This window comes from Anastrepha obliqua, chromosome 1 (assembly GCF_027943255.1).
Source record: "Anastrepha obliqua isolate idAnaObli1 chromosome 1, idAnaObli1_1.0, whole genome shotgun sequence".
Lineage (NCBI taxonomy): Eukaryota > Metazoa > Arthropoda > Insecta > Diptera > Tephritidae > Anastrepha > Anastrepha obliqua.
Genome location: NC_072892.1, coordinates 165,338,611 through 165,626,968, shown reverse-complemented (window position 1 = coordinate 165,626,968; position 288,358 = coordinate 165,338,611). Strand labels below are relative to the sequence as shown.

The window sequence follows — 288,358 nt, the reverse complement described above, 5'->3', positions numbered from 1 at the left end:
TTGATGGTGCTGGAGACGACGGTGATGATGAATCTGAGTCTATGCTTGAAAGAGCTGCCAATGGGCGACCTCTTTTGCGTTGGTTTACTGGCTCCATATCAGACGGGTGTAAAAGCTCGTTTGATGTCACCAGTTGAAAATTGAACAATGACATATGTTTCGTTTGCCCAGCTTGATTTTTAGGTCCCTTCTATACATCAACCAGCTATTGACTACTGCTGTGCTAAGACACCAGTACACTATACGCATATACTACTTCTTGGAACGGTGGTTGATTTTATACAACCCTAGCAACATATCAGCTAGGTCTACGCCTCCCATATGCTTGTTATAACAGCCAACAATAGCAGGTCTAGCTATATTTATGTACTTTTTTTGCTTACGACACCAGCGTTTGCATTCCGAAACTGGATTTTCAGCTATATAGTTTGATACCAGTTGAACGCTCTTGTTGTCGTACCAGCGGCAAGCAACTAAATTATATGTTGCTTCATATTTAAAATCATCTTAAATTATTTAAAATCTTTCATAAGTTCTTTTTCATCCGTAAGGCAACAGTTTTTCATCCGGTTGCTTCGTATTGTTGCTGCTGCTAATATATCTTTTTCCTTTAGCGCAATCATCAGGCTTATGGAAGCGAACCAATTATCAAAAAACAATGTATAATTTTTATTTGAGGGAACAGTTGAGGCTAAATGCAATACTATATCTGATGATATCCCTAGTCCAAAAGATGGGCATGTTCCTTCTCCTACGTAGAGAGCAAAACCATATACGATACATGAAACTCCAGCTCTCATAAACAGTTTAAAGCCCCACTTATTGGGCTTCCTTGGAAGGTATTGTTTCAAATTCTGACGTCCTTTATATTTAATCATTTGTTCGTCAATACTTTGGCATTTCTCCTGGTCTATTCTGTTACATTTTTCCTTAATTTTATTTAATAATGGTCGTATTTTATAGAGTTTATCAAAATTATGCGATCCGCGCTCCGGCTGTTGAGAATTATCATTTATGTGGAAAGATTCTTTGATTTTCGCAAAACGCGCTCTTGAAATAGTTTATTATCTGTTTTATTTCTAGATCTATAAGACCTTTTGGACGCATTTCCAAAAGAATAAAATACTTAATATTATTGCTACTATGGCCAAATGTTGCCTATAAGCAACATTGTGTTCGCGAAATTCCTGACATAAAACAAAAAACTTTATTTTAGTTTTGTAAATTTTATTTGATTTTCTTACCTGTTATTTATAATAAAATTCACTTTTTATAAAAAAATTCTTACGTATTACGTTTTTATTTAAATTTTTATAGAACGATTATTTTCACTTTCTTTTGCACACGTCAGCACACCAGCAAAAATAACAACAACTATAGAAACTACGCGTAGAAATATATAATGTTGCCTATAAGCAACATTTGACATTAAAGGGTTAAGTAAAATTTGTACTATATACGTACTATATACGGAATTTATTTGCAGCTACCCTTTTATGCGTGTCAACGAACCAAAAACATCAAACCCCATTGTTATCTTTTTGCTGGTGCTGAAATTATTGTAAAAGGACCATTTCATATTGGGTAAAAACTGCGGAAAATCTTTGGAGTTGAGCGTAAAGCTACGCAGATGATACTGAACGTCCTGCAATTAAATTAAGAATTATAGCAGCCGCGAACTATTAAGTGTCAATGCCCAATACTCACTTTTTCCAGTGGACATTGTAGCGGAAAGTTCGTCACTCTATGTATCTCATCGAGGATTAGGCGAAAGAGATAAAAATCGAAACGTTGACTCAACGCCTGACAGATGTCCACTTCAAGCTCGTGAAATTTGTGAGTGAAGCCATTATGTTCGAACACAATTGCATTTTTGCACTTGACATTGTTGATTTGCCGGGTCAGTGTGAGGTCGGCGTCCAACACCATTTCTTTGGTTATGTTGTCTCTTCGCAAGGAGCAATTCAGTGATTTTATTGAACTCTCATCGTAAATTCGACATTCGACACGCTGCAGCTGCAATGAAAGTTTGTGCTGGAGAAATTTCATTAATTATGTAATATTTTATTTATTTCTTTCTTTCTTTAATTCTTCTTCAACATTTTTCCACAATTTGGTTTTGAATTTGTGAGACTTACTCCTCTGGAGTTTTGAGTCACGTGCACTTTCGAAAGTAGAATGACAATAGTTTGTATCAAAAGGCCTCCAAATAACCGGAACCGCATATTAATAATAAAAATAAAAATATTTACTTGGGAGGCTTTAATTCACACAACACCACTGGTCAAACAATCAACCACTAACTAACTGATTAACCACTGGCGTTTTGAGAATTTAACCAGGGATATGCGTAAAGTAATTACATTTTAATTATTACATTCTAATATTATTGATAATCTCAAATTATGTAAATTATGATTTATCTATTTTCGAAAACTACTGAAATGAAAAGGGCTTTGGAAAATTCTATGTACACATTTTTATTATTTAAGGTATTATATTAACCCTATTAACCCTTAACTATGGACGTCCGATTATGGCAACGTTGTGAGAAAGTATCGGCAATTTTTACCGGTCAAGTAAATAAATTATTTTCCAAGGTGGTTGCTGCCGCCCATCTCTTTGCCCATATAAAAGAGCATTTGTTACATAGATATAGTAAGATGCTCAACACCCTGAAGCAATTAGAGCAGATCACGAATTCGGAGAAGAATGTAAAAAGGAAACTAGCGGTGACTAATTTGTGGCTGTGTTAGCCGCTTTATGCTGCTGATGAAATTCATTCGATTTTGGATATCAAGGCCTGCTATGTCAGCAGGCGTAAGAAAGAAGTGAGAACCAAGATGCTTAAAACTTAGTCGCGCGAGAGCGGGTTTGTTAATCAGCAGGTGCTGAGGTGATTCCGTCTCATCCTCCGTACAGTTGCCACAAAAAGGACTTGAAGTAATTCCGAGCCCGTAGGCGAACGCCGTAGCTGAATGGGTTGATGCTTGACTACCATTCGGAACTAAGTGAGAATGTAGGTTCGAATCTCGGTGAAACTACAAAAAGAAGAAAAAATATTCCAAAAACGGTCGCTCCTCGGCAGCCAATGGCAAACCTCCGAGTGTATTTCTGCCATGAAAAAGCTCCTCATAAAAATATCTGCCGTTCGGAGTCTGCTTGAAACTGTAGGTCCCTCCATGTGTGGAACAACATCAAGACATATGCCACAAATAGGACGAGGACCTCTACAAAAAATTATTCGCGAAATATAACGGAACTATTTATATTTTCTTTGATATATTGTGCATTCAACAAGTGATTTCAGTCGCGGATAGAAGCACGTGTTGTTAAAAAATAAAATGGAATCTTCGACCGCGTATAAGAGGCATATTTTGTATTTTTTGTATAAAAGTGGTAAAAGTGCACCAACTGCTGCTGCAGAAATAAACACTGTTCACGGAGAGGATATCGTGAGTGTAAGGACTACGCAAAAGTGGTTTTCAAAATTCCGAAGTGGTAACTGCGACGTGGAGGATGCCCCACGCGCTGGTCGTCCTGAAGTCTTTAACTCCGACGCCTTGCTCGAACTCGTGGAAGCTGAGCCAAATATGACAGTCGATATGATAGCTCAGAGGTAAAATTCATCGCATAGAGCAGTTCACAGGTCAATGGTACAGTTGGGAAAGGTTTCAAAGCTGGGAAAATGGGTTCCGCATAGACTTTCCGTCGCCAACCTTCAGCAGAGAGTGAATGTGTGTTCTCAGCTGCTGCAACTGCTTGAAAATGAAAGTTTTTTGAACCGTATCGTTACTGGTGATGAAAAATGGGTCCTTTACCATAATCCTGTTCGCAAACGCCAATGGTTAGATAAAGATGAAACACCAGAACCGACCCCTATAGATGGCCTTCAACCCAAGAAGATTATCCTGTCTAATTGGTGCGATATGGCCGGTATTTTTTATTATGAACTTCTGGAACCAAACCACACGATAACTGCTGTTTATCATTCCCATCAGCTATCAAACATAAATAAGGCACTTAACAAAAATCCACCGTCTTTAGTGAATAGACGCAAAGTTTTGTTTCACCTCGACATCGTAAGACGTCGTACCGCAAGACTTATTTAAAGTACGAAACTTATTCCTGTGGAGGAAAAAAAATCATAATAGCGGGTTTCGTGAGTTAACTTGAACTTCTTAAAAAACTTATTTCTCAAATTTTTATGATGTTTAGGCTCTTTCGTGCACCAAGGAATCTTATAATTTACACGCTTAAAAATTGGAACATGTTGAGAACATATATATTAATATATCAAGGACTAAAGTTTTATATAATTATATCAAAGCATTCAGCAACTTCAATGTTGCCTAGAGATACTTCCCAATCAATTTCACGTAAGGCATTATCAAGAGTTTGGAAATCACAATTGGGAAAATTAAAGGGAGGACGAGCACTATCGGGCCTGGATTCAAAAAATTCTAAAAATTGTAAGTCTAGCTTTAAAGGAATATGGTGAACGTTGATCGGCGATATAGAAGAAAGAGGTTGCGATAGAACAGAACTAATGTTGTCGCTTATAAAAATCAAATCTAGTAAACGATTCATACTATTAGTTAACCCATTAATCTAAGTTAGACCCATGCCCAGTAAATTATCAATAAAAAAAGATTCAGTAGGACTATTGACGTTTGAAGGCGTTAGATATACGTTATTGTCTAAATATACCCAATTTATATTGCTTAAGTTAAAATCCCCTAAGACACATAATATTTGAATGAGTGATGCGTGACGATTACAGCGAACTGCAATCATGACTCCGCCTCCTCTGCTACATCCAGTTTTAACAGCATCTCTGTCTTTACGAAAAAGAACGTAAAGGTTTGGATCGAAAAATTCAGCATCAAAAAAGTTTGAGTTCAGCCAAGTCTAGGTTATAACCACCACATCATACTCACAACATGAACTAAGCAATCGTACTTCATCTGACTTACTTCTTAGTCCGGACGCATTTTCATAATAAATTTTTAATCGATTATCTGGCCTGTCACATGCAACTAATTCTGCGGTAGTTGATTTACTTGCTTGGTAAGGTACAGTTCCTAAGTAGTCACTTCTTTGTTTACTCGCTCTTGAAAACACTTGAAGGGGCGTACTTTTACGCCAGCTGGCCAGAGCGGCAGACTTAGGAGACAATTGTTTTGATGCACTTTTCACATTTTTATTAGCATACTTGCAGGAGCATGCAATGCGTCGGAGTTCTTTAACTTCTTTTGTGAGAATGGAAATAGCAGATACCACATCTTCGGCGTGTGATTTGCGCATAGCTTTAATCTCGGAATGCATATGTTCCGTTTTTTCAATTAAGAGCTGCTTTTCTGTTTGTAAAATATTTGGCATTGTCACCGCGCTCTTGTATTCTATTTTAACAGCAGAAATTTCGTTTAGAACGGTTAACAAAGAAACTTGCTGGTTATTGTCGTTTACATTTTGATTTGACTGTTTAGTCGGCAACGATTGTTGTTTTGCGATATTCACATTTTGATTTTGTGTATTAGATAAGCACGAACTTTTCGTTTTATTTATTATGCACTCACTTGGGGAAGGGCATAGGGGAGGGGAGCGAATAGACGCCCGACGAGTAGCCTGACAGTCCTTGCACAAATATTTGTTGTTAGAGCTAAGCAAACATTCCAAATCGCTTTGCAAAATCCCAACACAACCTAAATGGAAAAATTCGCGGCACTTAGCACATTGAACTTTGGCATTAACTTTGTTGCGATCAACTCTCTGCCCACAATCACACGGCATTTTACAGCAAATATGCAAATTATGCTTTGTATTTGTATTTTTACCACCTTTTCCGTGGAGATCAATCCGATATTTGTTTTTTTGTTTGTTTTATTGAAACGTTATTAATAAATAGATACATTTCATGTTATTACACCTAGTTACATATATAACTAACAAGCAATTTTAGCTTGTGAATTTATGAATCTACTTATTAATAACCACTAGGTCCAGTGGTTTCGTCGTCTTCAGCCTCTTTGTATATATTGCTTCATCGCAAAGAGGTGAGGCTTCAGCATTAATGTGTTGCTCAATCCTATTGGCGTGCTTGACAGCGTAGAGATTTATCATTTCATTGACTGTATGCAATTGTAGATCGCTATGCAGGTCGTCATTTCGTATATACCAGGGGGCTTTTACGATGTCCCGGATTTCCTTATTTTGAAAACGTTGAATGATTTCTACATTACGTTTTGCGCTGCATCCCCACAGTTGAGCTCCATAAGTCCACACTGGCCTAAGGATTTGTTTGTAAATTAAAAATTTATTTGCAGTGCGTAATTTAGACGTTCTGCCGATAAGCCAGCACAGGTTTCTATATTTTAAATTGAGTTCAGCGACTTTGGTTTTGACATGTTCCTTCCACCTAAGCTTAGTGTCTAATGTCATGCCCAAGAACTTTGCTGTACAAGCATACGGGACGTTTGCGGAAAATATTTGAATGGGTTTGTAGATAACTTTTTTGTTTGTAAAGTTTACGTGTGCCGATTTAGTGTCGTTAAGTTTAATATTCCACAAACTAGTCCAGTTTTTTATTACAATAATCGATTCCTGTAGCTTCGCAAACGTCGCTATTTTGCACGTTTTAGGAACAGGCAAATCGAAAGCATACAACAAGTACAATACAGGTCCAAGTATGCTGCCTTGCGCAACGCCTGCATTGATTTTTCTAAGGCTGGTATATGCCTGTCCATGTTTTACGCGAAAATATCGATCTTCAATATAAGAAGTCAATAATTCGGTAAATTGCATCGGAAGTAACGTCTAAAGTTTATAGATCAGCCCCTCATGCCAGACTTTATCAGAAGCCTGAGCTTCCTCTTCTTCTTAATTGGCGCGATAACCGCTTACGCGATTTTGGCCGAGCTTAACAAAGCGCGCCAGTCGTTTCTTTCTCGTGCTAATCGGCGCCAATTGGACACCCCAAGTGAAGCACTCATTCTAAGTGTGAACGTTGAAGCGAGCGGACGCGTGAGCGGTTGTTTTACTTTGCGAACTATAGAATATTCTTGAGCGTTGTTTCTCGCGAGAAAATACTGCATTTTACCGTCGGCAAGTGACGTACATTGTGCGTACCTAATCGGCGCGTGTGTGTCTGCGGGAAAGTGTTCGGCTGTCGTGCGACCGTCGGTGGGTTTTTCGCCGTTAGTGAGAGACGCTTAAATAGCGCGTACCTAACCGGTATCTATTGTGCGAAAGACGATTGTGTAACTGAGCGTGTAATTGTCCCGTCAAGTGGTCGCCGCTATAATTGCGCGCACCTGTGTCGGTGTAACACGTGCGGGAAAACTGTTATTGTTGTGCGGGTAGCGAGGAACGCTATACATTTTTGCGAATTCTCTTTTGTGCTATATCCGCGAGTGATTACCGCTAATTGAGTGACGCTGCGGTGAAGCAGTGCATGAACTGTGCATTGTGCTTAGTGAGTGCCGTTGTGTGAGTACGGGAAAATACCGCTGTGTTTTCCCGGAATTTTAGTGAGAGACGCTATAATTGCGCGCACCTGTGGGAAAACTATAATCGGTGTGCGGGTAGCGAGAAACGCTATATACGGCGTAACTGCATAAGTGTGTGTGCGAATTACATTTAAAAACTGTGTGTGTAATTGTCGGTGGACTCTCCCGCTAGTGGGTGCCACTATAATTGCGTGCGGGAAAAGAATTGTCGTTGTGCGCTTTAATTGCGTGTGAAGCAGAAAACAATTGTTCGGTAGAAAACAATTGTTCGGTAAAAACTATTGTTCGGTAGAGGACTATTGTGTTAAGTGAGTGCGAGTGCTGCGACGCGAATTACAGTGGTGGCAGAGGGCTATGCCCAAATTAGGCGTAGCAATGAAGAGGGCGAGCACCCCTCTCCAGGGCAGTTCGAGGTTGGCGTCATCGGCGATGGACGAGTCAACATCGGGGGAGGAGGAGGTCCTCCTGAGATCACCCCCCCGCATGAAGAAGAAGACCGCTGGAGGAGCAGCGGTCCCTGCAGAAAAGGTCGCGTCGAAAGCACCCGTAATGGGTAAGTCGGGGGTAAGCGGAAGCGAGGGCGTTTCCGAGGGGGAGAAAAAGGGGGGTCAGAAAAAGGTGCGGAAGGCAGGGGCCAAATTGGGCCCAGCCGGGCAGCGGATGGAGAAAATCCGCAAAAATTTGGGTGCTTCCCTGGAGAATTCGGGAGCGTTCGGTGAAAAAGTTGGGGGGCAATTTATGGGGCGCTTTAAGTCCATTGTGACGGCCTTTAGTGGAGCCGTCATAGACATGGACGGCGTCCCGAAAAGTGTGGCAAAGGACCTCCTTGGATACTCCTTGGAGTTTGAGGAGCTTTTTGTTGAGATGGTGGCGGAGATCGCCCATCTTCGTGGGCGGTTGGAAGCCACAAAGATAACTAGGGAGGAAGCACCTCGGAGGACGGCTGGAGCTGCGCTGGCTGGTGCAGCGATGATGCCGGCACCTCAGGCGCCTGCGCCTGTGTTGCCTGCGTTGCCGGTGCCCAAGCCAGTCGAGACCTGGTCGGTCGTAGTGAGGGGTAAAGCCCCCACTACATCCAAGGAGGTCATTAAAAAAGTGGTTAAGGAGGTAGGGCCTTCCATGGGGGTTAGGGTGCACGAGGTGCGCCCGTTGAAGGATGGAGGTGCGATTATTCGCACCCCATCTGTTGCCGAGAGGGACAACTTGGCGAAAAATGCCAAATTTTCCGAAGTAGGGCTCGATGTGAGCGTACATCGGAAGCTGGGCCCTAGGGTTGTTGTCCAGAGGGTCCACACAGAGATCTCCCCTGACGAATTCATGGGGGAACTTTTCCGGCTGAACCTGAAGGAGTTCAGCCCTGGGTGTCTGCAGAAGGACGTCAGGATGGTCAGCCGTCCTTGGAAGGTTGGCCCTGATGGGGCGACAAACGTAGTCCTTGAGGGCACGGACAAACTAATGTCCGCCCTCCTGGATGCCGGGCGTTGCTACATTAAGTGGATTTCGTTCCGAGTGCGGCCGGACTAACTGACGCCCGCTGCATGGGGTTCGACCATAGGGTGGCGGAGTGTAGAGCGAAGAAGGATGTCTGCCGAAGGTGCGGACAGGAGGGGCACAAGAGTACAGGTTGCGGCAATGCCCCGCATTGTCGCAACTGCGCATTTAAGGGCAAGCCAGCCGGACATCTGACGAAGTCCACTGTCTGCCCGATATATGGTGGAATTGTTGCACGTGCGCAAGCCAGACACTGATGATGGAGCTATACCAATTGAACTGTCAGGGTTCTTATGCCGTTATGTGTGAGTTGGGGGCGTGTATGTTGGAAGGGGGCTGCGGCATTGCCTTGCTCCAGGAACCATACTCCACCAATGGGGTGGTGAGAGGTCTTCCTGGGGGTTTCAGGGTCTTTACTGACCTTGGAGTCAATGCCGCAGTAGCTGTATGTGAGCCAAGCTACTCTTGTGTAGGGGTTGACTCATCACAGTGGGGAGTATGTGTGTGTGTTGAGGGGGATTTCGGCAAAGTATATGTCGCTAGCCTATACTGCAAATTTAATGAACCTCTAGAACCATACTTGAGATACATAGAGGCGGTGCTACTACGTGAAAGTAGCAACCCTGTCATCATGTGTCTCGATGCCAATGCCACCTCCCCGATGTGGTTCAGCAAGACATCCAGGCACACAGCAGGATATCGGAGTCACAGTCGTGGTGAGGTCATGAGCGATTGGGTGGTGGCGAATAGCCTCCTCATTGCAAACGAACCGAGTGAATGGTATACGTTTGATGGGCCTAGAGGAGTGAGCGACATAGACGTGACGCTCATGAATGAAGCAGCCGCGAGCAGGTTTGAATGTAGTTGGAGTGTCAAGGGTGGTTGGGGAATTAGTGACCATAATTTAATACAAATCATGGTTACTCCTCGTACCCCACAGTCGGAAAGTGTGAGTCCATTGAGACGATGGCGTACCGCATGCGCCGACTGGAATAGATACGGTCAGACCGTTAGAGAAGCGGTATTGGGTATACCGCTTAACGTGTTTGAGAATTTCGGGGTCGACGAGCAAATTGCTCGTTTATCAGAATGTGTCTGGGGGGTTAATGACACGATGTTCAGAAAAGCTAGGGTTGCCAGACTTAAAGGTGTTAAGTGGTGGACTAGCGAGTTGAATTCAAAGAGGAGGTCTGTCCGGCGCTTGAGGCGGTTGTTTCAACGTGCCAGGCGGGCCAATTCAGAGAATTTGCCCCAGCTCAAGGCTCAAGGCTCAATTCAGAGTAGGAATGAAGGAATACAAGAGAATGTTGGTAAAAGTTAAAGAGGAAGAGTGGAGAAGGTTTGTCGGGGAAAATAGGGACGACCCTTGGAGACAGGTCTATAGGATCTGTCGGGGTCGTCGGAACGAGATGGCTAGCTCTCTTCGCGTGGGTGACACTGTGTCATCCACGTGGAGAGAATGCGCCAGTGTTCTGTTAGGCGAGTTTTTTCCCAGGGCTGAGGTTCAGGTTCCTCCTGCACAAGAGGTGCCTGTCCCTCCAATAGAAGTTGAGGAGTTGGATTATGCGTTTGGCCTGGTCAGGTCTAAAAGGTCTCCAGGTCTCGATGGTTTGAACGGAGAGATGTGCAAATGCTTGTGGGAGTTCATTCCGGAATATTTGGAGGCCATTTATGATCAATGCATATGGGAGGGATATTTTCCATGTGAGTGGAAAGTTGCTGGGTCGTTGTACTCTTGAAGTCGCCCGATAAGATCAGGAGTGATCCTCGATCTTATCGTGGTATCAGCCTCGTTCCAGTACTTGGAAAAGTGCTGGAAAGAGTTATGGTAGAGCGCCTTCAGGAGCTAACTCGGGGTGTTAGGTCGGATAGGCAGTATGGTTTCAGGAAAAGACGTAGTACAGAAGATGTGTGGTTGTATGCCCAGAATGAAGTAAATGAAAGCGCCAATAAATATGTCCTTGGCATGTTTATTGACTTCAAGGGGGCATTTGACTATTTGCGCTGGGACCGTGTCTTACAACGGCTAGAGGAGCTTGGCTGTCCGGAAATTACTTTATGGCGGAGTTATTTTTCGGACAGAAAAGCATCCATGGTAGGTGTGGGCGGGAGTGTGGAGATTGGGGTGGAGCGAGGCTGTCCGCAGGGATCCATCTGTGGTCCCTACATTTGGAACCTCATGATGGACTCCCTGCTTCGGCAGTTAGAGCCACTTTGTAAACACTGTGCGTATGCGGACGACCTTCTTATTTTGGTTGAGGGTTGTTCGCGTGAGGAACTAGAGCGAGTGGGGGGGCAGCTCCTTACATTAACCCACAATTGGGGGGTAAATGTGGGAGTGGACATATCGATGGACAAAACGGTGACAATGCTGCTTAAGGGCAGATTGTCCCCGAGTCGTCCACCGATTGTAGGGATTAGGTATGTGACGCAAGTCAAATACCTGGGGTTAACAATGAGCGAAAGGATGTGCTTTACTCCACACTTAGTGTCGTTGAGGGAGCGGCTGAAGTCAATTGTGGGGCAAGTTCGTCGCGTGGTCAGATTTGGCTGGGGCCTTAGCCGTCGCGCGGTTCGCACCGTATATCGGGGCTTGATGGTGGCCTGTGCCACTTACGGGGCCGCTGTATGGTACAAATCAGCGTTAACGACTGGTGGCCAATGTCATTTGATGGCGTGCCAGCGCATTATGCTGCTTGCCTGCATGCCTGTATGCCGTACAGTGAGTACGGATGCATTGCAGGTGTTGTTGGGTGCGCCTCCTCTTGACCTGTTAGTCGTGCAACGGGCATTTACCTTCAGGTTGGGAAGGAGGCTAAGTATGCCGCTGCCGCAGGATCCTTGGATATCCGACGGTGATGTAGAAAGGGGGTATCTGGAATGCATAAGAATGTTAAACGAGAGTATGCTTCGTAGGTGGCAACACCGTTGGGACAATAGTTCCAAAGGTCGCGTGACATACGAGTACATTCGGGATGTTTCATTTGTCGGGGAAAATCCTGATTTTGGATTTTCCCTCAGCCTAGGATTCCTCCTTACTGGACATGGGTCTCTTTATGCGTATCTGCATGCGAGACACTTGTCTACAAGTGAGGAATGTGTATGTGGGTCGGCAAGAGAGGACTGGGTGCACGTCCTCTGTGAATGCCCGATGTACTCAGACATTAGGGATCTTGTGGGTGTAGGGATTAGCTGCACTGATGGACGGTATGACGTGAGCGGTGTGCTTGCCAACCGTGGAAATGCCGAAAAGTTAGGGCAATATGCGCGAGAGGTCTTTAAGCGGCGAAGAAATATTGGACGTTCAGTTGATTAGGTTCTATTTATCCTTGTCTGGTTATTCAGCTGCGTGATTGGGGATTAAACAAGGGGAATGGCCACCAGTCCAGAGCTGTATGGAAACTCAACTGGTAGTAGTCTCGGCTACGAGGTCTGACCGGAGACTTAAATCTGGTACCACGGGGAACAGGGGCCCTCGGAGCTTGCTCCGACCTGTTCTTGAGGTAGGCCCTTCGGGGAGTATCGTGGTGGCTGTGGTTAACACCTAAATGCGGGCAGAGCCTTTTGGCTCGATGTGGAGTTGCAATGCAACCGGGTGCCGGGACCCATAGAACGGCAGAGGGTTAGATAGACCTCGAACCCTACCAAGGTGGTTAGTGTGTCCATTCCACACTACCGATTGGTATCCTTAAATGCTTCGGCATTTTCGGGGCGCTGATCAACGCATTGTTTTGATCCGTTGTGCGTTTGAGCACCGTGGTGTCTGGCCGTCGCCGGTGGGTACCCACGTAAAAGCAATCAGACCCCAAGTGAAGCCAAGTCCTTCTCCACCTGATCTTTCCAACGCAGAGGAGGTCTTCCTCTTCTTCTGCTACCACCAACAAAATGGTACCACATCGAATACTTTCAAAGCCGGAGCGTTTGTATTCATTCGGACGACATGACCCAGCCAACGTAGCCGCTGGATCTTTATTCGCTGCGCTATGTCTATGTCGTCGTAAAGCTCATACAGCTCATCGTTCCAACGTCTGCGATATTCGCCGTTGCCAACGTGCAAAGTCCAAAAATCTTGCGCAGAATCTTTCTTTCAAACGCTCCAAGCGTCACTTCATCTGATGTTGTCATCGTCCACGCCTCTGCGCCATACGTTAGGACGGGCATGATGAGAACCTTGTAGCGTGTTAGTTTTGTTCGTCGAGAGAGGACTTTATTGCTCAGTTGCCTACTTAGTCCAAAGTAGCCTTTGTTGGCATGAGAGATTCTACGTTGGATTGCAAAGTTGATATTGTTATCGGTGTTAATGCTGGTTCCTAAATAAACGAAGTCTTTTACAACCTCGAAACTATAACTGTCAACAGTGACGTGGGTCCCGATACGCGAGTGCGCCGACTGTTTTTTTGAAGACAGAAGGTACTTCGTTTTGTCCTCGTTCACCACCAGACCCATTCGCTTTGCCTCTTTATCCAGTTTGGAGAAGGCAGAACTAACAGCGCGGTTGTTAAGGCCGATGATGTCAATATCATCGGCATACGCCAGCAATTCTACGCTCTAATAAAAAATTGTGCCTCAGCGATTAAGTTCTGCGCCTCGTACGATGCTCTCCAACATCAGGTTAAAGAAGTCACACGACAGCGAGTCACCCTGTCTGAAACCTCGTTTGGTATCAAACGGCTCGGAGAGGTCCTTCCCAATTCTGACGGCGCTGCTGGTGTTGAGCAACGTCATCTTGCAAAGCCGTATTAGTTTTGTGGGGATACCAAATTCAGACATCGCGCCTGAGCTACATCTAGGAAAATCGCAGAGCAGATGTTATTTTTTTTCCAGAGACTCTTCTATTGTGTGAACTATTCGATGAACTTGGTGTATCGTCGAGTGTTTTTCTCTGAAGCCGAATTGATGTGTTGGAACGAGTTGCTTGAGTGAAATTATTTCTTTTAGGCGCAAGACAAATAGTATCTCGAAAAGTTTTCCGATGAGTGGTAGTAATGAAATTGAGCGATATGAGGCTGCCTCGTTTGCATTTTTTCCTGCTTTATGGATCATTATGATCTCTGAAATTTTCCAATGTAATGGGATAAATTTCAGGCTGATGCACGCATTTATAATCGTTGTTAGTTTAATTAATGCCTTGTATGTTAGGTTTTTAGGAACAGCCGAAGTTATAAGCTCAAAACCGGGACTCTTGTTTACTCTGGTGTAAATAGTTCAATTTCGCAAAGTTCTTGAACCGCTGGAGGTGGGGTGAAGCTATCATATATTTCGTGGGGTTGAAATATCTTTTCGAGATGTTCCGCAAAGACCTCGGCTTTCTCAATGTCGCTTTTTGCGCAAACTTGGAAATTATTTATTTTTTTGATCGGAGGATTGTGGATAATTGGCTTTTTTAAATTTGCTGTAGTTTTCCAAAGCGAATAATCAGCTTTTTTATCTGCTGATAAGTTTTGTATTTTTGTATTGAACGCTCGATTTTTATGTTCCTGTATTTTGTCTTTGAGCAATTTGGTCAGTTTGTTTAGCTCAGTTTTGAAAGGAGGAAATCTTGTTGTTTGCCATTTTTTTCTTACCTTTCTCTTTTTGCTAAGAAGACATAGTATTATTTTTTTTATTATTATTTATTGATTAACTTTTTTTTTTAAATACACATTACATTTCATTTTTAATCATTAACATTAAAACGTACGACAGTGACACTAGGTCGTTTGTCGGACAAAAAAAAAAACAAATCTTACATTTTACATATGTTACTATGGTACTATGTATTGAATTAGTTTAAAATTAATTTTCTATTGTATATTCTCTAGCACCAGTGATGAACTTAAATAAGTTATTATATCCAGAAGGGCCAATACCGCTTAAAATTTCTATGATTTCATCTCGGTTTAAACTATATTTTCCAAAATATCTTTGACGAATTCTTTTAAGTATCGGGCATTTTCCTAAGAAATGTGTGATGTCTTCTAATTCATTTAAGTTACATAAAGTGCAATTTAAATCCCTTTGGCTTCCCAAGTATATTAAATCACATCTGGCTTTCATAATCTACATAGTTTTATAGATTCCAGTATTATCATTTAAATAGCTTCTGGCGTTGTTATGGTCAAATTCCTTATATAATCGGATACTTTGGTGTGCCCTTTCCCATAAAGTTCGAATATTCGAATCATGAAGATTTTCTAGTATTGAAATTATATTGCTATTCCACTCTCTTTTATTTGAAACGCCCCAGTTACATGTTATATTATATTTAACTGACTAACTAATTTCTTCAACCCAAAATATTTGGTTTTCTAAAATCTTTTTTGATAGTATATGAGGCAATCTATTTTCATCACATTTAAATAACGTTTTGAATATATATTTTAAATGAAGCTGCAGTGTATACAAATGAAAACTTGGAACATTTGTCTCCAAGAGAATGCAATAAGATGGCGTATTACTCGGGAGATGAAGTACCCTTTTTAAAAAATAAAGTTGAATTTTGTCTACTTCTTCAAACCACGGGTTTCCCCATACCTGAGCAGCATAACTCTGGATTGCTCTAGTCACCGCTAAAAACAGTTTCCATTTTGCCGACAACTTAATTTTATTTTTACTAAGAAATGGGCGCCAAGTTGCATTTATGCTATTTTTCGCTAGAACATTTCTATTTTCTATATGTTGCTTGAAACTGAGTTTTGATGTTAGCTTTACACCCAAGTAATTATATTCTTTCGTTATTGGTATAACTTCGGCGTGAAAAAACCACTTTTCTTTTTTTGCTATTCTACCGCCTCTCCGAAAAATCATTATAGCTGACTTAGAGAAGTTTACTTGCATATTCCACTTATCGCAGTATTTTTCCAAGTTGCTTATCATTTTTTGAAGAGCACTAACCTCATCTGCCAATATGACGATATCGTCAGCATATAATAGCAAACGGATATTTAACTCATCTATAAAGAGCCCCCCCTCCAAGCAGTCGTGCAGGTCATTCAAGTAAAGAGCAAAGAGCAAAGGTGAAAGCAGGCACCCTTGCTTTACTCCTGACGATATTTTGAATTTTTCACTCATTTCATCTCCTACTTTTACTATCGAACATGTATTTCTATAATAACTTTCAATGAAGTTTGACATTTTGGTGGAGATTCCTATTTCACGAAGCTTGTATAGCAATAGTTGTCTAGGGACAGTATCAAAAGCGGCTTTAAAGTCCACAAAAAACGCGTACACTTTTTTCTTCTCCCTAAACTTAATATGGACTAGTGCTGCTAGGTTATATATGTTATCTACGGTTGAATGTCGCTTTCTGAAACCTGTTTGAAATTCTGTTATAATATTTTTATTTTCTACCCAACTTGTGGGTCGCTCATTTAAAATGCCCATCATTATCTTTGCAACACAATTCATGAATGAGATACCTCTATAATTGGAGGGAGATTTCCTATCGCCTTTTTTAAAGAGCGGATATATCAGACTTGTTTCGAAACATTCAAATACTTGGCCCATATTATATAGCCTATTAAAAACGTTTGCCAACTCAACAAGAAACCGGTCATCGGCATTTAAAAAAAACTCATATGGCACATTTTCTGAGCCTGGAGCTTTTCCACATTTCGTTTTTTGTAACATCAATCTGATGTCGTCTATTGAGCTTGGTCTGTCTAGACAATCATCCCTTACTAAATTTGCCACATATTGTATACATGGTGCACAGCGAGTTGGATTTAATAATATTTGAAAATAGTGCATGAATATTGCTGGCGATACCTCTAGACAAGATTCTGTAACTGAACACCGAAGGACGTTGACCATCTTCCACCAAATCCTTACTGTTAGAAGAAGACATAGTATTTCGCGAGGATATTTATGGGAAATGTATATTGGGGTCAATTATGGAGTGCTTAACTAAGCAGATTTCTGTATTTGCATTGTAAAATCTGTGGTTTTCTTTTCGATGTCTTACGCGTTGGTAATTGATGTATCTATATTTGCATATGTAGATGTCAAGTTTGTGTTTGAAGAACTCCCAGTCCGTACACTTATTTGAAAGCGCACAGTTTCTTACGTTCTGTTTTATTATGCCACTAATAGTGATGAATATAGGTGAGTGATCTGAATTTAGATCTAAGCCATCTTCAACTGATATCATATTGCTCGGAATTTGTCTGACGATAAAAAGTCGATCAGGTCGGAGAATTTATTAGGATTAGTTGGCCAGTATGTTGGTTTACCTGTAGATACTACTCGACAACCTAGATCTTCAGCAGCTTTCTAGCGTTCACGACCCTTGGTAGTTGTTAAGCGCGAGCCCCAATTAACGTGCTTGGCGTTAAAATCGCCACCAATGACGAACCTTCCTTTATGTCTATTAAGGAGTTGTTTGTATTCTTCTACTTTAATGTTATGCCTTGGCATGTTGTCACAAAGAGATCCGTTCCAAGTAAATTGATGCATATTGATGAGGCTTGAAATTCTGATGAGCAGATTTTGGCTTCTTCATAGTGCTCTATAGTTCTCTTAATTGTGACTGCGCTACCTCTTCTGGCATTATTAAGGGGATGATTAGAGCAGTATGAACTGTAGTTTTGAAAAAGCGTAAACGATTGGAAAGTTAAGTGCGTTTCAAATATTAAACATACACATGCCCCACAGAGTCTGCGTTCACCCGAATAGCCTTCTTAAATTTATTAACAAACAAAATAGAATATTATGATTAAATTGAAATCTTTACAATTTGTTTATTCACTACATTCCCAGCTTTTAAGGGCAAAAAAAAAAACAAGAAACACTTCACTTTTTAGATAACGGGAAAATAATTTCAGCAGCATGTAAATGTGGCACCAAAAAGTCTGCGTTCAGCCTGTTTATTTCAATGATACGGTTAATTTTTTTTCCTATTTATATTAATTTTTCATTGCGCATTACTTCGACTGAATGTTAAAAAAGCTTAGTTGAACATTTTATTTATAACTGGAGATAATTAAAGAACATGGAAGGAAAGGGAAAAGAAATAAGCGTTTTTGAGAGGAAAATAATTATGAAAATGTGGAAAGACGGGAAAAGTTTCCGAAATATTGGAACATCTATTGGGAGAACGTACCTATTCCTCTTTCAGCGAGTTGTAACAAATTTTCGGCAAAGTGGAATTTTTACATCTAAGCCCAGGTCAGGGCGACCGAAAAAATTATCGACCCGGGAAGAGCGTTCTATAATCAACTTGGCAAAGGTGAACCCCCGGATTACATCCTCAAAATTAGTTGAAAACATACATCAAACATTTAAAAAAAGTATCTGCGCTGAAACTGCCAGAAAATTTCTACGTCAAGCAGGATACCATGGTAGAGTCGCCCGAAGAAAGCCCCTCATTTCTCTTGTGAACAGACATAAACGCATTCAGTTTGCTAATGAGTACATAAAGAAGCCTCCCGAGTTCTGGAAAAAAGTAATATTTTCAAACGAAAGTAAATTTTGTATATTCGGAATAAAAGGCCGTCAAATTGTTTGGTGAAAACCTGGAACTGCTCTTGAAAAGCAAAATCTTGTTGGCACGGTTAAGCACGGAGGTGGCGGGGTTATGGTTTGGGGCTGCATGGCGGCAAATGGGGTGGGTCAGTTAGAATTTATTGATTCGACGATGGATAAATGGGGATACTTGAACATACTAAAACGGAATTTAAAGTAAAGTGCAGAAAATCTCGGCTTATCAAAAATATTTTGGTTTCAACAAGATAACGACCTGAAGCACACAGGCGAGATCGTTAAGCTTTCGCTCTTGTACAACGCCCCAAAACAGCTTAAAACACCACCACAGTCCCCATATCATAACCCCATCGAGTATCTGTGGGATCTATTGGCAAAAAGAATTCGTCAGCAAGTGATTACAAGTAAAGAGGTTTTGCGGAGTGTCATGCAGGCAGAATGGAGGAAGATAACAGCAGAGAAAACATAGAAACTAGTAAGTTCAATGCCAAATAGGCTGAGTGAAGTCCTGAAGCAACGTGGATATCCAACTAAATATTAGATTTGATTTTTGCATATAGCATATCATGTTTTTGTATTAGACTTTAAGACTGAACACAGACTTTATAGTCGCTTTATTTACTTGTTGCAGTCATTATTCACCGTTGTCTAAAAACTTATGTGAGGAATCTTGAAATTTATTTTCGTTTTTGAAACTTAAACATATAATAAACATATAAATATATACAAATTTATAAAAATCATAAAATCAGGTTGTGTGTTTCATTCACTAAAAAGTTATTGTAGGGTGAACGCAGACTTTGTGGGGCATGTGTATATCAATATTCTTTTTCTTCAATCTCGTGTTTGTGCTTCAAGAGACCATTTGCGTTGCAAGCCATAATTTTAGTATGATTTTTATTCGTCATATACAACATTTACAGCCTTTTCAAGTTTTCCAATGCGGCTAAGCAAGAGTGTATTAAAAGATGTTTGTTCGTTTAGTTTGAACAATATTTGGTACAAAATATCATCGTTCTTCGCTTCAGTTGACTTTTCTGCAACAATTACAGTGAAGGTTTTACGGTTCTCAACACGCGAATCACGCACTGGTTTTTACAATTTTTTAACTTCTGACTCTTTTTGACCGGCAATTCTGTTCGTCTTGGCAATCTCTATAGCTCGCTGGATGAAGCAAAACAGACGATAACTGCTGATTATTATTCCCCTCAGCTATCAAACCTGAATGAGGCACTTAACAAAAATCGAACGCCTTTAGTGAATAGACGCAAAGTTTTGTTTCACCACGACAACGCAAGACCACAAGGCAAACATTAGGCAAACTGAACGAGCTCGGATGGGAGCTAATGCCGCATCCACCATACTCTCCGGATATTGCACCTTGTGATTGTCACCTTCTCCGTGGACTTCAATCCCATATGAGTAACAAGAACTGCTCCTCAAGAGAAGCTATAAAAAGGGATATATGTAGAAGCGTATTTTGGCTCCAAGGACAAACAATTTTTTGAGCAGGAAATTAAAAAATTGCCTAAACGTTGGGATGACATTGTAAATAATGAAGGAAAATATATTATTGATTAATAAATACTTTAAACATCTTTTTTATTAATTTTAAAACCACCTTTAAAAAACACACGAACTTATGGACTGACCTGATATGTATGTAATATATGTAAAACTGCACACTATTTATAAATATTTCAGGTGGCAGTGTTTAATCCTCTCATAATGTGAAAATGTTTTCCAAAATCGATTTGCAAAATTTGGTGATTTGTGAATACCTCAATCGGTATTAAAAAATGTTCATACGGGTTTCATCTGCAGCAGTCCGTAGAATTTTCTAGCATTAAAATCAAAGTAGTCGGAATTTGAAAACAAACACTTCTATCTACATATTGAAACACTTCGTATGCATGTATGTATGTATGTATATTTTTTAACCATTTTATTTTGGTCAATCCAATTTAAAGTAAAATTTCTACTATTATATACGGAATCTATTTACAGCTACCCTTTTATGCGTGTCATGGTACCAAAAACATCAAACGACATTCCTATCCCTTTGCCAGTGGTAAAATTATTGTAATTGGACCATTTCATATTGGGTAAAAATTGTGGAAAATATTTGGAGTTGAGCGTAAAGCTACGCATGTGGTACTGAACGTCCTGCAATTAAATTAAGAATTATAGCAGCCGCGAACTATTAAGTTTCAATACCCAATACTCACTTTTTCCAGTGGACATCGTAGCGGGAGATTCGTCACTCTATGTATCGCATCGAGGATTAGGCGAAAGAGATAAAAATCGAAACGTTGACTCAACGCCTGACAGATGTCCACTTCAAGCTCGTGAAATTTGTGAGTGACGCCATTATGTTCGAACACAATTGCATTTTTGCACTTGACATTGTTGATTTGCCGGGTCAGTGTGAGGTCGGCGTCCAACACCATTTCTTTGGTTATGTTGTCTCTTCGCAAGGAGCAATTCAGTGATTTTATTGAACTCTCATCGTAAATTCGACATTCGACATGCTGGAGCTGCAACGAAAGTTTGTGCTGGAGAAATTTCATTAATTATGTAATATTTTATTTATTTCTTTCTTTCTTTAATTCTTCTTCAACATTTTTCCACAATTTGGTTTTGAATTTGTGAGACTTACTCCTCTGGCGTTTTGAGTCACGTGCACTTTCGAAAGTAGAATGAAAATAGTTTGTATCAAAAGGCCTCCAAATAACCGGAACCGCATATTAATAATAAAAATATTTACTTGGGAGGCTTTAATTCACACAACACCACTGGTCAAACAATCAACCACTAACTAACTGATTAACCACTGGCGTTTTGAGAATTTAACCAGGTATATGGGCGAAGTAATTACATTTTAATTATTACATTTTAATATTTTTGATAATCTCAAATTATGTAAATTATGATTTATCGTTTTTGAAAAACTACAAAAATGAGAATTTAAAAAATTTATTAACCCTTAACTACAGACGTCCGAATATGGCAACGTTGTGAGAAAGTATCTTTAATTTTTACAGGTTAGGTTAGGTAGTAGTTGCCCAGAGAGTGGGCCCACTTGGACGAAAGAAGTTTGGGAACCAAGATGTTAAATAATTTACTTATTGTTTTATAAATAGATGACAAATAAAGGTATTAATAATAAAAAAAAATTAGTATTTAAGAAACAAAATAGAAGTTTTTAAGTTTCCACACTAATTCAACCCTATAGGTAGATATATGTACTAGATGCCAAGTGTGTAAAATAAAATTGATATAAATCTATGGATATGAAGGTGTAATGCTATCTATGGATATGAAGGTGTAATGCTCCTTGCATTAAAGCCATAAATTCGGTGATGTTAAAGTTCGACGATATAACAACGTCTTATAATTCGATGTAGCCGGCTGCACGCACCAAAAAATGCGTCGTTATCTTGCTTGAACTGCAAGCGAGAGCGTGGAAAGAACGACAAAGAGCACAATCGGCCCCCGCGTTCGGCAACGTTCGACATCTGGCTCTCTCCTACTTGAGTGAGCATATATATGTATGTATATGCGCATATATAGGTATATAAATTCAAATACAGTTATTTGTATTTGCATATGCCTTTTTCCTGTGTGCATGGTAATGAACCATTTCTCGGTTGAGAATAGGACGATGATAGAAAAAGTAGGAAATGAAAGGGGGAGTTTAGTGTTGTTGGCTTATTAAAGTCTGATGCACAATCGAAATTGAACATATCTTTCATGAATTTGATAAATGTTTCGTCATTTTTCACGTTTGTGTAAATGTAACTTGATCAATTCCATTGCGATTCCATTTACCTCCTTCTCTATATCCATACAAAATATCTATCAAATAAATAAAATTAAAATTTGAAAAATGCAACCATTCCATCAGTATTTTCTTATGACGTTGTCACGTTAAACTATCGTCAGTAACCCGCCTTTACAGACAACCTCTTTTTTATTTAGGTACTTGAAATATAATTATTATTAGCAACATAGGCTGTCGGCCTAACATGTGTAATTAAATGTACCAGTTTTAATAGCCTTCCATGGGGCTAAGTGAAAAACTATGTCAAAACAAATACGTTAAATATTTATATATAAAATTTCAGAACATACGTACATATTAATTAGATTCAAATCACTGGTAATCATTTTTATGTGGAAACAATTAAGTCCACTATTATTTCATAGTGTTTGCATGGAACTCATCAATTGATTTTTAATCGCTGTTCTTGATTTGTGAAAAATTTCATACATATTTACTCGTGCGTTGTAATAGTCACTTTCGGTGCGCAGCTGCTAGCCCCCACGTATACAGTGAGAGTAAAAAATAATGGATACCGCACTTATTTTTTGTTTTTTTTTTTTAGTATCTTAATATTTCTTTTTATTTTTACGAATGAGGAGGTTTAAAAATACTACTGCATCATCAAAGCATTACTTCAGAGTGGCATTTCATTTTGCTCTTTACTAGGTGTATGTGTGCCTGCATTCGGGATTCACTTTCTCATCCGAAGATTTTTCTCCGTAATACTACTGATGATTTTCCAAGTGTCCTTGCTGCTCAGCATCTTGTCGATTACATTCATAGTGGTTATGTGACCGACTGCATTCTCCAGCGTTCGACGTTCTCGTTCGCAGCGCATGCATGGGAAAAAGGTATGTTGAGCGTCATCTTTGGCTGCATCCCCGTATATGCATCTGGGGTACTCGCTTTTCCTTATTTTGAAAAAGTATTTCTGGAAATACTCGTGCCCGGAAAGCATTTGGGTTGTTTAAAATTGACTTCAAGGAAGTTCCTGCTGCCCCATGTAGCGACGTCCTTTATTTGCTTAACCGTCCATCTGTCGTGTTTTCCGTTTTCCATTGGTCTTGCCATAGCCTTACCGTTGCGACCTTTTTTCCTGCGCTGTAGGTTTGCTAAATTCTTCTTCCATTCTCTCGTTCTTTAATGCCCACAACTTTTTACTCTCCAGCCAGGCCAGTAAATCTATTGGTAGTGCACCGCTTATCAGTATGGCCGCGATACTGAATCTTAATATATGATGAAGTATAAAATGCCGCAGATAAAAATTGTATATATTGGGTAGTCGAAAAAGTCTTTTCGTATTTCTAATCAAACTTCAACTCATTTTTTTTGTATGTACCATTTTGGTCGACCACCTTTTGCCATTTTTTTCCTGGAGACATTATTCCATCAGTGTAAAACTTTATTGGTTTCTCGGCGAAAAACTGCGACAAGTAATTTTCACAGGCTTCTCTTGAAACCAACTTTACTCCATTAAGGCAGTTCTGCATTGACCGAAACAAATGGTAGTCCGATGGTGCAAGGTCAGGGCTATATGGTGGATGCATCAAAACTTCCCAGCCAAGCTCTCCCAGTTTTTGCCGAGTCATCAAAGATGTGTGTGGCCCAGCGTTGTCCTGATGGAAGACGTTGAGCTTTGTTGTTGAGCTTCACATTATGGTCGTATTTGATACACTTTTCGTCTCCTGTTACCATTCGCTTCAGAAATGGTTCGATTTCATTTCGTTTCAGCAAAGAATCGCAGATGTTAATTTGAAAATATAGCGAATTTCTTCATTATTTTCACTCATTTTTGAACAGATATAACTTTTTTTCGACTTCTCCGAATTTAATTTTTTTTTTGTAAAATGAAGCTTAAAATGTCACCTTTCTAACACCATATGATACGACACAATGTGATTAGGAGCACTGGCGATAAATGACTCCAACGACATCTATTGACAAAATACGAAAAGACTATTCGACTACCCAATATGTACGTATGAGCTATTACGGCGGCCACCGTAGCCGAATGAGTTGGTTCGTGGCTATCATTCGGAAGTGCGTAGGTTTGAATCTCCGTGCATAGAACAGCCAAATGAAAGTATTTTTTAATAGCGGTCGCCCCTTGGCAGGCAATGGCAAACCTCCAAGTGTATTACTGTCATGAAAAGCTCCTCATAAAAATATCTGCCGTTCGGAGTCGGCTTGAAACTGTAGGTCCCCAATTTGTGGAATAACATCACGACACACGCCACAAATAGGAGAAGAAGCTCAGCCAAAAACCTATTTTTATATTTAAAAGGGTTTCCGGAGTGTAGGGTTATAACACTTTCAATTTTTATTTAATAAAGTGATTGTTTGGCTTTACAGTCCCATTGTTGTTTTTGTCTTTAATTCTTCCATCGTTTGACTCTCGCACACGATAGTTATATGTAATAAAATATAAGTAAGTTTGTGCGCAACTCGGTAGAAGATGATGCAAGCAATCATAAAAAAGTTATTACAGGAATGAAGGAATAAAAGTTTGCGGGAATAAGAGAGGCGTGACGTCAGACTGGCGTACTTGCGTGAGAGAGATGTAAAAATGCCAACAAAACAGCAACAAGAAGGTGAAATTACAACTTTGTATTCTATTCCCTTGTAGTCGTGGGATTAAAAGATTATCATTTTCCAGTATACTTACTCTGGCAACCAGCAGATGTCGCCTACAAAATTCAGCCAGCTTGATGAAGTCCAGAGAATTACTTACCATTGAACACGTACGAAATTGAAGTGCTCCAGAAAAACACCAAAAAGACATCTTTAGCGAACGCCAAAAATTGTAAACTGGGTGAAAGTCGACGGGACCTGGGACCCTTCTGCGAACTCGTTGCTGACAATTCGAATTTTACACTTTTGGTAAAGTTATATTTATTTATATTTTTATTAGAAAAAACATAAACTACAAAAGGATTTTGACTGGAAAGCTTAAAGAGAAAATCACTCAAATTGATCATATCGGTAAACAAACATAGCTGCTCTGTTCTGCCAAACTAGTGAGCAAAAGTAGAGTTGCCACATTCTTCAACACGAAAATTAACAAGCTACTGGCCGCTAGATGGCGCAACAAACGCCACCTCCAGGGGGAGGCAAACATTCTGAAACTCAAAAATTATTACTTAAATTACAAGAACTAGAAAAATTGTGCTTTTCTCTGCAAGAAGAAAATAAAGTTCTTAAAAGCGAATTGAATACTATAAAAACTACAACTGAAAGGTCAACTACACAAATACTAACGGAAGTAGAATATCATACTGATGAAGAACAGCTTGAAAGAGAAACCAAATGGGTACACAATCTGTCCAAAAGAGCAAATAAAAAAAGAAAAATGGAATCATCCCCAGAAATCGATCCACCTACTCAAAAGGAGCAGGTTAAATTGCCAGAGCTACGACCACCGCCAATAATATTAACAAATCCAAAAATAAATCACCAACAACTTCAAAAAAAACTGAAAGATAACATAAATAGTGATTTTATAATCAAGCTGATTGGCAAAGATATATATAAAATCAATGTCCAGAATGGAAGCGATTACAGGAAAATTACAAAAATATTTACTGAGCTAATGTTCCCATGGCACTCATACGAAAACAAGCAAACAAGGCAGATAAGGGTAGTGGTTAAAGACCTACATCACACATGTCAACCTGAGGATATCATTGAAGATCTGCAAAGACAAGGTTTAAAGGCTACAAACGCATATAGAAAATTGAAATGGAAAACCAAAGAGCCCTTAAACATGTTTACCCTCTTTTTTGACCCAAATGAAGACATAAAAAAGGTCTATGAGATTAAAAACATACTCAACACAATCGTAAAAATTGAGCCATTAAAATTATCTAGCTTAATTCCCCAATGCAAGTCCTGCCAGGGTTTTATGCACACCAAGAACTATTGTTGCAAGCCTCCAAAATGTGTTAAGTGCGCTGGTAATCATTCAACTCTTGAATGCAAGAAACCAGACAAAGAACCACCAAAATGCTGCAACTGCGGGCAAAACCACCCAGCAAGCTACAGAGGATGTCATGTTGCCAAGGAGTTGCAAAAGCTCCGTAACAAAAGCGGAGTTAAACACAAAGAAGAAACTGGCAAAAAACCCCCAACAGCAATACGTCAAGCATTAGCTATGCCAAAACACTCTGTAGAACCAAGAACGACTAAGAAACCAACACTAATACCGGGTAAACAAACATATGCAGACGTAGCAGCCCAAAAGGAAAATACGACAGATAAAGATATATTGACACAAATTTTATTTAAAATTGAAAAGCAGTTAACCTTAAACCAGGATCTACTGAATCGCGTTGAAAAACTTGAGCAAATTATAAATGTCTAAAAACACAATAAGAAAAAGTTTAAAGATAATGGCATGGAACGCGAATGGAATCTTAAAGCACAAAAATGAACTTGAGCTTGTACTTAATCAAAAAAGAATTGATATTTGTTTAGTATCTGAAACTCATTTGACCACCCAAATGTATTCTACATTCAACGGATTTATAATGTATTGCTCAAATCATCCTCTAAACAACGCAAGAGGAGGTAGCGCAATTATTATTAAGAATTCGATTGAACATTTCGAAGAAGAAAAGATCAGCTCCACTGAGTTTCAAGCGACAACAGTTGGAATCAAGTTTTGCAATTACCAACTGTCGGTAACAGCAGTATATAGTCCGCCGAGACATAACATAAAGTCTACAGAATACACACAACTTTTAAATAAACATAAAGGAAGATTCGTTATGGGAGGCGATTTCAATGCAAAGCACATTAACTGGGGATCTCGCCTAACGACAACTAAAGGTCGCGAACTGTGGAAAGCGGCACAACAATGTGCTTGTGAAATATTCTCAACTGGCAAACCAACATACTGGCCAACAGACATTAATAAGACTCCAGATTTGATTGATTTTTTCGTAGTCAAACAACTACCATACAACATCATAACTCTGGAGGATGGTTTAGATCTTAATTCAGATCATTCACCTATATTCATGATTCTTGATGGTGAACCAAAAATCAATGAAAGTAACCTGCTCCTTTCAAATAAATATACAGATTGGCAATACTTCAAGACCAAACTAGACACATATGTAAACACGACAAATGAAATCGATAATGTTGACGAAATTGAGAAGGAAACAATAAAGCTGTCAGCACAGATACAAAAAGCTGCTTGGTTAAGTACACCTGTAAGAGTCCAAAAAATTAATCGCCAAAGATATCCTTCGAATATAATTGAACTCATAAAGGAAAAAAGAAAAATCAGAAAAAAGTGGCAGTCGATTAGATCTCCATCACTTAAAACACAATTAAACAACCTCACCAAAACAGTGAAATATGCTATTCAAGAAAATAAAAACAGAACTTTAAATATAAAGCTACAAAACCTATCTGCAGATAAAACCTCTGATTACTCTCTATGGCGGTCTACGGCACATATGAAAAGACCAATTCAACATAATCCCCCAATTAAACAGTCAAATAGCAACCAACCTTGGGCAAAAACCGATTCGGAAAGAGCTGAGTTATTTGCACAACACCTCCAAAAAATTTTTAAGCCATTTGAAACGATAAATTACACTTTGTTTCCCCATACTGTGCAAGAATCTGTTGAAATTACAAGTTTTACCACTGATGAGGTAGCAAATGAAATCTCCAAACTAAAACAAAAGAAAAGTCCAGGATTTGACTTAATCACAGCCGAAGTGCTAAAGAACTTATCTTACAAAGCGCTAATCAAACTCACTTTAATAATGAATGCATGCATTGAATTTAAATACATACCAATGCACTGGGAAATTTCTGAAATTAAAATGATCCCAAAGCCAGGGAAAAATCCCAACGAAGTCACATCTTACCGCCCAATAGCATTACTCCCAGCCATCGGAAAGCTATTTGAAAAACTATTTTCCAAACGATTAAAGGATATAATTTCTAATAAACAATTAATACCATCTCACCAATTTGGATTTCGAGAAAAACATTCAACGGTAGATCAGATACATCGTATAGTACACATCATAGAAGAGGCCATAGAAAACAATCAAGTGTGTTCAGCAATATTCCTTGATATCGCACAGGCGTTTGATAAAGTGTGGCACGAAGGTCTAATCCGTAAGCTCAGAGCGATGCTCCCATATCAATATACTTTGCTATTGGAATCATATCTCACAGACAGATATTTTAGAGTGAAACAAAGACAAGCATACTCAAACATTAAAAAAATTGAAGCTGGTGTACCACAAGGCAGCATTCTTGGGCCAGTACTGTATTTGCTCTCTACTGCAGATCTACCTGTTTCAAATACAAGTAAGATAGCCACTTTTGCTGATGACACGTATATCTTAGCCTATGGAAATAACGCAAATGAATCAACTAGAAAGTTACAGGCATCGATAGACGAAGTTGCCGCATGGACTGAAAACTGGAGAATCAAACTAAATGAAAGCAAGTCTGTTCACGTAGACTTTACAAACAAGAAAATAGCCTATAACCCAGTGAAAATATCATCTGCTACTGTTCCATATAGTAATACAGCAAAATACTTGGGTATGACTTTGGATGCAAAGCTCAAATGGAAAGAACATGTCAAAATTAAAGCAACTGAAACCAACTTTAAAATTAAAAAAATGAAATGGTTAATTGGCAGAAAGTCTACATTGTCAATACAGAATAAATTATTAATATACAACCAAGTAGTTAAGCCGGTATGGACATACGGCATTCAATTATGGGGATGTACCACTAAATCAAACATTGAGGCTGTACAACGCCTGCAGAATAAGATTCTCAGAGACATGGTCAACGCACCTTGGTATGTGCGAAATCACGACCTGCACAAGGATCTGTCGGTGAAAAAAGTCGCTGATATAATCCAAATTCTTGCAAGTAACCATGAAACCAGGCTGAAAGAGCACATAAACCCGGAGGCCGCAGAGCTTACCAAAACAGTCTGCACAAGAAGACTTCGAAGAACTAAGCCACGAGGTTTAGTCGCCAACGCTGTATAATTGTTTGTAAAATATTTATAATTGTTTTTAAATTTCAATGTTAAGGATAGAATAATGTTACTTGTTAGCTTATGCTAGGCGTAATACCATGAAATGTATACAAATTTTATAACGTTTCAATAAAAAAAAAAAAAAAACAAAAAAAAAAACTTACCATTGAGCAAACCCGAGATAGTAGAGATGTACTCCGAATGGTACAAGAGAAACCCTGGAGCATCATCTATGTTTCTATGGACTATGCAACTTGGGTGCACTTGGTTTTAAAAGAGTAGAATCTATTCCTGAACTGGAGCTTGAGCGATTTCTAAAGCTCGCGAGCAGTACGCGCATCTTGAGTGATACATATTTTAGCTAAAAAAGGACTCTGATCTGCTATCGTTATGCACCAAAATGGTATCTGAGGGGCAGTATAACCTAATTTAACCTAACAAATGTGCTTTCTGGAAGGAAAGAAATCCCCTTTATTGTATTAAGGCTACACGCATGTATATATGTTGTTGTTGTTGTTGAAGTAAAATAATCTTAATTAGCGACTAACGTCGTTTAACTACCACTGTTCTTCTGTGGGGATTGTTTTCTTTTTTGTTTTTGTTTGAGTCAGATGCATTTCATGAGATCCAAGTATAGTAGCAAACTTTTTATCTCTGTGTCTGAGACCTCATTAATTTGCTGTAATAAAGGCTAACCGAAAGAGCGAAGTCTTAAAGTCTTGCTCTAGGTAGACTTGGACATTCGCCAAAGTAGTGGAAAATACTTTCTTTCACCCCCACCGCCTGACACCTTCTGCAGATAGGATTGAAAGGAAGGTTAAGTATGGCTGCATGATCTCTTACCCTCCAGTGAGCTGTAAGGGTTGCAGTAATACGTGAGATGCTTGGACGAGATCATTCCAACAGCCAGCTCGTGCTCTGGATATTGTACGACGGACACGTTTTTCTTGTTGTAGTGCATGTTGATGTTTTTTATGGTGTTGAATGGGGTATTAACTACCACTGGGCTCTGTTATGACTAGTACCAAATCTTTTCTTGCTAGCCCATCCGCTAACTCATTTTCCTCTATATTCCTATGACCGGGAAGCCATATCAGAGCAATTCGAAGCGTATCTAGTTCCTCTCTGCATTGTGAAGCTAGTTTGAATGAAATGGAGTTGGAGTCCAAGGCCTTGGTAGCTGCTTGACTGTCTGAAAAGATAGCTACTCTTGCACCTATTTCTTTGTAGTCTTCAGTGGTTCGCAAGCTTCCCGGATTGCTAACAGTTCTGCCAGGAGCACGCGGGCTTATTCAGGCAGTCGAACTTGTTTGGATAGTTTGAGCGGCTCTGAATAGAGGCCAGCTCACACACCACTGTCCTTCTTAGAACCGTCAGTGTAGATTTCAATGTCGACGGTTGTTTTTGAGGTTATGTTTGGAGCTTAGAGATCATTTAAGTTATTTAAGTAGATTAAATAGGCGACATATGCATATCTATATGTCTACATTGTCCAGCTTTATTACCACCCGAGATATCACAGGAGGATAATCTTCCCAAATGGTTAATACAAACACATTTTAGGGAAGGCCTTCAGTGGGCGTGATTCAATACGAGGGGTGCCTTTTATATTTCGGGATTTGGCAACCCTGGTTTTGCAATCTGGCAACTGACAGCTGTATCGCAAAGTTTGACATTTTTTGGCTTTTACGTACTCAGAACGTTTTGAAATACCAGCGCTATTTGTGTTGTTTACAGTAACTTAAAAGAACTTTCGACGCGGATTAACTCAGCAACGTTGCATGGATGAACTTAATTCATTTTTTGGCGATGAAGCTCCATCAAGGACCAGTGTTTATCGATGGTATAGTGAATTCAATCGTGGTCGTAGTTCACTCCAAGACGAATTTCGTGAAGGTCGTCCAAAATCAGTTGTTGTTCCGAAAATCATTGATGCTGTGGGCGAACTGATATTGCAAGATCGTCATGTGACCTATCGTGAGATTGAGACAATCTTAGGCATTAGTGGGACCAGCATACATTGAATATTGCATAAACATTTGACTGTCAAAAAAAATTGTTCGCGTTGGATCCCATACAATTTGTCAATCGCTCAAAAAAAGACTCGTGTCGATTGGTCGAAGGAAATGCTCAAAAAATACGATCGCAAGGCTTCGAAACACGTCTATGACATCGTGACAGGGGATGAACCATGGATTTACGCGTATGAGCCCGAAAGGAAACAGCAGTCGACGGTATGGGTGTTTCATGATGATCCAAATCCAACAAAAGTTGTTCGCGCACGAAGCACTTCCAAGCAAATGGTTGCCTGTTTTTTCGGAAAAACTGGACATGTCGCAACCGTACCACTAGAACAACGCAGAACAGTAAATTCTGAGTGGTAAGCATTTTTTTGCCAGTTGTCTTCCAAGAAATTAGGAAAACCAATCGCCAAAGACGGATCACTCTTCACCAGGACAATGCGAGCTCTCACACATCGGCTCAAACAACTGCATTTTTGAGCACCCAAAACATCGAATTAATGGGTCATCCGTATAGTCCATGGTATAGTCCTGACTTGGCACCGAATGACTTCTTTTTATTCCCGTACGTAAAAGAAGACAAACTGAGAGGTCAACGTTTTTCGACACCTGAAGAAGCGGTTGTGGCATTCAGAATGCATGTTTTGGAGGTACCTCATTCAGAGTGGCAAAAGTGCTTCGACAATTGGTTCAAACGCATGCAAAAGTGTATAGATCTTCATGGAGAATATTTTGAAAAACAATAAAGTGATTTTCGATGATTAAAATTTTGGTGTTCACTGTCGAATTCTGGGCATGCAAAGCACTTAGGGCACTCGTTGTTTTACGGATAATTTCGGTAACCTGAGGGAATTGGGAGAAGCGCTTTCATCGCAAAGGAATTTATTAAGGCATAAAATACTAGAATATTTTAATGCATATCTACTTATATATTTATTGTATGTAAGAGTGCATGTAATATTTTACCTCTATACAGCTGATACTGATGATATGGACAATCAATAAGGGAAGAAAAAAATAAGTACGATGAACAAAAAGTAAAAATCGAAAATCGAAAATGAGCGCAAATTTAAAACTAATCAATCGTTAATCACGGTATCACGCTAAATATCACTCATGCAGCTCACAGCCTTCTGGCAGGTGGCAAATACGCTTGTGCTGGTGGTTGGTATTGATTGTAGTTGGCGGCAGGCGCGGCTGCTGCTGCGTGGGCTGCGCGAGCGGCAGGAGCTGCAACTGGAGCTGGAGCTGCAATTGGAGCAGGAGCTGCAATTGGAGCAGGAGCTGGAGCTGGAGCAGCGGCAGCGGCAGCAGGAGCGGGTGCAGCTTGGCTGGCAAAGTTCAATACTGGCGCAGATCCGGCATCGTGGCTGCTCGAGGCACCAGGCAACGAATCGTATTGCGATTGGATAGCACGTTGGGCATTCTCAGCATCAGCGGATGTCCTGTATTTGACGAAATGCACTTCGGGCTTGTGGGCATTGCTCTGTTGCACATTCAATTTGCTGGCCAATGCACCGATGTCCGCTTGCTTCGTAAGCACATAGATGGCAGTGCGATCTTCAGCAGCGGACTGGGCCAATTGCAAAGCAGCATTCTCGATTGCGGTGCTTTCAGGTGCCTTGATGAAGAGAACGCGCAAACTCTTCTTTACGGAGATTGGTGATGCATGGGCTTCTTCGAATTCGTTTGCGGGAGGAGCAGAGTAAGTATAGAATTCTTTGTTGTATTCGCTTGCCGGTTGAATGGGTTCGGAGAGTTGAGCAGCACTAGTTTGAGGTTGCGAATTCTGTGCGTATTCGTATTGAGCTGCAGCGACAGCAATCAAGCAAAGCACCTGCAAGGCGAAAGAAAAATTATTCAACGCTTATTTTCAAATTTATCTGAAGCCATTTCGTGGAAATGAAATCACTGTATAAAATATAAAATCACTGTATAAAATATAAAATCACTAAAATGTTTATCCTTGTTGAAGTTACATGCGCCAGCCACTCACCACAATCACACGCATTTTAGGTTTGGAGCAAAGTTTATGTGCACTGAGCGAACGTTCACTGAATGAGTACCGAACTGTTTGTGTCCTAACAAAGGCATTACATGCCGTTTTTATACGCCCTACCACAATGGACCTACGCACTTCTTCAGCACAAAATGCTGCAATTTGCATCTTCCCCAGAGCAAAAACTTGTTCCATCTAACTTCAAATGCAGCTCTAATCAAGTCCAATCGCACGAACGATGTTAGCTAAATCAAAGTCAACATGCGGGTATCATCGATTCATGGCAATCATCGAATTACTGTTGAGTGTTTTATTATCACTTTTTTTAATTCGTTCAGATATTACGAAATTGCATTTTAAATGCGGCCGCAATTAGGCCTACGAACTCCGCCAATGCATTTTTTTCCTTCATGCATATTTTTATTAAAAGTTTTGTCAGCCGCAGTCCAAAAACATTATCTACTGAAACGTGAAAAAGTGAGTTATAGCCTACAAGATTCAATAAAAAAATTGAACTTCATCTCTATTCACAGTTGAGGTCACGGCGACATCGCTGCTGCCAACAACTTCACGCAAACTGCTTCCCACGTGCGCAGTGCATGCGTGTATCTGCATATGTATTGGTGGTGTATATTGCATATGTATACGCTCTACAGTCAAAAGTTAAAATATTCAGCAAACCTTTATGTTAATGAACTATAACTCGACAGAAGCAGTCGCTCTACAAGTAATTCGAGAGTGACTAGAATTGTGCCAGTTGAATTTTAATAGAAGTTGAATTGTACCAGCCCAGAATTATAGAGTTGTATGCATAACAAACAGGCTTCTATTCATTAACCATCGGAAGACACAATAGGCTGTGAATCCCCCTACAAAATATTTGATGGGCTGCAGTTTGTTTATTTCTAACATCTGGATATGGGTATTTCCAAAGTGGCGTGACGTGACATTTGTATGACTAAATGTCAAAAAAAAAAAAATGCTTTACTTAACATTTCGAAACATTTTATATGAATAGTTGCACTTTAATAAAGGGGTTTTTATTTTAGTAAACAAGTTACCGAAATTTATTAACAACAATAAATAATATAAGCTAATATATAGGCTGGCGTGACGTTACAAAACACGGAAGTCCCCCTTATCTTGAATTTTGAAAAAGCATAATTCTTCGAATTTTGTAGAACTATTCGAGTGAAACTTTTTGTCAGGATATTTAAATATTTAAGGTTCACATTCCAATTTCCTATCTTAAAAAAATGGTTTCGGTTTTTTTTACCACACAAAGTCTCTGGCGTGACGTTACCTGACTTTATGTTACTGAAATTTATATAAATTATTTTTTTTTGTTGATATACCAATTTTTACATTTATTGTAGAAATTTCAAATAGAAGGGGTGTATGTAGATACTCAATTCGGGTTAGCGCTGTGATTTTGATGTTTTGAGAAAATAAACCAAATAAATTGGCACATAACTTTTGACGTTTAAAAATAAAGCATGAATTTTATTTCAAATTACGATTTTGTTTATTTAAATATTCCAAGTTAATTTTATTATTATACAACACTTTTATGTGAAAACAGAAATTTTCGGCAACTCATTCCACTTTTCTATTAGCAAAACAGAAAACTCTTCTATATGCTGTGTGGGAATGTAAACTAAGTTAACTCCAAATATATGATTTCGAGCACATTGGTAAAAAGAAACTGCAGTATCCAAAATTATAAAATATTTTTCGTTTTTGTTACCTGCCAAACTTTTCGTTTTATCGTTGCTCCTACCCCATCGACCGCACCTTTACCAAGAGAAGTTGCAAAATAATTCCACTCTAAGACTTTGCAACCAAACTCAAAAACAAAATCTGGCAGGCTTCGCGCAGTATACTTATTTTTAAACTGAGAGCTACTTCCATCCGAAAAAATATAAATATTTTGAAATTGCCCACGTTCTTTTTTGATTATGTCTACAAGTTTTGTTAAAAAACAGCACACATCGAATTTATTGTGAGTGAGTTTGTCACTGATTATAGAGTACGATTTTACTTCGCCAACCAGCCAAGCAACGCAAGTGAAAATAACTTGACGGTAGCTATAATTCTCTGCGAAGTCAATTTGAAGAATTAGATCGTCGGAGCTAATGTCATTTTTTTTACTTTCGAAATAGTTTTGTTGGGAACGTTTAATAATAAAGTGGCGTTTAAACAAAGGTAACTGGGCATCTAGTTCGTACAAAAGATCAGACAAAGATCCTTCGGTGTATGTCAAAGCAATGCGGTCTTCAACTTTGCGCCAATGTTTCCATTTAACAGATTCATCCATCAATGGCCAATATTTTAAGGGTACTAATTCATTTCTTACATCCTGAACACAATGTTTGCACTTGTGCATCATACATTTTTCGTTTTTAATGTTGCAATAAGCAGATTCGAGAAATTTTTCAAAGTTGGATGAAAAAGATTTTATAAAATCCGCACTGCTTTTCAAAACAAATGCAAAATTGGCGTGATGCTTACAAACACACATATTATATGGTATCTTGCATGATAGTTGCACATGTTTTGGCCGCAATTCGTAAAATGCAGACTTGCTAACGAGGTTAGTTGTTTTCTCCAATTTGTAGAGTTTCTACGACTCAGCAACACATAGCACCATAAAACGCTTGGCCACTACTTCCCCATCGACAATCAATGTGTCCTTTCTACCTGCGGCTTGGACACTAATATCATTTCTTGAGTAAAAGTCTACGACAAACTGTTTTTTTTTCTTGTATTGCCGATTTAGATTCGTTCTTCAATGATAATGTACCACATTTTTTGTATAACAAATCAACAATATACCTTCTTTTCTGTGGGTCGGCCGGCAAAGCAGTTTTGGCTTTTTTTAATGCCTTTCCTATGGTTTGCCTGCATTTATAGGGCTGATTGGCTTCTGGGCTATATTCTTTGGCACATTCATTTTTCTTTCTCAGGCGAAATGCTTGTTGTATTTTACAATTTTCTTTTCTTATTGCATCACTTTTATGCTTGCTGGATTCTAACCTTTTTCTGTTCTTTGATGCCCTCTCTTTTGCTTTTAAACGGCTTCTCTCCAGCCTCAGTGGGTCAATTTTTAGTTTTTCCCTATAGCACTTTGAGAATTTTTTACAGTTACTCGAAGAATCCATCTACATAAGACATGATTGAATTATAATTCAGAAAAAGCCATCACCTATCGAGAAAATTACTTACAATATGGCGTGACGTTACGAAACTTTGAAGCTCAATACGACAGAAAGTCCTTGCTTAAATAGCGTAATTTTTAATTTAATTTGTAAACTTTATCAACTTTTATTAAAATACCAAATTATTTGCATCTACAATCGCCAGCGCAGTTATAATAAGACTAAATAGCATCTGTATGGCGTGACGTTATTGATGAATATCTTTTAAAAGTAAATGCAAAAGTTCAAAAGGAAGTTCCCATATACGCCCTTCGCTGTATTTTAGCAGCGCCGATTTTACTCAACGAATTCCTGCAGATCTAAAAAATTGATCGCTTGAAATTTATCCCAGTGTGTAGTTCGCGTATTTCTTTTTGCATACACCGTCAATGCCAAAAGCAAGTGTACGCCATATATTGACAAGTCTACCCTATGATCTGAAAGTACCGGGAATGTTTAAATAAAACAAAACAGAGTTAAATCTCAGGCAAATTTATTTTATCTCCTTGAAAATTTGACCCGTCAGAAGCAACACACATGTGCCAACGTTTAACCCAGTCCTCCATGCACCACTGGTAGGCCAATGAAAGGATGGCATTCAGCTGCTTCGTCGCACTCTCTTTGATCTCCTCTATCGACTAAAAATCTCCTTCCCCGAAGTGGTAACTTCAACTTAGGAAACAAAAACAAGTCGCACGGGTCCATATCAGGTGAATACGGTGCTTACACGATGCTATTTACTTGGTGTTGGTCAAATAATCTAGCACAATTTGGGCGCACCGATGGCGTCTTGCATGATGATACAAAACCCAAGAATTGTTTGCGCACATTTCCGGACAGCCAGGTAGGCATTAATGATCCGAGAGGGCTAAAAAGTGACAGATGTATATCTTTCAGTCCTGCCAACAGAAGAAAAAAATATGGACCGGTTCCCACGTGCGTGGTTCTTTTAAGATTAAAGATTCCCGGTACTTTCTGATCATAGGGTAGATTCGTCTTCCATCGTCATCAAATTCAATTACTTCGTCATTCAAATCAGATAACAAAAGTTCCACATCACTTTCTTGTAGAGGCCGACTTCTAGATCACATTGCCATTATTGTTCTAAATAAGATCACTCCCTAAAGCAATGAAATTAAAAAAAGGCAAAAATCTACCTTTGACAAACCCAAGCTAAATGAAGGGTGATGAATTTAGAGATATCGGATTTGAAATTGTAATAAACCGAAAACTCAAATTCATTGTGCAATCTTTATTCTTTTTAGGAGAACTACTCATGACATTTATTTTTTAAAAATAATCCCTTTCAAAGTACAGGAAGTTCTCATCCGAGACTTTGTTGCTGTTTTCATTGGGGAGAATTTTTACGTGCTATCCTGGGATGCTTCGCCTTCTCACGTTGACTCATTCTCGAACGAGTGCTCGGAGCTACCCAGAAGATAATTGGGCTAATCCCAAAAGTTGTGAGCTGCTAGAACCATACGTAAAGGGGTTTTCAATTGGCGCGGGTCGATTTTGGCGCGCTGTGGCAGCCATTTGGTTTTGGTCACATTTGTCAAATCTTTTGTTTATTATTCAGCTGTTTATACTAAATCATCATGGCAAGTTACACGATTGAACAGCACGTTGAAATGATAAAACTTTATTATCAAAATGAGTGTTCATTAACGCAAACGTTGCGCGCATTGCGCCCATTTTTCGGTAGGCGTGGTGGCCCTTCCAATTTCCTATGGCCCATATTGAACCATATGGACCTAGACGACATGTGGTTCCAGCAGGTCGGCGCTACGTGCCACACATCAAATGCCATTTTATTCCATTTCAACATCTACCCGCCCTTATTGAAAAACCTTTTAGAAGAGTCGTCTTGTCCACCCCAAGTGAATGGCGCTCAGTAATGGTTATCGCACCAATTAAGAAGAAGAATCCTTTTCAAATGTTGGCCGCAACTGCAATTTTGAATGACTCACTGGAGGACTTCGGTTGGTATCTCGTGAATAATTTCAGTAATGTTGGCTTCCGATACCTCTAGCGAAACTGGTTTATCCACAAAGCATTCAAACTTTACATACCCCCATAAATAAAAGTTCAAAGGTGGTATATCACACGATTTTGGTGACAAATCAACTGGTCAAAGACGAGAAATAAATTGCTTACCGAATTGCGAAACGACGACGCAGCAAATGCATTGTTTCACGGGCTGTATGGCCAGTAGTCGCAATGGCCGTCTTGTTGGGACCAAATGTTTTTGAGATCACGAGCTTCAATTTCCGGTTTCAAAAAATTGGTTATCATGCAGCGATAGCGTTCGCTATTCACTATTACATTGGTGCTAGTCAATTCGCCTATTGAAGAAATATGGACCGATGATTCCTCCAGCTCATAGGCCGCACCAAACAGTTGTTTTCAATGGATGTAATGGTTGTTCTTGAGTGTCTTTGGGTTGCTCTTCACCCCAAATGTGAAGTGTTTCAAGAGCCCAACGACTAAAAGAATAAGGCTTTGGAAGATCGACCGGCTCTAAATCTTGGACTAGCTGTATTTTATACGCTTACAAACTATGATCTTTGCGAAAAATGTCCCAAGTAGTGCCATAAAGTAGGCCAAGTTTTTGAGAGCGTCGCCGAATCGATTACACTGGGTCCTCGGCAAAACTCTCATTTACAGGCGGGATATTATTTTCATTTTCGGACGTTCATCTAATCGGTCGAGTATCATCCAGTAATGTAAAATTATTCTCTATTTTGCCGATGGTTTGCCGAATAGAGCGTTGGGTACGACGCTTGTGTACTTATATCCCATCTTGGTCTGAGCGCGCAATGAACATATTTCACAGAGCGTCAAGTTTCGTAAAACAGTTTTACGATTTGTAAAGTTTTTTGAAGCGTAAATATTTCCATGGTTAAATTTTAATGAATTCTAAATAAAATTTTATATTTAATTTGACAGTAGTCACGCCTGATTTGACAAAAATTAAGAAAAGTACCTCCAATCTGATCACCCTTTATGTGTACGTACAAACTGTCAGCGTCAAAGGGAAGTGTACTCCACACATTGATAAGTTGTGACTATTTACTTATTTATTTTTTAATTTTAATTTATTTTATACAAAAATGTAATTCATACTACTACAAAAATCATATAATGCATCTAAATAACTAACAAATAAATCACTAACTTATTTTTATAAATTTGCTATTTTCTCGTGTTCAAAAAAAAAATATATGTAAGTCAATAAAATTAAAGCGTGACGAATGCATGCTATGAAGATTAGACGAATAGTGTTGAAGATAAAATTATGAAAGTTTAATATATAGACAAAGCTCCTCATCTGCCGCGCGGAGGCGGCGTTAAACTGTACGTCCTTCCATTTGGGGAAAAACATCAAGACACATACCCCAAGTAGGAGAACGCAAAAGACCCAAAAAGTGTGTGAACGTAATTTATATACATATATATATATATAAATATATCATATTGAACAGTTTTAACTATTTACTTTTTTGTTTTTTAAATTCAATTGCATTTTATAAAAATATAATTTTTTTTCTATAATAAAGGCCATACACCCAACTCTCTCCTTAAATGGTCCTTTTTTAGACGACTACTGCTTAGTCAACTCCAAGATTTAACTTTTCTTTTACTTCGGCAATTGTTTTTGTAATCAATCAATTGAAAGACAAACACGAAGACATCAGAGTATTTAAATAAAACACAAAATGTAATTGATTAAAAGAATTTGGATTTAAATTTCATCATATTTTCATTTGTAAGCTTTGTTTGTTATTCCAGATTTTCTGCCGTTACTTGTGAATTGCACTAATAAAACATATTTGAAATTTTTATTTACTACTAAACTACTGATTTTTGCCAAAAAGTGGATCACATTTCTAAAGGGTGATTTTTTAAGAGTTATAGGAAAGTTTAAAAAAAAACACTCGTAAAATTAAAAAAAAATGCATGAAATGTTTATTTAAATCGACAGTACAGTCCATATAATTGAATGTTTGAAGATTATTTCATGCAAATGTTGACCGCGACTGCGCTTCAAATGGTCCATCCGCTTAGTCCAATTTTGGGATACTCTTTCCAATGTTTCGGCCGGTATCTCACATATAAATGCTTTAGTATTGTCTTCCAATGCCGTAATTGAAGCAGGCTTGTCTTGATGAAGGAAGACATGAGCTTTAACATAGCCCCACAAAAAATAATCTAAAGGCGTTATTTCGCACGATCGGGGTATCTGGGTGGCCAATTGACAGGTTCCGAACGTGAAATAAAATGATCACCGAACTCGCCTCTCAACAAGTCCATTGTTACGCGTGCTGTGTGGCATGTGGCGCAGTCTTGCTGAAACCACATGTCATGCAAGTCAAGCTCTTGCATTTTGGACAAAACAAAGTTGTAACGATTCACAGCACCTTTGAAGAAGTAGGGTCCAATGATACCTCCAGCCCATAACCCGCATCAAACTGTGACCTTTTCTGGATACATTGGTAGCTCTTGCAATTCTTCTGGCTGATCTTCACTCCAAAATTGGCAATTCTGCTTATTTACGTACCCATTGATCCAAAAATGAGCTTCGTCGCTGAACACAATTTTTCGACTTTAAACTTTCTTCACAGAACACGCATTTTTATAATAAAATTCAATGATTTGCAAGCGTTGTTCGTTTATAAGACGATTCATGGTTAAATTATAGACCAAACTGAAGATGTTTGACAGTGAAACAAAACACGAAAAGTGCGTCAGCTGTTTAAACCAACTGCTTAAAAAGATAATAGCTAAAAAATCACCCGTTAGCTCCTCAGTTTTATCATCCCTTAAATTGATAGTATCGTTCGGCTACACTTAAGTTGATATATTTTCATAACCTCTTTCTTTTTTTGCGACTTGGAACCTCGCCACCTTTGCTACTGATATTGTGACAGTATATAAAAAAGGGTGGCTAAGTTTCAAGGGCCGGTGTTGAATTTGAATAAAATACAGTTTGTGTAGAAAATTATTGTCATTTCTCTTTATTATGATAATATTCTTACGGCTTACGTATGCAACAAAATATTGGCCAAATGGCCGCCGCGGTCTCTGCGGCACACCTGCATCAGATGGTCCACATTTTCGATGACGTTGAGGCATAATTGAAGTTCTATACCGTTAATGTGCCGAATTATCTCATTCTTTAGCTCTTGAATTGTTGCTGGCTTATCGAAGTACACCTTTTCTATAAAATAACCCCAAAGAAAGAAGTCCAACGGTGTCAAATCACATGATCTTGGCGGCAAATTGACATCGCCGCGACGTGAGATTATTCGGTCATCAAATTTTTCGCGCAAAAGAGCCATTGTTTCGTTAGCTGTGTGACAGTGGCACCGTCCTGTTAAAACCACATATCGTCCACATCCATATCTTCCAATTCGGGCCATAAAAAGTTCGTTGTCATCTCACGATATTGAACACTATTCACAGTAACTGCCTGACCGGTCTCATTTTGGAAAAAAAACGGCCCAATGATGCCGCCGGCCCATAAACCGCACCAAACAGGCACTCTTTGTGGGTGCATTGATTTTTTGGCAATCCCTCCTGGATTATCATTCGCCCAAATGTGGCAATTCTGCTTATTGACGAATCCTCTGAGGTGAAAATGTGCCTCATCACTGAAGATGATTTTCTTCGAAAATTGGTCATTCACTGTTGCCATTTCCTGCCACCAGTCTGACCATTGCTCGATTGTGTATCTTTCCATGATTCAAATTGAGTTAGTCTGATATTGAAAAATGTCAAATGAAATGCAGAAAAAAGCTTGACGTTTTGGGTGTGGTTCACATTCAACATCGGCCCTCAAAATTTAACCACCCTTTTTAAGTATTAATACATGCAATATTTATCACCTCATAGGCCATTTATTCGTCTCCCAACTACAAGACATCACAGAACATATTTGAACCACTTCGCCTTTAGTTTGATTCTAATACGTAATCATATCTGGTTTTTCGGTAGTTTCATTTACATCGATACCTTCACCGCAAGATGATAACAAGTAAGCCATTTTTGCCGGCTTCCGTTACAAGTGTAGGGGGCCCATGAAAAAAAATATATATATATGTCTCCACTGACCCACATTTCGGCATTAGTTTATTTTAGGATCTGGACACATTCGTTGGGGTCGCCTTTGAGATCTAACAATATTCAGTTCAGACACGTGGCTAAGCCTAGTTGGTTTCGCTGTCCACAGCAATGCCTATTCTTTTCTGTAATAGTTCTCTGCGGTAGAGTAATGGTTCGAGGAAATGCTGATGAAAAAGCTAGGTGTTCAATACCCTCTTGGACTATGGCTTCGTTTTCGGTTGTTCCTCTCTCTCCATATCCCCAAAAGCTTCTTCTAAATGTATAATAGAGCACTAAGTGCAAATGGTCCTGCAGTTTTTCCGGGAGAATCCAATTACAATTTTTTTCAAAATTAAAAAAAAAACCCGAATGGGTGCGTGACTACCATTCGGAATTCACAGAGAGAACGTAGGTTCGAATCTCGGTGAAACACCAAATTACCCGCACATCACTGGGATTAAAATTATTAGAAAAACTGACTATTTTAGTTGGAATAATTCGTAGAAGTAAAAGAGAATTGCAAAAACTGGCTAAGCAAATAAAAAAAAGGTAATTTACCACTATTTACACCTGAAATTTATAAAACCAAAAATTGTTGTTTGACGGTATATAAAAAACCCCTTCCACTGAATACAAAACATAATTCAGAAATTGCACTAGTTGCTTATATGCAAAAGAGAATGCAAATTAGTCTTGGGAGTCAAGAGAAATCCTCGAATTCCTCATCAGTAGCTAACGTTCGATTTCTCTGCAGGGTCATCAACCAAATGCAAAAACCTGCATAATTTATAAACTGCAGAAAAACGAACCAAATTTACAACAAAACAGATGCTGCGCCATTTTGCTTTGTCTCGTCGGCGCTGTATGCGTATGAATAAGTGTGTACACACACACACGCACTTATGTATATTGCAATATGGCTACATTGTTTCGCGAACTTCTCTTTTCACCTTCAAAAAGCCAATAGCAAGTCTACGCTGCGTTCATTCTAAAATTCATTTTGCAAACAAATCTTAAATCTCTCCTAAAACTATGCATCAGTTTACTGCCGATTGCACGGGCTGCGCTGGCTAAGTATTGTATTTGTATTGCTATAATTTTTGCGAGCTGTGCCGAAGGCCTGTGCTGCTAGTTTGCCGAGGTTCTCTATTAAGATTATTTATAATTATATTTCATGTAAATAAATAAATAAACAAAAATAAAATATTTGGGAACTAAAATCTTATGAAAATTAATATAAAAAAATATATATGTAAATATGAATGTGGTGTGGTGGCCGCCGTAGCCGAATGGGTTGGTGCGTGATTACCATTCGGAATTCACAGAGAGGTCGTTAGTTCGAATCTCGGTGAAAGCAAAATTAATAAAAAACATTTTTCTGATAGCGGTCGCCCCTCGGCAGGCAATGGCAAACCTCCGAGTGTATTTCTGCCATGAAAAAGCTCCTCATAAAAATATCTGCCGTTCGGAGTCGGCTTGAAACTGTAGGTCCCTCCATTTGTGGAACAACACCAAGACGCACACCACAAATAGGAGGAGGAGCTCGGCCAAACACCTAACAGAAGTGCACGCGCCAATTATTTTTTTTTTTTTTTAAATATGAATATAAAAATTATGGAAGTGAAATTTTGCGTCGAATCGAAGAACTAGTCGACCGAGCGAGTTTTATAAAATGAGAGTGGAATATTGGGTGTACTATTAGGTATTAAGACCATCTATAGTAAATTCAGATAATTGTTGCTTCGCAAAAGGTGCGGAGTTGTAATGCGCACACATTGGGTTTCAGTCATTAGCCCACACAATGCAGAAAAGTTGTAAAACTTCGCCACTCAAATGATGAGAGATTTTGTGTAAACAGTTAAAAAATGTTAATCCGTCACATGCGAATGTGAGTCAGCATAAATATTTAGTGATTTATTATATATTAGTTCAAGGAAAAAGAAATCCATTATACCTATTTGTATAAAATTCAAATATGCACTGTTTTTTTGTATAATTCGTTGCCATTTTAAAGGCAGCTTCATAATGTGTCTCTCATAGAAGTCTTGGTCCTTACTGGCGAAAAATTCTAGTTATCGATTTTCACAATCTTCTCTTGATACCAATTTCTCATCACGCAGGAAGTTTTGGAGTGAGAGAAAAATGTGACAATCGCTTGGTGCCAGGTCCGGACCACATAGTGGATGCATTGAAACTTCCCAACCAAGTTCCCGGAGTTTTTACAGAGTGTAGTCTTGCGTTGTCCAGATGGAACACACCTCTTCTGTTGCCCAATTAGGGTTGCCACATGGCCTGGAATGAGCTTGGTTGTCTAGATTTGTTAAGTCCTGTCAAGTGTCAAGTTTAAATATAATTTGTCCAGTTAATTTTTAAAATTAAAAAAAATCAATATTAAAAAATATGTATCATCATTTGTTAAACACCAAACCCAAAAACTAATTCTTATTTTTTTCCCAATATCAATAATTCATTGTAATCGATAATCAAAAAAGTATCAACACTTTTTATTTTTTCCCCCCTAACTCATCATTGACTTATTGCTTGTTTTTGCCCATCACTAAAAAAATACAACATTAAACAGCTGATTGAGATTAAGCGTACATTTTTCTGATGTGCATACTTAACTTAAATTGTTTAATGTTATATTCGTTTAAGAATTTAAATGAATATTGTTACAATATATGAGCCTTGTGTCGTTCATTTAAATAAATAAATAATTGGCGCGTACACTTCTGTTAGGTGTTTGGCCGAGCTCCTCCTCCTATTTGTGGTGTGCGTCTTGGTGTTGTTCCACAAATGGAGGGGCCTACAGTTTCAAGCCGATTCCGAACGGCAGATATTTTTATGAAGAGCTTTTTCATGGCAGAAATACACTCGGAGGTTTACCATTGCCTGCCGAAGGGCGACCGCTATTAGAAAAATGTTTTTATTAATTTTGCTTTCACCGAGATTCCAACTAACGACCTCTCTGTGAATTCCGAATGGTAATCACGCACCAACCCATTCGGCTACGGCGGCCGCCGTTCATTTACCATGGAAAATAACGAAGATGCCGGAACTTCAAAAATGGAACATTCTGCGATAGATGGATTGCAGAAGCAGAATATTGCAAATGGATTAAAAAAAAGATGATTATACCGCATTTTGCAAATTATGATAAATTATATTTCTATGAAATATGAAGGAAGTCGAGCATTACGCAAACATTCCCAAGCAAAACGGCATATGAAATTAGCATTGTCTCAAAAATTGTCACGCAGCATGGTAAACTTCACTGTGCCGGCAGACTCAAAGGAGGATTCACACTTATCCAGGGCTGAACTAATGTGCGTTTTTCACAATGTTGTTCACGGGCTTAGTTATAACAGCTTAGACTGTCAATTAAAACTAAGTTCTTCAACATTTTGCGACAGTAGAATAGCTAATAAAATAAGTTGTGGCCATACCAAAGCAGCAGCCATAACACGCAACGTATTGGCACCATACGCACGAGAAAAAGTAGCTGATGCATTAAAAGAAAGATTTTACTTTTCGGTAAGCAGGGACGCATCAAATATTGGAAACGTGAAAACGTATCCATATGCCGTTCAATATTTTGATGCTGAAACAGGATTGCATCAGAAAATTTTAGATGTTTATGAAGACCCAAAAGAGGCTGCTAAAGACATTTTTGGCAATATCGTAAGAATAACAACTGAAAATAACCTTAACATTCAGCAAATTGCAGCATACAGTGCTGATAGTGCGGCAGTTAATTACGGTATTCATAATTCCGTATTTGAAAAACTTAAAGATGTAAACCAGAAAATTATAAAGGCAAATTGCATTTGCCATGTAATAAATAACTGCATCAAAAGTGCATTAAATGCTTTATCTGTCGACGTAGAAAGCATTGTGATTCAAACCTTCAATGAATTTAGCTCATCAGCTTTGTCAAATGAAAAGTTAAAGGAATGTTTTGTGTTGACATGTATCGAATACAAGCATCTACTTCGGCATGTTTCCACCCGATGGCTTTCCCTTTTGCCTGCAATTGACCGATTATTACATTTTTGGCCTGCGGTTAAAAGGGACTTTTTGCAAAAGGGGAAAAACAACTGCAGAAAAGAAATCTGGAAATTTGTATCATATGGAATGCCAGATACTGAACTAAATAATGCGGATGAGGAGTGCATTTCTGAAGGATATCAGAGGCGTATTTGTATTTTATTCATAATGAAATGCATGAATTCCAATCAGCTATACTAACGCTTGAAAATGATTCTTGTACAATAATGGAATTTCACAGCATAATGAGTAAACTTATAAATAGTCTTCAAAGCCGAAGAAAGGAATGTTTCTATGGAAGTAGAGTTTTGGGTATTTTTAAAAATATTTCAAACAATGATGTTCAAGCATTCAAATTAGAAGCAAATCAATTTTTAACAAATGCTATTGTATTTCATACTTGGAGCAACGATATGATTTTGGAGATGAATCCATTTACAAACATATATCAGTTTTAAATCTGAAGTAATCGCTTTTGTCATGAGATACATTAGCAGAGCTTCCAAAAATTTTATAGATATCAAATTCTATTGATAATGACATGTTATATACAGAATATTGCTGTCTTCGAGAAGTGTTTGATTTCAAAAAATGTTACTTTTTCAAAAAATGTGATAAAAATAACTTGATAAATATATTTAAATTGATCTCATTTATTTTTTTCTATTCTAATTAGTAATGATTTTTGAGAAAGAAAGTTCTTTACATTAAACAGCTTATATTCTAAAGAAAGGAATAGAATGGCATTTGACCTTATAAAGGCTAAATTGTTAATAAGACAAAACTTTCATGAAAATTGTAAAAATTATCAAAATTTTTTGCTAACGCCTAAAGCAATAGAACTAGTTAAGTCTGTTACTAAAAGTACAAAGTATGTGTGGAAAAATTAATATAGTTAAAAGTGAATTAATTATAAGATGCTTATGTTATTTGACGTATATTGAATTGTAGTACGTTTTTTTTTTAAGTTTTTGTCTAATTTGTTATGTTTTATTGTTTTTTTTTAATAAAATTTAGCAGTTTTTCTGCTCATTTATACGTATGCGTTATTTTAATTATCAAGATATTTTTTTGAAATCAAGCTCATTTTAGGTGATTGTCAAGCTGGCTGGCTTTTGGGATGTGGTAAGCCTATGCCCAATTCTGGTCAATCGCTACCTTCAAACGTTTTAGCTCTTCACAGTAGAAAATTTAGTATTTGACCATACGGAAGCGAATAAATGATTCCTTTGAAGTCTCACCAAATACACAGTAGAACCTTCCTGGCCGTGAGTGACCACCATTTGAGCTGCTTCATCACGCTTTGACTACGATCGTTTTGGTGCAATATTGTAGAGTGTGACCCATTTTTCATTCCCAGTCACCATCCGTTAGGGTTAGGTTAAGTTGGAATGATTACCCAAGGAGTGGGCACTTGTGGACGGAGATAAACGGATTCCTCCGTCAAGGATGCATAGTGTCCTGTGAGAAAACCCACGAGGTTCGAGAGCTGAGATTTTGTCAGCCTCAGAAGCACTCCCGATGCACACGAGACCATCCATTTAAGAAATGGGTAAATTTCATTCGTTTGGTCAACGCATTGCAGATGGAAATTCGATGCTTTATGTTTTTTGGTGTAAATTGCTGTGACACCATCGAGCTTCTTTTTAAATTCAGTTTTGCGCAAATATTTTGAATCTGTTTTATGGTCGATCTTTAACTTCTGGGCAACGCTATGACTACTAAACTGCCGGTCAACTTCGATTATTTCTGTGATTTTATCAACATTTTCGACAAGGCCCGTCGTCTGTTGAGGTTCATCTTTAACATGAAAAACACCTGGACGGAATCGACGTAACCAAAATTGCACGTAATCAGCTGTTACACTATTGGCACCATAAAAGTGGCCCGGCTTGCATTTTAGCCTTCATCAAAGAAAAATGTAAAAAGTACCGCATTTTCTCTTTGTTGACTCCCATTGTTAACACCCTGTAACTCAACGGAATGGAACAAAAACAAAAAACAGCAGAGGAATTGTTTTAGTGTGAAATGTCTCCTTGGCAACGAGTTTAAAATTTGAATTGTTTGATCGATACTTTACGAAATATCGATCACTACAGTCTAGGCATCTGCCGAGAAAATAATTGATTTCTTTTTCCCGAAACGAATATTAATATTATTACGGACGGCGTGAGCACAAGTCGAAAAATCATGATTTCAAACACTCCAAATCATTTTTTTAATTAGTAAAAAAGTTATTCAAAAACAAAATTGATGTATTTTGCGACACCTTGTATTATCTTCCATAAAAAATTTAAGTGAGTCTGCCTTGACTCATTAGCTGTTAATGTGGCTACCGAAATGTCTTTCAAACGGAGTATCAAATTTCGTTCAAAAATTATGCGCATTTTGGTAGCTAATTTTTATTCGATTTTTATTCGTTTTTTTATAGACCTTCCTGGAGTCGAACTCTGTGAGCTCAAATAAACAAAAGATTTTTTCTCCGAACTGGCAAAATTATTTGGAAAGAAATTTGACTCTCCCAGTAAATACTCAATTATAAAACTTTTTAACTGGGTCAAAGAAGGATTAGCGCTTGTACCGAAGTCAATTTCTATGAATCATAATTTTTTTATTAATGATGCGCTTCAACAAAAAAAAAACAACAAAAAACAAAATAATGAAAATAAAATTAAGCATACATTTCAGCTTGAATAGATGCCGCTTATTTACATCGTCAAAGGCCGTGCATGTTTGTGCGTGGCATAGCAGCTGTTATACAAAAGATGGTGAACTTATAGATGCACACCAAATTTCTTATATTGGGTTGGGGAAAAAGAAATGTCGTATTTGTGATCGAAATTTGACGCTTTATTTAACGTACTTAGAATTATACGATTCAAGTCAGATATGCCCCGTTTTGTTGGGAAACTTGTTGCCATTTAGAAGGCAATTTCATTATCCCCCCTTTATAAAACCCCCCTCCTTATTTGCAAAAAACTCAGACAACCAGTTTTCGCAAGCCTCTTTTGAGGCCAACTTGGTATCACCAAGGGCGTTTTGCATGGCCGGAAGAGATGATAGTCATTTGGTGCCAGGTCCGGACTATATAGTGCGTGCGATAGGACATCCCATCCGAGCTCCCGTAGCTTCTGGCGGGTCATCAAAGATGTGTGAGGACGAACGTTGCCCTGGTGGAACACAACACCATTCCTATTGACCAATTCTGGTCGCTTCTAGTAAATTGCCTGCTTCCAACGGTCAAGTTGCTCACAGTAGAGGACCGAATTAAGGGTCTGGCCATAGTTGAGCAGCTCGTAGTGAATAATTCCCTTCCAATCCCACCAAACACACAGAAAAACCTTCCTGGCGGTCAATCCAGGCTTGGCGATAGTTTGGGCCGGCTCGCCGCTTCTCGACCACGATCTTTTTCGCTTGGCGTTGTCGTACGTGATCCACTTTTCAGCGCCAGTCACCATCCGCTTCAAAAATGGGTCAAGTTCGTTCCGTTTTAGCAGAGAATCACAAGCGTTGAGATTTTTTTGCGTCACACGGGTGGCACCCAAACATCCAGCTTTTTTTGGAATCCAATCTTCTGCAAATGGTTTTGTGGTCTACACCTAGTTCCTGACTAATCGAGCGATTGCTCACATGCCGGTCTCTTTGGATAATATCAACGAATTTATCAGTCTCTACGACGATTGGTCTACCAGTACGGGGTGCATCTTCGACATCTACTACACCAGAACGAAATCTATCGAACCAATGCTGTGCTGTGCGAATCGTTACAATATCAGGCCCATAAACTTCACAAATTTTTGCCGCCGCCTTCGTTGCATTTTTACCTCTAAGGTAGTAAAAACGTAAAATATGACGAATTTCTTGCTTGGTGGACTCCATCTTTGACGCGCTATAACTTAAGACTGAAACATACGATCACAACACTGTCAAAGATATACTTGTAGTACAGATTGTCGTCTTCAAATCGCCGTTTAGTGTGACCCGATGCAATAAGTACAACGCAAAATATGTTTAGATGTCGCGCTCAATTGACAAAATACGACATTTCTTTTTCCCCAAAATATATAATATGAAACTTAAAAATATATAAAAATTATTGGGAGGCAACGGAGTACTTTTTTCATATGAAAAGGCAACTCATAAAAACTATTTGTGATCGAATGAAGGCATAGAATCACCCCTACATTTGTAGCAAAAAATGTTTATAAATACAAACAGCAAAATGTAACACAAACCCGGCCTAGACCTGCAACAATTTTATGCGCCACGCTTCCATCATTATTCATGAAACTGATTACCATTAAAATACACAGCTGCAATGACTTCATTTCCCCTTTTAAAAGCGTAGACAATCAACTTCACATAAAACTTAATAAAAACTAAATATTAAATATTTGAAAAAAAGTGAGCTAATGTGTAAGCCACAGCCATTATATGGTGAATAATGAAGTTAATTTTACTTGGGACAAAAATTTTACGATCACAATGAACAAAGCCAATTATACGCCAACAAACTGCACCTGAAGAGAGACAAACAAATATTCTTTCAAAATATGCTATTAAAATACTTTAAAATGAAATTAAAACATAAAATCTTCAAGAGAAGCACTCAACAAACGCTGAGGCTTCAAATGATGAGGAATGAACAAAAGCAGCAAAAGATAAAACTCGACATCTTTGCAATCAATATAACAAATGGTAATGAAAGTCAATAAAAAGCAAAGGAAACCCGAGATGCCGAAATAAAGTAAGAAAACAGCAGCTTGGATTAAGTTTCCTCGGTAAAAGTCTGGTAAATGATTAAATTAGCTACGTCGTTTCAACTGTCAACTACTTCGGCAATTAAGAGCTGATGGCCTTAGATGAAACATGGAAATACACCCTGCACCAGGGTGGTCCACATAGTGGATTAAAAAAAAATATTTATAAACATTAATCTTTTCCCGCATATTATTGGCGGCCGCCGTAGCCGAATGAGTTGGTGCGTGACTACCATTCGGAATTCCCAGAGAGAACGTTGGTTCAAATCTCGGTGAAGCACCGAAATTAAGAAAAGTTTTTTCTAATAGCGATCACCCCTCGGCAGGTAATGGCAAACCTCCGAGTGTATTTCTGCCATGAAAAAGCTCCTCATAAAAATATCTGCCGTTCGGAGTCGGGTTGAAACTGTAGGTCCCTCCATTTGTAACAACATCAAGACGCACACCACAAATAGGAGGAGGAGCTCGGCCAAACACCCAAAAAGGGTGTACGCGCCAATTATATATATATATATATTAGTTGAAGAAAAGCGGCCTGAATTGACAAATCGAAAAGGTGTTTTATTTCATTATGACAATGCAAGGCCACACACATCTTTGACCACTGATTACTTTTTGCTTCGATCTTTACAAAACTCTTTGAATGGTAAAAATTTCAATAATGATGACGATGTCAAATCGTACCTGATTCAGTTTTTTGCTAATAAAAATCAGAAGTTTTATGAACGTGAGATTATGATGCTGCCGGAAAGATGGCAAAAGGTCATTGATCAAAATGGACAATAATAACATTGCAGAATAAAGTTATTTATTTCCATGAAAAAAATGTCTTTGATTTTCTAAAAGATATCCGGAATTACTTAGTTGCCAACCCAATATATTAAAAAATTATCAAAAATTAACGCGAATTTTGAGGCTTTTCCAAACGCAAGCATATTAGACCACAATGGATTTGGCTACACAACTGCATTGCTAGATTTTTTTTTTAAACTTTGACTAAAAATTTTGACACTTATGAAAATTTATTAAATTTTTTAAAGTTTTGCATGTACATAGCTTGATATTTTGAGTTAACTGGTTTTTGTTTTAGCATAAACTACATTTTCTTTTTTAAATAAAAATTTTAAAATTATTTAAAAATGTAACGAAAATAAATAGAAAATAAGTAAATAGGAAAAATTTTGCCCTATGTCGGGCTGCTATTATTGTGAACACCGGTGTATGTTGGCTTGCATACGATGCTCTGCCCTACTTGCCATTTACGATATGGCTAACCAATCAGCCAACCTAGATGCCTAAAGAGGTCAAACGTTCAAAGGTTGAAATGTTTTTTTCTTCTTCTTCTTCTTGTCGCTTATAACTACTACAAATATTAACATGTTTTCGTATGTTTTGCATAGCTTCTACACTTTATTTATACATTTCGTATATGCCAGATGTTAATTAGCCAAAAATTATTACCAGTTTTTTTCATGTTCAGCAAATCAGCTTTAATGTATGTGCTTTAGGCTGTCATGGCTTCTTCGACGATCTACAATAAATATCCGTTTTTTCTATGATTTGCATTAATTTCAAATAGATAAAAATATAGGCAAATAAATATTTTAGACAGAGCTATAATAAACATATTCAACATTTCCGTTTTTTCTATGAATTGAACTAATTTTAACTAGACAAAATTATAGACAAACATTTTAGACAAAGGCATAAAATAATTTATGAATAACATAAATTCAACGCACATTTAAATAAATTAGAAGTCAATGGATTATTCGAATAGAAATGTTTCGTTCGCATATTTTCAATAATATTTCGGTTTTATTACGGTTATAATGGCAAGAAACCGGAAAGCGGAATTTTTAAAACACAGCCGCTTCCTCGGCGCTAATAAAAAATTGTATTGCAGACACACAGAAATAGTTAACTTTAAATGCAAAGTTTTTAACAATGAAAATAGCTTTTGATATAAACAAAAAGCAAACAAACAAATGAAAAATATGATAAAGGTGCAAGTGCATAGTTGATGGGTCTTTCAAGTTCGATTTTCTTTTTTAATTTAAATTTGGCACAAGTTTTGAATGGGAGTTTCTGGTAGATTATGGAAAATAAGAAGATATAATATTTTGGAAAATATTTTTAATAAATATTTTTTTTTTTTTCTACTACCTCAAAGTTCACAGTTCTCATTACATTTTGATTTTATTTTAATACTAGCTGTACCCAGCGCCCGTTGCTACGCCAACAACTAAAATAAATTTAAGAAACATAACTTTAAAGCAAAATCAGTACACAAATATTCAATTCATTCTAAACCATTTTATTGATTTTGTTTATTTCGAAAAAAATGTGACATTACAAAGTTTAGTTTCAATTTGATGCGTATTGAAGTGCTGTGGGATACACAATATTTCTTGTTTTTCCATCTGGTACGTTTTCCGACCCGTGAGCAAGCCACATAGAGCTATCCATGTGAGAAGCATGGATTCTCCAAATTTAATCCACACATTTGTAACGATTGTCCTTGTACTTTGTTAATAGTCATTGCGAAAGTGAGTCGCTCCGGGAACTGTAAATGTTTGAATTCGAATGGCATATCTGTCGGGACCATTGGCATACGTGGCAACAGCACGTCTTAACCCTTGAATTTTCCAGTCAAAATTGTTGCCTCGATAACATTGTTCATCATTTTCTTGACTGAGAGTCTGGTTCCATTGCAAAGTCGGGGTGGACTTATGTTTCGAAGAAGATTGATGGGTATGCCAATTTTCAATGTAAGAACGTGCGGCGGTATGCCTGGGAAATCATGAGAATTCAAGAATTCAGTTGGATGATTGAGAACCTCGTCTTGATTCTCCACAGTATCGATGGACTTATATGTATGCTGGGTATTCCATGCTGAATGGTGAAGTTGATGGTATTGACATCGATATTTTTGGTTGCTAATATAGCACGCGTACTGAGCCACTGATGGTTTTTGTAGTTTTGTGCAATGTTTGGGAAAACTTTTTGCACCAATTCGTCGATGCTTTCTGTGATCTTACAGAAGTTTGCTGGCAGGGTGATACGTTGTGTAGATTCATCAATTTCCATTCGCCCATTTCCAATATCCCATAATTGTTTTGCAAAATTTCCAGCCGATGCATCCCGTTGTAGTTGTATTTGTACACGCATGTTAGTTTTCATAGTAAATTCCCGTAAATGACGCCATAGAACTGATGATTTAAGACATGCACTAAGTTCATCAGGGGGTGTTGAACGTGGTATAATGGGTAATGAAATGGTATTAATGTTTGTCGAAAATCACCAGACAATAAAATGAGTGCGCCACCGAATATCCGTCTCTTTCCTCTCAAATCTCGTAGTGTACGGTCAAATTTGTCCCTTATGATAATTTGACACGTTTGGAGTACCTTTCCCATTCCAGAGTTTTTGCTGATGTTGCGTGTTTGTGCCTCAGTCTTTTGCAAATTCAACGGCAGTTTCAATGCAGAATGCGCTGTTCGACCACCATCCAAAGGAGTTGTGGCAATTCCAGATGATGCAATAGACAGTGCAATATTATTTTGAGATCGTATGGTTGCCGAAAAAGTCTTGCCTGTACCACCGAACGCATCTATGAAAAACAGTCCACCGCTTTGTTCTGTGATTCCACGCATAATTCTGTCAAACGCAATGCGTTGTTCTGGAATCAACTGTGGAAGATTTGTTCTAACGAATGTCCCCAGTTCGTCAGAATCATAGTGTGTTTCTCGTTGCAAATCACAAAGATTGTTTGCAGGTCGGTTTGAAGCAGGCATTCCCAGTTGCACCAGTGCCAATCAAAATCTATATTACATCTCTAAACATGTCATATTCGTTTCCTCTGTGTAAAAATACATGGCCATATTAATTTTTATGAAGCAGAAGTTGCTACTCTGCAGAGGCATCTGTTAGCGTGTGACATCAATGAGCATATTCTACAAACCTTCTCCGTAGAAAAATACATATATACATATATATACCAATTTTTATAATAATCGGTCCAGTAGTTTTTCAGTTCATCGATGACATGCAGACAAACATTCATTTTTATAGATAAAGATACCACAGTACAAACTGCTTTACAGTAGACAAGCCAAATTAGCAATCAAAATGAATTGAATATTAAGCAACAAAATTTCAGTTTTTAATAAAATTAGTTCTAGATAATGCACAATAAAGCAGGCTGGAATTGGATAAAGAAGTATACCCTCGAAGGGCGCGAGCAATTGGTGCACTACCCCCAAATTTAATCTTAAAATGTTCTCCACAAAAAAGGTAAAAATTGCGCAGACTTTGTTTTTGAAACATTAAAGCTTATCTACTCAGGTAGAACTGGACAGTCGATGATCCCATTAGCTACACTGAAAATAAACGAAAGTCGAAGGACTGCTCTTCTCTTCTCTAGAGACCCAGAGTTAACCCATTAATGCTCACACATAAAACGGGTTAAGATAGGTGACTGAAATTTTCACCAAGTATTTGTGTTGACGTTAAACGGCTCATTTCCATTTTTCAAAAAATTATCTCAAAAGATGTAGGCGTGGCAAAGCGTATGATATATCATACATAAGCGTATTCGGAAAATAAAACTTCAATATATACATAGGTTTTGAATTCAAATCAACATTTTATTTATAAAGTGGCATATTATACATCTATACATTTTTAAATTTCTTAGTTATTTGATAAGTCAGTTACATGATATTTGTAAAAACAGTTATTTGGGTGCAATCCGAAACTACCTTTCATGCATATAAGTTTCGTACACTTGCCACAAAATTGGCATCGGCGTTGAATTCTTGAGTTATTTACGTAGTGCTTGACTCCATCGTATCTAGTTTCGTTTTCTCGTTTCCTCTTTCGTACTGAAACTGGACGAAGTTCTACTGGTTTTGAAAGAATGCTTACCAAAATAAGGCTCCATCGATTCGTCTACAGAAAATGAAGTTCCAAATGGTTTTCCAAGCTCTTTCAATTTTGCATTTAAATCATCCAGAATAGGCTGTGCTTTGAATGCTTTATTATTCACTCCAATTCACTCCAATTTGTGTATTATTATTGAAATGAAGGTACCGATGTATTTTTTTGAATTTATTCCGCGCCATTGAACCTGCCACTAAATGGTTGTACACATCACTTTCTGTCCCCCAGTACATCCGAATAGCTGGTACTTAAAAATGCAACTAATAAATCTATCAGGTAACCAAGTAAAATTATGGGTGAGAATAGTCACTTTGTTGTACCCACCCCATATGTGTACAATTCCTCAAGATTTAGGGTCACCGCCTCATATCCTTTGTTTACAGCGTATTTTATATTCTGTACTTGTATATATTTCATAAAATCGTCATCAAAAATTAGTTTAAAAAGTTGTAATGGATTTAAATCGTTATTCAAAATATCTGCTATAATATCCGGAGTGTGAACGCGTATTTTGTGTTTGTGCCTTCTCTTGTTTTTAGTTCTATTTTGGACCACTTTCGACGAATTGTGGGTTTTTTCTTTTTCCTTTGAGTGGAAGTCACTGACCGCGAGGTTTTTGAATTGATCACATCATTAAAACAACTGTACATTATCCACTTCTGAATTGGCAATTTTTATCGCGCATGGCCTTTTTAGAACCCCAAGGCCCAAGACGCCCAGTATACCTTCATCGCTCTCATCTACAGCATCGCAATCGGACAACTCTTGTTCTTCAGGTGGAAATAAATTCACATCGATTGAATTGGCATTTCTGATGTCGCCTATAATAACTGCATTTTCGTCCTTATTCAGATCTTCGAGCCATCCAATTATCTCCTCAGTTGTTGCTTGTCTATAAAAAGGTATTATACCTATATGAATGCCAGTAAAGCCAAACCGGGGTAGCGTTTACGTATGATAAAACATACGCAATGATTTACAAAAAGCTAAAACACATTTCGGGGCGAATTTTTCACTGCATTTTATATGTATTTGATGTTTCATGGTTTCAACTTTGAGTTAATGCACGTATTTATGTATATAATACTGTTGCTTAGTTTTTTTTAAGATATAAAACTCACCTGCGTGGCATTATTCACTTTTCCGAAAAATACTACATGAATTGGCGCGAAAAATGTAAATAAAAGAGCTTTAAATGACAACTAAAAAGCTTTTCTTTTCAAATTACTCTTTTATCTCACTCGCCCTGTAAATATAAAAAGCTTTTATGTAATATTGGGTTTTTGGTGAATTTTTGAAAAAAGCTCTTTTTGCGTATGATATATCATACTTTGTCATTAATGGGTTAATGAGCTTTAGTCGAGATATGTAGGATGGAACAGGGGCCATGAACAACAGCTTATAGTATAATGGATTAGAAAATTTGGATGCATTGCGACGAATGAAGCCTAGAACCGAATTGTTGAAAATGTTAAATGAAAACATTTTTTAATATTCAAATACAGATGCGGCCTTTTCGATTGTATTGTATTCTATTCTATTCTATTCTATTCTATTCTATTCTATTCTATTCTATTCTATTCTATTCTATTCTATTCTATTCTATTCTATTCTATTCTATTCTATTCTATTCTATTCTATTCTATTCTATTCTATTCTATTCTATTCTATTCTATTCTATTCTATTCTATTCTATTCTATTCTATTCTATTCTATTCTATTCTATTCTATTCTATTCTATTCTATTCTATTCTATTCTATTCTATTCTATTCTATTCTATTCTATTCTATTCTATTCTATTCTATTCTATTCTATTCTATTCTATTCTATTCTATTCTATTCTATTCTATTCTATTCTATTCTATTCTATTCTATTCTATTCTATTCTATTCTATTCTATTCTATTCTATTCTATTCTATTCTATTCTATTCTATTCTATTCTATTCTATTCTATTCTATTCTATTCTATTCTATTCTATTCTATTCTATTCTATTCTATTCTATTCTATTCTATTCTATTCTATTCTATTCTATTCTATTCTATTCTATTCTATTCTATTCTATTCTATTCTATTCTATTCTATTCTATTCTATTCTATTCTATTCTATTCTATTCTATTCTATTCTATTCTATTCTATTCTATTCTATTCTATTCTATTCTATTCTATTCTATTCTATTCTATTCTATTCTATTCTATTCTATTCTATTCTATTCTATTCTATTCTATTCTATTCTATTCTATTCTATTCTATTCTATTCTATTCTATTCTATTCTATTCTATTCTATTCTATTCTATTCTATTCTATTCTATTCTATTCTATTCTATTCTATTCTATTCTATTCTATTCTATTCTATTCTATTCTATTCTATTCTATTCTATTCTATTCTATTCTATTCTATTCTATTCTATTCTATTCTATTCTATTCTATTCTATTCTATTCTATTCTATTCTATTCTATTCTATTCTATTCTATTCTATTCTATTCTATTCTATTCTATTCTATTCTATTCTATTCTATTCTATTCTATTCTATTCTATTCTATTCTATTCTATTCTATTCTATTCTATTCTATTCTATTCTATTCTATTCTATTCTATTCTATTCTATTCTATTCTATTCTATTCTATTCTATTCTATTCTATTCTATTCTATTCTATTCTATTCTATTCTATTCTATTCTATTCTATTCTATTCTATTCTATTCTATTCTATTCTATTCTATTCTATTCTATTCTATTCTATTCTATTCTATTCTATTCTATTCTATTCTATTCTATTCTATTCTATTCTATTCTATTCTATTCTATTCTATTCTATTCTATTCTATTCTATTCTATTCTATTCTATTCTATTCTATTCTATTCTATTCTATTCTATTCTATTCTATTCTATTCTATTCTATTCTATTCTATTCTATTCTATTCTATTCTATTCTATTCTATTCTATTCTATTCTATTCTATTCTATTCTATTCTATTCTATTCTATTCTATTCTATTCTATTCTATTCTATTCTATTCTATTCTATTCTATTCTATTCTATTCTATTCTATTCTATTCTATTCTATTCTATTCTATTCTATTCTATTCTATTCTATTCTATTCTATTCTATTCTAAACACGGGCTAAGCTCCAACGGAGAATCTCTCTGCTACTAGAACCTAGTGCTACTTTGAACTAAGTAGGCAATTGAGTGGTAAAGTCCTCTCTCGACGAACAAAACTAATATTCTACAAGGCTCTCATCATGCCCGTCCTAGCGTATGGCGCAGAAGCTTGGACGATGACAACATCCGATGAAGGGAAGCTTGGAGTGTTTGAGAGAAATATTCTGCGCAAGATTTTTGGACTTTTGCACGTTGGCAACGGCGCTGGAACGATGAGCTGTATGAGCTTTATGACAATATGGACATAGTGCAGCGAATAAAGGTCCATCGGCTATGTTGGCTGTGTCACGTCGTCCAAATGGACACAAACTCTCCGGCCCTGAAAGTATTCGATGCGGTACCCGCTGGTGGTAGCAAAGGAAGAGGAAGAAGTCCTCTGCGTTGAAAAGATCAGGTGGCGAAGGAGTTGGTTTCGTTTGGTGCTTCCAACTGATGCCGGTTAGCACGGGAAAGAAAATGACTGGCGCGTTTTATTAAACTCGGCTAAAATCTTGGTCAGCGATTTATGGGGATAGGGGTAGTCGGAATTCTAAAAATTTGGATTTTTTTGCACTTTCTTAAAGTAGGATATCTTATAAATATTTTGTGAAAATTTGAAGTGAATCCGATGAATACTTTTCGAGATATTCAACAATTAACAAAGGGCATTCGGGCGATCCTGTTCGAAAGCAAAACTTTAAATGCGTTTTTCTCAAAACTATGTTTTTGAACTGGTGATCACTGTAACTTAAAAACCGCTTGGTGGATTTCAACAAAATGTATACTGCTTTAGAAAAATATTAAAAACTCGTGCTTGAGAGTTTTTTTTCAGAAATTTCGATTTGTTTTTTAAATTAATTGTCGGTTTTTTCTCAAAAATCTGAAATATGTTTCCTGAGGCCGCCATATTGTTAATTTTGAAAAAAAGCTTATATCAGGCACAAGATTATCTATTAATAAAACTAATTTCTCTTCTCCGATTTTAGGTGAGTCTCCAAGGACTTGTGATGATCACCGCAAGCGACTTCTGGAGAAACGGGCTCCACACGGACAGCGATAACTTTTACAATTATTAATTTTTTATTTTTTTTATTTTTCTAAAATCAAGTCGAAACAGAATGTATTAATACCATGTTTTTATTTTTGTAAAATAAAGCAACTGACTGGCAAAAGAAGATGATTGAAACTCATAAGTTTTTCGGGCCTCTGATTACCCGATAAGAAGAATATTTTAAATATATATACCGGAATGCTTGGATTGATAGTTATTCTCCTAATATTAACTAATTTTAACTCTTCCTCTTCTAATTCTACTGATATTTTGATATTTTACTTGCACATTTTTAATTTCAATATTTTCTTTTGAGTAGGTGGCAATCATTTTAAAAATTACTTGCATTGTTTTAATGTCTTTCATTTATGGTGTGTGTATGGGTGTCAAATTGTATTTTTAAAAGTTTTACAAATTAGTGGTAAATATTTTATTTCTTCAGCCTCCCAAAGATAACATTTTTATATCTTTACGGTAATTAAATTGTTCGGTTGCAACGAAATGTAAATTTTTATATTTGCTGCTGCATATACCACGTTGGTGTTGTTGTTGGTATTGCTTGAGCGCGATGCTCCTACTGACCATTTGTATTTATTTTCCATATTTTTTTCTTTCTGTTTCAGTCCGAAATCGTAACAGGTCAGTGTGTCACTTGAATTATAGGCCGGTGATGATGTTTTCGTGTAGTTAATCTTTACATACAAACGTGGACATATTTATACATACATACTTATATGTATGTATGTCCATGCCTAAGCAGGAATGCATGCAGTTAAAAGCCCAAACACGGCTTAGTTATTGCCAAGACCTTGACCCGTTTAATATAGGCGACTCATTTGAATTTGTTGACTTATTGAAACTTAAAAATTAATGGCCGGTTGTGTTTGGTAAATTTGTTTGAATAATTTACAATCTACATGCAAACATATGCACATATAACTGCCTGCTTTTGTATTTGATCGGCCTTTCTGACAATTAACAAATATGGGGAATTCGATTAGCCAGAGGAAACATTTTATGCTTATTTTTAATTATTGTACAATTTTACAAATGAGCTGCGATGTGGCGAAGTGAAGAAGTGAAAGATATTGAAAAGAGAAATACTTAAATAGTTAATTAATTACCCATTTTGTATCATTTATATTATAGCTGCACTTACGGCCAAAAAAACGAATTTGAAGTTGCCAAGTAAAGTAATATTTTTAGTATATAAATTAAGTCCATTAGCATTTTACTGCTATTCAATAGTTGGAAATGTTCTCTTGCGACAAGTTTTAATGGGTTTGCTGTTCATCCTACAACAAAAATATCCCATACCCATACTCATCTAGGTCTCGTGGCTAAAAACGATATTTGTATTACAAAAGAGATACGTTTATGCTTGTTATATTACTTTATTAGTGTATTATTGAATATTTAGAAATTTGATTAAGAAAAAATGTATTAAGTGGTTTTAAGGCGTTTATGACCTCTTATTTTTATGACAAATTCCACTCAAGATGCCATGCTTTCGCACAGTTTTTTAATCATTATTGATGAAATTTCATATACCCACAGTGTCTACAGTGAATCAAGTAGCCAAACCACCGAGGCGGTACTTATCAGAGCGTGGTGCCTATACGAGCACATCAATATGAAGCAAAGAAAGAAGTGGGTTGCTCCAGGAGATACGACAAAGCCGAGAGTCAAGCCGGATCTTAATACAAAGAAGATCATGATATGTGTTTGGTGGGACTGGGAGGGAAGGGTGCACTGGGAAATGCTAGAAAAGAATGCCACGGTTTACAATCAGCTCTACATTGCCCAGCTACACCATGTGAATGAGGCTTTTTGACTGAAAAGACCTGAAAGATATGGTCAAGCCATACTTCTTCACGACAAGGTAAGGCTCCATTATACACAAGTGGTCAAAGTGGCACTTCAAGAGCTGGAATGGAAGATCCTTCAGCCTCCACGGTATTCCCCGGGTCTTGCTCCGACCGATTACCATCTTTTCCGCTCCCTGTCAAACCAGCCTGCGATAAAAAAGAAGTCCTTAAAAACTGACTCAATAATTTCTTTGACACCAGATCAGGCGATTTTTGGCGGACCGGCATCAACAAATTGGCGGAGAGGTAGGAAGAGGTTGGAAACAGCATCAGCATCAGTGAATATCTGAGTGACTAACTTACTGGTATAATTATTGTTTTTTGTTCTACGAACGATTGGCTAAGAACTTATTCCCCAACCTATTAAATACCGACAGATGAGCTTAGAGTCAATGTCGTATGTTCTTTAGCTAAGTTATTTCTAGTGCTTAAAATGTATAAATATTTTTGTTTTAATAAAGAACACTATCTACCATTTCTATCTATCTCATTCAGTACATTTTATTTCAAGTTCAAAATTTGGGCAAAGGTTTGTTGTAAGGTTTTGTTAAATGCTCTTCTTAAATTTGATTCCAGTGATCCAAGGCCCATTTCGAAATACTATTAGCTCAAAAACTGGAAGCAATCTGACAAAACTCAGGAGGAAATTAAATTAAGAGGAACCCAATTAAGGGGACAGATACCAGTAAAATTTCGAAAAAACATGTGTTTGATTTTTCACAAAATGTTAATAGAATCCTTCAAGAATATGTCAGACAATTTTTTAGAACGTAAATTTAAGTATTTCTTATATTATAGATCGTCAACCGGGACGACTCCATTCTTTGCGTTCGAGCACTGGGAGGGGAATTTTCATGTATTCAAACTTTAGACGCGTTTTTCTCGAAACTATATTTTTCGAATTGACGTACACGATAACTCGAAAAGATATAGACCGATCTCAAATTATTATTACACACATCTTTTTTATGATATTACTTTCTATGTGAATTTACAACTTTTTGAAAATTTTTTGAAAAAATAATTGTTTCGAAGCAAAAATAGTAGGAAAATTCGCCCCAAAATTCATTTTTTTCAAGTATTTTCGTCCGCGAGTTTTTTCCCCCATTTTTGTTTACTTCATATAGAAATTATGGTTTTTTGTATTCAGGTCACTGACGCCGATTGAGAAGCCCTGCTGCGACCTTCCTGGAAGAATTGAGCGAACATCCGCCATTTTAAATGAAAAAAAATAAAAAAAACTGTTTTATATTATTTTAATGTATAAATAAACTGTATGCCAATTTAGAAACAAATATATTGACTTCTTCATCTTAAATAATTTTAATGAAAACCAGGGAAAATATGGCCGTCTACAGGTATCTGTCCCCTTAAGTAAAATCATCTATCGAAACTTTTGCCCTAAAAAACAGAAATTATATTTCTGTGTACATATATTCATATGTTTACTATACTTTTATGAACACTTCATCCAACATCTAAAGCCTCTCTGTACAAAGTTTTCTGGTAAATAAATCTATTCACTAAAGAGAGCGCTAACAAATTTTCACTGGCAACTGCCACATCTAACAAGCGAAAAATTTCAGTTTTCCCCAAATATTTTTTTGTTAGAATTATGTTATGACTAATTCATAGTATTTAGTACCAAAATTAGAAAAACTCCACTAATTAAACGAAAGCAGAAGCTCTAATTACATTCGAAATTCTCAGCTGGTTACCCAATTAAATTGACCAAAAGATGAATGGGTCATCACACGCATTCGGTTTGGCTATGGATAATTAGTTGATTATGATCCGCCTCTGACCAATCAATTAGAAACGCTAATTTATACTAACATTTTTAATAGACGCCATCATAACCCATCACATAAATATTTTTAAATTGGTTTTTTTTGCGCCTCTTCGCGCTCAACTACTTTAATATACAAATTTATCATTTTGTTAGATGCCGTTTTTGTCGGCTTCTTCACATTTGTCAGCATTCTTAGCTAAAAAGTTTAGTATCTAATTTATGGTTGACCAACAAATCTTGGATTCGCTTCTACCCAAAAACAATTGCGTTAACGTCTGGTTAATTATATAAGCAATATTTTACTAACGAATTGCCGAAAATTGGATTCTCCTTTAATTTTTTGGAATTCTTTTTACATTTATGTAGGTATATGAGCACAGCTTTCAAAATGCTTTTGACACCAAATTTTATGAAGAAAAAAAAAAATATTAACATAAGAATTAGGGAAAGGCGGTAATGTGATTCATAGTTGGCAGCTCTTGTTCATTAGCAAATTATTCATTAAGGCTCGGATTATTATTTAAGGTTTAAGGTAGTAGAGAAAATAGCACGGTGATAATTTTTGCGGCACAGGTCGGCAAATATTTTAAACCAAAAGCTAGACTACATCAGCACATTTTTGAAATACTCCGGCTCAAGGGGATAGATACCTGTAGACGGCCATATTTTCCCTGGTTTCCATTAAAATTATTTAAGATGAAGAAGTCAATATATGTATTTTATTCAAAATTGGCATACAGTTTATTTATACATTAAAATAATATAAAACAATTTTTTTTATTTTAATCATTTAAAATGGCGGATGTTCGCTCAATTCTTCCAGGAAGGTCGCAGCGGGGCTTCTCAATCGGCGGGCATTGTAGCATCGGCGTCAGTAACCTGAATACAAAAAACCATAATTTCTATATGAATTAAACAAAAATGGGGGAAAAAATTCGCGGACGAAAATACTTAAAAAAAAAATTAATTTTGGGTTGAATTTTCCTACTATTTTTTCTTCGAAAAAATTATTTTTTTGAAAATTTTTTAAAAATTTTAAACACATAGAAAGTAATATCATAAAAAAGATGTGTGTAATAATAATGTGAGATCGGTCTATATCTTTTCGAGTTATCGTGTACGCCAATTCGAAAAATATAGTTTTGAGAAAAACGCGTCTAAAGTTTGAATACATGAAAATTCCCCTCCCAGCACTCGAACGCACAGAATAGTGTCGTCACGGTTGACGATCTATAATATAAGAAATACTTAAATTTACGTTCTAAAATTTTTTTGACATGTTCTTGAAGGATTAACATTAACATTTTATGAAAAAAAAATTTTCTTCGAAATTTTACTGGTATCTGTCCCCTTAATTGGGTTCCTCTTAATTTAATTTCCTCCTGAGTTTTGTCAGATTGCTTCCAGTTTTTGAGCTAATAGTATTTCTAAATGGCCCATTTTTGTTTACTTCATATAGAAATTATGGTTTTTTGTATTCAGGTCACTGACGCCGATTGAGAAGCCCTGCTGCGACCTTCCTGGAAGAATTGAGCGAACATCCGCCATTTTAAATGAAAAAAAATAAAAAAAACTGTTTTATATTATTTTAATGTATAAATAAACTGTATGCCAATTTAGAAACAAATATATTGACTTCTTCATCTTAAATAATTTTAATGAAAACCAGGGAAAATATGGCCGTCTACAGGTATCTGTCCCCTTAAGTAAAATCATCTATCGAAACTTTTGCCCTAAAAAACAGAAATTATATTTCTGTGTACATATATTCATATGTTTACTATACTTTTATGAACACTTCATCCAACATCTAAAGCCTCTCTGTACAAAGTTTTCTGGTAAATAAATCTATTCACTAAAGAGAGCGCTAACAAATTTTCACTGGCAACTGCCACATCTAACAAGCGAAAAATTTCAGTTTTCCCCAAATATTTTTTTGTTAGAATTATGTTATGACTAATTCATAGTATTTAGTACCAAAATTAGAAAAACTCCACTAATTAAACGAAAGCAGAAGCTCTAATTACATTCGAAATTCTCAGCTGGTTACCCAATTAAATTGACCAAAAGATGAATGGGTCATCACACGCATTCGGTTTGGCTATGGATAATTAGTTGATTATGATCCGCCTCTGACCAATCAATTAGAAACGCTAATTTATACTAACATTTTTAATAGACGCCATCATAACCCATCACATAAATATTTTTAAATTGGTTTTTTTTGCGCCTCTTCGCGCTCAACTACTTTAATATACAAATTTATCATTTTGTTAGATGCCGTTTTTGTCGGCTTCTTCACATTTGTCAGCATTCTTAGCTAAAAAGTTTAGTATCTAATTTATGGTTGACCAACAAATCTTGGATTCGCTTCTACCCAAAAACAATTGCGTTAACGTCTGGTTAATTATATAAGCAATATTTTACTAACGAATTGCCGAAAATTGGATTCTCCTTTAATTTTTTGGAATTCTTTTTACATTTATGTAGGTATATGAGCACAGCTTTCAAAATGCTTTTGACACCAAATTTTATGAAGAAAAAAAAAAATATTAACATAAGAATTAGGGAAAGGCGGTAATGTGATTCATAGTTGGCAGCTCTTGTTCATTAGCAAATTATTCATTAAGGCTCGGATTATTATTTAAGGTTTAAGGTAGTAGAGAAAATAGCACGGTGATAATTTTTGCGGCACAGGTCGGCAAATATTTTAAACCAAAAGCTAGACTACATCAGCACATTTTTGAAATACTCCGGCTCAAGGGGATAGATACCTGTAGACGGCCATATTTTCCCTGGTTTCCATTAAAATTATTTAAGATGAAGAAGTCAATATATGTATTTTATTCAAAATTGGCATACAGTTTATTTATACATTAAAATAATATAAAACAATTTTTTTTATTTTAATCATTTAAAATGGCGGATGTTCGCTCAATTCTTCCAGGAAGGTCGCAGCGGGGCTTCTCAATCGGCGGGCATTGTAGCATCGGCGTCAGTAACCTGAATACAAAAAACCATAATTTCTATATGAATTAAACAAAAATGGGGGAAAAAATTCGCGGACGAAAATACTTAAAAAAAAAATTAATTTTGGGTTGAATTTTCCTACTATTTTTTCTTCGAAAAAATTATTTTTTTGAAAATTTTTTAAAAATTTTAAACACATAGAAAGTAATATCATAAAAAAGATGTGTGTAATAATAATGTGAGATCGGTCTATATCTTTTCGAGTTATCGTGTACGCCAATTCGAAAAATATAGTTTTGAGAAAAACGCGTCTAAAGTTTGAATACATGAAAATTCCCCTCCCAGCACTCGAACGCACAGAATAGTGTCGTCACGGTTGACGATCTATAATATAAGAAATACTTAAATTTACGTTCTAAAATTTTTTTGACATGTTCTTGAAGGATTAACATTAACATTTTATGAAAAAAAAATTTTCTTCGAAATTTTACTGGTATCTGTCCCCTTAATTGGGTTCCTCTTAATTTAATTTCCTCCTGAGTTTTGTCAGATTGCTTCCAGTTTTTGAGCTAATAGTATTTCTAAATGGCCCTTGGATCACTGAAATCACATTTAGAAATAGCATTTAACAAAACCTTACAACAAACCTTCGCCCAAATTTTGAACTAGAAATAAAATGTACTGAATGAGATAGATAGAAATGTTAGATAGTGTTCTTTATTAAAACAAAAATATTTATACATTTTAAGCACTAGAAATAACTTAACTAAAGAACATACGACATTGACTTTAAGGTCATCCGTCGGTATTTATTAGAGTGCGGAATAAGTTCGTAGCCAATCGTTCGTAGAACAAAATATCAGTAAGTTAGTCACGCAGATATTCACTGATGCTGATGCTGTTTCCAACCTCTTCCTACCTCTCGACAAATTTGTTGATGCCGTGCCGCCAGAAATCGCCTGATCTGGTGTCAAAGAAATTGTTGAGCCAATTTTTAAGGACTTCTTTATTATCGAAAGTTGGTTTGATAGGGAGCAGAAAAGATGGTGGTCGGCCGGTGCAAAGTCCGGAGAATACGGCAGATGCTGAAGGACGGCCCATTCGAGCTCTTGGAGTGCGGCTTTGACGACTTGTGTAACATGGGACCTGGCGTTATCGTGAAGGATTATGGCTTGAGCATGTCAAACAGGACTTTTCAGTCGAATAGGTTCATTCACGCGGTGGAGCTGGGCAATGCAGAGCTCCTTGTTGACAGTGGCATTGTTTTCGAGCATTTCCCAGTGCATCATGCCCTCTGAGTCCCATTAAACACATATCATGATCTTGTTTTGATCAAGATCCGGCTTGACTCTCGTCTTTGGGGTATCTCCTAGAGCCATCCACTTCTTTATATGCTTCATATTCATATAGACGCCATTTCTCATCTCCCGTAACGATTCGCCACAAAAAGCGCTGTTTATGACTGCGTGTTGCTCTATGGCGGGCGAGATGCTGAGAAGCAATTTGAAGGCGATTTTTTTTTTGTTTTTTTTTCATTGAGGTCGTGAAGCGCCCATTTTCCGGTAAATCTCATGTAGGTGATTGAAAATCGTTTTGTGATCGCAGTTCATTTTTCCCCCAATTCACAATTTGTTTGGCAACCGTTCTCTTTCAATGATTTTGAGTGATTTGAGACGTTCCTCATAGAATTCAGTAGGCCTTACGCCCGGGGGATGTAGCCTCGACGTCAAAGTCGCCATTCGCCATTTTTGAGCTTTTCAAATCATTTCCGTGCTGCATATCCGCGTATGACACCTTCTCCTACACATCGCAAATGTTATTTGCTGCTTCGGCAGCTTATTGACCCCGATGAAAAGCAAAGAAGAAAAGGTGTCGGTGGGTATTCGATTTCTCAGTCTCAAAACTAATGAAAAATTAAATAACTCAAAAATACAATGAACATAGTTTTGTAGAGCAGAAAGAGTTCTATCGAATGAATACTTACCCTTTGCCAAACAGCAAACAAATCGCAAACCGCAAATAAGTACCGTTAGAATCGATGCCAGCATGACTACTACGATAGCAAAAAACACAAATGATGAATTTCAATGTGATGAGCTTATCGTTAGAATTTTAGAATTTTATTTCAAAATAGGGGGAGCGTAGAATTATGACGTCTACTGCATGTATTTTTCAGAAAACGATTGTCTGGTTCTTTGTCCCGACTTAGTTGTGGGCGTGAGCTTTTGAAATTTCCTATAACACGTTCAAAAAATAACAGATTTTTGATATTTTAAAGAAGGTAGTGAATGAAATTTCATATAACACAGCCGATTTCGCTTTGCATATTCATCCCACATACATACATATATACATACATACATATTCTCACATACACCACCATAGATAAAATACTCCTTTGAAAAATAAAACTGTCCGCCTACGGACTACTGTTTATGAGCGTAAACAAAAATTTCTAAAATTTAGTAGGACATTTTTAATTTACACAAATTTTTATTTGAATATATTTTTTATGCAGACAAAACAATGGGGGGAAAGCAGTAAATAATGAAATATATTGGCAAATAAAAGCAAGCCAAATAAAAAAGGCGATAACAATAAACAAAAGTAAATTCCAAGAGGCAGAAAATTAAATGTTTTTTATTGAATAAATAACTTTTGTGAATATTTGCATAGATCCGCATAATTAGATGGCATTGGCGTCGAGTCGAATATAATGAAAGTGTTTAGCAAATCAACAGCAAAAAAAAAACAGCAACCCTGGCGTGAGTAGCTACTGTCGACATTGAGTGCTGACGGCCGTACAGCTGGGGTTAAAATATTTTTATTTTAGAAAATCAGCTGAGGTTAAAATATTTTTTTTTTAGAAAAACATTTTTTACTTCACGAAAAGCAAAGGGAAAAGGGTTCGTATCTGTTTTAATAGAAAATAGTGTCTTTTTAAGGGTGTCTATTTACATGCGTCAAGCAGCGCCAAAAATGCGTTAAAAGAAAAACCGTTTTTAGAAGGCCTAACAATAGAAATAAATATAAAACAAGTATATACATTCTTTATTGGTACTTAAACTTTATAAAAAAAATTATTTTAATTTTTCTTTACAAAAATTAGTATATAAAAAATCTCGTGACCCAAAGAACAATGAAAAAATAAATTGCTTATTTCTCCTTGAAGCGTTGATGGATCTGTAAAAAGTGAAACAATTCTTGTAAAATAAAGTTATAGTTATCGGAGTTGTTTGGCCGGTTTTTGACTTTCGATTTTTTTTTTGCCATTTTTTAATAAAAATATTGTATAAATATATATGAAAATCCGGCTCGACAGACGATAGAGAAAACACTTTCGAATATTCAAATAAAAAAAAACGCATCAAAAAATATAAAAAACGGTATGAGTTATCATGCAGACTGTGCCAGAAAAAGTAGTTTCGAGAAAAACAACTGTAACCTTTCAAGCGCATTTCGCTCGACAGCTACCTGTGCGCATCAAAGCCTCGTCAGGAAGTTACATTTTCTAAAAAAAATCGTTTTTTTTAATTCTGGACGTATGTAACCCCTTAAGGGGATCAAGCTGTATGAAGACGGGATTTAGGTTTATTTTTTTTTTTTTTGAAGAACTAAAAATGTTGAAACTTGAGTTTTTTTATAGTATATAATGTATAATTTTATATTGTTATTGCAAACATAAATATGTTTATTATATTTATTGGCATTTCAAATGGAAATCAAAATATTTTCATACTACAGGGTGAACGATATGAAGTGTTACCAACTTCACACTGTTGTATCTGTAAAACAGATCATGACATTAACGTCAAAATTGTTCTAATGCCAGTTCAATATATTGTTTATAAGCCATAAAAAACATTTGCGTATCAGTTTTGTTGAATTTATTTTTCTGTGATGGAATTCAAACGTAATAGTGTGACTGCCTTATATTTGGCAACAACGCCAGAAATGGTTCGTAAAGTGAAGGCTCGACTTGAACGAAATCCACGTCGAAGTGGAAGAAAAATGGCCAAAGAACTCAAAATATCGCAAGACAGCATTCGACACATATTGAAAAATGAGCTCAAGGTCAAGGCTTACAAGTTCCAAAAAGCACACGATCATTCACCCCAGCAAAAAAACGTTCAATGCGAAAGAGCAAAGGAGTTGTTGTGCTTGCACGAACGTGGCGAATTTCCTAACATTGTGTTTTCTGATGAAAAAAATTTCCCAATTGAGCAGTTTATAAACACTCAAAACGATCGTGTTTATTTGACCGAACGCTCATACGAGAATTTGAGCCTACGTATGGCCACTCGAAGCCATTCGAATTTCCCATCGCAAGTAATGGTTTGGGGCGCAGTGACCGCTGATGGACGCTCTCCAATCGTTTTTATCGAGCCTGGTGTCAAAGTGAATGCGACTTATTATCGGGAAAATGTTTTAGAAGCCTGCCTGCTTTAGAGCCGTGAACATACAAACATTTCGGTCGTAGACCATGGTCGTTCCAACAGGACTCGGCCCCGTCTCATAAAGCTCGCGTTAACCAAGAATGGTTAAAAAATCATGCTCCACACTTCATTTCGTCCACACAATGGCTCTCGAATTCGCCAGACGCAAATCTGATGGACTATTCCATTTGGTCCATTTTGGAGAGCAAGGTGAGGACTAAAAAATATGCCAGTATGGATGCGCTGAAAAAAGCGAGTATACGAGAATGGGCCAAAATACCTCAAGATCACATTCGTGCAGCATGCAACTCATTTTTTGACCGTCTGAAGGCTATAGTCAAGGCAAAAGGTGGTCATATCGAGCTAAAGTGAATAAATTTTAAAATTATAATAATTTATGAACAATTTTGTCTTTGAAATCAATGAAAACTAATTTGACACAAAAAAGTTATGGTGTTTTGAATAGGTAATATTTCATATCGTTCACCCTGTAGGATTTTCATTACAATCTCACTCATGTCGAAAAAGTTCATCGACAAGCAGCATTTTATTTTGTGAAGTAGTGGTTATCGAACGAACTACTTAACAATCATTCGAAAATCTTGTAAATTGAATAGTTGATGTTCCTCAAAATTATTATTATTTTTTCATTATTTTCTCTCGAAAAGTTCGATGATTCTACATACAAATGACGAATGTCTCATTAAAATTTCAAAACAAACAATCGAACCATTTTGTTTTTTTTTTGTTGTGGAGGAAAGAGGTCCTAAATGTTGTTTATAAACTTCTTTTAGGTGCAAATTCTGGGAAATATGTGAAACAAATTTTAAGCAGCATAAAATCCTTAGGGTCATCATTCTGCATTTCTAAAAATTTGGTAAAAGAAAAAGCATGCCTTATTCTCAATGAAAAAATTTGTATTTATTAAAAACTCAAAAAGAACTGAAAACAATTGACAATTCAACATTAAATATATCGCTGTTAAAATATATATTTGCACACACATATATACAGGGTTTGATTGAAAAATAGGACCCTTGAGGACTCGAGAGTCGAAATCCCAACACACTTTTAAAACAGCTTTCACGCGCGGAGCGATGTTGACTGCACCGCTGTTGCCAGCGAACTGGGACCGGTTTCTGGTGGAAGGGGAAGGGGAAGGTCCAACGATCATTTTCCCTTACCAGCCGATTCGGTTGATCGCTTGGCAGACGCTCCGCGCGGGAAGGCTCATTACTTTTCAATCAAACCCTGTATGTGGGAGAGAAGGACAGTCCTTTCACTTTAACTTATTTTCAGTGTTGTTGATGGCATCATTCCAAAATGTACACAGAATTTTTGGACGATGCCCTCATCACATTTTTCGATTATTAAATGGATGGAGACAGCATTTCCCAGCAAGATAACGCTGCCATTCACGTTTCCAAAGGATCGTTGAAATGGTTTGAAGAGCACAACATACCGCTTATGAAGTGGCCTGCATGCAGTCCCGATTTAAATCCGGCGGAGAACCTCTGGGGGTGCATGTCGCGCAAAACTCATGAACAAAAGCGCAAGCATGCCAGTATAAGACTCTACTAGAGCTCAAATTGTCCTTTTAGGACACTTGGTAGAGAGAAGATAGTAAAACTAAAATGAAGAGTGTATTCATACGAATAAGTGTCACTGTAGTTGAAATTTTGTAAAAATTTTAAATTTAGTTGCTTGATTTTGAATTTACATTGATTGCTAATATTTTAGATGCCAAATTTAGCTCGTTTTCATTTACGTTTTTGTTAGGTACTTTGTACTTTAGATTATTATAATACAGGGTCCGGCACTCGTAGTGTAACCAATTAAAAAGGCCATAAATTTAGTTTGGAAAATTACTTTTATTCAATTCAAACAAAAAAATGCGTGAAAATAATATAAAATTAGGAATCCATTTACTTTTGCTCGATATGACCAACTTGAGTATGGTCTTGAGACGGTCCAGAAACTCATCGCAAGCTGCCCGAATGTGACTTGCAGGTAATTTGGACTGACTGCATTGATCGGAACAGATGATAATCCGAATGTGCAATGTTTGTGGAATACGGCGGGTGGGGCGAGATTTCCCAATTCAGTCCCTCTGAACACTTCTGGACCGATTTGGCAACGTGTGATCTGGTGTTATCATGCAGCAAAATCAGTTTGTCATGTCTATCGGCCCGTTCCGGCCGCTTTTCTTTGTGAGTTTGATTCAAACGCATTATGTGCAGTCGGTACCAATCGTCAGTGATGGTTTCAGATGATCTACGGAGTTCATAATAAAGGGAGTTTTTTTTAGAGGTTAGGTTTTCAAGATGAAATAAAACGTATATAATTTAATGTTATGGCCAAGAATTTAGCTTTATTATAAATATAAGGGTTTGCCATTATGTTTTAAAAATGATTTCGGGCAAGTGGCCGCCGCGGCTGGCTCGAATAAATTCCAGCCGAAAGGCCCAATTTTCGACTACTTTTTGCAGCAATTGGGGCCGTATGTCAGCAATAACGCGCCGAATATTCTCTTGCAAGACGTCAATCGTCTCGGGCTTATCTGCGTAGACAAGCGACTTCACATAGCCCCACAAGAAATAGTCCAGCGGTGTTATATCGCACGACCTTGAAGGCCACGCCACAGGTCCACGGCGCGAGATAATGCCCTCACCAAAAGTTTCCTTCAATAAATCGATTGTTGCGTTGGCTGTATGGCATGTAGCGCCGTCTTGTTGGAACCAAAGGTCGTCCACATCAACATCGTCCAATTCAGGCACGAAAAAGTCATTAATCATGGCTCTACAGCGCTCTCCATTGACTGTAACATTATGGCCGGCTTCATTTTTACAGAAATATGGACCAATGATTCCCTCTGCCCATAGAGCACACCAAACAGTGACTTTTTGAGGATGTAACGGCGTCTCAGCAATGGCTTGTGGATTATGTTCACTCCAAATGCGACAATTTTGCTTATTGACATACCCATTCAACCAAAAGTGAGCTTCATCGCTGAACAAAATTTTCTTCGATGCGTCGCGCGAACCGAACCATTATTTTCGTAATAAATTTGCACGATTTGCAAACGTTGTTCAGGTGTAAGTCTATTCATTATGAAATGGCAAACCAAACTGAGCATAAATCAAGTGACAGCTGTCAAAAAGACCATCTACGAAAAAAGTAGTGCCAACTTGAAAACCTAACCTCTAAAAAAAACACCCTTTAGATAGCACCCTACTAATACCATCAGATGCACAACATAAGCATGGATATTTTTTCCGCCGTCGATGGACCTGATTCACCTAGCAGGCTCCAACATTTTCGACGCTTAAGGCTATCATAATACATCCATTTTTCATCTCCAGTGACGATGCGATGCAGAAAACCTTTTCTTTTCTGGCGTTCAAGAAGCATCTCACACGACACACCAAAAGTCTCTCGCTATTCCTCTCCTTCAATTGATATTGCACCCAGTTACCTTGCACCCTGGATCATTTCCATAGCAGGCAAACGTTTACCAGCAGGTTGATCTATCAACATCCAACTCTTTAGACATATCATTAAGGGTTCGACATGCGACTTCGTCCAATAATTTTTGCAGTTGAGTATCTTCGAGTTTTTTCGGTGCCCCTTCGCGATCTTTATCACTCACGTCGAAATTGCCACTTTGGAAGCGTCGAAACCACTCTTTACAAGTTGTATTTGATGGAGCGTGATTACCGTAAATATCGATCAATATATGACCCGTTTCAGCTGCACTTTTCTTTAAAAGGTAATAAGGAGGCATGACTTCCTGCAAGTGCTTTTTTTTCGGGACGAGCGTAGACATTTCTGACTGATGAACTGGCTAGACAGAGGACCCTGGAAAGAGTTTCGTTGCAAAACGAGAGGATTGGGGCTTGAGAACCTTTGGTCTACTCCTGGGAAGATGGACCTCGCGTCAACGCAGCGAGCACTGAATTAGTGCGGAAACGTGCAAAGTCGCAAGACTTCTAGAAGGGCCACGGGTAAACCGGGGCGCTCGAGGGAACTTGTAAGGCTAACAAAGCCGCAGCTCTCATTTTGGTAGGTATCCTTATCGGACATTGTCCGCTAGGTGTCCATGTGGTAAAACTTAGGATTGCTTTACAGAAGCTGTCTGAATTACGATTTGGAATCATTCCCACGGTAGTCGGTTCTACGTTACCGGAACAACCCGGATTTGTATGCGCCAATGACTGTCATTCCAGCAGCAATCCCCGTGCATGTGTGAGGAATGTTTGTGTTGCTACAACAACAACGATATAAAATCATCTCACCACATTCTTCTCAGCTGCCATACTCGCAAATGGCAAAGATATAGACATCTGGGCACTCGCTTTAAATGAACTCAAATTAATCATTAGCTTGAAGCGATTTAATTCGTGGTGTGCTTCTTGAGCAGATTTTCTTTTATATTCCGGCCAGAGCTTCTCACAGTTTGGAGTTTTCTTATGTTGGTCTCTAAAATTTCCAAATTTATTCAAATAGATTTTCCATGTTCAAAAGTCCATTCGTTTTTAATTCAAATGTTTCGACACAAAATTAATCAGTTAAGGGGGTCTTCTACCGTCACGGTTTGAAAAAATCGATTTTTTTTTTTTTAGATTTTTTAAAAGCTACTAATGTTAAGAGTATGCTATAAAGAGGGTTTTATGAAAAACATGTTCCTTCATGAGCATTTCGGGGAGAATACATGCATGCGCGTGGCATTTTCGAGCGTTTCTTTATCTTTAAACGCCTTTTCCCGAAAGTTGACTTTTTTCAACTTTCTGGTCACACATCTACTATAAATATTTGTCGAATTCATTCCATCTTTTTTCCAGTTATTCAGTGAACATCTCGCTATGTTTTCCCAGACCACTTTTTTCAATTTTTGATTAGTTTAATTTTGCGGGCCTCTAAAGTGTAAAAAAAAGAGGAAATTTTCAAACTTTTTTTTTAAAATCACGCATTTTTTACAAATTTCAAAATATTTAAAATCGCCACTGGGAAAACATAGCCAACGCTACACTTTATGATAAAAAAAAAATTTTTTTTGATTTCAGATAAGTAAAATGGTCGATCGCGTGCCACAAAGTCGCCTAGGACATTTTTACAAGGGCAACCTCGAGGACGGTTCAAGGACACAGTGCCAAAGAATTCGATTTGAAAAATATATTTTTAAATAGTGCAAACTTGTGCAAATTAAATAAAAAAAATCTGATTTCATTATCTCAAGTGGTTGCTTTGTAATTAATTCCCAAAAATAGGCCCGAGATTAAGGCGCGACGGTAGAAGACCCCCTTAAAGACTCGAATCAAATTGGATTATTTGACCAAATATGAAATCTCTTCTTTTCAAAATATATTTGAATTTCTGGAGTTCGGATTAATTTTAAGACACTGTACGCTGTCGTCAATCGAATTAGTAACACCTACATCGTGAAGTGGTTATCGGCTGTTAAAAAGCAACAACTTCTCTAAATACCAACCAAATACAAACAACACTCAGAGCGGCGCCAGAAATCAATAAAATACACGAAGGCAGATGCGTATATGCAAATGTATACATTCAAGCCACTATAAGTGCGATTAGTGCGTATGGATGTCCACGCACATACACATACTCACATATGTTCCGAACGAAGGCAAAGAAAATGTTATCGCCAATTAACGATATTTTGTTTTCATTGTGACAGCTGCCATTTAAAATAACTATGGCTTAACCGAAAATATTCCTAATAAAGATCACTGATGCAACAACAACCTCTGCGATGCGCCAACATAACTGGTATTTTGTATTTAAATAATTCACAAACAAAATTGGCCTAATGCTGGGAATTCCGTACAACAACACAATCAAGGCGAAGACAAAAAGTGTTACAACAAAAATTAATGCAAATGAGACTACTTTATCACAACAGCAACGATCGCCAAATACTCGTATGCGTCAACTAGCCGAAGAGTAGTTTAGCATCGTTGGTTGTTCGGGTATTCGTTGCTTGGTATGTGCAGGGATGCCAACAATGAACAAATTGTTTTCAAGATTTTCTTAATACATACATTAACACTGAGTTCATGTTCATTCATTAAATTACAAAAACAAGAAGGAAAAAGGCAAATACCCGAGAGAGAATGAGAGAGAGAGAAAGAAGATATATTTAAATAAATTCACAACATTTGCAGGGAATACAAATAGACAAAATTTACAAAAATAAAAAAATGGTTTAATAAAAATGAATCAACACTTATTTTATGTTGCATTACAAGTTATAGTTAATCTATTCGACGGCAAATTACATATGTATGTACAGTTGTACATATACGAAAAACGATAATGCACAAGTGCAAGAACATCATCTTCCTTTCATATGTACATATGCATATATGCCCAAATAACCTTGACAGATAATAAAAATAAACATTTTTACAAGTACTTTATAGTGGGCCAACGTTGCTATTTTCGCTCTGATGTGGAGTTAGAGAGGCTCATCTTAATCTTTACAATCCCTTGATACGATTGCTCATAAGCGACTGAAAAGCGTAGACACCTTGATTGACTCCCAAGTGATGCCTAGATTTTAATAGTGAAGTATTTCTTTATTATGCTATTCCATTATTATGTGCCTTTTTTATGTCATCTTTGACATTTGACAAGTAGACAGATGTACAAATTTACATGATAGAACACCGCGTTAAAATTGTTCAAACTTATTATGAAAATGGTCGATCTTAACGAACAACATATCGCAAAATTCGTGATTTTTTTGGTGGAAATAATCTGATGAATGAGTCGACAACTCAATGGTTGGTAAAAAATTTCAAGAAACCAAGTTTAGTGGCTGAAGTACAAACCGTGTGAATTTTTCGTTATACTCTTTTAATTCTGGAAGTACGACAATTATAGATTAGGCTCATTTGGAAGCATATACGCCGCCGTAGCCGAAAGGGGTGGTGCGTGACTACCATTCGGATTTCAGAGAGAGAAAGTTGGTTCGAATCTCAGTGAAACCAAAATTAATAAAAGCGTTTTTCTAATAGCGGTCACCCCTTGGCAGGCAATGGCAAACCTCCGAGTGTATTTCTGCCGTGAAAAAATCTCCTCATAAAAATATCTGCCGTTCGCAGTCGGCTTGAAACTGTAGGTCCTTCCATTTGTGGAACAACATCAAGACGCACACCACAAATAGGAGGAGGAGCTCGGCCAAACACACAAAAAGGGTTTACGCGCCAATTATATATATAAATATATAAATTAAATGGAACAGCTTGTGTGTATGGATTTTTAAAAAGTGAAAAGTTGTTGTAGGACTGCGGCAATATGAAATTGCGACAATATGAAAACTGCGAATTGAAAGATATGGATGTGTACGATATGTGATTTCATCAGGACGGTGCCACTTGTCACGCAGCTAATGAAACAATGGCTCTTTTGCGCGAAAAATTTGATGGCCGAATAATCTCATGTCGCGGCGATGTCAATTGGCCGCCAAGATCATGTGATTTAACACCGTTGGACTTCTTTCTTTGGGGTTATTTGAAAGAAAAGGTATACGTCAATAAGCCAGCAACAATTCAAGAGCTAAAGGATGAGATAATTCGGCACATTAACGGCATAGAACCACAATTATGCCTCAGCGTCATCGAAAATTTGGACCATCGGGTGGAGGTGTGCCACCGAGTCCGCGGCGGCTATTTGGCCAATATGTTGGGAGTGGTATACAGGGCCGTCGAGGTAAATCCGGAATGTTGAACTTAAAAACAAAACTATTGGATATTTACTCAAAAATAATTTTATTTGCACTTAACTTTGTATTATGTGAGTGCACATATCATAGTTGAAAATTATTCAATGTAACCTCCATCTCGTGCAATTAAATGCTCCAATGAAGCGCCCACATGCGCGAGCTACCTCCTCTTTGTCCATTGTGGTCATCACTTCCTCGATGGTTGTCTTCAGCGCGTTCTTAGTGTTATGAGGCTTCGTGCTAACTTTTGCTTCAACTGTGCCCCACACGTAATAATCAAGAGGATTGCAGTCTGGGCTTAAAGGTGGCCAAAAATTTTGTAACCAGTGGTAGGGTAGGTTGTTCTGGAGCCAAGCCTGAGTCTTCTTTGCTTTGTGAGCAGGTGCGGAGTCCTACTGAAACACATATTCTCTTCCAGCAGCCACGGGGTCTATCCAGGGTTGCGTTTTTTTGTAGTCAAACCACTCAATTTTCTCTTTAGGATTTTTTCCGGCACGAAGTGACTCTAGTATCGCAGCTCTTCTGTCCTGCTCCCGACTCATCGTTTCACTAGCACTTACTCCGGCATTCTGATGTCAATCAGGAAACAATACACTAAAACTATGTCCCTTTATCAGCGGTTTTAGACTTAGTGCTACTGCTCCAGAGCTTTCGAAATGTTTTCCGGATTTACCTCGACGGCCCTGTAGTTACGTTGTATTCAAACTTTAGACGCGTTTTTCTCAAAACTATGTTTTTCGAATTGGCGTACAGGATAACTCGAAAAGTTATTGACCGATATCACATTATGATTACACACATCTCTTTTATGATATTACTTTCTATGTGTTTCAAGTTTTCGTAAATTAAACAAAAAAAATTTTAGAAACAAAAATAGTAGGAAAATTCGCCCTCCAATTGATTTTTTTTTTTTTTTTGAAGCACTTTATTCCGCGAATATTTCTTTTAGTTTTTGTGAAATTCATATAGAAATTAAGGTATTAATAAACAAAAAATTTTTGGGTTTTTGTATTCAGATCACTGACGCCGATGCTACAATTCCCGCCGATTGAGAAGCCCCGATGCGACCTTCCTGGAAGAATTGAGCGAACATCCGCCATTTTAAATGATTAAAATACAAAAAAAGGGTTTAATATTATTTTAATGTATAAATAAACTGTATGCCAATTTAAAAAAAAATATATATTGACTTCTTCGTTTTAAATAATTTTTATGAAAATCAGGGAAAATATGGCCGTTTGCAGGTATCTGCCAAACATGGACATTTTTTTCTTGTTCACAAGCTCTTTGCTCCCTAATTTTACACTAAACGCACTTCTAATAAAGTACAAATACGATATATGATACTTTTTTATTAAAAATTATAATAGTACCAAATTAGAAAGAATACTAGTATATGTACATACAGGGTGCGCCATCTTTTATGTCGGTATGTAAACGCTGAATAACTTTGTAATTTACCAACCGATCAACTTCAACATATAACAATAACAGAATAAAACAAATGGCAACCCTGGCTATGCATTTTCGTATACTTTATACGGAAGGAGATTTTTGCACCCACAAGAAGCCCTCCGATGATGAAGTGTACGTGTGTGTGTGCATGTGTGCGCTATGACAAACCGCATATGTACTTATGTATCTTGCCACAGAAAGTCACCTTAGGTGGTGCAAGACGCCGTGACACAACATAGTGGATCGCATTTACTAAATCAATCGATTAGTTTTGCTTCGTCAATAATGCAATTTTTTATTGGTTTTTGTAATGCGTTAGTGTTCACAAATATGTATTCTATGATTAAAAATGATTGGAAAAATAGATTTTTTTTGTGCGCTGACATAAATAATTTGATTTTTATGTTTTTTTTTTAATTTAGGGATTCGAACTGAAGTCATCTGAACTGGTTTTAAATTCCATATCTCTATTTTTTTTGCTTCTGTTGATTGCGGACTTTTCCCCCCTAATATTTTTCGTTTTTTTGCATTGTTGTTCGATTTGCAATGACGTCAACGGTTAGTTAGCGTTAGTTTGAAATTCCATTTTGGCCACATTGACCTCAAAATAATGCAGGGTCTGTCAAGTGCGAGTTTATTTTTTAAACCAAAATTACACAATTATTTTGAGGAGGAGTTCATTACCGGTTTATTATTAGCTTAAAAAGTAGACGGTCTACAATTTAGGTATGATTGATGATACATATTTTCTTTTGTTTGAAGTTTCGACGATATTGGCGCTTCATTTCGATAATCTAACGTTTTAAAGCATCAACTGTAGCTCTGTTTTTGTAATAGACCCACAGGAAATAGTCCAACGAAAATAAATGGGGCGATCTTGGCTGCAGAGCATTGTGAAAATATTTTTGACGGAAGATTTCGCTTGGCGGTGAGGCGTTGCCTTATTGAAACTACACAATCCCAATATCCATTCTATCACAACAAACAAACCGAAAAAGTATTCTTCATATACTTCAATATCGCAATCCATTGACTGTAAGCGCATATTCAGCTTAATTTTCTAAGAAAAATAAATACAACTACAGGCGGGCGCAATGTACGTGCGCGGGTGTTTTATATAGTGGCTTGTCCCTAATTCTTTTGTAAATTCTTGTTTGTTATAATTAGAGAAATTAATTGTATTACTGTCGAAGAAAAAGTTACAAGGCTCATTTGTCTTTCTCCAATGCCCATAGAAGCAAGGACGAAAAACAAGGAAAATAGTATTTCCTACGAGCGGAATTAAAATTAATATTATTGCTGCTGAAGGGAAAACTTTTGTTTATAGTGAAAAACGCACGGAGTTCAATTCCCGGTATACAACAAAACCCTTAAAGCGCTGGGAATAACTTGAAAGTTTGGGCATCATTTTCTTGGAATAGAGTTGGATCAATAGTGAGAATAAATGGAAATATGGCTAAATTTGCTCATCTTGGAATGGTTGGTTGGTAGAGGTGCTGCCTAAGTGACACTCCCCAGTCTCAATTAGCACAAAAGGAGCCATTTTGGTCCGCCACTAGTACCATTAAACCCATTAAACCCATTGAAAATCTGTGGAACGATACTAAGGTTAAGGTTGGGAAAACAAATTTACAAATACCTATGAACTTTGGCCTGGAGTACAGGAAGTGAGAAACTCTATTCCTTTGGAGAGATGCCAAAAGTTAATAGAAAGTTTACCTCGACCAGTTTTCTCTCTTCTCTGAATTTCTCTGATTTTCTCTGTGCGCCAAATGAATCGCGCTTATTTATAACGATAATTTTTTTTGTAATTAGTCAGAACAGTTGTTTATTGATTTCAGAATAAATAAATAAAAAAATAGAGTCAGTAATTTTGCACTCTATTTTAAAAGACTCTCGATGCAATCTGGCATATTTTGGTAAATTACAAATTTTATTCTCAAGTTATTTGAAAAGATAGGCCATCGAACTGCAATAGCCACTATAAAACAAACATTACTAAAAAAGAAACCCGAACTTGAAAGACCTTGTATGTGATGCATACCAGACCTACTTTTGAATTGCCTACTTATATTTAGTAGTAAACACTTATCAGGGCTATGTGAAAGGTTAACAGCTAATTTCTTGGCGACGTGATTCGATCATTTTTGATAGAATCTGTTTTATAGCAGAAGGTTAACTCCCGAGATTTGGAGAGATCAAATGCAAATTCCCTATTGTTGGCAATGGCGACGATAAATTCGGCGTTAATGGCACTTTTCACTTTTTTTGTTTTGGACACTAAAGAAATTCTCTTATAAGTAAACTGTAGGTGATCTAAATATGGAAACAAAATTTCTGAAATGTTTCTGACTAAACCGCAAAAAAACATAGCTGCTTGCACTTACACTTTTTCCACTGCAACCCGTTTTCTTCCTCCATTCCCTCATAAATTGAACTCTCTTTAATTGGTGCTGATATATGCAGATTATTTAGTTCACTTTTCGAACATTTTTTTTTTGGAAATTGCTGGACTGTAACAAGATGGTTTCTCATTCTTCGCGATACCCACTTAAGCGGTTTTGGCCGGTCGTTTCTTTTTCGTGCTAATCGGCGTCAGTTGGAAACGCCAAGTGAAGCCAAATCCTTATCCACTTGATCTTTCCAACGCCTCCTCTGCGTTTCCGATTAGAAACAGGCTTCAGAAAGTTCGACGTATGGCACTTATATGTATCAATGGCGCTCCTAGACCCACACCCTCTCTGATGCTCTGAATACTCTTTTCTTCTTAGATTTTTTAGATTTAGTTGGTAAACAGAATGCAGGTAATGTCACTGCTCGGCTTGCCTCAACTAATCAGTGACACGATTTAGGTACTTGGCCATATTACTGCAACTAATTCTCTTGACTATTGTCCGAATGAACCGTATATTAATAGAATATTAGTATTAGAATTCCAGCTAGATGTGAGTGGATTGACAATATGCCTAGTCGGAAAAACTGCTGATGGCTCAAAGCATGACTCTAAAGTTGGCTTTGGTGTCTACTGTAAGAAACCAAAAGTAGTATTATCGGCTCGTCTTCCTAATCACTATAGCGTTTTTCAAGCTGAAATTCTAGTATTTAATAAGATAGCTGGCGAAAATGGGTAGGCAAAAATGTGACTACCGCTAGGGAAGTCTATATTTACTCCGATAGCCAAACGACTTGCAAATACCGGGCATATTTTAACGAGATGGCGAAATATTCCCGCATCCATTTGATATGGACGCCAGGGCATAGTGACACACCAAGGAATTGTATAGCAGACAAATTAGCGATAGAGGGCACTACCACTCGACTCCCTCTTGGTATGTAGATTTTAGATATACCCCTCTCAACTTACAAACAACGTGGTACAAGTAGCATTGCCACTTCAGTCAATACGAGATGGGTTGATAGCCTGACATGTAATGCTACAAAATGAATTTTGCCAAAATGGGACGTCAGGCACTGAAAGACGCTGCTTAATCGGTCAGGGAAAAACGTCTCTATGTTGGTTGCATTGATCAGAGGCCACTGATATGTCGACATGCTTAAAGTTTGAACGTACCTCACTTCGACTATTGCAGAAGCTGCAAGAATGAAGAAGAGAAAGAGTCTGTTAGACATCTTCTTTAGATACTTTGGCTCAACGTTTCTAAATGATACAGATGACCTTAGGGATATAAGTGCCAGCCAGTTCAATGCGTTTGCATTTAAAGCAAAGTAGTTTAACGAGGAGTATAAGATAAATGGATCGGTAATGGTCTAAGAGCATTGGTTTAGAGACCGACTGCCACTTCTACTTTCCTAACTACCTACAGCATAAATTACTTTCAAAAGTGTTTTAGAAATTCTGCTGCATCTAAAAAGTCCTCGCCCAGCTAGAAATATGAGTCATTCCTACAAATGAACGTATGTAAATTGGTGTGTTGCCCCTACCAATCTCCTTAGGAGTTTAAATTGAAACCTCTGTATTTCGTCGATGCCAGTGGCATATGACAGCATATACCTACATATAAAATTACATTAGGTGCTCGTTCGGTACAACGATTTCTGTTTAGTAACCAGTTTAGCTAGCGGGCCTTAATTTCATATTTAATATCTTAGTTGTAATGCATTCGCCAAATGAGTCGTTTGTCCAAGTGTGTGCCGCGGCATGTAATTCCATTTGTTTTGGGAATAAATATGTCTGTATAGATGTAAATATGTACATATGTATGTCATTAAGTTCGCTTCCCTGCACGTTTATGGTGTCAATGCAAATGTATGCTAATTGGAAAGTGGAAAGGTAGGAAAAGCTTCACGACTCATACCACACAGTGGCCTATATGAAGTTAGGCCTAATCAATGTCTCATTATAATGGGTGTTTTGGTTTAAGCGTCCAATGGAGTTATCGGTCGAGACAGCTGTCCAAGAAAACAATTGTTTTCGAAATTTGGTATGCTCACTTGTATGCCGTAGGTTTGCCAGTTTTTTATTATTTCAATTTTTTTTTTAATTTTTTTTTCCTTTTTTTTGGTTTTTGCAACTTTCAAATGCCTACCCCTTCATCTTTTCCTGTTGTCGCATCAATGGCATATTCAGTTGGAATGGACTACAAAACTCTACTACATTGAGAAACGTCACCCACCCTTGAACCATGTGAAATTATCCAAACATTAGGTGCGCAACTAAGTTCTCACTGTTTTTTTGATTAAAATACAACTTTATTCTGAACCAATGGTTACAAGCGTATCATTGAAAGTATTGCCCATCGCTGGCTACTACTTTTTCCCATCTTTCTGATAGATACCGTCGCGTTAAAACTGTTCATCTTTTGAGGCTATCCACGGTTCAAGCCATTTTTTGATGTCTTCATATGAATGGAACTGCTGGTCAGCTAGACCATAAGCCATCGGAACAGGTTATAATCGGACGGCGCAATATCTGAAAAATATGGCGGGTAGGATTTCCATTTCAGTGTTTCCACGTAGGTTTTAACGAGTTCGGCAACGTGAGGCCGAGCGTTGTCATGCTGTAGAATCACTTGTTCATGCCTCTCCGCGTATTGCGGCCGCTTCTCGCACAGTGTTCGGCTCAATCGCATCAACTGAAGTCGATACTGATCCCCAGTGATGGTTTCACTTGGTTTTAACAGTTTATAATAAATAACATCAACTTGGTCGCACCAAATACATAGCATAACCTTCGCAGCTTGAATATTCGGCCGAGAAGACGACATAGACGCATGACCAGGCAGTCCCCATGACTTTCTTTTCTTTAGATTGCTGTAATGAATCCATTTTTCATCACCCGTTACGATGCGATGAAGAAAACTCTTCCTTTTTTGCCGCTACAGCAGTTGTTCACAGGCGAAAAAAAGACGTTCAACATCCCTTGGTTTTAACTCGTAAGGAACCCAAGTCTCCTATTTCTGAATCATTCCCAAAGTAAGCAATCGCTTGGAAATGGATCGGCAGGTAGCTCCTAATACTGAAGGAAGCTCTTCTTGAATTGGACACGGATCCCCATTGAGCATGGCCTCCAATTCAGCATCTTGGAAGGTTTTTTGGCCTTCCTTCACGCGGACGGTCGTCAACATTAAAATCACCGTCTTTGAAGCGACGGAACCAATCTCGGCACGTTGTTTCGCTTAAGGCAGCATCTCTATAAACTTTTTGCACCTCTCGATGCGTTAGGGGACTTAGTTTCACACCTAATATTTTGGGCATTGCCGCTAAAAAAATAAAAATTGGTTTATTTGAAGACATTCGTACAGTAAGAAGTAAACTGAACATATTTCGAAAAATGTTCAATAATTGAGACATTAATTCGATGCTGAAAATGTTTTTGTAAAATTTTTAACCTACTATTCTTTTTAGCACTTTTATAATTTGTTTTGTTTAATTTTTTAGGATAAAATATACTTTTAAAAAATCGTCCGGATATAAACCAGGCTCATTCGTCTAGCGTGAAACGGACGCCTTCGAATCATCTGCTATGGAGTTAACATTAACAAAAATGTAGAGGAACATCTTCTAGTATGGTGTAAAACAATTATGATAGCACCGGAGCCTGTGGTTTATACCTCTACTAGTTATACATAGCTAAGCGACTTTGTATTCGGAGGCATCTTATATAGCCATTATTACAAAGCTTCAGTGGCAATTACCATCCAGCAGGATTGTGAATACCGCGTATTCTGCCTCTGCCTAATGTTTGCCAATTTATTGACGGCTTTTGCTAGGTTCACAGAATATGATTTCATATAGATACTTATGCTAGTAGGTTCTACCGAGAGAAACATCCCGTTCACTAAAGAAAAGCTTAATGTTATTCGAAATCAAAAGTCAGTTCTGTAGAGGAAGCCACTGTGGTTGAACCAAATGAAGCCAAAAGCAGGAAGGAGATAAAATAAGTCGTGTTGAGAGACTTGAGTGTACATAACTAGCTCTTATGCTCTATACGAGTTGTGTAATTTTAATCAGGTCACTGGTAGAAAAGTTATGTTTTTCATTTATGCCAACTACTTTCACAAAACACTAACGATTAAGTAGTTGCCGAAATAGGTAAAACAGAAGCGAACTCTTTTTCTTTTTGTTTGGAATATTTTTCTTTAATCTTCCAGTGTCTTAAGTGATATCGATGTTGTTTCGGCTTGAATGTCGCATTTGTACTTCTCTAAGGCTTCCAGCTTATTAGCATAAACTTCAATACTTAAAACCAAATTCCGCTGCGTCGCACAGTGCTTCAATTACATGAAGGAAGGTATGCCGGGGAAGGTATGCCGTTAATAGTGGAAAATAACATCAGGCAAATGACCACCACGACCACGCTTTTTTTTCTTTTTGTCGGGCCAACTAGCAAGTGTAGCACTCAGACATTAATTAAGTCCCTTATACTACACTTGGATTCCCTTTTAATTTTCTTTAAATACTCGATCTCCGAAGAAATCTGAATAGATCTTGTGATACCAAGGAGCCAAGATGGTCGCTTCTTAACACATCAGTGCCAAAGACCTCAAACCTGATTCGAGCGAAGGTGGGGCAGACGCACCAGAAGTGGTCCGCCGTCTCATCCTCCTCTTCACAAGCTGGGCAGAGTACAATGTCTGAGAAGCCCAACCTTTCCATGTGCTTCGTCCAACCAGCCGTCTGCACTCCCTTCTGCTTAATAACAGTCGGCGACAGTCGATCGTACATGACAGGTAACATCAGTTTCGTTATCTGCAGCCTCTCTCATCCTGCCAAGCTCACTTGTGGGTGATAGTTACCCATTTGCTAACCGTGGCTGTGATGGCCGCAGAAGGGAGTGGCAAAACGGGCTCTGGGCCAAAGAAGTTGGTCTCAGAGCCCATCTTAGCTAAGGAGTCAGAGGTCTCGTTACCCGCGATACCCACGTGTCCCGGAACCCATGTTAGCATAGGCTATTATGTCTACCGACTTAGTTCAGCCTAAATTTACAGGACTCGACTACCCCTGATGTGGTTGGGGGGCTGTCTGAGGCCATGAGCGCAGCTTGGCAGACACATATGAATCTATCTTCCACAACGAAGCTCATCGCTTCTTGAACCGCATACACCTCCGCCTGAAACACAGATCCCTGCATTCCAAGAGCAAAGTGCAGTTTTGTCCTGCTGGACTCTACGTAGACCCCAGAGCCGGAGCCGCGCTCGGTCCTAGAGCCATCCGTAAAAATGCGAAAACAGTGCAAACGACCACACTTACAGGGCAATATCCTTTTCATGAACTTTTCCATAACCGCATTGTAAAGTGGCTGCCCTATGTCCTCGATATCCTCACGAATTCCATATTTCAGGTCTTGAATCGACCCTGCGCTGTTGGGGGGCCCTTTCACGTGGCCCCAAAGAAAAAAGTCACAAGGTGTTAAATCACAAGATCTCGGTGGCCAATTGTGACCATCTCTTCGAGAGTTAACAAGGTCCGGAAACTTTCCCCGTAAAAGATCAATGGTTTTTTTGCTTGAGTGGCACGTAGCGCCGTCTTGTTAAAAATAAGCGTTGTCCAGATCAATACCATCAAATTTCGGCCATAAAAAATCGTTAATCATCTCTCGATAGCGCAATCTATTCACCTGTAACCCCTGTAACCCCTGTCATTGGAAACCCCTTTATATATTTGCAAAGTTGCGCGAACAGATCGAATTATGTTATGGAAACTGCATGAAGTTCTCTAAAACAAGCATTTCAAGACTTAAAGAATTGGTACACACAAGTTTTTCATTAATAGTCTAAAGCAAGTAAATTTTTATAAACATTAATTTAAGCAAAACAAAACGCAATACATAAAAAATAAATAATAAATACGACTAATTTAGAGATTATTAGAACTGAAAAATATCAGTTGGTATTGAACAATTCACAGCCAATCGCAGCTAATCTGAACAGTTGATATTGCGCCGATTGATTTTATTGTGTATTTGGAAATATAAAGTTCTTTTACAGAGAGGTGAGTAAATGATCCGAAATTTTACGATGGAGAGACAACAGATGACGGCGACTTCGTAAATTTGACAAACTCTCAGTGAAATTGATAGAATCAACTGAATGGCTGAAGTAATAATTAAATATTTATATTCATTTCATTGACCGTCTTAGCTGAAGGGGTTGGTGCGTGATTACCATTCGGGAGTGCGTAGGCTTGAATCTCCATGCATGAAATAGCAAAATGATAGAAAAAGTTTTTTGTAATAGCGTTCGTCCCTCGGCAGGCAATAACCATCCTCCGAGTGTATTTCTGTCATGAAGAAGCTCCTCATAAAAGCCATGTGCCATTCGGAGTCGGCTTAAAACTGTAGGTCCCTCCAACAACAACAAAACGCATGCTCCACGTAGGAGGAGCAACTCGCCAAACATCTAACAGAAGTGCGTGCGCTAATTATTTATTTTTATTCTTGTATTCTTTTTCATTTCTATTGTTATTTTACCTATAACCCCATTCCCTTTCGTGTTTATGCAATTGTTACGTCACAGGGAGAAATATGCTCACAGATGTCGCAATCTTGTAATCTGTAATTTTCGCTGAAATATTTACGACTTTTGCTTTTCCCTGGCTAAGCTAAACAAGTTTTTTCTATCGATTGTGTCCATGGCTTTTATTTCATCAACTTTCTTAAATTCGAAACACTGTGCATCGTTGTTGAAATTGACCCACTGCGCCGAAATTTCATGGAATATTTCCTCAAAAAACCCAATACCAAAGGCTGAATATTTATTAAATATTGAGTTCAATTCGTAACATCCATATCTACAATCTTTATTAGAATACAAGCATTAAAAACAGTCCACTGTTTTCCTTTAAATTTCCCTAGAAATAATTGTAATGTGGCAACACAATCTATTTTGCATTCTACTATTACGTTTTTGTATTAATAGTTACTCCCATTTTTTATTTGTATACTTTCCTAGTTTTTTTAAATTTTCAAAATAGGTGGCCATTAGAAAGCACCCTGTAGTAAGCTATTTGTTATGGTATTTGCTATACAAAGCAGCGGCATTCGAAGAATGTGCAAATTCCCGCTTCATTTCCTGCAGGGTAGTGTAAACATGTGTCACTACATTTGTGTAACTGATCGGAGATTACAGTTTTGTGTTGTAAACTTTCTATGAAAAAATTTTTATCGCCTCCTGCGAACGAACAAAACTGAACTATTTTTGTTATACTGAAATATTTTTATTGCGTATATTTGTAGCTAATTTCTATCATATAATCGAACTTAAGTTGAGTCTTAATCTCTTCGCGCCACCAACGATGTCCCACTCATCTTTTACAAATTGAATTGCAAAAACAAGCACTCTTCGTTAGCGCCGGCGGAGGCAACAACATTAGTGTTTTTTTTTTTTGCTTTTAACAGTTGGTATTTGATTTCATCGACGGCCAATGGCTCGTTGCAACACAAAGCTAAATGGTATAAAGATCGCGCCGCAGACGAAATCGAATCATAATCAACTCAACACTCAATCCAAACAATACTTACTGCTGCAAGCCTGAAGATGCGTACATTTGTGGTAGGTGACTCACATCGCGAAATAAACGAAATAAAACGCAAGGATTCGCGAAAACAATAACTTCGCAAATTACGGATTAAAATTTTTTTCTAAACTCTTCATTTTCACTTTTTTGTTTTGTTTACAGGTCCTGTGCTTGGTTGCCGTCGCGTCGGCTCAATACAACTACCCTCAACAAGGAGCAGTTGATCTGTCCGGTTTAGCACCAAGTGGTGCCGCTCAACTCTCTCAGCCCATCCAACCAGCACAGAATGAATACAACAAAGAATTTTACACCTACTCGGCCCCAGAACAAGAATTCAGCGATATTGGCGCCAACGACAACATTGCCAACTCACTGAAAAAGAACTTGCGCGTGGTCTTCATCAAGGGACCCGAAAACACTGGACTCGAGAATGCCGCTTTGCAACTGGCCAAATCGGCTGGCGATGAGCGCACTGCCATCTATGTGCTTAGCAAGCAAGCGGACATCGGTGATTTGGCCAACCGATTGAACTCGCTGCAGAGCAACAGCAACAAACCTGAGGTGCACTTCGTTAAGTACAGGACACCCGCCGATGCTGAAAATGCCCAACGCGCCATCCAATCGCAGTACGATTCTCTGCCCGGCCCATCCTCCAGCAGTGCTGGCGGTGCTGCACCAGTCCTGAACTTTGCCTCTCAGGCGCCTCAGGCTGCTCCCGCCCCAGTCGCACCAGCCACCTCGTACATTCCGCCACAAGCGTCGTATTTGCCACCCGGCAGAAGATTCTAAGCTTTGATTTGTTGATTTCATTGTTGATTATTTTTAGTGATTTGTTTTTTAGTTTTTTTAATACAATAGTTTAATTTTAGTATTTAAGATGACACAACACAAACACAATAGAACAATAGAAAAATTACCTGACAAAAAAGCATGATTCAATTATATTATTGAATCATGACAAAAAAGAAAAAAAATAAACAAAGAAACTGAAATAAATAAAGGAATTGCCATATAAAAAAATTAAAGTTGTTATCTCCTCTGCGAAAAAAAAAATTGAGAAAGGAAATTAGTAACAAAAATATTCTGAAATATCCAGGATAAGCGAAAAACTGCGATCTTGTCAGCCAACGAAGTGGTTATTAATGGCCTTCAGATACAATCAAGTAATCCTTAACTTGGTGATGGAATGCCTTGGTAATCTTAATACAAGCGTCATGTCCAATCAAATCTGTCTTCTCTGGATACCAGATTATTTATTTATTTGAAGAAGGACTTTAGGTTGCTCAAAAGCAAATCTGATGTGTAAGTTGGGACGGGCTCAGACAATTTTACTGATCTTAGTTTCGGAGACACCTTTCTGACACGTTCGATCCTTGCTATTGAAAATGTATGGTATGGGCTCCAGATAAAGGCGGCGTATTCCAACCTGGAGCGAACGAATACAGTAAACGACAATTTCAGGGTATAAGGATCCCAAAACTTTGAGCTATTCCGTCGTACAAAGCATAAGACAGAACAAGATTTCGATAAAATGAAAGTAATGTTGCTATTAAATTATAAGATGATACATTTTTTTTCTTGTTTACTCCTTTCGGGAGCATAGGGCCTCGACTTGTCTTGTGTTAGTTTCGGTAATCTATTTGATTTCTGACGGGGTAGGTGATAAGCCTGTCGCTAAATTATTACTTAGGCATTGAAAAAGATTAATAGCCAGCAAACTCCCAGAGAAGCGAGCACTCGACTCTCCTTATAGGTCCAGAGACCGCAGAAAGTTTGTACAAAAAATCACTGTCCACGCTGACAAAAAAATAGTTAGAATCTCATAAAGAAATATATTGGAACAATTTAGCAGTTTTGAAGCTCTGCAGTAAATTTTTGAGCTCTTATAACCGAAAAGTATAAAAAAGTTCATTATGAAACTTTTATTCCAGCTCCAAGTTTTAACAGAAACAAAACATTAACCGCTCGTGATGTTTTCTAGGGACTTTCTAATCAACAATATTCCGATCCTCGTCGTCATGAAGTGCATACGGATGAAAAAAGTCTACTATGACCAGGCTGAAGGTGTGAAATTCATTCCAGGAATATCGTCCACCTCGGTAGTCTAGCGTAAGTGCATTAGTCTGCCATCCCAGAGGTTGTGGGTTCGAATCCCACGTAAAGCACGGTCCTCTCACTTTTCCGAACTTACTACTTTCCTAGTTTCTAAAAATAAAAATAAAAAATAAATACAAAATTTCATTGCTCAACCCAAAAAACCTTATCCTTTCAATCCTTACAAAAGTTAGCGCTTCACTTGCATTGCAAGCAAAAAAGCAATGAAAAGCGCATACATAACAAAATTTAGCAAAGTCCTCAACCATCTGTGTGATCCTTCTGACACAAAAACGTGAAAGACAGATGGCGTTCTAAACAGTTAGAAGGCGTTTCTGCTAAGTAACTGCCAGAAAGCAAAAAAATAGATTAACGAAACCAACGCAAGACTGAGCGTTGTCGAGGCCCTACGCTCCCGAGTGGAGTGAACAAGGAAAAAAAATCCTTCCCTACAACTCAAGATTTCACGCAGCAGTCTGAGGTGATCTCAGATAAATCACCCATAAGAGCCCAATGACTCAGCAATGGCAACTGCGAACGATCATCCCATTCAGGATCGCTTCGACCGCTGCCTTGACCCTTCCAAATATAAGATTGCTCAACCCTAAATGACGACTGATTTATGATGAAATTGATCAGTTGACTAATAGCCAGGCCTGCTATATGAGAAGGAAGAACAAAGAAGTGAGAGCCAATATGTCTAAATAATAGCCCAGCGAAAACAGGACAGCTAAGCAGAGCCTGTTGACATGATTTCACCTCATTCCCCATACAGCTGACGCAAAAAGGACTCAAAGTAATGCCGTTTCTCACAGCTTGCATATCTCGCGCGCAATTTCCTGTAAGGGCAACCACACATTTCGACAGCTAAGGCTTTTGTAACCTTAGAAACTTCTATTCATATGTAGCCAAGAGTATCTCGTGACCTTACAAGCTTGTGTACTTGCACAGCGCTCGCTGAGTTTACGGGAAATTCACCATTCCAGAAGCAGACAAGTAGTCGAGGAGATCCCAATTCTATCATTTTGCTTTTGCGATGAAATCACTTCACAGGCTCCCTGTTTAGCTAACTCAATCACCCAACAGTTTTCTGCAATGTCCCAGTTATCCAGATGAGCCTAATAATAAAGAATTGGAATGCGATCGAAGGAGAAGCCAAGCATTCGACTACTAGTTTGGAGCGCACCGTCATCGAACACACTGCCGCTTGACTGTCGGAATAGATATTCACTTCCCTTGCAGTAATTGCAGCCAATCAGTGCAATGCAGCCTATCAGATACTTCTTTGATTGCAGCTGCCTCCATTTGGAGGACCCTATGTCAAATGGGAGCTCCACGTCAAAGACTCCTTCGCCAACCCTTTTTACAACTGCGAGCCATACGTGAATAGGTTCATTAGGGGCTGTCTCCAAATGCTGCTATTCACTTCATGGAATGTGAGTGGAGTGACAATCTCCACCAAGCTCGGTCCAAGGATGTACATTGATTAGACTAGAGGGATGAACTCAACATTTCTGAGGATATTTGAACGAATAAATTAAATGGGTAAAATAAAAAATGGAATTCTAATTATTTCTCAATACTACTACAACTAAGGTAACATTTCAAGCAGTTCCAATCTGAAAGGCGCTAGGTCATTTCACCATTGGTTCGGAGATTTTCGTGTTTGGACCATGGATTCCCGCACCGACTCCAGTATTTGTTTTCGAACCATCTGTAAGCCACTCGAGACTTCTGGGCTCGACCCAAGGCCCTCTCAATTCCGATTCATCATGGTTTGAGACTTTAGATGTTTGCATAGCTTCAGTGTATCCTAACCTTGACCCAAACACCCCGATATCAGAATAACTTTCGCATTTAGTTTATCCTCAATTATTTTTGTTAATAATTTCCTTTCTCAATTTTTTTGGACAGAGGTCTTCTTTGTTATTGCAATTACGAAATATTGGTTCCTCAGTTTATCAATCATTCATAACAAAGCCTATGATATCGACATATTGCTAAGAGAATGGCTGCCCTTTTAAGGTACATTCATTTGTAATTTTGAAATAATAACATTATTTTACTTGACAAATCCTTTATTTATTTCAGTTTCTTTGTTCATTTTTTTTTTACTTTTTTGTCAGGTAATTTTTCTATTGTTCTATTGTGTTTGTATTGTCTCATCTTAAATACTAAAATTATTCTAATCGAAAAATAAAAAAATAAATCATTAAAAATAATCAACAATGAAATCAACAAATCAAAGCTTAGAATCTTCTGCCGGGTGGCAAATACGACGCTTGTGGTGGAACGTACGAGGTGGCTGGTTCAACTGGGGCGGGAGCAGCCTGAGGCGCCTGAGAGGCAAAGTTCAGGACTGGTGCAGCACCGCCAGCACTGCTGGAGGATGGGCCGGGCAGAGAATCGTACTGCGATTGGATGGCGCGTTGGGCATTTTCAGCATCGGCGGGTGTCCTGTACTTAACGAAGTGCACCTCAGGTTTGTTGCTGTTGCTCTGCAGCGAGTTCAATCGGTTGGCCAAATCACCGATGTCCGCTTGCTTGCTAAGCACATAGATGGCAGTGCGCTCATCGCCAGCCGATTTGGCCAGTTGCAAAGCGGCATTCTCGAGTCCAGTGTTTTCGGGTCCCTTGATGAAGACCACGCGCAAGTTCTTTTTCAGTGAGTCGGCGATGTTGTCGTTGGCCCCAATATCGCTAAATTCGTGTTCTGGGGCGGAGTAGGTGTAAAATTCTTTGTTGTACTCATTCTGTGCTGGTTGGATGGGCTGAGAAAGTTGAGCGGCACCACTTGGTGCTAAACCGGACAGATCAACTGCTCCTTGTTGAGGGTAGTTGTATTGAGCCGACGCGACGGCAACCAAGCACAGGACCTGTAAACAAAACAAAAAAGTGAAAATGAAGAGTTTAGAAAAAAATTGTAATCCGTAATTTGCGAAGTTATTGTTTTCGCGAATCCTTGCGTTTTATTTCGTTTATTTCGCGGTGTGAGTCACCTACCACAAATGTACGCATCTTCAGGCTTGCAGCAGTAAGTATTGTTTGGATTGAGTGTTGAGTTGATTATGATTCGATTTCGTCTGCGGCGCGATCTTTATACCATTTAGCTTTGTGTTGCAACGAGCCATTGGCCATCGATGAAATCAAATACCAACTGGCAAAAACAAAAAACAGAAAACAAAAAAAGCAATGGGCAAATGGCCTAGCGTCTTTCAGGCAGAAATTCGCGCAAATTCAATCTGTGCTATAATAAATTATTTTTATTTATTTATTTATTTATTTAAAAGAGTGGCAGTTATTCGTAAAGTATAATAACTTATATGAGGGGCAACAAGGGTGTGCACATGTGTATATACACGGACAGTCAAACTACATTGAAAGTACCAGCTTCCCATTCTCTGGAATAGAAACTGATGTGGGAATGCCTTAGCAACCTAAAGGAACTTAGTGCAACAAATATAATTGTACTTTGCTGGGTTCCGGGTCACTTTGAAATAAATAGTAATGAAAATGCTGATGAGCTCGCTAGGCGGGGGTTGGCAGCAGATTTTGACGGTTCAGAACCATATTGTGGCCTTAATGGGGCAGAAGCTAAATACAGGTAAGTGGTTAGAAGAATATTTAAGGAATTACCCAGTGAGCAGTCACACAAGAACGCCGTCAATTCAAAAGGTTCATGAGACCTTTTACATAGAATAGGGAACTGTATTACTTGCGTAAAGTAGATATCATTAAAGTAGGAGGTTTTTTGAGAGGTGACTATTACTTAAATTAACATCGCTCAGAAATTCACATTGGGAATTAGACAGAGTGTGGACTCCGTTTGGAGGATTGTGAACCCACGGCGCATGTCTTGTGCAACTGTATTGCCTTGGCAAAGGCAAGACTGCACATCTTTCAACGAGATCAAATGGATCCGAATGAAATGAAGAATGCTCCTTGAAAATTTACTAAAAGAATTTGGCCTTCAACCAATTCCCAGCCTGAGGTAGGGAACATATAATAGAAGTAAAGCAAGTCAATAGGACTATTATTAACTGCTCCTAAAACATGTAGTAGGACAAAAAAGATAAATTAGGTCGAATTATCGGGCAAAACCACTGATGCAAAATTATTATTATTATTACGGGTGTACAAAAATAATAAGATTGTAAATACGATGTAGACTTGAAAGATGCGACCTACAATGCTGTCTCACAAAAAGCTCATCCATAGTTGTATGCCTACTCAAGGTAGGTGATGTTTATTTGAGAAACCTTAGTTACTCCAGCGAAAAACTTTCTGATGTTTGATGACCGTTGGTGGACAAATTTATAACTAAGGCTTAATAAAATGATATAACAGAGCTGCGAGTACATTAGTGGATTCATATTTGCACTGAATATTAAGCTCAATCTATCATTCGTTCACAATTCTCTCTACTCCAAATATTTCTTACTATTTTATACAAGCTTTAACCCGCGGCCCCGCTCGCGTAGGAGTAGTTTTGAGGGATTTAGGATATGTATGTAAAAGAATTACAAACTATAATTTCATAGAAAGTATTTTTTTATTAATAACTATAATATTACAATACCCGGCATCCGTTGTTATACCTCGTTGAATAAAATCAAAACAACCAATCAGAAAAATATCAAGCAAAATTATTTTTATTATTTTCTATCTCAAACCGTTTTTGAACTTTGCATTTGGGTCACAGTTGAACAGCTTATGGGGATTATGAAGTCTAGAGTGTGCTATAAATAGTGGGAAATAGGAAAAACTAAGATTTTTTAGATTATATTTAAGCAAATATTCGATTATTAGTGACGAATGAGAGTGGTGGCGCGGCCTGGGGACTGTGGGAAGGGAGTTCCGTCATAAAAACATTCCTATAAACTACATTGGGTGAAAATATGAATGTATAAAAATTTTTACGTTATTTGGTGTTGTAGTTTCGTACTGATGCGCGGACAACGTACAGACATTCACCCCTATAGTATAGATTATATTAGGTGTGCAACTAAGTTCCCGCTGTTTGTCAATAGATGCCGCCAGCAGTCTGTGCTAGTCGATTCTAACATAACCTAAACGTCATAAACCTAGCTCAGACTGCTTCGACACATTAGTGATTTTGCTTTGGTACGAGTATCATATACTTTTGGTTTTGTCTGATTTTGTGCCGAATAATCGCCATTTGCAAGATGTGTTGATTTTCCTCTTTCATTCGAAAAAAAACGGCGGCTGAAGCCAATCAAGAGCTACAAAAAGTTTATGGAGCTGCTGCCTTAAGCGAAACAACGTGCCGAGATTGGTTCCGTCGCTTCAAAGACGGTGATTTTAATGTTGACGACCGTCCGCGTGAAGGAAGGCCAAAAACCTTCGAAGACGCTAAATTGGAGGCATTGCTCAATGAGGATCCATGTCAAATGCAAGAAGAGCTTGCTTCAGTATTAGGAGTTATCCGCCAATCCATCTCCAAGCGATTGCATGCTTTGGGAATGATTCCGAAACAGGGGGCCTGGGTTCCTTATGAATTAAAACCAAGGGAGGTTGAACGTCGTTTTTTCGCCTGTGAACAACTGCTCCAGCGGCAAAAAAGGAAGGGTTTTCTTCTTCGCATCGCGACTGGTAATGAAAAATAGATTCATTACAGCAATCCAAATAAAATCCTTGCCTCGGCCGAATATTCACGCTGCGAATGTTATGCTATGTATTTGGTGGGACCAAGTTGGTGTTATTTATTATGAACTATTAAAACCAAGCGAAACCATCACTGGGGATCGGTATTGACTTCAATTGATGCAATTGAGCCGAGCACTGCGCGAGACCAGCAGTTCCATTCATAGGAAGACATGAAAAAATGGCCTGATCCATGGATAGCCTCAAAAGATGAACAGTTTTATCACGGTGGTATACAAGATCTACCAGAAAGATGGGAAAAAGTAGTAGTCAGCGATGGGCAATACTTTCAATGATTCACTTGTAACCATTTTTTCAGAATAAAGTTGTATTTTTATAAAAAAAAAAAAACAGCGAGAACTTAGTTGCGCACCTAATACTTTTATCATAAATTCCTAGAGTTTAAGTGTGGAATTTAAATCAAATTCTTTAGATTCCGTTCGAAATGGTCGTAAAATACCCCAGCAATTCATGTGCCCTATGCGGTATCTGTGGCCGTGCGAGGGTTGCTACTAGTAAAGCATTCGCCTGCCTATAGACAAGATGAGAAGTTTTTTTTAATTCCGCATACCTTGAAGTGCGCGCGAGATATGGGTCAGACAAGTAACTTTGTTTTACCAGCTCTTATAAATATTCATAATTGACCACCAAATTTGGCATAGCTGTTTAATTCTCAATCTCTTTTTCTATTTCGCTATCTTTGCTATGGTCAACGCTGTTAGAGGCTTAATTGATTTACGCAACCCTTGGCATTAAGATCACAGATACAGGGTGGTCCATCTAGCGTTTGGATGTAATACATCTGTATTGGCAGTGCTCATAAGTGATATCAGCAATAATTACAGTACGGATATAAAAAAAAGAAAAAGAAAACAACGGTAATCCCTTTGATTACTGAATTCAAACTCATTGGGCATACGTTAGTTTATGGCTTGGCATTTGCAAATACAAACTTACTTCAACAAAGTTCAGAAATATTAAAAACATTTTTTTTTTAAATGCTGAATTCTCAATGCAAAATATAAATAATTTACTAACAAAATTCATACGAAGCTTATTTTTACCCGGTTCACCCCAAAAGATTCTCGCGGAGTGCGGTAATAAGGCCACTGGACAAGTGAACTCTGCGCTCCCGCCTACACTTGCCATTACAACGTTCACGACCCTCCCACCCTCGAGAGAAGAGTGGGAACGATGAACCAATGAAAGGCAGTCAAGTCTAGGCATGTATACAGAGATAGCTTAAAGCTCGAGGTCAGGATGGACGGAAGTAGGTATATATTCCGAACATCTGGGAATTTCCTTCAGTTTTCGGTTTCCCGACTACTGTAGTGTATTTCATGAATGCTCAGAAGGCTCAAAAGCTCCAGGATATAGAGGACGGAGATGTATATACCGAACATCTGTGGATCTCCTTCAGTTTTCGGATCCCCGACTATTGTAGTGTCCTTCAGGCAGAACTGATGGCAATAATGAAAGCCGTGACACTGGTACAGTATGATGTGATATCCAGAGAAGATACCTACACTTTTCATTGATAGCCAGGCGGCGATAAAATACCTCACAAAATAGTCGACAACCTCCAAGGTTGCCATGAAATGCCGCCAAACTCGTAACGAGATTGCTGAATCATTTCGCCTAAAGGTAACATGGGTTCCTGGCCATTGCGACATTGAGGGTAACTGTAGAGCCGCTGAACTCGCGAAACTCGGCAATAAATTGAACGCTGAGTACATAGACATACCCTTGCGAACATGTAAGCTGCTTGTCTTTCAGGAAATTGTAAGAGCAGGAAATGAAAGATGACGTAATGAAATCACACACTCGGGCTGGAAATAAGCGCCGCGAAAACCAATAACCACGTAATGGTAGATGACAGTGAAGTGGAGTTCGTTGATAGCTCCTGCAGCCTGGACTGTACACGCAGAAAATAGAGTTGAATAGGCCACGCTCTTAGCAACCGCTCCACAGCAGCAGATCGGCCCCAATTGGAATCCTTAGAAAAGCAGAATGGCTCTATATTGGTCCTAGAACGGTCCTTGATTGGAATCCAAAGAATACCTGAAAAAGATTCATCCGGCATGACTTATCTTCCATAAACACGAACTATGCTAAAACGATAATCTAAGCGCGGACATTGAAGAAGCCGCGTAAAGGCACTATGCTTCTGAAAGGATAAGCCAATGTTTCCAGAAAGAGTCACTGTTTGGTGGTGATTTTGGTGTCGATGGCACCATTGAATCATTTTTTTTTTTAAACTGGGCAAGAAGCCGGCGTTACATTGAAGGACATCAATGGCATTACCTTACCATCTTAACAAATTTTTGTTTCCTTAAATTGAAGGAGATGTACAGAAGACATTTGGTTTCAACAGAACGGCGCCCAATCGAGATTTTGTCGCCAAATTTTATTAGGCAACTTTTGATCGATTTTAATAATTGTTTTCTTAAAATGATCGTAAATGTTTCCGGAAGAGATTGTATAGTCACCTGTTTTTTTTTTATATATGAAAACACTGGGATATTGGAAGTATTTTCATCAAAAATTCAAAAAAAAAAAAAAAAAAACAATGTTAGCACATTGACAATCGGGCAATAAGTTCGGACTCAGCAACCCCAAAATCATTTTGGAATTCTCGAAAAATCTCCACTGTCCGGCGCTACCCGCCACTTTGCTAACCTTACATTTGATCTCTTGCGCACTGTCATCAAAAAACGAATAATTCGACGAAACGGTAATATGAGCCTAGCAGCCTAGAAGCTGTGACTAGACTATCTTTCATGAGGCGCCGTTCAGGCTAATTGTTACGCCAACTATCAGAGACGATTCAACAGTTGAAACATGAAATCGAAGTAGCTTTTGGTGAGATAAATGCCAAAATTCGCGAAAATGTACTGAAGAATTGGGTTGACAGAATGCGCTGGGCTACTGTAAGACGACCAACCGTTGGAAGATTTTTGAATGAATTTGTTTCCCATAATTAACGGCAAGGTCTTCGCTTTGCAATCAAAGAACAGATTCAATAATTCAGATTCAAAAATATTCATTGCTTCACTTATTATTTATAGCCACAAATATTCCTAGCGCTAAATGGACCACCCTGTATGCATGATGTGCAAAGCCGTAACCAATTACCCATATATAAATATATAATATATTATTTCCATACACATACATAAATAGGTTCCACACAGACAATTCTCAAAAATGCATAAAATTTGATTACCTGGCGGCGTTGCGCTGTCATTACAAACTAGCGCGGGCGCTTACTTTCCACCTCGGGGAAGTTATGATGACACAAAGACCTGGAGTTTTCTAAAATCTCTTTAACGACATTGGCGACTTAACATGTTGTAATGATGCTAATGACGCCACAGAAATCGTGCCATAAAACAGCCCCCGCGATAATAAAACTAAAAATAGTAAATACCAAAATGGAATGTGAATTTGTTAATACACAAAGAAATGTGTGTATATTTTGTGGTATTTTGGTTGCTTTATCATTCATGAAATACCAATAATGCCGCCGTAAAAATTCAAATCAGGCTAAACTATGCATAGACGCAGCGAAATGCTGCAGCGCACAGTGGGCGAGCGTAGCGTAAAGCGTGGAAGAAAATAGAGAGGGTTTTCCAATCAAGTTCAAATTTAAGATAGGAGACTTCTGCGTTCAAATAAAGAAAAAAAATTAAAATGGGCGTGACCACTCAACTGTGATTGCCGTTTGTCATACGAAGTTAAAATCGTAAAAGCAGATGGAAGGCGTTCCAGTTTCTAAATTCGAAAGAATTGTTAGAAATGAGTTTTCTTAGAGGTATTAAAGCTATACAACTCTAGGAATGGGAGGGGCGGACTAAGAAAGCACTACTTTCTTAATTAGTGTGATTTTTAATGGTAATTTAAAATAGCCGCAGCCGAACGGGTTGGTGCGTCACTACCTTTTGGGAGTGCGCAGGTTCGAATCCCCGTGCATGAAACAGCAAAATGAGCGATCGCTCCGCGGCAGGTATTAGCAGAATTCCAAGTACAGGGTGGCTGATGAATTTTGCTACATTAAGAAACTCAAATAACTTTTTTTTTAGTGTATGGAATTCATTTATTTTTCATCAAGTTGAAGGTCATTAAATTTTATTAAATGTAGCTTAACTAGTTTTAAAAATAATTGAATTTAAATGCCCCCCATGCTCGTTGACACAAGTGCGGCATCTTAGTAAAAAGTTGTTCATTGCTGCTTTGAGAGGAATAGCCGCAATTGTTGCCCGAATGGATTGTTTTAGTTCATCCAAATTTGTTGGCTTTGTTTTATAAACTTTTTGTTTACATAAACCCCACAAGAAAAAGTCAGGTGCAGTAAGGTCAGGCGACCTGGGGGGGCAACGAAATTCGGAGTTTCTTTAAATCAGTTTATTGGGAAATTTTCGTCGCAACTCTGTCATAACACTCTGGGCTATGTGAGACGTTGCCCCATCTTGTTGAAACCACACAGAGTTGAAAGGAATTCTCTTTCGGCGTAGTTCTGGATAGAAAAATTCTTTCAGCATTTTCAAATAACGGTCTCCAATAACCGTAACGGTGTGACCATTTTCTTCAAAAAAATAAGGCCCGACAATACAGCGTGAAGAAACCGCACACCTGTGGGTTAGAAGTACTCCATATTCGACAATTTTGTTTGTTCACATTGCCGTTTAAATCAAAATGGGCCTCATCAGACATAAAAAGGCAGTTTAACATGTTTTGGTCTTCTTCCACCATTTGCAGGATCTTCTGGCAAAATTCCAAGCGAATCGGCAAGTCTGCTGCATTCAGTTTGTTAACCATTTGAATTTTGTAGGGAAATAAGTTTAAATCTTTGTGCATTATTGTTTGCAAAGACTGTCGGCTGACACCAAGTTGAGCAGATAAGCTTCTTGTTGAAACCCTTGGATTGCTTTGTATAGCTGCAGCTACAGCAGCGATCGTTTCCTCCGTCCGAACTGGTGGGTTTCGATGATAAGGCCTTCTTGCGACTGTTCCTTGCTCAGCAAAATTATTCACCAGTCTCATTATGGTCCATCTGCTCGGGGGATCGCCGCCAAACATCCGCCTGTACTCTCTCTGTACCAAAACTACGGACTCCAGTGCGTGATAGCGGCGGACTATCCAAATTCTTGTTTGCGTGTCCCAGTTATCCATTTTAATAAATTTTAAAGATCAATCTGCAAATTAAAACAAAAATGGAACAGATAACTTAAAAAGAAAAAAAGTTATTCAATTTTTTTTTGGTAGCGGCTTTCATCAGCTACCCTGTATATTTCTCTCATGAAAAAGTTCCTCATTAAAAAACATTTGCCGTTCGGAGTGTGCTTAAACTATAGGTCGCTCCATTTGTGGAACAACATCAAGACGCACGCCTCAAGTATTTATTTATTTTTATATAAAATAGTTCTTAGGCAAATAATTTTTGCAAACACAACCAGAGGATTTTGTAAATGATCGTGAGATGCCACCTCGATCAAACAATTAGCAGAATATATTCAGAAAATTAAAAATACAAGTTTATTCCTGAAAAGTTATATTATTGTCTTCAAAGTACTCCCCATCAACGGGAAGCCACTTATGCCCGTCGAACATGCCGGGCTCGTATAGTCCGTATAGCCATCCCAGTCGTCTTCAATTTTTCTATTACTTCCTTTCGGCTTTTAAAACGCCGAAGTGGTTCCCGGCAGTGATTAGAAGGAAAAAATTGCCGGAAGTCATATCAAGTGAATTCGGTGGCTGTTACATGATATTCGTTTCGTTCTTGGTCAAAAATTCGCGGATAATGATTGTATTGTAAGACGGTGCGCTTTTATGGTACAAAATCCATGAGTTGTTTTCCAAAAAATCCTTTCTTTTTTGGCGATTTGCTTAACATAAACGTCTCATTATACCCAAAAAATAGTCTCTATTAACTATCTCATCTTCTAGGAAAAATTCGTGGTGTACATTACCGTTGTAATCCATAAAAAACCTGAGTATCGCTTTCTTTTTTCACTGAAAACCACCGGGTCGGTTTCAGCCTTACAAATCATATCTTTGGCGATGCCAACGCGTACCCTTTTTGCATGGAATTCAGATCCATTGGAACTAACTTTGCAGCAATATGGCTCAAACCCTAATCATGAACTTTAATGTCTTGAATGGATCCATAAGCAATATTCAATTGCTCTGCAAGTGGTATGGTGGTTAATTTGTGGCTATTGATTAACTTCTCTTTCGCTTTATTGATGTTTTCATCAGTTTTCGATGTCGACGATCTGCCATTACGTTCGTCATATTCGTTAGTCCATCGATCTCTTCTGAAGCATTCGTGCCAGTCGTAAACGGCGGTTTTCTTTAGAGAATCACTATACTAGCGTAACATCTTCATTCCTAGCTTTTCGACTATATTTTCTTTAATGGTACCTCCTTGCGATTCTTCGAATGGCGACCTAACTGAAAATCCTGTATTTTCCATTATTAATGGGATTTTAGGATCAACGTGGGCTATTGACACTGTGCTTAGAAATATGGTAGCCAAATATACTTAGTACCAATATGAAGCAAAGAAAGGAGTGGGTGGCTCCAGGAGATACCCCAAAGCCGAGAGTCAAGCTGGATCTTCATCCAAAGAAGATCCTGATATGTGTTTGGAGGGACTGGGGGGAAAGGGTGCACTGGGAGATGCTAGAAAATAATGCCATGGTCATCAAAAAGCTCTACATTGCCCAGCTACACCGTTACACCATGAAATGATTAACTTTTTGATATAATTATTCCCTTTTATTTACATAAAAGTCTTCGGTAAAAACACTACGAACTTATTCCCCATCCCAATATATTTTAAAAATTCACACTCGAGTTTTCAACTTAATTATTAGAGAAACTAGAAAGTTTCGAGCCCATATCTTTTTAATATATTTTTACTGACACGTCAACATAAGAGCTGAGACAAAGGGAACTAACGAGATTCTCAAGTGAATTTTCTTGAAAGTTGAAAAAAGTGTTCCCATAAATATTCAAATATTGGCTGATATAAAAAAGATATATTTTTCAAAGCTTAACACACCTTAACACACTAAAACCTCCTTTATGGAAATTACAACTAAGTTTCACAGAACACTGCCTGTTTTAAAAATTTTAAATATAGGGTGGGCCATGTAAAATTTACTTTTTGAATCGGCTATAAAAAAAAAACTAATCAATATTTTTTCAAACTTTTTTTTTATTTTGAAGATTGAACATTGTCATTTATGAATGAAAAATAATATCGTTCAAATGACTGCCACGACTGCCTTTACAGTAGGCCATTCGATCAACCCAATCTTTAAGCACATTTTCGATTGTTTGAGCTCGAATTTCATGAATGGCAACTTCGATTTCGTGTTTTAAGACATCAATCGTCTGTGGATGGTTTGCATAGCATTTGTCCTTAACGGCTCCCCACAAAAAATAGTCCAAAGGGCTTAAATCACAGCTCCGAGGCGGCCAATTGATATCGGAATTTCGGCTGATTATTCGGTTTTCAAAAACGGTAGCAAAAAGTTCGAGTGTAACTTTGGCAGTGTGACAAGTTGCACCGTCCTGTTGAAACCAAATGTCGTCCATGTCATCCTCTTCAATTTTTGGAAACAGAAACTCGTTGAGCATGTCACGGTAATGCTCGCCATTTATTGCAACCGCGGATGCATTTGCTTCTCTACAGTAACGTGTGGATTTTCTGAGCCCCAAATCCGACAATTTTGCTTATTAACGTAGCCACCGATGTGAAAATCAGAAAAGAAGAAGAAGACTCACCACTTTGAAAATATGTTTCAATATTTCCCAATTTTGTTCAAGCGTATAGCGTCCCATTTCGTAAATGTCAAACCTTTAATTAAATTATGAACACATTTGACATGTCATTTGTGTTACCATTCTCAAAAAAGTAGGTGGTTCAAAAAGCAAACGCTATATGACCCACCCTGTAGTAGTCAAGTCTAGAAGCTTGAAAAAGCTGTGACACCAAACTGAAAATCATTTTTCTATTCTAATCTTCTAATTCCATAAATCTAAATATTACGCTAAAGATTGCGTTCACAAAAAGTTTAAAATTCCAACATTCAAAAAGCTATTTTTTGGCGCCGTTAGTCCACTGTACAGCATACCAATAGCCGCTTGCCCGATGAATGGCCGCGGGGCTTAAAAATGCGCGCGACATTAATTGCTGACCACATAAACACTCTAGTATCTGTCCAACGAATCACGAACGAAAACTATAAAACTAATAAAAACTTAGACAAAACTAACAGTGTCAATACGACCACAATGGAAGCAAGCAGAATTAACAAAGCAAGTTAAGATTATCGGCAAGTATTTAGTAATGCAGAAACTAATAAAGTATAGGATGAGTAAGTTAGTGCGAATCATCAAAAGAATTTTCACCAAAACCTCTCAAACAATACTCGTAAACGAAGCAAGGCGATGTGTTTTCATGTTGCAAGATCCAGTCGACCACGGTGAGCTCGGGCAGCACCGATGATCCTTTTGGAAATAACATATGACGACTCGAGCATTTGTACCCACTGCAAACTTGTTTAGGATCTCGGAGTCATAATCAAATACCCAGTGACTACTTGGCTGATCCGGCCTGGTGATGATGCCCGGATTCGAAATCCCGGAAATGAAATGCCAAATAATAGAAAAAGTGTTTCTAAGAGCTGTGAATTAGATTTGTGGGTTATATGTCCGAGCTACTCCTCCAATTTGTGTTATGCATCTTGATGTTGTCTCACAATTTCATACTTTCATTTCAATTCTTCATAAGGACAAATGACTTTTAATGAAAAGGTGTTTCAAGGTCACATTTGCCGAGGGTCAATCGCAATTTTTTTGTATCATTGGCGTTTCATGACTGGAATACCAATCAATAGAAATTTGTACCATTCTGAAAGTAGCAGACTGGATAACTGTGTGGAGATGGAGCGGGAAGCTTAATTTTGTTGCAAGACGGAATGAGCCAACTGTGGATCAGCGGTTACCCCATAGGAACCAGAGCCAATAATCGGAATCAGTTCTACAGGAGCCATTAATTGGATCTGCTATTATGTGTGCACTTTACATAAAGAGCGAGAGTCCAGTCTTGAACGCTGCAGAACTAATAAGTGTGACAAGCACGAAAATAAAACCGTTGAATTTTCTTCTAAAACTTGGTAGAAACTTGTCCCGCTTAGAGGAGCTGATTGACACTGAGCATTTTCTCTGTGAGTTTCCTGCCTTTGCTAGAGCAATTCTACGAAGTTTGGGTTCCAATGTCATGAGATTTCATAATTTGCCAAAGAATGAGGAAAATTCTCACAGGACTAACTATCTCTGTCTATGACTCTGTTTCTGTCTGTTTAAATCGATAGGTAAATTCTTTCACAGAAGATATGTCGAAAAATTCAAGCTCGATATTAATATTGAATCCCCAGTCTCTTTGGAACTACATAATTTCTAAGAAATCTACTCTGGTATACCATCCGAAGTTTTTTTCTTGGGGAACACCTTCCTGTCTTTCTTTCAAGACAGTGAAACAGTGTGATGATCTTTTTCGCTCGGATTGGTTAGTTGGTTGAAGCGATAACTCTTCCAGAATCCAACTAGCGCTTCTGCACCATTTTTTTGCTACATCCTCCTCAACAAGTTTTGGATTTTGATAAGAAAAAAACCATTTTGTGGATTCCCCAACAATTCGCAATTCGGACTTTAATTAATGAATTTTAACTATTGCCAAAATGCTCTTGTGGCACGGTGGATTGTCCTGATTAAAAATTTTTTTTTCTTTTGAAAACTGGGTATATTTTCACGCATTTTTCTTTCAACTAGTCTAAAAGGTAACAATAATATTCAGAATTTATTGTTTTACCAGTTCGCAAGTTTCTAAACCAGATTCATTGCGCTTCTAGTTTTGAGTATCATCCATAGTGATGAATCGATGCCCAAAATCCCTTTTATCTTTTCGAATGTGTTTTTGTTTCATTGTTAGCGAATGCGGTACACAGCTTTCTGAGACCCAATACTTGAGTCAAAATATTGATTACCAATTGAGATGCCTAGGACTTCTACTAAATCTCTTTCAGTCACTCGACGATTTTCCAATGCGATTTCAAAAGCAATGGTGTGATTGCATTATATTTGGCTCGAAAATCACAACCAGCGATTGTTCGTGAGATCGAACACCTTAAAGTGAATAAAGTTTTTGTTTATCGCATCATTACTTGTTACAATGAGACTGGTAGCGACGCGAAACTTCATGGAGGTGGTCATCAAAGGACGGCAACTTCACGTGAAAAGCTTCAAAAAGTGAAGAAGCGACTTGAACGAAATCCCCGACGAAGTGGCGAAAGAACGGAAAATATTTGACCGTAGTATTCGCCACATTCTGCAAAATTATCTTAAAGTCAAGCCTTACAAGATCCAAAAGGCGCATGATCTCACACCAAAGCAGCAACAAGTCAGACTTGAGAGAGCGAAGGAGTTGTTTCGCTTGGCCCAAAGCGGTCAATTTCCGAACATTGTGTTTTTTACGGGAAAATGTTTCAAATTGAGCAATTCATAAACTCCCAAAACAACAGGGTTTACTTGACCGTTCATACGAGAATTTGAGTCATCGATTGGGCCCCAGGAGGCAGTACCCACCACAGGTAATGGTTTGGGCCGCTATAACCGCAGATGTTCGCTCTTCAATCGTTTTCATCGAATCTGGCGTCAAGGTAAATGCGAAGTATTATCGGACAAGTATTCTGGAGGTTGCTTTGAAGCCGTGGGCAGACAAATATTTCGGTGGCAGACCATGGACGTTTCAACAGGACTCGGCACCGTCTCACAAAGCTCGAGTGAACCAAGAATGGCTGAAAAACAACGTTCCGAACTTCATAACGTGCACACAATGGCTCTAAAATTCCCCAGACGCGAATCCGATGGATTATTCTCTTTGAGCCAGTCTCGAGGCGCTGAAAGAAGCCATTGTATGCGAGTGCGCTAAAATACCTGCCTCGTTTCTGGACCGTCTCAAGGCCATAGTGAAGACAAAAGGTGGTCATATCGAGCAAAATTTAAATTTTGTGTTATTTTCAGACTTTTTTACTTTGAGTTAAATAAAATTAATTTTCGAAACTAAATTTATGGCCTTTTGAATTGGTTACACCCCGAGTGCCGGACCCTGTAGTTTCTTGCTGCGCCGTCATTCGCATAAAAACGCAGAAAAACTGCATTTGAAGATATTTTTATAATTCGCGCTTCTACAATTTAACACGCGGCATTTCGTTTTCATTAGTTTATTTAGTTTAAATGTCACAAATCACAATATTTCTAAGCCGTTTACTGAATTTTCACAAATATGTAATTGCTCTTCCTTTTGTTGGTTTTGTTGGTTTGTTTTGTATTATTAAGATTCCTGACTTCACACTTGTCAAAATGGCGAAAAAGAAAGTAAATGTTTTGGGAGTGCGCCATCTCCAGTATTCAATTCACCTTGCATCAAACCTACTTGTAAAAGGAAAGCAGAAAACGTTAATGTATAGAGAAGTCTCACGGGCCAAGAATGGTGCGAATTGTCAAAAATTAAGTCACACCAGCGCCGGGGTGTGGTGAAACTTTTAACAGAGCTGATTACAGCGAATTCTCTCTTTAGTATATTGGCTCTGTACAGTTTTTGGCTTCTGTATGAAATCAAATTGACGAATAGCCGACGGCATTTTGCAAGGAATTTGCTTATGCATTTCTATATTCCCTTGATAAACGAAAATTTATTCAATTTATATTTTCAAACAAACTTAAATGATTGATGAAAATACATTATAAAACGACCTCACATTTAGGTGTGTGTGCGTTTTAGTAAATTTAAAACTATACAAAATTGATGAAAATTTTTAGTAATTTTTTGAGTCGAAATTAATTTTAAACAATAATTCATAGAGCAAACAAGTGTTTTAGGAAATATCTGCATAGGTTCGTGCATGATGACAGCTCCTACTGCCCTATGTGCATCAATGTAGAAGAAGACGTTGAACATGCCAGTTTCCACTGCAGGAAGAATAATTATAACAGGAATAATAATTCCAAGTGCAACTGACGTAGTCGAGTTCATATTGCAATCGCAAGAAAAGTGGGAGAAGGTAGCTGCATACGCTACTAGAATTCAAAAAGAGCTCAGATACATTGAGCAAATGAGACGCATTAGCCGATAGACATTGGCGAAGCTATATAGCTAACTAGCCCTGCGAAGCAATACGTTGAAGCAGCTCCGCAGGGAGAGTGGTGGAGGAGACGGAGTTCAAGGGTTTAGTACGTAGGTGTACTGTTTTGCAAGTCCAGACAGTATGAAAATTATTGACTGTGCGTGGTACCGAATGAGGTGTATCCATAGCAAGCAGTATGAATCGTGCATGCCGTCTAAGTTGACGGTATCTATGAAAGATTCCCCCTTCGTTATAAAAAAAAAAAAAAAAAAAAAAAAAAAAAAAAAAAAAAAAACATGCATGCATGAGGGTGCCCGAGCTATAAAAAATGCTAAAACAATTATCTTGTTCATATGCATTGCGTTCTGGTGCCGCCGTTAATTAGATTTTAGCGCGTCTTTTTAGCATCAATTGTTTTATTTGAAAAGCAGAGCTTGATTAAACCCTTCTTTGACACCATTGGTACAGCTGCACCAATTCGGATTTTGAAGAAGATTTTTTGATATTATTTATGCATCTACAGAGCTGAAACTTTATGAATGCCTCACATATATAAGTATTTCATGCTTTATAGGACACCTTTTTTAAAACTTTGGGTTGGACACCCCTATGTTTTTACATGGATTTTTATGGGAGTATGTGGCCATAGTTATAATTAATTTTTAAGTACTGCAGGTATACAGTGGTCACACAATGTATTCGTACACCCAGTGTAGTACGTAAAAAACGCAAATTATTGCTGTGGCAATATATTTTTTTTTTGGGTCAGCGTAAGAATGTTACATTCCTGAAGAATTGTCGCAAACAAAACTCAACTCACACTGAGGGATTCCAAGGAAAACAGGCAGACGTAGCAAATGCTGCAAAAAAATTATTCGTACGCTTTCAGTTCACGATATTGGGAAGCAACAGTAAAAATCGTTTGTGTTTTTACTAATGTTGCTCAAAACGAAATAATATAGGCTTTTTTAGTTTTTCTCGCCGATTCAGTTTCAGTTGCGCGATTGAAAGTGGCAAAATGGGACAAAGTGCATTACTTCAATACTGGTAAACTGGAAGCTAATCATCACCAAGCCGGAAGGCGAAAAATATTGACTTCTCTACTTACTTCAACAGCCAATCGCCTAATAACCCAGCGAGAGTGTATCCAGAGCATTTATATCCACGAAAGTTAATACTACTAACAAAAACAAATGCAAACATAGAAAGAGTTACGAAAGAAATATTTTTGTAATGTTTGAATGGTTTTTCCTTCCTCCTGTTTTTTCAAATTAATTTACCTTTCTGAATAAAATTTTAGTTTTACATTTTAATTAAATTCACCCACTACTATCGCATAAATTTGCAGTTTATTTTGCATTGCAAAAATGAACTTCATTTTATTTCACTACCGGAATCTCTGTTTCTGTTGTCACTTTATCAATCAGCGTTGTGATTATGACAAATAAAAATTAAAAACTAAACTAAGTCAAACTCATTGGGAATGGCTGATTAATACCAAATTTGAATTGTTTCGCTTTCTGCGTGCATTCGGTCGTTGGACAACTTACAATACAACACAACAATCGGCGAATTTGTATAATTTTTATGTATCAAATATTCATAGACTCGCACAAACGTACGTACGCAGATGTGCACCACTGCTTGACTCGCTTGATATAGTCGCGCAGACCTGACCTTCACAAGATCGTCACCTGCATATTTTCTGCGCGAATTTTGCACTTTTTTTGTTATAAATATTTTTAACAGAATTTTGTCGTTTTCGTTATGGTTATGATTTTTATAGTTTTATTGGCAAATTCGGTCGTAAAATTTGTGTTGCATTTTGCACAAATTCATACTTTTGCATTTTTTAACTGAAACTTATTTCGTATAAATTCACTTGTAGTTTCGAAGGAATCAACAGAAAGCAGCTGTGTTGCAAACTGAAACAAAGTCAATTTCAATATTCAAGATGCGTACATTTTTGGTAAGGAATGCGAGATGTCATTTGGAGTTCCAACTAAAACTTACAATTAAATAATTTTCTTTTTCGCCACTGCAGGTCCTGTGCTCCCTCATCTCTGCTACCTATGCAGGTAGTCTGGGTTATAACTATGGTCCAGCGATCGATGGCGGTTTGGGCGGTCTGAGTGGCGGTCTGAGCGCCGGTCCCAGCTATGGCGGTATCGCTCCTTCTGGACCTAGCTATGGTGGTGTTGGTGCTGCCGGTCCCAGTTACGGAGGTGTTGGTGCTGCTGGACCAAGCTACGGTGGTCTTGGTGCTGCTGGTCCCAGCTATGGTGGTGTTGGTGCTGCTGGTCCCAGCTATGGTGGTGTTGGTGCTGCAGGTCCCAGCTATGGTGGTGTCGGTGCTGCTGGTCTCAGTTATGGTGGCCCTGCTGCTGCTGGCCCCAGTTACAGCGGTCCAGTTGCCTCTGGTCCCAGCCACAGCGCCCCCGCTGAAGTCAACAAGGAGTTCTTCTCATACACTGCTCCCGAACATGAATTCAATGATGTTGGCGACAGTGGTCCACTTGCTAACTCCCTCAAGAAGAACGTGCGTGTTGTCTTCATCAAGGGACCTGAAAACACTGGACTTGAGAACGCCGCTGTGCAATTGGCCAAATCGGTCGGCGAGGATCGTACCGCCATCTATGTGCTCAGCAAACAGGCTGATATCGGCGATTTGGCTAACAAACTGCAGTCGCTCAACCGCCAGACCAGCAACAAACCCGAAGTGCATTTCGTCAAGTACAAGACCCCGGCTGATGCGGACAATGCTCAACGCGCTATCCAGTCGCAATACGATGGATTGAGTGGTCCTTCTAGCAGCCAGAACGGTGGTGTTGCACCCGTGTTGGACTTCGCATCGAAGGGACCTGCATCAGCTGGACCAGCTGCCCAACAATACGGTGGCGCACCAGTTGGCGGTGTCGAAAACACTTACTTGCCACCCAACAAACGCGTGTAAGAATCTGAAATGTTTATTGTTTTCGCGAATTGATGAGATAAACAATTCCTGTTATTAGTTAATTTGTTACTCGTGTAAATATCTTAATTAAGTTTTAAAGTTCCTTTAACGATTCCAAATACAAATTTTTACATATAGAAAAACTTAAGACCTTTTTATTTCAATCGTCGATCTTTGAATGGCATTGCATATTTTTTGGCTACTCTAAATTAAAGTAAGCGGCGATGTAGAGAACAGCATCACTACGAATTCCAAGCCCAATGGCTACATATGCACAGAATGATTGAACTGTTGTGGTATACGAAAACGCCGAATATATTTTTAATGCAATTGAGCAAATGCAGAACACTGTAAAAATGTCATTGGTTGGCTGGTTAGTTAAAGTGGTGATTCTTCCAGAATCTAACTAGTGCTTCCGCACCTTTTTGTTGCCACATCCTCGTTACCAAAACCAAAAACAGTTATTTACAGCAAGACTATATCCAGTCTGTGCGGTTTGGGAAGCTTATTAGGTTGCTGACATCCAAGCCAGAGAGTTGTTCGAGACTCTCGAACAGCGGTTGGCTCAGGGTTAACATTCTGTCCTTGCATAGGGCAGGTCACTTACAGAGGAAATGGAAGATTGTTTCCTTTTTCTCCGATTATTTACAACTGTGACAGTGTGTATTGTGAGGGATACCCATTTTGACTTCTTGTTCTCCGATAGACCAAAAGCCAGTTATGACTGGTCCCGTCGTTTAATGCTTATCAATGTTGACGATTGCTTGAGGTTGTAGGTGGGCCATGACATTCTGCTAATTTTGCATTTCATCTGGTCTCTACATCTACAATCTGCAATTCGGAGGCATTTTTAGGAAATTCTATTCTTGATTGCACCCAAAATGTTATTCATAGCAGATCCCCCTCTTGTCAGTTCATCTGTGTTTTCGTTACCTTCAATGTTCCGGTGTCCCGAGATCCAGATTAAGGTAAATTTATGGTTTTCACTCAACGTGGTGAGGCTATTCCTACTTTGTTCCACCACTTTAGAGGTTGTTGTAGCTGAACCCAGTGCCTGGATTGCAGCTTGGCTATCCGAAAGAATAGCGATATTGCCGTTAAAAGAGAAATCAGCGACTAGTAGCCTACGAGCTTCCCCAATTGCAAGTACTTCCGCCTGGAAGACACTGCGGGTATTAAGGAGACGCACAGATTTCTCAGTTTTAAGGCTGTGAGAATATATACCAGCTCCAACACCACAATCCATTTTACTGCCATCTGTATAGACTCTAGTGTCGAAGTTGCTTAGTGAGAATCCCTTATTCCATTCTTCCTTAGATGGAAAGAGAGTGGCAAAATTCCTATTGAATGTTACCATCGGGGCGATGTAGCCAGTCCTCACCGAGGTTAACTCCGTTTGTCGCTATAATAGACTGGCATGACCATACGTTTTTTCTTTCCAGCGACCCGCTTTATTTAACCTAAATGCACCCATGGTTGCCATCTTCTTAATGTGTACTTAGGTCTATTGGAATAACGTGTGTCAGTGCATTAAGACCCTCTCTATGACATGATCAGATTGCACCGACCGTTATTGCACAGGCTGATCTTTGTATTCTTCCGAGTAATTTGGTATTGACTCTCTCCCTAGAGCTTTCCACCAAACTACCGAATCATACGGTAAAATAGGTCGTATAACCTCCTTATATAGTCATAATTTTTGCTTAGATTGAAGACCCCATCTTCTTCCAAGCATACGTTTACAGGCATATAGGCATTTCTGCATTCCTTACCCGTTCTTCGACGTTTAATTTCCAGCTAAGTTTGGAGTCCAGAATTACCCCAAAGTACTTTGTACTGGGTGAAAGTGAGAGAGTTTGTCCGTTAATATTTAGTGGGGTAAAAATTGGTATCTTATATCTGGTAGTGGAAAGCACAAGTCCGTTTTACGCGGGTTTAAACTTAGGCCACAGCCTGTGGCTCGAGAGTTAAGCTCGTCTAGCGCCCTTTGGATGATCAGTGGGGATCGTATTAGGACACAGTCCTGACGTCATTAGCAAAAAAAATTTCATAAACTCTATAAAAAGGTTTCAAGCCTAACAAAAAGGTTTCCAATCCTGACCGTGCCTTGAAAGCAATTAAGTTAGGTGGTAGTTTGTTCCCCCGTGGTTCCTGTCTAAGCACGTTGTAAGGATGGGTATTAACTCATGCGCACATACACCCTTGGGCGACTGCTCCAAAAGTCCTGCCAGTGGGCAATAGAGCAACACCTTTCGTATGTCACTAACTCAAGCTAAATTTTAGTAAACACATCCCAAGTGACGCCAGCCCATCTACTGATTTTGTCAAACTCGCTCACAGCGGAATAACGGTCTGCTAAATAGCACACCTCTAAAAATCTTATCGCAATGAAATTTATATGGGTAATGAGGTCGAGTTTGGATTCGAAAAAGCACCGAAGGCTTTTTTAGCTGGACATTGGAGATTCAATAAGATGGAAGAACAATACTCATCACATTTACGTGAGAGGTAAAATGACATTTACCAATGTTGAGGAATAAATCATAACGCACTTACTATCGATATAAGTTATTAAGCTCACACTGGGGTTGGAATGAACCTACTGGACATTTAACGAGTAGAATTCCACACAAGTGGGGAAAGTCCCTGCAGTGCAAGCTCACAACTTCCACGCTTCGCCCAAGAATCCTCTGGGTAGCTTCCGAACATCCGTTCGAAGGCGAGCTAATGTGAGAAGGCGCAGCAAGGGAGTCCTGGTAAAGCCACTCCGACATATTCGGTTTAAGGGCTTATTGCAGTGTCTGTTCACCAATGTTTGGTGCGGTTGCAAACGAGCGAGGGTCTTGCAGCAAGCGGCTCGTCTAAACCCTATAATCTGTGCTAGTCAGAGAGGGATAGCTCCTGCTTTGCGCTTATAACCATCGCACGGAAATTACCAACGAATACTATTTGAGCAAACATGAATCAAAACGTTGTATGGATCGGAAACCTGGCTCACAAACAGTTGGACTGAAAGCAAAATTCAAAGTTGCGTGAACAAATGCTTGCGCAGGATATTGAAGATTTGGGAGCTCAACATCTTAAGTACCGACGACGGCATCAGGAGTGGAAGTGGAAGTGGATTCGATGGATATGCTTCGGAAGAACGCAAAAGAAGTCTGTCGTGAACCCCGGGATCGGAATCCGCAAGGTGTTCGCAAGGTTGGCCGTCCAAAAATATCTTGGAAGAGAACAGTACAGAAGAAAGTTGAAACGTCAGGAAGAACTTGGAACGAAACCAAGCTTCTTGTAAAAAACAGAATCAGATGGAGGTGTTTTACTAAGGCCCTATACTCCAGTGTGAGAAACAGCAACCAATGATGATGATCCGTATAAAGAAGGAAATTTCACTCAAAAAGAGGAGGAAATCTCATTAATAAAGGTAAGAAATAATAACGGGCCTAGGACGCTACCGTGGTTGTTGTTGTAGCAGCTTAAACTATTCCCATACATATGAATATGGTAAATTCTGCTGAATTGACACCTTTGGCTGGGTATAGAACCGCTTGTCTTGGGAACAAGGACACCACTCTCGGAAGCACCGCAGGAAGCAGCAAAAGAATTAGATGCGGTCGAATGGCACAGCGTTTAGTAGCTATGTAGAATGTATTCAAAAACTCAGAATACCTAAGACTTCAAGTTGAGCTCTAAATATTCCATTAGATCCCCTGCCAAACCCTAGAAAGGTCGGTGCAAATTGCATCAATTTGGAATCCCTTTGGAAAGGTTTCCCAAGAGTCCACTATAAAAGTTAGATTAGATTAGATGAAATTTATGGGGGGGCTGGACAAGCCGGATAGATATCAGTAGAAGGATAGAGATAGGAAAGATAAAAGGTGGATCGTAAAGACGGATAAATTAGTCAATTAGTCAAATTGGAACTACCCGGAACGAGCCCAGGTTAAAGAGTTGAAAAACGGAAAAATTTGTATCCGACGAGACAGGTGAGTGTATCGACTCCATGAAAATATTTTTTTTTTTCAGAATGTATTTGCGTTTTACTCTGTTATCGTTTTTTTGGAAATTAATTTGCCATTCGCCACTCGCCATTCAATTTTGCTTTTTCACCCACTTGCACAAAACTGGGGTTATTTCGAAATGTTATAAGATCATAGATAATGTCTTTTTGCGTTTTAATTGATTAAAAATCATTAAAATTAAATACCAAAGCAACAAAAAACATTGTTGAAGTACTTACCTACATATAAGTACCCTTATACGAGGTGTGTTCAAAAAATAAGGTGAAGGTTTCACATCTCGCGGGCTACGTACATTCGACTTTCGATTATAATTTTTTTTTTTTTGTTTTTCTACACTCGTCTCGAAGATACCTACGTTTACGGTTTTGGCAATGTTTAGTTTGTTTCTGAGAGGCATAAATTAGACAAGTGTTTTGCGTGGGTCATCTTTGACGCCAATGAACAATTCCTGAACGATGCTCACGCAACATTGTTTTTGGTCAAAATTCAGCAATTTTGGTACGAACTTCGCTGCCACACGCTTCATGCCCAAAACTTAAGAAATGATTATGTGGCATGAGCCAACCGATATGCCGATGTGCCGACTTCCTCAGCAACTTCTCTAATTGTGATTCGACGATTCTCCATAACAATTTTCTTCACTTTCTCAACATTTTGAACGGTTGTTGATGTGGTGGAGCGTCCAGAGCGAGCGTCGCCATTCACATCTTCTCGACCTTCTGTGAAAAGTTTGTACCACTTGTAAACATTTTTTTGACTGTCGACATTTCAAGTGTTTTTGAGCACTTAAGAAGACCCGGTGGTCTAGAAATTAAAAAAAAACGATGTTTTGTTTAGTACCTTAAGATTATACGAAAAAAAAACTATTCAACCGAATCGTCTGAAAATTTAATATGTTGTTTACAACATCAATGGGTTTCGGCCGTACTAGAATCATATAATATTATTATTTCAATAATTTCGAATTTTTTTATTAAAACACTGAAAAAACCCCCGATTTTTAGAGTGTCAAATTCAAAACCGCTCCATTTTATCAATTGTTTTATTTTTTTTTTATTCTAGTACGGGACATAGCTACAGTCATACTGATAAATATTTTTTTTAGTTTTTGTATTTCAGATAAATAGAAGAGCTAAAATGGACTACACCGTTCAGGACGAATTTTTCGGGAGGGTCAACTTCAGCGACATTTTTAAAATTATTAATATAAAAAAAAGAAGGATGGAGGGCGAAGCATCCCAGAATAGCTGGTTGTGCGCTGGGTTTGATTTCAATTCTTTCATTTCGCGGTGGAACTATCCGCCTCGCCCGCTGTTTAGCTTGCTCATCCACAGGTACTCAGGTGGGCCTAATATTAAGAATTTGGATACGAGCGAAAGAAAACATTTCAAGACTAGTTTCAAGCGCACCATCATCGAGTCGATAACCCTAATCACAGCTTGGCTATCAGAATACATTTTTACTTGCCTAATATCTAAATGTGAGTAGAGAATGTTCGGATCAAGTGAGGGTGTACACTGATCTATCACCAGACGGGTGAAGTTCAAGTTTCTGACGATAGTTTAATGTCCGCAACTATGTTCGAGCCTGTAGCTCAATCTGATTGTGGCATCGACAGTTTTCCCCGTAATGTCGACAGATACATTTAGCATTGCCTTATGCGCGAGAGTAGGAGGGGTTCGAAGCGCACAACTGATTCCAATAAGAGAAGAGTTGGATTCACTCCAACTTCTTCATCGATGCCCACCTCTTTAGCGAGTTCCATCAGATGAGAACTTTATATAACAAAACCGGCTTTGTAGTAGTATGATAAACCCAAAGTACTACTTTAGGCGAGAGGCCCATCTCTTGTTTATTACGTGCCTGCATCTGTACAAGGCAATTTTTGCCTTTCTTATCCACTCCTCAATATTAGACTTCCACGTAAGCCTTCTGCCAAAAATTAAACTAGGTACCTAAGTACTCCATCTTGCCAGAAACTACAAGCGGAGGGCCCCTCTAGTGCTTTTGTGGGTAGGATGTTTTCCATTTCATGAGAATTCACCGATTGGACGCAAAACGCGGCCGAATCTACAACTGCGTCAACGCAGTAATTGCTGGTGATTGTTGCTATCACTGCCGTCGTTAGGGTGAAAGTGTACTTGCAAAGCATAATCTGCTAAGGAATTCGACACTGCATAAATAATTCTTTCTGGAGGATTCATGGAGGTCGTTAAACTGGAGCCTCTATGTCAAGTCAGATCGTGGGAGACTAAGCATATTCTTCTCCTTAGATGTTACAAAATTACTGAAAGCGTAGGGATAAGGAAAAGGATAGGTGTAGGACATGGATAGAGATAAGAATGGGGATAGGGATAGGGATAGGGATAGGGATAGGGATAGGGATAGGGATAGGGATAGGGATAGGGATAGGGATAGGGATAGGGATAGGGATAGGGATAGGGATAGGGATAGGGATAGGGATAGGGATAGGGATAGGGATAGGGATAGGGATAGGGATAGGGATAGGGATAGGGATAGGGATAGGGATAGGGATAGGGATAGGGATAGGGATAGGGATAGGGATAGGGATAGGGATAGGGATAGGGATAGGGATAGGGATAGGGATAGGGATAGGGATAGGGATAGGGATAGGGATAGGGATAGGGATAGGGATAGGGATAGGGATAGGGATAGGGATAGGGATAGAGATAGGGATAGGGATAGGGATAGGGATAGGGATAGGGATAGGGATAGGGATAGGGATAGGGATAGGGATAGGGATAGGGATAGGGATAGGGATAGGGATAGGGATAGGGATAGGGATAGGGATAGGGATAGGGATAGGGATAGGGATAGGGATAGGGATAGGGATAGGGATAGGGATAGGGATAGGGATAGGGATAGGGATAGGGATAGGGATAGGGATAGGGATAGGGATAGGGATAGGGATAGGGATAGGGATAGGGATAGGGATAGGGATAGGGATAGGGATAGGGATAGGGATAGGGATAGGGATAGGGATAGGGATAGGGATAGGGATAGGGATAGGGATAGGGATAGGGATAGGGATAGGGATAGGGATAGGGATAGGGATAGGGATAGGGATAGGGATAGGGATAGGGATAGGGATAGGGATAGGGATAGGAATAGGGATAGTACTATGGAGATGGATAGGGAATGATGATAAATTGGACTTTTAATATGGGGAGGGATATAGCTAAGGATGGGGATAGAGTTAGAGACAGTGATAGGAACAGGAATGGGAATAGAAATAGAGATAGTGGTAAAGATCGAAATAGAGAAAAAGATAGAGATGTACATAGTGATAGGGATAGAAATGGGAATAAGAATAGAAAATAGCTCAAGGTAGAGATAGAGGTAGAGAGAGAAAGATAGAGATAGAGATTGTGATAGAGATAGAAATAGAAATAGAATAGAGACAGAGATAAAGATTGTGATAGAGACAGAGATAGGGATAGAGATAGAGGTAGAGATTGTGTATAAAACAATTCTAGAAATTGAAAGAAGAAAAAAAAAACAGAACAGTAATATCCAAGAGAGATCACTTTTTCGTCTTTTTAAAACTTCTTCGCCTTCCTTACTGTTGGTTTCTATGTTACCACAAACGCAGCCGAGTCAAAGTGAACTAGCCCAGCCATGTGGTGGCAGAAAAGGAGTCCTGATTTTCAAAGAGATTTGTCAATAGTAAAAACAAACACGTATACTTCATCGACGTACTCTTACTATGGCACTACAACACCGAATTGACCTATGCAAGCTCTTTCACAGCATTTATATAACCATCCCAAATAAGAGCACTAATGCAGCCATTTCAAGGCATCAACCATTAAAATTCATTTTGTAACGCAACTAAAAAAATAATTACCTAATACAAAACCTTCTTTCACTTTTCTTTAAATTATCATTGGTTTTTGTTTCAACTTCATATATCGAATAAATTCACCCACGCATAAATTTGCAATTTATTTTGTATTGCAAAAATTAGCTCAACAGCTCGACGTTTTTCTTGCGATGTCACCGTGTCAAGCGATGCTGAAGTGATAATAACAGAGCTAATCAAATTCACTTTTGAAAACTAAACTAAGTCAAACTCAATGGGAATGGCTGATTAATACCAAATTTGAATTGTTTCGCTTTCTGCTTGCATTCGGTCGTTGGACAACTTACAATACAACACAACAATCGGCGAATTTGTATAATTTTTATGTATCAAATATTCATAGACACGCAAAAACGTACGTACGCAGATGTGCACCACTGCTTGACTCGCTTGATATAGTCGCGCAGACCTGACCTTCACAAGATCGTCACCTGCATATTTTCTGCGCGAATTTTGCACTTTTTTTGTTATAAATATTTTTAACAGAATTTTGTCGTTTTCGTTATGGTTATGATTTTTATAGTTTTATTGGCAAATTCGGTCGTAAAATTTATGTTGCATTTTGCACAAATTCATACTTTTGCATTTTTTAACTGAAACTTATTTCGTATAAATTCACTTGTAGTCTCGAAGGAATCAACAGAAAGCAGCTGTGTTGCAAACTGAAACAAAGTCAATTTCAATATTCAAGATGCGTACATTTGTGGTAAGGAATGCGAGATGTCATTTGGAGTTCCATTCAAAACTTACAAATAAAATTCTTTTTTATCACTGCAGGTCCTGTGCTCGCTCATCTCTGCTACCTACGCAGGCAGTCTGGGTTATAACTATGGTCCAGCGATCGATGGCGGTTTGGGCGGTCTGAGTGGCGGTCTGAGCGCCGGTCCCAGCTTTGGCGGTATCGCTCCTTCTGGACCTAGCTATGGTGGTCTTGGTGCTGCTGGCCCCAGTTACGGAGGTGTTGGTGCTGCTGGACCAAGCTACGGTGGTGTCGGTGCTGCTGGTCCCAGCTATGGTGGTGTCGGTGCTGCAGGTCCCAGTTTTGGTGGTGTTGGTGCTGTAGGTCCCAGCTTTGGTGGTGTTGGTGCTGCTGGTCCCAGTTATGGTGGCCCTGCTGCTGCTGGCCCCAGTTACAGCGGTCCAGTTGCCTCTGGTCCCAGCCATAGCGCCCCCGCTGAAGTCAACAAGGAATTCTTCTCGTACACTGCTCCCGAACATGAATTCAATGATGTTGGCGACAGTGGTCCACTTGCTAACTCCCTCAAGAAGAACGTGCGTGTTGTCTTCATCAAGGGACCTGAAAACACTGGACTTGAGAACGCCGCTGTGCAATTGGCCAAATCGGTCGGCGAGGATCGTACCGCCATCTATGTGCTCAGCAAACAGGCTGATATCGGCGATTTGGCTAACAAATTGCAGTCGCTCAACCTCCAGAACACAAACAAACCCGAAGTGCACTTCGTCAAGTACAAGACCCCGGCTGATGCGGACAATGCTCAACGCGCTATCCAGTCGCAATACGATGGATTGAGTGGTCCTTCTAGCAGCCAGAACGGTGGTGTTGCACCCGTGTTGGACTTCGCATCGAAGGGACCTGCATCAGCTGGACCAGCTGCCCAACAATACGGTGGCGCACCAGTTGGCGGTGTCGAAAACACTTACTTGCCCCCAAACAAACGCGTGTAAATCTGAAATGTTTATTGATTTCTCGAATTGATGAGATAAACAATTCCTGTTATTAGTTAATTTGTTACTCATGTAAATATTTTAATTAAGTTTTAAAGTTCCTTAATAAACCCAAATAAAAATTGTTGTAAAATTTAAGAAATGTAAATAAACGTTTAAGTTTACCAACCTTGAAATTGATAATTCAGATAAGTTTGTATTTATGGTGGTCATCGAACATTTTGGCTGAACTTATTTGGACTTGTTAGCAACACGGAGCGATGTCAGTAACCGGTTTTACTTTAAAATGCATTGAGATAACGGGGGCAAATCTCGAGTAGCTAATTATTTCAAAATGTTGGGCGAGCCATTGTGTAAATGGACACCGGACATCACCATGAAAGTTCAGCGTATCGAGAATGATTTCGGTTAAGGAAGTGTAAGAAATATGTACAGGGCAGTCAGAAGCCAAACAAAACTATATCAGCCTCGAACAAATTTGTGCAAAAACAAGGAAGGTGAAATAATAACAGAAAAAGAAAATATACTGAATAGATGGCCAGAATACTTTAGTGATATTCTCTGAATATAGAAAATGCAACAGACTTCGGTTCACATCATATAAATGAGATATACTCTACCGCAGGGAACTTCATAGAAGCACCGGGTCGTAACGAAGTGATGGGCTTTCTATTAAAAGTTAAAAAGTAATAAAAGCAGCGGAATTGACCAAATAAATGCAGAACTTTTAAAACACGGTGGTGAAACGCTCAATAATATGATAACAGAATTGAAAAGCAAAATTTAGGAAAGTGAACAGCCACCAGAGAAATGGAACTGTAGCCTTATGGTACTAAAGGGCTTTCCAATAACAGGAGTTATTTTGAATAGCCTACTATTTCATTCGATGTCACGTTTGAAGCTGTAATTTTTTGGTACTTGATAAATAGAAACTAAGCCATTAATAAAAATGGAACCATACACGCTTAAACAATGCATTGAAATTATTAAAATTCCTTATAAAAATGGTGAAAATTTAGCAGAAATGGTTCGTAAAACTTGAACATTTTTGGGCCATCGTGAAGCACCTTGTCGGAACGCAATACAGAAATTGGTGACAAAATTCGAGCTGTTGGGACAAGTTAGTGATGTGAAGAATGAAACCCGTGCACGTCGCCCAAGAACAGCCGAAAGTGTTGAAGAAAACTCAGGTTTGTACATTCCTCTTCGTTCTTTGGAATTAGGCATTCCACAAACGTCACTACACCGTATTTTCCATAAAGATTTGGATCTTAAGGCTTATAAAGTCCAGTTAACACAAGAACTCAAGCCGGCCGATCATCAACAACGTCGTGTCTTTGCTGATTGGGTCGTTGAAGTGCATGAAAATGATCCGGAATTCTATCGAAAAATCATCTTGAGTGATGAGGCCTATTTCCACAACGGTGGCTTCGTCAGCAAGCAAAATTGTCGGATCCCGATTTCGGAAAACCCAAGAGTTATTGTTGGAAAGCCTCTCTATACTCAACGTGTGACTGCTGTTTGGACTTTACTTTCTCGAAAATGAGGCTGGAGCAACAGTTACGGTGAATGGATTGCGCTATCGAAAAATGATCAACGATTTTTTATTGGATGGTACTGATCTGGACAACGTTTATTTTCAACAAGACGGCGCACAGTGCGGCCGATTCCCAAAAAGCTGGCCAGAAGTCGAAAAAAAAAGTTTCTAGATAGAGTTTTTTTGTCTTTGGGTTGGCTAAAGTAATGCCTTGAGTAGTGAAAACCGTTCATAGCAACGTCCTGTACCCTAAGCATCCTCTGTATTTTCAGTCGCAACGTGGCTTTCGTTTGAGCATCGTATTACTGTCGATGAATAGTGAAAGTTGTACACATTTGAAAGATTTTGTAATGGAGTAAATTGAACAAAACCAAATGGAATCATCTTCGGAAGGTTAGTAAAATACGAGAAATCTTTAGTACATATCAATACCTCGACACAAAATTTTAGCTGCAGCAATACGTAGATACATTTTTTGCAATTTTTTTTATAAAATTTGAGTTTTCAAACTGTATAGTAATACAACGCCGTCATATGCTGCTTTGAAACCTATTAAAGGTTACTCAAAAAAGTAATGATTACTGAATAAAACAAGATTCAGCTGCTACCACTTGCTACCTTGCGACCCCGAAAACATATAAATTTACATGCATCTGGATTATGTTCTTGAATATACGCTATTTCACGTGAGGGGGTGGCCAATAGGGGTGGAAGGGGGTGGATTTTCAAAATTTTAAGATCAAATTCGTAATCAGCGACCCTGAAAACATAAATTAACACGCATCTTGATTATGTTCTAGGATATACGCTATTTCACGTGAGGAGGTGGCCAATAGGGGTGGAAGGGGGTGGATTTTCAAAATTTTAAGATCAAATTCGTAATCAGCGACCCCGACAACCCCCGAATAAGAAATTTTGAATCAATTACTTAATTTTTTGAGTTTTGGCCAGCTTTTCGGGAATCGGCCGCACTGTGCGGCGCTTCGTACCACACAAACAACGGAACCATTGATCTTTTACGGGAATGACACATTGGAAAACCCTTTATTACATAAAAAGGGCGACAAAACCTACTGCAACAATTACCGAGGAGTATCTCTCCTCAACACTGGCTATAAAGTCTTTAAAAATACACTTACCAAAAGATTGAGCGTATAGGCAGAGGAAATTTTGGGTGACTACCAGTGGGGTTTTCGTCACGGTAGATCCACAACAGATCAATGTTTCACACTAATGCATATACATTCTGTCCAAAAAATATAGTGAATTGTTCATTTAAAAAGCATACGTTGTACAGACGAGGTGAAGTCCAAAATAATTAATAAATATTTTTAATGAGTTAGTGCATTGGAAGTAACATCGATAACTAATTCCCAGTGAAAGCTTGGTGACATTCGGTTCAGTGGAAGTGAGGTTATTGCGTCTTAGCTCTCTGTATGTTTGTGTCATCGATATAAAAATAAGTTTCGAACAAAGAGCTGATATCAAATTTTGTTTTGAAATCGGTAAAACATTTACCGAAACATTCGCATTGATGAGAGAAGTTTATACCGATGATTGCCTATGTCGTGCTTGAGTTCATGGGTGGTTTCCACGTTTCAGAGAAGGTTGTGAGGACATGAATGACAATGAACATACGGGCCGCCCAAAATCAGTAACCATCGAAAACTCCATAGAAATTGTTCGTAAATTTATTAAAAATGAACCGAAATCATCATTGAAATTTATGGATTCGGAGTGGAATATCTCCAAAACATCGATTTATCGCATTTTAACTGATCATTTAAGCTTACGGAAGGTCTGCGCACATTTCATTCCACACAAGTTAACTGAGGACCAAAAATTGCTTAGGATTCAACATTCGAAAGACCTCATTAAAGAGGCGAGAAAAGACGAGAACTTGATTTACAACATTTTAGGCGGTGATGAATCGTGGTGTTCCCAACATAAACTTAAAACTAGGCGTCAAAGTGTCGAATGGAAGGCCCCAGATGAGCCACCACCAAAAAAAAAAGTGTTTTGAGAAGTCAAAAATCAAGTCGATACTCATTTTTTTTTTACGATTACAAGGGAATTGTCCACACGGATTTCGTGCCAATGGACCAAACCGTCAGTGTAATTTTATATATTTGCGTTTTCAAGCGTTTGTTGCATGGAATCCGTCGCATTCGCCCTGAATACCGCGAAGGAGGAAGCTTTCGCTTATTGCATGAAAATGCACCATCTCATCGATCCACTCTTGTGACTGATTTTTTGACTAGAAATCGCTTTTTAACCATCAATCACTCACCGTATTCGCCTCATATGGTTTCCTGTAACTTCTACCTATTCGAAAAACGGCATTTGGTCATGAAAGGAAAACGTTTTGCGTCCGTAGAGGCCATCCAAACGGGTACAACCTGAAGGACATTCTGGATTCCGGTCAATGACCTGAAACACTCTTTCGTAAAGCTTTTAGATCAGGTAAAACAGTTTATCGAGGCCAGAGGGGAATATGTTGAATAAATAAACTCGAAGTTATCAGAACAAAGCTGCTATCGTTTCTATTTTAGCTTAGTCTTGTTTATTCTGGACTCCTTATATGTACAGAACACGACGCAATATGGATTCGTCTTCATTTTCAGCTTGTGCCTACATACCAGGTAGATACATATGAAATGACACATTTTTTCAATTTCAAATATTTGTTAACAAAAAATGGTTACAAATTTAATCTTCAAAATAATAGCTATCGCTAGCGACATCTTTTTCCCATCTCTCAGGCAATTTAGCATATTTCGGCATATTCTGGGCGTTTTCGTTGTATGGCGCTATTCAAATCGGCCAATTGTCGTCAGTAGCGTACACCGTCCACTGTTTCACCCGGTTTTAATAGCTAGTACCAAATCATACCACGCTGATCCCAGAAAACACACAGCATTGCCTTGCGGCCGAAGCGATTTGGTTTGGCCGTTGTTTTTGGCTTGTGGCCGGCCGGACCACACGATTGTTTACGCATGGGATTGGAGAAATACACCCATTTTTTCATCACCCGTAACGATTTGATGCAAAAAATACTTCCTTTTGAACCGGGAGAGCAGCATTTCATAAGTGGTTTTTCGGTTCTCTTGCTGTCTGTCAGTCAGTTTATGCGGCACCCATCTTCCGACCGTTAAAATCATGTCCATGTCTTTCAAACGTTTGGAAATGTTTTTTTGGGTCACTCCTAACTGCTCTGCCATCATTTCTTGCGTTCGACCATCATCTTCATCCAACAATGCCTGCAATTCGGCGTCCTCAAACTTTTTCGGTGGCCGGCCACGGTCCTCGTTCTCCACGCTAAAATCACCACTTCGGAATTTTTCAAACCACCTGAAGAAGAAGCTTCTATAAGCGTTTGATGAGCTTGAGAAGCGTTTTTCTTCAATTGATAACAGAAAATCAACGATGTCCGCAAATCGTAGTTTGGAGGCACGAAATTCGACATTTTTAAGAGCGACAAAAATGCATTGTTGTATGAAACGTAACAAACAATGAACTGAATATTGTTGACAGATGGCAGACGAAAAAAAACAAGACATTTGGGAAGGTTTAAAAGTACTCCAAGCGACATCTATGGACTAATAATAAAATTCAGTACCTAAACTATAAAATTTCTTTCTGACTAAAAAGAAAATCTAGATTAAAGTACAGTTTGTCAAGAAAGTGTTTTGACATACATTCATTAGTATCCTCCATCAGCAGTATAGCTCGGGGTGAGCTTTAGCTCCTCAACGATCTTCTTCTATTTAACTCGGTCAAGAGCTTCCATCTTACAGCCTTTACTTTTAATTTCTTCGGTCTGCCTTTGCCTCTCACGATGATTAGATTATAGTTTACTAATTTTTTCTGTAGTCGCGATTCTTCCATACTTATTACGTTACCGACCCAGCGTAGTCGTTGCGCTTTAATAAACTTTACAACGTTTTCTGCGTTACATAGGTCAATTAATTCGTTGTTATACCGTTTTCGATACTTGCCGTAGTCATCTCGTATGGGACAAAAAAATTTTCTCAAAATAATGCGTTCGAAGATCTGAAGTCTTTCTTCTTCCGCCGGCGTCATGGACCAAATCTCAGCACCGTATGTAAGCATTAGCTTTACCACTCTTCCTTGTTGATGACACTCATGTCGTTGGTGTTGCTTACCAACACACCCTGGTGCATACCCATTTTGAACGTCAATAAAGTATCGTACAGAAGACAAGACGGTAGTGAGTTAAGATAACACTACTGCAAGTTTCCCGATGTCTCCTTTACTTTGGAACCACCTATAAACATAGTGGGAGTAATTGGGACTATCGACGGTGTATGGCCTTCATACGCCTACAGGAGAGGAAACTGGACGCAGGTTCCAGTTGTGTCTTCGGACATAAACGCGGCTCTACCCAGAAATTAGTGTGATGTTACCTTTGAGGTGTTTCTGACATTTCGATTTCAGCCTCCTCAAAAAAAAGAAAAAAACGTCGTAGTCCTGGGGTATCTTCTACCATATCTCGACCTTGTGAGTTTTTTTTTAACTTTTTCTTTAAATATGTCCACAAATTTCTATCATCTATTTCTCTTTCTTTATCTATTTCTATCTTTAACTCTCCTTTCTGAAAATGGAACTAAATAAGGAAGTAGATCTGGAAAGGCAGTTGATATGGAAACACTCAACCTCGTACAAAACTGCCAAAATTATGCTAAGAACTTGGAATACGAAAACTGTAAACTTTATTTTATCATTGTCTAGAAAAGACTGCAAAACATTGGTTGTGGTACTGCCGGGACACTGTCTCACACCACATCACGCAGCCAAAATCGGATTAGTCCAAAGCGAAGTGTGTAATAATGCAACCAAGCGACTCCCAGAGATACTTTGGAACACCTACTGTCCTGCACTTTGTAGGACTCGAAAAATGTGCCTAAGATCAACAAATTGTATATCCTTGAAAGGATATTGCTGACAAAAGGTGGAACGGCTTGTTAAAACTCGCGAAGACGTGCCTTAAGAATTACATAAAATAATATCTTCAACTCCAGATACATAGTACTGACAACACAATGGACCCAAGAGGTCTAAGTGAGATCTTTTTACAGATCGGCCAGCATTACCTAACATAACCTTCTATCCGGGCTTTGAGCTGATGTATTCAATACTTTACTGCAGTAAAAAGAAGCCACATTCTGTAGAATTTAAAATAAGGGTTTTTCTTAAAAATGAAGCCAAATTTGTTTGCACTATTTGTCATGACATTGAAGAATATTCAGATATTGCATCACCCTGCAAATCACCCATTCCCTTGTTGGATACGAATCTCCACACTATAGCTGAAAGTTTTCCATATTTCACTGTCGGTATAGTATTCCGCCTTTCCAATGCGTTTATTGGCTACCTCCGCCCTCTATAGGATCCGTCGCTGAGATTTTGGTCTCGTCGCTGAGTATCGCTACCTGGTATGAAATACAGCTCGTGCAAGAATTTAAGCCAAATTACCATCGTTAGAGTCGCATATTCGCTGATTGGGCTCGTTTAGATTTATTATTCGGATTTACTGACCTACACTTAAATCAAATTCAAAAAATAAATACCATACAATTATTTACCAAATTATAATAAAAAAAATCCAACAAGTCAAGTATTTTCATTCACATTTTTTTTACCTAAGTAGAATACCAAACAAATTACCAAGAAATAACACCCTTAAACTAACTAAATACTATATTCGTATAAACTAACAACAACACTAAATAAACAAAAAACAAAAACAATAATACTCATAATGTATATGACACCCAAAAAAAATCAGTCGTCTGCTCAACAACAATTCATCAAATCAGCGCCTCCGCATCAAACCAATTTATTTAGGAAGTTAATTCGTTCTGGTTTTATAATGAAAATAAACTGATTTATAGTATAAGCCTTATCCAATTGATCGCGCATTTGATAGAGCGCTCGTACGTTTGCCGGATTCCTCGCATCTACAAAGAGATATGTAAAAATAAAAGTAAATTAATTGCAGCAAAAAGATTTCACTTCAGCCTCGTTAACAAACCTTTGGCCAGCGGCGTTGGTATGATGTAGGCGTTCTTTTGCGATTTCACAATGAAAACATCGGTGCTATTGAGACTATTTGGCAGGTCCAAGGCATTTGGATTGGAGAGCGGCGCAAGGCCGGGTGTTTCCAATGGTGCTTCGCCGTTCGCCTCCAGCAGCGTTGATGCCAAAATGCGCGCCGCCTCCAATGTGATATTTTGACTGGGCGTCAATAGCGAGGCTGTGGGCTCTTCGATCATGAGCAACGGTGCATTGGCGAGTGGCAGATCAATTAAATGTTTTGGTATATCTGCATATTGTTGATGTTGTTGTTGTTGTTGTTGCTGCCATTCCAGTTCTTGAGACTGTGATGCTGCAGCTGATGTAAGTTGGCCCCCCAAGGACTTCGGATAAAGTGTGGGCAACGACCCTTGATTGGTTCGTTGCGGCGCGGAGTATGGGAAAGGCGCTAAGCCAGATGCAGGCGCAGCGTACGACGTATAGAGTTTTGTGTGAGATTGTTGCGCGTTGCTTAGGTTTCTGCTGGTGAAATGCATTAAGGGATGAGACACTTTGTTGACCTGCTGTGACTGGTATGTGGATTGGCGCACAGTATTGGATGTGTAATAATTGGGCTTCTCAGCTAAAGGGGGTAAAGTAAAATGTTTATATTTCATAATTGTATTCAATGATGATAATGAGAAATTAAAAAGTGCAAAAGAAGTAAAAAGCTACGAAAGTACATCATTAGTTCGGCAGAAGTGAATATTTTTTTTTTTTTTTTGAATGCTCTTTATGTTTTTATAAAATTATAGACAATAGAAAACTCTTACAACATCCATGTAAATTCCAGTTTCAAGCTAATATAAAATATAAATACTATTAGATTATTCGGAAAGTAATTTCCGTTTTCCCCACAGAGGATTTAATTGTATTTTTTACAGCTAACTTCGCACTTAAGTCGCATTGTCATTATATATTTTGACTGCTGATATACTGGGTTGCCCATATTCGCGCACCCATGAGTTTTTTTTTTAATCAAAGAAAGACAATTTTTTTGATGTTGACGATAATAATCATTTTATTTGGTTGAAGTAGATTTGTTGGCATCACTTTTTCAATATAATATCTCTCAAATGGCCGCCTTGAGCCTGTACGGCGTATTGTGCCCGTTTGCAGCATTTTCCATAGTTTTAGCTAACATTTCGGCTAGAATAGCTACAGTGTGAGCTGTGTTTGGTGGAGCGCCGGCTTGTTGAAACCAGAACTGCCTCATACGCTTTCGACGAATAATTGGCATCACAAAAGTGGTTATCATTTCGCGATAACGCTCCTGATTGACGGTAACAGCTTGACCATCTTCATTTTCGAAGAAAAACGGCCCAATAATCGTTTTCGCACTAACGCCGCACCAAACAGTGACTTTTTCGTCGTAAAGAGGTACCTCTTGAATTTCGTGAGGATTTTTAGTGGCGTAAATACGGCAATTTTGCTTGTTTACCGTCCCACTCAATAAGAAATGAGTGTCATCGGACATGATGATTTTGTTCTTCTTCTATTGATTTCTTTTGTTGGATGTAAATTTCAACAATTTGGGAGCGCTCGCGCGGCGTGTACTGTTCCATGGTAAAAATCTGCTTGGGCTGACGCTTCCAACGCGGTATGTCATTAAGCGATCTGACGTCTCTGTCAAAAGATACAGGGTTGCCAGGTGGGTTACCAGATGGTAGCAAGGCTTGTGTGTGAATAAGTTCCGTGGATTTTACGCAGTAGTTTTTGGTAGGTGGCCTTTTAAATATGGATGCAATAAGCAGCATTTTCGTCATATTTTACTTTTTTACTATAGAAAAGGTAAAAATGATGTTCAAGCCAGAAAGAAATTAACCGATGTGTATGGAGAAGATGTGTTGAGAATATGCCAGTGCCAGAACTGGTTTGCAATATTTCGATCCTGCTATTTTGATGTCGAAGATGCACCACGTTCTGCAAGGCCAGTTGAAGCTGATAAAGACGCGATAAAGGCATTCATGATCATCATCCATTACAACGCGGGGTGCGTCAAAGCTTCCTTCACAAAACTCCTCCAAAGTGTTCTATCACATGCTTTTCCTTCGTAGTTGCGAATTCCCATTGTTGTGAGATCGCTTCCTACTGCGTCTATCCATCGGCTTCTCGGTCTTCCCTTCGCCTTCGCACCAATTATCTTTCCAGTCATGGCTTTCCTTACAGCGGATTCAGCAGGCATGCGGAGCACGTGACCTAGCCACCGCATACGCTGCGCCTTTACAAAACGCACAGCTGTCTCGTCTTGGATAAGTTCGTTCAATTCCGAGTTGTACCTAATTCTGTAGCTGTCATCTTCATTTTTAATGGGTCCGAACACTTTCCTTTAAAATTTTCCTTTCGAAGTTAGCAATAAGCGCACTGTCATTAATTTTCATAGCCCACACCTCGCAACCATATGTCAAAATTGGTCGTATAAGAGTTTTATACATGGTCAGCTTCGTAGATCTAGATAAAAGGCGAGACCTGAACAAACTAAGGTGTGAATAGTACGCTGTATTGGCGGCGTTGACGCGATCTCTGATTGCGGGTGTTGAGTTACCGCTACAAGTGAACATAACACCTAGATATTTAAATTGTTGCACCGCTTGAAAAGTATATGCACCTACATGAAGATTCTGTGGATTTGTGTGCCATCTTGATTTCAGCATGTATTTCGTTGTACACTCTTTAACGAAGAGGCAAATATCGTTGGCAATTTTGTCAATTTTAAAAAGGTTTCATTTAAGTCGTCGAATGGCGAAAGAATGGCGATATCGTTTCCATAGGCACATATTTGCGTTGTTTTAGTTAGTAATGCACCACCTTGGTTGACTTCTTTTATAACAAAATGCAGCATCAAATTGAATATGGCAGAGGATAGTGCATCACCTTGTTTGACACCAGATTCAATTGCGAATGACTCTGTGAGTTTTCCTTGGATGATTACATTTGCTTTTGTATCCGTGAGCGTAACGATGATTAGCTTTATAAGTTTTGCTGGAATTCCTAGGCTAAGCAGTACGTACGTACGTGCGTACGTCTCTCCTGACGCTATCAAACGCTTGTTTGAAGTCTATAAAAAGGCAGTGCATATCCTTTTTATATTCGTGGTGTTTTTCACATATTTTTCACTGGTCGATTGAGGATTTTCCTTTGCGGAATCCACACTGATAGTCTTCAATAATGGTCTCTGCGTATTCATTGGTACGATGATAGACGACATTAGTGAAAATTTTATAAGCAGAGTTAAGCAGTGAAATACCACGATAATTTTCACATACTCTCTTGTCTACTTTTTTGTACACTGGGAAGATTTGGCATTAGTTGATACAAACCGGCGAATAACAACACGTGAGATCGGTGAGAGGTTAAATTTATCGAATTCAACTGTTTATCACCACCTGAAAGGCCTGGGTTTAAACTCGAAGATCGATTTATCCACAAAAAAACGAGATTACTTTCCGAACAACCCAATAATGCAAAAATACAAATACAAAAATACAATTACAAAATATACAAAAATTAAAAATGAAATTATAAAAATGTGTCATCTGAATTCCACGATGTTTAATTAGAATTTCTAGAAAGATTTCTGGTTCACAGTTTTATAGGTTATTAAATTTTAGTACAAAAATATATTATATAAGTTTCACATCGCTCAAAAATCCCATTAACCCTTTTTTATTTTTTTCCTTGACAGTGTTTCGCATTTTCTTCATTTAACAAAGATTGTAAAAATGTTGATGTACTGTCGGGTGTGTATAAAGGGTGGTTAACTTTCAAGGGCCGATGTTGAATGTGAACCTCACCTAAACGTGAAGTTTTTTTTGCATTTTATTTGATATTTTTCAATTCCAGACTAATTCAATTTGAACCATGGAAAGAGACACAATCGAGCAACGCGTTAAAGTTATTCAGGCTTATTATGAAAACGGGCATTCAAATCAAAATGCATATCGCGCACTTCGTGATTTTTTCGGTCAATTTAATCGTCCAAATGTGCATACAATCAGAAAAGTTGAGCAAACGTTTGAGCAAACCGGTCTGCAGGAGATGTGAAAACACTGCAGAAAATATTGCTGCTGTTCGCGATATTGTGGTCGAAGAGCCGTTCACCTCAACTCGTCGTCGTGCCCAACAATTGCACCTCTCACGCTCGTCGTTGATGAACATTGCAATTGACTCAAGAACTAAAGCCTCTTGACCAATTCAAGCGTCGTCAATGGTCAACATGGTGGCAGGAAATGGCAACAGTGAATGATCAATTTTCGAAGAAAATCATCTTTAGTGATGAGACACATTTTCACCTCAGTGGATTCGTCAATAAGCAGAATTGCCACATTTGGGCGAATGATAATCCAAGAGTGATTGCCGAAAAACCAATGGACCCACAAAGAGTGACTGTTTGGTGCGGTTTGTGAGCCGGCGGCATCATTGGGCCGTATTTTTTCCAAAATGAGGCCGGTCAGGCAGTTACTGTGAATAGTGTTCGCTATCGTGAGATGATAACGAACTTTTTATGGCCCGAATTGGAAGAAATGGATGTGGACGATATGTGGTTTCAACAGGACGGTGCCACTTGTCACACAGCTAACGAAACTATGGTTCTTTTGCAAGAAAAATTTGATGGCCGAATAATCTCACGTCGCAGCGATGTCAATTGGCCGCCAAGATCATGTGATTTGACACCGTTGGACTTCTTTCTTTGGGATTATTTGATAGAAAAGGTGTACGTCAATAAGCCAGCAACAACTTAAGAGCTAAGGGATGAGATAATTCGGTACATTAACGGCATAGAACCTCAATTATGCCTCAGCGTCATCGAAAATTTGGACCATCGGATGGAGGTGTGCCGCCGAGACCGCGTTTACAACCTTTTTGGGTGTTTGGCCGAGCTACTCCCCCTATTTGGGGTGTAGGTCTTGATGTTATTTCACAAATGAAGGGACCTACAGTTTCAACCTGACTCCAAACGGCAAATGGTTTTTATGAGGAGCCTTTTTCAAGGCAGAAATACACTCGAAGATTTTCCATTGCCTGCCGAGGGGCGACCGCTGTTAGAAACAATTTTTTCTATAATTTTGCTCTTTCATGAACGGAGACTCGATCTACTCACTCCCAAATGATATCCACGCACAAGCCCATTCGGCTGCGGCCGCGATGTGTATTTACATAAGTGTAATTATGGTAAATAAAATAAAATACTTTCAATAATTTTGCATATTTTTTCTAAGAAATTTCAATGCGTTCAATGCATATTTTTAGAATTCATATAAACAAAAAATACCATAGGCTTGTTTTCTGAATTGTAAATCTTGGTTTTGGTGATATAAAAAATATCAAGTAAAATTTACGGAAATGTGCATTTTCGAAAATAGTGATTTGAAGCCTGTAGTGATATCTATATTTTTTTTACCCAACACGACACGATGGGTACAACTCTCAGCGCTGGGCCAGAAAGTAGGAAGTTTGTGAAGCATACAAAAAAATAAATTCATCAGCAAAAAAAAGTTTAATGGAGGTTTGTTTTCTTTATGGTAAAAAGCTGATCCAACAGCTGGTATCAAAAGTGCTGGGATGAGAGTTAAGGTCTTGGTATAAAGATCGAAAGGATTGCATAGAAAGGCATCTAAAGTGACTTAAAACTCAAGAGCGAGCATTGGGGTTAACTTTCGACAGAAGGAATGGGCTTGAAATTGCTCCTGCGAGCGTACATTCCTGACAAATTATAACAAATCATTTCCTGGTGTAACAATTCGACACACCATCAAAAAATTCAAATGAAAGTAGTAAATAATGGAAAAGTAGTTAAAAGTCTGAATATTTATAGATAAAAAAACAAAGAATAATACAATAATAAAAGAAATATATTGGAAAATAGATACAAAATAAAAAAATGCCATTGTATTTCGCACTTTTCGCACATATCGCTTATATTGTTGGCCAATTTTTTTTTTGTTTCTTTTTTTTTTTGCATTTGTGAGTAATGCCAGATTGGCACAAGGAACTGATGCGTGTTAATTATAAATAGTAGCCCTTTTTGTGTTTAGTGTAATTGTTTTATTTATCTTGTGGCAGAGTTCATCTCTGACATAGTTGGTTTCAAGAGGCATAGAGACCATAATGACATACATATTGAGCGCTATGTCGCCGTGGATTCCGTCGAAGTTCTATATGAATTTTTAGAAGATTTGGCAAAATCTACATTGATGTTCATGGTATCTAAATGCAACTTCTCCAGACATTTTGTAAAGTCAAGGATTTAATAATTTACCTATCAGAAAACACTATAATTTCTTTTAACAAATTCGTGAATCAATACTTTTGGCTATCCGCGCTATAGGGGTACATTCAAGGAAAACGTGCCGTGACGTCTCTTAAGATTGGTTGCAGAAACGACAAGAGTCTGTAGACCAAATCCAGATCATGTAAGGATCACTACGCAGTCTGCAGTGGTTTGTGAGAATGCCTGTGACCATTCTTAGTTTATCCTTGGGTCTTCTCAACCTCTTTTGGTTGTACCCTCCCAATAAGGCATCTTCTCCCTTGGCATCTTCTCGCAAGGAAAGGAAGGGTTCAAGACCTATTAATGGCGAGGCCGCAGCCTATCTTGCCAATGCAAACGCTATTTCGTTCCCAGTTATACCGCTGTGTCCTGGTAGATTCAGTTTGTCGATACACTCAAGGACCAGTCGGGGCTTAATTTCGGGACAACATATATGGTTCCAATTAATGCTCTGCAAATATCTCAGTAGGACATATTATCCCAGCACAAGCCCCCTTATAAGCGATACTAGTAAAAAAAATATATATTTTGGGCCATTGGGTATCTATAGATAGATGGATATACATTAGGCCGGGTCGATTTGTGGGGAGGCAAAAAAATCGCACATTGCTCTGTGAAAATCATATTTTAGGGATCAAAATAAAAAACTTTGCCGAAGGAACCATACCTCTAAAACGAGTTCTGATGTCCCAAAATTTGGGTCGAACTTTTTAGTTTCTTTTCTCATGTAAAGACCAAAAATGGTGATATTTTGAAATGATTGTATGGGGAACCCCCAGGGGAGTTCCAGGGGGTGTGCCACTGGCATGGGTGGATCGGCCGTCCAAAGTTAGTGGGGGTCGGTCATACATTTGGACTCGATTGGAGCACTCTAAATGGGTCAAAGTGGGATTTTTCGTTCGACCCAAATTGGGGGACATCAGAATTCGTTTTAGAGGTATGGTTCTTCGGCAAAGTTTCCTATTTTTATCCCTAGAATACGATTTTCACAGAGCAATGAGCGATTTTTAAATCGACCCGCCCGAATATACATACATATAGTACATACATACATCGTACATGTATTTAAAAAAATCCACGACATTTTCTTAAACATACTGTTGGTTACAGTAAGGCCGTGAAAGGGTTAAATTTTAACTATTGAGTGATTCTATGTCTGGTGATCCAAGTAACATGGCTTTGAATTCTTCTAAAAAATTGGTTTATTTGTAAGCTGATGTATATTAAGAAGTAAATTGAAAAAAATTTAAATTAGGTTTAATAATTTTGAGATTAATCCGAGGCTGAGAATTTCAGCATGGAATTTTTCAATTAAAAAAATTGTTTTGTTTTTACTTTTCAGGATAAAACATTAAAATAAAAAATTTTGGTAAAACTCTTTTTATATAATTAATACAATAAATATTTTCCTAAAAAAAAACTATTTTTTATTAAAAAAAAATATTTGTTATTAAAAAAAATTTAATTTTTTTATTTAAATTTATTAATTTAATTTTTTTAAATTATATTATTATGTTATTAATATAATTTTTTATTAAACAAACAAATTCATTAAAAAAAATTAATTTAATTATATATTTAAAAAAAAAATCTTTTCTGTTGAAATTTTTTTTGTGTTTTTGAAAAACACTCTTTTCATATTGTTTTCTTACTCTTTTTCTCTAATAGCTGGGACTATGCTTGCAAAGAATTTTTTTTGCGATAAGTCAGATTAAAAAGAAATAATTTTTTGGAAAAATTTGGAAGACATATTTTTTAAATCCGTCTTATCCTAAAGATTTTTTCTAATTTTTTTCCGAAACAAATTTTTTATCAAATTTTTATCAAAATTTTATTCAAAAAAAAATTTTTTTTTTAGATCTGTCTTATCCTCCTATTGTTTTGAAAAATTTTTATAGGATAAGACAGACTAGAAAAAAAGTTTTTTTCGAAAAATTTCGAGGAAATTTTTTTATAATGTGTCTATCCTAAAGATTTTTTCTAATTTTTTTCCGAACAAAAATTTTATCAAATTTTTATAATGTTATCATTTTTATCAAAATTTTTTTTTGAAATTTTTTTTTTCTAAATCCGTTTTGCAAATTTTTTATAGGATAACCAAATTAGAAAAAAATGTTTTTTTGGAACAATTTGGAAGACATTTTTTTTTAAATCTGTCCATCCTAAAGATTTTTTCCAAAAAAAAATTGTTATCAAGTTTTTATAAAAATTTTTTTTGTTAATTTTTTTTTTCTAAATCCCTTTTGCAAATTTTTTATAGGATAAGAAAGCCTAGAAAAAAATGTTTTTTTGGAAAAATTTGGAAGAAATTTTTTTTAAATCTGTCTATCCTAAAGATTTTTTCCAATTTTTTTCTGAAAAATTTTTTTTATCAATTTTTATCAAAATTTAATTTTTTATCAAATTTTTATCAAAATTTTTTTTCTAAATCTGTCTTATCCCTAATTGTTTTGCAAGTTTTTGGATAAGAGAGACCAGAAAAAAATGTTTTTTTGGAAAAATTTGGAAGAAATTTTTTTCGAAATCTGTTTTATCCTAAAATTGTTTTGCAAATTGTTTCCAAACGAAATTGTTTTAATCTGCATTATCCCAAAAACAAATAAAAAATATATAAAATGTTAAAAAGAACCGAAGATATTTCTTTTTAAAAAACTCCATACAAAAAATTTACAGAGCTGAATAAAAGACAAAAAAATTACTTAAGAATTACTCAGTTTATTCTTAAGCTTGAGTAAAGCTTACGAGTAATCCAATTTTCAGAAAAATTAAAGAAATGTGGAAAATAGTAAAAATATAACAGAGATTCAATGGATTCAGAATTAACATTTGAGTCCATTGTCTTTTAAGCAGACTGCCTGCCCTTCGTGAGTTTTAGCAGAGGAATTCGAACTTTTCTCCTCTTTACATTCTCTGGCACCAGTACATTACTAATGGACTTTCCTGCAGCGTATTTGTGACTGAAAGTTCTTATTTTGATATTCAAAATCTCCCAAAATGCTTACCATAGTTTTCAGTTGTATGAGGTGGTAAATATTCAGTATTTCTTTGCTGTGTCTTGCCTGCATGGTTTATACGTAAGGAAGAGAGAGTGGCGCCTTTAGTAATCCATAAATGTTGGCAACAAAAGCACACAACTAACAGAACTTTCACAAAGGTGGCCTGAAAAGACAAGCCAATTTTATTTTATTAGTAACTAACTGCAACTTTTTTTGTAATTATTTCATACCATGAGGAACGTTTGCTTTAGATATTTTACAAGTAATAAATTTTTCCAATTATTTTTATAAGGAAATTATTTTTATTTTTTTAACTCTTTTTTGCACTTGACAGCCTTTTGAATTTTAGCAAATTTAGTTTAGAAAAATGCGCACACGACCGAGCTAAGAATTACACTAAGCAAAAATCGAGCAACTGCAAAGGTTTATAAATCAAATGGTCTTGATGCTGCACAACTTGTCAGTGGGACTGTGCGCACTTACAGATCGACAGTTGAGAAAAATGATCTTCATCTGTCAGTTACACAGGCCTACCTTGTATGGTGCCACTTGACTGGAGGTGAAACAGCAGACGCAATTGCGCTACAGAAACAAGAACGCCGCCGTGTGGTGTTTGTATTGACGAACCCGTTACTTGTAGGTACCAAAGTAAATAAAGCAGTTATGCTGATCTACTCAAAGATCATTAAAAATAATAAAATAAATAATCAAATGAACGCAAGTAGATGAAGCATGGCAACGGAGCAGAAGCAAAATTAACAAAAACAAATTGAAGTAAAAACAAGTAAGGGAGGTTAAATTCGATTTGGACCGCACTTTGGTAAAATTTATTTTGCGGTGGCTGTTAATTTTTGGAATCAAACGAACGCCTAGACAATGAGAGTTATATCTTGTAACATCAGAGGGACTGACAGAAATTTGTATATAACATATAAAAAGTGGGGGCGGTAGAAATCCAATATCAATAGCATAAGTATATATGTCCAAGCTAAAAGAGGAGGGGAGTGGCGTGTGCCAAACTGGGGCGAGTTTATTTCAGTCATTATTGAAATACACGCATTCAGCCAAAAGCTGGCGTGGCACCTCCACTGTTTTGTACACTTGCGTCCCATCATTTGTACTAAATCTGAGTAATCTTACATCATTTATAACAGATGGAATATTTAATAACGGATCCAGAAACCATCCCAGCACTAAATGAAAATATAGTTCGCGAAGTTAATGGCACGACATCACTTCTCCAGCGAGTGGCGCGAAGTACAGAAGCCAGATTCCAAGAGTGTATGCGACGTAACGATTAGGAACAGTTTGAGGAAATTTTTTTTAAAGTACGATAGTACTTAGCGACGAAGTCTCTACCCATTCTAAATTCAACATCGAATTTGCGCTTCTTTACATTGCAGCTGTAGCAGACGTCGCAAGGTCTAATGCCCTTCTTGTCTTACCCCGTCCATCGCATTTCTTGAATGGCAGTGATGTCAACCTTTACTCTCACGAGGACATCAACCAGCCGGGCAGTGGCACTTTTGCCATTAAGGGACCAGACATTCCAGGTGCATACCCTCAAATCGTAGTCCTTAGTTCGTTGCAGGGGTCGACATCAGAATAAGCATCGGAGGCTTTGTTATCGTTTTCATTAGGGAAGGATTCTTACGTGGCGTGTCCTAAACTCAGCCCACAACCAGATATTCTGCGATGCCTCGCCTTCTCACAATTGCTCGCTCTCAAACGGATGTTCTGGAGCTACCTTGAGCGTACTTGGGCAAAGCCCGGAAGTTGCGAGCTGCTTGTACCGTATGCGGAAAAACGGTCCTGGCCAAGTGAATGACAATCCCCATAGACAAGCAACGGAGCGCGTAAAGGTCAAAATAAAGATTTCCATTTCTCAAAATATTTTTTTTTGATTTATTTAGTTGATAGATGATAGATTTTCTACGAGGTTTGCACTTCGATCTCATCGAGAGAGCTGGGTTGGATTGAGCGTAAGAGCCTTTCTTCTGGCTGCGGTTGGCCAATATATCTCAACCTTTACCGCGCTACATTCAAGGAGAAGGGGCATTGGAGGCTCCTGGGATTGGTCGCAGAAACAACAAGAATCACTGGACCACATGATCATGTGCAGATGACGACGCAGTCAGTTGTGGCTTGCGAGATTGTCCGTGAGCGTTCTCAGTTTATCTTGGCGGAGAGTTATGAGTCTTTTAAACCTCTTTTGGTTGCACACTCCCGATAAGAATTTCGCCTGGCGTAGTCCCATAGTTTGGTGGCAGCAAACCTCCCTTAGCCCTGGCTCTTCACTCCGAAGCTCCACCTTGATGGTGTGTGGGAAGGGCACTGGTCTTATTAAAGGCGAGGCCGCAGCCTGTCTCGCCAATGCGCTGCCCGCAATGTAGAGAGAGTGGCTTTCCATGCTTGAGCGACCGCTTCATATGTCACCATAGACTTTTTCATTATGATGTACATCCATCTCAGGATTCTTGGGCTACAGCCCGGGGATTTTCCTGCTAGACGTTTGCATATCATGAGAGCCTTTGTTCTGTTGGTTTTTTTAGTTATTCCAAAATGAAATTAGAAACTGGACAATCGACTTCCCAAGCGGTTTTGTTTAGTTGGCAGACCAGAAAAAAAACAGAAAAGAAATTTTACAAAAATATTGAAAAGGACAAAAAAAAATTAAAAAACGATTTTAGAAACACCGATCTTTTTTGAGCATCTCTAGTACCAAGTTTCATTAAAATACATACATTTTTGCTCGAGTCATCGCGCACACGGACGACTCTATATCCGGACGGATAAGGCTTTGGCCGATTTATCGGCGCCTCTGTCATCAGTCTGAGCAGTTTGGTATCTATATATTTATTTCTACCTCGATTCCTTTCTGTTGTTACATACAACCGTTATGTGAACAAAATTGTATTGTAATATCCCTGTGCATAAGTGTGCTCTGGGGTATAACAAAACGATTGAAATGGAATTATTACGGCCCTGGGATCCATTCATGCCGCCGATCAGCTGGCGCACCAGCTACATAGTTAGCCAAGCGTGAACCAAACAATGGCGTATGAGCATTTACATTCGCACCAGTTACGCATTTATCAACAGCACAAAACAAAAGCATCCCAACTTGGCAAAACCAAGACAAACTGCACGGTGTGCGGACGTTCATTGATCTCCGCCGTGAAGCCAGCGCACAATAATCGAGACAATTATAGTTGTTAACACCTATGCACATCCATCTGCACATCTGCACCACTGACGAGTAATTGCAACAGTTTCCCATTGACTTAGTCAGATGCTCCGCAGCGCACACAATGGCCTAGTGCTGTGTGTGGTGGTGGGCAGTTGTGTAGTGCGCACGCGCAAGTGCCCATTGACAACATCTAATAAATTTTTAACCGTACACTCGACGCTAAATTTCGAGTACGCCACAGTTCAATTGTTTTGCTGATGATGTTTAAAATTTACATACTACAAGTAGATGTGTGTGTGTATGTGTGTGTGCGCTCAACCAGTGGCAACAGCTGCTCGTTGTTAGTGGCTTGTTGGCATTTGACTTGGCTGAAGAAGAGTAATTACTTTCGAAAAAAGTGTAATTGATTTGTTGGTCAAATAGCAGGGCAAATGGTGCGCACATACCAGCAGATTTACTCGTACATAGGCGATGTGCGATGAAGTGGAGTAACTGTAAAATAGGTGGGCATTAAAACCAATAGAAATAAAGTTTCTGCAATGGAAAGCACCTTTTTTAATAAAAATTCATTACAGAATGCGATTGATTAATCTCAGTTTTATGATTTTAGAATAAAGAAATAAGAAATTTAAGAAATTTCAATTTTATGACTTTAACGTAAATTTCAATTTTTAATAAAGGGTGATTAAGTTTCAAGAGCCGGTGTTGATTTTGAATAAAATACAATTTTTTTACGAAATTATTGTCATTTCTCCTTATTATGATAATATTGGTATGGCTCAATTACGTGTGGGACAAAATATCGGCCAAATGATCGCCGCGGTCTCGGCGGCACACCTCCATGCGATGGTCCAAATTTTCGATGACGCTGAGGTATAATTGAGGTTCTATGCCGTTAATGTGCCGAATTATCTCATTCTTTAGCTCTTGAATTGCTGCTGGCTTATCGACGTACACCTTTTCTTTCAAATAACCCCAAAGAAAGAAGTCCAACGGTGTCAAATCAAATGATCTTGGCGGCCAATTGGCATCGCCGCGACGTGAGATTATTCGGCCATCAAATTTTTCGCGCAAAAGAGCCATTGTTGCTTTAGCTGGACCATAAAATCATCTCACGATAGCGAACACTATTCACAGTAACTGCCTGACCGGCCTCATTTTGGAAAAAATACGGCACAATGATGCCGCCGGCCCATAAACCGCACCAAACAGTCACTCTTTGTGGGTGCATTGGTTTTTCGGCAATCACTCTTGGATTATCATTCGCCCAAATGCGGCAATTCTGCTTTCACCTCCACTGAGGTGAAAATGTGCCTCCTCACTGAAGATGATTTTCTTCGAAAAAATCACGAAGTTCGCGATATACATTTTGATTTGAACGCCCGTTTTCATAATAAGCCTGAATAACTTTAACGCGTTGATCGATTGTGTACCTTTCCATGTTTCAAATTGAGTTAGTCTGAAAATGAAAAGTGTCAAATGAAATGTACAAAAAAGCTTGATGTTTAGGTGTGGTTTACATTCAATATCGGCCCTTGAAATTTAACCGCCCTTTATAAAATTAGTGTTTGAAAGATACTTTGAAGATTCGAAATATGGTATGCACGCACAAGGTGGCGCAAAATTAATCACCTTGTAGGAAGATTTATATTTTTTGCAAACGTCGTCGCTTGTCAATCATATTTGGCTCTTGTGAACTAAACAGCTAAATGTTCGGCTCGGCTTCGGACCTTCAAATCGATGCTCGGCTGTTCTCTAATTAATTATGAGGCATTATTATTATTACAAATACTTTTACGAAATTATAATTTAAATGAAATTAATTTATAAATTCTCTGCTGTGAGTTCGAATCAGAACAACATCATTCTATTCACCAACAGGTGGCGCTGTTTCGATACAGAGAGCGTCATATGAAAAAATATCTAATTTGCTTAAGCACATTTTTGCATAATGTCAGCATGGCACTGTAAGTGAACTGGTATAAATTGCCACCACTGTTGCTGTCTGGTGTATGTCTTGGCTAAGACTTTTGCTGAATGGATTTTATTGTTCCAACCAATAATGGAATATGTCCGATATAGAATGGAATAAATCATCCGCACCATCAACATTTTACAAAATAATGTTATATTTTTAAAAGCGTAAATATAAGTAGGTAAAACACCCAAAAGGGGTGTACGGCCAAACACCCAAACAGGGGGTATACGCCAATTATATATATGTATATATATATACATATATACATATACAGTCGAACCTCAATAAGTCGAACTTCGATATCTCGAATATTTGATATCTCGAATCAAATTGCTTGGCAATGGCGTTTAGAGTGAGAATTGTGTGTAATTTTTACTTGATAACTCGAACAGAATATTTGGCGCCAGCTTTGATAAGTCGAATTTCCGGGGAAATCCCCTTATTACGTGCTGCTTATTTTATAGCAAACAGATGTCAGCAGTTGGGTCGCTGCACTGTTTAAGTCCACAGGTATTTTATTAGTAGTTCTTACTCTGTTGACATGTGATCAAAACGTTGTTTAAAAACTTTATCTATTGATGAAAAATTTAAACTAATAAAGGTAATAAAGTAGAAATGGGTGCGCGAAAAAAAGATGTAGCTGTAAAGTATGCTATTCCGGCAAATACAGTGTCAACTATTTTAAAAAATAAACAAACGGTTATTAATGCAATCGAAAGTGGTGGTGCAAGTGGGAGTTCAAAGAGCCTAAAAAAGCCAACATACGTAAATGTGGACAAAGCAGTTTTAGAATGGTTTAAATCGGCAGGAACACGGAATTTGCCTATATCCGGAGGATTACTTAAGGGGTAACACCACTGTACACGCGTAAAATAAACACGATTTTTAAAGAATTTTTTTGTATAGAAGGAAAGGGGAAACAATCACTCTGATTTGGGAAGTTATTACTTATATACTAAAATACAAAACTACAAAGTTTGATCGAAAAATTTTACAAAATGGCGGCATTGGAGACATTTTTGTAATGTGGTTTCAAATTTTGTGTGGGTGCAAATTTTAATCTGGAACAAAGAAACATTTTTTTTCTTAATCTAGATAAGAATAGCTAGAGAAACACGTAGGGGATTTAAAAAATATTTATTTTTGTGGAATTAGCAAGCATTTGAAGGAAAAAACTCTATTTTGGACTAAAAAAACGGCACTTAAATAATTATAACAATCGTTTAAATTAATCTATCGAAAATCCCCTACGCTCTTCTCTTAAGAAGGTTATTATACAGACGTAGTGAAAAACCTGATTAAAAATATTTAAAATTGTTTGAGTTATGCTGCGTGCCAATTTCAGAAAACGTGTTTTGAGAAAAACGCGTTTAAAGTTTGGAAATTTGGAGAAGTCGTTAGGTAGCAGTCACTAACGCTTGGTTAAAAGCTTAAAATATTTATGAAATAGACTTCGGTAACGTATAAAACTTTTTGTTCTGTATTTTAAAAGGTTAACAGAATTTTTTAAGCTTATAAAAAAAAATCAATTTTTTGAAATTTCTACAGTGGTGTTACCCCTTAAAGAAAAAGCATTGGAATTTAGTCAAAAATTAGAACAACCGAATTTCAAGGCAAGCACTGGTGGGCTCGATAATTGGAAACGAAGGTATGTACATTCATAAAATAAATGTGCAAGCTGGCACCTAAAGTTATTTTTTTTTTCTAAGATCTGGTATATGTCATAAAATGGCGTGTGGTGAGAGTAATGATGTAAGCGAAGAAGACTGTATGAAATGGCAACGTGATGTTTTACCTCACTTATTAGAAGGTTATCAAGCACGGGACGTATTCAATGCAGACGAGACGGGCTTATTCTTTAAATGTCTTCCAGATAACACCTTAACTTTTAAAAACCAGAAATGCCATGGAGGAAAGCACAGTAAACAGAGAGTTACGTTGATGATTGCCGCAAACATGGATGGATCAGAAAAATTTAAATTACTCTTGATAGGTAAAAGTAATCAACCCCGCTGTTTTAGAGGTGTTAAATGGTTACCTCTCGACTATAAAGCAAATTCAAAGACGTGGATGATGGGAGCCTTTCTTGAAGAATGGCTTCTTAACTTAGACAAACAATTTGGAAAAATATATATAGAAATAGAAATATTCTACTTTTTATTGACAACTGCCCAGTAAGGTGTCATACAAAATTTAAAATGTCATTATCGTCGCAGAATTTTAAAAAATACTATAAAATGCTTTGAAGTAAACAAAAATCTTAACATTACATTAATGGACTGTGTTGATGAAATAACTAATGCATGGAAAAACTAATGAACATACAACCGATTCTATGTAGAATGGTTTAAATAATATTGAAGCTTTTTTTGAAGATCATAATAAAAAATCCTCTCGTCAATCCCAAATAACTAACTTTTTGACTTTAAACGAATAAAAGCTATACATCTATTCATACAATGTTCTTAATTATGTATATATAATTTTAAAATATACACATAAAATATTATATAGCAACTATACATAATTTGAAGCATGTACTGTTTTATCAATAAAATTGTTTGCTAACCCTTGAGTTTTATGGATTGTTTTATTTTTCCATCAGGTTTTATTTTGTTTATGGATTTTTATGTATGTAAGTACATATGTATATTATATTTGATAACTCGAAATCTTGATAGCTCGATTTTTTTTTGTGGCATGTCATAGTTCGAGTTATCGAAGTTCGACTGTATATATATATGTACATATGTAAGTATGTCTTCGGTTAGCTAAGTAGATGTACAGTGTAGTCTCTCCTAATGGACACCTCCCATGAGCGGACTCTTTTTTCAGTTCCTTAAGTATCCGTTAAGAGAGAGTACACTGTACTAGTTTTTGAGGTCTTGAATATTCAATAAAATATAAGTATTCTAATATTTGGTCATTTCGTACTAAGATCTAGGGATTGTTTTTGATTATCGTTTTACATTACTGAGTCTTATAGACTTTATTCTATCTAAATCGTTATCCATTCCTAGTTTTATAAGAAGGAATAGCTCGAACTTTGCAGGCCTCTATACTCTTAAGTTGCTATTTACTTAATTGTTCGATTTACATTGGAATACGCCGTTTTTATTTGGCGACCTTACAATCAATTCTCTATAGACACCATTGAACCAGTACAAAAAGTCTTTCTTAAATTTGCACTTTCCCTGAATTTCTCCGACCCTGCCTCACCATATAAATCCCGCCTACTTAATTAATCTTAAACAATTAGATTCGATTTTTGTCGCTATTTTTTTTTTTTGTTTAATCTTATCAAGGGTGAAATTGACTGTTCTACTTTTTTAAAAATGATTAACTTTTCGGTCTCTACCAGGTCTTTGCGTAATAAATATCCATTCAATTTGAATAGTTTCAGAACCAATTACGCCTACAATGCTCCTATCGCTCGTACTCTACATGAACTCAATGAGATCTCGAATTCTATTGAATTATTGGGTTGGCAACTAAGTAATTGCGGATTTCACTCATAGATGGCTTCAGTTGAATTTTTAGGTTTGCAGACGTAATACAAATCTAAAGCACTTTTTGTTATTTGATAGTTGGCGATTCAGCTGTCAATCAGTAAAAAAAGTTTTTTTATCGGTTGCCTAGTTTTAGTTTGGCGTTCGTTGAAAAATGGAAAATCAAAAGAAACATTTTCGTCATATTTTGCTTTTTTATTTGCGCAAAGAGAAAACCGCATCGCAAGCTCATATGGTGACGAAGTCTTAAAGAACGGCAGTGGTCGTTGGTTTGCCAAATTTCGTTCTGGTGAATTTTCACTCAAAGATGAAAAACGCTCTGGTCATCCAGTTGAAGTTGATGATGCCCTAATCAAAGCAATAATCGATTCGGATCGTCACAGTACAACACTTGACATTGCAGAGAAGCTTCATGTATCACATCCATGCATTGAAAATCACTTAAAACAACTTGGCTGTGTTCAAAAACTCGATACATGGGTTTCTCACGAACTGAAAGAAACGTAATTAACGCAACGCATTAACAGCTGCGATTTGCTAAAGGAACGTAATGAACATCCATTTTTAAAACGACTGATAACTGGCGATGAAAAATGGGTTGTTTACCAAAATATCAAGCGGACAAGATCGTGGAGCAGGCCAGGTGAACCAACTTAAACAACATCAAAAGTTGTTATTCATCCAAAGAAAGTTTTGTTATCAGTTTGGTAGGATTGCAAAGGAATTGTCTACTTTGAACTCTTACCACCCAACCGAACGATCAATTCTGATGTCTATGGGACATTGACTACTACTAACGAAATTAAACAATGCATTTGAAGAAAAGCGGCTCGAATTGACAAATCGAAAAAGTATTGTATTCCATCCTGACAATGCAAGGCCACTCACATCTCTGACCACTCGGAAAAAATTATTGGAACTAGTTTGGGATGTTTTATCACATCCACCATGTTGTCCTGATCTTGCACCATCTGACTTCTTTTTGTTTCGATCTTTACAAAACTCCTTGAATGGTAAAAAGTTCAATAATGATGATGATGTCAAATCGTACCTGACTCAGTTTTTTGCTAATACAAACCAGAAGTTTTCTGAACGTGGGATTATTATGCTGCCTGAACGATGGCAAAAGGTCATTGATCAAAATGAGCAATGCATTACAGGATAAAATTATTTCGTTCCATGAAAAAATTGTCTTTGATTTTCTAAAAAAAAATCCGCAATTACATAGTTGCCAACCCAATAGATTTTACCTTATCTAAACTATATTTTTCTGCTCAAATAAATGGTGTATTGTAATTTAATTATTTGCATATAACTATAACAATAGTTTCGGGGTATGTAATCAGTATGAAACAAAATTTTGTTTTATTTGTTTTGTTAAATATACCTTTGCGTTAAGTAGTCAGTAAGAAAAATTGTTTATTGTATTCAGAATAAATAAATAAATAAAAATATTATAATTTATTAAAGGTAGAAACCAACCTGGCTAACGCCTGTCTGAACTCAGATCATGTAAATATTAAAAAGTCGCACAGACTTTAAATTTGTTATAGTTCGAGTTATGGAATATTATTATGTTATTTTAAGAAACTTTAAACATAAGCAAAAGTTACACTTTCTATTAAGCTTGAATCCGAATCTACGGCTATGGTGCTTAATAATGTTGTTGCTTGTGAGAAAGTCTGTTATTAAAACTGATTAGTAAACATTACACATAACGTTCGAGTTATGGAACTCTATATTCCTCTCTAAAATCTATTGCCAGTCGATTTAGAAGCTTGAGTTATGGTTACTTAATCTTTATAATTAGTACGAGGGGTGCCTTTTATATGTCGGGATAAAGAACAAAAACAAATTTTAATCATCGAAAATCACTTTATTTTTTTTCAAAATATTCTCCATGAAGATCTATACACTTTTGCATGCGTTTGAACCAATTGTCGAAGCACTTTTGCCATTCTGAATGAGGTACCTCCAAAACATGCATTCTGAATGCCGCAACCGCTTCTTCAGGTGTCGAAAAACGTTGACCTCTCAGTTTGTTTTTTATGTACGGAAATAAAAAGAAGTCATTCGGTGAAAAGTCAGGACTATACGACGGATGACCCATTAATTCGATGTTTTGGATGCTCAAAAATGAAGTTGTTTGAGCCGATGAGTGAGAGCTCGCATTGTCCTAGTGAAGAGTGATCCGTCTTTGGCGATTGGTTTTCCTAATTTGTTGGAAGACAACTGGCAAACAAATGATTCCGCGATCGTATTTTTTGAGCATTTCCTTCGACCAATCGACACGAGCCTTTTTTTGAGCGATTGACAAATTGTGTGGGATCCAACGCGAACAAATTTTTTTGACAGTCAAATGTTTATGCAATATTGAATCTGTGCTGGTCCCACTAATGCCTTGTCTCAATCTCCCGATAGGTCACATGACGATCTTGCAATATCAGTTCGCACACAGTATCAATGGTTTTCGGAACAACAACTGATTTTGGACGACCTTCACGAAATTCGTCTTGGAGTGACCTACGACCACGATTGAATTCACCATACCATCGATAAACACTGGTCCTTGATGGAGCTTCATCGCCAAAAAATGAGTTAAGTTCATCCATGCAATGTTGCTGAGTTAATCCACGTCGAAAGTTGTAAAAACTAATCGCACGAAAATGTTCACGATTCAATTCCATTTTTGGACCGAGATGAATCTTTTAAGTTACTGTAAACAACACAAATAGCGCTGGTATTTCAAAACGTTCTGAGTACGTAAAAGCCAAAAAATGTCAAACTTTGTGATACAGCTGTCAGTTGCCAGATTGCAACACCAGGGTTGCCAAGTCCCGAAATATAAAAGGCACCCCTCGTATCTCCAAAATAGTTAAATTTTGTACCAAATACTGCCCTTAAGTATCAAGGCCGACTTTCTGGTAATTCTATATATGTCAAGGCTTTTATTGAGCAAGACATAGTTTATCAAATTCTTTCTTGAAGTCTTTCAATAGAAGAGAATAAATACAGGGTGGCTGATGAAAGCCGCTACCAAAAAAAATTGAATAACTTTTTTTCTTTTTAAGTTATCTGTTCTATTTTTGTTTTAATTTGCAGATTGATCTTTAAAATTTATTAAAATGGATAACTGGGACACGCAAACAAGAATTTGGATAATCCGCCGCTATCACGCACTGGAGTCCGTAGTTTTGGTACAGAGAGAGTACAGGCGGTTGTTTGGCGGCGATCCCCCGAGCAGATGCACCATAATTTTGCTGAGCAAGGAACAGTCGCAAGAAGGCCTTATCATCGAAACCCACCAGTTCGGACGGAGGAAACGATCGCTGCTGTAGCTGCAGCTATACAAAGCAATCCAAGGGTTTCAACAAGAAGCTTATCTGCTCAACTTGGTGTCAGCCGACAGTCTTTGCAAACAATAATGCACAAAGATTTAGACTTATTTCCCTACAAAATTCAAATGGTTAACAAACTGAATGCAGCAGACTTGCCGATTCGCTTGGAATTTTGCCAGAAGATCCTGCAAATGGTGGAAGAAGACCAAAACATGTTAAACTGCCTTTTCATGTCTGATGAGGCCCATTTCGATTTAAACGGCAATGTGAACAAACAAAATTGTCGAATATGGAGTACTTCTAACCCACAGATACTCCACGAGACGGAATTGCATCCTCTACGCGTGACAGTGTGGTGTGCGGTTTCTTCACGCTGTATTGTCGGGCCTTATTTTTTTGAAGAAAATGGTCACACCGTTACGGTTACTGGAGACCGTTATTTGAAAATGCTGAAAGAATTTTTCTATCCAGAACTACGCCGAAAGAGAATTCCTTTCAACTCTGTGTGGTTTCAACAAGATGGGGCAACGTCTCACATAGCCCAGGCTGTTATGACAGAATTGCGACGAAAATTTCCCAATAAACTGATTTTAAGAAACTCCGAATTTCGTTGGCCCCCCAGGTCGCCTGACCTTACTGCACCTGACTTTTTCTTGTGGGGTTTATGTAAACAAGAAGTTTATAAAACAAAGCCAACAAATTTGGATGAACTAAAACAATCCATTCGGGCAACAATTGCGGCTATTCCTGTCGCAACTCTCAAAGCAGCAATGAACAACTTTTTACTAAGATGCCGCACTTGTGTCAACGAGCATGGGGGGCATTTAAATTCAATTATTTTTAAAACTAATATAGTTAAGCTACATTTAATAAAATTTAATGACCTTCAACTTGAAAAAAAAATAAATGAATTCCATACACTAAAAAAATGGTTATTTGAGTTTCTTAATGTAGCAAAATTCATCAGCCACCCTGTATTACTGGCAGGGCGTATGAGTAATGTTGAAAAATGAGTGGTCGTCAGAGCGTATGAATGAAAAGAAATTACTTATAAAATCTACGTCGAATATACAAGGTGGCGCAAATTAATCATCCCAGCGAACGATTTATAATTTTTGCAATTAGATTTGTCAACAAGACAACTCCAGTATGCAAACAGATACGCAATAGAGTGCGTAAAGGTCAAGGTAAGAATTTCCATCACTTAAAAATTTCTTTTTTATTTAGTAAAAAAGTTATTAAACAATAAACGTGAATGATTAATTTATATTACGAGGTGTGTTCAAAAAGTATACCGAATTTTGTGTTTTCTTCAAAAATTATTTATTTATTGATTAATATCTATTTTGTCACCTTCAAAGTAATCCCCATGAGATATTATGCACTTGTGCCAACGTTTTTTCCAATCTTCGAAGTACTTCAAAATTTTTTTTTTTTCATTTTTTTATCTTGTTCAGCTCCTCCTTCGATGCCGTCTTTATCTCGTCAATCGTAGCGTAGCGTAGCGTTGTCCTTTCATGGGCCTCTTCAGTTTCGGGAACAAGAAAAAGTCACAGGGGGCCAGATCTGGGGAATACGGTGGCTGTGGCATCATTAGTGTGGTGTTTATGGCCAAACAGTCGCGCACAAGTGAGTGTGAGCAGGGGCGTTATCGTGATGCAAGAGCCAATTTTTGTTCTTCCACAAATCCGGGCGTTTCTAGCGGATTGCTTCGCGCAAATTGCGCATAACTTACAGGCAATATTCCTTACTGACCGTTTTTCCCTGTGGCAAGAACTCATGACGCACAACGCACCTGCAATCGAAGAAAACGGTAAGCAAAACTTTTACATTCAACCGAACTTGGCGCGCTTTTTCGGTCTTGGTTCGTACGGCAGCTTCTATTAAGATAATTGAGCTTTGGCCTCCATGTCATAACCATAAACCCACGATTCGTCACCAATTATGACCCTCTGGAGCAAATTTGGGTCATCGCGGACAGAGTCCAACATCTCATTAGGAATGTTCATGCGCTGCTACTTTTGGTCGAAAGTGAGCAGTTTTGATATGAATTTTGCGGCGACCCATCTCATGCCCAAATCATTGAAAAAATCGAGTGGCACGAGCCAATCGATATGTCTAGGTCTTCAGCAACTTCTCTAACGGTGATTCGACCATTGGCCAATACCATTTTCTACACTTCATCACTTCATCAATTTTTTCGTCTGTTGTGCTCGGTCGTTCGGCGACGCTTTTCGTCGTTCACATCTTATCGGCCTTCTGAGAACATTTTGCACCACTGGCAAACGTTGTTTTGGTCCAAAGTATCCTCTCCGTATGGCACAGTCAACATTCAGAATGCATCCGCGTAAAATTAATTTCGTTTTTCACACAAAATTTGATGCAGGTTCTTTGATCCATCCATCAAGCACGTGCAAGCAAAGCAGCTGTCAACAATTAACTGAACATTCAAAATGGCCAAACTCGTCGGCATGAGTGAGAGACATGAGTACCAGCATATCGCCACAAAAAAATCGAGATTCGAATATGCATAACCTGCGAAAATTCAAAATTCGCGGTACATTTTGAACACACCTCGTATTTACGGATCGTAAGAAATATTTTTTTATTTATTGAGGTAAGAAAGTAAAGTAAAATAACAAAAAACCAAAATATTTATATATAATAAACATAAAATTCGTAGTTCGAATTTAGTGTTCGGCTCTTTCCTATCCCTTTCTGATGATCTTTAATAAATCATTAAAATCTGGACAGCTCATAGATACACAGAAAGTTACTTCTATGACATTCCGAACTAAAGGCGTATTTTAACTAAGCTGAACAAGATACAAAGAACAGTCTGTATCTTAACTACATGAGCGCTTAGCACCAGTCCTACTGAAGCGCTCAATGTACTAAGTCATCTGCTACGATTAGCTTTACACATTTAAACGTTTGCTACTTGTAGCGCGGTGAGACTCAGAGACATAGGAAGCTGGACAACAAGGTCGTACGGTCACAGTAAGATCCTCCTATAGGGACCCTCGCTACTCAAAAACAGATCGGACTATACAGTCCCCGACCTTAACTTTAAGAAACACTTTACGGTACGTTTTCCACCGAGAACCGAATGGAGCACAGGGAAGGTGATTGGAAGATACGATATCGAAATCTATACCGATGGTTCTAAGATGAACTGTGGTGTGGGAGCTGGCTTCCATTCGGAGCCACTCAACCTTTCTCAGCCAATTCGTCTTCCTGGCAATACCAGCGTGTTCCAGGCAGAACTATTAGCGATCAGAGAAGCATGCAAATCCCTAGAGCTCTACAAGAAGTTGGTGCAAGAGTAGCTATCTTCTCAGACAGTCAAGCAGCTATAAAGGCCTTAGACTCCGACTCCATTTCATCCAAACTAGTCTTACAGTATAGAGAGGAGCTGGAATTGCTTAGTCATTGGCTTGAAATTACTCTGATATGGGTTCCCGGTCATAGGAACATACGGGGTAATGAGATAGCGGATGAACTAGCAAGAAAAGGTTAGACACTAGACTTAGCAAAGGCGGTGGCAGTATTCACCGCACTGAACACAATAAAAGTATCCATTGCTTCACACTATCAGAAAGAAGATGGAAGCAATTGTTATAACAAAAAACACATGGCCGTCGTACAAAATCCATGTTCTCGACCAAACATCTCACGCATCACTGCAACCCTTACAGGTCATTGGAAAGTAGGGAAGCATGTAGCCAGACTCAACCTCCCCTTCAATCCCATCTACAGAAGCTGTCAAGCGGAAGGGGTGAAGGAAGGTCTTTTTCACTACTTATGTGAATGTCCAGGGCTAGCTAGGGCCCGACTCCCCTCCTTTGGCAAGCCGTTCTTACAACACATTAAGGAAACCTCAGACATAGAGAAATGATTTGCTGTTATACTTGGACCTTACGAAATGGATCTGAAAAGCAAAAAAAAAAAATCATCACACGAGACAGTGGTAGTAAAACGGTGCTGGTCACTAATTAGGATTATTTCAGTGGAAATATTAAAACACTCAACCACTCCAACAACAACAACAACAAAGGTGTATTGGTAAACTTTCAAGGGTTTAAAGGCTTTTGAAAAAAATATATAACTACTTCGCAGCAAAATGTAATATTAGCCTGGGCAAAAAGAAATTCATTATTTTCTCGGTAGTTGGCTGTAGTGATCGTAAAGAGTATCGATCAAACAATTTAAAGTATATTCTCGTTGGCAAGATGACATTTCACACTAAAAAAAATATTTTGCTGTTTTTTGTTTGTTCCATTCAGTTGCGAGTTACAGGGTGTTAACAATGGCAGTTGACAAAGAGAAAATTCGGTACATTTCACAGTTTTTCTTTGATAACAGCAAAAATGCAAGAAATGCAAGAAAATTCCGCCGAAATTGTGAATGGTGTTTATGTGTCGAGACTGTAAAAGATACTCAAAGAAATGTCGATAATCACAACAACAACGACAAATTCACAGAAATAAACGAAGTTGACCTGCATATTAATACTCGTAGCATCGCTCAGAAGTTAAAAGTCGATCATTAAACAGTGTTATTGTAAATTTTGTCGATAAATTTTACCCAAAAAGAACTGATTTTTTAATAGTTGCGAAGGACTTCGAGTCCTTTTTGCGTCAGCTGCATGGAGGATGAGGTGGAATCATCGCAGCACCTGCTCTTGATAAAAAAAATCTGATGATTCAATTCAACAGCAGCATAAAGAGGCTAACACAACCGCAGACTAGTCACCGTTCGTAGTCTACAAACACTCAACCCTCCCCACCCCTTTCCCTTTCGTCCTATCGTCCTTTTCCTTCAACTCTTTTCCCCCTCTTGCACTGGTATCACAAAGGATGAACCAAACTTCTTTCGTCCAAGCGGGCCCACTCTCTGGTGAACCATCACTACCTAACCTAACTTAACCTAGTTGCGAAATATGTGCATTTATGTTTAGATGTTACAAATGCTGTTAGGTCTATTAGTTACTGTTAGTCTGTAAGGAACCTTGTATTTCTAGATTTACTAAATAAATAAATAAAAATGCAAGTGCTGTAAAACAAACCTGCTAGAAACTCCATCATTTTGTTATCTGAAAATTCCTTTCCGTGGCCTCTTTTCTTAGCCTTCTCAGTAAAACTGCTTTGGAGCTGCCAAACTTTTTGTGACCTCATCATTCGATGAAAAATGCTTTCCACGCATGAATTTTTTAGGTCTGGAAACTGAAGAAAGTTGCTAGGGGCCAACAATTTGAACTTTAATTAATGGATTTTAGCCATTGTCAAAATGCTCGTTCTGATGAAAAATATTTTTTTTTCTTTTGAAAACTGAATATTTTTTCACAAATTTTTTCCTTCAGTTGTTCTGAAAGGTAGCATAAATGTTTAGAATTCAAATAATCCACAAAAGAAATTCCTTTCGCATCGCAAAAAACTGACACCTTCCTGACCTACTTTTGGGCACAAACTCGTCTCGGAACCGAAGAACCAGGTTCACACTACTCTTTCTGCATTAAAGCGTAAACAAAGCCATAACGCTGCTGCTTGAGCGTTCTTGATTTCTTATTTTAGTTTTCTAAGTGTATTTTTTATTGTTGTAATTTTATATGATGTAAACTTAAAGAGCTTACGAGATCACGAGGATTTCCACAGTTTGCTGAAGTATAGAAAAAACCCTTTCATATTCTTCGTCGAATCTGTTGTCTTAAAAAGTGTTATTCCAAAATTCTTTGCTGATTCGTAGCATACTTTATTCCAAGAAAATGCACTTAATGGAACAGCTAGGCACAAGTTGATTTGCTTAAGGGGCATCTTATGGTTTTCGGCTGAGCTCACTAGCACTTGACAATAAACTGCTGCGATAATGATTTTTTTTAACAGCCTATGCGCATTCTGATCCATGGTTTGGTTCAATGAAATGGCATTCAGAGGTAAATAGCTCATCGCAGGTGGTGGCTGAGAGTATTATCCAACAACAAAAACACCTTTTTTATGTATAAATTTTAATTTAAATGGCTGCTCGTGAAAGGGCCCTCTTTAACAAATTAATTTTAATTCGAATTTTTAAAAACATGTTTGCTATGTAGTTTTTTAGCTTATTAAATTTTAGTACATAGTGCAGGCGCTAAAGGACATTGAGTATGCAAAATGTGAGGACCGCATTCTGTAAATAGTTTTGAACTAAGAAAAGCTTGCAGATTATGATTCTGGATGTTGCCGGGAGATTTGATGGTCCATTTTTTTTTTACCCCACCCCCTTAGTATTCAAGTAAATGGTAGTATTGGAATAAGATGGGACCTAGTGATCCCGAAGGGAATTTTCGCGCTAAGCACGAATCCGAGTTCAAAAATTTTCCATCACGTCAGGTTTTCGAGAAAAAGGGGGTTGAAACCCCTAAAAATAGCGTATTTGGCCATTTTTCAAAAATTGTGGAGCAAAACCCTAACGTGCTAACTTTGCTCTTTGAAATAAGCCCAAACCCAAATTGTTCGCATGCACCCTTAGAGTAGGGGGTGTACTTATGTCTACGGGGGTAGAGAAAAAAATGAACATAGGGGGGGGGGGGGGGGGGGGGGTAAAAAAAAAAAGGACCATCAAATCTCCCGGCAACATCCAGAATCATAATCTGCAAGCTTTTCTGAGTTTAAAACTATTTACAGAATGCGGTCCTCACATTTTGCACACTCAACTCCATACAGCCCCCGCTCTAACAACAAAGTGCAAGTTTGAAGTTCCAGAAAAATTTCGTTGATTTTTTATAATTTTTTTCCTGCCCGATGTTACGCATTTTACCCATTTAAAAAAAGTGGTGCGGTCTTGATGTGATCGAATCTGGATACTTGATGACCATGAGCGCTGTGGTAAACTTCATTCACAACTTGCTAACCGCACAGCGGTTATTTTGAAGATTATAAACTATAAGTAGTTATTAAAAGTTATAATAATCATGTTTTGAGAGTGGTAAAGGGAATTCCCCAGATAAATTTGTAGGGCACCAAAATGATTTAATTTTTAATATTGCAGCCTTTGAAGTTATCGCTCCCTTTATAACTCAATACCAACTTACAAATGCTAGGGTCAACGTGTTTTACTTAATATATAATACTATTACTATTAATTATAAAAGTGTATGAGATAACCAATTTTTGCACAAAGTCCACAAAATAATTGTAACCGATTGCAACCAATTTGAAGTTTTCTTATCAAATATCATTATCAAGGCACAAATACTTATTAGTACAAAAAAATATTAGACATATTAAAAAATTTAAGTCAATAAAATTTGAATTGTAGAATGAGTTAATGGAAACTTTTTCGAGTAGTGCATTTATGGGTACTTGAAATAAGGGTCATTGATTTTTTGTTGGCACTGTCAATGTCTATCACTTTGAAACAAACCATCAACAAGTTTAGTTTGTAACGAAATTTATGAAACTAGAATCGGAGAAGCACCAGATTAAAATATTAGTACGAGTACGTCTAGCGAAAGTATGAAAACAACTAATCCTTTTCAAGTGATCACCTTCGAGTATCGAATACAGAGTAAATACTTTTACTGGGCTATTTTAAGAATAATGTAACTTTATTGAAATTAAATAGAAAATTTATTTAAAACCTTAACCCTCTAATGATTTTCATGCATAGATTTTGGAGAATATTTTTTGTTCAAGATTTTGAAAACTTCTCGTGGCTGCAATTTAAAATCTGTAAATATTATAAAAATAGCTTTTCTATTTTGACGTGATAACGTCTTATAATTCGATTTAACAGGCTGCACGCACGAAAAAATGTGTCGTTACCTTGCTCATTACTGTTCATATGTAGTTACCTTGCTCATATTAGTGTTACCTTGCTCATTACTGTTCATATGTAGTTACCTTGCTCATATGTAGTTACCTTGCTCATATTAGTGTTACCTTGCTCATATGTAGTTACCTTGCTCATATGTAGTTACCTTGCTCATATGTAGTTACCTTGCTCATATGTAGTTACCTTGCTCATATGTAGTTACCTTGCTCATATGTAGTTACCTTGCTCATATTAGTGTTACCTTGCTCATATGTAGTTACCTTGCTTATATGTAGTTACCTTGCTCATATGTAGTTACCTTGCTCATATGTAGTTACGTGAGCGTATATATGTATGTATGTATATGCGCAAATGTACATATATAAATTCACGTATTTGTATTTGCATATGCCTTCTTATTGATTATTATTAATTTGATTCACTTGAAGAATTTAAAATAAAACCAAGTTTGTTAATAATACCTGTTGTTTTAATGTTATTATTATTATTTTTTTATTATATCTGAAGGAAAAAATGTATGGTAATATTTACCATATCTATACTAATATTATAAAGAGGAAAACTTTGTTTGTTTGGTTGTAATGAATAGGCTCAAAAACTACTGGACCGATTTTAAAAATTCTTTCACCATTCGAAAGCTACATCACGAGTAACATGGATTATATTTTATTTTGGAAATAGGGCTCGAGATATAGGTCAAAACGTGGACCCGGGTAACCTTCGGATGTGTATGTACAATATGGGTATCAAATGAAAGCTGTTGATAAGTGCTTTAATACGGGGTAATTTTCATACCTATTGATGACTAGGGTCTGGAAATATATGCCAAAACGTGGACCCGCCGTGTCTTTGCACCGAATTAAACCAAACTTACACACATTGTTAAGTAGGTATTGAAGATGATTTCCGTATAGTTTGAATACCTATTGGTAGATAGGGTCTCGAGATATAGGTCAAAACGTTGACCCGGGTAACCTTCGGATGTGTATGTACAATATGGGTATCAAATGGAAGCTGTTGGTGAATGCTTTAGTTCAGAGTATTTCCATCCGCTCCGTGACTAGGGTCTCGAGATAGAGACCAAAACGTGGACCCTAGAATGTGTTTGTACAATATGGATATCAAATGAAAGCTGTTGATAAGTGCTTTAATAGGGGGTAATTTTCTTACCTATTGATGACTAGGGTCTGGAAATATATGCCAAAACGTGGACCCGCCGTGTCTTTGCACCGAATTAAACCAAACTTACACACATTGTTAAGGAGGTATTGAAGATGATTTCCGTATAGTTTGAATACCTATTGGTAGATAGGGTCTCGAGATATAGGTCAAAACGTTGACCCGGGTAACCTTCGGATGTGTATGTACAATATGGGTATCAAATGGAAGCTGTTGGTGAATGCTTTAGTTCAGACTATTTCTATCTGCTCCGTGACTGGGGTCTCGAGATATAGGTCAAAACGTTGACCCGGGTAACCTTCGGATGTGTATGTACAATATGGGTATCAAATGAAAGCTGTTGATAAGTGCTTTAATACGGGGTAATTTTCATACCTATTGATGACTAGGGTCTGGAAATATATGCCAAAACGTGGACCCGCCGTGTCTTTGAACCGAATTAAACCAAACTTACACACATTGTTAAGTAGGTATTGAAGATGATTTCCGTATAGTTTGAATACCTATTGGTAGATAGGGTCTCGAGATATAGGTCAAAACGTTGACCCGGGTAACCTTCGGATGTGTATGTACAATATGGGTATCAAATGGAAGCTGTTGGTGAATGCTTTAGTTCAGACTATTTCTATCTGCTCCGTGACTGGGGTCTCGAGATATAGGTCAAAACGTGGACCCGGGTAACCTTTGGTTGTGTATGTACAATATGGGTATCAAATGAAAGCTGTTGATAAGTGCTTTAATACGGGGTAATTTGTTATGTTATGTTATGTTATGTTATGTTATGTTATGTTATGTTATGTTATGTTATGTTATGTTATGTTATGTTATGTTATGTTATGTTATGTTATGTTATGTTATGTTATGTTATGTTATGTTATGTTATGTTATGTTATGTTATGTTATGTTATGTTATGTTATGTTATGTTATGTTATGTTATGTTATGTTATGTTATGTTATGTTATGTTATGTTATGTTATGTTATGTTATGTTATGTTATGTTATGTTATGTTATGTTATGTTATGTTATGTTATGTTATGTTATGTTATGTTATGTTATGTTATGTTATGTTATGTTATGTTATGTTATGTTATGTTATGTTATGTTATGTTATGTTATGTTATATTATGTTATGTTATGTTATGTTATGTTATGTTATGTTATGTTATGTTATGTTATGTTGTGTTGTGTTGTGTTGTGTTGTGTTGTGTTATGTCATGTTATGTTATGTTATGTTATGTTGTGTTATGTTATGTTATGTTATGTTATGTTAAAGTATATGTTATGTTAATGTTAACTCATTCTCTATATCCATACAAAATATGTATCAAACAAATAAAATTAAAATTTTCTTTTGAAAAATGCAACCATTCAATCAGTATTTTCTTATGACGTTATCACGTTAAACTATCGTCAGTAAACCGACTTTGCAGACAACCTCTTTTTTTTTTTCACTATCATCTAGGCGAAATTGTTTTTTAAGCAATTTATTTATTGCAATCTATTTTCTAACATTTAGCAATATTTGTACTTAAAACTAAGACATTTTATTAGACACATACGGAAACCACCCAGAAGTGCAACCATTCCTAAAATGTTTGCTTATTAGCATAAAAATCCATCCTCTTCAGTCTGTTCAAGGAAATGAGATTGTGAGCTATTTCTATGAGCTTGCTTTGGGAGAGAGACATGAGAATTTCGATTAAGTAACCAGTATAGGCTTCGGAGAGCTTTGCGTTTGTTGAAAATATGTGTTTTCCATGTAAGTTTGCTGCGACCGTAGCAGAATGGGTTGGTGCGCGGCTACCACGAGAACGTAGGTTCGAGTCTCGGTAAAAGACCAAAATGAGGAAAAAGGATGTTCTAATAGTGGTCGACCCTCGCAGGCAATGGCAAACCTCCGAGTAAATTTCTGCTATAAAAAAGCTTCTCATAAAAATATCTGCCGTTCGGAGTCGGCTTAAAAGTGTAGGTCCTTCCATTTGTGAAATAACAGCAAGGCACACACCACAAATACGAGGAGAAGCTCGGCCAAACACCCAAAAAGGGTGTACGCGCCAATTATACTATATATATTAGGGCGGGTCGATTTAAAAATCGCTCATTGCTCTGTGAAAATCGTATTCTAGGGATCAAAATAAGAAACTTTCCCGAAGGAACCATACCTCTAAAACGAATTCTGATGTCCCCCAATTTCAAAATATCACAATTTTTGGCCTTTACATGAAAAAATCAGCTAAATGACTATGTTTTTTCTTTATTTTTATTTACTTATAATAATATTTATTATTTATTTATAATAATATCTATTTTTTCTCTTAAGAAATTTATTTAGTCAGAACATATGTAAATGAAAAAATTAATTTAAGTGAGTTATAGAAAAGAAACTAAAAAGTTCGTCCCAATTTGGGGGACATCAGAATTCGTTTTAGAGGTATGGTTCCTTCGGCAAAGTTTCTTCCTTTGATCCCTAGAATAAGATTTTCACAGAGCAATGGGCGATTTTTTTGCCTCCCCACAAATCGACCCGGCCTAATATATATATATAAATATGTAAGCTTGCTGACGAGGTGCATGCCAAGATATTTTGTAACATTATTTAGGGGAATGATTATTTTATGAATCTAACGGGTGGACAAATTTTTCTTTATTTTCCAGTCTTTCAGCCATTGAGCTATTTTATCAAGTCCATCTTGGAAACCACTTCGGGGTGGATGTCTATAGCGAGTAGAGCAAAAGTTCCGACGATAGTTTCCTCTGTGATTGGCAGATCGTGTGTGTAAAGCAAATAAAGTATTGAGCCCATTGTACTGCGTTGGGGTACGCCAGCTAAACTTTCGTTTTATTTAACAAAGAAGTGTCGGTCTTTGAGGTGGAACTTGATAAAAGTAAATAATTAATGGGTAGAGTGAGTTTTAGTTTGCATGCGTAACGCCGCCGAAAGCCTGAGTTACGTCGGGAAATGCGGCCGCACAATACTTCCAAATGATAGAAAAAGTTGTTTCTAATACTGATTTCATCTCGGCAGGCAATGACGAATCTTTAAGTGTTTCAAAGATAATGCCGAATCGATAGTCGTAGTTCTCAACTTGTTTGCCTTTGACTACGTGGAAAATTTTACTTACGTGCTTATAAAACCCAGCTCGTGCAAGAATTTAACCCAAACGACCATCGATTGCATCACAATTTTGCGGATTGGGCTCTCTTAGGTTTATTATTCAGATTTATTGGAAAATAAAGTAAAAAATTGAGATGATCGAATGCGCCATGTAACTCGCAGCCGCGGCAGCAATTTGCCGTATATCATTTAAAATAAATGCTGTGAAATTATCTACCAGGTTATAAAAAAATTCACTCCAACAATTTTCAGTTTTTACTATCACTTTAAGGTCTTAAGCTCTCACACAAACGCCAGATACAAAGCATCAAACAAGGTACCCCGAGCGAAACATATATACTGTGGGCAAAAAGTAAGGTGAATTTGGTTGTAAAATGAAAAATCTTTATTTATTCTTGTAAATCAATTTCATCCCCTTCAAAATAATCCCCTCTCGATGAAATACACTTATGCCAACGATTTTTCCAATCCCCGAAACATGCCAAATAGTCCATTTCCGGTATAGCCATCAGCACCTTCTTCGATTCAGCTTTTATCTCCTCAATCGACTCGAAACGTGTTGGTCTCTTGAATTTTGGGAATAGCCAGAAGTCACACGGAGCCAAATCAGGCGAATACGGTGGTTGCGGAACGATATGCGTGGAATTTTTGGCGAAATGGTCACTAAGAACGAGTGCAGTGTGAGACGGTGCATTATCGTGATGCAAAAACCAAGAGTTGTTGGCCCATATTTCTAGTCTTTTTAGACGAATTGCTTCACGTAAAGGACGCATAACGCCCAAATAATATTCCTTATTAACAGTTTGGCCAGGTGGAAGGAATTCATAGCGCACCACACCACGAAAATCGAAAAAAACTGTCATCATGACCATTATTTTTGAACGACTTTGACGTGCTCTTTTCGGTCTGGCCTCGCCTTTAGCACGATATTCGCTTGATTGGTCGGTTGTTTCAGGGTCGAAAGCATAAATCCAAGTCTCATCTCCCGTAATGATGCATTTGAGCTTGTCCTGATAGTCTGAAAGCATTGTTTCACACACTTCAACGCGAGGACTTTTTTCCAAGAAATTGAGAGTTTTCGGTATCAAACGAGATTTGACTTTTCGTAAGCCCAAATGGTCTTTCAAAATGGTTTTCACAGATCCTTCTGATATTCCGATCATATCAGTAAGGTCTTTAACAGTCAACCGACGATTTTTAAGCACTAACTCCTTCACTTTATTGACGTGTTGGTCATCTGTTGACGTCGATGGTCGTCCGGAGCGCTCCAAGTCATCAACACGTTCTCGACCCTCTTTGAAGTCTTTGTACCACTTATAAACATTTTTCTGCGACATGGTCGAATCACCAAATGCCTTCTGCAACATGCTAAACGTTTCAGCAGCCGAAATTTCATTCCGCAAACAAAATTTGATGGCACTTCTCTGCGCAATCAAATCAGACATTGTAAAAATCGAAAAATAAATAAATATATTACTGATAATGACATTCACATGAAAGTTGGCCCAGATGTTATTAACAGTGCTGCCAACTCATGAAAAAAATAACTAGAGCTAAATTTTAATCCCGCGAAGTTTGACAAATAAATTCACCTTACTTTTTGCCCACAGGTATATATATAAATATTATTGGTGCGTACACCCTTTTTTAGGTGTTTGGCCGAGCTACTCTTCCTATTTGTGGTGTGCGTCTTGATGTTGTTCCACAAATGGAGGGACCTACAGTTTCTAGGCGACTCCGAACGGCAGATATTTTTAAGAGGAGTTTTTTTTATGGCAGAAATACACTCGGAGGCTTGCCATTGCCAGCCGAGGGGCGACCGCTATTAGACCTGGTGAGAAACTGAGCGGATGAATCAGATAGATAGTTTCCTCGCGAAATGAGAGGATTAAGATTCCCCTGAAAACCTACGGTCTGCTTTTGGAAAGGTGGGCTTCACGTCAACTCGGCGAGCGCTGGGCTAGTGCACAAGCCTGCAAGGTTGTGATATCAAGTAAGTTTAAAAAACCATCTTTCACTCAGTTATGATACCCATTGCGCATCTCGTGCATCTAGCCGGGGCAGGTAAAAATGGGTAAATTTTCTTGCTTGACTATTTGGGGATTCCTTATAACAAAAATTAACATTTCGATTTTTTCCAATCAGGAGCGTACATTTTCTACTGAGAGGGTTAAACCAGCCAGCTACGTACGAGCCAGTTCCACGAAAATTAAGTGACTAAGACCAACCACTTTTATAAGTTTGCTTTGGTTCTAACTGGGCGAGGTATCCACATGTAAGACTGTACTTTAATATTACAAGAAGGGATTATTTAGACCACAACAATCAAACAAAATTTCAAGTGCATTTAAAAACAAATGTTCTTAAGTTCAAGTGCATCGATTGCGATAAGTAAAGCTTAGGTATGGAAAGGTTTCTAAAGGGCCCAGCTACAGTTTAATTATTTTGTTTCATCCTTGTAGTTTTAAGCTAAGTATAAAGGCTGATTAGAAGACACTTGATTTCATAGGCAAGCCTTTATTTAAACCATTTCTGGCTTAAGCTTGTTACTTATGAACTAAGTGGCTAAAAGCAAAGTTCATGCCACGCCCACTTTTCGATGAATGAGTGTATCTCTACAACGACTTAATAAAAAAAATAATAAAAGTTCAATATAGACAGAATTTACAATTATTTAAACTTATTTTTTCACTTATAATTTCTTCCTCTTCTTCTTAGCGTCACAGTCCTTGGTGAAACATTGCTTCCTTCACAGCGTCTTGCCATCGTTCTCGATTTACAGCCACTTCCCTCCAACATTGCACGCACATTTTCCTAAGATCAGCTTCCACATCTTCTAGCCACCTTTTCCTCGGGCATCCCCTTTTTCTTTCTCCAATTGGGCGAAGACTTAGTGCCTTTCTCGTTGATCGCTCCCTTAGCATTCTAGCCACATGTCCCAGCCATCTAAGTCGGTGCGACTTTATGAATCTTATTATACAATAGTTTCTTTCTTAACTATGTCTTCCAGTTCGGCATTGTGCCTAATGCGATAAGTGCCATCTGCCAGTCTAAGTGGACCATAGATCTTTCGGAGCACATTAGCTGGTTTGTCTCGTTAGCTTTCAGCGTCCATAGTTCACAGCCATATGTAAGCACAGGTCGTGTCATTACATTTTTTACATCTGAGCAATTTTAGACTAGCATTATATGCTTTGTTGGCTGCCCGTATTCTGTCATTGTTTGCTACCGACATGTCTTGGTTGGCTGATAATGTAATGCCCGAGTAGGTGAACTCATTTACACATTTGAATGTGTATGCCCCACACTACAGATCATTGCATACAATCCTCGATCTTGATTGGACCGTATATTAAGTTTTTTCTGCATTGATTACACGGTGCTACAAAATAAAATAAATCGAGAGAACTCTTCAAGTGATATAGTGCACGTTTTAGGTCAAGACCAGTACAACACAAAACTGTTTTTAGAAAATTCAAAATACCCTCAAATTTTTTATTTATTGTTAAAAAACCGATTTATGGTGTTTTTGATGAAATAAAAATATTGTACATAACTACCCCATTTTTCAACCGATTTTATATTTCAATATGGCCTTGAGAAGGGGAGTGTATGAGCGTTATGAATGTGCATATATAATTCTAAGATTGAACGATTGACGTTCAAAAGAAATTTTCAATAATAAGCTCTGATTTGTGCAATTTTTTCACGTTTTTTTTCAATGTGATGCAATTATTTGACCACTATTCTCGAACGGGCACCACAAATATATACACATTTTTAAACTCCAATAAAATGTGCTCGAGATAAGCTATTTTTCATCTTCATACATTGAAATCTGTAAAACTTACTATTTTTTTTAAGTTTTTTTCCACATTTTTAAAAATCCAGCTGAACCGGGACTGCGAGAGAATACCGCATGACCGATAGTGCTTTACTGCTCATTGTGACTAATTTTGAAAGACAGTAATAAGTTTACATAACTATGAATACATCTAACATATCAAAACTCATTATAACCCAAGCTTACCTAATCCAAACTGGCCAACCGAAGCTTGCAAGACACAGCAGAGCCGTTTGCAATTTGCTGGTAAGCATGTACAATTTAATGAGTGTGAAAAATCATCACTCTTGAATGATCAAGACCTATTAAAACTTAGCATAAGTGCATCTAACCTAACTTAACCTTACCTAATGTAAACATAAATCAGAATGTGTGATAAGCGTAATCATTTTTGTTTCATCTGCGGAATGTTTGTTGACAAAAAGCATCGTTTGGAATTCGCAAAAAGTAAGGCCGTGGTTGAAGGATATAACGTTCTTTTTGAACGCACATACATTAAAAGTCAGTGGCTTGAACCTGAATATGTTTTTCAATGTGCACTACTACAATTAAAAAATGGAGATATGAAAAACGCGACTCGCGTCTTTTACCGATAAAGATTCCGATGGTTTGGCATTGTCAGCAGATCCACAAGCAGGAAGATTGCTGCTTTTGTCAGACTAACATCACAGGTCATCACTACAAAACTCGTGACCGTATAAGGTATGCGAATGTTTTAACTATCTCCAAACCAGTCTAACGAAAAATCCAAGACGAGCAAATTTCAACAAAGAGGACAGAAGATTCATCTGAATCCAGTGACGGAAATTATATGCAAATAATATAGATAGATCTTATATTCCAATTGGAGCAACTTTAAATGAACGTCATTTAGTATCAAATGCAGACTATCGTGATCTTCTACGAGATTTAGGACTATCATCAAGACAAACAGAAATTCGTGGGTTCTGATTAAAGCAGTGGCATCTTGTGGAAAATGGATTTAAAGCGACATTTGCACGAGACAAGGATATAACATTCTTTGAACAACTTTTCAAAGCTGACGATGTCGACCATAAGCTTGTATATTGCACGAACGTAGATGAATTGTTTTTCTGCCTCAATCACGCACACCGACCAGAAGATTGGCGGTTATTTCTTGATGTTTCGTGCAAAAGTGAGTATCGTATATTCTAATTGAGTGGAGGAAAGTTTGAGTAAGACAAAAGTCAATTTTCTTTGACATTCATATTTTTACATTTATCATCACCTTGGTGCTTGCAAAAATTAATAAATATACTTATTTATGCACGAATTTCGCGAATAATAACGGAGAACCGCAAATTTGCAAATATGAAAGAAGTGAAGAAAACTTTCAGTTTCTTCATTTTTTTGTTTTACAAAAAAATCCGTTACATACTTCGACACATTTTGATTGATTTTTGAAATTAAATACTTTTTACATTCGGAATAGACACAGCTACATATAAGACTTTCTACTAATAAATAAACCTTTCATTTCAATATTATCGACAACATCTCGTTAAACTCGCAAAAATTGGAAAAATTGACTACAATTTAAGTTTTGTGTTGAAAAACCAGTAGTTATTTTTGCTTACCGTGAAAAATAGAAGACATACGTCAAAGGAACTAGCATTTATCTAAACAAAACTCTTTCAGGATTGGAAATCGGATAAAATGCGGACGAGCTACGAATTTTTAAGTGTCGGAAAACACCCAAAATCGGTTTTTTCACGATAAATAAAAATTGAGGGTGTTAAACATTTTTTGAATACGGTTCCGCGTCGTTCTCGGCTAGATCTACAGTGCTCATCATGTCACTTCAAAAATTGTGATTCACTGTAGCACCGTGCCTTGTTTGACTCCTGAGGCAATAGAGAACGGTTCCGTACAGTCTACTTGCACTATAACTTTTGCTGTCGTATTTGTAAGGGTCATAATAACAAGTTCAATAAGCTTTGTTGGTATGCCTATAGACTGCAATAAGTATTTTATTTTACTTCGGTCTATGCTATCAAATGCATACTGAAAATCGTTGAATAGACAGTGAATACCAATATCATATTCATGTAGTTTTTCAAAGGCTTGCATGACTTTGAAACCCTGGTCGATCGTCGCCCAGTTGGCTCTACAGCCTGCATATTTTAATAATTCAGCCGGTACCCCATCATCGCCGCTACTTTTATAATTTTAAATTTGTTTATGGCGGTTTTTATTTCCTCAAAACTGGGGCTGCTTATATTCACCTCAGCGGTTTGCAATTCTGATTTTCTCGTTCTTCTCTTTGTATATTTAGAGTTACATTGAAATGCTGCTTCCAACGATGAATAATTTGCTGTTTACCACTTAGTGTTTCTCCAATTTTATTTTTGACAACATTCGTCCGCGGGCAAAAGGATTTAGATTGTTCTTTTATGGCTTGATACATTTTTCTTATATTTTTATTTTTAAAATCAATTTCGATTTGCTCTATTTGTCTTTCCAAGAATTCTTTTTTCTTTCTCTTAATACTATTTTTCGCTTCTTTTTTTTCTTGGTACTCAAGTAAGTTTTGTAAAGTGCCTTTTTCTACATATACGGGTTGCGCATATTCGATGGACCCATCGGTTTTTTTCAAATCAAAGAAAAACACAATTTATTTGATGTTGGCGATAATAATCATTTTATTCGGTTCAAATAGATTTGTTGACATCACTTTTTGAATATGATATCTCTCAAATTGCCGCCTTGAGCCTGTACGGCGTATTGTGTCCGTTTTGCAGCATTTTCCATAGTTTTAGCTAACATTTCGGCTGGAATAACGGCTATTTCCTCACGGATTTTGTTCTTGAGCTTTTCTATGGTCTTTGGCTTATTAATATAAATCTTTTAATTTTAAATATCCCTACAAGAAAAAGTCAGGTGACGTTAAATCGGGCGAACGCGGTGGCCAGTCAAAATCGCCATTTTTCGACATCAAATGACGAGGAAACAATTTCTTCAAAAAATCGATTGTGGTGCGAGCTGTGTGAGCTAGAGCGCCGCATACTGGGGATTTTTGTACAGAGATGCGGAAAAAAGTATACATCCCAAAAAATATTTACATTTTTACTACTAACGAAGTTGTATATATTTGTGTATGAAAAGAACATGTCTAAAAACTATTTTTTAAAAAAATTAAAAAAAAAAATTTTTTTTTTAAATTCATGAATTTTAATTTTTTTTTTTTTTATTAATATAAGCCAGCAAATATTTACGCACAGGATACATGTTAGTTCATAATTCTGAATTACCCTCAAAATGTCAAAACAAAATTAAAAGTGTTGCGTTATCATTATGCACACACTAGAAAGCGTTTAGTTACTATCATTGCCAAAAAATAATCAGTGGCGCCTGGTGGCACCTGCAATTGATTAAAACTGAAAGAGACGTTATTAAGCAACACGTTGATACTAGTTTCTGACCGTAGGTAAATGTAGCTCAACTTGCAGATCCAAGAATATGAAGGAATATGATTTTTTTTTTTCGTAAAATTAATTATAAATAGATAATCAAATGCTTTACAGCCTTTGTTCTTCCGGCTAAAATATATAAAAATATCGTACCCTAAATGAAAAATAAAAAATTGGAAGTCGGCTCAAGCAAAAAGAAAAAAAACCACCTTGGGCTTTGAAGTTTTTTCTTGGTCAGTTCAATACTATAAAAAAATTATACTTTTGACATATCTATAAAAAAAAAACTGTAAGTCGGAGTTTAGTAATTCTTTTTGATTTTATTGTTGGTTCTATTCTGGAATTTAGAAATACCATTAAACATTGCGTAGGTGGTATGTTGCAAATTTGACTTTTTTCCGCAAAATCCCCTGTGTGCGCCGTCTTGTTGAAGCCAGAATTGCCTCATAAGCTTTCGACGAATAATTGGCATCACAAAAGTGGTTATCATCTTCTTCTTGATTTGACTTCTGTTGTTGAATGTAAATTTCAACAATTTGGGAGCGCTCGCGTGGCGTGTACTATTCCATGGTAAAAATCTGCTTGGACTGACGCTTCCAACGCTATATGTCATTAAGCGATCTGACGTCTCTGTCAAAAGATACAGGGTTGCCAGATTGGTCCGTAGAATATGGGCAACCCTGTATGTGTATTTCTTTCGTGCCTCTTTCTTCCGTTCATTAGCTATTCTACATTCGCTGTCATTCGACTCCTTCTGCTCTTTTTGTTTGACGCCTATATTTTATTTTGCAGCTCGTATAATGGTATCTCTTATCGTGTACCAGACTTGTTCAACTTCTGTTTCACCATGCGTACTGGTGAGTCTATTATGAAGGGTGGTTAAGTTTTAAGGGCCGATGTTGAATGTAAACCCCACCTAAACCTCAGGTTTTTTCTGCATTTTATTTGTCACCTTTCAAACTAACTCAATTGGAGCCATGGAAAGATGCACAATCGGCTTATTATGGAAACCGGCGTTCAAATCAAAATGCATTTCGAAAAAAATCATTTTCAGTGATGAGGCACATTTGCACTTCAGTGGACTCATCAATAAGCAGAATTGCCGGATTTGCGTGAATGATAATCCAAGAGAGATCGTCGAAAAACCAATGCACCCACAAAGAGTGACCGTTTTGTGCGGTTTATGGGCCGGCGGCATCATAGGGCCGTGTTTTTTCCAAAATGAGGCCGGTCAGGCAGTTACTGTGAATAGTGTTCGCTATCGTGAGATGAAAACGAACTTTTTATGGCCCGAATTGAAAGATATGGATGAGGACAATTTGTGGTTTCAACAGGACGGTGCCACTTGTCACACAGCTAACGAAACAATGGCTCTTTTGCACGAAAAATTTGATGGCCGAATAATCTCACGTCGCGGCGATGTCAATTGGCCGCCAAGATCATGTGATTTGACACCGTTGGACTTCTTTCTTTGGGGGTATTTGAAAGAAAAGGTGTATATCGATAACCTAGCAACAATTCAAGAGCTAAATGATGAGATAATTCGGCATATTAACGGCATAGAACCTCAGTTATGTCTCAGCGTCATCGAAAATTTGGACCATCGGATGGAGGTGTGCCGTCGAGCCGCGACGGCCATTTGGCCCATGTTTTGTTTTATGCGTAATTGAGTCATACCAGTGTTATCATAATAAAGAGAAATGATAATAATTTCTTAAAAAAATTGTATTTTATTCAAAAGCAACACCGGCCCTTAAAACTTACCCACCCTTTATATTGCACTTTCGAATATAATTCGAGTTTCTTCATTTTCAATTATTTTTGCTACATTCCATTTATGGATTTTGATAATGCTATTGTTGTTGTTTATTAAGGCAATTCGTAATTTGCCTATGACTAGATAGCGGTCAGAGTCACATAATGCTCCCCTTTGTGATCTTACGTCTATAAGTGAGGTGGCGTGTCTCTTGTCCACTAAAATATGGTCAATTTGGTTTGCTCTTCTTTGGCGGGGATTTTCCCTGTATGTCGGTGTATTCTCTTATGGTCAAATGCTGTACTGCCTCTCTTATAATTTGTGAGACAAAAACAAAAATACTGATTATAAAAATTATATTATATATTATAAGTTTACACATCTTATCTCAATTGTAATCATAACGAAATGAATTCGTTACGTAGTGGAACATCTAAAAGCCTTACGAACGAATGAACGTTAAGCTTTTGGGCCTGCTATAGATTTTGTCATTGGTATGCGAACCTCTCGCTACTTGAAATATATGCAAATGATTATATAAAAGTTAAATGATTGCATGTGTGTGCATGTGTGTGTGCATGTGTATGTGTGTGTGTACACAAATATGCAATAAAATTTTTCTGACCCTACCAGCTCACAAAATAACTTTTTTTCACAGAACTTTCTTATCATTCTTATCATTAGAGGCAGAACCTTAGATCACTGAGGTCTATTAGAAAATTAAATCACTTCAGATAAGGTGAAATATTGACAGATCCATTGCAAATCCAAGCGCAAAATATAAAATCGCGTGAATTCAAATGCATGCCTGGCAGGCGTTAGCATAATTTGTGAAGCCATAACATTTCATAGTCGCGCGATTTTTTACTCTTGCGTAAAAGCGATATGCTTTACTACCTCGCTTATTATAGTCGACTTTCTGCGCATAAAATGTACCTCATTGCAAGCCGATTTGATATTTATATTAGTTTTACATTTACAGATTTGCCAGGCGCCAATTCCTGATATTTATAAAAATATTTAACAGTACTTTGAGCTGAGGAACGCCCCTATTTACTATTGAATTATCAGTTTTTTGTAAATTTTTGCTTTGCATGCATTGCTTTATTTACATTACGAAAATATTTAAATAAGACTTTGATTAGCTGTTATCAGCAGCCAGATTGATCGAGCCCCGTTCGCAAAAGGCAAATTTAAAAATCAAACATATACACATACACACATACATACAAGCAAAGCTAAAGACCCACTCGCCAACTTGATTGTAGTACACAACAATCCCCTTAAGTGAATATTAATTCGTATATTTGTTTTTTTTATTTTTATTTTACTCTGGGATATTTGGAATATTTCTGTTTTTTTTATTAAGATGCTGATAAGCGGCTTGCATTATAATTTTTAACCTGCACAAGCCAATAAAAGTCTAAGTTCGGGTGAGACCGTACTTTTTTATACACGCGCATGTTTTGGGTTGAAAAATATTCTAAGTACACGAAATCTATATATATAAAATTCAAATTATGTATGTATCTATAGATCGACTTGCGTCCTAAACGCATAAACCGATCATAACCAAATTTGAAACACGAACTGGATACCTTACCGGGATGGTCATGGGCTAAAAAATATTTTGATATATATAGGGGGCATGGCACCTCCCATACAAATGGAATTTTTAACAGTCCGTATTTCTGGAAGTATTTATGTTAGACTACTGAAATTTGGTAAAGGGTTATATGACATTAATCCTTACCGCATCCAGAAAAACTGCGTATAACGAAAAAGGGGGCGTGGCACCTCCCATACAACTGGAATTTTTTATAGTCCATATCTCTGGAAGTATTTGGGCCAGACAACTGAAATTTGGTAAGAGATTATATAAGGTTAATACCTAACACCTGCATGAAAAGTGGTGATGGCTGAAATGGGGCGTGACACCTCCTATACAAATGGGATTTTTCATACTGCATATCACTGGACGCATTTATGGTAGAATACCAAAAATTGACAGTGTACATCACAAGTTATAAAATCATCGTTTAATCGCCATCACTGTAAATATGTAAACAAAAAACAGCTGATGCATTCCATTGTAATATCTATATTCGCAAAAAGCTTTTAGAAAGGGGGCCATGATAATTATGCTGCGTAATTTGGATCCTCCACGTTTATGCAATGCCACAAGGCTAATCATCACGAAACTTTTACCGAATGTTATAGAAGCTATGGTTTTATCAGGAAATTTTGAAAACCACAAAGTTTTCATACGCAGAATTCCAATTATACCGACGGATATACCTTTCCATTTTAAACGTCTCCAATTTCCTATTAGACTGGCTTTCGCAATGTCCATAAATAAAGCTCAGGGACAATCATTAGCTGTAGCAAGAGTCAATCTAACAAACTCATGTTTTACCCATGGCCAATTATATGTAGCCTGCTCCAGAGTTGGCGCACCGAAAAACCTTTTTATTTATACTCAAAATAATATAACAAAAAATGTCGTATATCCGATAGTTTTAAATAATACCTAAACTGACTTAAAAAAGTTAAAGTTGTTTTATTTACATTGAATACTTTTTGATAGAAATGTGGGGTGAAACCCACGGGTATAAGCTAGTAATTTATAATTTCAACACGCTTATTTGTAATAAAATTTGTTTCTCACTTACCTGTTAACTTTAACGCGACACTTTTTATCCAATTTATGTTATATGCATATGTAAGTAAAGTAACAGTGCCCGAATTCTGTTATTACATAGGAATCATAAAGTAACGACGAGGACACCCTAATTCCCGAACTCCTCAAGTATGGTGGTGCAGAACTAAAAAGGCACTTATTGTTTCTTGTGAGAATAATATGGAGAAACGAATGAGTGAGGTGAGTGGCTTTGAAGTATAAAGTAATTATTTTTTTTCTCCTTGTTCACTCCTCTCGGGAGCATAGGGAAGCGACAAGACTCTGTCTTCCGTTGGTTTCGTTAATCTATTTTGATTTCTGACAGGGTTGGTGATTAGCCTGCCGCTACCAGTTCTAAGCAGTGGGAATGCCCACCTGTCGTTGCTTATGAATAACGAATTCTTATTGCTAGGAGCGCCATCTGTGTTTCACATTTTTCTGGCAGAAAGATCGCACAAATGGTTGAGGACTTCGCTAAATTTCGTGTGTCTGCGCTATTACCGCGTCTGACCGCTTCCTCTTGCTGGCGCTACTGATGCAATGTGTAACTGTGTCCTTTTCTTTGTTTTTTGCTTGTTTTAGCAACCACAATGCAAGTAGTGCGCTGACTATTTTGTGAGAGTATGGATGGAAAGGATAAGTTTTTGGGTTTTAGGAATGAGAATATTTTTTTCTTTTTTAAATTTGGAAAAGTGCAAGGACCGTGCTTTACATGGGATTCGAACACACAACCATGGCAGGCTAGTGCACTTGCGCTAGACTACCGAGGCCGCTGACTTTTGTATCTATGGGGAAGTTTTACAAGCGACTTGAACAGAAATACGCCTAAAACTAAAAAGAATAATAATATGTTGAAAGAAGTCGATTTTTGGAAAATTCTGGACGTATGTAATGGAAAATAGTCGTAAAAAAGGGAAGTTAGGGAGCAAAAAAGGTAAACATATCAGCGAACCATAGTATGGCAGTAGTGGCACAATGTCAATTTGGATATTAGATACTCGTATAATACACTCTGGTGCTGCCTTTTCTTCTTTCCTTCCTCCTTCTTTCTTTCAGATCACCACTTGCACAAAATTTTGGGAATTTTGTTTCACTGAATCAATTTTCAATAGACCTCCCATTACGAACTTCATACCAGATGTGTACATCACTCGAAAAAACTATAGTACCACAACATTGTGTCCAGGTTTGACAGTTTCTCTTTTTTTTGATTTTAATTAATTTTCAAAAAATATATAGTTCATTCAATAACCTATATTAAATAAATGGGTGTTTCAAACTTTGTACAAAGTTTATAAAAATTCTCCAAATTTTTAACACAATTTTAACTTTTTAAATGTAATCTTTGGAAAAATTTGGGAAAGCAGTATTTTAACCCATATAGCATTGGTATAATAAAATGGAAGCTTGAAGTGGTTCAAAATTCGCGGTTCTCTTGTCGGTTCTTCTCCATATAAAAAAATTCAGAGCCCTTATGAGAACAAATTAATATTTACCCAGCGCAGTGGCGTGCGCGGGTATGGAAATAATCAAAATAATAATAATGAGGTGATAGAAAAATTGTCCGTATGTTTGTACGTTAAGTGGCAAATCCACTGATAGCAAATGAACTTCTGACCATTTATAATATTTCCAATCAGCATTATTTTCCAAAAAATTGAGATTTATTTCTTGACCTTAAAAATTTTTATTATAATAATAAATTCATGCTTTGCAAGTGGTACTAAAATAATTATGGCATAGTTGGAACACATGTGCTGCTATTAAATGTGGTATCAAGTGTAAGGTGAATAGAGGGGTGAGCAAAAGAATATAGCGATTATCTATAATAAATATAAAAATGAATCGCAAAATGTGTTGGTAAGCGCATAACTCAACAACGCATGGACCAATGTTAACAATTATTTTTTGAAAATGTTCCTTGAAGTCCAAGGTTGGTTTGTGTGGCGAGAAAAATTCGAATAATTTCCGGGAAAATCCTAAAACAGCCCTTTTCTTTTTCCCATACAAATATTGCGTGTTTGTGTGTGTGCGTGTTCGCGTTGGAGGATCTAATGCGTTCACACAAAAGTGATAATATCGTGAACCCGACCAAATTGAAAAGTAAAAAAATGTAAGAGCTATAGATTTGATCGGAATATTCTTTGTTTTGTTTTAGTTTCAGAAGGAGTTAAGGAATGATTTAATTCACAAATAGTAAGTAAATTCTAAGAATAATCATGCAGGGCTGAACAAATCCAAACATATTTTAAGAATAACAAAAAACCAACATTAATAATTAATCCAGAAAACCCAGGTTTCTCACATGGTTAATTATATGTTGCCTGTTGCCGCGTTGGAAAACCATCAGATTTGTTTGTATATTCACACGGTAATCAAACAAAAACATTGTATATCATAAAGCACTACAATAAAAATAAAACAGATATTTGTTAATCACTATGATTCACTTGATTTACAATAAAGCGATTACTGAAAATACTTATATACGGTTTATTTCATTATTCTTTATTATATCGGTTATTAACCATATGTTAATAATAATAATAATAAATAATTAATTATCTCTATGTTTTGCCATTGACGCACCCGTTTTATAAATATTTGTCACCTTTAGTTCCCACTATCCCTTTAGATTATTTTTCAATCAGGTTTGAACCTTAAGTTCCCCTCTTAGTTTAAAGCGCTCTGGCAAACATCCCAGTCTGGGTTGGTAGTGAGTCCCAAAAGGGTGGCCAAAGTTCGCGGAAGCGAAGACACTTAGGTCACCCGAGCTGACCCTTTTCTTTAATTCTCCTGAACAAAACCGTCACCATGATAATAAGGCGGTGTGTGAGGGTCAGCAGATAAAAACGTCTTAAGGTCGAAATATAAACTGCCACATGCAAAATCTATTTGACAGAACGAAGTCTGTCGGGTCCGCTAGTTTGAAATAAAAGAAGATTTTACATTTAATTCAATTTATAAAATAATTTAAAAATAAATTTGTATAGAAATATTTAACGAAAAATCTATATCAATTATGTAGAACTATAATTACTAAAAATTACTTAGCCGTATATCGAAGCGGCTATTTTATTTGCGATTATTAGAAGCTTTCTTGTTCTTATTTTTTTTCCTATTGGTGTTTTTTTGTATTTGTTATTGTTTTTGTGCTTTTTATTGTTTTATATCTTACTTTTTTTTTGCTCTTGTTTTGTTTCTGTGTTTGCTCTTATTCTGTTATTGGCTTTGATATTGTACTTGCAATTATTTTTATTTTTATTTTTATTATTTTTTTTTGTCCTTGTTCGTTCTTCTGTTATTGTTATTGTTTTTCCTCTTTATCTATTTATTGTTCTTGCTAATTTTTTGCTTTTGTTCTTACCCTTGTCCTTCTTCTCGTTAATTTTCAAGTAATACATATTGATCAAAAAGTTCCCGGAATATATTCAGAAAAGTCGAAAACCCAGTTTACGCCTCAAAAAATATATTATCGCCTTTAAAGTACTCCCTAACAACTGCAACGCGCTTACACCAGTGTTTCATTTAACTTTCCACACATTTCTGGAACTGTATTTTCGGTATGGCCATCAGAGCCGCTTTCGATTTTTTCATTACTTGCTTTCGGCTGTTAAAACGCGTTCCCCGTATTAGTTTTTTTACTAGATCGAACGGCAAAAAGTCGCAGGGAAGCATATCAGGTAAATGGCTCATCGATGGCTCTTGGATGGTATTAATTTCGTTCTTCGTTAAAAATGGTCACGGATAGTGAGTGAGCTAAATGGATAGTGTAAAACTCACGACCTGTTTTCCTACAAATCCTTTCTTTTTTGGCGTTAATATGATTCACGTTAATGTGTTTAAACGGCCAAATCCTAAGTCCATATTCATTTCCGTTGACCTTCTGGCAACAATTCGTGGTATACAATACCATTGTAATCCATAAAAGCCATGAACATCACTTTCTTCTTTGACTAAAGCGACGTGGTTTTGTGGGTCTTGGTTCATTCGGAGCTCTCTGTCGATGCCACTACGTTCGTCTTCCTTGATGGACTCACCATCTCTTCTGAAGCATTCATACCACTCATAAGCGACTGCATTTTTTAGAGTATTATTACCGGAAGAGTTGTCCAAAATTGCTAAGGTTTCGCACCATGGAATCTATTTGTAACGCAAAATTTAATACAAACTTTGCAAATTCAAGTTTATTTTTCAAACTCTAAAAAATCCAAAACACGTGCACAGGTAGATTTACTCAAGACGGAGTAACTTTTACAAATGTGAAGTAATGGCGATAAAATTGATGTAGGACTGTAGGTCTCTACAGTTGTGGCAACCTAACAGAAGAAACATAATTCAAATCAGTTGACTTAGAGCATCACCTGGTAGTTGTTGCGAGAACTTTTTGATCAAGGTGGTATTTCTTGTTCTTGTTTTTGTTCTTGTTCTTATTTTTCCTCTTTTTCGTTTTATCGTTCTTGCTTATTTTTGTTATTGTTTTTTTCCTTATTCTTATATTGTATTTGTTCCTGTTTTTATTTTTCCTTCTTTTCTTGTTATTGGTTTTGTTATTGTTTTGGTTGTTATTCTCTTCGTTTTCTTCTTATTGTTCTAGCTCTTACTTTTGTCCTTGTTTTTGTTACTCTTCATTTTCAGGTGATTCTTCTCGTTTTTGGTTTTGTGCTTGTTTTTATTCTTGTTATTGTTCTTGGTTTTCCTTTTGTTCTTGTTGGCTTTCGTATGTTTTGTTATTCTTCTGGTTCTTGTTTAGGTTCTTGCTTTTGTTTCTATTCTTGTTATACTCGCGCATTTGTGATCATTTGTGAAGTTCATCAACGAATGCAAGAGATTTGGGGAAGAGTGACCTCGAACTAATTTATCCGTCTTACCATTCACTTCGTATCTTTGCTATATCTATTCTTTGTACTCAAATCTATCCGGGTGTAGTACAATGGTCTACTGACTGAGTGTTTGGACTTGCCCAACCCCCCACAAATCTAATCTAATCTAATCTAAGCACACCATTAACTTTAATGAATCCCGAAGAGCTTCTTGGAAAATTTTCTCAGCATAGATGTTGAAAAGGATGGGTGATAATATATATCCTTGCCTAACGCCTTTAAGAATAGGGATTTCCTGTGATTTGTCATTATCAACATCAATTACGGTAATCTGGTTCCAAGAAAGGGTTCGTAAACATCGCAACTCTCTTGTGCTCTTTCATAGTCTAGAAAACACATGAGTACATCTTTTTGCACATCATTGCAATTTTAGACAAGAACATGGGCACAAAACAGAGCTTCACGAGTTCCCATGCCATTTCTAAAACCGAATTGCGTAGGGCCAATGGCTTCTTCACGTTTTTTATAAATTCTATTGTGTATAATTAAAAAAAAAGTGAATGAGTGATTCACGAGACCTATGAGCCTATATTCCTCGCACTTCTTTACATTGGATTTGTTTGGCAATGTAATGAAAACAGATTTTAGCCAATCCTGTGGAAACTGTCCGGCATCGTAGATGTGGTTAAAAATGTGCAGAAGAATCTGGAAACATTCTTCGTCAATTAATTTTAAAATTTCTTCAGGAATTTCGTCAGGACCTGTTGCTTTCTTATCAGTGACGTTTTTTGGTTGGTTAAAAGGTGGTCGATTGTCATTAAGAAGATTACGGACATATCGTTCCCAAAGAACTTTCTTTTCGTTTGTGTCTGTTATGCCCAGAGTGCTTTTCATCAAGTAGCAAAGGTGTCTTCTTTTTATGGTGAACTCCGCAAGTTCTTTTGATCAAGTTCTACAAAATATCATTTACACAAATATTATTTACTAACTATTTATGTGCGGTCCAGGCACTGAAGTACCTACACCTAATCCATAATTGTGCGCCACCTTACGAAAGTAGATCAAGGAAGCCGCAAAAAAGAAAAGAACAAAAGCAAAGAAAATATTTATACGTAGCCAGTGGCTGGATAATTAGTTAGTGAATGATAGTTGGCGCTATTTTCACAGCTGTAGTTTTCTTATTGTGCTATGTACATATAAACATCCTAATGACACTAAATTATTGTGCAAGAACCTCAAACTTTTACAGATGCAAAATGGGAAATATTATATGAGTAGAAGTGTTATTGTTTGCTTATTTTTGTTTTCAATACTAACTTAAATGCGGGTAAGTTATGTTAGGTTAAGTAAAAACAGCTCACGGCTTTTCTTTTATTGCATTTGAAAAGAAAAATATACATATAGTATATATAAAATAATTTTTCTGACAACATAGAACAGTTCATTATTAGCTTATTTCAAATAAAAGTTTTAGGTATTTTTCTTGAACGCTTTTAGGTTTTGAGTTAAGTCAGTCTTGCAGCAAATGTGGAATTAGTATTAATTATAAATGGTGGGCGTCGACCGGCAATGATAGTAATTTACGCGTTTGATTTATGTAATATTATAATTGCGATTTGCTTACACACAGCGCTAGCAGTCAGGCATTTAAAAAAGTCATTCCTTCGAGTTACACAATAAAAAAATTTGCAATAATGAAATGGGAATTTGATATCTGGAAGTCACCATTTGAAACACATTCACGCACGTGCATAGATTATGTATTCCACGGCGAGTTCGAGCCCTGAAAACGTAAAATGCCAAAAGTAAAATGGATTTTGTACTTGCATATATTTTACAAGGACACGTGCAGCAAGGAAATTACAGACACCCCACTAAAACCACTGACGCAAATAATCTTTTTACCCACGCTAACTGAATAACATTTAACAAAGCTGGAAGTACAGACGAAATTTATTGCACTGATTAAATATATTTATTTATTTATTTCTTCATTTATGTCTAACAAAATTCAGAACAGACATTTAAGATATTAAGGGGTCCCGGTGGTCTAGAGCTCAAAAATTTAGGGTATTTTCAGTATTTTTGTTTACAATAAAAAAAAATTAAAAATGTTATTTAAAATTTTTAAGATTGTTATTTCACTTCTCTTACAAACAAAAATTTAATTATGACATTTTTCAATATTAAGAAAGAGACCATTCATAAGGCACCAGGAAAATAAATTATTCAGCTCTGACTGTAGGATGGCTGAATCACTAGAATTTCTTAGCAAAAACTTAGCACAGGAAAAGCTGGAAAAATGAACAGATATCATAAACAAAACAAATAACAAAAATCCTAATATACTATCCTGACGTACACCAGATATGTAAATATGTTTGTCAAAAAAGTATGGGGAACTTGGCAGTGAAGCACAAAATATTTATTATTCATTCAAATAAAATCTATCGTCTTCAAAGTAAGTGCATTCGGAATAAAAAACTAATACACCACACGACAAAATTATAAGAAGAACTAAATTTTAAATTTTTTTATTATCAGTTAAGGGCTAACAATTTAGGTTTTTGATATTTAAACTTTTAATGATAAATCTTTTAGAAATATCCAAAAAAAAGCAGACATTTCGTGAAACTTAAATTAAAAGGAAAACCTACAGAACGAACAAAGTTTTAACATAAAGGGCGGGTAGATGTTGAAATGGAATAAAAAAGCTGTGTGTGAGTTATTGACAAAATTATTTTTTTATTTGAAAGGCGCATATATGCCATTAAGTGTGGAATATGACATCATTCAAATGCCCTCCTCGGCTTCTTACGGTGGAACGGATCCGAGTGGTCCAATTTTCAATGACTCTTCCGCATAGATCCGGCTGAATTTGTGCGATGGCCTGTGTTATGTTCACCTTTAGAGCATCGGTCGATTGTGGTTTATTTGGATAGACCTGAGACTTCAAGAAACCCCACAGGAAAAAGTCTAGCGGGGTCAAATTGCATGACCTTGGTGGCCAATTCACAGCACTCCTGCGAGAGATAACCTTACCCTCAAATCGTTCATGCAGAATGTCAATCGTGGCGTTTGCTGTGTGGCACGTAGCGCCATCCTGCTGGAATCACATGTCGTCTAGGTCCATATGGTTCAATATGGGCCATACGAAATTGGAAGGGCCACCACGTCTACCGAAAAATGGACGCAATGCGCGCAACGTTTGCATTAATGAACACTCATTTTGATAATAAAGTTTTACCATTTGAACGTGCTGTTCAATCGTGTAACTTGCCATGATGATTTGGCATAAACAACTGAATAATAAACAAAAGATTTGACAGATGTCACCAAAACAAAATGGCTGCCACAGGGCGTAAAATCGACCCGCGCCAATTGAAAAACCCTTTATTTAAAATAAACAAATATAATTCTTGGTGTTAGGTTCAAATTTGGAGCTTTAATCATAGCTTGTTTCGGCTCGTCATCCCAATCATTGTAGTGTATTTCAGGCAGAAAGTCTAGCAATTAATGAGGTAGCCGCCTGATTAGGTAAAAATGTGGTTACCTTCAGAGAAATCTATATTTACTACGATAGCCAAACGGCTATTAAATCTCTTAGTGTAGAGGTCACTAACTCCAAATTAGGGGAATACGAGGGCCTAGTGATATACCAGAAAATTTTAAGGCAGACAAACTAGCGCCAGAGGGCACTACCACTCGCCTCCCCCTTGGTATACAGACTTTAGATATACTCCTCTCAACTTACAAACTACGTGGTACAAGTAGCATGCTAGTGTAATGCTAGAAAATGAACTTTGCCAAAATAGGACGTCAGGCACTCAAAGACGCTACTTAATCGGTCAAGGAAACACATTTCTGTGGTAGTTGCTTTAATTACAGGCCACTGCCTCATATATCGACATACTCAAAGATTGAATGTATCCCATTTCAATTATTACAGAAGCTGCAAGAATGATGAGGAGGAAGAGTCCGTTAGACACCTTCTCTGTTACTGCTCCGCGTGGCATGCCACTGGTTTAAATACTTTGGCTCATCGCTTCTAAATGATACTGAGGACTTTAGGGATATAAGTGTCAGCCAGATCAATGTGTGTGCGCTTAAAAAAAAATAGTTTAACGAGGAGTAGCAGGTAAACTGCTACTATGGCATCATAATGGTCTCGAGACTAATTGCCACTTCTACCTACCTATCTATCTATCTTGTTAAAGTCGTCGAGGCGTCGATTCGATCAACTTTTTTATAATATTTTGAACCATTTTTATGGCTTTTCGACATTAATCGCACTTTTTAGGATTTTAGCGCTATCAAAGTCTCTTCCATTTTTGAAAACCGATTGAGAAAGTATTGCGCAAACATTTGAGTTAAGATCAGTGTTGCAATTTTGCACCACCTGGTACTTTTTAACTAAATATCCAAGTTAAATATAGTTTAGTATAAGCGTACAGCGGCCGCTTAGGATGGGTGCATTCGTTCCAAATTTAAATGATCACTTTACGAATACTCATGAATCATCAAACGATAGAAACTGTTTTCTATAAGCAATTACCTCTCCACAAGCAATGACAAGCCGCTGAGTGTATTTGTGCCGTGAAAAAGCTTCTCATAAAAGTCATCTGAAATTCGTAGGTGGCATAAAGCCATACGACTCATTCATTTAAAGAACTGCAATAAGGGCCTTAACAACAAATTTAAGAGGAAAGAAATACCTGAACGAAGAATTCTATATGCCCACTTGATCTTTCCAATGCAGGGAAGCCTAGCCTATTTCTCAGCCATCACCAGCTGTCACCGCAACTTCAACTTTTTTTTTTTTGTTTTCTGTTTGAAAAAATCACTGCTGTCCACGAGTCATCACTTTCAAGCATAGATGCGATCAATGACCGACGGTTACGTGATTTTGCTTTTTTAGCTTTTGAAAAATATGTTGAATTTGTTGAAAGCGAAAAGAAGCAGCAAAATTAAAGCGATTATCTAACATTTAAATACTAGGTATTAAGTAATTACATGGATTTGTGTAAAAAATCACTGCCGCCTAAATGATCGATCGTTTCTATGGTTGGAAAAAGTTAATTAATGTTTTGGGGAAATATTTCTATCCGCATCGGTACTAAAACCATCAAACATTTACAATGCTTTTTACGAAGTCAGTAACATTATAGTGGCATAATTAGCAGATTCCAATCAGCCGATGTTAAAAAGTGCTCGACTATTTAAATTATTCTAGTTTATGACCCTCGATTATCTGGTGTACTTTACGCAACGTTTTTACCTATTCTCTTCTTCTAGTGAAATCACGAATTCTACATGCGTTTATTGAGATGCATACTTTTTAAGAAAACGTATTTGTATACTTTAGCTTTTAAACTAAAAATTATTGTAAGTATAAATATAGTTATTTAAAATATCTGAATATTATTACCAATACATCAAGATCTGGAAAAAATCGAAGTAGGAGACATTGTTTGACTCTTATTTTAATTTTTTTTAGTTTTAATTGTATCTAACTGTAATTTAAGTACAAACTTATTTTCAAAAATAAAATGAGATGAAAAAAGTAAATATTTTCTGTAGTTATATTGTGGTTTTATTAAAATTAACACACATTCGCATTATCTATGGAAGACGTTTTCATGCATGTGGCTGCCTTGGCTGACTTACAATTTTCGAAGACCCTCATGCCCGTTCTAGTTCTTCGCCTCAAGGAATTTTATTGCTTCTATTCATACTCTGGATTTTCCGTTGCTATAGCCGAATGAGCTGGTGCGTGACTATCATTGTAGATTTTCTGATAACATCGATCACTCTGGACACGCCACAAAAAAGCTCAATTCCTGGGCCATTCATTTGCTTTTGCAGAATTGTTATACTAACGACTTTGAGCACGAAATACTTATATCTATCATAAATCATAAATCAACTTGGCTAAGAAATCAGTGATATAATATACAACTTAATTATGAAGCTTTGTAGTAACCGTCTCTCCTTGGCTATACAGAAGAATAGAATACAAGATTGCGCCTTTCCAAATGCCGTAACAAACAAAAGGAACAGGAACAATAAGTGAAAGTCAGTTGAAAGCTAAGAATATTGAATAGGTCGCACACACATACATCTACACTTGTATACTTATATATTTGCAAACAAGGGTTTGCTTATTTTCTGTATTAACGAAAGTCGATGGTCAAATTCGCCAAAAACAAAGTAGCACTTTTTGGAAAGCGCCACTTTCTGTACTCTCTACATCGTGAGTGCTATACATATTTCGCTATAGTCGGCTAATGGAACATCAATTGCATCTATAACTATTGAAAGATGAAAACCTTCATCTTCCGCTGCGGCCTCTTTTAAGGGGATCCGATGGTCTGGAAAGTTAAAAAAATCGATTTATTGTTTTTTCGATATTTCGAAGATATATAGGGTTATGCAATAAGAGGTGTTATTTTGATATTCAAAGAAAAAAGCTATTTTTTAATATAAATGATCGGATGTTTATTTCATTAGGCAAATGTCCACCACGGCCACGCTTACAGAACAATATCCTTTTCATGAAATTTTCCATAACCGAATTGCAAAGTGGCTGCCCTATGTCCTCGATAGCCTCACGAATTCCATCTTTGAAGTCTTGAATCGACCCAGGGCTGTTGGCGTAGACCCTCTCTTTCACGTGGCCCCAAAGAAAAAAGTCACAAGGTATTAAATCACAAGATCTTGGTGGCCAATTGTGACCATCTCTTCGAGAGATAACACGGTCCGGAAACTTTTCCCGTAAAAGATCAATGGTTTCGTTGTCCAGATCTATACCATCGGATTTCGGCCATAAAAAATTGTTAACCATCTCTCCTGTTTAACACCTAACACCTGTTATTGGGAAACCCTTTACTAGAAAAGATTGAAGGAAGACGAGGCATCGGAAGAAAGAGTTATCATAGCTGTGGTATACACGTCAATAGATTGGAGCTTAAAATATTGGCCATCTTCTGGAGTTAGTCAAAGATTGTAAAAAATTTATAGATTTATATTACACAAAAACACTATTTCAAATGACGCGAGGGCCTTCATATAAAAAAAGAGAGTTGGCAGTTATATCAGTTTTCTGAGGCATAACTACACTCACTAGCGACGAAGCATGCTCTATAATTTTGCTGTTACTTTCCCATACAAATTCCATAAGCGAGCAGAGCCTAAACATAGATCAGAAAAGTGGCGAATAGGAAGCAAAGAAGTGACGAATCGAAATATGAAACAACTTCATCGAGGTGGTGCATGAGTTTTGATTAATACTGTTTGTCATCACTGGGAATTGAGAATAATATACTTGGTCTAAGTTTCCGAATTTCCCTATAGGGTTTGCGTGCTATACAAAGTCGTTAGCCTGTCATATTTAAATACTAATTTGTGCACACTTTCACACATCCATGGAAATGCTACGCAACCTTTTTGCAAACAAAAATTTCATTATCAATGCTTTGACACTTTGTATTGACTAGCATTCGCATAATCGTATTTGGATGCTTATACACTAGGGCGGGTCAATTAGTATGGAATCATTCTTTTCAAAAGTTTTTGATTTCTACATAAAATTCTAAGAGAAAAAGTACATTAAGAGAAAAAGTACAAAGAGAGAAATTTTAAAAAATAAAAATATTGTAGTTTATAATTGTTTTTGTTCTTTTAATTTGATTTCCAAAAAAATTATTTTGCTTTCATTCTGGCAATTTACCATAAAAATATTAAAAAATTACATATAATTTGCTTTCTAGCACCATCTGGGGTATTTCAAATAAAAAACCTACATCAAAAATAAAATCTTCTAATCAAAACATCCCCAAGTTAAGGGTGATCAATTTAGTGGTATCGGATTTTAAATTGAAATAAAAAAATGAAAATTCAAATTGTTTGTACAATCTTTATTATTTTTGTATAGAACCATTCCGGACATTTATTTTTTAAAGATAATCTCTTTCAAATGTTGGCCGCAACTGCGCCATAGTTCGGTCATCCGTAAACACAAATTTTGAATAACTCGCTGGAGGACTCAATCGAAGCTGGTGGGCACTTCTATGCTTTTGGGTTCATCATAGATGTTTAGGTAGAATATAAAACTGCTATGAACGATATCGAAATCAAATTGGCACGCCCCAATGTAATGTAATGTATGCCCTAATTGGCTAAAGTAGTTATTGCAATTTAATATTTGTGTACTTCGCGTAAACATACATACATAAGTATGTATATGAGTGCAAGACTCGTATGTAGGTGCGCATGCATATGCAAATGTCGGTATGTTTATCTTATTATAAATAGCAAAGCAGGTGATTACTTATAAACACATTCATGCGTGCATATTCACACATGTATAAGTATGTATGGACCTACATAAATATATTTTATAAATTTATATCACTTACTTGACGTACGTTCGCGTAAAATTGTTTAGCAAATTACTTCCGAATTGAAACGTTTCATTATTCTACTGGCGGCAACGCTCGATCCGCGATGTGTGGGTACGTTCATATGTTCACTTGCATTTACTATTATAGTATTCTATAAGAACGCTTTCTACAAATAAGTATGCACATATATGTATAAATACATACAAATATCTACTTCTGACTACTACGTTTTCTACAACGTGGATATTTACATTTTTTTCTGACTGCATCAAAACGAATATATTTTGAACCGCACGTTCTATTGAAATCTGGTTAACAGCATTGCATAGTCTAGTAAATATGTATTAGGGATGCCAATATCAAGATTCCGTTTTTTTCGGGTCCCAAAAATTTCGGAATTAACTTATGTTAGATACCTTCGGGATGCCGAAAAATTTTAAATATCGAATTGAAAGAAGTAAAAGCTTGTTTATTACAAAGTTTTGTTATAATAAAATCTCTTTGAATTCAAAGAAACTTGAAATTTACTTACACAAGGTGGCGCAAAATTAATCATCTTATTGGAATTTTTGCAAATGGCAGTGTACGCTTATCATATTTGACGCTTGCAAGCTAGACAGCTGCATTATACAAAGAGACAAGTAATGGTTTTTCAGGTCCCGAAATTGAGGGATCCCGAACATTTTTAAGCATCGAATTGAAAGTTATATTACTAATCTTTACATTAAAAACGTTTTCATTTCCAAACAACTCGTTCTAATTTACTTACAAAAGATGGCGCAAAATTAATCACCCTATCGAAAGATTAATAATTTTTGTAAATGGTGTTGTATGAGAATCAAATTTGTCACTTGCAAACTGGACAGCTGCATTATATGAGCGAACAAGTAATGGTTTTTTTCGGGTCTCGAAAAATTCGGGATTAACTTATGTTAACTTCGGGATCACGAAATATTTTTAAACATAAAATTGGGAGTGTAAACCCGAAAAGTTCGGGATTAATTTATGTTAACTTCGGGATCGCGAAATATTTTAAATATCTAATTATAGTAAAAAATAGTAGTAAAAATTATAGTAAGTAAAAAACTTTTTGTTACAAAATTGCATTACAATAAACACTTTTTATATCCAAAAAACTTGTAATTTACCAACACAAAGTTAATCACCCTATCAAAAGATTAATAATTCTTACAAATTTTGCATAATTTTATTTATCACATATGTATCGTACATTAAATGCTTTCAGTTACTGAATTTTCACTCATATTAAAAAAGTTACGCAGTGGGTCTCGTCTCGGCATTACTCTAAAAATATCCCGATATCACGGGATCAAAATTTTCTGTTAATATTGGCATTTCTAATATGTATTTACTTTTACTAAATATTGCTAAAAATTATACTAATTAAAGGTATATAAGTAATAGCAGGTTTATTACTTTCCGTGCCCGCTGTGTGGTTATTTAAAGCAGTAGCAATATTCCATACAACAATGCCTATACTTACGAGTATGCATCCATTAATGTGTAAGTATGTACATATGTACATAAGTATAATACGAGTATATTAATATTGTGCAGGGAGTATAACAGAACTGAGGAGCAAATTATTTTCATTAAAAAATATGCGCCCAAAATGTCAATCTTGCGTATATCTAATTCTCTTCTTACACGACAGATATGTTCCCGAGAAATTCATCTAAAAAAAAATCGTGTAAAAAGAGAATTATGTGATAACAATTTAAAAAAATTCGTTTTAGAGTTAACTTTGTGAGTGTTTATTCGTGCTTACACATTTTATTTCATTATTATATGTATAAGAAATAAATTAGTAAGCGGCGAGAGCAAAACGTACTGAATCTCAGAGACTTTTCCTCAGACGAATGTCCCGATATCCCCAAATAAATTCGTGTGAAAAGAGATATGCCTAGGTATAGTCTTATATGTACATACATATCTACATGTTTTTTTTTAATTTTTGGTAAAGATATAAAACTATCCATATATATGCATTTGTTTAAGGTATACTTTACTATATATTACTTAAAACCATTGTGATGAAGATTGGCATTCAGGAACATTTGACTTTCTAATTTTATTCTGATGGATGTTATAACTAAGAATATTGGTGGATTGTATGTATTATATAACAGTTAAAAACTAATATAAATAAAAAAAAATAAGTAACTAAATAAAATATACATTTTTGTGTATTTTATTTCTTATTTCTAAAGCGTGTTTTACTGGCTGGCTGGTACTAATTTGTATCACATAACATTCCGAGTGGTACAACGATTTACCACCACCCACCGTGCCACCCTTTTATTGCATCTCAGATTTTTAATAATTTTTAAATTATTAAACAATTTTATACCAAGATTGCTGTGCGAATGTCGGGTCGAAAGGGTTAAGTTAATTATTAAAGTGCACCACTCCTTATAGTTTGATTACCAAAGAAATAAATGTTTTTCAGGAAAGTTTTGCGCGCTAAAGACATGAACAACTTTCTTGCTCAGAGGAAGATCGATCAAGTAATGATTCCGGCAGGAATTGCTGGTTACCTCCAGACACTTGACATTGCAATAAACAAGCCATTCAAGGATCATTTGCGGATGGAAATCAATGAATATATTGAAAACAGAATGGTGGGAAATCATCGAGATTATTTTGTAAAACCTTGTTGTAAGCCTGGTTGTGAATTGGGTAAAAAATTCATGGGACAAAATAACTGATGATGGTGTTTCCAATGCACTACGAAGAGGCTACTTAGACAAGAGTATTGATTTAACGATAGCCATATCGCAAGGCATGAGAGATTCGGACCAATCATTGAACAGGAAATGGATTTGGAAGAAAATCAGAATATAATTCAGAATTTAATTTATGACGATGTTCCAGAAGATGATGACATGACTGTAATTGAATAAATTTAAATTTCTGTGACCCTCCATTAGGCGCGTGGACTATATATGTAAGCCACCTACCTTTAATCAGTAGCCAATTTAAATTTAGCTTGAAGATGTCAATTCCCGTTTCAATAGCTGTCTATAATATGCAGAACTGCATAATTTAGTGCAAAATTAAAAGGGTATACCCACGATTAGGCCGTTTATTTGAAGTTAAATATGAGTGGACTACAATTGTAATCCACGCGCCTAATTACGTAACATTTTTTACAGAGTGCACAATTTAAAAGCTTGTCTATTGGAACACCAAGGTAAGTTATATTATTCCAAAAATAGAATTTTTTACAAATCTTAGTATTTTTATAATTAGAGACTATTCACTGCAACAAATATTTTAGTACAGAAAGTAGTATTTTTGTTTTATATAGAGATTGAAATGTCTGATGCAAAAAAAATTCGTATGGAAGATAGCACAGATCCTGCTGTTGGACGAAATTGTTAGATGATCTTTCTAGCTAAGAGGAAAGTTCTATAGATGAAGCAGAGGAAGATGATCGTCAAACAGATTCTGAACAGGAACTCTCTTCGGCTAAAGAAGAAGCCTTCGCAGAGAGAAAATCAGGTGACAATAAAGATGAAAAAAAGTTTTAAGATCTGATTTATGATTGCTTGGAAGCTAATAACACCTCAAACTCAAGAATGGTCAACCATTCCAAACGTGTCAAATATGTGCGGCGCCGAACCCGGCACTTACTTGGTTTAGAAGACCCCTTACCGTCTCCACAACCCGAGGTAAATTGAATTCGACGATGCTATATTTGCTCAGGGAGTCGTAATAAATCCACCAGAAGAATTTGCCAAAAATTTAGTAAATATGCATGCAAAGAACATATGAGAGATGTGTGCCCCGCCTGTTTGGCAGAATAAAATATGCTCTATGTTTCAACTATGTTTACTCTTTTGTATACCCTTATATGTTTTTACTGGTCAATTTGTATTAGATATAAGTTTAGTTTATTATTATAAGAATGAATTTGATTGATTTTTTTTATTAAACACTTTAATTTTGTAAACATATTAAAAACTTACCATTAAACAGCTCAAATGGACATGAATTACATGAATTAACTGTTTTCATTTTTTTATAACGAAAGCTAAGTAAAAGTAAGTGTAAATATATTTTAGGCGTTTAAAATAATATAAATAAACATTTATCAGCAAAAAAAAATTTTTTTTTATAAAATATTACAACAGATATATAAGTTGGACTACGAACGTAGTCCATGCGCCTAATGGAGGGTTAAATAAAAATATATAAATATACTTTGATTTTTTCCCTCACCCGAAAATAAGCCCTAGCCCGTATTTTGAATCAAAAAATAAAGTAAGACTGTGTTTTTTTTTTCGGAAAAAGATGGTAGTAAAACAACACTGAAACAGTCCCATTGATCTTATGGTTAAATATTTTGTAAATGTTTTTTTTTTTTAATATTTGAGAAAAAATCAAACCATCATGCTTTGGTACATCACTAATTTCATTTAACATTAATTTCACCTTGAACAACGGCATAACCATATTGTTGGCTCTTCTGCCTTAAATCCGAAATTTCATATCAGACCCAAACTGGCAAAATGCAACAGGAAGAACCACATGAACAGCAAGATTGAAGCGCCTATTTCCTTGAAATTCTGATAAGAAATATGAATTAAGATTTCATCGCAAATTATATGTGCATGTGCATGGTAATTATCTGAAAGTAGAATTTTTATTATTTATTATCTGCGCTCTCATAGCATTGTCGCTCAACAGCTGTGCATACTTTGCAAATAAGCGACAAATACCTGCGTACATACTTATGTATATGTACAACGCCGGCGTAAGTTGATCGACAAAGTTTCCAATACAAATACACAGGTAATCAACATCATCGTGGGGAAATTTTTGAACTGTATGATAAGATTGTTTTATTTGTCAGCAAATTGAATGAGCAGCGTGGGCGTTGATGAAGTGGAGCTATCAATCATCTACTGTTCAAGAACCTCTGCATTGTTTTTTGATTAGAATTCAAATGCAACATTAACTGATTATCTGTAATAGAAACGGGAACACTGCAGCGCATATCAAATATGCTTTGATTTGCTTGTGGTGGCCCCAAACTGAGAAGATTTAGCTAGATATTAACACTCATTGTGCGATTAAAATTAAATAAAAAATTGGCGAGTCACTTCTGCTGGGTATTTGGCTGAGGTACTTCCCCTATTTGTGCTGTACGTCTTGTTGTTGTTCCACAAATCAAGGGACCTACAGTTTTAAGCCGACTTCGAATCGTAGATATTTTTTAGAAAGAGCTTTTTTATGGCAGAAATACACTCGGAGGCTTGGCATTGCCTGCCGAAGGGCGACCTCTATTAGCAAAACTTTTTCTATTATTTAGCTCTTTCATGCTCGTAGATTCCAATCTATGCACTTCCGAATGGTAGCCACGCACCAACCCACTGTTTCCAAAAAGTGTTCAGCGTACAACGATGCAGTAGTTTGTCACTTTTTTTTCAATTCAGTTAAATGGCGATAAGTAAGCTGTCAGTTAGTTCCCAGGGTGGATAAATTTCTCTTTAAACTTTCGAATTCTCTAGAAGTTGATATGAGAATTAATGAAGCTGCAGGTATTTTCTTGAGACTGGTTATCTTTATAGCAGTGGTGAATAAAAATATTTGCCAAAAAATATACGCTGGGTGTTTCTATCCGCAGAAAAATTTGAGTTTTGGAGCAAAAGTTGTAAATTAGGGTGCTTCACCAAAAAAAGTTGTGATTTTCCAACGGGTCTGGCTTTTTTCGTCCTGTTCGCAGATCCTTTTAAAAAGGTTATATCCATAAATCGATGGAAAATTAAATTTCAGGCAGCGCAAGTCGTTAGCTATAATAGGAGTATGCTAAATTCACGTCCAAAGAGGAAGAAGCCAGTCTGGCTAGATTCGATTGTATTTTTGTAAAAAAAAACAAAAATCACCTCAGAGAATAGGAGAGAGTTTATGCGCGGAAGGCTTTTTATTTGACTTTTAGAAGAAAAGCCTGGCCGATTTATTCCTTAATGGAGTCATCGGCAAGATATTTTTCCAAAAGAAAGTCGAGTTCAGGTTGCACAGAGTACATGACTCCGTGGGAGAGAAGGTTATGCACTACAATTAAAGAGGAGGGATGGCACAAAGGCATGAAGCCTGGCCATAGAACTTCTCGCATCTATGCAGACGGCTCTAAAACTTTAGACGGAACGGAAGCGGGCATTTACTGCTCAAAACTAGGGATAAGGCAGCCTATCAAGCTGCCAGACCACAGCAGTATTTTCCAAGCGGAAGTTTTTGCTGTGGGAAAAGCCGTGGAACTGGCCTACACAAGAGCAAGAAAGAACTCAACAATTAATATATGCGTGGACAGTCAAGCAGGCAGCGATAAAAGCAATAAGCTCTAATTGTATTAAGGGGGGAGCCTGGTTTATGAGGTCTAAAAATTGCATCTCTTTGCCACTTTTTTTAAGGAAAAAATTAATTTAGCACTGCAAACTTTTTTCTATCTTTTAATGAACATTTAAAAAGTATAAAAAATTTTTGTACTGGTTAAAATAAGTTGAAAAAAATGTTTAACATAGAAATTAGTAGAGCGTAATTATTATCTAAAGCAAAAAATTGAAATGGATTTCTAATTATCATGATTTTTTATTCTAGATGAACTAAGAAAACTGAGAGAAATTGCAAAATTTCAACTTTTTGGAGGTTTTAAAGAAAAAAATGCCTTTCTATAAAAAAAAATTCACTTCAACTTGGTATAAAAATCTTGAAATTTTTTTTTTTATCTATTTTGTTAGTTCAAATAGAAGAGAGTTTAATACTGAAGGGAACAAGCTATGATTCATTTCAAAAGGTTCATTAGTTGTTTTTCATTCATGTACGCCAATTCAAAGAAATCATAAAAATGAAAAGTCGAGAAAAGAAGATAAAGTTTGTACTATAGCTGTCCGGTCACAGCGTAACTACCTAACGCTCGCCTACCTTTGGCTTTGTATCTACGGAAATATTGAGAATTAGGCTCCGTAACTTTGTGTGAATATTCTGAAATATATTAGGAATCGCTTAAAACGAAAAAAAAAAATTGATTTTTTTACCTTATAAGCTAGGCTCCCCCCTTAAATCCAAAAATGTTGGCTGCATATCTATTAGGTACCTGGTCACAAAGGCATTATGGCATTATGGGGAACGAAATAGTAAATGAGATACCAAAAACTGCTGCTAGACTACCATTTGAACAAGAGAACGACATACCAAAACCACTAAATACAATATACAATGAAATGGACGACCACATGAAAAGGCGAGTGGAAGCCAGGTGAACTAGTCTGACCACATGCAAAACAGCAAAAGTTATGTGTAGAACTAACGATAAAAAACTGACTGAATTCGTACTTACGCTCCCACGAAAGGACTGCAGAACTATCATATTTAGATATGCTAACAGGTCATCCTCTATTGGCTGCACATGCTAGATAGGGATTGCTAACACGGACAAATGCAAGAAATACCGAGAGGATGTTGAGGAAACTCTGGAACACTTTCTGTGCGTCTGTCCGGCATTATTAAAAACGCGTTTAAAATACCTGGGAGCCTCATGGTTTGATCGTCTGGAGGACGTCTCAAAACCGGATCTCCCAGCTCTGCTTAGATTCGCCAAAAGCGATATCCTACATTATGTCCACTTTTAGTATTCATAGAACTCGGTCTCCATCTGGTATAGCTAGGGACCAAAAGGTCTAGGCGTGGCTTAGTGCCAACCAGGCTAACCTAACATAACCTTTCATTTATTTTGATAATAAGCCTGTTTTTGTAAACATCCCAATTTTTTGGATTGTTAATTTTGCGGTGCATTGTTTATGTATAACTGGCGTATCTGCTTTCTGTTATTTATTTTCCCAAGATTATTCCCCAGAATTCTATGGTGCTGAAGCTTCGATTAATATAATTCCATCTGATTTAACTTTTTCTCCATTTTTTTTTTTGGATTTGGTGACATTTTATATCACATCTGTACTGCATTGAAAATTTAGAAATATTTTGTTTTTTAGTTTTTATTTTTTTGTAATAATTATTTAATGCCCATATGGTACTAAGTGGCAAGTGTCAAGGGCAAGACAAATTAGATATAATAAATTCAAACTAAAAATAAAATAAATCAACACACAAATAAATTTGTGGTGGGCATGAGAATATTGTCCTATAAAAAGGGGTTTTTATTATGGCATATACCTATGAAATCAGACTTTCAGCTATTAGTCCGTCGCCCGTATTCCTAGCATTTTTAAACCTTCCCAAATGTCTTGTTTTTTTTCGTCTGTCATCTGTCAATAAAATTCAGTTCATTGTTTGTTACGTTTCATACTCGTACAACAATGCGTTTTTGTCGCTTTTAAAAATATCGAATTTCGTGCCTTCAAATTACGATTTGCGGACCTCGTTGATTTTCTGTTATCAATTGAAGAAAAACGCTCCTCAAGCTCATCAAATGCTTATAGAAGCTTATGGTTGACATGCTCTAAGTAGAGCACAGTGGTTCAGGTGGTTTGAAAAATTCCGAAATGGTGATTTTAGCGTGGAGAACGAGGACCATTTGAGGACGCCTCAATTGCAAGCATTGTCGGATGAAGATGATGGTCAACGCAAGAAATGATGGCAGAGCAGTTGGGAGTGACACAAAAAACCATTTCCAAACGTTTAAAAGACATGGGCATGATTTTAAAGGTCGGAAGATGGGTGCCGCATGAACTGACTTGATGGCAATGCACCGCCACATCGAACAAGAGCGACCCGGGAATTGGTGGAGACGTGCGATTGGGAACCGCTGGTGCATGCGGCTTACTTACCAGACTTGGTGCTTTCCGTTTATCATTTATTTGCATCGATGGGCCACGCAATTTCCGATCAGCGCTACAATTTTCACGAAGAAGCCAAAAAATGGCTCGATGATTGGTTTGCGGCCAAAGACGGCCAATTTTTTGGGGCGCGGCATCCACAAATTGCCTGAGAGATGGGAGAAATATGTCGCTAGCGATGTCTACTATTTTGAAGACTAAATTTGTAACTATTTTTTGTTAATACCATAAACGTTTGATACTGAAAAAAAGTCTCATTTCATAGGTATCTACCAAGGCCGAGGGCAAAAATTACAGAAATAGCCTTAAGGGTTTGCTAATGCTTGCTTACGAATAGCCGCTATCGTACACAATTCTTCTTTCAAGTTTCCTCCCTACAGTGGTAATTCTACACCTAATGGTGTTTCTAACCTAATGGAGGTTACCCAAAAACGCATTTGCTGCGATGACAGTCAAGTACTTTGGGGCTACGAAAATTTGCCAAGTGTTCTAATGAGTTTCAAGTAACACATGGGCTGAAAAGTCCTGGGTCTAGTTTTATTGTATAGTTTTAATGCATTACCCACTTTTCAGTTGGTACTAATCTTAAAAAGACCGGCTGTTAATATTCCCAATGGTTCGTGGGTTATTGTTATTATTACAATGGATCAGAAGGAATTTCGGGAAGTTCCCACATTCACCGTATTTGCCAAATTTGACTCCGAGCGACTACTGGCTGTTGACAGACCCAAAAAGAAATGCTCGCTGTTAAGAAATTTCGCTCGAATAAAGAAGTTATCGCTGAAACTGAGACTTATTTTGAGGCAAAAGATAAATCGTTTTACAAAAGTAGTACTGAAATGTTACAGCGACGCTGAAATGTTCCTGATGGAAGTTGCGTTGATGAATAAAGCAAATTTTAAACAATATAAAACCTGTTTTCTTTGTAAGGACCAGGACTTTTAAGCCCACGTGTTATTAATTGCAGATCCTATTAACAATTGGCATAATTATTTAGTAATAGGCTAATCTATGGGGTACATCCAAAGATTTCAGAAGTCTGAGTAATTAGTCTCCTAATACCTAATCCCACCTCCCCGCGGTGTATCCTGGTAACCTGAGCAACCATTGCTGAAGACGAGGTATCTAGTTGTTCCCACGACAGTCGGTCGGTACTTTACCGGCAGCATTCTCTGTACGCGTATTGGAAATGAAAATATGCTTCTACAACAACAACAAGAACGACAACGATGTATCCAGTCCGCGAGGAAGGCATGGTCAAAACTAGCGAGAGGGTAAGCTTAGGCAGGCTACTTTGACATATACCATTTAACTCTGTTTTGTTTTATTTAAACATTCCCGGTAGTTCTTGATCATAGGGTATATGTAGTATAGTACAGTTCTGCAACTGAAACAGTAACAACAACTTCAACAACAACAATTGATATGAAACTTCTACACTGAAATGAAAAACATTAGTTGGTATTTGGAATTCCAAAAAAATAGGCCCTTTGTTCCGTTCGGGACAATAGGAATTGATGATGCTGATGTTAATGATCAGTAATCATTTTTATATAAATATTTAGCGCCATAATTGATACATTGCTTCACTTTATTCATAAAAATATTAATCGTTTTAATTGGCATATTGTTTGGCTTTATTCATTACAGCAAATGTTTTTATTATAGCCAACATATTTACTTTAACAGCAAAGTCAGCCTACTTTTAATTAAGAACAAATCATTATCGCTTATGACTAAGCCCAGGAAGAGTGTTTAAATGTAACACGATGAAGCCGAACTGGGCCTAAACATCAAACACGTCATTCGCGCTAATATTTCGCTCACTGTCACAGGCCAGCTGTAGGTGCGACATGGCGCATACGTCACCTCACTGCAATGCATTCAATGCATTCTTCTAAGGCAGACAGCAACAAACAAAACAAGCAAACTGCATATAGAAAGCGCATTCAAATAATTTCCGTTACAAATAAAGATAAACACAAGCAAGTGTATGCAAACGCACACACACAGAAATGCACTTTCAAAAATTGTATGGTTCATTGCTCGTAATTGCTTTCAATCATGAGCGCGCAATATTTTTTTTTCTCATTTTTTGCTGCTGTTTATTTGCTCACTCGCTATTTAGGTATGCAGGTATTCAAGTATTTCGCCTAAGCATACAACATTTAGTGCTTTTTGGCAGGTACAAAATATAAAGCAAGCAAGCAAGTAAAGAAAAAGTACTATAAAAAGCAGCTTAAATAAAACGGGCGAGAAAACCAGAACTGAAATGAGAAAACACAAATATCGCACACATATGTAGATATAAGTACACCAACACTAACATACAAATGATATTTAGTAAAGTTAATGCGAATGATACAAACGCACACACATGCACAATCAGCTTGCGATGTAACCCCAGCCAACAACGCAAAGCACGCAGCGCAGCTCAAACTCAACTCAACCCAGCGTAGATCAACTCAACCGCATAGCCACATACATACACACACAGCTGTAATTGGAATTTAAGCAGCAGCTGAGTTTATTTGTGCAAACGCTCAAACTTTTTATTTAGTTCAGTCTTGAGCGCGACAATTCAAACACTTGCTCGGTCAGCCGGCTTTGTTACTGCAATTTTATCATTACTACTTTTTTTATATTTAGGGAATATACAAAAGTGTCAACGCAGACTGAATTCAAAAGTGTGTGAAGATTCCCTCGTCAATGTGAGAGTGTTTGTGTGTGTGTAGCTCAATATCTATCACCATTTGAAAAGCACTACAAATACTGATAATAAACTTGGTAGCGAACCAGAGTACGTCAAACGGTCACACGGAGAGTGCATCTTTATATCAGTTGTTGAACAAAAGTCGGTGAAACGTTGGAGTTTTATTTTTTATTTTTATTTTATTTTTTTTTTTTTTTCAAATTTTTCTTCTGTAGTTTTTCGTATTTTTGTATTTTTTTCATGATATTCGGTTTTTTTTTTTTTTGTTTTTTTTTGTATTTTTGTTTTTGTTTGTGAATTGTTAAATTGTTACGCTAAATGGAAAAATTGCAGATCCTCATTACGTTACATGAGTGCAATTTAAATATTTATTTAGTTCAAACTATTCTTTTTGTCATAAATTAATTGTATTGTGTTGTAATAACAAATACTGCTCCATATAAAAATATTTCGCGAAATTGTTGTGCTAGGCGCGTAGTACGCGTACCGACTTGTATACCAAGTGGAGAGTAGTGAAGTGGACCAAAGTGGAATGTATGAAGGCACAATGGGTAAGTAATTTGGAGAATGGAAAAAAACTGTAGAAAACTATAGAAACACTTGTTTTTCCTCGCTTTCACATATTAAATTGTTCGTTTTTTTTATTAAGTTTTCTACGCTGTTTATGTAGTATTATTAAATTCACATACTTCCGCACTCATTGTTATGCAATGCGAGTAAAAATATAGAACTTTCGCAGGTGTAAACAAAATAATTGAAAATTGAAAAATAAATGTTGAGACGTGCATTGTTGTCTGTCTGCTTCAAGGAAGTATATGTGCAGAATAGTATGTCAACACTTATTTGGTGACGTGAAAAAATCTTAGTGATATTTTATAACCCGGCGTTCGTCGCTACTGGGTACAAAATACCACAGAGGTAATAAAACCACTTATATCTTTTTTTCTGCAAAATATAGTGACCTACCTAAGACTAAACAACTAGAGTCTGACACTCGCATCGGAAGTCAGGTATCTTGGTGTAATACTTGACCCCAAGCTCCACTGGAAGCTGCACATAGAAAATCGAGTTAAGAAGACCAGTATAGCCTCCTACGCCTGTAAATCTATGCTCGTCAAAAAATGGGTTCTCACGCCACGAGTCGTACTGTAGATGAACAACTTAGTGGCTCTGCCAATTTTGACATACGGTAGCCTAGTTTGGTGCGTAGCTCTTCATAAGGGCTACAACACCACTAAACTAGAGAGAGTGCAAAGAACTGCATGTGTGGACATCACTGGTGCTTGTAGAGCATGTCCCACTGCTGCGCTCAACGTTATTCTGCACTTACTTCCAGTGGATCTGCAAGTGAAATCCATTGCTGCTCAGAGTGATATTAGGTTGACGAAGCTTGGCCTCCGGAGACAATTTCCTGTATGACATAGTAGCATCTTGAAGGAGATCTCCCCTTTCTTCTCTGTTCTTCGCACTGATCTCTCCATCCGCAAACTGGGATTTGATGGTTGTGCTAGGGCTATCTTTCCGAGCAGGCAAGACTGGAAGGAGGGGAGAGTCGGTACGGATATAGATACCTCAGTTTTCACTGACGGATCAAAAATGGAATCTGAAGTGGAAGCGGGAGTTTTCCCTAAATCAGCCAGCATTTTATTCTCCTTTAAACTGTCGGAAAGGACATTTTTCAAGCAGGGGTCTTCGCGATCCTGCAGGCATGCAGAATGCTTAGGGATCGCTGTTGGGAGGGAGACATTCATATTTTTTCCGATAGCCAAGCTGCGATCAAGGCACTGTCGTCGCCGTATTGCAGCTTTCTTCTGGTAAGCTCCTGTAAGGAGGAACTCAAACGTCTCGAACGTGCAGGAAACATTTCCCTTATCTGGGTTCCTGGGAACAGGAATATAGAGGTAAATGAAATTGACGACGAGCTTGCCAGAAAGGTGTCGACAGAACTGGTTTCAGATGTTCCCCTCTCAGACATCGGTGTCCCTTTTCCCGTTGTTAAAGGGAAACTACACAATTTTTTGTGAAAATGGGAAACTACACAAGACAGATGAAGGGAGGTCTGTCTCATCGTCTGCTATTTCGAAAACACTATGGCTCCAACGCGATGTAAACAGAACGCTTATGGTGATAGGAATCCTCCGCCATTCATTTTCCAAACTCATTGCGGTGTTCACTGGTCACTGGGTGATCGGTACTCATGTGGAGAAACTTGGAATCCCGTACAACCCCTATTGCAGAAGCTGTGGGGATCCTACAGAGAAAGAGAGTGTTGAACACTTTCTTTGAAAATGTCCGTCTCTGGCGGCCAGGCGCTTGAGATTCCTTAGTGTGACCTTTGGGAATGACTTGAAGAAATTCTCCAGCCTAGGTCCCTTTTCTCTCCTCCACTACATCAACAGCACTGCATGGCTGTAGAAGGTTTTATCTTCCCAAAAATTTTTCTTTGCACAGGTAATAATGGGCCACATTATGGTAGGCGTGGGCAGTCGTGCAAAAAATGATGCATACTCTGCCCAGTGAGTTGGTCAGACGGACACCAGTCTTCGTCAATGATTTTGAATCGCTTTAAGTATGCCTTATTGAAACCATGGCCAGTAAAGAGCTGTGTTAATTCGAATGATATCCCAAAGAGTTGTCGGTATAGTTGCGTATCTTCAAGAATTGGGAAGAAAGCCTTCGTAATAGCGTCAGTGGTATCGTCGGCATACTCCTCTTGCCATGACTCGAATATTTTAAGACGTATTTGCCGTATAGCTTAACTCAAAGCAAATGCAGTGTATACTAGATCGACCCCTCGATTTGCAGCTTCTTTTGCCTGCTCATCTGCGCGCTCGTTTCCTTCAATACCGATATGTGATTTAACCCAGTAAAAGTCAATTCTGTGTCCCTGGCGAAGAAGGTGCAGCTGCTGATAAATTGATGCAGTTAAGGGATTATGGTTGCTCCGATTTGGGTATAGCTTCGAAACAAGAGTGACTGTCACTATATATGACAAACTTTCCGTGTTCAATTCTTTCTGAGCCCACTTCAGTGCATCGTCAATGGCTAGAGCTTCAGCCTGGAAGACAGTGCATATGTCATGTAATTTAAATTTACGTGACGTCTAGTCGTCATCTTGTTTGTGAATTGGATTCCCTTTTAATTTTCTCTAAATCTACTCGTTCTCCGAAGGAATCTGAGTAGATCTTGTAGTGCCAAGGAGCTAAGATGGTGGCTTCTTAACACATCAGTGCCAAGCACCTCAAACCTGATTCGAGCGAAGGCGGGGCAGACGCAGACGTGGTCTGCCGTCTCATCCTCCTCCTCACAAGCTGGACAGAGAACACTGTCTGAGATGCCCAACCTTTCCACGTGCTTCGCCCATAGAAAGTGGCCCGTCATCAGTCTAACTAGTCGTCTGTACTCCCCTCTGCTTCATGACAGACATGACAGTTTTGTCCATCTGCAGCCTCTCTCAGCCTGCCAAGCTCGCTTGTGGGTGGTAGTTACCCATTTGCTAACCGTGGATGTGATGGCCGCAGAAGGGAGTGGCAAAACGGGCTCTGGGCCAAAAAAGTGGGCTTCAGAGCCCATCCTAGCTAAGGAGTCAGTCGTTACCCACGATATCCACGTGTCCCGGGACCCATGTTAGCATCAGGCTATTATGTCTACCGACATAGTTCAGCCTGGAGTTACAGGACTCGCCTAGCCCTGCTGTGGCTGGGTGGCTGTCTAAGTCCATGAGCACAGCTTAGCTATCACTGCAGACACATATAGATCTGCCTCTCTATCTGTTTTCCACAACAAAGTTCTTCGCTTCTTGAACGGCATACGCCTCCGCTTGAAACACAGATGCATACATTCCAAGAGCAAAGTGCAGTTTTGTCCCGCAGGATTCAACTTAGGCCCCAAAGCCGGAGCCGTAGACCAACCAGAGCGTCTAATGCCGAGTCTGAAGTAGTCGTTCTCACTTAGAATACACCGTTATCGTTTGGAGAGCTTACGACCAATTTCGATTAATAGCAGGCACAACTTTCCCTACGATTTGAGTCCTTTGTTTCATCCTATAATTCTCGGCTGAAGCTAATTAATCTAGAATCTTTAGAAAAGAGAAGCACAGTTCTTTCACTTTCGTTTATTTTCAGTGTTGTCAATGGCATCATCGACTGTCCAGTTCTACTTGATCGGATAAGCTTTAATGCTCTCCAAAGACGTTTTCGCAATTTTCATCATTTTTATGAGGAGAACCTTAAAACTAAATTTGCGAATAATGTACCTATTGCTTGCGCACTTCGAGACTATAATTCCTTATCTAATACTCGTACCAGTCTGCTTGACTTTGCTTTATCTTAATCTAATTTTATAAAGATTTTAAATTTAGTTACTTAATATTGTTTTTATATTGATTGCGAATATTTTAGTTGCCAAATTTGGCTTAATTTTCTTAGTAAGGTAATTTGTACTATAGTGTTTTTTCAATAAATAATTAATTTTCCTTTGATTTTGCGTATGATGTCATTTAGTTTTGAACATAATATATATTAATTTCAGCAGATTGTTCTTGTTATTTTATTTTTTTAATTCGTTGCAGTTTCTTTGGATAGATTGGCTTGTATGTATATTTAGTTACTTATTTTCATCGTACCCGATAAACCTACGTGGCCTTCTAATCGAGAAGCCAATTTATGACTGAAAGTAAAAAAGTGAAGTTTTGAAACCAATTTTTATTATTATCATTTTTTTTTTTTTTTTTGTGGTATACGAATTTCTTCTTCTGGCGTGCGCCGTAGCTGGGTGGCTTGGTACGTTACTTCATTTGTGGAAAACATTTAGACAGGCACATCTTTAATGCTAATGATTGACTTTAGCCTCTTTGTATATTGCGCTCTAGCACCTGCTGTTTGTTTGTGAGGAGGTTTAAACTAACTCACGCATCTCTCAAAGGCATGTGAAGTTTGCATGAAAGTGATGAACTGCTTTCGTTTTGAACTCTCGCTCACTTTAGAGCCACTTTCACATTACTTCAGAATACCGTTCTACATTTCTCTTTGCAAGATCTCTATCTGTATACCTCCATCTGTACATTATTTCTATCTGTATCTGTCCAGGTTCCGCTTTTTCATTCGAGAACATTGCCAACAAAGCTGCTGATGCTTTACCACATTTTCTTACTGCTTTACACTTTGCTAATTACATTTTCGGTGGTTACATGGCCGACTGCATTCCCCAGTGTTCGTCATTCAAAACAAGTATTCGTTGCGTAGTTGAAGAAAGAGTGTTCAGCTGCTCAAGATAAAGTAAATAACCGGTGTAGGTAGGCCCGTTGGAAAGTATTCTCTATCACGCATTTATACAGCATATTCGTGGTAAAGATTTCTTGCAGATGGTCACAAGCAAACGAGCCTCAATTTTTTGCATACATCAGATCCGCTTTATCTAATAGTCTTCTTCTACATACCTATATCTTAAAGTTCCCTGTGATGCTGAGTTTTGAGACTACCGAATTTCTTTCTTGTGTTTCAGTAGTTTGATAGCAAAAAACGTTGGAAAATAAATTGCAAAGGTTATCCTGGTTCTTGTACACTGTGTTTTTTTTTCATGTTCAGACTCTTCCATCGTACACGGTTCTGTGCTGTTGTTTTTGCACCGTCCCATAAGATGTCGGTATCTGCTAGGTCGCGCTAAAGATATAAAGACAAAGATAAAGTTAATGTTAATGTTATAGATAAAGATAAAGGGTATAGACAGTGAAAGGGATGGTGATAAGCATAATGATGAGATAAAGGATAAGGGTAGTTATAGTAATAAAGAGAGGTATATGTTGATGGAAAGGAGTAGATATATTAGTAGTGATTGCGAGAGGGACAGAAATAGGGGCAGATTTCACACTGATAAAAATGGGAACGAATTTGTGAATAAAAGTAAATAATTTTAAAAACAAAATAATATTAACACCCATTAATGTCGGAGAATAAAAGCAGTGGGCCAATTTTTGTGATTTTTTGTGCACCAGGCACTTTCGCCCTTCATGCCTTTTAGCATGGCTAACTTGTGCAAAAATTTAAATGTCTCAAAGAGACTCAAGACAGTTGCCATTCTTTGTATAAGAAAAGTTTATATTTAAAATGTTTGCTCATTGCATGTTTTATATTGAAAATTGGCAAGATCCGGCAATAATCACGACCATCTTCCACATAGTAGCAATTTTTTTTAAATATCATTATTCAGTAACTAATGATAAAAAATGGAGCATATTTTACGGGTATTATATATTGTACTTTTAATACTAAAATCTTACTAAGCGGCAGGCTAATCATCTACCCTATCAGAAATAACCAAATAGATTAACGAAACCAACGCAAGACAAGTCTTGTCGAGGCCCTATGCTCCCGAGAAGAGTGAACAAAGAAAATAAAGGATACTTAAATCAATGCCACTTTTTAAATGAATACAAATTCTTGTAAAAGATCTTCTATGAATTATAAGTATAGACAGAATATAAAATAAAGTTTAGAAAAAAAAAAAAATTTATTACAGAATTTATATCGAAGGAAAAGCGGAGTGAGCTATTACTTTTGGGTAAATATCCGTGTCTGGAAACTGCTTTGTTAAATTAAACCAAAGCTGTTATTCAATAAGACAAGCAAAAAATGTGGCTAAAACTAGTAGCAATTTTTTTAAATAAAAAAAAAAAAATGTGTGCAAAACTAAAATTTTAAAATTAGCTAACTTAGGCTGGCCTTGGCTGATCAACATGCAAACCGAGTGTGTTTTGGTCGACCGCAACCTCTGCCCCTTGCAGGTTCCAGTCCAGTGCCAGTCCAGAGGCAGAATACCGTCTTTTTCTTGAGAATGGCGAGAAGCTCCTGCAGATTTGCAGTAAATGAATGGTCTAAGACAGACCGAGATTAAAACACTTCAACTCTTTTATAATCGCACATAAAATCGTTAGGACTTTTTAGCACTGAATAAAGGCATTGAAGGTCGTTGGGACAGCCAATACCAAGAACATATTGATCCAGAACTAATGACGAATTGAATATCAATTATAAGCAATTACTCTAATTTCCCCAACTTTGTATTAAATGCCCATAAATCGGAGGAAGAGCTCGGCCAAGCACCAAATACAGGGAGTAAGCGTCAATTATAAATTTATAACTTTGCATCTATAAACACGAAGTTCAAGTTTGCCCCAAAAAAGGCAACACTGACGAATAGTTTGCAAATATATCGCAACAAAATTGGTGAACGGAGCTATTAAATAGTTAAACAACCACAAAATTTTCCATCATTATGAATTCAAGCGATTTCATAGCAAAGCCAAATTTGTTAGCAAAGGTAAGCCGATGGCAGACAGCTAAAACAAGTACGCAATTAATTTTAAAGTTTTGCTTTGCCATTATACTCCGTCAGCGTGAACAAAAAAATAAAAAAAGTAAATGACCTATGACGCATTATTATTTGTACGCAGACAGTGGCACATTTTGACTCTTCCAAAATTCAGAGAAATTTCAAGTTCTTTCGCCTTTTGCTTTGCTAAATTTAAAAGAAAGAAAAAATCAGCCAAATAGGTTTGCGAATATATTGCAACCAAACAACAAACCAGTTTTAGTAAAAAAAAGTCCCCAACTGGTGCTAACATATTTGATTTTCGAGCTGTCATTTCTTCTGCGTGTATTCTTTTGGAAATAATAGCATGAAAAAAAACTTAATTTGCAACTGCTGCCAGTACTTGTTTTCAACATCTTTGTATATGGACAATCACTTTATTAATTTGGGCTGAATGCACCAATAGCAAAGAAGATGTAATACAGATTAAAATCTCCCAACGGATACCTGTGCTAGGCAGACACATGTCTTAGACGAACATTTTTTCCTAGAACAAGTCTTTGGTATCGAAACAAATTACCTCCTCTTGAGCGCGATATCTGCCTTGGGCAGACACAAGTTGACTGATGGTGAGTGCAAATCCAAGAGAAGTTTCACTGTATTTGATTTATTTATTTATTATTAGTGAAAACAAATTTATAAATAAATAAATAAAATTATTATTCTACTTAAAAAGCTTTAGCTACCAAGGCTTTCAGCTGGTATTTATTTTAAATGCACTATCAGCGTCGAAGGTTAGTCAGGAACTGTGAAGTTTTTGTTTAGGGAAAAATTATGAGTACAAAATACGCCAGACCCATGCATATACACATATACACATGTACATACATAAAGTTTTATTTAATATAATATTAATATAATTAAAACCAAAAACAAACAACAATAGTAACAATGCCACATGTGCAATATTTTTGGTTCCAGTCCAGCGAGAATACGTCACATTTTATGCGTCACATACAGATCTCAAAAAAGCTAAATTCGTATACATACATAATTGTATATAGTATATGTACATACAAGTACACAATTATATTATAAATATAACCAAGAAATAATTTTACTACATTTTTTGGGTGCCAAATAAAAATTCATCGATAGCATTGAGTGAGCTAAGAGTAGCTATAAGAGTAAGAAAAAAAATTACTTACGTTATTATTACATTACTGCTATCAGCTGTCACTTTTTGTTTTGGTTAGCAGCTAAGTAGAAACTCATCTCCCGATAAACTTTATCAGAAGTTAATCGACAGACGTTCGTTAACCAGACATTTGTAAATATTTTTGTTTTTTAGTCGTCTGCCGAAAACGTGCTTACTAAGCTGACTAATCAGGTATTGCAAAAACGGCGCCTAAAGTCTTGTGAGCAGTGATTCAAAACGATTCGGGAGCAATTTGTGATAAGTTCCAGACTGGCTCATGTTGATGAAAATTTAAACCTTGAATAACATTTTCACACTGCTGATCACAAAAAAAAGACAAAACATTAAGGCAGCGTTTGTATTTACAAAACAAAAAAAGAAACAAAGAAACCAAAATTTAATTAGTCCCATAAATCACTTCTGAGGCGTGAAATGTTTTACTTTTCGTTGCTTGCCTCTAACAATGTCAGCTGCATTGCTTTGCTTCGTTGTTGTTGTTGTTGCCTTTGTTGTCGTTGTTTTTTTGTTTTTTTTTTTTTGTTTTCTATAAACTTTAATATCAGTTTAATTAAAGTCGATATGTTGCTTCTTTTGTTGTCATTATCGGCAAGCAAACAAATCATGGGTGTTAACTCACTCACTCACTCACTGATATTAAGCTCACCGCAATGATATTAAGCTTGAACTTATGAATATTATAAGCAAACTTATATGTATATAGTAAGTGCATATATATTACATATAGTAAAAAAATGTTCCCCATAATATTAAATATTTAGTTGCACCACTTACGTTTTGTTCAATTCATATTTATTATAAATTGGAAAAGCCCAGCTTGTTTCGCTATTCCACTAAAGCAAGTCTTTCTACACTTAATGGGCATATTTTTCTAACACTTCCCACAGTATCCCACAATATAATCTTTGTTGTTCTATCTGTTGTAAACCTAAGTACTATTTAAACTGTTTACCTGTTCCACACGAGTGCAGACCAGATGCAGCTACCCGTGCGGAAAGCTCTTATTCACCACATGCACGTAAAATTTGTTCGACTTTTTACTCAGAATTTTTTTCATGTATGCAGTTTCATAGATCCTTGAATTTTGGTAAAGGGCAAGTTTCAAGTGTTTAAAAAATCGCGTTAATTTTAGTTAAAATAATTGAAAAGAAATATGCACATAGTCTAAACTAAGCAATAAGTCGCGCTGATATTACTTTGAACACAGTTGTATTTTAATTTTGTCGATTTGGAAAGAGTATGACGACCACGCTTCGTTGAATGTGACTTGGTAATCATTTTCGAGTCTTCCATTGGGGATCTAGGCTAACAACCACTAAAGGAAGGATGCTCTTCAAGGCCCTTCACCAAACAAACTGTAGCACTGCACCTTCATGGATGCCAACGTATTGGCCATCTGATCCACAAAAAAACCGGACCTTATCGATTTCTTCATCACCAGAAAAGTTTTCAGTTTATATTTTGTTATCGAAAACGGGCTAAACATGAATTCAGATCACTCGGCAATCTATCTAACTCTCAGCGATTCAGTAGTATTAAGAGATCCAGTTCTCAAATTAACTAGTCATTTCACCGACTGGAATTATTTTCGCAAAATGTTAGAAGAATCTAAAGACAATACGTTTCCAATGGACTGTGCTTGTTGCTTTTTTTTCTTACCTTTAAGTGAAATAATTATTTATAATTATTACTCTTTTCAATAAATAAATAAATAAAATAAAAAACAAATGAAAATTTCCGCTGGTCACAAATACACAAAATAAAGGCTGGTTAAGTTTTAAGGGCCGATATTGATTTTGAATAAAATACAATTTTTTTAGAAAATTATTATCATTTCTCTTTATTATGCTAATATTGATATGGCTCAATTACGTATGGAACAAAATATTGGCAAAATGGCCGTCGCGGCCTCGGCGGCACACCTCCATCCGATGGTCCAAATTTTCGATGACGCTGAGGCATAATTGAGGTTCTATGCCATTAATGTGCCAAATTATCTCATCCCTTAGCTCTTGAGTTGTTGCTGGCTTATTGACGTACACCTTTTCTTTCAAATAACCCCAAAGAAAGAAGTCCAACGGTGTAAAATCACAGGATCTTGGCGGCCAATTGACATCGCCGCGACGTGAGATTATTCGGCCATCAAATTTTTCGCGCAAAAGAGCTATTGCTTCGTTAGCTGTGTAACAAGTGGCACCGTCCTGTTGAAACCTCATCTCGTCCACATTCATATCTTCCAATTTGGCCCACAAAAAGTGCATTAACATCTCACGATAGCGAACACTATTCACAGTTACTGCCTGACCGGCCTCATTTGGGAAAAAATACGGCCCAATGATGCCGCCGGCCTACAAACCGCACCAAACAGTCACTCTTTGTGGGTGCATTGATTTTCCGGCAATCACTTTTGGATTATCATTCGCCCAAATGCGACAATTCTGCTTATTGACGAATCCATCGAGGTGAAAATGTGCCTCATCACTGAATATGATTTTCTTCAAAAAGTGCGCGATATGCATTTTGATTCGAACCCCCGTTTTCATAATAAGCCTGAATAACTTTAACGCGTTGCTTGATTGTGCACCTTTCCATGGTTCAAATTGAGTTAGTCTGAAATTGAAACATGACAAATAAAATGCAGAAAAAACTTGACGTATAGGTGTGGTTCACATTCAACATCGGCCCTTAAAACTTAACCACCCTTTATATGAAAGGAATGGTGCTAAAGAAGCGAAAAATGCGGCGTAGATGGCATCAAACAAGATCACACGTCGATAAGGCAGCTTTGAACAAAGCAGCGAAAGATCTCAGCTATAAAATTAATGAATACAAAAATCAATCATTTATTGTACAAACTACGTACAGCAATTAAATAATAAAAGAGACACAAATTACTCACTATGGAAATGCACCAAAAAGCTTAAACAGCCAGCTAACCATAATCCACCAAGCAAAGTAGACAATAATGGATGGGCAAAACAAACACAGAAAAAGCAAACAGATTTTCAGACTATCTAGCAGAAATATTTACACCCAACAGAGATTCATCACCAACATCTAATAATGATGGCATAGCCAGCGACAATGATGGCGATATAGTACCCATAACTGAAGATTAGATGAGCGATGAGATACAAAAGTTAAAGTCGAAGAAATCCCCAGGGTGTGATTTAATAACTGCCGAAGTTGTCAAACAAGTTCCACAAAACATATTTACAAGACTAACAAACATAATGAATGCTTGCTTTAAGCTGCAATACTTTCTAATCTATTGGAAAATAGCTGATGTCATCATGATTCTAAAACCAGGAAAGCCTCCAAACGATGTAGCATCATATCGACCAATATCACTGTTGCCCATTTTATCAAAACTGTTGTAAAAGTTTTTGATAGAGGCCTGAACAATATCATAGAAAATAAACAAGTAATACCAACACACCAATTTGGATTCCGTGCACTCCACTCAACAATTGGCCAAATTCACAGAATTACTCGTATCATCTAGAATACATTTGAAGAAAAAAAGAAAGAAAGTTTTGCTGTTTTTGTCGATGTCTCTAAAGCTTTCGATAAAATACGAGTATGTCATGATGGGCTGCCAGGTCCAATAGATGTTTTTAATATCTTAAAAACGTACTGTCCATCATGAGTTCTCGGAACTGAAAGAGATAAAAGCTGGTGTGCCGCAAGGAAGTGTGCTTGGCCCCTTCTTTATGACCTGCCGAACAGCAACAATTGCTTTACAGCAACATTTTCTGATGACACTGCAATACTAATTGTCGGAAAGACAGAAATAGAGTCTACTACACAATTGCAGTTTGCTATTAATAAAATACACAATTGGTCAGATAAATGGCACATTAAACTGATTGAAATAAAGTCTGTACAAATCAACTTTACAAACAAAAAGATCAACTACCTGCCAATATACATAACCAGCATGAAAGTACCGTACTCCAATGCAGCAAAGTATCTACATAGGTATGACGCTCGACACGAAACTTAGGTGGAGTGAAAAAGAAAAGAGAAGAACTGGATCTAAAATTCCAAAATATGCATTGCCTAATGGGTAAGCAATCACCTTTATCCGCACACAATAAAATACTGCTTTACAAACAAGTTCTCAAACTTATCTGGACCTATGGGATTCAGCTATGGGGATGCACCAGCTATAGTAACAATAGTATGAATTGTATTTTGCTGAGGATAAACATAAATTATTTTTTGTAACAAAACTCCACAAAAATTGCTCGTTAGTATATGTGTGATTTGTTATACTAGTTGTAATGAAAATACTAATAAAAAATCGCGTATTTTTTTTTTTTTTTGCTTTTATATTCTCTGCTTTTTTATTAGCTTTCCTCGCATTTTCAGTCAAACTCATGAAGGTGGTTTTCGTCGGCTTCACCGGCTCAAACGAAGTCGTTCAATTTTGAGGCTGAAGTAAATTGGACTGGACCAACCTTTTCCAAAACAGTTGTAATAGAAAATATTTTATTTAAGAATAATTTTTTCTACACTCATAGAATTGGTCCAGAAACGTTTTGGTTATACAGTTTTCACCATAGTCAGTACAAACAATGCGCGAGATTTAAAATGAAAACCGTGAGATGTATATGATAAATTTGAAGTAATATGAAACTTAATTTACAAGCATACCCACCGCTAAAATCGAACTACATTTTGAGCAACAGCTTTCGTTGTTTACTCTACGAGAATTGCACTGGTATTCCACAAACTATATACAAATATGGTTAATGTGGTCCCCGTTAGGTGAGCATTTTACTAAATATTCAATTGGCTTGGAAATCACAGACTCGCCTTTAGAAATAAAAAAAAAATTCATTTTCTCTAAATAGTTACGCAGTACTCAATCAGTCTATTTTATATATTGAGTTTAACAAATGATGAATATTTTGTAGCTGCTGGATTTGAGTCAACGCAAATGTAATGCGCATTTTATTTTTGCGAACGCAACTGAGCAGCTGTAGAGCAGACCGGACTGCCAAGCATCGCTGATATTGGACCTCCGCTGATCGCCAGATGCCCTCGCGGTCAGATCGGCAGGAAGTTGTACGCACATGGTGCTGTATCAAAAATAGAATACGCGCATATAAAAATTCATGCAGACACATAACCAATATTTGTGTAAAATTATATAAGTAATACAGTGATAAGCTCACTAATACGCATGCATTGCAGATAAATGAACTCAATGCAACTCCTACGCTTTGTATAAAGTGCATCAAGTTCATAAAAAGAATGTTTTTCAGCCAGTGTAAGAGTTGTATCTTTACTGGGTGAGTTATCCTCGACATCCCTAAAAATTAGGCTTTTCAGTTTGCATTCTTTTATGTGTTTTACTGGTCTTTTTTCGTACTGCTTCGACTTTTTGATTTCATTATTTCCAAAATTGGTTTCGCTTACAAAAAAAATTGTTCGCTTTTTTATACTAAAAGTTCATACTTCTCAACTTCTCATCAGAGAACGAAATGCACGCGTAAAGCTATGGCGACAAGCTCATGCATTGACGCTTGCCCGCGAAAAAATCAAAATTTTTTGATTTTCATCATGCAAAAGCCGACAACAAGTATATGTGACACGAAACAAGTACGTGTGTCACCCGACACGCACACATATAAGCTGCTGAACAGCAAATGCATGAGCGTGTCGCCGCAGCTTTAGGGTTGAAAGTCACATTCGCTCTGTATTCTGTGCGTCGCGTATTAAGAGAGCGGCCGAGCTTCAGCTTCGGTTCGGCAAAAAGAACTTAGGCCGAACACTTCTTACTTAGCTCTATTCAATCGTTGTCCGTTGCAAAATGTTTTTTTTTTTTGTTTTTTTTTTTTGTATTGTACAGTGTAAATCGCGCGGAAATCTTCTAAATGTGCTTTGCCGAGCTTTTCGTCTAATTTGTAATGCAATTGCAATGTTTTTTTTTTTTTTGAGGTTTACAGAAATGCACTCAGGTGTTTGCCAAGGATGACTATTTAAAAAAGCACTTCCTATTAATTGAAGTTCTAGGTCCGCAGTGCACTTACAATCTACGACCAACTGAATAGTAGGTTCCTATTCGCCAATATTCAAAAAATAGACTTCTTAATAATACCTCTCTAGTAAATTTTATTGGACTATGGTGGGCCATATCACATCCGAGAGCACTGTGAAACCAGACTTTCTCCAGCCCAAAGGTGGTAGCATATGCCGATGACTTGGTCCTGATGGTCTCAGGTCCCTTCCCATCAGTAATGGCTGAAATTTTGGAAGGTGCACTGGCTACACTCAGCAGGTGGGCCGCCAGTAGCGGTCTCAGAGTCAACTCTGACAAAACGGAGTTGATGCTATTCACCAGAAAATACAAGCCTCCGCCGTTTAAGCTTCCCAGACTTAACAACCAGTGTCTTACACTTTCATCGGAAGTCAAGTATCTTGGTGTAATACTTGACCCCAAGCTCCACCGGAAGCTGCACATAGAAAATCGAGTTAAGAAGGCTAATATAGCCTTCTACGCCTGTAAATCTATGTTCGGCAAAAAATGGGGCCTCAAGCCACGTGTCGTACTCTGGATGTACAACTTAGTGGTTCTGCCAATTTTGACATACGGTTGCCTAGTTTGGTGGTTAGCTCTTCAGAAGGGCTACAACTTCACTAAATTAGAGAGAGTGCAGAGAACTGCATGTGTGGGCATCACTGGTGCCTGCAGAACATGTCCCACCGCTGCGCTCAACGTTATACTCCACTTAATTCCTGTGGATCTGCAGGTTAAATCCATTGCTGCTCAGAGTGCTATCAGACTGAAGGAGTTTGGCCTTTGGAGACAACTCCCTGTTGGGCATAGCAGCATCTTGAAGCAGATCTCCCCTTCCTTCTCTGATATTCGCACCGACCTCTCCATCCGCAAACTGTGCTTTGAGGGTTGTGCTAGGGCTATCTTTCCGAGCAGGCAAGATTGGAAAGAGGGGAGAGTTGTTGCGGATATAAAGGCCTCTGTTTTCACTGACGGATCCAAAATGGAGTCTGGAGTGGGAGCGGGGGTCTACTCCAAATCAGCCAACATCTCGGTCTCCTATAAACTGCCGGAGACAAGCAGCGTCTTTCAAGCAGAGGTCTTCGCGATCCTGCAGGCATGCAAAATGCTTCGGGATCGCTGTTGGGAGGGATACATAAATATTTTTTCCGATAGCCAAGCTGCAATCAAGGCACTGTCGTCACCGCATTGCAGCTCTCTTCTCGTGAACTCCTGTAAGTAGGAACTTAAACGTCTCGAACGTGCAGGAAACATTTCCATTATCTGGGTTCCTGGGCACAGGAATATAGAGGGAAATGAATTTGCCGATGAGCTTGCCAGGAAGGGGGCGGCAGAACCGAGTCCAGCTGCCCTCTTCTCAGACATCGGTATCCCCTTGGCCGTCGTTAAAGGGAAACTACACAACTTCTTTCTAAGAAAAGTGCGAGACAGATGGAGGTCTGTCTCATCGTGTGCCATTTCAAAAGCACTATGGCCTCAATACGATATAAACAGAACGATTAAGGTGATGGGAACCCCCCGCCATTCAATTTCCAAACTCATCGCGGTGATCACTGGCCACTGGGTGATCGGCACTCACGCGGAGAAGCTTGGAATTCCGTACAACCCCCATTGCAGAAGCTGTGGGGATCCTACAGAGAAAGAGACTGTGGAACACTTTCTCTGCAGATGTCCGGCTTTGGCGGCTAGGCGCTTGAGATTCCTCAGCGTCCCCTTTGGCCTTTGGGGATGACTTGATGAAATTCTCCAGCCTAGATCCCTTTTCTCTCCTCCGCTACATCAACAGCACTGGATGGCTGTAGACGGTCTTATCTCCTCCCTTAATCCTTTCACAGGTAGTGGTCCACTCTATGGTATCAAAACGGCACGTAAGTGCTACTTGTAGCGTACCTGGGGTACTCTTGCCATCTTACCTACCTACCTACCTACCTATGGTGGGCCATAGAGAGAGCAGACCTCTGAGGTAGTCTACTGTGCTTGGCTGCAAGCCTATAATCTCGTGAATAGGACAACTTCCTCAACTGACTTTTCTATACTAACAATGACTTCACCTAGGCAGGCAATGGCCTGTGTATTTCTGCCATGAAAAAGCTCCTAATAAAAAATGTCTGCAATTCGAAGGCGTCGCAAAACTGTAGGTTCCTCCATTTGTGAAAAAAAAAACATCAAGAGGTATACCTCAAGTAGGGGAAGGAGCTTGGTCAAACCCCAAATAAAAGGTTAAAGCGCCATTAGGTGAAGTCCAAAATAAACAAGACTGGCGTCTTAAAAATGCTTCTGATGGTGCCATCTTTTTAATGAGTTAGTGCGGCGGAAGTTTGATGACATTCGGTGCAGTGGAAGCGAGGTTATTGCGTTTAAAGTGTTTGTATGTTTGTGTCATCGGTACAAAAATGATATTAAATTTTGTTTTAAAATCAGTAAAACGTTTACCCAAACATTTGAATTGATGAAAAAAGTTTATGCCGATGATTGTCTATCTCGTGCTAGAGTTCATGAATGATTTACACGTTTCAGAGTTGGTGGTGAGGACATAAATGACAATAAATATACAGGCCGCCCCAAATCAGTAATCACCGAAAAATCTATCGAAATAGTTCGTAAATTTATCAAAAATGAACCGAAATCATCGTTGAAATTCATGGAATCGGAGTTGAATATCTCCAAAGCATCGATTTATTGAATTTAATTTACTCATTTGGCTTACGAAAGGTTTCTGTACTTTTAATTCCGCACAAGTTAACAGAGGACAACAACAACAATAACAGAGGACCAAAAATGGCTCAGAATTCAACATTCGAAAGACCTCATTAAAGACGAGAACTTCCTTTACAACATTGTAACTGGTGATGAAACGTGGTGTTTCCAGCATGAACCTGAAACTAAGCTTCAAAGTGCCGAATGGAAGGCCCCAGACGAGCTACCACCCAAAAAGTCGCGTTTGGAGAAGTCAAAAATCAAGTCGATGCTCATTCGTTTTTACGATTCCAAGCGAGTTGTCCACAAGCAGTTCGTGCCATAGGGGCAAACCGTCAGTGTAATTTTCTATCTTGGCGTTTTGCAACGTTTGTTGCATCGCATTCGCCGTACTCGCCGTGAATATCGCGAAGGCGGAAGCTTTCGCTTATTGCATGAAAATGCACCATCTCATCGATCTACTCTTGTGACCGATTTTTTGACTAGAAATCGCGTTTTACCCATCAATCAATCACCGTATTCACCTGATATGGCTCCCTGTGACAACATACACAGAAATTAACGTTTCCTTTTATTTGCCAAGTTTCGTAGCAGCTTTAGTGACAGCTTTTCATCAGTCTAACTTTAAAGCTGTCTGTGAGTAAAAAAGCCGGCTTTAATTCGTCTATGAGTAATACAAATTACTTTTTAGTTATTTAAAATATGCCCTAATTTATTTAGCGCAGGTCCTAACTGGACTATAATTATGCTAATGGGGCTGGGAATGCACGCTGAACGAGGCTTCAATTTCTATTTCAAAAAACAAAGACAATATTTCTTGTTGGATCTGCATTACTATCGCCACCGTATTCGATATTCAATGCAGTCATACTGATAAGTGGCCGCCTCTAGCAAGATAATCACACTCAGCGCAATGGAAAAGATTTATTCATATGATTTTCTAATATGTATATGTAAAGGGTGATCAGATTGGAGGTACTTTTTCGAATAAGGTTTTTTGACAGATCACGCGGGACTACTGTCAAACTAGAAACATAGTTTTTTTTCAATATTCATTGAAATTTCATCATGGAAAGACTTACGCCTCAACGACGTTTAGAAATCTTACAATTGGATTACGAAAATCGGCGCTCTGTGAAAAGTGGCCAAGACGCTCAGGCCAAGTTATGGCGTATAAGTACACAACTGTTCTACCGAGCGCATTATTCGGCAAACCATTGGTAAACTTGAGAATAATTTTGCATTATTGGATTATACTCGACCGATTAGATATACCTCCGAAAATGAAAATAATATTCCGCCTGTATATGAGAGTTTTGCTGAAGACCCAGAAAAATCGATTTGGCGGAGCTATCAACAACTTGGCCTATCGTATGACACTTTTTGGGTGATTTTACGCAAAGATCTTGATTTGAAAGGGACCTAAAATACAGCTAGTCAACGATTTGAATCCATCCGATATTCTAAAGCGTCTAATTTTAGTCGTTGGGCTTTTGAAACACTAGCCGAAGATCCACATTTTGGGATCCCAATTTTGTTCAGCCACGAGGCCTATTCTTATCTCAATGGCTACATTAATAAGCAAAATTGCCATATTTGGCGTGAAGAACAACCCAAAGACATTCAAGAAGAACCATTACATCTACTGAAAACAATTGTTTGTTGTGGCCTATGGGCTGGAGGAATCATCGGCCATATATCTTCAAAAGGCGGATTGACTAGCGCCAATGTAAAAGTCAATGGCAAACGCTTTCGCGCCATAATAAATGACTTTTTGATGCCCGTGAAATTGAAGCCCGTGAATTCCACAACATTTAGTTTCCACAAGACGGCGCTACTTGCCATACAGTTCATGAAACAATGGATTTACTGTGTTGGCGTTTCGGTGAGCAATTTTCAGTGGTCTCGTCTCGGATTTGTCGATTGACCACCACCACAGGTCATGTGATAACACACCTTTGGACTTTTATTTGAAGTGATATGTAAAATCCAAATGCTTTGTGGAAAAACCAGTTTCGACTGAGACATTGGAAGCCAACATTAACAAAAGTTGTTCACGAGATACTAACCGAAGTCCTCCAACAAGTCATTCCAAATTACAGTTGCGGCCAACATTTAGTACGCGAATTTGGCCGGAGGATGATGGATATGCAAAAGTCGAAGCAAGTTACTGATCGCCACTCACTTGGGAGTGGCCAGAACGATTCGTTTAGATATGGTTCAAGCAGCTTACAACTTCCGGGATTCGCCCAAGTATCTTGTGGGTAGCTTCCGAACACCCGTTCGAGAGCGAGCCAGCGTGAGAAGGCGAATCATCCCAGGATAGCTAGTTGTGTGCTGGGTTTGGGACCCGCCACGTAAAAATTCCTCCTAATGAAAACAGCAACAAAGTCTCGGATGAGAACTTCCTGTACTTTGAAAGGGAGTATCTTAAAAAATAAATGTCATGAATGGTTCCACAACTAAGTAATGAAATTTGCCCAATCAATTGAATTTTTGTTCCATTTATTTCAATTTAAAATCCAATACCTCTACTTAATCACCCTTTATATTATTTAACTTCAATAAAGACTTATATATGTATGAACGCAAAGTGAGTGGAAAATCACAATTAATTACTTATTGATAGCAAAATTCGCGAAACTCAGACTATTGTTTTTTTGTTTTGTTTCGGGGAACTTCCCAACTTGATTTTAACCGTTTAATTGTAACTTGAACTATTTGTTTATTCAATACGTATTTTAATATTCATAAAAAAAACTGAAAATTTTTCAAGGTTGCCGCCGAAATTATCTTACAATTAGTTGAAATTTATGACGCAGAAAAATCGAAGTAAGCGGGTTACTTTCCAATTGGTTGTGTATGTGTGTGTAAGCCCACAAAAAGAGGGATCTACAGTTCCTGGTCTTCTCCGAGTGTAAGATGGTTTTTTATGAAAAATTTTTTGTAGACAAATATTTCTACACTCAGAGTGTGGCATTACCTACCGAGTCTTACATGGTCATTTTAATCTTTGGTTGAATGCAGGCATTACAACAGAGCCAATTGGGAACAGTTACAACAAAATATGTAAAACGATAATAATGCTTGCAAATAATTATCATATACTCGTACTCCCACTTGGGATGAGCACTTCTGATTTTTAGCGCTTTGTTGTCTTAGCTCATCCACTATACTCATGCATACGTGCGATTTTTCATGTTTTATGCTGTGCCATTTGTGAAGTATTAACGCAATTATGAATTAGGGAGGTCAATTTTTTTTCGATTTTTACGATTACGGGATTTTCGGATCCCGAAGAAGAAGCGATTAACGGAATCGAATAAATTTGCTACAAGTTGAATTGTGAAAAAATTGAGTCAGTATTGCTTGAGCAGCTCTCCTACCATACCTTCTGCTCAAATATGAACGAGAGTTATCAATAAAACGGTCCGCGGATGACATATGGCAAAAATAAATTTTTTGTTTTTTGGTAGGACTGTTATAAGCTTACATGGCAAATTTCAGCGTGATATGTCACATAGTTTGTTTTCTGTGCTACTGTAAACAAGTCAAGCTCGAGTGTGTTCTTCGAATTTAACGATGGAAATTCAAGTTGAACAAAGAATTTGTTTGAACTTTTGTTATTCCAACAAAATTTCGGCTTCAGACGCCTTAAAAATGTTGCAGACAACCTATGGGGACTCTGCTCTATCGCGTGCACGTGTTTTCCAGTGGTACAAATCGTTCAAAGAGGGCCGTACATCGGTTGAAAACTTGCCTCATGAACGTCGTCCAGCAACATCAGTAAACGACGAAAACATCGGAAAAGTAAGGGAAATTGTGCTTGAAAATCGCACAAATCGCAAAATCGGTTAACGCTGAATATTATTTAGACGTTTTAAAGCGTTTGCGCGAGAACACTCGTCTTAAAAGGAAGGAATTGTGGGACAACAAGTCACGGTTCTTGCATCAGGATAATGCACCAGCTCATACATCACGTCTTGTTCGCGATTATTTGAACAAAAATAATGTTAATATCGTTCCGCAAGCACCGTATTCGCCTGATATGGCTCCATGTGACTTTTTCCTGTTTCCCAAGCTGAAGTTGCCGCTCCGTGGAAAACATTTTGAGACAATTGAAGTCATAAAAGAGAATTCGAAGAACACACTCGAGCTTGACTTGTTTACAGTAGCACAGAAAACAAACTATGTGACATATCACGCTGAAATTTGCCATGTAAGCTTATAACAGTCCTACCAAAAAACAAACAATTTATTTTTGAAATATGTCATCCGCGGACCGTTTTATTGATAACGTCTCGTTCATATTTGAGCAGAAGTTATAGAGACTATGCATTTCTTTATTTGAAGTGAAAAAGTATACCTACGCAGTTAAAAGTGCTTTAGCGTAGACATATCTGGTAAAGTAACTGTCGGAAAAAATTGATGCAGAAAAATTGAAAAAGTAAAAAAATGCGTTTTGTGGTCCAAAGAAATTCATACTAGAGCTCTAGAGAGTTTAGTCGCGCATTTCTGAGCTGCCCGGGCGTATGAGCAACCAACCAACCACTGCTCATTATGCGGAAATTTTCGAGCTTGAGATCGAAAATGTAGAGTTTTTTCGCGTATTTGAGTAACGTTCGTTTGATTTTTTTGATTTTTTTGCCAGTACTTTTTTAGTTTTACGAATTATTCACACACATTCAGTGCTGAAGTCGTTGGAAAACTAAGGAAATGAGGGCCTATAAAATTGACACTTCTTGTTAAGCGGTTCAAATTGTTCAACAGCTCGAAAATCGAACATTTGGGCGATGAAGCAAATTCGGGCAAGTATAGAGCTACTCGGACAACTTCATATCTGCGTATTTGAAGCTCTCATTTAACCCAGCTTTGTACAAATATTAGAAATTGAGTCAAGAGCTCTACTTTACACATTTTATAATCTCGCACAATATCAGCCAAATAAGCAGAAAATAGTAGGCTCCAAGACATATTAATTTATGTTAAAATAAAAACCAAGCAAGTCAGCATAAGTTTTTACATACATATGCTTTTAGTCTTGCCATAAGTTCTGTTACAAGTTCAGTCCGTTATACAAATAAAATTATTATGAGTTTTTTAATGAAGCTAATTTTATTTACAGACCCGGCACTCGTAGTGTAACAACTAAAAAGATCATAATTTTAGTTTAGAAAACTACTTTTATTCAATTCAAAGTAAAAAAAAATGTGAAAATAATACAAACTCAAAAAAACCACTTGACTTTTGTTTGATATGACCACCTTTTGCCTTGACTATGGCTTTGGGATGGTCCAGAAACGAATCGCAAGCTGCCCGAATGCGACTTGCAGGTATTTTGGCCCACTCGCGGACAATTCCTCTTTTCAGCACCTCAACACTGATGAATCTTTTAATTCGGACTTTACTCTCCAAAGTGGCACAAAGAGAATAATCCATTGGATTCGCGTCTGCTGAATTTGAGAGCCGTAGAGTGTGGACGTTATGAAGTTGGGAACGTTGTTTTTGAGCTATTCTTTGTTCACTTGAACTTTGTGAGACGATGCCGAGTCCTGTTGAAACGTCAATGGTCTGCCATCGAAATGTTTGTCTGCCCACGGTTTCAAAGCAACCTCCAAATGATGCCCCTTCATCAGTTGCGCGAGCGGTCTGAAGTTGGTTACATCAGTTGAGTGTATGACCCTGTTATAATGTCAATTAAAAAAAAAATATTTTCATTCGAAATGGTCACCATTTGCTTTTACACAAGCCTTCAAGCGATTAGGCCATTCAGCTTTTGCAGCACGCACGCTTTCCATGGATATTGGGGTCACTGCTCGAAGCAAAGACAGCTTGAGACTATCCAAATTTCTGTTAGGTCTTCAACAGGCCATGTTCTCCAGTTCTGACTTACAGACGACCAATCTTCTACGACTGTGAGCTCTGGAATACTGTTTTTTAGATACTACTGGGTGTTTTTTGCTTTATGGGCTTGAGCGGAATCTTGTGTAAGATCCAACGCTCTCCACTTAAGTGTATCTGGTACCTCTTCGAGCACTATTGCCCTGGTCTTAACCCTTTTTTCGCAGAAATGAAGAGATGTAACGCCTCTATAAGACACTTCCCACCAAATCATTACGGAGATTGGATGGTGGCTACGTTGAACCCTTGTAACAACATTTTTCGCGTCTTTAGAAGTTTTAGCATAGATTCTGTCGTTTTGCTTATTAAAAACTTCTTCAACAGTGAAAATTTTCTCATCTATGAAAAGAATATTTTCATGGCCGTTGACTGCGTGCCACCAAAGAGGCTTCCATCTGTCCAGTCTAATTTTCTTCAAGCGCGCTGTCATAAGATCACCAGTTGAGCAACGGAAGGCTTTCATGTGTAGCTCATCTATAATTAGTCTTGACATGCATCTGGTCGATTCTTTCATTTTCCTGGACATAATTTTCTGCCTTTCAAGAAGATTTCTGCGAATTCTTTCTCGAAGGGCTTTTATGGCTACACTGCTTCGAACCACGCGACGATGACCATTTCTTTTTCTGTCTGTCACTGCAGACGTTCAGGAAAAACGATTAATCGTGCGGTAGAGAAACATTCTCGAAATATTAAGTTTTTTCAGCAATTCGTAAACTTCACCTGCGCTTTTACTAGACTTCTGGAAGACAATAATTGCAATGCAATTTTTCTTAGCTTTCCACTCCATCGCCAATGAGCGAAATTTGCCACGAGACTGACTATTTATGACTAGAAAATGCATGCGAACGAAAGCAAAAAGCCCGGAACTTTTCGCACTGAAACTTCTTAGGCGTCGATGGACGAGCGAGAATCTAGAGTAAAATTTCAAGGCCATGCAACGTTTTGGGCATATTCGTTCCGCGAGAGCGAAAAAAGATGTAACGTAGAGGAAAAGGAGAGAGAGAGACCTATACCTTATATATATCTTAGATATACTTTAGGCTATTTTTCCTGAGTTTTTCCTTGTGGTAGCTAATTTCTAATGAGAAATAACACCACCGACTTTTTGGTGCTTGTTTGTTGGTGCAAACTTGTAGGAAATTTTATTTTTTGCGCCTACTTTTTGGCGCTATATTTCCTTGGTGCCTACTGTTTGGGGCTTTTTTTGGCGCTTATTTCTGTTTCCTGGCCAGTGCTTGGGCGTACTATAAAATGCTATCCATTCCGGAGTCGGATTTATTGGTATTGCCTTGCGGTAATTTATGCCGGTGCTGCGGTCGTGGAATCGCTGCGTTTGTGCGCATGATAAACGCTCGGATTAGTGCGCGTTGTTGCAACGGTTTGTGTCCGGCGTTTACCTACACCGGTCGAGCCTTCTCCGTTTTTTGTAAATTTTATCTATTTGTATTCTCTGCAAATGTTGTGAATTTACTTAGATATGTATTATTTCTCTCTCTCTCTCTCCCTATCTCTCTCTCTCTCATTCTCTCTCGGGTCTCTCCCTCTTTCTTTGCATGCCTTGAAAGTTTCACTTCTGTTATGTGTACTACGCTACACACACTTTTTTCCTGGGAATTTATTATCGCCGTAATGCTGTAACATTTGTCACAGAACTTATGTTAAGATTAAGTACATGGAAGAAAAGACATGACACCTTAGGGGGAAAAAATTGTCAAAAATCTGTCTTACAGCCTATCTTAACAATCCATGACTAAAAGGAGGGCCTTGGCATTGTATTTGATTCGAAGGTGGCATGTAATAGTCATGTCCATTACAATCAAATTTGCTTAGCTGTATTAAATTTGGATGCATGCATTTTTGCGCACTTAAGCGAAATGTGCAATTATACGGATTTTTTTACCTGCACAAAATAAGTCAATTATCCGAAAGTTTCTTTTTTTTAACTACATTATACGAAAATAAAATCCCTGCAAAAATTATAATTTATTGCAGTTTTATTTATTCAGAGATAAATAACAAACAAGAACTCATTTCAATATTTAAATTAAATGTAATCACATAAGAAGAAAGAGAAATATTTACTTAAAACTTAATTTCAAAAATGTATTATCTTTCTTTAGTTTAAGTCTTTTATAGACATTACCAGACAGACGTAATCTTAGTCTTCAATTTCATACAGCAAATCATAATCTTTTGCATAAACATTGAAGTAACGTTGCCGCTCTTCCAATACACAAAGGGCCTCTATCTATGTAGAAACAGTGACGCCATTACTGTTATCATCGCCTGCCTGCTCTTCTGCGCTATTGCCGACTAGCCAGCTAAAACGACCAAGCTTTGAATTATCTCTACCTCAATAAGTTGGCCATAGCATATCACAGTCAGCTTTGTTTGGTATTTGATTAAAAAAGAAATCTTGCATGTCGTCTTTGGAATCAGTATCATAAGTCGTTGTCTGAAATTTATAATAATAAATGTTTACAAAAGCTACTAGAAGTTTATTGTCTACTTATTACGTTTATGACACAGTTGACAATAGTCTGCGGCTTTACCATCCACCACGCCCGCTGTATGTAATAAAGCATATCCAGAACAGTGATAGAGTCGCTCAAATTTGTCAGTCACAGAAAATTGTCACATATTTGTTTTCTGAAAAAAAAAACTTGTATGCACTGAGCTTTATATACATGGATCACTCCTTGGTCCAAAGGCTGTACTAGCGCGGTTATGTTAGGAGGCAGAAATCCTATCTTAATATCATACTTTCCAGCTGGTATTACACCGAAAGAGCAAAGTAAGTCGAGCTTTTTGGCTCTGCCGCCCGCAGTTGAGATTTAGTTCTAACTCATCCTCTACTTTTGTTGCCAACTCCTTGGCTTTGTTAAGCAAATGAAGCTTGTAACGGCGGCATGTTCCCTCTGCTGGTTAAACCATAGCAACGAGGCCTTTTCAAATCTTTCTTGTGCCTATCTATCGACTGCCTACCTTTGGTGCTTATTGCTCATTTTTTCAATCACTTTTATTTCATCTTCTTGTTCAAGCGATTCGATTGATTGTAGAAAAATTACAGTTATTTTCACTCACCAGATCCTTTTCACGAATTATATTTTGAACTGCCTGAGTCATTTTTAATTTTTGGCTTAAAGAAAGAGCGGCATTTCGCTTTCCCCTTTTTGAAAAAGTGATGTCCAATAGTGCAGATCGGTAACATAGCTTAATGGTCGAAATTGAAGACAGAAAAGTCATTTTAGCGTGCTCATTTGTCATTTATATCTTAACTGTTCTATTGCCTGCTCTTCGCTTTTAGAAAAGATCAGCGCTTTTAGTATTCCCTTTAGAATTCGTCGCCATTCGGAATTCTTTAAAATTGCTTTTCGAAGAAGTGGTTATGGTGGCAAAGCTCCCATATCTAGAACTTGAGCTAAACTCAACTTGTTGTTGTACATACGGGGAATGGTGCTGGAGTGACAGTCCTTGGCCGGATATAAATCCGGGTCGTTTCGGTAACGTAGAACCGACTGTCGTGGAAACGCTGAACTCAACTTAGTCCTCAATGCCTTAGATTTTTATTTCACGCAATCAATACCTTCTTTAGTTAAGTACTTGCGAATCTGGCTCACAGTCTGAAAGTTTCGTTGAAAGTTTAACAAAATTTTTACAAAGGTCGAAACTTTGCATTATATGGTTTTTGTAGTATTTTTATGTATATTTTTATAAAAAAATTAATGGCGGCAACACGATGTATATAAGAAGAAATCGTAAGGGCCGGTCTAGAACGCAACAGAACTGCAAAGTGTTTTGTGACAAATTTGAACAGAAAACTATCAAACTTTCTAATAAAACTTGGAAGGAAAGACGTTCGGTTGATGGATGGTATAGTATCACAGGACACAACCCATGGGGTCAGCATATGACCACCATTGGAATCATTGAGGACCCGATGTGCCTGTCTTGCTTGGAGGAGACGGATAGTACTGAGTACTTTTTCAGTGTGTCTTGCATTTGCTAGAGCAAGGCTACGAATTTTAGGTTCCGATGTCGTGAGAATAAGTAATATTCGTTCTCTAAAACTGGAGGATATTTACAGTTTTGCCAAAGCATCTGGAAAATTTTCCCAGGACTAACTACCCTTGTCCCTGTCTCAATTCGTTCTTATATCTTTCTCTGATACTTTTCTCTTTTCCTCCTTGACTATCTACCCTCTTTCCAGAGCTCTTAAATACAATGAGTGCTTAGGAGCCACCAAATCTCTTGGGGCTCTTTGGTTCGACCTATTTAAATTTCATTTGAAGGGTGCGCATAATTAGTGGATAAGACAAGTAAATATGTATGAGCATTTTTTAGTTTTTTTTAAATGTCAGAAACATCTCAAAGGTGCCGTCACACCAGTGGTATGAAGAAATGCTCCCACTAATACTATAATAATCCTCCCATCTCGACTAATTTTACCCTGGAACCACAAAAGTATAACATCTAAGAAGAGCTGCGCTTATATCCGCAGACGCAATAGATACCTGCGTCCAGGTGCCTCCCCTGCTCTTCTGCAGGTATATGAAGACTAAACGCCGTCAATAATCCCAATTAGTTACATTGTGTTTACAGGTGGTTCTAAAGTAAAGAAGGTATCGGAGAAGTTGCAGTAGTGTTATTATTAACCCACTATCTTATTGTCTTCTCTACGATATTGTATTGAGTGTTTCACTCAAAAGTCTGTGCTTGTCGTCGGTTCGTCAGAAACCTGCCGCATTTTCTGCTGGTGCTGCTGTAACTAGTGCTGCATTGCTTTGCGCTTTCAATCAATATGGCGGAGTTGCGTCATGATCTCAACTGCGAACGTTTGGGCTGCCTCCCACTTACTCCTGGTTGTGCATATATCTTGTATAAGGGTGTTGGGGGATGGTTGATGAGTCAGGGTTTGTTCGAGAATAGCTCGTTTCTCTCTAAAACTTTCGCAATAAAACCTCACGTCAGTATTCGGGTAGTTTGGACAGAAAGGAATTTTTTGGAAAAAATTTACGGTCAAAGGTTAAAAAAAGGGTTTTTCGTGAATTTGTCGAAAACAGTCAGTTTTCTCCCAAAATTATCTACCAAAAAGGTATCAATGATTTTTTACCTAAATACAACCGTTTCTAAGATATAACGAAGTAAAGAGTTGCAAGTGTCATAATCGATTGGGTTACATACGTCCAGCAGCGCAAAAATGCCGTAAAAGAAAAACTGTTTTAGAAGGGAGAACAATAGAAATAAATATAAAGAAAATATATACATTGTTTATTAGTAGTTAAACTTTATAAAAAAAAATTATTTTAATTGTTCGTTGCAAAACTTAGTATTATATATAAAAAATCATGTGACCCAAAGTACAATGAAAAAAAATTTCCTCCACGGTCTGCATCATTTCTCCTGAATAAAATGTTGATGGATCTGTAAAAAGTAAAAAAAATCATGTAAAATAAAGTTGTTTACAGTCTGTCGAACCGGAATTTTGAACTTCGAAAAATTTTGCAATTTACGGCATTTTTAGAAAAAGTATGCGCTTTACGTCCTAAACGTCACACTTTAACTGTGTTTATAAAATTTGTTTAATAAAAATATGAAAAATCAAATCTATAGAGAAAACAGCGTCGAATATTTAAAAAAAAAACCTCATAAAAAAATAAAAAACTGTATGAGTTATCGTGCAGATCGTGCCGGAAAAAGTAGTTTCGAGAAAAATGAATTTAAATTTCTACCTCAAACGAAGGACAGCTAACTCTGCGCATCAAACTCTCGTCGGCCAGTTACATTTTCTACCATAACTTTGTATCTATGGGAAATTTTTACAATCGAATTCGACAGAAATACGCCTTAAACTATAAAGAATAATAATCTGTAAAAAAATCGATTTCTTGAAAATTCTTGACGTATGTAACCCCTTAATCAAACCACACTCCATTGGTCTCCCATTGCCCAAATAGAAAAACTCACTATAAGAATAAATTGAGACATATTTTTGCTAACTCATTTGATTATAATATTAAAAAATCGTATTACTTACGCAAAATAACTGTAAGGAAAAAGGCACTTATGCGCACTGATAAATCGAATAACACGCGTGATTCCAACAAAAATCCATGCACTCACTGAATGCCCTCGTATCAGCTGATCATAAACTGAAATGCCAAAAACAACCAGCGGGATATTTTCTAATTTAAATAAAATGTGAATTGCCTTTTTGACAATTTTTTTTTTTCATTTTTCATAGGAGGTATAATCGTCATGAGTTGAGTGTGTAGTGAAAGGGTTAAACCATAAAACGACTGAGCAGATTGCACGTCCCGCAATCGTATGCCCACAATCAAGTATATTTCCTGATGAACTGAGGGTAGATCAATACGCTTATTTTTTTTTATTGAAACCTTAAACATTTATTTATTTCATGCTATTACACATAGTTAACAAAACAATGGGTTAACCACAAGGTCCAGTGGTTTGCTTCTTTTCAGCCTTCTTGTGTATACGAGTATATGAAGACACCATCTTTTCTTTTTTTTTTCATAAAGATAAACATCTCCCAATCTCGGGCCATTTTTTTAAAGCCTCCAAAAAATAGGATTTGTCGAGCTCTCCAAAATACGCCTCTGTCTCGGCGATGATTTACTCGTTTGACCTAAATTTTTTTCCCGCGAGTAATTTCTTTATGTTAGGAAACAAGAAAAAGTGACAGCGAGCCAGATCGGGTGAATACGGGGGGTGCGGTAGCAATCTATAACACAATTCTTGCTGTTTGGCGACGACACCTTCGGATGAATTTACTGGTGCGTTATCGTGGTGAAACAGCATCTTTTCCAAAAAATTCATGAGAGTGACGCCGTCCGCATCCCAAACAATCCGGCGTTTCGAGCATTTTCCAGAGCACCGTGCCTTCCCAGTCCCACCAAATACATGTCATGATCTTCTTTGGATGAAGATCCGGCTTGACTCTCGGCTTTGGCGTATCTGCTGAAGCCACCCGCTCCTTTCTCTGCTTCATATTGATGTATAGGCAACATTTCTCATCACCCCTGACGATTTGGTACACAAAGCGCTGTTTGTGACTGCGTGTTGCTCGATGGCGGGCGAAATGCTGAGAAGCAATTTCAAGGCGAATTTCTTTTTTTCTTTTCGATAATTTTTTGATAAATCCTATTGAATAAAGATGACTAAAAATCGTTTTATAATCGCAGTTCATTTTGTCCGCCAATTTACGACTGATTTGGCGACCGTTCTTCTTCAAAAGTGATTTGAGAAGTTTCTCAAAATTCATTCCGCTGCGGGACGTGTCGTCGACGTCAAAGTCGCCCTTTTTTGAATTTTGCAAACCATTGCCGTGCTGTAGACTTACCTATGATATATTCCCCATACACGTCGCAAATGTCCGGGCTGCTTCGGCTTCGGCAGCTTTTTGACCACGATGAAAGCAAAGAAGAGCAGGTGCCGAAAATGTTGATTTTTGCCTCTTGGGTATTCCATTTCTAAGCTTCAATAAAAAATAAATAAATAATTGGCGCGTACACTTCTGTTAGGTGTTTGGCCGAGCTCCTGCTCCTATTTGTGGTGTGCGTCTTGATGTTGTTCCACAAATGGAGGGACCTACAGTTTCAAGCCGACTCCGAACGGCAGATATTTTTATGAGGAGCTTTTTCATGGCAGAAATACACTCGGAGGTTTGCAATTGCCTGCCGAGGGGCGACCGCTAATAGAAAAATGTTTTTATTAATTTTGCTTTCACCGAGATTCGAACCAACGACCTCTCAGTGAATTCCAAATGGTAATCACGCACCAACCTATTCGGCTACGGCGGCCGCTTCAATACTAATAAAAAATTAAATAACTCAAAAATACAATGAACATAGTTTTGTAGAGCAGAAAGAGTTCCATCGAATGAATACTTACCCTTTGCGAAACAGCAAACAAATCGTTCCAAAATAAAAGAAAATATAAAAACGCTACGAACTTATTCTCCGACCCATACCGATTCTCACCAACGGAGAATATGCACGTATCCTCCGCAAGTGTTGTAATTTAGCTGCATTCAGGAACGGGAATGGCTGAAGTGAATAAGTATAAAATAGGTTCGAATATGCGGCCCGCCTGCATTAATTTTCTTTATGTTTGACCGTACCCGTCCATGCTTTATTCGAACCTACCGATCATTGCTATAAGCTTCTAGTAGATCTGGTAACAGCATCGAAAGTATTATTTTAAGTTTGTAGATTAGTCCCTCGTGCCAGACTTTGTCGAACGCCTGTGCGACTTCAAGAAAAATGGCGGAACAGCCGGATTTTTTCTCCACAGCTTCTGCCATTATATGGACTAATCTATGCACTTGATCCATTATAGAATGAACATGATCTTGTCTAAGTCCATATTGGTGAGTAGAGATGGCTTCTTTGAGCACGATAATTTCTTGCTAAGCTCAAAAAGTTTTCCCAACAAAGGAAGTAATAAAATTGGGCGATAAGAGGTTGTAAAATTTGCATTTTTTCCTAATTTGGGAATCATTGTTAATTTACTCAACGCGGTAGGTGTTAGGTTTTTTAGAACTTCAGCTGTTATCTGCAAATAACCGAGGCTTTTCTTCCTTTTCAGCTTAAACATTTCCAAGAGCATAAATGGTTGAATTTCGCAGGATTCTTGCACCTCCTACCAGGAGATGGGATAAGACTATCAATTCGAAGCTCAATACACTCAATAATTATCAATACGCTTCTAAAACCTTTACTCCAGGTCTTTAGACTGAACTAAACCTCCTACCCAGGCATCGGCATCCCCCAGACAGTTGTTAAAGGGGCCATGCACAAATTATTTCTCAGGAAAATGCGGAAAAGATAGAGCTCCATTTCTTCATGTGCTATTTCGAAAACCCTTTGGCCCCAAAACGATATACAAAGGACTCAAAAGCACTGTTAAGCACTTTCTCTGTAAATGTCCGGGTTTGGCAGCTAGACGATTAAGATCTCTGGGTGCTCCTTTCTTCAACAGCCGGGGCAAGTGCTAAGAATCTAACTCCCATCAACCTTCTCCATTATAAATATAAACAGTTGTGGTGGGCTGTAGATATCTGCCTTTTGGAGGTCTCATAAGGGTATCAAAACGGCGCTTTAGTGCTACTTGGGGACTGCCAAACTGGCACTTCAACCATTTCGCCTAGCTACCTATCCTACCTCCTACCGACTAAGTACCGATATCCGCCCAAGTACTACAGTGGGCTATTTGACCACTTATGTCAATCACTCTTGCATGCATAAAAACTTTAATCTCTCCACAGTTTTGTATATTTCAAAAAGAAGTCAAATCAGTTGGGTCTGTTTACCTACTCACACCATACTTATCTCATGTCGACTTCAAGAGCCCATTTCTTTGCCTTATACCTTCTGTTTAGCTTCCGCTGACCTTGCCGACGGATGCTCCACTCAATTCTGCGTACTTTAATGCACGCCGTTTATCGCTGATTGTTGATGAAACGTTATCGCACGTGCATACTTTGAAGCCAGCATAATATCGACTAAGTTTTATGGCCTTATCGGAACTTTTAATAGTGGGGCTAAACCGCCGCAAATCGTGGGCATGCAAACAATGTTTGCCTTGCGCATATTCCTCTTCATGACAAACTGGCCATAAAGGTGACTCACGTAGCTTAAAACGGTTTTATCGGGCATTTTCATTTTTTGGCAGTTAACTTCGCCATATCGTCGGTATATCCATTTTTTATATTTGGGATTAGCGCATAAGTCCATCCTTTTTTACGAGTTATTCCAATACTTCTGCCACTTTCGTAAGGATGTAGGCTTATCTTTTTCTATAATCGCTGTGACATTTCTTCATTTCCTTGTACAACTAAGGCATATGTAAATATGCATATTTAGTTATTTACTTTTAAAATTAAATTCGACGTAGATTTCTGGTGCGCAAAAATACAGTAAAAATTAATGGGATATTTGTGTATCCAAATTTTGGTGCTCAGATTCGTTTCGTTGTTTGGTCAATCTCCTCATCCAGTCTGTGGTCTGGAAGTTTTCCCTAAATGGGGGGTCCTACAGTTTTACGTGACCTCTGAATGAGAGATAGTTTTTTATAAGAAATTTGTTCATGGCAGAAATATACCCAGAGGTAGAAAAAACATTTTCGATATTTTAAGGATTTCGTGCCCTTAGTGGGTTTCGAGCCCGTGCGCTACCGAATGGTAGTCATGCATCCGCTCAACCGGCTACGGGAATTTCGTTACAAATCTTTGCAAATAGTTTCAAGCAAGTCACGTGTAAATTATAAAATTATCTGCTAATTTTTTGGACGAGAATAATAAATCCATAGAATACTAGTCTCAATAGTGGAAGACATTATCAGCATGCTTTTGATTTTTGAGCAACTTTATTTCGATTATTTCGGTAGACATTCGCTCGATTGGTCTATTGCTTCGGAGGTGAAGGCACACACAAATCCAAGTCTCAATTCCAGTTACGCCACGCTTCGTGAACGCATCATAGGCTGTACTCATTTCTTTGTTTGTAGTTGTAAAGGCAATGGTTTTCACTATTTTTAGAGGTGCGCTATTTAGCAGACCGTTTTTCGTTACTCTCATCGAATTTGACAGATTCAGCTAATGGGCTGACGTCTCTTGGGGTGTGTTTACAAAAAAACTGAGATTGTGTTGATATACGAAAAAAATTAGACAATGACATTTCGTTGTCGTTTGAACAACGACTTATTGAACGAGTGTGCTATTACATCTGAAATGATCGTGCAGAATTCGGTTGCCGAATTTCTCAAGTGACGTGGCAGCCAAACTTCCCCTCACAATTTTATTTTTCACCACAGCTAAATAGCAAACCTCATAATCTATCATCCTTGGCGAAGGCGACGCTTTTTTCTAAGCAATTTAATGTTTTTGGAATCACGAAACTCATTTTTGGTTGTTCGATAAGCACAAGCTTTATAACGGAACATACCGAGCAGATGGTAATGGTAGTGGGTGTACAGGTTAGGCTACACCTCTATGCACGCGACCAGATTGGTCTATTGTGTGCCCCTAATTACTTAATTATTATTATTTGGTATACCGCGGAGGGACCAATTGTAGGTCTTCCATCATCAGGTGATCACAGCAGAACCTGCATGATCTTGTATGCCGAGGGGATGGTATGAAATTTAATACCTATGTCAATGACCATAGTTCAAGGTGGCGCAAAACTAATCACCCCAACGGAAGATTTTTGAAAACGACATCGTACGTCAATAATTCCATCGTCAATCAGACGCCAACATTTGGCACTTGTGAACGAGGCAGCTGCATCATACAAATAGGCAAGACTTCCATTACTCAAAATATTTTTTTATTTAGTAAAAAATATTAAAAACGAAATTGGATGATTAGTTTTGCGCCACCTTGCATAAAACAAATACAAAACTTTTTTAATTGATCGGAGTATTATATTTCCGATGGATTCCTTCGAAAGCTGCTCTGTTTCATACGCTATAAACGTCGTTCTGCGGTTAAAAAGCTATTGATTTTTCAAAACAAAGCAGAAGATCGTAGAGTAGTAGCAGTACACGTAGATTGTGTTTCCACTGGAATCTTATTCAATGCAAATGTGTTGTTTGGTCACATGAAAACTATACTCAATATATCCAAATCGTCCCCATTGTAAGAAAACGTGTGAGTGCGTCGTTTTCAGAATAAGTCGTGCGAAAATGGGTCTACAGAGGTGGAGGTAAGATTATTGTTTTAGAGCTTTGACTTTATATGAACATATGCTTTTAACTCCATAACTTGCCATTTGTTGATGATCATTTTCTAACATAACAAATAAGAACCACACAAGAAGCTTTATGCTTAAGTTTAAAAACTAACTGAAACATTTAAAACTTCCAGCTTATTTTTGTATATATAATATAATCAAACGCGCTCTAAATTCTTAAGTAAATGTGTATGCACTTTGTTGATTGATTGGTAGAGGTGCTGTCTGAGTGACAAATCCCTTGACAATTATCAAATCCCGGACTCAATTAGCACAAAAAGGTGCCATTTTGGTACACCACTAGTAGAACCACTGCTTTTATTTACTCCGATCATCTTGATTTGACTATGAATTTGCCTGTGCCATTTACTTTCTTTCACGCAGTTTCTACCAAGATGTTCATTGAGAATTCCCCCAGCATTCTAGATCGTAGAGCACCCAGACTTGGGCTGTCTCCCTAGAATCTTCTTGATTGCAGCTTCTACATCTATCATTATACGTCCACTCCATCTTCCCAATACGATCTCCGAGTGGCCAATCGCCGGTTATAGTTGACGTACTTCTGCAGATATCTATTCTTAACTTTCTTAACCGCGCATCACTTCTGGATTTGTTGAAATTGGCCCACGTTTGTTGATTTATTTTGCAGGTTTATTTATTCAGGAGGCTGTTTCTGGAATTTTTATAGAAAATCTCTCTTTCGTAGACGCTACGGGGGCAGCCCACTACTACCACTTCGGATGCTCTGGAGGAAGCCCCCTATCTTGCCAGCTCATCGGCTTTCTCATTTCCTTCTATGTTTCTATGGCCACGTAGACCACGATGAGAGTGATGCCTGTCGTGTTTTCTAAGACTTTCAATTCATTTTTATTGTCTGATGATTTTTGAATGGGTTGTTGTTGCTTTTATAGCTGAAAAATATATCTGAAAAAATACATGCATCTGATAGTTGCTGTGGATGATTTCTGATTATCTTGCAAGCTGCCCTTATCCCGAGAACTTCTGCTTGAAACATACTATTCCAATGTACTCTGCTGAATTCGAGTATCTGTGAATAAAACAATATAAATATCTATTTTAACGACTCATTTCATGAAAATTTGTACCTCTACTGTATCAGCAAATGACCGGGCAGCTGACAGTTATATATATTTTCCCGAGGCTTCTAGATGGAGCATAGGGCCTCAATAAACAAATTATAATTAATTTTATCTAAGGCTAAACATTTAATTTCGTTCCACGCACGGCCTGCATTTCTTACTTCTGCGCCGACCTGACGCCTCCACGCATTGGCTGGTCTCCCACGTTTGCGGCTGAATTGGGGGTTCCAATCCAGTGCTGTTCTTGTTATGTCTTCATGGGGCTTTCTCAACGTATGACCGGTCCATTTCCACTTACGGCGTTGAATTTCTATGTGGACTCGTGTTTGCTTGGTAATAACCTGGGGCCAATATATGCGCATAATCTTGCGTAGGCAACGATTAAGAAAGGCTTGCAGCGACTGTAGTACACATGACGATATGTTCCAAGTTTCACACCCTTACAATACTACGGATTTCACGTTGGCATTGAAAATCTTGAGTTTGGTATGCCTGGAGATGTGAGACGATGCCAAATGCAGCGCATCCCTTGGATATACGGTCACGTATGTCAGCTGCTGACCCGCCGGTTTTGGAGATAATGAAGAGCTTGCCATTCGCTGGTGTTGATGCGCATAACTTTAGTCTTCGCGATATTGATTTTTAGTCCAGTTTGTGATGCGGCCTCGTGTGCAGCTGACAGTTGATTTACTTTAATTACTAAAATCACACTTTCGTATTCCTCTTTTTCATTTGCATTTTTCTATGAACGAAAGTGTTTCATCGTACTTTCCCGCTTCATTACGAAATAACTGCAAACAAGCACCTGGTAGATATGCATTGCCAGTTAGCTTTGACAAAACTATTGAAATATGTAATAAAAAAAAACATTTTTTTTTATGTTATGCTGTGTGGAATCAATGAATCAGTAGCATTTGATTAATAATTTATTAAATACAAATTTATTTACCCCTTCACATGCAAGGGACTACCGCCTAGCCACTTGAAACGTCGCCAACACTCAACAGTGGAAAGATACCTACATACATATGTATATGTGTGGCTATGTGTGTGTATAGCTAAGTGATGAGCCAATACAAAAGAATTTGCTGAAACAACAATCATGCTGGCAAACGTAATGTAACAATACTACAATTTTTGAATCGTTGAAAATGTTCTTCCATTTAAATATGTCAAAAGCTGAAAAGTTTTGGTTTCATTAAAAGGGGGGAAAAAATGAAAATAAATCAAAAATATAAATTTGCAAAATTTTAAAATGTTGCAATTGGCAACAAATGGCATTAAATTGGTAACTGAATGTGATCAGGAGTGGTGTGAGGGGTAGCCGGGTTAACAAAGCACGTGATTGACATTTTATTGTTTCTCCATAGCAAAGTGAAGTAAACAAATCAAACGTTTTCTATGGCTGTTGGTGCAACAATTTTATTTTTACAAGCACACTTACAAATGCATATATCTTTGGTGCAAATATTCTGTCCAAAAAGTGCCAGTAGTTAGTTAAATATTTATTACTTATTCATGATTTATTACATCGTCTTCAAAGTAGGCCTCATCCGAAATAATGGCACTTACGGCAACGAATTACTCAACCATCAAAATATTTTTGAAGCGCATTTCTCGGAACTGATGTCAGTCGCGTATTCTGCAGAAGCTTCCTTGGGTCTTCTATTGATTCAAATTGCCAGTTTAAGTTTTTAAAAGTGGAAAAAAGTCAACCGAAGCTCGAAATCAGTTGCTTCCCAATAATAGCTTTGTGAGAATGTGGTTTTTCGTGCTGCCAAATGCACGAGTTTTTTTTCCACAAACCTAACCATCTGCGACGATTTCGTTCTCTCAAAAGCTGCATAGCGACTAGCGAATATTTTTCATTTACTGCCTAATATTTTTGGCTCTTTCGCTAGAACGGACCTACAAGCTAGCTCTATCCTAGATAGCTACTGGGATGATGCGATATTCAGCGACGAGACCAAAATCATTCTGTATTACGGCGATGGACCCTATAGAGAGTGGCGGTAGCCATTAAACGCATTGGAAAGGCGAAATACTATACCAACAGTGAAGTAAGGAAAACTTTCAGTTATATGTAGTATGGGGAATGGGGGATTTGGGGGTAAATGGTGTAGAAGATAAGATGGATGCACGATAAATAATACAATAAAATTTTGGTTCATTGGCAATTTTTTATTCTACTTCACTGCCGGTTTAAATTCTACCAGTATAACGATCCAGAACATAAAACTCGCTTGGTTAGAATGTGGCAGTAAAGTATTGGATATATCAGCTCAAAGCGCGTACAATTAACTTTCATTTATTTAAGTTCAATATCAATCCTATAGAAAAATAGTGGGCATATTTGAAGAAAAAGTTGAAAGAAAAAAAACCAAAAGGTTGAGCAGAACTCAAAAACTTTATTTTGAGGAATGACTCAAGAAATCTTAGGACTTCAATGTTCAAAAATTACATAAATACAGACTACAAGGTGTTATAGATGCTCGGGATGGTCATACACAATACTGATTTAAATTTAATTATTTAACTCTTTAACTGTTTAATTTTGTTTCGAAAAAATTGTTCTGCCTGCCTAATTATTTTCCACCGACGATGAGTATATTCGATATAAACAGAGTAAAATGTTCCTACCTATAGGGAATTATGACTAAAAATCAAACATTGCGCATTGGTTTTTTAGAAAATATATAGATTTTTGTCCCAATAAGAATGGATGATGGCACCTATAGAATCCGATATAACAGCAAACTGAACGATCTCACTGAGAACGAGACAGCTGTGCGTTTTGTTAAAGCGGAGCGCATAAGGTGGCTAGGTCATGTTGCCCGTATGCCTGCTGACTGTGCCGTGAAGAAAGCCATGGCAGCGAAGGTAATGGAGATGAAGGCCAAGGGCAGATAGAGCAACCGATGGACAGATGCAGTGGAGGCTAATCTCAAGGTCTTGAGAATACGTAACTCCGAAGCAAAAAGCTCAAGATCGACCGCTTTGAGGGCGGATTGTGAAGGAAGCTTTCACTTTGTAATGCTGTGAAAGAAGAAGAAGAATATACATTTTTAAGCATCACACAATCAACTGGGACATACGTAAGACATGCTTTTTTATTTGAAAAAATCGATTCGTAACTCGTACTTCCCAAGAGCTGGTTATTTAAGCTCAATATAAGTTATTGTGTATTAAAATAAATAAGGTTGCCAGACCAACGAATATTCTAAAATGTACATTTTCTAGAAGATCTTTATTTGCCCTTTTTTTCATGGAACAAAAGTTACAGTTGATTTCTTGTACAATAACATGAATGCCTTTTTTTTATCTTCACGACAAGTATACTCGTGACAGCTGTATTTGAAGGGTATGTTGTTTTTGCTTTTTACTTTTGTGTGGTTTTTAAATGGAATAACTTTATTTCCTATGTCTTCAATATCTACTATTGGCTTGTGAATTATTTATATCAGTCAAATTAAACCAAATTTTGAAAGAAAACCATGAGAAAATACATATTTTTTTGAGCACTATGTCTGAATTTCGCTAGATTAGTAGATATCGGAACACTTCCTATTTTGATCTAGATTCTCTGTTTTTAGACATTCAGAACGTTTATAGTTTACTGAATGTGACTATAAAAAAAAGAAGAAGTAGAATCCTGACTATTTCTCAAAAAAATTTTCCTCAAGAAAATATTCCTGCGGCATCTCAAAAAAACAGAGTCATTTATATAATATGTTTGATAGAAAAATGACTCATATCCCAATAATGTATTGCAGAAAGAAGATGATTGGTTTGAAGAAATTGTCTGCTGGTTTACTGAAATAATTTGCAAATCACATTATTCTGACCGTTTAAACTAACAACTTCTGGTACTTTTTTCACATAATGTCCATAATTACTTATTTGAAAATGAATGTATACGAATATACCACATATAACAGGTGTCTCATTTGACTCTCGGTTTTGAATTTATCGCCGTGAATTGCTTGCGACAGCAGTGTTGAGTGAATTGCATGAAAAAATTCCGAAGAAATGAGAATTTTTAAAAGTTTGTATATTTCGGTCATAAAATCCGCCTTCTCCTTGACATGCATTTTGAACTTGATACTATTGGTCCCCATCTCTATCATTAAAAAATTAAGAGTAATTCCAAGATCCACCGCAAGCCATTGTTTAGTGTGCATTTTGGGCTGGTGGTGCGATTGTGCCATTCTTTTTCGAGAATACAACTGGCAATGTAAAAGATGATAGATTACCAAGAATGATAGAAAAAGATTGCGTCCGACAGAGAGTGCGTGACGTCACCCTAGCCTAGTTGTGCAGTGCTGCCAACTCTTAGCTCTTGGCAATAAGTTTAGTTTTTTATACTCAAAATGAGAAAATTGTTGGGTTTGGTGTTTTTCTTTTTTAAAGCTACCAAAATCGTAAGTTAAAAAAAAATCTACAATTAAAACAAGGTTAAAAAATCCACTCAGGAGGACGTCACTGGATTTGTCAAATTCGCTGAGACCAAAGTAATGGGATCACGATAGTCGCCATTTCATTATTATCTCCATCGTGACGTCACCGAGGACTCGGCAGCACATTCTGTTTGCTAATTTTACATGCACTCGTCCAATTAGTAGTTACTCAGACGTCTTCTAAGGAACATGAACGAAAACTGTGTTGATTTTTTTCGCATATCATTAAGACAATCTCAGTTTATTTCGTAAACATGCCACTTTGATAACCCCGATTACGTTGAGCCAGTTAGGGGTCTCGTACTTATAATTTCTGTATATATGGCCTTTAGTCTTCGTAATATCCACATTTCGATTGTCTCTATGCGATTCATCTAAGAAACTTCCATCGTTCATGTTTCCATGCCATACAGCAAATCTGACAAAACAAACATCCCACAAAGCGTATTTTTGAATTTCAATTAAACTCAGGGTTCCCTAAAACACTACTGTATTTACAAAAAGCAGATCCAGCCATTTCTGTTCCGCATTTAATTTCCATTGAATCAACGCATTTATCATAAATGAAGCGACGAAGGTATTTAAATTTATTAGCCTGTCCAATCGGTATGTTATTACTTGTCTGTGTGAGATTATTCTAGACATTCCTACGACTGACCGATATGAATTTTGTCTTGTTGACATAGATAGATTATTGACTTTGCCTTGCCACTATTGACCAATCTTTGGATTCCATTCATGCTGGCCGATATTAAAATTGCGTCATTGGCGTATCGCCTAAAATTACAAAAATTGAATTCGATAACGAGAAGCCTTTAACGGGACGGCGCAAATTATCACATGACGAATGCAGCAATAGCTTTGCTGAAGACGAAACTTGAAGAAAGAATTTACTATCAAATGTATCCGACTTAAGGCCTTTGGATTTTTTTTTTTCGGAGTTATTTTGTGGAAGAAAAAGTGCTTGCTAATATCACAAACGCAATTCCAGAACTAAAGAATTCCACCTGACTTTAATGTAATTGAGTCATCTTTGTTTATCAGCGGTGGTTTGTAAGATCTTTATCGCCCGGTGGCTTGTAGGATCCGGAGCCCCATATCAAAAGAGCCATGAACCAATTCTAGTAAAGGGTACTTCATCTGTGATGTTAGAACGTTTTATGAAGATGGATCGACCAGAAAAATATATCGCAAAATTTATAATTTTTTTCTTAGAAATAATAGTCCGCATGAGTCGGTAATTTTGATACATTTTCAAGAAAGTGGTTCTGTCGAGTATACAAAAATTACTGCAGACCGAAAACTGGGTCCTCTGTTGAACTCGGCCAAAATCGTGAAGCGGTTATCCCGCCAATTAAGAAGAAGAAGTTTGAAAGACCCTTTATGAAAGCATTAACGAGTGAAAGTAAGGTATGCATTTTGACCGTAAGGTCTTTTGAGTCCTCTACTCATCACAGTACCTCATCCGAGCTCAGCTCTCTCAATAAACCTAAGATAGAGTTGGCTTTGGCTGAGCGTATGAGCCTTTCTTCAGGTAACGGAATTCCTGATCAAGCTGGGATGGAGCAAGCTATGATTATGGCCTAGATAGAATGGGGATCACAATCCATGGGGATAAATTCTATGTACTAGACCGTCGTCGACAACCCGTTACATGTATGCACAAGTTTGTCTCCTGCTGGGAAGAAGATGAGTCACGTTTGTTATCAAATGTAGTGAGAATGTTGATGCATTCATACATTCTTTGCTCCTCGACGAGCTTCGCAAATTCATCAAATAGGCAGATAAGATCGAAGAGGAATTAACTATGTTACAGCCCCAACCCTTCCCGTTTTTCCTATCTACACCTCATGTCTCTCCTCATAGCTATTAAGTGCAATAGGTCTAACATACGCGTTAAATACCCTTCTGTAGTCTGGTGGAAGGCTACTTCCGGAATAAAACCCCTAACCAGACTACAGAAAAGTGTGTGCTGTGGTATCCCAGATGCTATGAGTACGACATCTGACGATACCCCTAATGCCATCGTGAACTTGCAATCACTAGATCTTCAAATCCGGAAGTATGTAATGAAGGTGGCGCACAGTTTCAAGTTAAACGGAGTTTGGGGAAACGAAGAAAACACTGGTCACTGTCAGATTTACCACCAGGTCGGAGCGGTACACACTGTTCTCGATGCCAGCGCACAATCGGGTGCTCACGTTAGCTTCGATAGGAAGTATGACGTTTTGATCCCAGATAGAGATCAATAGTTAAGTTCAGTGAACCTATTAACGAGATTTCAACACACTTTCTACACTGACGGATCCAAAACCAGTGACTGTGGCGGATCTGGATGGTACCTAGACGAATACACTAAGTAATCCTACGCTACTGGACAGATGGCCACGGTATTCCTTACGGAAGTCTATGCCATCTTGAATGAGGCGTACTGGCTAATTGAGAAAAAGTGGCGGGGCAACAGTATTGGAATGTGTAGTGACAGTCAAGCTGCACTTAGAAGGGCCCTTGCTAACACACGCTGCTCTTCGAAATTAGTCGGTGAATGTAAGACAAAACCGAGCAGGGTTGCAAAACACAACAAAGTGTCTGCAAAACACAACGGGTGTCTGGACACTGTGATAGTACAGGGAATGGGTTGGTTGATAAACTGGCTAATGAAGACCCTTCCTAGGGGAAAATTCTGTGCACCGATTCAACTATGGATGACGACTTCATGTGGTCTACCCATAGAAGACGTTGGTCTAAGTTGTATGGGCTCCTGCAGAGTAGCCAAGTGATTTGTAAAAGAACCAAACAGGAAATTAGCGACCTTTCGCCTAAAACTCAGTAGAAAGGATCTGAGAGTACTGATTGGTGTAATCACAGGGCACAACGCATGTGGTCAGCACATGACTACCATGGGAATCATTGACGATCCAATATGCCTATCCTGCCGTGGGAATGAGGACATTGCAGAGCATTTTCTCTGTAGCTGTGTGGCGTTTTCTAGAACCAGACTTAGGTTGTTGGGGTGCTATCTATGTTCATAGCATAGATAAAGTTCATACTCTTCCTCGTCCGGATAATTTAAGATTCATCAATGCGTTCAAAAGATGCGCTGAAGAGTGACCTCCAACCAATTTCTTCGCCTTATCATCCATACCTCTATCCCGTCTCTGTATTCCTTCCACTGTAATCTATGTGGGTGTAGTACAATTGTCTTCCTGATTGAGTGCTTGGACTTGCCCAACCCCCCACAAATTTAATTTACTCCATGACTGGATGCTTGGGTATTCACTTAAGATCTCTAGGGCTTCTCGAATCCATCCATACGCGCTAAAATATCGTCGAAAATTTCCTTGAAATCCACAAATACTGCAAATAATCATGGCGGTCGTAATGAGACACCTTGTACATAGTACATTATCTATAGTAGATATAGAAATGCAGTTATAATTGTGATGTGAATAGCTCAAGTGCTTGTCTGTGTGTGTGTGTGTGTTAGCATAATAGTTCTGGTGCCAACTCAGGTGAGTGCTTTACAAATAGTTTTGACGATACTTCAAATGTGCAATCAACTCTTTGTTTACATTTCTTTCACATCGATTGACGCCAAATCGATTTTCAATGAAATCACAATGAATTCATAAATAAAATAGTGGAATTTTTACAAAAATTTGCCATACGATTGGTTGCTTGGCTGGTACTTGCGAATGAATGAAGGGAAAAATTTAATAGTACTAATTTTTTTGAACGCGCAAGAACCTGGAATGGAAATTTCAGAACTTCAAATTTACTGTGATCAGCTAACACTAACTAATAGTATTAGGTAGGTTTTTGAAAATATTTTTTCCTTAATTCAAAACATTAAAAATAAAGGTTCCAATTATTTCCAACGGAACAACTCCCTAAGGCTAAGCACTTTAAGTAAGTCAAACATAGAATATGGCCACGGTAAAATCGTGGATGGCAAGTTGGGGCTTCCCGGACAGGTGGACTATACTATATATATCCTATACATGCCATTACAACGTTCACGACCCTTCTACCCTCGAGGAAATAGTGGGAACGGGATGAGGTAAGATAGGGCGAGTCCATCCATGTATACACAAATGGCTCAAAGCTCGATGGCAGAGTGGGCGTAGGTGTATATCCAAGCATCAGGGGATCTCCTTCAATTTTAGGCTTCCCAACTACTGTAGATAGTACAGTCTTAACACACTGATTTCAGTTATAACGGAGCATTGCTTAATCGGTAGGCACGCCCAGAGAATGATTGTGCAAACGCATGTCTTCTGCAGAAGTTGTCTAGACGAGAAATAGGAAGAGACGACCCGCACCTTCTGTGTCACTGTCCTGCTCTATCCAAACGTAGACTCAACACTGTGGGCAGACAATCCTTTAATGAATTGGAAGATCTCAGCTCTGTCGGAATCAAGGATTTTACAAAATTATTGAAGAAGTGATGCGAGACGAAATTTTTCAATGTCTTTATCGAACTAATTAGTCGTAGCAAACATCGAAAGTCGTATAAATAATCCAGCCGTTATTTCTCAGTTCACAACTCGTTTGGGTATGGAATACTTTTTCAACTAGCCAAATGCTATCCCTGGGAACATTGTAGTCAACCAAATAACCGAAGCCGGTACACTGAGAGCAAAGAGGGATCATCATACGTTCCTACGCAGTCCGGTTCTACGTAACGAACGACCCCGATTTATATCCGGCCAATCCACACAGATGGTTCCAAAACGCTCCAAGGAGTATGAGTAGGAATAGTGGGGCCTAGGGCACACAAATCCCTAACACTAAGTACAGATACCGCAATTTTCCATGCGTAGCTCTTCGCCATAATGAAAACAATGGGAGTCATATCCAAAAGAGGGTTCGAGAAAGTAAAAATTAAAATACTTTTGGACAGCCAATCGGTTCTCAAAGCTTTGAATAGCTTCACATTCATGTCAAAAATCCTAATAGAGTGTAAGAATACACTCAACAAACTAGCCACTCATAATCAGGTCTCACTTATTTGGGTACCAGGACATGAGGGACACGAAGGAAACGAGAAGGCAGACTTTTATGCCCAAAAAACGGGCAGAAGGACTTTTTCTTAGACCAACCCCATTTTTCGGCTTTAACAAAACTATTTTGAAACGGGAAACCAAAAAATTGATCAGGGAACACTGAAACGGTACAAGCGGCCTTAATCACTCCAAACATTTTTTGAACTTCAATGCCAACAGAGCAAAATCTGCTCTAACTCTAAATAAAAAGAGCCTCAGACTACTCTGTGGAGCACTTACAGGTCGCTACAGGTCACTTTGCCTCATAAACGTTGTCTGGAATAAACGTTTTAGCACAATAGGATTATCTAGTTCAAGATTATCCAGGTTCTGCTGTGATGAACATTTAATCACCAACTGCGAGGCATTGGGCCACAGGAGACACAGAATACTGGACTCGTGCCTACCAGAGAAGGAATACCTACAATTGCTCCCTCCTAAGGAGCTGGTTCGAATCTTCGGTGTACTAAATAGTTAGAATTAAGTAATTAGGGCCGCACAATGATCAATGATAGATCAATCTGATCGCAGTGCATAAAGGCCTTAGCCTAACCCGTACAACCATTCCCATTACCATATCCGGGCAAGGATTGTCACTTCAACAGCATTTCTCGTGTATACATGAGGAATGTTTATGCTGCTACAACAACAATAACAACAACAACGACAGCAACAACAGAGATTATCGTATTTGTCTACAAGGAGGCGAAAAGTTTCGTCGAAAAACTCGTTTCTATTGTTTTTTATGCAAGAATCCAGTATGGCAACAGCACTCAAAACTCTCTCGTACATGTTTTGCCTGCCTTCCACCTTCATTTCATATTTTAGTACAAATTTCATGGTAATTAACTTTTTTTTCTTCAACTTTCTTCGAAATGAGACAAATAAAGAACGAAACAAAAAAAAATCTTTTTTTCACAAACGAAATTTTTTCAGCTAATATTTTTGCTTTAAAGAACGAAACAAAAAAATCTTTTTTCACAAACGAAATTTTTTCAGCTACTATTTTTGCTTTAAAGAACGAAACAAAAAAAAATCTTTTTTTCACAAACCAAATTTTTTCAGCTAATATTTTTGCTGTTTTTGGCTTTTTTCACAAACCAAATATTTTCAGCTCATCTTTTTGCTTTAAAGAACGAAACAAAAATCTTTTTCTCACAAACCAAATATTTTCAGCTAATATTTTTGCTTTAGAGAACAAAACAAAAAAAAAATTTTCACAAACCAAAATATTTTCAGCTAATACTTTTGCTTTAAAGAACGAAACAAAAAAAAATATTTCCACAAATCAAAATATTTTCAGCTAATATTTTTGCTTTAAAGAACGAAAAAAAATCTTTTTTTCTCAAACCAAATTTTTCAGCTAATATTTTTGCTCTTTTTGGCTTTTTTCACAAGCCAAAATATTTTCAGCTACAATAATATGTTTGCTATTTTTGGCTTCAATTCTACTTCTAATGCAAGACTGCTATGAGTTATGATACTGTAAGTCGTTTATAAATATTAAATAGAAATGTGCTTGTGCAGTTTTAAATTTTATTAAATTGTAAATTATTAAATTTGATCTTTAATGCTAAATAATTTACAATACTAAAATATAAATTATTAGATTTTTATAAATTTATTGTTTCATTCAATATATTCATGCGCAAATCTACTCTGCATTCCAAATCGGTTTTAAAAGCTAAGCCTTGGCTATTGTGCACTAAACTTTTCAGTTTCTGTCCTTCCTTATGACGATTTGTTTTTCAAATCCGACAATTCTGAGGCAACCTATTGGAAACCAAAATTTTGTTGGAACTTTAGCAACGTTTTACGAGATGTGAATGCAGCACTGGTAATAAAAACAATGAAAAATATTTTGCACTGTAACTTAAAGCCAGCTGCAAGCCACGCCAATAATCCACCATCACATCGAAGCAGCAGAAGTTATGTGAAACTTGATTTCCTGATTAAACTTAATATTTTAACATAGCAGAGATTTTAATGAGGATTTTATAAATCTCAATTTTAATTAATAAAAAAACTAGCACAGTTTGTGTTCTATTTTCAAGGTCAATTTGATCAAATTGTAGCAATCAATTCGACAATCGAGCAATCGATAAAAACTTATCTAACACCTCAACCACAACTACGAGTCGAAATTATTAAAACATTTATTTAATAGATAATAATTTAATTGCGATTGTGCAGAAAAAATATATTAAAGATTTGCAAAAGAATTTGGGGAAAACACTATTACGTCAAGGATACAGGCGGCCACTTGAGCCACATCCTCCTATTCCCCCTACACAATGTTCAAGAACCTAAAATCGTAAGAAGTGTTAATATTATCGAAAACATTTTATGTGAATAAAATTTTCAATAAAGCGCATGTGTTAATCAAGCGCAAAAGAAGTGGGCGAAAGTACTCAGCAAACAGCGATTTCCCCTCATGTACCGAAGCGACCATATACATACAGTTTTTCTCCCTCTCTTTTCGATTATACCACAAAAATAAATTAATAAATAAATTTCATTTTATTATTATATTACAAATTTAACAAAAACAAAGTACTGACCCAGTGCATAAACGCACCCTGTATAACCCTTTAACATTTTTATAACGCGAATCATAGATTTTCTTAGTAATACGCGCACGCACATGCAAACATATGTAACACGCATACATAAGAATAAACGTGAGTATTTACATGTGTAGTTTATAATATTTACTTTAATTCAAATAATAGTAAAACAACACTTCATATGTTGTACGCCAATTTGTTGTAGTTGGCAGGCAAATGTCACGACTTTAGTGTACTGTCATGCGTTACCCCATCTACTTACTCCTATAGGCTCAATTGCATTCTGAGAGCGCTCTCCTGGTGCTCATCACCTTATCACATCGTCGGCCCAATTGAGCTTGACGAACATGTCAAACGATCGCTGATTGGATGTCGACTATGTACCTACGTACGTTTTGTTTGCGGGCGCTAAACTGCGCTGTCACATAGCTGCTTGGCGGCACTGATAAGCGCCGGTAACTAAATACTTATGTTACCGATGTACACATACCATGCACATACAGTCGCACACATATGCACTTAAGTGTTTGTACGAGTATTTATAATGAGATCGTGCATTATGATCGTTTACGATCGCGTCGTTTTAATCTGCAGCAACGCATTTGTAATGCGTTTACTATAAAGCAATTTTATTGATAGCAAAGATGTGTCGAAAAATGTATTTAAATTGCGTCCGAAATCGCAAAAATCTATCATTACTGTCCGAATTGCGGCCATATAAGGGTGGTCAAGTGAGTGTATAACAAAAAGAACAATAAAGCTCAAAAATACGATTAAAAGACTAAACGATTGTTTGCGTTATTGCAAATTTTCACACAAAGTGCACAGGATACTAAGGATACTGCAAATTTGAGCAAACAGTTATACGAAATACGAAATAGAAAAGGATATTAGTGAGCGGTGCGAAAAAGAAAAAAAAGTGAGATATTTTTAATTTTTTTTTTTTAATATTATACATATATTCATATTTGTGTTTCGTCCAACTCATTGAAATCACTGAAAGACTGCGAATATTTTTGTGCACGAAGAAAAAAAATTAAGGACATTTAAGAAAATTAACAAAAAGAAAATAAGGAAAATTCAAAAAAAATTAACTGTTGGCTGCAGAAGCGCAAATTCCTTAATTGATTCTATTTATAAAGATTCTGCATTATTTGAGTATTTCCTTTATTTACTTTATGTGAATTCCACAAGCTCCAGCGCATCAACTAATTGTTAAATTAAACTGCTTAAATATTCATGGCACACACGACTGATGTTCATAGCTATGCTGTTATTTACACATACAAATGTACATATGTGCCTGTGCAATTGCCCGGCGTGCAAAATTTAATGCCTACCTGCGCTTAAGTTGTTGTGATTTAAGAGAATCTCTGGCTTGCAATTATAACTAATTGCTTGTTGCTTTAGTAAAGATTGCAAAGTGGCAAAGTGAAATGATGGAGCAATTAAGACCCGCAAAAAAATAAATATAACAAAAATCTTGCAACTACTTGAGTGATGTAGGCGGAATTGGTATACGAGCAAAAAATATGCAAAGAATTGAAATTGCAAATGCTAGCAATGTTTTTTTTAAATGTAGCAAAAATTGTTCCTCTAAAGTTTCGCGCAGTATTAATGAGGGAATCGGAAGATGAATAATTAGATTTTAACAAATTCTGGAAAGTTTTTTAAATTTTACTTTAAAAGGCCACAAAAAATCGAAGAATTTTTTTCTTAGAGTTAACGCATTTAAAAAATTTTAATTAAATATTTAAACAAATTTTAATTAAATATTAAAAAAAAAATTAATTAAATATTAAACAAAATTTTAATTAAATATTAAAAAAAAAATTTAATTAAATATTAAAAAATTTATAATTAAACATTAAAAAAAAAATGTATATTAAATATGAAAAAATTAATAATTAGATTTTACCAAATTCTGCAAAAATTTTTAAAATTTTACTTTGAAAAGCCACACACTTAAAAAATTTAAGTTAAATATCTAAAAAATTGTTAATTAAATATTAAAAAAATGTGTATTAAATATTAAAAAAAAAATAATAATTAGATTTTACCAAATTCTGCAAAATTTTCCAATTTTTACTTTAAAAAGCCACAAAAAATTAAAGAATTTTGTTAAAAGCGCTGACATATTTACGGTACAGATTTACAAAATATTGTTTGTTGTTGTGGTAATTACATAAAAACATTTCTTAAATCTTTGAGAAATGCTGCCGGCTGAATATTGATACGGACCCCTCCCGTTAGGTAAAACCGACGATGGTGGGAAGGCGAATTTTATTGGTTCTTTGGTCCATAGAGTTTTGAGTTTTAAATTTTGAAAAATAAAATACAACTCACAAAATAATAATTAGGAGGAAAAATATTTATATATATATAATTAGCGTTATTATGGAGCAAAAAAATGATTTTTGTTTTAAATCATTTAGCTTCAGTAAACAAAAAACAAAGGTGAATAAATAAATAAAAAACGAAAAAAATATATGAATTATTCTTAAACAGAAAAAAGTTAAAAAAATGGCTTTGTTATTGAGCATAAAAAATATTTGATTTAATATTCTTGGCTCTTTAGTAAATAAACGACAATTTAAATGAAAAAATTATCACTATTCTTATACAAAAAAAAATATATAATATATAATAATATTTAAACTTCAAAAAAAAAAAAACAAAAAAAATATTAATATTATTAAATTTAACTAAAAAATTAATTTAAATTTATCATTAAAAAACGGAAAAGTGTTTATATCTTAATCGTATATAGAAAAAAATTAAAAAAGAAGCTTTATTGTTGAGCATAAAACAAAACTCAGTAAACAAAACACAATTTAAATCAAAAATATTATCACCATTCTTAAACGAAAAAATAGGAATAGTTAAGCTTCGAAAAAATAAAAAATTGATAAATAAAAAATTAAAAAAACTTGTATCTGAAACACAAAAAAATTTAAAAAATTACTTATTATTGGGAATAAAAAAATGTTTTTAAAAATTAATATTATTCTTGACCAAAACAAAATTATTATCAATTATTGCCCTTCAATAAACAAAAAACAATTTAAATAAAAAAAATTATCACTATTCTTAAACAAAAAAATAATAGTAGTTACACTTCAAAAGCAAAAAACAAAAAAAAAATCAATTAAAAGCAAAAGATTAATGCAATTAACCAAAACAGAATGTTCTTCAACAGAATAAAATTAAAAAAGTAACTTGATTATTGAGCATAAAACAAATGTTTTTTTAAGAAATCATTGCCCTTCTGTAAACAAAACACAATTTAAATCAAAAAAATTATCATTATTCTTAACCAAAAAAATAATAATTGCTAAATACTTTTTGTTTAGTACTTTTTGAGAAAGTTGGAAAAAATAGTTTCAAGAAAAACACTGTTAAAATTTCAAATGTGCCTAATCACTGAAGATGATTTTCTTCACGAAGTGCGCGATATGCATTTTGATTTGAACGCTTGTTTTCATAATCAGCCTGAATAACTTTAACGCGTTGCTCGATTGTGTGTCTTTACATGGTTCAAATTGAGTTAGTCTGAAATTTAAAAATGTCAAATAAAATGCAATAATCATTTATCAATAAATTCAATTTAACCACCTTTTACATATGAACATCTTTAAATGCTTACAAATATGTATGCGGCGGCAACTCTTTCACTTGTCACAGTAGTTGCGTACTTTGTCAAATGTGTCAGTGACGGCAAGCAGTTTAATATTGGCGCTCTGGAAAAAAACTCCTCCTTTCAAATAAATTTGCATTTAAATCGCACAGACAATTAATTAGCTAACTGTGTCAAAGGTGTTAAACCACTTTTTTATACTCGTAAGCACTTTTTACACACATACATACACATATTTCCTGACGTAAATCAAACAGCGTTTCATGCGCACTCAAACTCACACACACACACACATACATATCCATACACATACAAAAGCATGTAAGCTAACCCCCTATCAATTTAAATTGTTAATTTCCTAATCGCAAAAATTCGATTGGTCACCAAATTGATTGTCCGTCTCATCAACAATTCTACGAACGCAGACCGCATCGCATCAATCACACACACATGCGCACATTTGTTGTGGCGCTACTTGTGTATACCTGACCCTGCGCTATGCGTATAAAAATTTTCCATTAATTTTTGTTTTTGTTTTTTTTTAATTCTTTTTGGTTTTTGTTTTTTTTTTAATTTTTTTTTGTTTTTGTTTTTCTTAAATATTTGTTGTTTTAAAAAAAAATTTTTTTTTGTTTTTAATTAAATTTTTTTTTATTATTTTTTGCTCTCTTCGATTATCGCACGCTAGGCCGTAATACTTGTCTAATTCACGTGTGGGTGTGTGTGCGTGTGATTGTGTTAAGAATACAAAAGGTAGTAAACAAAAAATAATCATAAAGCATTTTGACTTTGGCCCATCAAACACGTCAATCGTTTTCCGTAATCAGTTAAAAGCGGCAATCGGCTATCAACAAATGTAGTCCGGAAAACGGACGCGTTCGTGGTGTTAATTTGTATTTGACTAATACCAAGCATGAGACTTGAAATTCCCCTTCAAGTATTGATTTGTTTGTAGATCTACGTGATTTGATGTAGTTCAATGTTCTTACCTCGTAATTCGCCATCGCGACGTGTTGGAATTTCCTAATTAAGGATTTTATTGTCACTATGCGAATCGAGTTATCTTTAGTGATACTTGGCTAATGCGGCATTAAGTCATTTGAGCGGGCTACTTAATTTTAAGTAAATGCAAACAGCAGCTAAATGTCAAGTACTTAACACCGCGACATTAGACAAATAGAGCTATTCTTAGTTAATCCAATAAATTGGCAAGGAATTTTAAAGCAATTCTCCAAAAATAGTCGCGAGCTACTTGAGTAGTGAGTGTTAAGATGTTTACTATTATTATGTTTGTTTTGCCTGCCAGCGACAGATAAGTGAAGATAAATAGAATATGAAACGGTAGCAATCATTATGCTTTGCCATAAAGCAGTAGATCTTAAGACTCAAGTCGCAGAGAATCCATAAAATTCAGCCTATCTGCGGCCAACTAAGCACCTACTCGAAGTGCTGCTTACCAAATTTACGAAACGTGTGCGCGCACCAGACAGCTCATTCGTGACTTTTCGAATGAAAGATTTCACTTTTATTTATTATTTATTTACCTTTGCGTCTGTACTTGGCTACGATAATAATTTCTTAACTGGTTTTGAAGGCTTATCACTTGAAATTATGGCGCTGTAATCAATTCGTAGTAGGCTCATTCTCATTAATGAATTAGTTGGACGACTTTATGAATTGAGCTGAAAAGTAAACAACAAATAAAAAAAGTATTACTAATATTACCCACTAAATACGAAAATCAGAGCATACACGCATGTATTTGTGTGTGTGAAATTTCATGGAATTTTTTTATGGAAACTAACCAGAGTAGGTCAACACACACAATCGTGGACAACACACGCTCGTGCGACATTTCCAGGGGTTTCTTCTAAAGGGTGAACAATTTAGAGGTATCAATTTGAAAGGCTAGTGATAAGCAACAGGATAGCTGATACTATGAAATGTTGCTTCTTACCTCTCACTATCAAACTCGCTTGCTTTTTCTTCACGCCAGTGGTGCTGTTCACCTTTACACGAAACTGGGTAGGCCCAGTCAACGCATGGAAAATCTTAATGGAGTGTAAGTGAAAAAATAAAGCAAAGTGAACTCCGTCTGGAGATAGACTAGGGTCTGGAGGTCGACAAAATTCTACCCAAAACTAATTGTCCCGAAACCGCAACAATAGTCTCGGATTGATAATCGAATCCAACTATGCAGACCAGCAGGAAAGTTAAGGGAAAGCGAAAGCAGTGGTCCGTCCAGGAATGTCACGCTAAGAAAGCAGAAGAAAACAATGAAAACTCAAATTGTTACGCAATATTGATTATTTTTGTGTAGAACCATTCATGCCATTTATTTTTTAAAGTCAATACCTTTCAAATGCTGGTCGCAACTGCGCCATAGTTCGACCATCCGAATTTTGAATGACTCGTTGGTGAACTTCGGTCGGTAACTCGTGAATAACTTTGGTTAATGTTGGCTTCCAATACTTCAGTCGATGCCTGGTTTATAAATAAAACATTTAGACTTTACATATAGATATATATATATATAATTAGCGCGCACATCCTTTCTGGTTGCTTGGCCGAGCTCCTCCTCCTATTTGTGGTGTGCGTCTTGATATTGTTCCACAAAATGGAGGGACCTACAGTTTCAAGCCGACTCCGAACGGTAGGTATTTTTTATGAGGAGCTTTTTCATGGCAGAAATACACTCGGAGGTTTGCCATTGCCTGCCGAGGGGCGACCGCTATTAGAAAAATGTTTTTCTTAATTTTGGTGTTTTCACCGAGATTCGAATCGATGTTCTCTCTGTGAATTCCGAATGGTAGACACGCACCAACCCATTCGGCTACGGCGGCTCACAAATAAAAGTCCAAAGGTTTGGTGACACACGATCTTGGTGGCCCATCCACTAGTCCGTTATGCGTTATTATTCTCATTAGCCTATCCATAAATGATTTTTATGCCAAAGCATACGATTTTATGAGTGTATGAGAAATTTTACAATGCACAATGTTTGACTATTCAATATTGGTGCTGTTTTTTCGTGGTAACGTGAAACTTATTCTCACTGTTACCGTGGTTTAATTCACCCTATGCGGTACAAAGAGAAAAATATTGGGTGCCATACAAATCGATCAGCGTTAAGGTATAGCACTTGGTTCCTATTTAGCGTTATTTCATGCTAAATAGGAACCAAGTGAAAATCTATATCAAATTCTTGGCCGTGAAATATGCATAAAATTTTACAATTTCACGTCAACATAATGCTAGCAATATTTTCTCTTCCCTGTGTAACAGCATGCGTAAAATTCCACATCAAAGTTGTACTCTATTCAGCCTACGAAGCAGCTCGCAACATGTTGCCAGCATGACGTTAGCAACATTGTTTAAGCCTTGCTTGAATTGCATTTGCTATTTAAATTTTTGTGAAAAGTGACATTTTGTCGAATCTATAAATTGTGTTCCAATTGAAATTCAACAAAAAATTAAAAAAAAAACCCTTAAATCTGCTTAGAATATGGTACATTTTTTATTATATTACCACAACTCTTTATTATAATATAGGAATGCGGAAATAATGGAAATACCTAAAACTCAAATAAACAAGCAAATTCTGCCAATAACGACCTCATTTTTAATTTAGATTTTCCTGTTTTATTTTGTTGCTTATTTTTGACAATAATTGCTACCAAATGTACATGCGAAATAATGTGAAATTGCCAGCGAAATTTCACGGCTGCAAGCAAAGTACTACGAGTACAACTGTTAATGATGTTCTGTTTTATTTTTTTGCTTATTTTTGACAATAATTGCTACCAAATGTACATGCGAAATAATGTGAAATTGCCAGCGAAATTTCACGGCTGCAAGCAGAGTACTACGAGTACTACTGTTAATGATGTTCTGTTAGTGTTAATGAGGAATGTTTAACCAAACGCGGCAGAGTACTACGAGAGAATGTTAATGCTGCTCTGTTAATGTTAATGAGGATTGCTTAACGAAACGCGGAAGAGTACGACAATAAAATGTTAATGATGTTCTGTTAATGTTAACGATCAATGTTTAACCAACCGTGGAAGAGTAGTACGAGAGAATGTTAATGAACTGCACTAGAACTGTTTTCGGCAAAGCTGCTCTGTTAGACATCCTCTTTCTTAGTTATTAACATCCATCCAATAACATTAACTATGTATTATCCTCTCGACATGGATTAAGAGCAACCACTGTTTATGCTGAGCATATTAATGCTCTACTACCAAATGGATCACATCTACTATATTTTAAGTTGTCTCTGTACGGCAAATGACTTTTTATAGGAGAAATGCACTTAGAAGGTGGGCAAGAAGAAGCCCTCTCTATGTATGCCGGTTTTTGTTACATATGCCCAAAGCGGCAGAAAGCGAATGGCTGTTGTTGCTTTAAAATCATTCACCGGTCACAACTCTGCTAAGCCATTTACATTTTATTTCACTAGAACTCGTAGCTTGTCAAATTAATGAGTTAAAGTTTTTGTCCATATTTTTTTGCCTCAAAGTAGTATGCGTTTTTGTACATATACCTGTATGTACATACAGATAAATGTGTGCAACACACCCATACATAATATACGGGTATTATTACCAATTATTATTATTAATGAATTATTAAACTCCAATTACATTTAAAAAAGGCTATTATGATTATTTATACACTCATAAAAATGCAAGATTAAAGGTGACATAACTTCATATTAGCCTCAGCGCTAATTGCTCATATTACAGCACATTTTAAACTCATCATCATAGATACATATGTAGTTAGAATATTAATTTCTATCAGCAATTTATCATCGAATGTGTCTTCCATTCATTTCAGCTATTTGCTTTGGCTAGTAAACGCCGTTGTGCCTTCATACATAATCACCACTCTACTACTAATGAGTTCACAAGAACAACACACACAAGTCAAATACAGTGAAGTGAGTCCTTTTCAGATAAGCGACGGATTTTCACGCAGTACCAGAATGGAGCCGGTCAAGACTATAAGAATTTTCATGGCTGCTGTTGCGGGTGAGTAAAATGAAATTCATGATTTTTTTTTAATATTGATGGCATTCACAAAAGTGACATTAACGAAAACTCATATAAAAATTAACAGAGAGTGCATGCAAAAATTAAAAAAAAACCAATATTTTTTCAAAATTGAACTGGCTCTTATTACCAAAAGCTTTGTGTCTTAACAAACTTCAACAAAATTGTGCGCATTAAATCACTTCACGTATCACTACAATTTACACACAAATTGAGAAATATGTGATTGTCATAACTTAACCTTTCTCTCAAGAGTTTGATAAGACCACTTCAGTTCAGCGGCACTCATTGTTGATATTATTTGCTTAACTGTTCTACGAGTATCTGGCCGCAACTAAAGTGCAATGATTTTCAATTTTGTAGCTAATTTATCAGCCTTTGCGGTGGGCACTTGCCTTGGTTGGACGTCACCAGTAGGGCCCAAGTTGAAAGCTGTAAATCCTACAGATTCGCCACTCGATCAACCCATCACCACCGAGGACGATGCATGGATTTCATCCATTTTGGCATTGGGCGCTTTAGTAGGTATGTAAAAAAATAAAATTCAACAAAATCTTATCATGAACTCTTAACTATTTCCTACTTCTTTCCACCACCACAGCACCCTTCATTGCTGGTCCACTTGCCGATAAAATTGGTCGCAAATGGGTACTTCTTTCGAGTTCGATCTTCTTCGTTGTCGCCTATGTTTTTATGATGCTCGCTAGCGAAGTGTGGATGTTGCTTGTCGGTCGTCTCATACAGGGCTTTGGCGTTGGTTTTGTCATGACTGTGCAGCCCATGTATGTTGGTGAGATTGCAACAGATGCGGTACGCGGCGCCACCGGCTCACTCATGCAGCTGTTCATTGTGTGTAAGTAACATTGATATCACAATTTTTTCTGAACTTATTTCCAAACTCACTGCTAGATTTTATGTTTACATGCAATATTTTTCTCTTTCATTTTCCGCAGCTGGCATTCTATATGTTTACGCCGTCGGTGCTTATGTCTCGTATATGACTTTGCAGTGGTGCTGCATAGTTATACCGATTATCTTCGACGTCATCTTCTACTTCATGCCTGAGAGTCCTTACTACTATGCCGGCAAAGGCCAGAAATCGGATGCTTTAAATGCACTGCAATTCTTGCGTGGTCAAAGCCCTGATATTGTACAAGACGAAATGGCTATTATACAGGGAGAAGTAGAGGAGTCCATGGCCAATAAGGGCTCCGTTATGGATATTGTTAAAAGTCCGGGCACACGCAAAGCTCTGATCATCTCTGCCGGTCTGATCATGTTCCAACAACTATCGGGTATCAACGTTGTGCTCTTCAACAGTCAATCTATCTTCGAAAGCGCCGACACCGGTTTGGATTCAGCCATTGCCAGCATCATTGTTGGAGGCGTGCAAGTGGGTTCATCCGCTTTGACGCCTATTATTGCCGATCGTTTGGGCCGCAAAGTCATCTTACTAATTTCGGCCTTTGGTATGTGTGTTGGCTTGGCAGGATTGGGTGCCTTCTTCTACGTACAACAAGTTGTGGGTGATGCAAGCAATATCACCTGGTTGCCAGTACCTGCTTTGGTGCTCTTCAATATTGTCTACTGCATCGGATTCGGTCCTCTACCATGGGCGGTGTTGGGTGAAATGTTCCCAGCGAATGTTAAGTCAATCGCCTCCTCGATTGTGGCATCCACCTGCTGGATTCTTGGATTCGTAGTAACACGTTGGTATCCAGCGCTGGACGCTTTGGGTTCATACTACGCTTTTTGGATGTTTGCCGTTTTCTGCGTTGTGGCCTTTTTCTTCACTCTCTTCGTGGTGATGGAAACCAAGGGGCTGAGTCTTCAGGAAATTCAAGACAGACTAAATGGAAAGAAGCCAAACTAAGTTACTAGGGGGATACTATCTGGGGCGGAGACATTTACATCTGCATGCTGTAAGATAGCTTATTTGTGAATGTATGTGTGCATCCTCTCGTATGCGCTTTGTTCCTCATTGTAATGGTGATAGCCCCTTGTGGGGGCGTTGATAAGTGAGATGGTGTGGTGTGGGGTCCTGAATCAAATCGCTTCAAAAGTATTTTTGTCGCATATCTAATGTAATCTTTAAAGTATTTCTAGTCTGTAAGCAGTTAAATTTATTGAATAAATTTAAAGCTGAATATTTATAAGGGAATAAAATGAAAACGATATTATATTAAACAATTAATTCGAGGGTGAAACCTCTAATTGTTAATGCCTAATCTAAGTTTGATGTATGATAATTGATTATATAAGTAAACATAATAACAATAACAACAATAATAATAAATACGAACAAATTTATATTTTTATTGAAGCTATTAGAATTGAGGTAATACAAAAAGTGGAGATAGAAATTTTAAGAAATTCTACGAGATGTGGCTATTAAAGGACGATAATGACACTATAAATACTCTAATTGATTTCCTTCATCCTGCAGCCTTCCTTCTTGTGAATGATCCAAAGGTCGAAGCCTCTGTAAGTCCTCTTATTCTAGTTTATTCCGCGCGCATACAACCTTTGCTTTCCTTGTTTAAGCGGACTGAAGTCTTATGCCTTGAAATTCAGTTTTCTTCTTAAGAAACAGACAAATCAAACAGTCCAAGATTCCGACGAATACCTGCATGATTTATTAGGCTAGAAGCCTCTTGATAGAAAATGCAGAATCAGCCAACGGATTGCCTTGTCATAGTTCGGGTATTTTTAAGCACATGCAATTGTATCCAAAGATATTTTATTAACGATTGTTGGGATAAGTAATCGAAATAGATATAGACATTTATATACCAAATGCTCAGAATTATGAGATGAGTTGAGAATCTCAAAAGACCCCTGTATTGTAGCTCCTTCATAGAACATTTCTTTGACCCAGCTTTACTTTCTCTTCTGGTGAAATATGTATGTTCATCCAGGTGTTTATACCACTAAGGCATGAGTGCTAGGCGCGTTTTCATCCTCCTCCCTACAGAGGCTGCAAGGATACTCCAACACTTCCCGAATAGTAAGAGAGTTTCAGTAGTCCAGAGTGCATTCAAAGAAGTTTGACGGATATTTTCTTTACCGATGGGTCCAAGAATGAAATAGGTTCTGGAGTCGGATGTAATAAGTATCATTACGCTATAGGAGGAATTCCAAATGGAAATTTTTGGCATTCTGAAAGTAGCAGGGTGGATAATTCAGAGGACATGGAGCGGGAAAGCGGTAGATTGGAGACTGTCGGGTGACAGTCGGGCTGCACCAAAGGCTCTGGAGGACCCAAAGCAAACGTCAAAGCTGGTTCAAGAATGTAAGAAGAAGCTTAATTCTGCAGCAAGACGGACCGCGCTTGTACTTGTATGGGTTCCGGGACACTGCAGTGTTCAAGGGCATGAAATTGACGTTGAATTGACGAACTGGGGATCACCGGTTGCCCATCAAGAATTGGATCAGCGATTATGTAGGCAATCAATGTAAAGAGCGATGTTCCAGTCATGAACGCTGTGGAACTGCGAAGTGTTTTGTGACAAGCTGGACCACAAACTGTCGAACTTTCTTCAAAAACTTGGGAGAAGAGACGTTCGGTTGATGGTCGGTATTACTACAGCACACAATCCATCGGTTGATCGGGCATATGACACCATTGGATTCATTGAGAACCCAATTTGCTTGTCTTCCTTACAGGACGTGAATACCGCTGAGCATTTTCTCTGTGAGTGTCTTGCATTTGCTAGAGCAAGGCTACGAATTTTGGGTTCCGCTGTCATGAGAATGAGTAAATTTCGTTCCGCCCACAGATTTACCAAAAAATCTGGAAAATTCTCACAAGACTAGCTATCCCTGTCTTTGTCTCTATTCTATCCTAGCTTTTTCCTTCTGTTACTTCTCTCCTTTCCTCTTTGACTATCCACCCTTTCACTTTCGAGAGCTCTGAATACAAAGAGCTTTTTAGCCTGATAACGTTAGGAAATACCAAATCTCTCGGTGCTTCTTAGCTCGACTTTTCAAATTTCAAATTTTAATTATTCAATTTACAATATCCGCTTAGAATTCCTTGAATGATTCTAAAATTAATTTCATTTAATTCCTTACAATCTTTAATTCGGTTTAGGTTAAAGCTAACTATCATTGATTTCGATTACTTTAAGCCCGGTAGATAGTTCCAGTATGTTTTTCTTTGCCTCTCCTCCACTTTCTGAGACCACAATATGGCTATGGTTCTATGAACGGGGAGTCCGTCCCTTTCCGGGTAAATTTATCTGCCATTTGGAACCCATAGCATAAGACATTCAGGTTATCAAGATATTCCAGCACCAGTTTTGATGTAGCGTGGAAAGAGTTGAGAACCTTGATTGTGGGCTGACTATCAGTAAGGGTAGCTATGGTTCTGTGTTGTGTTCAAGCTTAGAGTAAGCGCATTTTCTTATTATATGACCTTCTGTAACTTTCTCGGTGAGTGGTGACTCCGAATTCCATTTATCATGTTTTGGTCTACTCTGTAGGTTTTAGATAACTATTCCCTAGTCTTTGTATTTCCCTAGTTTAGTCTTGCAGAGTCGGTAGCTTCATCTCCCATGTCATTGAAATCTTAGGGGTTAGTTCATTAAAAATATCAAACTTTCTGAGATTTTGATGAACGCCTAAGTCAATGGTCTGTTGCGTGGCTGGCCCATGTCGTTTCATACCTATTTTCATATTGCTCGCTTAGTATTACATCGATGCCCAGCTCGTAGACCAATTGGGTAAGCTAGTTTTTTGCAGCTTCGGCTAAGTTGCAAGACCTTTATGCTCTCTGGACTGCCTTCTTTGATGTGGGACACTTTCGGCCGCCTAACACATGGTTTGGGTCTCTGCGCATCTCGAAGCATTTGTACAATTTTTAGCCTTATGGTCTTGCACTCCACATCTGCAGAAGTGAGTAGTGTGGCTGCCTTCGCTCTCGCAGTTCCATGCCACATCTAAGACTACTGACTCATAGGAAATCATAGGTCTGGCTATAGCCGGGTAGATCCAGTTTGCAGTAGTTTTGTGGAAACTCATCCCCAAATTTTCCATGCCAGCGAAAATTCATATTTTTTTACATTGTACAACGCGGAACCACGAAAAAGAAAAACATTGCAAAATTCCCTATTTTTAATGTACATGAAGTTCTTATTTAAAATTACCAGAAAAGGGGAAATTCCCTTGTATTGGCATCACTTTACCCAACTGCGTTCTGAGAGCACATTTTTTATATTCGCTTTAATTTCAACGGAAGCGAACTTGACGTACCTACCTCTTTTTGTATTGCTATGTCGCGCAATAACTGTGCGCCGACAAGTAACTCTTTATAATACTTATGCACTCCTCAAGATTATTTATGAGGAGATCGTATTAAAAACTATTTTAAGTGAACTGACGCGTCGCACAGTGTAGCGATTCCATAGAAGCTGTTGACAGAAATAGTAAACATGTTGTGATCTCGCTGAAACTTAGCAATTATGTAGATTTCAATAGAGAAAGGCGAAACATGAAATATGGTTAAGATAAATTAATATCCACGCGCTCTACTCCTGTGGGCGGAAAAAATAAATGTCGTCGGATTTTGATGAAATTCGGCAGACATATTTAGTTGAGCTAAAGAAACATACATTTGGAAATTGGGCGAAAGTGGTTGATAGCTACGACTAGCAAGCACGTACAAAGTTAATACAAACGCCAAAAATTAAACGAAATTCAGTGTAAAATTTTATTTTATGTGGAAAAGAATTTTTTTGAGGGATAATAAAGACTTGCATGATTATTCACTGTTAAAACTATTTATTATCAGAGTTTCTTTGCTAAAATATTAGTAACAGCTCCCACCTACCATAGCCAAAGAAATATCTGAAATGGCAGAAGAAAAAATATTCCCAAAAATTTTCGACAAAAATATTATATATTAAAGTTTTTTTCTTTTTTATCTGAGAAAAACATTTTATTTTTTCCAGTTCTTACCTTACCCGAGAAAAAAAATTTTTTTCCAGTTTTTTTTTTCGGGAAAAAAAATTAATTTGCAATGAAATGGCAGAAAAAAAAATATTCCCAAAAGTTTTGACAAAAAAAAATTTAATTTCTTTCCAATTTTTTTCCAATCTTTATCTGAGAAAAAAATTTTATTTTTATTTTTTTCCGAGCAAAAAAATTAATTTTATCCCGATTGCCAATGACATTTCAGAAAAAAAACTATTCCCAAAAATTTTTGACAAAAAAATTTTATTTATTTCCAATTTTTTTTCGAGCAAAAAAATATATTTTTTTCCAATTTTTATCTGAGAAAAAAATTTTATTTTTTTCCAACTTTTTTCCGAGCAAAAAAATTAATTTTTTCCAATTGCCAATGAAATGGCAGAAAAAAATATATTCCCAAAAATTTTGACTAAAAAATTTAATTTATTCCAAGTTTTCCCCAGCAAAAAAATTTATTTTTTCCGATTTTTATCTGAGAAAAAAATTTAATTTTTCCAATTGCCAATTAAATGTCTGAAATGGCAGAAAAAAAAATATTCCAAAAAATTCTGACAAAAAAAATTTAATTTTTTCCGAATTTTATTCCGAGCAAAAAATTTAATTTTTTTTTCAATTTTTATAGGAGAAAAAATTTAATTTTTTTCAAATTTTTTCCGAGAAAAAAATTTAATTGTTCCAATTTTTTTCCGAGAATTTTTTTTTAATTTTTTTCCAAACATTTTCATTTTGTTTTTTTTTTAACTTTTTTAAATATTTTAATTAATTTAATTTTTCCCAAAAACAAATTTTCTAATGCATATTTTATCATAAAAAATGAATGAAAAAATTTATAAAAGTGTTCAAAAGAACTGTAGACATTTGGCTATAAAACACTTCATAACCTGAATTTTCAGCATGGAATAGATCTCAAAATTATTAAATTGTTTTCAAAATTGTTTCAGTTTACTTTTACGTCAGCAAAATTTTCCAAAATACTTGGGTTACTTTGTTAAATCCATTGCTGCTCAGAGTACTATTAGGTTGAAGAGAAGGAGAAGGAGATTGGCCTTTGGAGACAACTTCCTGTAGGACATAGTAGCATCTTGAAGCAGATCTCCCCTTCCTTCTCTGTTCTTCACACTGACCTCTCCATCCGCAAACTGTGTTTTGAGGGTTGTGCTAGGGCTATCTTTCCGATCAGGTACGATTGGAAAGAGGGAAGAGTCGATACGGATATAGATACCTCAATTTTTACTGACGGATCCAAGATGGAGTCTAGAGTGGGAGCGGGGGCTTACTCTAAATCAGCCGGCATTTCGGTCTCCTTTAAAGTGCCGGAAACAAGCAGCGTTTTTCAAGCAGAGGTCTTCGCCATCCTGCAGCCATGCAAAATGCTTCGGGATCACTGTTGGGAGCGAGACATTAATATATTTTCCGATAGTCAAGCTGCGATCAAGGCCCTGTCGTCGCCGTATTGCAGTTCTCTTCTGGTGAACTCCTCTAAGGAAGAACTTAAACGTGCAGGAAACATTTCCCTTATCTGGGTTCCTGGGCACAGGAATATAGAGCGAAATGAAGTTGCCGATGAGCTTGCCAGGAAGGGGTCGACAGAACCGGTTTCAGCTGTCCCTTCTCAGACATAGGTGTCCGCTTGACCGTTGTTAAAAATAAACTACACACTCTTTCTAAGAAAGCGCGAGACAAATGGAGGTCTGTCTCATCGTGTGCTATTTCGAAAACACTATGGCCTCAATTCGACAGAAACGGAATGCTTAAGGTGCTGGGACTCCCGCGCCATTCAATTTCCAAACTCATTGTGGTGTTCACTGGTCACTGGGTGATCGGTACTCATGCGGAGAAGGTAGGAATTCCGTACAACCTCTATAGCAGAAGCTGTGGGGATCCTACAGAGAAAGAGACTGTTGAACACTTTCTCTGTAAATGTCCGGCTCTGGCGGCTAGGCGCTTCAGATGCCTTAGCGTGGCCTTTGGGGATGGCATGAATAAATTCTCCAGCCTAGATCCCTTTTCTCTCCTCCACTACATCAACAGCACTGGATGGCTGTAGACGGTTTTTCTCTTCCCTAAATCTTTTCACAGGTAGTGGTCCACATTATGGTATCACAACGGCACGTAAGTGCTACTTGAAGTGTGCCTGTGGTACTCTTGCCATCTTACCTACTCAGCAGTAACCCAGGTACTTTACACGGATTTTACAATTTTTTCAGTTTACTTTTCAAAATATTTGGGTTACTTGACACGGAATGGCTCTTTTGCTTTTATGGAAAAGAATAAAAATGCAATAAATATTCCTAATTCAATCCGTTTTTTTTTTAATTTTTTGATATATTATTCTGACAAGTATCAAGGCGCAAAAAATTTGTGTTTCAGTAATGGCCCGTTAGCTACTTCGCGATGCCTGCAATGCTTGGTTGAGTGCGATTAAAAAGCCGCAAAGCCCTACGTAACTGTTGGTAAAGAAGTTTGCTGAAGACTCTCGTAACTGTCTTCAGCAAACTTCTCAAACCTCTCAAAGTGAACAAAGAAAAGAATGGAAGTTGTTCGTGGTAAAATTCAGTACATTATGGAGCAAATGCAAATGGCGCAACGAACGCGTTTTGAAAAAAAAAAGTATCGCTCTTGGATCAACACAATTATCGAATGTTTGAATTGCGATTTGAGTTTTGTAAATTAAGAGCTTAGTTATTTGTAAAGCGATTACAATTAAATTTCTACAAAAATCAAGTACAAGCAGAAGTAAGAGATCCCAGGTATTTCATATGAAGAGGACGGGGCGAGAGAACAAAGAGACAAAAAAGTCTACTGGGGAAATAAAAAGCGCTGCTCCTATTGTCAAGAAGCACAGTAAACACAAATGTTTCAGTTAAATGAACTCTATAGAAGTGTAGTTAGTTACACGACTTCATTCCACCAAGTTCAGTTTAAAAACAAAAACAATTATCAATAGCTGAAAATGTCTAAGGTCGAGAGCTCACCACTTTTTATAACTAAATTAGATTTATTCTTTTTTAACATTTCATTTTGGCAATTTTGCCCCTACTTGAAACACTGTGAGTTATTTTGATTTGCAGCGACGCATTTTCGATGGGTTTACTATAACAATTTTACTGATAATAAAATGTATAGAAAAAATGTATTTAAATTGTCTCCGGAATGGCAAATATTTATCATTCCTGTGGTAATTCTTGCTAGTGAGTGTAAAACAAAAAAAGATTTAGCACAAAAATAATAAAATACCAGTAAAATAGTGAACGACTGTGTGCGACTTTGCAAGTTTTCACACAAAGTGCGAGGGCGCAGGATATTAAGGAGGCAGCTAATTTGAGCAAACAGTTATAAAAAATACGAAAAAGAAAAGGATATTAGTTTTAAGATCTAAAATCGCGCTATTTTTACAATCGACCAGCGAATTATTTACAGAATTACTTCACCGTCACTTAGACATAAATCAAATCGCTAAGTACTCCGAGTACCCTTTATATAAAAAATTTGTTTAATCCACTTTTATTTCGTTTTTTGCGGTTTCATCGTTTCCTTTCAAGCTTGCCTTTCAAGTTCAAATAAACGCGTAATGAGGAATCTGGCTACGTGTGGCGATTAATTGCGATACCTTACGCATAAATTTATCATAAATTTCGTCACGTTTGTAAGGGTAATTGCCTACGCGGATGACGTAGCACTAATCGTTAGAGGAAAATTGGTGGATACTCTGTACAATTTGATGCAGAGATATCTGGACGTAGTAGTTAGATGGGCAACGGGTTGCGGCCTGTCGGTGAATCCTCTTAAGACGGAGCTCATCCTATTTACGAGGAAATATAAAATACCCAGAGCTCAACTTCTCTCACTAGGGGGTTCTCCTCTGATGCTTTCTGACAAGGTGAAGTACTTAGGTATTAGCCTTGACAGCAAGCTTACATGGAAGCCCAAATTCGAGGAAAAAGTGAGGAAGGCAACAATCGCCTTGTATGGGTGCAAGGGCGTAATTGGCAAAAGATTGGGCCTTTCGCCTAGAGTTATTTTTTGGCTATACGACTATAATACTATTGTAAAGCCTATCTTGTTATATGGAATCACAGTCTGGTGGAACTCACTAGAGAAGACTGGAGAGAGTTCAGAGGTCGGCACTAATTTGAATCAGTGGGTCGCTTCGAACGACTCCTACTCTGGCGTTCAACGCAATGTTAAATGTGGTACCCGTAGACATCGCAGGCAGAATTGCCGCTACACGTACCGCAATCAGACTGAGGGGCTCGGGCTATAAGCTCAACCTCACTTATGGACACTCAAGCATCCTTAGAAACTTCGAATTCATCGCTCTGTCAACGGATCAGTGTATACCCTCGTTTAGTCCAACCGGAACCTTCTCCACTCATATTCCGTCAAGGGAAGAGTGGATGGGGGGCTACACTTGGGAGTAGGCTGAACTTGCTGAACTTGTTCACAGATGGATTGAAGTTGGAAGGAAAGGTTGGCGGAGGAGTCTTTTGTGAAGAGCTCCCCATCAGACTGAAATTCAGTTTACCGGACCACTGCAGTGTGTTCCAGGCAGATGTAGCCGCAATCAAGGAGGCAGCTGATCGGTTGCTCACATGCGTACTAACAGTCAGGAAAGTAAATATTTACTCCGACAGCCAAGCGGCAATAAGGGCCCTCGGGTCAGTGATGGTGCTTTTCGAAACTGGTGAGGGAATGCCTGACCTCACTTTCGACTGCGTCCGAATTCTTTGACATTAGCCTCATCTAGGTTCCTGGTCATAGCGACATTGCTGGAAATTGCTAGGAGGATGAGCTGACCAGACAAGGGACATGTGAGGTGATTTCCCCGCGAAGGGATCCCCCTGACTACCAGCGGTCTGCTCCTAGAAAGATGGGCATCGCGCCAACTCAACGAGCTTTGGACAAGTACACAAACTTGTAAGATCGCGAAATCCTTCTGGACATGTGCGGATCGTTGGCGCTCTAGCCAGTTTCTTAAGTTGACAAAATCTTAGCTCTCGAAACTCGCGGATTCTCTCACAGGTCACTATGCGCGAGGAATGCATGCTGTGAGACTTGGAATCACCTCGAGTCCTTTTTGCGTTAGATGTATGGAGGATGAGGTGGAATCATCTCAGCACTTTCTCCTTAGCTTCCCTGCTCTGGCGGGGCTAAGATCCAGGCATCTTGGCTCTTACTTCTTTGCTGCGCCTGCTGATATAACTGGCGATGACATTAAAAATCTGATGAATTTTATCAGCAGCACAAAAGCGGTTGACGCTAACGCAGCATAGTCATCGTTCGTAATCCATAAGAAATCCAATAATTTCGACGGCGTGGTATCGAAATTTTTTTATTCCATACAAATCGTCCGGCCGAATATAGAAACATAATTTCTACTTATATCAGTTATTATTATTCAATTATCAAACTTCAAGTATTCACTTCATATTTATTTCTAATGCAGTCGTGAAAATGCAAAATCATCGCACAAATTCACACTGAGCTGGACACAGGCAGGCAGCAGTAAGGTTAACTGCGAATTGTAAACTAGATTTCTAATGGGTTCCAGGCCATAAGAGTATTGAGAGGAATGCCATAGTAGACGATATGGCGCAAAACGGGGTCTCTCTATTCTCGGATTCTGTCAACGAAATACCTAAGGCAATACGAATATTATACAATGAACTAGACGAAAACATGATCGGAAAACTCAAGACAAGATGGGACAAGACAAGTCTATCAACTTGAAGAAATGTTAAGAGGATGTGTAAATATGACGATAAGAGCCGAGCTCGATTTGTACTATTACTAAAACGAAGGATTGTAGAACTATTTGTATGATAAGCGGGCTGACTGAACGACATGGCATCGAAGGAATGTAGGAAGCAGCGTTCATGGGACTATGTAGAGCATCTCCTTAAAATATCTGGAGGAACCACAGTTTCATGAATTGGAGGATACAGTCTGTATCAGAATCGGTTTTTTCTTGTAACTTCAAGATATATTTCGAGGCTACAAAAGTGATTAAAAATCAAAAACGTTTGTTGTGATGTGGAATCAGCGGTATAAAGTGTACAAAAATGTTGATTACTTTTCCGAGCGCGGCTTGAAGCGAGTGAAGACAAAAAAGCAGGATAAAGTGATCGTCCAACTTTTAAAGTGGGACCCGTCTTTGTGACTACGCCGAGTTCGATCAGTTCTTCCTAAAAAGGGAATAGATGTGTTCATCGAACGTCGACTAAAGGAGGCGAACATATCCCACTGTCCCACATCATCCAAACCACTACTCCCAGAAAAACCTATTGAGCAACAAGACAAAACAAGAAAATGGCGTCACAGTATTGGACTGGCCTTCTCAGTCCCCAGACGCTAACCCCATAGAAAATATGTGAGAAATTATGAAAACGCATCTTGCAGGAAGGTCAGTCCATGATTTAAAGCTACTCGTGCGTCAAGTTCGCAAAATCTAGTCCTGTTTGTCGACGAGCTACGCAGAAAAGCTGGTTCAAAGCAAGAAGAAGATGCCAGGTTATACTCGGAAACGATGAACACTACACGGTTTATTGAGTAAATGCGACTCGTAGTTTTGTACATCTTTTATACTTCATGAATAATCGCAGACTGTATCTCAACAGACTGTATCTCAATCTCCTTAAATTTGCAATAGAAACAGGCCACTTGCGGGTGGACTATTTTAAACCACATTACTCATAAACTCCATCTGGTGTCGCTAAGGATCGAACCGGTCTATGCGTTCAACCTAACCTAACTACCATTAGAAAATATATCAATTCCGTTAATCCAATTTTTTTTCGGTCGGGACAACTAGCAAATACAGCACTCAGACAACATTATTTTCATTGTACTCGGGTTCCCTTTTTAATTTTCTTTAACTCTACTGGACCTCCGTAGAAATATGAATAAATTTTGTGGTGCCAGGGAGCCAAGGTGATCGCTTCTTAACACATCAGTACCAAACACCTCAAGCCTGATTCGAGCGAAGGCCGGACAGACGCACAGAAAGTGGTTCGCCGCCTCATCCTCCTCTCCACTTTGCCCATAGAAAGTGGCCCGTCATCAGTAAAATCAGCAGCCTACAGTCTCTTCTGCTTAATGACAGTAGAATCTGCGACAGTCGGTCGGATATGACAGGTAACACCAATCCTGTCCATCTGCAGCCTCTCTCAGCCTGCTAAGCTCGGTTGTGTGCTGAAGTAACCCATTTGCTAGCAGTGACTTTGATGGCTGCAGAAGAGTGTGGCAGAACGGGATCCTTTATACTTTCTGATAACTTATGCGTGTCCCGGTAATTTGTGGGTATTATTTTTTGGAACACTACGAGTAAAAGTGCAATTCTCCACCAAATACAAACTCAGCTGTTTGCTGCAAAAAGATGTTGCAAATACCTACTTGGAGCTTAGCCAATGTTGCAAATAAAGGTTTTCTATCCTCAAAAAGGAGAATCCTTGTGATGAAAATAGGACTCATTGCGTCTGATGAAAATAAATTATACTCAAGAAGCCCACAGTTGATTTGACTAGAATTAGGAAAAATCAACATCCCGGGATTGACATCCTTGGAACAACTGCACGTATAACTTTTTATCTATCAGAAATTTATCATCAAATATGCCTTTCACACATTTCAGCATACATACAAGCATACAACTACACTACTAATTAGTTCGCAACACCAACAAACACACAGTGCTAGAATGGAGTCGGTGAAAACCGTACGAATTTTCATGGTTGCTGTTGCGGGTGAGTCAAATTTAAATTCATTTTTTTTTTTAATATTGGCGCCTTTCCCAAAAGTGGTATTAGGGAAAACTCATATTAAAAGTAGTAGAGAATACATGAAAAGTTTTCAAAAAATATATCTTTTGAAAATTTAACTCGGTCATACACACAACAAGAGAAAACTTCGCGCCTCTCTTGACAAACTTTACCAAAATTGTTTGCATTCATTCATTTAAAAATCAATTATCACAACGATTCACTCACGAACTGAAAATTTTATAATAAAATTTTTAAATCCGCGTGTCTATCATAACTTAACATTTCTCTGAAGAGTTTGATAAGACCACTTCAGTTCAGCGTCACTCATTGTTAATATTACTTACCTAACTGTTTTACGGTATGACAGCAACTACAATGCAATAATTTTCAATTTTGTAGCTAATTTATCAGCCCTTGCGGCGGGCACTTGCCTCGGCTGGACGTCACCAGTGGGGCCCAAATTAAAAGCCCTAAATCCTACAGATTCGCCACTCGATCATCCCATCACCACAGTGGACGATGCATGGATTTCATCCATTTTGTTATTGGGTGCTTTAGCAGGTATGTAAACGAAATAATTCAACAAAATCACATCATAAACTCTTAATTATTACCTACTTCTTTTCATTACCACAGCACCCTTCATTGCTAGCCCACTTAACGATAGGTTTGGTCGCAAATGGGTACTTCTTTCTAGTTCGATCTTCTTCATTATCGGCTATGTTGTTTTGATGCTCGCTAGCGAGGTTTGGATGTTGCTGGTCGGTCGTCTCGTAAACGGCTTTGGCGCTGGTTTTGTCTTAAGTGTGCTACCTATGTATAATGGTGAGATTGCTACAGATGCGATACGTGGCGCCATTGGCACGATGTTGAAACTTTTCGTGGTTTGTGAGTGTCACTGTTTTCTCATTTATGTATCTAATTTATTTATGTCATCTATTTTCCAAACTCACTGCTACTTTGTGAGCTTACAATCAAAATGTTTCACTTTCGTATTCCATAGCTGGCATTCTATACACGTACGTCATCGGTCCATATGTCTCGTATGTAACTTTGCAGTGGTGCTGTTTGGCTGTACCAATTGTTTTCGGTATCATCTTCTATTTCATGCCTGAGAGTCCTTACTACCTTGCCGGCAAAGGCCAGAAAGCGGATGCTTTAAATTCCCTGCAATTCTTGCGTGGTCAAAGCCCTGATATTTTACAACATGAAATGGCTATTATACAGAGTGGAGTGGAAGAGTTTAGAGCCAATAAGGGTTCCGTTATGGATGTTCTTAAGAGTAAGGGCAATCGTAAAGCTCTGATTATCTCCACCGGTCTGATCATGTTCCAGCAATTATGCGGTGTCAACGCCGTACTCTTCAACAGTCAATCCATCTTCGAAAGTGCCAACATCAATGTGGATTCAGCCATTGCCAGCATCATTGTAGGTAGCGCTCAAGTTGGTGCAGCCGCTTTGACACCTTTTTTTATCGATCGTTTTGGTCGCAAAGTAATTTTGCTAATTTCGGCATTTGGAATGTGTGTCGGCTTGGCAGGATTGGGTGCCTTCTTCTATGTACAACAAGTTGTGGGTGATGCAAGTAATTTAACCTGGTTACCGGTACCTGCATTGCTGCTCTTCAATATTGTCTACAGCATCGGATTCGGTCCACTGTCATGGGCGGTGTTGGGTGAAATGTTCCCAGCGAATGTTAAGTCAATCGCCTCCTCGATTGTGACATCCTTATGCTTTCTTACTTCTTTCGTGGTAACACGTTGGTACCCCCCGCTGAACGCTTTGGGTTCTTACTACGCATTTTGGTTGTTTGCCATTTTCTGCGTTGCAGCCTTCTTCTTCACCATCTTTGTGGTGATGGAAACCAAGGGGCTGAGTCTTCAGGAAATTCAAGACAGACTAAATGGAAAGAAACCAAACTAAGTTACTAAGCTAAAATTATCTTGGGGTCGAGACATCCACATCCGTGTGCTGTAAGATAGTCCATTGTGGGGGCGTTGATCAGTGAGGTGATGTGGTGTGGGGTCCTGAATCAAATCGCTTCAAAAGTATTTTTGTCGCATATCTATAGTAATATAATCTTTAAAGTATTTCTAGTCTGTAAGAAATTTTAGTTAAATTTATTGAATAAATTTAGGGGAAACTTTGTTAATGCCTAATCTAAGTTCGATGTATAAAATAACATTAATAACAATAACAATAAATACGAAAAAATTTGAAATGAGATAATACGAAAAGTGGACAAAGAATTTGATTTTTTTTATTTGATTTGCTTCATCCTGCAGCTCTACTTCTTGCGAATCATCCCAAGTTCGAAGCCTCTGCAAGTCCTCTTATTCTAGTTTCTTCCGCGCGCATACCACCTTGCTTTTGTTGGTTAAACGGACTGAAATCTTATACGTTAAAATTCAGTTTTCTTCTTAAGAGCAGGCAAATCAAACGGTCCAAGGTTCCGACGAATACCTGCATGATTTATTAGGCTAGAAGCCTCTTGATAGAAAATGCAGAGTCAGCCAACGGATTGCCTTGTCATAGTTCGGGTATTTCTAAGCACACGCAATTGTATCCAAAGATATTTTATTAACGATTGTTGGGATAAGTAATCGAAATAGATATAGACATTTATATACCAAATGCTCAGAATTATGAGATGAGTTGAGAATCTCGAAAGACCCCTGTATTGTAGCTCCTTCATAGAACATTTCTTTGACCCAGCTTTACTTTCTCTTCTGGTAAAATATGTATGTTCATCCAGGTGTTTATACCACTAAGGCATGAGTGCTAGGCGCGTTTTCATCCTCCTCCCTACAGAGGCTGCAAGGATACTCCAACACTTCCCGAATAGTAAGAGAGTTTCAGTAATCCAGAGTGCATTCATAGAGTTTTTACGGATATTTTCTTTACCGATGAGTCCAAGAATGAAATAGGTTCTGGAGTCGGATGTAATAAGTATCATTACGCTATAGGAGGCAACTGTTTACCAAACGGAAAGTTTTGGCATTCTGAAAGTAGCAGAGTGGATAATTGAGAGGACATGGAGCGGGAAGAGATTGGAGCCTTTAGTGCAGCCCGACTCTCACTACCTTTAGTGTCACTCAACTGTCCACTCTGAATACCAAACATTTCCTTTTTCGAATTTCACTAAAGGCAGTGACAGTCGGGTTACACTAAAGGCTCTGGAGAATCCAAAGCAAACCTGAAAGCTGGTTCAAGAATGTAAGAAAAAGCTTAATTCTGTTGCAAGACGACCCGAGCTTGTACTTATATGGGTTCCAGGACACTGCGGTGCTCAAGGAAATGAAATTGGTCAACTGTGGGTCAGCGATTACCCCACAGCAACCAGAGCCAATAATCGAAATCAGTTCTGCAGGAATCATGAATCATGAATACCCAGTTATGTATGCATTTTATATAAAGGTTCGATGTTCCAGTCTTGAACGTTGCGGAACTGCGAAGTGTTTTGTGACAAGCCGGACCACAAATTGTCGAACTTTCTTCAAAAACTTGGAAGAAGAGACGTTCGGTTGATGGTCGGTATTATTACAGTACACAATCCTTCGGTTGATCGGGCATATGACCATCATTGGATTCATTGAGGACCCGATTTAACTGTCTTGCTAACAAGAGGTGAATAGCACTGAGCATTTGCTCTGTGCGTGTCTTGCATTTGCTAGAGCAAGGATACGAATTTTGAGTTCCGCTGTCATGATAATGAGTAAATTTCGTTCACTCAAATTGGAGGCTATTTTCAGATTTACCAAAAAATCTGGAAAATTCTCACAAGACTAGCTATCCCTGTCTTTGTCTCTATTCTATCCTAGCTTTTTCCTTCTGCTACTTCTCTCCTTTCCTCTTTGACTATCTACCCTTTCACTTTCCAAATTGCCAAGAGGCACCTCATAGTGGCACTCACTGACCGTAGTGACCAGCTGGGGCGAATGTCGCAGGAACGGTGAAAGGTAGTGGAAATGAAGCTACTGGAAACCGTGTTTACGAAAATGGACGCAGAGCCGAACGCACCCATACCAGCATTCGACGAAGCAGGGTGGTTCAGCGACGTCAAAATTATAAAATGTAAGAATGACCCCACGCTCACATGGCTAAAAGAAGCAGTAAAAACGCTTCAAGGGGTGTGGGAGGGGGCATCACTAGAAATTGTTGATCGCAGCTGCATTCTCTCAATACCGAAGGCAAAGGTTTTCATTCCGCGAGTGGTAAAACCGGAAAATGCATTGCGGCTACTACAAAGACAGAGCACAGACGTACCGACAGACGACTGCAAAGTGTTGATCGTGGCAAAACCAGCAACTGCTGATGGAGGCCAAGACTACATTATCCAAATCAACAAGCCGGCAGAGGACCTGCTTTACGCGCTATTCGGGAGGATGGCTTGGGGCAGATGACCGTCACAGCGCGCTCGCTGCGGGGGGGGGGGGGGAGGGGGTGGAAAGGGATCTCGGTTTAGAAGAGATCCTGGCAGCCTCCCTCAATATACAGGAAGTGGAGAAGGGTGAGCTGAAGGAAGTGTCCAACCTCGAGAACGTACTGAGGCCAGATGCTGAAGGTCCTACAGATAAACCTCCACAAAAGTAAGAACGCCTCAGCCGAGCTCCTGCTCAACATAGATCACAGATACATAATCTTTCAGGTTATATTCCGCTCAAAACTCAAAAACATATCCTTTAGAAACCCTAACTTGGACTTGTATAGGGATACACTAACAAAAACACCAATGATACCCCGGAGATACAGGTCACACGTCGCACTTGAGAAAGGAGTTGAATTGTTTGCAACTACTCTCGTCAAAGCCTTCAAAAGATCCTGCTCCCCAAGACGTAATACACACAAGATGAAGCCTCCTTGGTGGAACAAGGAATTAGGAGAACAAAGGCGTAGGGTACATGAATTCTATAGGTTAGCCAAAGTTCTATAGGTATGCCTCTACAAAAGTATACAAGAAAGAGATACGTAAAGCCAAGAGAGAATCTTGGAAAGACTTCTGTAGCAGTATGGAAGACACTAACGAAGTGGCTAGACTTAGGAGAATCCATCTATGCCAAGAACAATACGAAAAATTAACGGGGAGTGGGCTGACAGCTGTGAGAGTCAGCACACATTTTCCAGGGTGTGCGGACACTACAGATCTCGAAGGAAGGAAGAGGAGATATTGTGCACGACATCCCGATGAACGTAATTACAACCAACAAGATAGAATGGGCTATACAAAGTCTCGACCCATATAAATCGCAGCTATAATAGTTACGGGAAAGTACCTGGACACCATCAGTAATGTGATGAATAACACACTTAAAATGGTACACCAATGGACATCTCGCGCAGGGCTAGGGATAAACGCCGGAAAAACGGACAAGGTACTTTTTACCAGGAAGTACAAAGTCCCGACGTGGAACCTCCCGAAGCTAGACAACAACGAACTACTTCTCAAAGGTCATGCAAGGTACCTCGGAGTAATACTAAACAGTAAATTTCTGTGGAAGCGCAATGTTGAGGAAAGAGTGAAAAAGGCCAGTAACGCGTTGTATGCATGTAAAAGAATGCTGGGCGTTACTGGGGGTCTATCCCCCTCTCTGATGCATTGGTGCTACACGGCAGTAGTTAGAGCGGTATTGTTGTATGGGGCCTTAAAATGGTGGACTGCGACAAGAAAACTGACATACTTAATGCCACTAGAAAGGATTCAACGACTCGCTGCTCTGTGCACAACAGGAACGATGAAAACCACTCCAACGGCGGCGCTGGAAATGATACTCAGCATGCCACCTATTGACCTTATGGCGGAAAACTTGGCAGCGAAATCCGCGACGAAGTTGCTGGCTGCTGGAGTATTCACCTGAAGAACCTTCGGTTTGAAGGGGAGAGATGGCACAAAGGCATGAAGCCTGGTCATAGAACTTTTCACATCTATAGATAGCAAAAAGTGCTGTTAGACAACAAGAATAAGAGAACGACATACCAAAACCGCTAAATACAATATACAATGAAATGGACGACCACATGAAAAGGCGAGTGGAAGCCAGGTGGACTAATCTGACCACATGCCAAACAGCAAAAGTCATGTGTAGAACAAATGATAAAAGACATCCTCAATTCGTACTTACGCTCTTGCGAAAGGACTGCAGAACTATCACAGTTATGCTAACAGGTCATAATCTATTGGCGGCACATGCGTACAAGATAGGGATTGCTAACACGGACAAATGCAGGAAATGCAGAGAGGAAACATTAGAACACATTCTGTGCGTCTGTCCGGCATTATTAAAACGCGCTTAAAATGACTGGGAGCCCCATTGTTTGAGGGTATGGAGGACGTCTCAAAAGCGGAGGACGTCTCCAAGCTCTGCTTAGATTCGCTAAAAGCGCGGACATCCTATATGATGTCTACTTTCGGTATTCATAGAGGTCGGTCTCCATCTGGGATCGCTAGGGACCTAAAGGTCTATGCGAGGCTTATTGCCAACCAGGCTAACCTAACCTAACCTTAGTAATGGCTCACGTGCTTGAAAACTTCATATATGTTTTTTTGTATTTAGTCCTTGGCCGAGCAATGGACTTTATATGATCGTCAAAAGGATATCGAAGCGCGGTTTGTGAAAGATGAGCTGCATTTTTTTTAATTGGAATTATGTTCATTTATGTTTTGTTCAATTATGTGTTCTTTATGTAAGGAATACGATGACTCGATTTAATGAATTTCATAAACGACTGTATTTTAATGGTAACTCGTCCGCCATTCCCAAAGATCAGCCTGGTTACGATGGATTATTTAAAGTGAGAACACTCATCAATAACTTTAAAGAAAGGCTTTGCATTGATGAGCAAATGTGTTCGAGAAAAATGCAAGGCAACACAACCCATTTATCTATATCTACAAAACTTCGTTAATAAGGAACAAACGATTCGACCGGCTTTTCATATGATTTCGAAATTTATTCAGGCGCTGAAGATAACGTCATACTTGAAAATACTCCTGACGTTGGCGTTGCAACAAATGTCGTTGTAAGACTTTCTCAAGAAGTTCCGGACAACATCAATCATATTATCTATTTTGATATTTTGTACATTTCGCTCAACTTGGTTGTCTACCTTCGGGTCCGCAGTATTTACAATTTTTGGACTGTGCGAGTAAATCGTGTGCTAAATTGCAACTTGTCTTATGATGCTAAAGTTGTTACAAAAAATGCCTTGCGTGGCAAAGAGTTTGTAGGTCCACTGAACCCTCCACGAGGGTGCCGACTGGTAATAGGTACCACAGTTTTAACTCTGCACGGAGGTGAGAGGTAGCTAGCTAAGGTAGGACTTCATGTTCAAGTGTTCGTTACTCTTTAATAATTAAGCATTTGAAAATGGAGTTTTAATATGGTGTGAGGTTATAGGTCGGATCAAGGATCAGCACTCTATACATGCAAAAGAATTGTGGGAGCAAAATGGGACCTAACCCCAAAAATAGTACACTGGTTATATACAGCAGTGGTAAGGGCTAATTGGCATACGGTGTCTTAGTTTGGTGGCAAACACTGGATAAAAGAACAACTGTAAAGCGCTTAGAAAGTATTCAAAGGGGTGCGGGGCACTAAAGACTACGCCTACAGCAACGATGAATGTCATGCTGCACTTATAACCGATTGAGACCTACAGCAAACAGCTGGCGGCGCAATCGGCACTTAGGTTAAGAGAATCTTCTACTTAGCCACTAACAGAAGGAATCAAGCAAGAATATTAGACGAATACCTCTTCTTACATCAAACGACAGACTTTTGTAACTCAGTAGAGATGTAAACACATCCTTTACCACAACTTTCCCAACGAGATAAGATTAGGACAATGGGATAATGGACAATAGAAGCGGAATCAGTATCTATACTGATGGTTCCAAGCTCAGCGAACAGGTAGGCGGAGGCCTTCGTTCTGAGGAAATTAATCCCAACATCTCATTCCCGTTACCGGATTGCTGTATTTCAGTTGAAATTCTGGCTGTCGGGGAAGGCCTGCTCGCCCTAAATAAAAGTGTCCTCACCACAAAATATACAAGCATATATTCAGATTCGGCGGCCGCAGTGGCCAAATGGGTTGGTGCGTGACTACCATTCGGAATTCAGAGAGAGAACGTCGGTTCGAATCTCGGTGAAAGATCAAAAAAATTAAGAAGAAGTTTTTTCTAATAGCGGCCGCCCCTCGGCAAGTAATGGCAAACCTCCGAGTGTATTTCTGCCATGAAAAAGCTCCTCATAAAAAATATCTGCCGTTCGGAGTCGGCTTGAAACTGTAGGCCCCTCCATTTGTGGAACAACATCAAAACGCACGCCACAAAGGAGGAGCTAGGCCCAACACCCAAAAAAGGTGTAAATTATGGTTTGCTGGTATGGAGCACTATGCGCTCATTGAAAACACCAACTTATTTTTTAAGCGCTATGCGCTGTTGGTTTATTAAAGAGGTAATTACAACTAAAGACTTAAAAATAATTTCACCTACTTATATGTCCCTATTCGGAGGATGGTTCCATGTGTAGAAGTCCACGCAAGTGGGGAAAGTTACTGATCGCCATTCACTTGGGAGTGGCCAGGACGATTCTTCTACATATGGTTCAAGCAGCTCACAACGTCCGGGATTAGCCCACGTATCCTCTGGTTAGCTTCCGAACACCCGTTCGGGAGTGAGCTAAAGTGAGAAGGCGAAGCATCCCAGCATAGCTGGTTGTGCGCTGGGTTTGGGACCCGCCACTTAAAAAACCCCCCCAATGAAAACAGCAACAAAGCCTCGGATGAGAACTTCCAACACTGATGACGACCCCTGCAAACGAAATAAGGAATACGATTTGAGGGCATGCACCTGGAATGTCCGGTCCCTTAATGGGGAAGGTGCCTCTGCCCGGCTGGTTGATGTCCTCGTGAGAGTAAAGGCTGACATCACTGCCATCCAAGAGATGCGATGGACGGGGCAAGGTAAGAAAAACATAGGACCTTGCGACGTCTACTACAGCTGCCATGTAAAGGAGCGCAAATTCGGTGTCGGATTTGTTGTGGGAGAGAGACTTCGTCGCCAAGTACTGTCGTTCACTCCGGTGGACGAGCGTCTCGCAACAATCCGCATCAAAGCGCGATTTTTTAATATCTCGCTAATTTGCGCCCACGCCCCGACGGAAGAGAAGGACGATGCGACCAAGGATTCTTTCTATGAGCGCTTGGAACGTTCCTATGAGCGCTGCCCCCGCCACGACATAAAAATCGTGCTTGGCGACTTCAACGCCAGGGTGGGCAAGGGGGGAATTTTTGGTCCCACAGTCGGAAAATTCAGCCTACACAACGAAACATCCGGTAACGGACAGAGGCTGATCGACTTCGCCGGGGCCCGAAACATGGTAGTCTGCAGCACCAGATTCCAGCATAAAAAGATACACCAAGCTACCTGGCTGTCTCCTGATCGAAAAACGCGAAACCAGATCGATCATGTTGTGATAGATGGAAGACACGCTTCTAGTGTATTAGATGTACGTACGATCCGAGGACCCAACATCGACTCGGATCATTACCTTGTTGCAGCCAAACTGCGCACACGCCTCTGTGCAGCAAAAAACGTACATCTACCTACGCAAAGAATGTTCGACATCGAAAAGCTGCAATCACAACAGACAGCCAGAAGATTCGCCACTCGACTCTCACTCCTGCTCTCGGAGAGCACTGCCCAACACACCGGCATGCGCGAGCAATGGAGCAACATTTCTCGTTCCCTACGTACCGCCGCCGAAGAAGAAATCGGATTCCGGCGAGCCCGAAAAAACAATTGGTACGACGAGGAATGTCATGCTGCCGCCGAAAGAAAAGATGCCGCCTATAGAGCCACGCTGCGATCGGGCGCAACGCGAGCCATGTGGGATCGCTACAGAGAGCTGAAAAAGGAAGAGAGACGTATTATCCGACAGAAGAAACGAGAGGCCGAAATACGTGAGTGCGAGGAGCTTGAGATGCTGGCCAATAGGAACAACGCCCGAAAATTTTACCAGAAAGTTCGGCGGCTTGCAGAAGGTTTTAAGACCGGGGCGTTGTCCTGTAAGAACAAAGACGGCGATCTGGTGACTGACGTACAGAGCAATCTTAAATTATGGAGGGAACACTTCTCGAACCTGTTGAACGGTGACAGCTGCGCATGTCATAGAGAATGTGAAGATCCCGATACCCCAATCGTTGACGACGGAATTGTCGTTCCGTTACCCGACCATGACGAGGTGAGAATAGCAATATCACGGCTAAAGAACAACAAAGCCGCGGGCGCCGATGGACTGCCGGCTGAGCTATTCAAACATGGCGGCGAGGAGCTGGTAAGGTGCATGCATCAGCTCCTATGCAGAATATGGTCGGATGAAAGCATGCCTGCCGATTGGAATTTAAGTGTGCTCTGCCCAATCCACAAGAAGGGCGATCCTGCAATTTGTGCCAATTACCGCGGGATTAGTCTTCTAAATATCGCCTATAAGGTTCTAGCGAGCGTATTGTGTGAAAGGCTGAAGCCCACCGTCAACCAACTGATTGGACCTTATCAGTGTGGCTTCAGACCTGGAAAGTCTACCATCGACCAAATATTCACGATACGCCAAATCTTGGAAAAGACCAATGAAAGGAGAATCGACACACACCATCTTTTCGTCGACTTCAAAGCTGCATTCGACAATACGAAAAGGAGTTACCTGTATGGCGCCATGTCTGAATTTGGTATCCCCGCAAAACTAATACGGCTATGTAAGATGACGTTGCTCAACACCAGCAGCGCCGTCAGAATTGGGAAGGACCTCTCCGAGCCGTTTGATACCAAACGAGGTTTCAGACAGGGTGACTCGCTGTCGTGTGACTTCTTTAACCTGATGTTGGAGAGCATCGTACGAGCCGCAGAACTTAATCGCTCAGGCACAATTTTTTATAAGAGCGTACAATTGCTGGTGTATGCCGATGATATTGACATCATCGGCCTTAACAACCGCGCTGTTAGTTCTGCCTTCTCTAAACTGGATAAAGAGGCAAAGCGAATGGGTTTGGGGGTGAACGAGGACAAAACGAAGTACCTCCTGTCTTCAAACAAACAGTCGGCGCACTCGCGTATCGGCACCCACGTCACTGTTGACAGTTATAATTTTGAGGTTGTAAAAGACTTCGTGTATTTAGGAACCAGCATTAACACCGATAACAATGTCAGCCTTGAAATCCAACGTAGAATCTCTCTTGCCAACAAGTGCTACTTTGGACTAAGTAGGCAATTGAGCAGTAAAGTCCTCTCTCGACGAACAAAACTAACACTCTACAAGACTCTCATCATGCCCGTCCTAACGTATGGCGCAGAAGCTTGGACGATGACAACATCCGATGAAGCGACGCTTGGAGTGTTCGAGAGAAAGATTCTGCGTAAGATTTTTGGACCTTTGCACGTTGGCAACGGCGAATATCGCAGACGATGGAACGATGAGCTGTATGAGCTTTACGACGACATAGACATAGCGCAGCGAATAAAGATACAGCGGCTTCGTTGGCTGGGTCATGTCGTCCGAATGGATACAAACGCTCCGGCTTTGAAAGTATTCGATGCGGTACCAGCTGGTGGTAGCAGAGGAAGAGGAAGGCCTCCTCTGCGTTGGAAAGATCAGGTGGAGAAGGACTTGGCTTCACTTGGTGTGTCCAATTGGCGCCGGTTAGCACGAGAAAGAAACGACTGGCGCGCTTTGTTAATCTCGGCCAAAATCGCGTAAGCGGTTATCGCGCCAATTAAGAAGAAGATATGTCCCTATTCTTGGCACAATTCGGCGACGGTGTAGCTGTTGGTGTAGCTCGCGCTGACGTTGTTGTTGTTCTACATGCTCTCCATTTTTTGTAAATAAATATTGCAATAATCGTGATTACTATAGCCAGTAATATCACTATTGATTGAGTCGACCGTGTTTGGATTGTCTGAGGTTGAAGAGGTTGTCTGTAAAGTCGGTTTACTGACGATAGTTTAAAGTGACAACGTCATAAGAAAATATTGATGGAATGGTTGCAATTTTCAAAACAAAATTTTAGTTTTGATTGTTTGATAGATATTTTGTATGGATATAGAGGAGGAGGTAAATGGAATTGCAATGGAATAGGTCAAGTTACATTTACACAAACGTGCAAAATGACGAAACATTTATCAAATTCATGAAAGATATCTTCAATTTCGATTGTGCGTCAGACGTTAATAAGTCAACAACACTAAGAGGCACCATCATCCATTTGCCTTTTTCAAGACACTTTAAACTCGAAATACCCCCTTTCATTTCCTACTTTTCCTATCATCTCCTATTCTCAACAGAGAAATGGTTCGTTACCATGCACACAGGAAGAAGGCATATGCAAATACAAATATGTGAATTTATATACCTACATATGCGCATATACATACATATATATGCTCACTCAAGTAGGACAGAGCCAGATGTCGAACGTTGACGAACGCGGTGGTAGATTGTGCTCTTTGTCGTTCGTTCCGAGCTCTCGCTTGCAGTTCAAGCAAGGTAACGACAATGAGCAAGGTAACGACAAACGAGCAAGGTAACGACAAATGAGCAAGGTAACGACAAATGAGCAAGGTAACGACACATTTTTTCGTGCGTGCAGCCGGCTAAATCGAATTATAAGACGTTATCACGTCAAAACTGCAAGCTAAGGAGTTCCAAGTGTTCTGTTATATTGACGAACTGCGTCGAAGGGACTCCAGGGTGAAGCTTTGCCATCGCCTTGTAGTTAACAAATACCGTATCATTTATGCTGACTTCTTTTTCGAAGGTCATTATAAAAGTACCACTTATAGTGACTGAATAAGCGTTTGCCTCTCGGACTTCGACAGTTTGGTCATTTATGATGATGAGACCACTGTCAACTTCAATTACTGGATTGAGTTGGCTGAACACGGTTTTACACGATGCCTTGTGGTTATTAAATAGCTGTTGTACGCATGTGGCATCTGCTTTGAATTGATGACAAAAACTAGCAGTTGATGCTACCGTGCAATTGGTGATGGGAAATGCTGAGCTTCCGCAGTCTGCAATTGCGTTGGTTTCCAAAAATATTGTCGTTTCGTTGTGTGCCACTGGAAATATCCTAACTAAACTGAAAATTTCCTTAATTTTTGGGAACTTTATAACTTAGAATTACTTATGATATCGGTTATGCTAACGTTAACGCTGTACTCAGTGATCAATATTTTTGAAGTTTCAATTGAGTCCAGAAGGACTGGGTTAACAATGTTTATTTCTCCTAAGCCTATAGAGTAAAGGATATTGTCCAAGCCCATTATTACTGCTCTATTCCTAGCTGTCAGTAATCCAAATAAGTTCCCTGTATCCACTGCATTTTCTTTGGTGGTTTTTAAAATTCGGTTGACTGTCTGAATTATATATATATATATATATATATATATATTCAGATAGCTAATCGGTCCTGAAAGCTATAAAATCGAAACTAAACAGGAAAAACATGAGAAGGCTGATTGGCAGGCATGCCAGTAGCTTGGAAGCACCCTATAACGACTATTGCAGAAGCTGTAACGACATTGAAGAAGAAGTAACTATAGAACACTTTCCATGCGGGTGCAGGGCTCTGGATAGAAGAAAGTTCAATATTTTAGGAAAAAGTTCCCTGAATAACTTGGCAGAAGTAGCCAATTTAAAAATAACAAGCCTTGTTAGATATATAAAAGCCACAAGGTTGGTTCAATGAGGACAACGTAGAGTGAGGAGAGGGAACAGCCCTGTTGGTATCACAATGGGCCAACCGCAGGCCTAGGTGTGTCGACCGACAACCACTATACCTACCTACCTACATCTTTCGCTGTTGATATATCTAATGCTCAATGGCGTTCTATGTATGTTCTATAGGTGTTCAAAAGGTTTTTTTTTTTTATTTTATTTTTTTTTATTTCAAACATAATAAGTAAATTACAATGTTTAATTACACTACAACTAGTTCAGAAACTAACGAGCAGTTTGATTCGAAATTGATAAAAAGAAATTACAAACAATATTTCTTATTTTCGGTTAATAGCCAGCAAGTTCATGTGGTTTTTTCCTCTTTAATCTTCGAACTGCGTTAATTTCAGCGGAAGCGAACTTGACGTACCTACATTTTTTTGTATTACTATGTCGCGTAATAACTGCGCGCCGACAACTAACTCTTTATAATACTTATACACTCCTCCAGATTATTTATAAGAAGATCGTATTAAAAACTATTTTAAGTGAACGAAAGCGTCGCACAGTGTAGCGATTCCATATAAACTGTTAACAGAAATAGTACGAGGGGTGCCTTTTATATTTCGGGATTAGAGAACAAAAATAAATTTTAATCATCGAAAATCACTTTATTGTTTTTCAAAATATTCTCCATGAAGATCTATACACTTTTGCATGCGTTTGAACCAATTGTCGAAGCACTTTTGCCACTCTGAATGAGGTACCTCCAAAACATACATTCTGAATGCCGCAACCGCTTCTTCAGGTGTCGAAAAACGTTGACCTCTTAGTTTGTTTTTTACGTACGGGAATAAAAAGAAGTCATTCTGTGCCAAGTCAGGACTATACGGCGGATGACCCATTAATTCGATGTTTTGGGTGCTCAAAAATGCAGTTGTTTGAGCCGATGTGTGAGAGCTCGCATTGTCCTGGTGAAGAGTGATCCGTCTTTGGCGATTGGTTTTCCTAATTTCTTGGAAGACAACTGGCAAACTAATGGTTGTGTACCTCTCAGAATTTACTGTTCTGCGTTGTGCTAGTGGTACGGTTGTGACATGTCCATTTTTTCCGAAAAAACAGGCGACCATTTGCTTGGAAGTGCTTCGTGCGCGAACAACTTTTGTTGGATTTGGCTCATCTTGAAACACCCATACAGTCGACTGCTGTTTACTTTCGGGCTCATCCGCGTAAATCCATGATTCATCACCTGTCACGATGTCATAGACGTGTTTCGAAGCCTTGCGATCGTATTTTTTGAGCATTTCCTTCGACCAATCGACACGAGTCTTTTTTTGAGCGATTAACAAATTGTGTGGGATCCAACGCGAAGAAATTTTTTTGATGTTAAATGCAATATTGAATGTATGCTGGTCCCACTAATGCTTAAGATTGTCTCAATCTCACGATAGGTCACATGACGATCTTGCAATATCAGTTCGCGCACAGCATCAATGGTTTTCGGAACACCAACTGATTTTGGACGACCTTCACGAAATTCGTCTTGGAGTGAACTACGGCCACGATTGAATTCACCATACCATCGATATACACTGGTCCTTGATGGAGCTTCATCGCCAAAAAATGAATTAAGTTCATCCATACAATGTTGCTGAGTTAATCCACGTCGAAAGTTGTAAAAAATAATCGCACGAAAATGTTCACGATTTAATTCCATTTTTGGACCGAGATGAATTTTTTAAGTTACTGTAGACAACACAAATAGCGCTGGTATTTCAAAACGTTCTGAGTACGTAAAAGCCAAATATGTCAAACTTTGCGATACAGCTGTCAGTTGCCAGATTGCAACACCAGGGTTGCCAAATCCTGCCAAATAAAAGGCACCCCTCGTAAACATATTGCGATCTCGCTGAAACTTAGCAATTGAGTAGATTTCAATAGAGAAAGGCGAAATATGAATATGGTTAAGAAGGATTAATCTCCACGCCCTCTAGTCTTGTGGGCGGAAAAAAAAATCTCGTCCGATTTTGATAAAATTCGACAGACATATTTAGTTTAGTATAAGACACACAAATGGGCGAAATTGGTTAACTGCAAGCACGTACAAAGTTAATACAATTGCCTAAAATTATGCGATTTTGGCGACAATAAAGACTTGCATGATTATGCACTGTTAAAACTATTTATTATCAGAGTTTCTTTCTTAAAACATTAGTAACAATTCCCACCAACCATTGCCAATTAAATATCTGAAATGGCAGAAAAAACATATTCCCAAAAATTTTCGACAAAAATATATTAAATTTTTTTCCAATTTTTTTCCGCGCAAAAAAATTAAGTTTTTTCCAATTTTTATCCGAGAAAAAATTATAATTTTTCCTATTGCCAATTATATGTCTGAAATGGCAGAAAAAAAATATTTCCAAAAATTTTCAGAAAAAAATTTTATTTTTTTCCAAATTTTCCCGAGCAAAATGCTAAATATTTTTCCAGTTTTTTTTTCGAGCTAAAAAATTTATTTTTCTACAATTTTTTTCCGAACAAAAAAAGTAAATTTTTTTCCAATTTTTATCCGAGAAAAAATTTAATTTTCCCAATTGCAAATTAAAGGTCTGAAATGGCAGAAAAAAAATATTCCCAAAAATTTTGACAAAAAAATTTTATTTTTTTCCAATTTTTCCCGAGCAAAAAATTTTATTTTTTCCCAATTTTTATCGGAGAAAAAATTAAATATTTTTCCAATTTTTTTTCCATTTTATTTTTTTAACTGTTTTAAATATTTTCCAAATATTTTAATTAGTTTAATTTTTCCAAAAAAGAAAAATTTGCTTTATCATAAAAAATTAATGAAAGAATTTATAAAAGTGTTAAAAAGATCTGTAGAGATTTGGCTATAAAACACTTCATACGTAAATTTCCATATAAATCTCAAAATTATTAAATTGTTTTAAAATTTTTTCAGTTTACTTCAGCAAAATTTTCCAAATACTTGAGTTACTTGACACGGAATGGCTCTTTTGCTTTTATGGAAAGTAGTAATACAACAGATATTCCTAATTGCACCAAATGACTGTAAAACCGTTTGTGAGATGGAATCGATCGCCAGAAGTAAATCGAAACTTTAAAAGCGGATTAAAAAAAGCACTTCATATTCCTGTTTTAATTTTTCGATATATTATTCTGACAAGTGTTACGACGCAAAAAATTTGTATTTCAATGAAGGCCCGTTAGCTACTTCGCAATGTCTGCAACGCTTGGTTGGTAAAGACTCTCGTAACTGCCGTCAGCAAACTTCTCTAACCTCTCAAAGTGAACAAAGAAGAAGAATTAAAGTT

The 288,358-nt window shown here is 37.7% G+C and overlaps 10 protein-coding genes across 14 annotated transcripts in view; 6 read left to right on the top strand and 4 right to left on the bottom strand.

Moving 5' to 3' along the window:
- Positions 1-1,486: 1,486 nt before the first annotated feature.
- On the bottom strand, positions 1,487-2,149 carry LOC129238353 (uncharacterized). Its single transcript, XM_054873383.1, has 2 exons — positions 1,708-2,149; positions 1,487-1,645 (listed from the first exon to the last, which is right to left on the bottom strand). Exons 1-2 carry the CDS (start codon positions 2,047-2,049, stop codon positions 1,487-1,489), a joined length of 501 nt encoding a protein of 166 aa, XP_054729358.1. The 5' UTR covers positions 2,050-2,149.
- Positions 2,150-32,455: 30,306 nt separating this feature from the next.
- On the bottom strand, positions 32,456-33,343 carry LOC129238344 (uncharacterized). Its single transcript, XM_054873374.1, has 3 exons — positions 33,329-33,343; positions 32,616-33,169; positions 32,456-32,510 (listed from the first exon to the last, which is right to left on the bottom strand). The coding sequence occupies exons 1-3, from the start codon at positions 33,341-33,343 to the stop codon at positions 32,456-32,458; spliced, it is 624 nt and encodes a 207-aa protein (XP_054729349.1).
- A 57,327-nt stretch (positions 33,344-90,670) lies between these two features.
- On the top strand, positions 90,671-91,683 carry LOC129253447 (uncharacterized). The gene is made up of 2 exons (XM_054891819.1): positions 90,671-90,863; positions 90,991-91,683. Exons 1-2 carry the CDS (start codon positions 90,849-90,851, stop codon positions 91,615-91,617), a joined length of 642 nt encoding a protein of 213 aa, XP_054747794.1. The 5' UTR covers positions 90,671-90,848; the 3' UTR covers positions 91,618-91,683.
- Positions 91,684-95,142: 3,459 nt separating this feature from the next.
- LOC129253448 (uncharacterized) lies at positions 95,143-96,005 on the bottom strand. The gene is made up of 2 exons (XM_054891820.1): positions 95,926-96,005; positions 95,143-95,798 (listed from the first exon to the last, which is right to left on the bottom strand). The coding sequence occupies exons 1-2, from the start codon at positions 95,938-95,940 to the stop codon at positions 95,172-95,174; spliced, it is 642 nt and encodes a 213-aa protein (XP_054747795.1). The 5' UTR covers positions 95,941-96,005; the 3' UTR covers positions 95,143-95,171.
- A 16,732-nt stretch (positions 96,006-112,737) lies between these two features.
- On the top strand, positions 112,738-113,736 carry LOC129238334 (mucin-19-like). The gene is made up of 2 exons (XM_054873367.1): positions 112,738-112,752; positions 112,828-113,736. The coding sequence occupies exons 1-2, from the start codon at positions 112,738-112,740 to the stop codon at positions 113,734-113,736; spliced, it is 924 nt and encodes a 307-aa protein (XP_054729342.1).
- An 8,593-nt stretch (positions 113,737-122,329) lies between these two features.
- On the top strand, positions 122,330-123,324 carry LOC129238326 (spidroin-1-like). Its single transcript, XM_054873361.1, has 2 exons — positions 122,330-122,344; positions 122,416-123,324. The coding sequence occupies exons 1-2, from the start codon at positions 122,330-122,332 to the stop codon at positions 123,322-123,324; spliced, it is 924 nt and encodes a 307-aa protein (XP_054729336.1).
- Positions 123,325-130,565: 7,241 nt separating this feature from the next.
- LOC129238317 (uncharacterized) lies at positions 130,566-180,140 on the bottom strand. Its single transcript, XM_054873357.1, has 4 exons — positions 180,099-180,140; positions 140,231-140,387; positions 130,917-131,540; positions 130,566-130,842 (listed from the first exon to the last, which is right to left on the bottom strand). The coding sequence occupies exons 1-4, from the start codon at positions 180,138-180,140 to the stop codon at positions 130,712-130,714; spliced, it is 954 nt and encodes a 317-aa protein (XP_054729332.1). The 3' UTR covers positions 130,566-130,711.
- Positions 180,141-200,832: 20,692 nt separating this feature from the next.
- On the top strand, positions 200,833-259,858 carry LOC129239928 (facilitated trehalose transporter Tret1-like). 5 transcript variants are annotated; one of them, XM_054875517.1, is made up of 5 exons: positions 200,833-200,902; positions 257,488-257,563; positions 257,948-258,109; positions 258,186-258,437; positions 258,538-259,857. In XM_054875517.1, exons 2-5 carry the CDS (start codon positions 257,518-257,520, stop codon positions 259,455-259,457), a joined length of 1,380 nt encoding a protein of 459 aa, XP_054731492.1. In that variant the 5' UTR covers positions 200,833-200,902; positions 257,488-257,517; the 3' UTR covers positions 259,458-259,857. The 5 variants fall into 5 exon arrangements, with proteins under 5 accessions (XP_054731492.1, XP_054731490.1, XP_054731493.1 ...); XM_054875515.1 differs by having other exon boundaries at positions 200,849-200,956; XM_054875518.1 differs by having other exon boundaries at positions 200,871-200,889; positions 258,538-259,858.
- An 11,360-nt stretch (positions 259,859-271,218) lies between these two features.
- On the top strand, positions 271,219-273,349 carry LOC129253442 (facilitated trehalose transporter Tret1-like). Its single transcript, XM_054891814.1, has 4 exons — positions 271,219-271,296; positions 271,714-271,875; positions 271,951-272,202; positions 272,318-273,349. Exons 1-4 carry the CDS (start codon positions 271,251-271,253, stop codon positions 273,235-273,237), a joined length of 1,380 nt encoding a protein of 459 aa, XP_054747789.1. The 5' UTR covers positions 271,219-271,250; the 3' UTR covers positions 273,238-273,349.
- A 14,682-nt stretch (positions 273,350-288,031) lies between these two features.
- Positions 288,032-288,358, top strand: part of LOC129238308 (facilitated trehalose transporter Tret1-like) — a 3,269-nt gene continuing 2,942 nt past the window's right edge. The window contains exon 1 of the mRNA XM_054873352.1: positions 288,032-288,131. Coding sequence (XP_054729327.1) covers positions 288,032-288,131 — 100 coding nt within the window. The remainder of the gene's footprint in view (positions 288,132-288,358) is intronic.

Coding starts and splice junctions, on each gene's coding strand:
- LOC129238344 (XM_054873374.1), bottom strand. Junction 32,511..32,615: donor GCCGCTGCTCCAGCTCCAGC/TCCTGCTCCAAT, acceptor TGCCGCCAACTA/CAATCAATACCAACCACCAG.
- LOC129238317 (XM_054873357.1), bottom strand. CDS start 180,140: ATGCAGTCGCTTATGAGTGGTATGAATGCTTCAGAAGAGATG. Junction 131,541..140,230: donor TCATACAACTGAAAACTATG/GTAAGCATTTTG, acceptor TACCCCCTTTAG/CTGAGAAGCCCAATTATTAC. Junction 130,843..130,916: donor ACCAACGCCGCTGGCCAAAG/GTTTGTTAACGA, acceptor ATCTCTTTGTAG/ATGCGAGGAATCCGGCAAAC.
- LOC129238353 (XM_054873383.1), bottom strand. CDS start 2,049: ATGAAATTTCTCCAGCACAAACTTTCATTGCAGCTGCAGCGTGTCGAA. Junction 1,646..1,707: donor TACAATGTCCACTGGAAAAA/GTGAGTATTGGG, acceptor ATTTAATTGCAG/GACGTTCAGTATCATCTGCG.
- LOC129239928 (XM_054875513.1), top strand. CDS start 257,431: ATGAGTTCACAAGAACAACACACACAAGTCAAATACAGTGAAGTGAGT. Junction 258,110..258,185: donor GGCATTGGGCGCTTTAGTAG/GTATGTAAAAAA, acceptor CCACCACCACAG/CACCCTTCATTGCTGGTCCA. Junction 258,438..258,537: donor CATGCAGCTGTTCATTGTGT/GTAAGTAACATT, acceptor CATTTTCCGCAG/CTGGCATTCTATATGTTTAC.
- LOC129253442 (XM_054891814.1), top strand. CDS start 271,251: ATGGAGTCGGTGAAAACCGTACGAATTTTCATGGTTGCTGTTGCGG. Junction 271,876..271,950: donor GTTATTGGGTGCTTTAGCAG/GTATGTAAACGA, acceptor TCATTACCACAG/CACCCTTCATTGCTAGCCCA. Junction 272,203..272,317: donor GTTGAAACTTTTCGTGGTTT/GTGAGTGTCACT, acceptor CGTATTCCATAG/CTGGCATTCTATACACGTAC.